The sequence below is a fragment of the Scyliorhinus torazame genome, chromosome 20, assembly GCF_047496885.1.
Source record: "Scyliorhinus torazame isolate Kashiwa2021f chromosome 20, sScyTor2.1, whole genome shotgun sequence".
Taxonomy (NCBI): Eukaryota; Metazoa; Chordata; class Chondrichthyes; order Carcharhiniformes; family Scyliorhinidae; genus Scyliorhinus; species Scyliorhinus torazame.
In genome coordinates, this window is record NC_092726.1 from 78,461,048 (window position 1) to 78,749,405 (window position 288,358).

The 288,358-nt window shown below is 48.1% G+C and overlaps 2 non-coding genes across 2 annotated transcripts; one reads left to right on the forward strand and one right to left on the reverse strand.

Annotated features, from left to right (window-relative positions):
* Positions 1 to 235,719: 235,719 nt before the first annotated feature.
* Positions 235,720 to 235,792, reverse strand: trnam-cau (transfer RNA methionine (anticodon CAU)). Its single transcript has one exon. It is a non-coding gene; the product is annotated as a tRNA-Met (tRNA).
* Positions 235,793 to 262,085: 26,293 nt separating this feature from the next.
* Positions 262,086 to 262,276, forward strand: LOC140397748 (U2 spliceosomal RNA). Its single transcript, XR_011937177.1, has one exon. It is a non-coding gene; the product is annotated as a U2 spliceosomal RNA (small nuclear RNA).
* Positions 262,277 to 288,358: the final 26,082 nt, after the last annotated feature.

The window sequence follows — 288,358 nt, forward strand, 5'->3', positions numbered from 1 at the left end:
AGGGCAGTGAGTGATGGGAGGGAATCTGCACAGGGCAGTGAGTGATGGGAGGGGGTGAATCTGCACAGGGCAGTGAGTGATGGGAGGGAGTGAATCTGCACAGGGCAGTGAGTGATGGGAGGGAGTGAATCTGCACAGGGCAGTGAGTGATGGGAGGGAGTGAATCTGCACAGGGCAGTGAGTGATGGGAGTGAATCTGCACAGGGCAGTGAGTGATGGGAGTGAATCTGCACAGAGCAGTGAGTGATGGGAGTGAATCTGCACAGGGCAGTGAGTGATGGGAGTGAATCTGCACAGGGCAGTGAGTGATGGGAGTTAATCTGCACAGGGCAGTGAGTGATGGGAGTTAATCTGCACAGGGCAGTGAGTGTTGGGAGGGAATGAATCTACACAGGACAGTGAGTGATGGGAGGGAGTGAATCTGCACAGGGCAGTGAGTGATGGGAGGGAGTGAATCTGCACAGGGCAGTGAGTGATGGGAGGGAGTGAATCTGCACTGGGCATGAGTGATGGGAGGGAGTGAATCTGCACAGGGCAGTGTGTGATGGGAGTGAATCTGCACAGGGCAGTGAGTGATGGGAGTGAATCTGCACAGGGCAGTGAGTGATGGGAGTGAATCTGCACAGTGCAGTGAGTGATGGGAGGGAGTGAATCTACACAGGACAGTGAGTGATGGGAGGGAGTGAATCAGCGCAGGGCAGTGAGTGATGGGAAGGAGTGAATCTGCACAGGGCAGTGAGTGATGGGAGTGAATCTGCACAGGGCAGTGAGTGATGGTAGAGAGTGAATCTGCACAGCGCAGCGAGTGATGGGAGGGAGTGAATCTGCACAGGGCAGCGAGTGATGGGAGTGAATCTGCACAGAGCAGTGAGTGATCGGAGTGAATCTGCACAGGGCAGTGAGTGATGGGAGGGAGTGAATCTGCACAGGGCGGTGAGTGATGGGAGTGAATCTGCACAGGGCAGTGAGTGATGGGAGTGAATCTGCACAGTGCAGTGAGTGATGGGAGTGAATCTGCACAGGGCAGTGTGTGATGGGAGGGAGTGAATCAGCACAGGGCAGTGAGTGATGGGAGTGAATCTGCACAGGGCAGTGAGTGATGGGACTGAATCTGCACAGGGCAGTGAGTGATGGGAGGGAGTGAATCTGCACAGGGCAGTGAGTGATGGGAGGGAGTGAATCTGCACAGGGCAGTGAGTGATGGGAGTGAATCTGCACAGGTCAGTGAGTGATGGGAGGGAGTGAATCTGCACAGGGCAGTGAGTGATGGGAGGGAGTGAATCTGCACAGGGCAGAGAGTGATGGGAGGGAGAGAATCTACACAGGGCAGTGAGTGATGGGAGTGAATCTGCACAGGGCAGTGAGTGATGGGAGTGAATCTGCACAGCACAGTGAGTGATGGGAGGGAGTGAATCTACACAGGACAGTGAGTGATGGGAGGGAGTGAATATGCAAACGGCAGTGAGTGATGGGAGGGAGTGAACCTGCACAGGGCAGTGAGTGATGTGAGGGATTGAATCTGCACAGGGCAGTGAGTGATGGGAGTGAATCTGCACAGGGCAGTGAGTGATGGGAGGGAGTGAATCTGCACAGGGCAGTGAGTGATGTGAGGGATTGAATCTGCACAGGGCAGTGAGTGATGGGAGTGAATCTGCACAGGGCAGTGTGTGATGGGAGGGAGTGAATCTGCACAGAGCAGTGAGTGATGGGAGTGAATCTGCACAGGGCAGTGAGTGATGGGAGGGGGTGAATCTACACAGGGCTGTGAGTGATGGGAGGGTTTGAATCTGCACAGGGCAGTGAGTGACGGGAGAGAGTGAATCTGCACATCGCAGTGAGTGATGTGAGGGAGTGAATCTGCACAGGGCAGTGAGTGACGGGAGAGAGTGAATCTGCACATAGCAGTGAGTGATGTGAGGGAGTGAATCTGCACAGGGCAGTGAGTGACGGGAGAGAGTGAATCTGCACATAGCAGTGAGTGATGGGAGGGAGTGAATCTGCACAGGGCAGTGAGTGATGGGAGGGAGTGAATCTGCACAGGGCAGTGAGTGATGGGAGGGGGTGAATCTGCACAGGGCAGTGAGTGATGGGAGTGAATCTGCACAGGGCAGTGAGTGATGGGAGTGAATCTGCACAGGGCAGTGAGTGATGGGAGTGAATCTGCACAGGGCAGTGAGTGAAGGGAGGGAGTGCATCTGCACAGAGCAGTGAGTGATGGGAGGGAGTGAATCTGCACAGGGCAGCGAGTGATGGGAGGGAGTGAATCTACACAGAGCAGTGAGTGATGGGAAGGAGTGAATCTGCACAGAGCAGTGAGTGATGGGAGGGAGTGAATCTGCAGAGAGCAGTGAGTGATGGGAGTGAATCTGCACAGAGCAGTGAGTGATGGGAAGGAGTGAATCTGCACAGGGCAGTGAGTGATGGGAGGGAGTGAATCTGCACAGGGCAGTGAGTGATGTGAGTAAATCTGCACAGGGCAGTGAGTGATGGGAGGGAGTGAATCTGCACAGGGCAGTGAGTGATGGGAGGGAGTGAATCTGCACAGGACAGTGAGTGATGGGAGTGAATCTGCACAGGGCAGTGAGTGATGGGAGGGAGTGAATCTGCACAGGACAGTGAGTGATGGGAGTGAATCTGCACAGGGCAGTGAGTGATGGGAGGGAGTGAATCTGCACAGAGCAGTGAGTGATGGGAGTGAATCTGCACAGGGCCGTGAGTGATGGGAGTGAATCTGCACAGTGCAGTGAGTGATGGGAGTGAGTGAATCTGCATAGAGCAGTGAGTGATGGGAGGGAGTGAATCTGCACAGGGCAGTGAGTGATGGGAGGGATTGAATCTGCACAGGGCAGTGAGTGATGGGAGTGAATCTGCACAGGGCAGTGAGTGATGGGAGGGAATCTGCACAGAACAATGAATGATGGGAGGGAGTGAATCTGCACAGGGCAGTGAGTGATGGGAGGGAGTGAATCTGCACAGGGCAGTGAATGATGGGAGGGAGTGAATCTGCACAGGGCAGTGAGTGATGGGAAGGAGTGAATCTGCACAGGGCAGTGAGTGATGGGAGTGAATCTGCACAGAGCAGTGAGTGATGGGAGTGAGTGAATCTGCACAAGGCAGTGAGTGATTGGAAGGAGTGAATCTGCACAGGGCAGTGAGTGATGGGAGTGAATATGCACAGTGCAGTGAGTGATGGGAGGGAGTGAATCTGCACAGAGCAGTGAGTGATGGGAGTGAATCTGAACAGGGCAGTGAGTGATGGGAGGGAGTGAATCTGCACAGGGCAGTGAATGATGGGAGGGATTGAATCTGCACAGGGCAGTGAGTGATGGGAGTGAATCTGCACAGGGCAGTGAGTGATGGGAGGGAATCTGCACAGGGCAGTGAGTGATGGGAGGGAGTGAATCTGCACCGGGCAGTGAGTGATGGGAGGGAGTGAATCTGCACAGGGCAGTGAGTGATGGGAGGGAATCTGCACAGGGCAGTGAGTGATGGGAGGGAGTGAATCTGCACCGGGCAGTGAGTGATGTGAGGGAGTGAATCTGCACAGGGCAGTGAGTGATGGGAGGGAGTGAATCTGCACCGGGCAGTGAGTGATGGGAGGGAGTGAATCTGCACAGGGCAGTGAGTGATGGGAGGGAATCTGCACAGGGCAGTGAGTGATGGGAGGGAGTGAATCTGCACCGGGCAGTGAGTGATGGGAGGGAGTGAATCTGCACAGGGCAGTGAGTGATGGGAGGGAATCTGCACAGGGCAGTGAGTGATGGGAGGGAGTGAATCTGCACCGGGCAGTGAGTGATGTGAGGGAGTGAATCTGCACAGGGCAGTGAGTGATGGGAGGGAGTGAATCTGCACCGGGCAGTGAGTGATGGGAGGGAGTGAATCTGCACAGGGCAGTGAATGATGGGAGGGAGTGAATCTGCACAGGGCAGTGAGTGATGGGAGTGAATCTGCACAGGGCAGTGAGTGATGGGAGTGAATCTGCACAGGGCAGTGAGTGTTGGGAGGGAATGAATCTACACAGGACAGTGAGTGATGGGAGGGAGTGAATCTGCACAGGGCAGTGAGTGATGGGAGGGAGTGAATCTGCACTGGGCATGAGTGATGGGAGGGAGTGAATCTGCACAGGGCAGTGTGTGATGGGAGTGAATCTGCACAGGGCAGTGAGTGATGGGAGTGAATCTGCACAGGACAGTGAGTGATGGGAGGGAGTGAATCTGCACAGGGCAGTGAGTGATGGGATGGAGTGAATCTGCACAGGGCAGTGAGTGATGGGAGTGAATCTGCACAGTGCAGTGAGTGATGGGAGTGAGTGAATCTGCACAGGGCAGTGAGTGATGGGAGGGAGTGAATCAGCGCAGGGCAGTGAGTGATGGGAAGGAGTGAATCTGCACAGGGCAGTGAGTGATGGGAGTGAATCTGCACAGGGCAGTGAGTGATGGTAGAGAGTGAATCTGCACAGGGCAGCGAGTGATGGGAGGGAGTGAATCTGCACAGAGCAGTGAGTGATGGGAGGGAGTGAATCTGCACAGGGCAGCGAGTGATGGGAGGGAGTGAATCTACACAGAGCAGTGAGTGATGGGAGGGAGTGATTCTGCATAGAGCAGTGAGTGATGGGAGTGAATCTGCACAGAGCAGTGAGTGATCGGAGTGAATCTGCACAGGGCAGTGAGTGATGGGAGGGAGTGAATCTGCACAGGGCGGTGAGTGATGGGAGTGAATCTGCACAGGGCAGTGAGTGATGGGAGTGAATCTGCACAGTGCAGTGAGTGATGGGAGTGAATCTGCACAGGGCAGTGTGTGATGGGAGGGAGTGAATCAGCACAGGGCAGTGAGTGATGGGAGTAAATCTGCACAGGGCAGTGAGTGATGGGACTGAATCTGCACAGGGCAGTGAGTGATGGGAGGGAGTGAATCTGCACAGGGCAGTGAGTGATGGGAGGGAGTGAATCTGCACAGGGCAGTGAGTGATGGGAGTGAATCTGCACAGGTCAGTGAGTGATGGGAGGGAGTGAATCTGCACAGGGCAGTGAGTGATGGGAGGGAGTGAATCTGCACAGGGCAGAGAGTGATGGGAGGGAGAGAATCTACACAGGGCAGTGAGTGATGGGAGTGAATCTGCACAGGGCAGTGAGTGATGGGAGTGAATCTGCACAGGTCAGTGAGTGATGGGAGGGAGTGAATCTGCACAGGGCAGTGAGTGATGGGAGGGAGTGAATCTGCACAGGGCAGTGAGTGATGGGATGGAGTGAATCTGCACAGGGCAGTGAGTGATGGGAGTGAATCTGCACAGCGCAGTGAGCGATGGGAGGGAGTGAATCTACACAGGACAGTGAGTGATGGGAGGGAGTGAATATGCAAACGGCAGTGAGTGATGGGAGGGAGTGAACCTGCACAGGGCAGTGAGTGATGTGAGGGAGTGAATCTGCACAGAGCAGTGAGTGATGGGAGGGAGTGAATCTGCACAGGGCAGTGAGTGATGTGAGGGATTGAATCTGCACAGGGCAGTGAGTGATGGGAGTGAATCTGCACAGGGCAGTGAGTGATGGGAGTGAATCTACACAGGGCAGTGAGTGATGGGAGTGAATCTGCACAGGGCAGTGAGTGATGGGAGGGAGTGAATCTGCACAGAGCAGTGAGTGATGGGAGTGAATCTGCACAGGGCAGTGAGTGATGGGAGGGGGTGAATCTACACAGGGCAGTGAGTGATGGGAGGGAGTGAATCTGCACAGGGCTGTGAGTGATGGGAGGGTTTGAATCTGCACAGGGCAGTGAGTGACGGGAGAGAGTGAATCTGCACATAGCAGTGAGTGATGGGAGGGAGTGGATCTGCACAGGGCAGTGAGTGATGGGAGGGAGTGAATCTGCACAGGGCAGTGAGTGATGGGAGGGTGTGAATCTGCACAGGGCAGTGAGTGATGGGAGGGAGTGAATCTGCACAGGGCATTGAGTGATGGGAGGGAGTGAATCTGCACAGGGCTGTGAGTGATGGGAGGGTGTGAATCTGCACAGGGCAGTGAGTGACGGGAGAGAGTGAATCTGCACATAGCAGTGAGTGATGTGAGGGAGTGAATCTGCACAGGGCAGTGAGTGATGGGAGGGAGTGAATCTGCACAGGGCAGTGAGTGATGGGAGGGGGTGAATCTGCACAGGGCAGTGAGTGATGGGAGTGAATCTGCACAGGGCAGTGAGTGATGGGAGTGAATCTGCACAGGGCAGTGAGTGATGGGAGTGAATCTGCACAGAGCAGTAAGTGATGGGAGAGAGTGAATCTGCACAGGGCAGTGAGTGATGGGAGGGAGTGAATCAGCGCAGGGCAGTGATTGATGGGTAGGAGTGAATCTGCACAGGGCAGTGAGTGATGGGAGTGAATCTGCACAGGGCAGTGAGTGATGTGAGGGAGTGAATCTGCACAGGGCAGTGAGTGATGGGAGGGAGTGAATCTGCACAGGGCAGCGAGTGAAGGGAGGGAGTGAATCTGCACAGAGCAGTGAGTGATGGGAGGGAGTGAATCTGCACAGGGCAGCGAGTGATGGGAGGGAGTGAATCTACACAGAGCAGTGAGTGATGGGAAGGAGTGAATCTGCACAGAGCAGTGAGTGATGGGAGGGAGTGAATCTGCATAGAGCAGTACGTGATGGGAGTGAATCTGCACTGGGCAGTGAGTGATGGGAGTGAATCTGCACAGGGCAGTGAGTGATGTGAGTAAATCTGCACAGGGCAGTGAGAGATGGGAGGGAGTGAATCTGCACAGGGCAGTGAGTGATGGGAGGGAGTGAATCTGCACAGGGCAGTGAATGATGGGAGGGAGTGAATCTGCACAGGGCAGTGAGTGATGGGAAGGAGTGAATCTGCACAGAGCAGTGAGTGATGGGAGTGAGTGAATCTGCACAAGGCAGTGAGTGATTGGAAGGAGTGAATCTGCACAGGGCAGTGAGTGATGGGAGGGAGTGAATCTGCACAGAGCAGCGAGTGATGGGAGTGAATCTGCCCAGGGCAGTCAGTGATGGGATTGAATCTGCACAGAGCAGTGAGTGATGTGAGGGAGTGAATCTGCTCAAGGCAGTCAGTGATGGGAGTGAATCTGCACAGGGCAGTGAGTGATGGGATGGAGTGAATCTGCTCAGGGCAGTGAGTGATGGGAGTGAATCTGCACAGGGCAGTGAGTGATGGGAGTGAGTGAATCTTCACAGGACAGTGAGTGATGGGAGGGAGTGAATCTGCACACGGCAGTGAGTGATGGGAGGGAGTGAATCTGCACAGGGCAGTGAGAGATGGGAGGGAGTGAATCTGCACAGGGCAGTGAGTGATGGGAGGGAGTGAATCTGCACAGAGCAGTGAGTGATGGGAGTGAATCTGCACAGGGCAGTGAGTGATGGGAGGGGGTGAATCTGCACAGGGCAGTGAGTGATGGGAGGGAGTGTATCTGCACAGGGCAGTGAGTGATGGGAGTGAATCTGCACAGGGCAGTGAGTGATGGGAGGGTGTGAATCTGCACAGGGCAGTGAGTGATGGGAGGGAGTGAATCTTCACAGGACAGTGAGTGATGGGAGGGAGTGAATCTGCACAGGGCAGTGAGTGATGGGAGGGAGTGAATCTGCACAGGGCAGTGAGTGATGGGAGGGACTGAATCTGCACAGAGCAGTGAGTGATGTGAGTGAATCTGCACAGGGCAGTGATTGATGGGAGGGAGTGAATCTACACAGGGCAGTGAGTGATGTGAGGGAGTGAATCTGCACAGGGCAGTGAGTGATGGGAGGGAGTCAATCTGCACAGGGCAGTGAGTGATGGGAGTGAATCTGCACAGGGCAGTGAGTGATGGGAGGGAGTGAATCTGCACAGGGCAGTGAGTGACGGGAGGGAGTGAATCTGCACATAGCAGTGAGTGATGGGAGGGAGTGAATCTGCACAGAGCAGTGAGTGATGGGAGGGAGTGAATCTGCACAGAGCAGTGAGTGATGGGAGGGAGTGGATCTGCACAGGGCAGTGAGTGATGGGAGGGAGTGAATCTGCACAGGGCATTGTGTGATGGAAGGGAGTGAATCTGCACAGGGCAGTGAGTGATGGGAGTGAATCTGCACAGGGCAGTGAGTGATGGGACTGAATCTGCACAGGGCAGTGAGTGATGGGAGGGAGTGAATCGGCACAGGGCAGAGAGTGATGGGAGGGAGAGAATCTACACAGGGCAGTGAGTGATGGGAGTGAATCTGCACAGGGCAGTGAGTGATGGGAGTGAATCTGCACAGGTCAGTGAGTGATGGGAGGGAGTGAATCTGCACAGGGCAGTGAGTGATGGGAGGGAGTGAATCTGCACAGGGCAGTGAGTAATGGGAGTGAATCTGCACAGGTCAGTGAGTGATGGGAGGGAGTGAATCTGCACAGGGCAGTGAGTGATGGGAGGGAGTGAATCTGCACAGGGCAGAGAGTGATGGGAGGGAGAGAATCTACACAGGGCAGTGAGTGATGGGAGTGAATCTGCACAGGGCAGTGAGTGATGGGAGTGAATCTGCACAGGGCAGTGAGTGATGGGAGTGAATCTGCACAGGTCAGTGAGTGATGGGAGGGAGTGAATCTGCACAGGGCAGTGAGTGATGGGAGGGAGTGAATCTGCACAGGGCAGTGAGTAATGGGAGTGAATCTGCACAGGTCAGTGAGTGATGGGAGGGAGTGAATCTGCACAGGGCAGTGAGTGATGGGAGGGAGTGAATCTGCACAGGGCAGAGAGTGATGGGAGGGAGAGAATCTACACAGGGCAGTGAGTGATGGGAGTGAATCTGCACAGGGCAGTGAGTGATGGGAGTGAATCTGCACAGGTCAGTGAGTGATGGGAGGGAGTGAATCTGCACAGGGCAGTGAGTGATGGGAGGGAGTGAATCTGCACAGGGCAGTGAGTGATGGGATGGAGTGAATCTGCACAGGGCAGTGAGTGATGGGAGTGAATCTGCACAGCGCAGTGAGTGATGGGAGGGAGTGAATCTACACAGGACAGTGAGTGATGGGAGGGAGTGAATATGCAAACGGCAGTGAGTGATGGGAGGGAGTGAACCTGCACAGGGCAGTGAGTGATGTGAGGGAGTGAATCTGCACAGAGCAGTGAGTGATGGGAGGGAGTGAATCTGCACAGGGCAGTGAGTGATGTGAGGGATTGAATCTGCACAGGGCAGTGAGTGATGGGAGTGAATCTGCACAGGGCAGTGAGTGATGGGAGTGAATCTGCACAGGGCAGTGAGTGATGGGAGTGAATCTGCACAGGGCAGTGAGTGATGGGAGGGAGTGAATCTGCACAGAGCAGTGAGTGATGGGAGTGAATCTGCACAGGGCAGTGAGTGATGGGAGGGGGTGAATCTACACAGGGCAGTGAGTGATGGGAGGGAGTGAATCTGCACAGGGCTGTGAGTGATGGGAGGGTTTGAATCTGCACAGGGCAGTGAGTGACGGGAGAGAGTGAATCTGCACATAGCAGTGAGTGATGGGAGGGAGTGGATCTGCACAGGGCAGTGAGTGATGGGAGGGAGTGAATCTGCACAGGGCAGTGAGTGATGGGAGGGTGTGAATCTGCACAGGGCAGTGAGTGATGGGAGGGAGTGAATCTGCACAGGGCAGTGAGTGATGGGAGGGAGTGAATCTGCACAGGGCTGTGAGTGATGGGAGGGTGTGAATCTGCACAGGGCAGTGAGTGACGGGAGAGAGTGAATCTGCACATAGCAGTGAGTGATGTGAGGGAGTGAATCTGCACAGGGCAGTGAGTGATGGGAGGGAGTGAATCTGCACAGGGCAGTGAGTGATGGGAGGGGGTGAATCTGCACAGGGCAGTGAGTGATGGGAGTGAATCTGCACAGGGCAGTGAGTGATGGGAGTGAATCTGTACAGGGCAGTGAGTGATGGGAGTGAATCTGCACAGAGCAGTAAGTGATGGGAGAGAGTGAATCTGCACAGGGCAGTGAGTGATGGGAGGGAGTGAATCAGCGCAGGGCAGTGATTGATGGGTAGGAGTGAATCTGCACAGGGCAGTGAGTGATGGGAGTGAATCTGCACAGGGCAGTGAGTGATGTGAGGGAGTGAATCTGCACAGGGCAGTGAGTGATGGGAGGGAGTGAATCTGCACAGGGCAGCGAGTGAAGGGAGGGAGTGAATCTGCACAGAGCTGTGAGTGATGGGAGGGAGTGAATCTGCACAGGGCAGCGAGTGATGGGAGGGAGTGAATCTACACAGAGCAGTGAGTGATGGGAAGGAGTGAATCTGCACAGAGCAGTGAGTGATGGGAGGGAGTGAATCTGCATAGAGCAGTACGTGATGGGAGTGAATCTGCACTGGGCAGTGAGTGATGGGAGTGAATCTGCACAGGGCAGTGAGTGATGTGAGTAAATCTGCACAGGGCAGTGAGAGATGGGAGGGAGTGAATCTGCACAGGGCAGTGAGTGAAGTGAGGGAGTGAATCTACACAGGACAGTGAGTGATGGGAGGGAGTGTATCTGCACATGGCAGTGAGTGATGGGATGGAGTGAATCTGCACAGGGCAGTGAGTGATGGGAGTGAATCTGCACAGGGCAGTGAGTGATGGGAGGGAGTGAATCTACACAGGACAGTGAGTGATGGGAGGGAGTGAATCTGCACACGGCAGTGAGTGATGGGAGGGAGTGAATCTGCACAGGGCAGTGAGTGATGGGAGGGAGTGAATCTGCAGAGGGCAGTGAGTGATGGGAGGGAGTGAATCTGCACAGAGCAGTGAGTGATGGGAGTGAATCTGCACAGGGCAGTGAGTGATGGGAGGGGGTGAATCTGCACAGTGCAGTGAGTGATGGGAGGGAGTGAATCTGCACAGGGCATCGAGTGATGGGAGTGAATCTGCACAGGGCACTGAGTGATGGGAGTGAATCTGCACAGGGCAGTGAGTGATGGGAGGGAGTGAATCTGCACAGAGCAGTGAGTGATGGGAGTGAATCTGCACAGTGCAGTGAGTGATGGGAGTGAGTGAATCTGCATAGAGCAGTGAGTGATGGGATGTAGTGAATCTGCACAGGGCAGTGAGTGATGGGAGGGAGTGAATCTTCAGAGGACAGTGAGTGATGGGAGGGACTGAATCTGCACAGAGCAGTGAGTGATGGGAGTGAATCTGCACAGGGCAGTGAGTAATGGGAGGGGGTGAATCAGCACAGGGCAGTGTTGATGGGAGGGAGTGAATCTGCACAGAGCAGTGAGTGATGGGAGTGAATCTGCACAGAGCAGTGAGTAATGGGAGGGGGTGAATCTACACAGGACAGTGAGTGATGGGAGGGTGTGAATCTGCACAGGGCAGTGAGTAATGGGAGGGGGTGAATCTGCACAGGGCAGTGAGTGATGGGAGGGAGTGAACCTGCACAGGGCAGTGAGTGATGTGAGGGAGTGAATCTGCACAGAGCAGTGAGTGATGGGAGGGAGTGAATCTGCACAGGGCAGTGAGTGATGTGAGGGATTGAATCTGCACAGAGCAGTGAGTGATGGGAGTGAATCTGCACAGGGCAGTGAGTGATGGGAGTGAATCTGCACAGGGCAGTGAGTGATGGGAGGGAGTGAATCTGCACAGAGCAGTGAGTGATGGGAGTGAATCTGCACAGGGCAGTGAGTGATGGGAGGGGGTGAATCTACACAGGGCAGTGAGTGATGGGAGGGAGTGAATCTGCACAGGGCTGTGAGTGATGGGAGGGTTTGAATCTGCACAGGGCAGTGAGTGACGGGAGAGAGTGAATCTGCACATAGCAGTGAGTGATGGGAGGGAGTGAATCTGCACAGGGCAGTGAGTGATGGGAGGGAGTGAATCTGCACAGGGCTGTGAGTGATGGGAGGGTGTGAATCTGCACAGGGCAGTGAGTGACGGGAGAGAGTGAATCTGCACAGTGCAGTGAGTGATGGGAGGGAGTGAATCTGCACAGGGCAGTGAGTGATGGGAGGGAGTGAATCTGCACATAGCAGTGAGTGATGTGAGGGAGTGAATCTGCACAGGGCAGTGAGTGATGGGAGGGAGTGAATCTGCACAGGGCAGTGAGTGATGGGAGGGGGTGAATCTGCACAGGGCAGTGAGTGATGGGAGTGAATCTGCTCAGGGCAGTGAGTGATGGGAGTGAATCTGCACAGGGCAGTGAGTGATGGGAGTGAATCTGCACAGGGCAGTAAGTGATGGGAGAGAGTGAATCTGCATAGAGCAGTACGTGATGGGAGTGAATCTGCACTGGGCAGTGAGTGATGGGAGTGAATCTGCACAGGGCAGTGAGTGATGTGAGTAAATCTGCACAGGGCAGTGAGAGATGGGAGGGAGTGAATCTGCACAGGGCAGTGAGTGATGGGAGGGAGTGAATCTGCACAGGGCAGTGAATGATGGGAGGGAGTGAATCTGCACAGGGCAGTGAGTGATGGGAAGGAGTGAATCTGCACAGAGCAGTGAGTGATGGGAGTGAGTGAATCTGCACAAGGCAGTGAGTGATTGGAAGGAGTGAATCTGCACAGGGCAGTGAGTGATGGGAGGGAGTGAATCTGCACAGAGCAGCGAGTGATGGGAGTGAATCTGCCCAGGGCAGTCAGTGATGGGATTGAATCTGCACAGAGCAGTGAGTGATGTGAGGGAGTGAATCTGCTCAAGGCAGTCAGTGATGGGAGTGAATCTGCACAGGGCAGTGAGTGATGGGATGGAGTGAATCTGCTCAGGGCAGTGAGTGATGGGAGTGAATCTGCACAGGGCAGTGAGTGATGGGAGGGAGTGAATCTTCACAGGACAGTGAGTGATGGGAGGGAGTGAATCTGCACACGGCAGTGAGTGATGGGAGGGAGTGAATCTGCACAGGGCAGTGAGAGATGGGAGGGAGTGAATCTGCACAGGGCAGTGAGTGATGGGAGGGAGTGAATCTGCACAGAGCAGTGAGTGATGGGAGTGAATCTGCACAGGGCAGTGAGTGATGGGAGGGGGTGAATCTGCACAGGGCAGTGAGTGATGGGAGGGAGTGTATCTGCACAGGGCAGTGAGTGATGGGAGTGAATCTGCACAGGGCAGTGAGTGATGGGAGGGTGTGAATCTGCACAGGGCAGTGAGTGATGGGAAGGAGTGAATCTGCACAGGGCAGTGAGTGATGGGAGTGAATCTGCACAGAGCAGTGAGTGATGGGATGGAGTGAATCTGCACAGGGCAGTGAGTGATGGGAGGGAGTGAATCTTCACAGGACAGTGAGTGATGGGAGGGAGTGAATCTGCACAGGGCAGTGAGTGATGGGAGGGAGTGAATCTGCACAGGGCAGTGAGTGATGGGAGGGAGTGAATCTGCACAGGGCAGTGAGTGATGGGAGGGAGTGAATCTGCACAGAGCAGTGAGTGATGGGAGGGAGTGAATCTGCACAGAGCAGTGAGTGATGGGAGGGAGTGGATCTGCACAGGGCAGTGAGTGATGGGAGGGAGTGAATCTGCACAGGGCATTGTGTGATGGAAGGGAGTGAATCTGCACAGGGCAGTGAGTGATGGGAGTGAATCTGCACGGCAGTGAGTGATGGGAGGGGGTGAATCTGTACAGGGCAGTGAGTGATGGGAGTGAATCTGCACAGGGCAGTGAGTGATGGGAGGGAGTGAATCTGCACAGGGCAGTGAGTGATGGGAGTGGATCTGCACAGGGCAGTGAGTGATGGGAAGGAGTGAATCTGCACAGGGCAGTGAGTGATGGGAGTGAATCTGCACAGAGCAGTGAGTGATGGGAGGTAGTAAATCTGCACAGGGCAGTGAGTGATGGGAGGGAGTGAATCTGCACAGGGCAGTGAGTGATGGGAGTGGATCTGCACAGAGCAGTGAGTGATGGGAGTGAATCTGAACAGAGCAGTGAGTGATGGGAGTGAATCTGCACAGGGCCGTGAGTGAAGGGAGTTAGAGAATCTGCACTGGCAGTGAGTGATGGGAGCGAGTGAATCTGCACAGAGCAGTGAGTGATGGGAGGGAGTGAATCTGCACAGGGCAGTGAGTTATGGGAGTGAATCTGCACAGGGCAGTGAGTGAAGGGAGTGAATCTGCCCAGGGCAATGAGTGATGGGAGTGAATCTGCACAGGGCAGTGAGTGATGGGAGGGAATGAATCTACACAGGAAAGTGAGTGATGGGAGGGAGTGAATCTGCACAGGGCAGTGAGTGATGGGAGGGAGTGAATCTGCACAGGGGATGAGTGATGGGAGGGAGTGAATCTGCACAGGGCATGAGTGATGGGAGGGAGTGAATCTGCACAGGGCAGTGAGTGATGCGAGGGAGTGAATCTGCACAGGGCAGTGAGTGATGGGAGTGAATCTGCACAGGGCAGTGAGTGATGCGAGGGAGTGAATCTGCACAGGGCAGTGAGTGATGGGAGTGACTCTGCACAGGGCAGTGAGTGATGGAAGTGAATCTGCACAGTGCAGTGAGTGATGGGAGTGAATCTGCACAGGGCAGTGAGTGATGGGAGGGAGTGAATCAGCGCAGGGCAGTGAGTGATGGGAAGGTGTGAATCTGCACAGGGCAGTGAGTGATGGGAGTGAATCTGCACAGGGCAGTGAGTGATGGTAGAGAGTGAATCTGCACAGGGCAGTGTGTGATGGGAGGGAGTGAATCTGCACAAGGCAGTGAGTGATGGGAGGGAGTGAATCTGCACAGGGCAGTGAGTGATGGGAGTGAATCTGCACCGAACGGTGAGTGATGGGAGTGAATCTGCACAGAGCAGTGAGTGCTGGGAGTGAATCTGCACAGGGCAGTGAGTGATGGGAGTGAATCTGCACAGGGCAGTGAGTGATGGGAGTGAATCTGCACAGGGCAGTGAGTGATGGGAGGGGGTGAATCTGCACAGGGCAGTGAGTGATGGGAGTGAATCTGCACAGGGCAGTGAGTGATGGGAGTGAATCTGCACAGGGCAGTAAGTGATGGGAGAGAGTGAATCTGCACAGGGCAGTGAGTGATGGGAGGGAGTGAATCAGCGCAGGGCAGTGAGTGATGGGAAGGAGTGAATCTGCACAGGGCAGTGAGTGATGGGAGTGTATCTGCACAGGGCAGTGAGTGATGGTAGAGAGTGAATCTGCACAGGGCAGCGAGTGAAGGGAGGGAGTGAATCTGCACAGAGCAGTGAGTGATGGGAGGGAGTGAATCTGCACAGGGCAGCGAGTGATGGGAGGGAGTGAATCTGCACAGAGCAGTGAGTGATGGGAGGGAGTGAATCTGCATAGAGCAATGAGTGATGGGAGTGAATCTGCACAGGGCAGTGAGCGATGGGAGTGAATCTGCACAGGGCAGTGAGTGATGGGAGAAAATCTGCACAGGGCAGTGAGTGATGGGAGTGAGTGAATCTGCACAGGGCAGTGAGTGATGGGAGTGAGTGAATCTGCACAGGGCAGTGAGTGATGGGAGTGAATCTGCACAGGGCAGTGAGTGATGGGAGTGAATCTGCACAGGGCAGTGAGTGATGGGAGTGAGTGAATCTGCACAGGGCAGTGAGTGATGGGAAGGATTGAATCTGCACAGGGCAGTGGGTGATGGGAGGGAGTGAATCTGCACAGGGCAGTGAATGATGGGAGGGAGTGAATCTGCACAGGGCAGTGAGTGATGGGAGTGAATCTGCACAGGGCAGTGAGTGATGGGAGGGAATCTGCACAGAACAATGAATGATGGAAGGGAGTGAACCTGCACCGGGCAGTGAGTGATGGGAGGGAGTGAATCTGCACAGGGCAGTGATGATGGGAGGGAGTGAATCTGCACAGGGCATTGAGTGATGGGAAGGAGTGAATCTGCACAGGGCAGTGAGTGATGGGAGTGAATCTGCACAGTGCAGTGAGTGATGGGATTGAATCTGCACAGAGCAGTGAGTGATGTGAGGGAGTGAATCTGCACAGGGCGGTGAGTGATGGGAGTGAATCTGCACAGTGCAGTGAGTGATGGGATTGAATCTGCACAAAGCAGTGAGTGATGTGAGGGAGTGAATTTGCTCAAGGCAGTGAGTGATGGGAGGGAGTGAATCTGCACAGTGCAGTGAGTGATGGAAGTGAGTGAATCTGCACAGAGCAGTGAGTGAAGTGAGGGAGTGAATCTACACAGGACAGTGAGTGATGGGAGGGAGTGTATCTGCACACGGCAGTGAGTGATGGGATGGAGTGAATCTGCACAGGGCAGTGAGTGATGGGAGTGAATCTGCACAGGGCAGTGAGTGATGGGTGGGAGTGAATCTACACAGGACAGTGAGTGATGGGAGGGAGTGAATCTGCACACGGCAGTGAGTGATGGGAGGGAGTGAATCTGCACAGGGCAGTGAGTGATGGGAGGGAGTGAATCTGCAGAGGGCAGTGAGTGATGGGAGGGAGTGAATCTGCACAGACCAGTGAGTGATGGGAGTGAATCTGCACAGGGCAGTGAGTGATGGGAGGGGGTGAATCTGCACAGTGCAGTGAGTGATGGGAGGGAGTGAATCTGCACAGGGCATCGAGTGATGGGAGTGAATCTGCACAGGGCACTGAGTGATGGGAGTGAATCTGCACAGGGCAGTGAGTGATGGGAGGGAGTGAATCTGCACAGAGCAGTGAGTGATGGGATGTAGTGAATCTGCACAGGGCAGTGAGTGATGGGAGGGAGTGAATCTTCAGAGGACAGTGAGTGATGGGAGGGAGTGAAACTGCACACGGCAGTGAGTGATGGGAGGGAGCGAATCTGCACAGGGCAGTGAGAGATGGGAGGGACTGAATCTGCACAGAGCAGTGAGTGATGGGAGTGAATCTGCACAGGGCAGTGAGTAATGGGAGGGGGTGAATCAGCACAGGGCAGTGTTGATGGGAGGGAGTGAATCTGCACAGAGCAGTGAGTGATGGGAGTGAATCTGCACAGAGCAGTGAGTAATGGGAGGGGGTGAATCAGCACAGGGCAGTGTTGATGGGAGGGAGTGAATCTGCACAGGGCAGTGAGTGATGGGAGGGTGTGAATCTGCACAGGGCAGTGAGTAATGGGAGGGGGTGAATCTGCACAGGGCAGTGAGTGATGGGAGGGAGTGAACCTGCACAGGGCAGTGAGTGATGTGAGGGAGTGAATCTGCACAGAGCAGTGAGTGATGGGAGGGAGTGAATCTGCACAGGGCAGTGAGTGATGTGAGGGATTGAATCTGCACAGGGCAGTGAGTGATGGGAGTGAATCTGCACAGGGCAGTGAGTGATGGGAGGGAGTGAATCTGCACAGAGCAGTGAGTGATGGGAGTGAATCTGCACAGGGCAGTGAGTGATGGGAGGGGGTGAATCTACACAGGGCAGTGAGTGATGGGAGGGAGTGAATCTGCACAGGGCTGTGAGTGATGGGAGGGTTTGAATCTGCACAGGGCAGTGAGTGACGGGAGAGAGTGAATCTGCACATAGCAGTGAGTGATGTGAGGGAGTGAATCTGCACAGGGCAGTGAGTGATGGGAGGGAGTGAATCTGCACAGGGCTGTGAGTGATGGGAGGGTGTGAATCTGCACAGGGCAGTGAGTGACGGGAGAGAGTGAATCTGCACAGGGCAGTGAGTGATGGGAGGGAGTGAATCTGCACAGGGCAGTGAGTGATGGGAGGGAGTGAATCTGCACATAGCAGTGAGTGATGTGAGGGAGTGAATCTGCACAGGGCAGTGAGTGATGGGAGGGAGTGAATCTGCACAGGGCAGTGAGTGATGGGAGGGGGTGAATCTGCACAGGGCAGTGAGTGATGGGAGTGAATCTGCACAGGGCAGTGAGTGATGGGAGTGAATCTGCACAGGGCAGTGAGTGATGGGAGTGAATCTGCACAGGGCAGTAAGTGATGGGAGAGAGTGAATCTGCACAGGGCAGTGAGTGATGGGAGGGAGTGAATCAGCGCAGGGCAGTGATTGATGGGTAGGAGTGAATCTGCACAGGGCAGTGAGTGATGGGAGTGAATCTGCACAGGGCAGTGAGTGATGGTAGAGAGTGAATCTGCACAGGGCAGCGAGTGAAGGGAGGGAGTGAATCTGCACAGAGCAGTGAGTGATGGGAGGGAGTGAATCTGCACAGGGCAGCGAGTGATGGGAGGGAGTGAATCTACACAGAGCAGTGAGTGATGGGAAGGAGTGAATCTGCACAGAGCAGTGAGTGATGGGAGGGAGTGAATCTGCATAGAGCAGTGAGTGATGGGTGTGAATCTGCACTGGGCAGTGAGTGATGGGAGTGAATCTGCACAGGGCAGTGAGTGATGTGAGTAAAACTGCACAGGGCAGTGAGTGATGGGAGGGAGTGAATCTGCACAGGGCAGTGAGTGATGGGAGGGAGTGAATCTGCACAGGGCAGTGAATGATGGGAGGGAGTGAATCTGCACAGGGCAGTGAGTGATGGGAAGGAGTGAATCTGCACAGAGCAGTGAGTGATGGGAGTGAGTGAATCTGCACAAGGCAGTGAGTGATTGGAAGGAGTGAATCTGCACAGGGCAGTGAGTGATGGGAGTGAATCTGCACAGGGCAGTGAGTGATGGGAGGGAGTGAATCTGCACAGAGCAGCGAGTGATGGGAGTGAATCTGCCCAAGGCAGTCAGTGATGGGATTGAATCTGCACAGAGCAGTGAGTGATGTGAGGGAGTGAATCTGCTCAAGGCAGTCAGTGATGGGAGTGAATCTGCACAGGGCAGTGAGTGATGGGATGGAGTGAATCTGCTCAGGGCAGTGAGTGATGGGAGTGAATCTGCACAGGGCAGTGAGTGATGGGAGGGAGTGAATCTTCACAGGACAGTGAGTGATGGGAGGGAGTGAATCTGCACACGGCAGTGAGTGATGGGAGGGAGTGAATCTGCACAGGGCAGTGAGAGATGGGAGGGAGTGAATCTGCACAGGGCAGTGAGTGATGGGAGGGAGTGAATCTGCACAGAGCAGTGAGTGATGGGAGTGAATCTGCACAGGGCAGTGAGTGATGGGAGGGGGTGAATCTGCACAGGGCAGTGAGTGATGGGAGGGAGTGTATCTGCACAGGGCAGTGAGTGATGGGAGTGAATCTGCACAGGGCAGTGAGTGATGGGAGGGTGTGAATCTGCACAGAGCAGTGAGTGATGGGAGTGAATCTGCACAGGGCAGTGAGTGATGGGAGGGAGTGAATCTGCACAGGGCAGTGTGTGATGGGAAGGAGTGAATCTGCACAGGGCAGTGAGTGATGGGAGTGAATCTGCACAGAGCAGTGAGTGATGGGATGGAGTGAATCTGCACAGGGCAGTGAGTGATGGGAGGGAGTGAATCTTCACAGGACAGTGAGTGATGGGAGGGAGTGAATCTGCACAGGGCAGTGAGTGATGGGAGGGAGTGAATCTGCACAGGGCAGTGAGTGATGGGAGGGACTGAATCTGCACAGAGCAGTGAGTGATGTGAGTGAATCTGCACAGGGCAGCGAGTGATGGGAGGGGGTGAATCTGCACAGGGCAGTGAGTGATGGGAGGGAGTCAATCTGCACAGGGCTGTGAGCGAATAGAGGGTGTGAATCTGCACAGGGCAGTGAGTGACGGGAGGGAGTGAATCTGCACATAGCAGTGAGTGATGGGAGGGAGTGGATCTGCACAGGGCAGTGAGTGATGGGAGGGAGTGAATCTGCACAGGGCAGTGAGTGATGGGAGTGAATCTGCACAGGGCAGTGAGTGATGGGAGTGAATCTGCACAGGGCAGTGAGTGATGGGAGGGGGTGAATCTGTACAGGGCAGTGAGTGATGGGAGTGAATCTGCACAGGGCAGTGAGTGATGGGAGGGAGGGAATCTGCACAGGGCAGTGAGTGATGGGAGTGAATCTGCACAGGGCAGTGAGTGATGGGAGTGGATCTGCACAGGGCAGTGAGTGATGGGAAGGAGTGAATCTGCACAGGGCAGTGAGTGATGGGAGTGAATCTGCACAGAGCAGTGAGTGATGGGAGGGAGTGAATCTGCATAGAGCAGTGAGTGATGGGAGTGGATCTGCACAGAGCAGTGAGTGATGGGAGTGAATCTGAACAGAGCAGTGAGTGATGGGAGTGAATCTGCACAGGGCCGTGAGTGAAGGGAGTGAGAGAATCTGCACAGGGCAGTGAGTGATGGGAGCGAGTGAATCTGCACAGAGCAGTGAGTGATGGGAGGGAGTGAATCTGCACAGGGCAGTGAGTTATGGGAGTGAATCTGCACAGGGCAGTGAGTGATGGGAGTGAATCTGCACAGGGCAGTGGGTGATGGGAGTGAATCTGCACAGGGCAATGAGTGATGGGAGTGAATCTGCACAGGGCAGTGAGTGATGGGAGGGAATGAATCTACACAGGACAGTGAGTGATGGGAGGGAGTGAATCTGCACAGGGCAGTGAGTGATGGGAGGGAGTGAATCTGCACAGGGGATGAGTGATGGGAGGGAGTGAATCTGCACAGGGCATGAGTGATGGGAGGGAGTGAATCTGCACAGGGCAGTGAGTGATGCGAGGGAGTGAATCTGCACAGGGCAGTGAGTGATGGGAGTGAATCTGCACAGGGCAGTGAGTGATGCGAGGGAGTGAATCTGCACAGGGCAGTGAGTGATGGGAGTGACTCTGCACAGGGCAGTGAGTGATGGGAGTGAATCTGCACAGTGCAGTGAGTGATGGGAGTGAATCTGCACAGGGCAGTGAGTGATGGGAGGGAGTGAATCAGCGCAGGGCAGTGAGTGATGGGAAGGTGTGAATCTGCACAGGGCAGTGAGTGATGGGAGTGAATCTGCACAGGGCAGTGAGTGATGGTAGAGAGTGAATCTGCACAGGGCAGTGTGTGATGGGAGGGAGTGAATCTGCACAGGGCAGTGAGTGATGGGAGGGAGTGAATCTGCACAGGGCAGTGAGTGATGGGAGTGAATCTGCACCGAACGGTGAGTGATGGGAGTGAATCTGCACAGAGCAGTGAGTGCTGGGAGTGAATCTGCACAGGGCAGTGAGTGATGGGAGTGAATCTGCACAGGGCAGTGAGTGATGGGAGTGAATCTGCACAGGGCAGTGAGTGATGGGAGGGGGTGAATCTGCACAGGGCAGTGAGTGATGGGAGTGAATCTGCACAGGGCAGTGAGTGATGGGAGTGAATCTGCACAGGGCAGTAAGTGATGGGAGAAAGTGAATCTGCACAGGGCAGTGAGTGATGGGAGGGAGTGAATCAGCGCAGGGCAGTGAGTGATGGGAAGGAGTGAATCTGCACAGGGCAGTGAGTGATGGGAGTGTATCTGCAAAGGGCAGTGAGTGATGGTAGAGAGTGAATCTGCACAGGGCAGCGAGTGAAGGGAGGGAGTGAATCTGCACAGAGCAGTGAGTGATGGGAGGGAGTGAATCTGCACAGGGCAGCGAGTGATGGGAGGGAGTGAATCTGCACAGAGCAGTGAGTGATGGGAGGGAGTGAATCTGCATAGAGCAATGAGTGATGGGAGTGAATCTGCACAGGGCAGTGAGCGATGGGAGTGAATCTGCACAGGGCAGTGAGTGATGGGAGAAAATCTGCACAGGGCAGTGAGTGATGGGAGTGAATCTGCACAGGGCAGTGAGTGATGGGAGTGAATCTGCACAGGGCAGTGAGTGATGGGAGTGCATCTGCACAGAGCAGTGAGTGATGGGAGGGAGTGAATCTGCACAGGGCAGTGAGTGATGGGAGTGAGTGAATCTGCACAGGGCAGTGAGTGATGGGAAGGATTGAATCTGCACAGGGCAGTGAGTGATGGGAGTGAATCTGCACAGGGCAGTGGGTGATGGGAGGGTGTGAATCTGCACAGGGCAGTGAGTGATGGGAGGGAGTGAATCTGCACAGGGCAGTGAATGATGGGAGGGAGTGAATCTGCACAGGGCAGTGAGTGATGGGAGTGAATCTGCACAGGGCAGTGAGTGATGGGAGGGAATCTGCCCAGAACAATGAATGATGGAAGGGAGTGAATCTGCACCGGGCAGTGAGTGATGGGAGGGAGTGAATCTGCACAGGTCAGTGATGATGGGAGGGAGTGAATCTGCACAGGGCATTGAGTGATGGGAAGGAGTGAATCTGCACAGGGCAGTGAGTGATGGGAGTGAATCTGCACAGTGCAGTGAGTGATGGGATTGAATCTGCACAGAGCAGTGAGTGATGTGAGGGAGTGAATCTGCACAGGGCGGTGAGTGATGGGAGTGAACCTGCACAGTGCAGTGAGTGATGGGATTGAATCTGCACAAAGCAGTGAGTGATGTGAGGGAGTGAATTTGCTCAAGGCAGTGAGTGATGGGAGGGAGTGAATCTGCACAGTGCAGTGAGTGATGGAAGTGAGTGAATCTGCACAGAGCAGTGAGTGAAGTGAGGGAGTGATTCTACACAGGACAGTGAGTGATGGGAGGGAGTGTATCTGCACACGGCAGTGAGTGATGGGATGGAGTGAATCTGCACAGGGCAGTGAGTGATGGGAGTGAATCTGCACAGGGTAGTGAGTGATGGGAGGGAGTGAATCTACACAGGACAGTGAGTGATGGGAGGGAGTGAATCTGCACACGGCAGTGAGTGATGGGAGGGAGTGAATCTGCACAGGGCAGTGAGTGATGGGAGGGAGTGAATCTGCAGAGGGCAGTGAGTGATGGGAGGGAGTGAATCTGCACAGAGCAGTGAGTGATGGGAGTGAATCTGCACAGGGCAGTGAGTGATGGGAGAGGGTGAATCTGCACAGTGCAGTGAGTGATGGGAGGGAGTGAATCTGCACAGGGCATCGAGTGATGGGAGTGAATCTGCACAGAGCAGTGAGTGATGGGAGGGAGAAAATCTGCACAGGGCACTGAGTGATGGGAGTGAATCTGCACAGGGCAGTGAGTGATGGGAGGGAATCTGCACAGTGCAGTGAGTGATGGGAGTGAGTGAATCTGCATAGAGCAGTGAGTGATGGGATGTAGTGAATCTGCACAGGGCAGTGAGTGGTGGGAGGGAGTGAATCTTCAGAGGACAGTGAGTGATGGGAGGGAGTGAAACTGCACACGGCAGTGAGTGATGGGAGCGAGCGAATCTGCACAGGGCAGTGAGAGATGGGCGGGAGTGAATCTGCACAGGGCAGTGAGTGATGGGAGGGACTGAATCTGCACAGAGCAGTGAGTGATGGGAGTGAATCTGCACAGGGCAGTGAGTAATGGGAGGGGGTGAATCTGCACAGGGCAGTGTTGATGGGAGGGAGTGAATCTGCACAGGGCAGTGAGTGATGGGAGGGTGTGAATCTGCACAGGGCAGTGAGTAATGGGAGGGGGTGAATCTGCACAGGGCAGTCAGTGACGGGAGGGAGTGAATCTGCACAGGGCAGTGAGTGATGGGAGTGAATCTGCACAGGGCAGTGAGTGATGGTAGGGAGTGAATCTGCACAGGGCAGTGAGTGATGGGAGTGGATCTGCACAGGGCAGTGAGTGATGGGAAGGAGTGAATCTGCACAGGGCAGTGAGTGATGGGAGTGAATCTGCACAGAGCAGTGAGTGATGGGAGGTAGTGAATCTGCACAGGGCAGTGAGTGATGGGAGGGAGTGAATCTGCACAGTGCAGTGAGTGATGGGAGGGAGTGAATCTGCACAGGGCAGTGAGTGATGGGAGTGAATCTGAACAGAGCAGTGAGTGATGGGAGTGAATCTGCACAGGGCTGTGAGTGATGGGAGTGAGAGAATCTGCACAGGGCAGTGAGTGATGGGAGCGAGTGAATCTGCACAGGGCAGTGAGTGATGGGAGTGAATCTGCACAGGGCAGTGAGTGATGGGAGTGAATCTGCACAGGGCAGTGAGTGATGGGAGTGAATCTGCACAGGGCAGTGAGTGATGGGAGTGAATCTGCACAGGGCAGTGAGTGATGGGAGTGAATCTGCACAGGGCAGTGAGTGATGGGAGTGAATCTGCACAGGGCAGTGAGTGATGGGAGTGAATCTGCACAGGGCAGTAAGTGATGGGAGAGAGTGAATCTGCACAGGGCAGTGAGTGATGGGAGGGAGTGAATCAGCGCAGGGCAGTGAGTGATGGGAAGGAGTGAATCTGCACAGGGCAGTGAGTGATGGGAGTGAATCTGCACAGGGCAGTGAGTGATGGTAGAGAGTGAATCTGCACAGGGCAGCGAGTGAAGGGAGGGAGTGAATCTGCACAGAGCAGTGAGTGATGGGAGGGAGTGAATCTGCACAGGGCAGCGAGTGATGGGAGGGAGTGAATCTGCACAGAGCAGTGAGTGATGGGAGGGAGTGAATCTGCATAGAGCAATGAGTGATGGGAGTGAATCTGCACAGGGCAGTGAGTGATGGGAGAAAATCTGCACAGGGCAGTGAGTGATGGGAGTGAATCTGCACAGGGCAGTGAGTGATGGGAGTGAATCTGCACAGGGCAGTGAGTGATGGGAAGGATTGAATCTGCACAGGGCAGTGGGTGATGGGAGGGAGTGAATCTGCACAGGGCAGTGAGTGATGGGAGTGAGTGAATCTGCACAGGGCAGTGAGTGATGTGAGGGAGTGGATCTGCACAGGGCAGTGAGTGATGGGAGTGAGTGAATCTGCACAGGGCAGTGAGTGATGGGAAGGATTGAATCTGCACAGGGCAGTGGGTGATGGGAGGGAGTGAATCTGCACAGGGCAGTGAATGATGGGAGGGAGTGAATCTGCACAGGGCAGTGAGTGATGGGAGGGAATCTGCACAGAACAATGAATGATGGAAGGGAGTGAATCTGCACCGGGCAGTGAGTGATGGGAGGGAGTGAATCTGCACAGGGCAGTGATGATGGGAGGGAGTGAATCTGCACAGGGCATTGAGTGATGGGAAGGAGTGAATCTGCACAGGGCAGTGAGTGATGGGAGTGAATCTGCACAGTGCAGTGAGTGATGGGATTGAATCTGCACAGAGCAGTGAGTGATGTGAGGGAGTGAATCTGCACAGGGCGGTGAGTGATGGGAGTGAATCTGCACAGTGCAGTGAGTGATGGGATTGAATATGCACAAAGCAGTGAGTGATGTGAGGGAGTGAATTTGCTCAAGGCAGTGAGTGATGGGAGGGAGTGAATCTGCACAGTGCAGTGAGTATTGGAAGTGAGTGAATCTGCACAGAGCAGTGAGTGAAGTGAGGGAGTGAATCTACACAGGACAGTGAGTGATGGGAGGGAGTGTATCTGCACACGGCAGTGAGTGATGGGATGGAGTGAATCTGCACAGGGCAGTGAGTGATGGGAGTGAATCTGCACAGGGCAGTGAGTGATGGGAGGGAGTGAATCTACACAGGACAGTGAGTGATGGGAGGGAGTGAATCTGCAGACGGCAGTGAGTGATGGGCGGGAGTGAATCTGCACAGGGCATTGAGTGATGGGAGGGAGTGAATCTGCAGAGGGCAGTGAGTGATGGGAGGGAGTGAATCTGCACAGAGCAGTGAGTGATGGGAGTGAATCTGCACAGGGCAGTGAGTGATGGGAGGGGGTGAATCTGCACAGTGCAGTGAGTGATGGGAGGGAGTGAATCTGCACAGGGCATCGAGTGATGGGAGTGAATCTGCACAGGGCACTGAGTGATGGGAGTGAATCTGCACAGGGCAGTGAGTGATGGGAGGGAGTGAATCTGCACAGAGCAGTGAGTGATGGGAGTGAATCTGCACAGTGCAGTGAGTGATGGGAGTGAGTGAATCTACACAGGACAGTGAGTGATGGGAGGGAGTGAATCTGCACAGGGCAGTGAGTGATGGGAGGGAGTGAATCTGCACAGAGCAGTGAGTGATGGGAGTGAATCTGCACAGGGCATGAGTGATGGGAGGGAGTGAATCTGCACAGGGCAGTGAGTGATGGGAGTGAGAGAATCTGCACAGGGCAGTGAGTGATGGGATGTAGTGAGTCTGCACAGGGCAGTGAGTGATGGGAGGGAGTGAATCTTCAGAGGACAGTGAGTGATGGGAGGGAGTGAAACTGCACACGGCAGTGAGTGATGGGAGGGAGCGAGTCTGCACAGGGCAGTGAGAGATGGGAGGGAGTGAATCTGCACAGGGCAGTGAGTGATGGGAGGGACTGAATCTGCACAGAGCAGTGAGTGATGGGAGTGAATCTGCACAGGGCAGTGAGTAATGGGAGGGGGTGAATCTGCACAGGGCAGTGTTGATGGGAGGGAGTGAATCTGCACAGGGCAGTGAGTGATGGGAGGGTGTGAATCTGCACAGGGCAGTGAGTAATGGGAGGGGGTGAATCTGCACAGGGCAGTCAGTGACGGGAGGGAGTGAATCTGCACAGGGCAGTGAGTGATGGGAGGGAGTGAATCTGCACAGGGCAGTGAGTGATGGGAGTGGATCTGCACAGGGCAGTGAGTGATGGGAAGGAGTGAATCTGCACAGGGCAGTGAGTGATGGGAGTGAATCTGCACAGAGCAGTGAGTGATGGGAGGTAGTGAATCTGCACAGGGCAGTGAGTGATGGGAGGGAGTGAATCTGCACAGTGCAGTGAGTGATGGGAGGGAGTGAATCTGCACAGGGCAGTGAGTGATGGGAGTGAATCTGAACAGAGCAGTGAGTGATGGGAGTGAATCTGCACAGGGCCGTGAGTGATGGGAGTGAGAGAATCTGCACAGGGCAGTGAGTGATGGGAGCGAGTGAATCTGCACAGGGCAGTGAGTGATGGGAGTGAATCTGCAGAGGGCAGTGAGTGATTGGAGTGAATCTGCACAGGGCAGTGAGTGATGGGAGTGAATCTGCACAGGGCAGTGAGTGATGGGAGGGAATGAATCTACACAGGACAGTGAGTGATGGGAGGGAGTGAATCTGCACAGGGCAGTGAGTGATGGGAGGGAGTGAATCTGCACAGAGCAGTGAGTGATGGGAGTGAATCTGCACAGGGCATGAGTGATGGGAGGGAGTGAATCTGCACAGGGCAGTGAGTGATGGGAGTGAGAGAATCTGCACAGGGCAGTGAGTGATGGGAGCGAGTGAATCTGCACAGGGCAGTGAGTGATGGGAGTGAATCTGCACAGGGCAGTGTGTGATGGGAGTGAATCTGCACAGGGCAGTGAGTGATGGGAGTGAATCAGAACAGGGCAGTGAGTGATGGGAGTTAATCTGCACAGGGCAGTGAGTGATGGGAGTGAATCTGCACAGTGCAGTGAGTGATGGGAGTGAATCTGCACAGGGCAGTGAGTGATGGTAGAGAGTGAATCTGCACAGGGCAGCGAGTGATGGGAGGGAGTGAATCAGCGCAGGGCAGTGAGTGATGGGACTGAGTGATTCTGCACAGAGCAGTGAGTGATGGGAGTGAATCTGCACAGGGCAGTGAGTGATGGGAGGGAGTGAATCTGCACAGGGCAGCGAGAGATGGGAGGGAGTGAATCTGCACAGGGCAGCGAGTGATGGGAGGGAGTGAATCTACACAGAGCAGTGAGTGATGGGATGGAGTGATTCTGCACAGAGCAGTGAGTGATGGGAGTGAATCTGCACAGGGCAGTGAGTGATGGGAGGGAGTGAATCTGCACAGGGCAGCGAGTGATGGGAGGGAGTGAATCTGCACAGGGCAGTGAGTGATGGGAGTGAATCTGCACAGAGCGGTGAGTGATGGGAGTGAATCTGCACAGAGCAGTGAGTGATGGGAGTGAATCTGCACAGGGCGGTGAGTGATGGGAGTGAATCTGCACAGAGCAGTGAGTGATGGGAGTGAATCTGCACAGGGCGGTGAGTGATGGGAGTGAATCTGCACAGAGCAGTGAGTGATGGGAGTGAATCTGCACAGGGCAGCGAGTGATGGGAGTGAATCTGCACAGAACAATGAATGATGGGAGGGAGTGAACCTGCACCGGGCAGTGAGTGATGGGAGTGAATCTGCAGAGGGCAGTGAGTGATTGGAGTGAATCTGCACAGGGCAGTGAGTGATGGGAGTGAATCTGCACAGGGCAGTGAGTGATGGGAGGGAATGAATCTACACAGGACAGTGAGTGATGGGAGGGAGTGAATCTGCACAGGGCAGTGAGTGATGGGAGGGAGTGAATCTGCACAGAGCAGTGAGTGATGGGAGTGAATCTGCACAGGGCATGAGTGATGGGAGGGAGTGAATCTGCACAGGGCAGTGAGTGATGGGAGTGAGAGAATCTGCACAGGGCAGTGAGTGATGGGAGCGAGTGAATCTGCACAGGGCAGTGAGTGATGGGAGTGAATCTGCACAGGGCAGTGTGTGATGGGAGTGAATCTGCACAGGGCAGTGAGTGATGGGAGTGAATCAGAACAGGGCAGTGAGTGATGGGAGTTAATCTGCACAGGGCAGTGAGTGATGGGAGTGAATCTGCACAGTGCAGTGAGTGATGGGAGTGAATCTGCACAGGGCAGTGAGTGATGGTAGAGAGTGAATCTGCACAGGGCAGCGAGTGATGGGAGGGAGTGAATCAGCGCAGGGCAGTGAGTGATGGGACTGAGTGATTCTGCACAGAGCAGTGAGTGATGGGAGTGAATCTGCACAGGGCAGTGAGTGATGGGAGGGAGTGAATCTGCACAGGGCAGCGAGAGATGGGAGGGAGTGAATCTGCACAGGGCAGCGAGTGATGGGAGGGAGTGAATCTACACAGAGCAGTGAGTGATGGGATGGAGTGATTCTGCACAGAGCAGTGAGTGATGGGAGTGAATCTGCACAGGGCAGTGAGTGATGGGAGGGAGTGAATCTGCACAGGGCAGCGAGTGATGGGAGGGAGTGAATCTGCACAGGGCAGTGAGTGATGGGAGTGAATCTGCACAGAGCGGTGAGTGATGGGAGTGAATCTGCACAGAGCAGTGAGTGATGGGAGTGAATCTGCACAGGGCGGTGAGTGATGGGAGTGAATCTGCACAGAGCAGTGAGTGATGGGAGTGAATCTGCACAGGGCGGTGAGTGATGGGAGTGAATCTGCACAGAGCAGTGAGTGATGGGAGTGAATCTGCACAGGGCAGCGAGTGATGGGAGTGAATCTGCACAGGGCAGTGAGTGATGGGAGGGAATCTGCACAGAACAATGAATGATGGGAGGGAGTGAACCTGCACCGGGCAGTGAGTGATGGGAGTGAATCTGCACAGTGCAGTGAGTGATGGGAGGGAGTGAATCTGCACAGGGCAATGAAAGATGGGAGGGAGTGAATCTGCACAGGGCAGTGAGTGATGGGAAGGAGTGAATCTGCACAGGGCAGTGAGTGATGGGAGTGAATCTGCACAGAGCAGTGAGTGATGGGAGAGAGTGAATCTGCACAAGGCAGTGAGTGATTGGAAGGAGTGAATCTGCACAGAGCAGTGAGTGATGGGAGGGAGTGAATCTGCACAGAGCAGTGAGTTGTCATGATATTCAAACACACACATCATGATGGACACACTAACAGGCAAATCAGAGTACACAACACCACAACCAATCACAGACAAGAACACCAACCACATAAAAAGCACGAGCACGACACCTGGAGGTCAGTAGGTCTGGGGAGAAGGAAATAAGAAAGAGCTGTTGAAACACCACAAGCAGGGAGCCCCCCACGTGCAGAGTGCAAAGACCAAGTTGTAAATAGTGAGTTTAAATAAACAAGCGTTGTACCATATGCAACTGTGTTGGCTCTTCTGTGTGTTAGAACACCGAACACCACATGGTACAGGAGTGGATCGATACCTGCCTACCAACCTGCCATTCTGGACATGGACCACACCGGCAAACCGCAGCCGATGCAAGTCACGGGGAACCTAGGCACCAACTGGAAGCTCTACAGGCAGCGATTTGACCTGTACATCCGTGCCACCGAAAAACAGAATGTCTCGGATGATTCGAAGATTGCAATGCTCCTCTTCTACGCAGGCCCCCACCCAAATGATGTCTTTAATTCACTGGTGTTCGAGGAAGGCGAAAACCAGGCCAAATATGACACGGTCATCCTCAAAATGGACCAGCACTTTCAAACTGAAGTAAACGAAACTTTCGAAAGATACATCTTTCAGCAACGCCTGCAAGGTAAGGAGGAGCTTTTTCAACCCTTTTTGACGCACCTCCGGATTCTAGCGCAGTCCTGCGGTTACGGCACCACCACAGAGTCCATGATCAGGGACCAGATTGTTTTTGGCGTTGCCTCTAGTGGCCTACGCCAGCAGCTTCTTAAAATAAAGAGCCTCACCTTAGCGTCTGCTGTGGAAGCCTGTGTCCTCCATGAAAATGCTGCCTGCCGTTTTGCCCGATTTCAGGCGTCCGAGTTGGCACGGAGGGGGTCCCCAGCCGTCGAATCGGCAAGCCAGGCCGCCCACGACGTTGAACGCATCCAGGCCGTCGATTTCTTCCCGCCCCACGGCCCGGACGACAGCGGCCGCTTCCCGCGCTTTTCGTGGTCTCCCGCGCAGGTGCGCGCCAAAAATAACGGCCACAACGAGGGACGCACTGCGCAGGCGCGCCCACCGCAAGATCGCACTGCGCATGCGCAGTGGCGCAACGAACGCCGTGACGTCATGACGTGCAGAAATTGTGGAGGTCTACACTTAAAAGGGCAATGTCCTGCAAAATACCGACAGTGCAACAGATGTGACATGATAGGCCACTACGCAGCCCGCTGTCGTGCGGCTCAACCCATGGATCCGGCGCATCCTCGACAACCTCGCACACGAGTCAGGACCGTCCAGCCCACGCATCAAGACTTCCAATTAAGTGATGCAGATGACCAGGATGACTTCCGAGTTGCCGTCATTGATGTCAACAAGGTCAATGCCATCAATCCAGACGATGAGTGGTGTGCCACCCTGACGGTCAACCGATCGCGCGTCGCCTTCCGTCTGGACACCGGCGCATCCGCCAACCTGATTGCTTACTCTGCAGTCCAGGCCATGAAGGTCAAACCACCCATCACACCATCCCGGCTTAAGATGGTTGACTATAACGGGAACGTTATCCCGTCCATAGGATCTTGCCAGCTACAGGTGACTCACAAGAGGTACACGGCCACACTCCCCTTCGAAGTTGTGGGCTCATCAAAGGACTCGTTACTGGGCGCACAAGCGTGTAAGGTCCTTCACCTGGTACAGCGCATCATGTCTCTCTCTCCAGATGAGATATCCGACTTCCCGGATGCTGAGTTCCACGCGAATCTCCATTCCCTCCTCGCTCACAACCAGGAGGTTTTTGAAGGCATGGGGACATTGCCACACACGTACAAGATTCGACTCAGACCGGACGCCATCCCTGTCGTTCACGCACCTCGCAGGGTTCCTGCGCCTCTCAAAGACCGCCTCAAGGAACAACTGCAGATTCTTCAGGACCAAGGGGTCCTATCCAAGGTCACGGAGCCCACGCCATGGGTCAGCTCCATGGTCTGTGTAAAGAAGCCCTCTGGCGAGCTCCGTATATGTATAGATCCAAAAGATCTGAACAACAACATCATGCGGGAACACTATCCCATCCCGAAACGAGAAGACCTCACCAGCGAGATGGCGCGAGCCAACATATTCACTAAATTGGATGCGTCCAAAGGATTCTGGCAGATCAAACTGGACCCGGCCAGCCGAAGACTATGCACATTCAACACCCCTTTTGGCAGATTCTGCTACAACCGGATGCCATTCGGCATCATTTCGGCATCTGAAGTATTCCACCGCATTATGGAGCAGATGATGGAAGGCATCGAAGGGGTACGTGTATATGTGGACGATATCATCATTTGGTCCACCACTCCGCAGGAACACATGCATCGTCTTCGACGTGTCTTCACCCGCATACGGCAAAATGGCCTGCGTCTCAACCGTGCGAAGTGTGCTTTCGGCCAGACGGAGCTGAAATTCCTCGGGGACCACATCTCAAGGTCCGGGGTCCGTCCCGATGCAGACAAGGTTAGCGCCATCACGGCCATGCCACGACCGGCTGACAAGAAGGCTGTCTTAAGATTCCTGGGCATGGTCAACTTCCTTGGGAAGTTCATTCCCAACCTGGCTTCTCATACAACAAACATGCGCCATCTCGTAAAAAAATCGACGGAATTCAACTGGCACCAGTCGCATCAGCGGGAATGGGAGGAGCTCAAGCACAAACTGTTCACGGCACCAGTGCTGGCCTTCTTTGACACGACTCGCCCTACAAAGATTTAAACAGACGCCAGCCAATCTGGTATTGGAGCGGTACTCCTGCAAAAAGACAGCACGTCATCATGGGCCCCGGTTGCGTATGCCTCACGAGCCATGACCCCTACCGAACAGCGCTACGCGCAAATCGAAAAAGAATGCCTGGGCTTGTTAACTGGACTGGACAAGTTCCACGACTATGTGTATGGCCTGCCACGATTCACGGTCGAAACTGACCACCGCCCCCTGGTCAACATCATTAACAAAGACCTGAACGACATGACTCCTCGCCTCCAGCGCATCTTACTTAAACTCAGGAGGTACGATTTTGAACTGATCTACACTCCGGGGAAGGAACTCATAGTGGCGGACACTCTTTCCCGAGCAGTGAGCACACCACCAGATGCGGAGGGGTTCGTGCGTCAAATTGAGGCACACGTGACTCTGACAGCAGCAAATATGCCAGCTGATGATCCTTGTCTGGCCCACATACGCGCAGAGACGGCGACTGACCCTCTGCTGCAGCGAGTGATGCGCCACATGACGGAAGGGTGGCTAAAAGGGCAGTGCCCCCAGTTTTATAATGTGCGAGATGATCTCACCAATATAGACGGGGTCCTTATGAAATCGCATAGGATCGTCATTCCACACAGTGTGCGCCAGATGATTCTTCGTCAACTACACGAAGGCCACTTGGGCGTCGAAAAATGCAGACGAAGGGCCCGGGCGGCGGTATATTGGCCGGGTATTAATGAAGACATAGCCAACATGGTGCTCAACTGCACAACCTGTCAGAGGTTTCAGCCAGCGCAACCTCCGGAAACACTTCTACCACACGAGATGGTGACGTCCCCCTGGGCGAAGGTGGGTGTTGACCTATTTCACGCGCTCGGCAGAGATTACATTGTTATTATAGACTACTTCTCAAACTACCCGGAAGTCATGCCTCTCCATGATCTGACGTCGTCCGCAGTCATTGGGGCCTGCAAGGAAACGTTTGCTCGCCATGGCATTCCAAGGACTGTCATGTCAGACAATGGACCTTGTTTTGCCAGCCGTGAATGGTCGTCCTTTGCCGCAGCATATGGTTTCACTCATGTGACATCCAGCCCTCTGCATCCACAATCGAACGGGAAGGCTGAAAAGGGTGTCCACATCGCAAAGCGGCTCCTGTGCAAGGCGGCTGATGCCAGATCGGACTTTAACCTTGCCTTGCTGGCCTATCGATCGGCCCCGTTATCCACGGGCCTCTCGCCAGCGCAGCTACTAATGGGTCGCTCCCTCAGGACGACGGTACCTTCCGTCCTGGCACCGACAACAGACCATGAGGCGGTTCTTCGGAACATGCAACTGCAGCGTGATCGCCAGAAAGGTCGGTACGACACACGAGCGACGGACCTGCCCCCCCTGTCCTCCGGAGACAAAGTACGCGTCCATCAACCGTATGGTGGCTGGTCAGCACCGGCCGAAGTCCTCCGACAAGTGGCTCCCCGCTCGTTCCTGGTTCGCATGCCGGATGGTTCCGTGCGTCGCCGCAATCGGCGCGCCCTTCGCCGACTTCCACGCTCACAGCCACACAACACGCCAGATCCTCAACAGGCTTCCGAGGATGACTTTGTGGAGCTGCCGCACATCACGCCCTTTCCATCGCCACCCATGGCCATGCCTGCACAGCAGCCGGTGGTTCTTGATCCACCCTTAAGGCGGTCAACCCGAATTCGTCGCAAACCCATTAGAATGGACTTATAATACAGTTCATATGTTTAATAAGTTGGACAATTTTACATGATAACCTGTTGTTGTTTATCGTTCCAGATGTCGTCTGACTGGACAACTGTTCAATTTTTTTTTCTTCTTCTCTCGTTCGCATTTCTGTTATGTTATGGTACAACTGGATTCATGTGACGCACTCGACATCGCCCCATGTACATAGTTCCGTCATAGACACATGCTGCACACGACACACACACACTCTTAGATGCACTCACGTCACGATCATATTTATTACCACGTAGGCACATATCTTTGTAAAAAGGGGGGATGTCATGATATTCAAACACACACATCATGATAGACACACCAACAGACAAATCAGAACACACAACACCACAACCAATCACAGACAAGAACACCAACCACATAAAAAGCACGAGCACGACACCTGGAGGTCAGTAGGTCTGGGGAGAAGGAAACAAGAAAGAGCTGTTGAAACACCACAAGCAGGGAGCCCCCCACGTGCAGAGTGCAAAGACCAAGTTGTAAATAGTGAGTTTAAATAAAGAAGCGTTGTACCATATGCAACTGTGTTGGCTCTTCTGTGTGTCAGAACACCCAACACCACAACCTCCAAGAAGGCCCCTGCGCACCGCTGCCGCCGAAATCCAAAGGGTGCTCCTGTAAAGGTAAGGCTTTTTAAATTCACTACTCACCTCCAAGAAGGCCCCTGCGCACCGCTGCCGCCGAAATCCAAAGGGCTGCTCCTGTAAAGGTAAGGCTTTTTAAATACACTACTCACCTCCATGAAGGCCCCTGCGCACCGCTGCCGCCGAAATCCAAAGGGCTGCTCCTGTAAAGGTAAGGCTTTTTAAATTCACTACTCACCTCCAAGAAGGCCCCTGCGCACCGCTGCCGCCGAAATCCAAAGGGCTGCTCCTGTAATGGTAAGGCTTTTTAAATACACTACTCACCTCCAAGAAGGCCCCTGCGCACCGCTGCCGCTGAAATCCAAAGGGCTGCTCCTGTAAAGGTAAGGTTTTTTAAATACACTACTCACCTCCCAGAAGGCCCCTGCGCACCGCTAGAGACAGCTACACCCCAGAGTGCAGTGAACCCACCCAGAGAAACACACTGACAATTGGATGTGAATCACTGAATGGTCACAGTTACAGAGGCTGCTACACCCCAGTGGGCACAGGAACCACACAGAGTAACGCAATGGCTAGTGGAACTGAATCAGTGAATGGACACAATTACAGAGGCATCTACTCCCCAGAGTGCAGTGGAACCACCCAGAGAAACACACTGACAATTGGAACTGAATCACTGAATGGTCTCAGTTACAGAGACAGCTACATCCCAGAGAGCAGTGTAACCACCCAGAGAAACAAACTGACAATTGGAACTGAATCAGTGAATGGTCACAGTTACAGAGGCAGCTACTCCCCAGGGTGCAGTGTAGCCACCCAGAGAAACACCTTGACAATTTGAACTGAATCACTGAATGGTCACAGTTACAGAGGAAGCAACACCCCAGAGTGCAGTGGAACCACACAGAGAAACACACTGACAATTGGAACTGAATCACTGAATGGTAACAGTTACAGAGGCAGCTACACCCCTGAGTGCAGTGGAACCACCCAGAGAAACTCACTATCAATAGGAACTGAATCACTAAATGGCATAGTTAGTGAGGTTGCTACACCCCAGAGTGCAGTGGAACCAAACAGCTAAACTCACTGACAATATGAACTGAATCACCGAATGGTCACAGTTACAGAGGCAGCTAAACCCCAGAGTGCAGTGGAATTACCCAGAGAAACACACTGACAATTGGAACTGAATCACTCAATGGTCACAGTTACAGAGACACCTACATCCCAGAGTGCAGTGGAACCACCCACAGAAACATATTGAGAATTGGCACTGAATGGTCACAGGTAGAGACAGCTACATCCCAGAGTGCAGTGGAATCAATCAGAGAAACACACTGACAATTGGAACAGAATCACTGAATGGTCACAGTTAGAGCTACACTCCAGGGTGCAGTGGAACCATCCAGAGAAACACACTGACAATTGGAACTGAATCACTGAATGGTCACAGTTAGACACAGCTACACCCTAAAGTGCAGTGGAAGCACCCAGAGAAACACACTGACAATTGGAACTGAATCACTGAATGGTCACAGTTACAGAGACAGCTACACCCCTGAGTGCAGTGAACCCAGCAAGGGAAAAACATTGACAATTTGAACTGAATCACTGAATGGTCACAGTTACAGAGGCAGCAACACCCCAGAGTGCAGTGGAACCACACAGAGAAACTCACTGACAATTGGAACTAAATCACTGAATGGTCACAGTTACAGAGGCAGCTACACCCCAGAGTGCAGTGGACCCACCCAGAGAAACACACTGACAATTGGAACTGAATCACTGAATGGTAACAGTTACAGAGGCAGCTACACCCCAGAGTGCAATGGACCACCCAGGGAAACACACTGACAATTGGAACGGAGTCACTGAATGGTCACAGTTACAGAGGCAGCTACAAACCAGAGTGCAGTGGAACCACCCAGAGAAACACACTGACAATTGGAACTGAATCACTGAATGGTCACAGTTACAGAGGCAGCTACACCCCTAGTGCAGTGGAACCACCCAGAGAAACACACTGACAATATGATCTGAATCACTGAGTGGTCACAGTTACAGAGGCAGCTACACCCCAGAGTGGAGTGGAACCACTCAGATAAACACAAATGGAACTGAATCACTGAATGGTCAGAGTTTGAGAGGCAGCTACACCCCAGAGTACAGTGGACCGTCCAGAGAAACACACTGACAATTTGAACTGAATCACTGAATGGTCACAGTTACAGAGACACCTACACCCCTAGTGCAGTGGAACCACCCAGAGAAACACACTGACAATTGGAACTGAATCACAGAATGGTCACAGTTAGAGACAGCTACAACCCAGAGTGAAGTGGAACCAGACAGAGAAACAGACTGACATTTGGAACTGAATCACAGAATGGTCAAAGTTAAAGAGGCAGCTACACCCCAGAGTGCAGTGGAACCACCCAGAGAAACACACTGACAATTGGAACTTAATCACTGAATGGTCACAGTTACAGAGGCAGCTACACCCCAGAGTGCAGTGGATCCACGCAGAGTAACACACTGACAATTGCAACTGAATCACTGAATGGTCACAGTTACAGAGACAGCTACACCCCATAGTTCAGTGGAACCACCCAGCGAAACACACAGACAATTGGAACTGCATCACTGTATGGTCACAGTTACAGAGACAGCTACACCCCAGAGTGCAGTGGACCCAGCCAGAGAAACACACTGACAAATGGAACTGAATCACTGAATGGTCTCAGTTACAGAGGCAGCTACACCCCAGAGTGCAGTGGAACCACCCAGCGAAACACACTGACAATTGCAACTGAATCACTGAATGGTCACAGTTACAGAGACAGCTACACCCCAGAGTGCAGTGGAACCACCCAGACAAACACACTGACAATTGCAACTGAATCACTGAATGGTCATTGCAGCGCACAAAGACTCCGAGAGACGAATAGAGTGAAGTCGATGAGGCTTTATTAAGCGTGACTGTTCCCCCGCAGTTCAGTAGTAGATACCTGCGGGGGAGGACTCCTGGTTCTTATACTCCGCCTTGAGGGCGGAGCTAGAGGTCAACGGCCAACCAGGACCCGGGATCTGTCAGCCAATGACATCACGGCTTCACAGTCCCACATGACGCCTAAAGCATACTACCACATGGTCAGAGTTACAGAGGCAGCTACACGCCAGAGTGCAGTGGAACCACCCAGAGGAACACACTGACATTTGGATCTGAATCACTGAATGGTCACTGTTACAGAGACAGGTACACCCCAGAGTGCAGTGGAACCACCCAGATAAACACAATTGGAACTGAATCACTGAATGGTCACAGTTAGAGAGGCAGCTACACCCCAGAGTGCAGTGGACCGTCCATGGAAACACACTGACAATTGGAACTGAATCACTGAATAGTCTCAGTTACAGAGACAGCTACACCGCAGAGTGCAGTGAAACCACCCAGAGAAACACACTGACAATATGATCTGAATCACTGAGTGGTCACAGTTACAGAGGCAGCTACACGCCAGAGTGCAGTGGAACCACCCAGAGAAACACACTGACAATTGGAGCTGAATCACTGAATTGTCAGTTACAGAGGTAGCTACACCCCAGAGTGGAGTGGAACCACTCAGATAAACACAAATGCAACTGAATCACTGAATGGTCAGAGTTTGAGAGGCAGCTACACCCCAGAGTGCAGTGGAACCACCCAGAGAAACAGACTGACAATTGGAACTGAATCACAGAATGGTCACAGTTAGAGACAGCTACACCCCAGAGTGAAGTGGAACCAGAAAGAGAAACACACTGACATTTGGAACTGAATCACAGAATGGTCACAGTTACAGAGGCAGCTACACCCCAGAGTGCAGTGGATCCACGCAGAGTAACACACTGACAATTGCAACTGAATCACTGAATGGTCACAGTTACAGAGACAGCTACACCCCATAGTTCAGTGGAAGCACCCAGCGAAACACACAGATAATTGGAACTGCATCACTGTATGGTCACAGTTACAGAGACAGCTACACACCAGAGTGCAGTGGCACCACCCAGAGAAACACACTGACAATTGGAACTGAATCACTGAATGGTCACAGTTACAGAGGCAGCTACACCCCTGAGTGCAGTGGAACCACCCAGAGAAACTCACTATCAATAGGAACTGAATCACTAAATGGCATAGTTAGTGAGGTTGCTACACCCCAGAGTGCAGTGGAACCAAACAGCTAAACTCACTGACAATATGAACTGAATCACCGAATGGTCACAGTTACAGAGGCAGCTAAACCCCAGAGTGCAGTGGAATCACCCAGAGAAACACACTGACAATTGGAACTGAATCACTCAATGGTCACAGTTACAGAGACACCTACATCCCAGAGTGCAGTGGAACCACCCACAGAAACATATTGAGAATTGGCACTGAATGGTCACAGGTAGAGACAGCTACATCCCAGAGTGCAGTGGAATCAATCAGAGAAACACACTGACAATTGGAACAGAATCACTGAATGGTCACAGTTAGAGCTACACTCCAGGGTGCAGTGGAACCATCCAGAGAAACACACTGACAATTGGAACTGAATCACTGAATGGTCACAGTTAGACACAGCTACACCCCATAGTTCAGTGGAAGCACCCAGCGAAACACACAGACAATTGGAACTGCATCACTGTATGGTCACAGTTACAGAGACAGCTACACACCAGAGTGCAGTGGCACCACCCAGAGAAACACACTGACAATTGGAACTGAATCACTGAATGGTCACAGTTACAGAGGCAGCTACACCCCTGAGTGCAGTGGAACCACCCAGAGAAACTCACTATCAATAGGAACTGAATCACTAAATGGCATAGTTAGTGAGGTTGCTACACCCCAGAGTGCAGTGGAACCAAACAGCTAAACTCACTGACAATATGAACTGAATCACCGAATGGTCACAGTTACAGAGGCAGCTAAACCCCAGAGTGCAGTGGAATCACCCAGAGAAACACACTGACAATTGGAACTGAATCACTCAATGGTCACAGTTACAGAGACACCTACATCCCAGAGTGCAGTGGAACCACCCACAGAAACATATTGAGAATTGGCACTGAATGGTCACAGGTAGAGACAGCTACATCCCAGAGTGCAGTGGAATCAATCAGAGAAACACACTGACAATTGGAACAGAATCACTGAATGGTCACAGTTAGAGCTACACTCCAGGGTGCAGTGGAACCATCCAGAGAAACACACTGACAATTGGAACTGAATCACTGAATGGTCACAGTTAGACACAGCTAAACCCTAAAGTGCAGTGGAAGCACCCAGAGAAACACACTGACAATTGGAACTGAATCACTGAATGGTCACAGTTACAGAGACAGCTACACCCCTGAGTGCAGTGAACCCAGCAAGGGAAAAACATTGACAATTTGAACTGAATCACTGAATGGTCACAGTTACAGAGGCAGCAACACCCCAGAGTGCAGTGGAACCACACAGAGAAACTCACTGACAATTGGAACTAAATCACTGAATGGTCACAGTTACAGAGGCAGCTACACCCCAGAGTGCAGTGGGCCCACCCAGAGAAACACACTGACAATTGGAACTGAATCACTGAATGGTAACAGTTACAGAGGCAGCTACACCCCAGAGTGCAATGGACCACCCAGGGAAACACACTGACAATTGGAACGGAGTCACTGAATGGTCACAGTTACAGAGGCAGCTACAAACCAGAGTGCAGTGGAACCACCCAGAGAAACACACTGACAATTGGAACTGAATCACTGAATGGTCACAGTTACAGAGGCAGCTACAAACCAGAGTGCAGTGGAATCACCCAGAGAAACACACTGACAATTGGAACTGAATCACTGAATGGTCACAGTTACAGAGGCAGCTACACCCCTAGTGCAGTGGAACCACCCAGAGAAACACACTGACAATATGATCTGAATCACTGAGTGGTCACAGTTACAGAGGCAGCTACACCCCAGAGTGGAGTGGAACCACTCAGATAAACACAAATGGAACTGAATCACTGAATGGTCAGAGTTTGAGAGGCAGCTACACCCCAGAGTACAGTGGACCGTCCAGAGAAACACACTGACAATTTGAACTGAATCACTGAATGGTCACAGTTACAGAGACACCTACACCCCTAGTGCAGTGGAACCACCCAGAGAAACACACTGACAATTGGAACTGAATCACAGAATGGTCACAGTTAGAGACAGCTACAACCCAGAGTGAAGTGGAACCAGACAGAGAAACAGACTGACATTTGGAACTGAATCACAGAATGGTCAAAGTTAAAGAGGCAGCTACACCCCAGAGTGCAGTGGATCCACGCAGAGTAACACACTGACAATTGCAACTGAATCACTGAATGGTCACAGTTACAGAGACAGCTACACCCCATAGTTCAGTGGAACCACCCAGCGAAACACACAGACAATTGGAACTGCATCACTGTATGGTCACAGTTACAGAGACAGCTACACCCCAGAGTGCAGTGGACCCAGCCAGAGAAACACACTGACAAATGGAACTGAATCACTGAATGGTCTCAGTTACAGAGACAGCTACACCCCAGAGTTCAGTGGAACCACCCAGCGAAACACACTGACAATTGGAACTGAATCACTGAATGGTCACAGTTACAGAGACAGCTACACCCCAGAGTGCAGTGGAACCACCCAGACAAACACACTGACAATTGCAACTGAATCACTGAATGGTCATTGCAGCGCACAAAGACTCCGAGAGACGAATAGAGTGAAGTCGATGAGGCTTTATTAAGCGTGACTGTTCCCCCGCAGTTCAGTAGTAGACTGCCTGCAGGGGAGGACTCCTGGTTCTTATACTCCGCCTTGAGGGCGGAGCTAGAGGTCAAGGGCCAACCAGGACCCGGGATCTGTCAGCCAATGACATCACGGCTTCACAGTCCCACATGACGCCTAAAGCATACTACCACATGGTCAGAGTTACAGAGGCAGCTACACGCCAGAGTGCAGTGGAACCACCCAGAGGAACACACTGACATTTGGATCTGAATCACTGAATGGTCACTGTTACAGAGACAGGTACACCCCAGAGTGCAGTGGAACCACCCAGATAAACACAATTGGAACTGAATCACTGAATGGTCACAGTTAGAGAGGCAGCTACACCCCAGAGTGCAGTGGACCGTCCATGGAAACACACTGACAATTGGAACTGAATCACTGAATAGTCTCAGTTACAGAGACAGCTACACCCCAGAGTGCAGTGGAACCACCCAGAGAAACACACTGACAATATGATCTGAATCACTGAGTGGTCACAGTTACAGAGGCAGCTACACGCCAGAGTGCAGTGGAACCACCCAGAGAAACACACTGACAATTGGAGCTGAATCACTGAATTGTCAGTTACAGAGGTAGCTACACCCCAGAGTGGAGTGGAACCACTCAGATAAACACAAATGCAACTGAATCACTGAATGGTCAGAGTTTGAGAGGCAGCTACACCCCAGAGTGCAGTGGAACCACCCAGAGAAACAGACTGACAATTGGAACTGAATCACAGAATGGTCACAGTTAGAGACAGCTACACCCCAGAGTGAAGTGGAACCAGAAAGAGAAACACACTGACATTTGGAACTGAATCACAGAATGGTCACAGTTACAGAGGCAGCTACACCCCAGAGTGCAGTGGATCCACGCAGAGTAACACACTGACAATTGCAACTGAATCACTGAATGGTCACAGTTACAGAGACAGCTACACCCCATAGTTCAGTGGAAGCACCCAGCGAAACACACAGACAATTGGAACTGCATCACTGTATGGTCACAGTTACAGAGACAGCTACACACCAGAGTGCAGTGGCACCACCCAGAGAAACACACTGACAATTGGAACTGAATCACTGAATGGTCACAGTTACAGAGGCAGCTACACCCCAGAGTGCAGTGGACCCACCCAGAGAAACACACTGACAATTGGAACTGAATCACTGAATGGTCACAGTTACAGAGACAGCTACAAACCAGAGTGCAGTGGCACCACCCAGAGAAACACACTGACAATTGGAACTGAATCACTGAATGGTCACAGTTACAGAGGCAGCTACACCCCAGAGTGCAGTGGACCCACCCAGAGAAACACACTGACAATTGGAACTGAATCACTGAATGGTCTCAGTTACAGAGACAGCTACACCCCAGAGTGCAGTGGAACCACCCAGACAAACACACTGACAATTGCAACTGAATCACTGAATGGTCATTGTAGCGCAAAAAGACTCCGAGAGACGAATAGAGTGTAGTTGATGAGGCTTTATTAAGCGTGACTGTTCCCCCGCAGTTCAGTAGTAGACTGCCTGCGGGGGAGGACTCCTGGTTCTTATACTCCGCCTTGAGTGCGGAGCTAGAGGTCAACGGCCAACCAGGACCCGGGATCTGTCAGCCAATGACATCACGGCTTCACAGTCCCACATGACGCCTAATGCATACTACCACATGGTCAGAGTTATAGAGGCAGCTACACGCCAGAGTGCAGTGGAACCACCCAGAGGAACACACTGACATTTGGATCTGAATCACTGAATGGTCACTGTTACAGAGACAGGTACACCCCAGAGTGCAGTGGAACCACCCAGATAAACACAATTGGAACCGAATCACTGAATGGTCACAGTTAGAGAGGCAGCTACACCCCAGAGTGCAGTGGACCGTCCATGGAAACACACTGACAATTGGAACTGAATCACTGAATAGTCTCAGTTACAGAGTCACCTACACCCCATAGTTCAGTGGAACCACCCAGCGAAACACACTGACAATTGGAACTGCATCACTGTATGGTCACAGTTACAGAGACAGCTGCACCCCAGAGTTCAGTGGAACCACCCAGCGAAACACACTGACAATTGGAACTGAATCACTGAATGGTCACAGTTACAGAGGCAGCTACACCCCAGAGTGCAGTGATCCCACCCAGAGAAACACACTGACAATTGGAACTGAATCTCTGAATGGTCACAGTGGAGTGAGGAATTCACTGAAACAATCTGAGATGTAGAGATGGGACTGATGGTGTCTGAGTGGACAGCAACCTTTCTGTTAACGTTAGCTGAACAGTGTGACCAACACAGGCCTGTGTTTGGAAAGAGGTCACTCACTCACAAAAATAATATTTTATTTCACTGAACCAAATATCGTAATCTGTTTGTTCACATCTTTGAAAAATAAGTTAAACGATGTCACAACCACAATATCCCTGAGGTGGTTCCTCAGGGTATTAATTAAAAGCTTGGAGAATATATAACCTCAGAGTTTCAGACAGAGAGATTGCCAATCGCAGGAAGGGACACATCACCTCACAGTGAAAATGCTTTATCCAATTGAAATGGCTGAGAAAATAGTCTACCCAATCCTGGCTATTGTTGGTGTTCCTGGTAAGTGTCTGTCACCATTGAAGTTGTGTAAATCTGTGTGTGAGCGGCTCTCTGATTTTAAACTGCGACTGAAAATATCTGATCCTGATCTCGTGCTCACTGTTATATAGACACCTGGGCAACGATATAATTCACTTCATTCAAATCTCGTTAATAATGTATATGGTTTGAATCCATTTCATCAACTAACAATATACCTGTTTGTACCTCACGGGATCGCTGATCAATAAAGTTGTCATATTGAGTGGAATCTTGTATAATGTTGGATTGGATCTCAGTGAAGGCAATCTCTCTGAAGAAAGGTTTAGTGGGAGTAAGAATGAAATCACACTGACGGCGGATCGCTAATCAGATTGAAATATCTGACAGCAATGAACAAGGATTACTGGGAGTATCTGTCAGTTTAGAATTGTACTGAATGTGGGTATCTCACCAGAGTGAAATATCTGATCCAATTATCTATCTATTACTGGGACTATCTGTCCGTCTGGAATTGTATTGTGTGTGCGTCAGTAACTGGACTGAAATTAGTTGGTTCTGTTTTGAAATGATGTATTTTATTGGGCAGTGGCCGCTCCATTCTGTGGAGTTCTCTCTGTGTGTTTTAACTTTGGAATAGGTTGAAAACAGAAAGAGTTTGGCTGTGTTATGAAGATGTTTATATTTATTGTATGAAGTGAAATGTCTCTATCTCTGTTTACTATTGATCTACTCTAACAGGAACAGATATCATCCATACTCTAATATTTCATAAAACCCACAGCAGTGCAGTATTCCAATAGGTTTTGTGATATTTTCTCATTTCTATTCATCCTGAAATGAACTCACATGTTTGATCAATTTTTATGGGTGTTTGTATACTGTTTTTCTGCTTCACACGATTTGTGAATCTATTCAACTGAACCCAGAAACCCCTCCAGTCCATTCACACACTTGCTTTCAAAGGAGTGATTGGGGGACTTATTGTTCTGATCAAAATGCAGCAGCGGACACTGATCTGTCAGAACATTAATCTCCCATTGAAATACCCGCTTTGCAAATTCATGATTAATGATGAATGTGTGAATGTAATTAGTTGTATTCTTCCTCTGTACTCACTATCACTCTCAATGTGATTTTGTCTGTAAATTGTGTAATTATCATTCTGCTTCCCGATCCCAGACTGTTGATGGGAATGGTGAAGGAGAGTGATCCCAGTGCTGATCCTTGTGGAACACTACTTCCCACCTTCTACCAATCAGCCTAAATCCCTTCAACTCCTCTCCCTGTTTACTGTGTGTGTCGCCAGCATGTGTCCATTCTGCTGCTGTGTCCCCTAACTCCACTGGCTCTGAGATTACTCATCAGTCTGTTATGTCGGATCTTACTGACGGCCTTTAGAAAATCTAATTGTTTAACATCTATCATACTACTCAGATCTATTATTTCTGGTAGTTATTGAAATAATTGGATGAAATGTGTCAGGAATAATGTTGACTTTGGAATATGTGCCGACTATTTAGTATACTCTGTGTTACTGGATTTCTTTTAACTCATGCTTCTAATTCCATTTTTCCAACTGTTGACATTGTGACTGGGAGATTTGATTATATTCTGTTCTAAATTCAAGAATAACAGAGACCGATTTCTGCTTTTCAATTCTTTGGTAATTATTCTGATGGTGATCAGTGAATAGATAATATTGTCTCTGCTGTTTCTCACCGTCTATTTTATGATTATTTGTGGTTGAAATCCATCCGCCTCCAGTAATCTCCCTCTACCTGGACCCCACCCTCTGGCCTCCTATCAGCTCTTGATCTTTTCATTGAGATCTGTCAGTGCGACATCGACCGTCTCAATTTCTCGGTGCCTCTCACCAACTCTATCCTGACTCACTCTAAACTTGCTCCAATCCTCTCTCTAACATCCAACCCTGGCCTGATGATCTAAGTTGCTCACAAGGGTGGTGCCATTATTGTCTGGTGTCCTGACCTCTTCCTCACAGAGGCTGACCGTCAACTCTCAGACCCATCCTGCTACCTCCCCCTGGACCAGCAGCACTCCACCAAACATCATGATATTGTTTCCCGGACTTTCACTGACCGCATCGACTCTGGATATCTTCTGTCCACAGCCTCGGTCACCATAACCCCACAACCCCACACATCCTGCATCAACCTCCTTCCCAAAATCCACAGACAGGAAAGTCCCAGTACACCCTTATTTCGGCCTGTTCCAGCCCCACCAAGATCATTTCTTCCGATCTTAATTCCATCCGCGTTACCCCGTTCTGCCCCTTCCCAAAGACATTGGTGTCACAGTGACACAGTGGTTTGCACGGCTGCGTCACAGCACCATAATCCCAAAATCAATTACCACCTTGGGTGACTGTCTGTGTGGAGACTGCACTTTTTCCCCGTGTCTGCGTGGGTTTCCTGCGGGTGCTCCGGTTACCTCCCACAGTCCAGGTTAGGTGGATTGGTCATGCTAAATTACTCCACAGTGTCCAAAAAGATGTGTAGGTTAGATTAAGGGGTTAATGAGATAGGCGGGGGAGTGAGCTTGGTTGAGGTACTCTTTCAGAGGATTGGCACAGACTTAATGGGCCGAATGACCTCCTTCTGCACTGTAGGGATTCTATGATTCCTGATTCCTCTGGTGCCGTATGTCATATAATCAATGTCCATTTCCCTGGCCCTAACCGCCCAATCTTCACAATGGGTGTCCAATCCCTCTGCACCTCCGTTCCCCAACACGAGGGTTGTGTACAGATCCTCATTCCCTGCTTCCTGTAAAGACTGCATCTCATTCTCCCACTTTCTCCGCCTCCATTGCCTCTGTTCTGATGGTGACGTATTCGAACATAGCCCGTCTGGCATGTCTGTCTTTTCCTTAACCGGGCTGTCCCCACCACCTTCCTTTGTTAACAGGCCTCTCAATCGTGTTCAATTCACTTCTCACACCTCTGTCCGCACACATCCCCCTCCCTCCCGGAAACATGATAGTGTCTCCCTCTCCTCACTTTCCACACCATCAGCCTTTCCATTGATAGGAAAATCCTCCTCCATTTCTGCCAACTCCAGCATGATGTCACCACCAAACACAACTTCCCCTCTCTCCAACCACCCCCCTCAATTTCTGTGTTCCTCAGGTACCGCTCCCTCCCCATTGTCCACTTCCCCCTCGCACCCCACACCCCTTTCGCTTCCCCCAGCACCTTCCCCTGCAATCACAGACGGTGCAACAACTGTCCCTTTACCTCCTCCCGTCTCATGGTTCTCAGCAGCAAACTCTCCTTTCTGGGGAAGGTGCGTTTCACTTCTGTGCCTTCAATTTGTTCTACTGTATTCGCTGCTGCCAATACCGTCTCCTCTACATTGGCGAGACTAAACGCAGACTGGGAGACTGCTTTGTGGAACACCTTCACTCAGCCCACAGCATGGCCCCAGCCTTCCTGTTGTGGCCATGTTAACTCAGCATCTTGCTCTCAGGCCCACATATCTGTCCTTGGCCTGCTGTAAGAATGCAGTGAAGCCCAACGCAAGCTGGAGGAGCAATATCTCATCGTCCAATTAGGATGTTGCAGGACGTAACGTTAATTTAAATAACTTTAGTCTGGGAACTTTCTCCTCCATCTTAATGCTCTTCTTTTGGCATTTCCCTACTTTTGTGTCGAATGCAATGATCCGAATCTGGAGAGAGTCTATTGCGGCCAAATGAACCCTGGGGAATGTCCAATGCCGGAGCGGGAATATTCCTGAGAAAAGCTTACAACACCAGGTTAAAGTCCAACAGGTCTGTTTCGATGTCACTAGCTTTCAGAGCGCTGCTCCTTCCTCAGGTGAATGAAGAGGTATGTTCCAGAAACATATATATAGACAAATTCAAAGATGCCAAACAATGCTAGGAATGCGACCATTTAGTGGTGGTGGATGGCAAATATTCAGCCTGGATCCCCGTTACCAGTGGTGTACCGCAGGGATCAGTTCTGGGTCCTCTGCTGTTTGTGATTTTCATTAATGACTTGGATGAGGGAGTTGAAGGGTGGGTCAGTAAATTTGCAGACGATACGAAGATTGGTGGAGTTGTGGATAGTAAGGAGGGCTGTTGTCGGCTGCAAAGAGACATAGATAGGATGCAGAGCTGGGCTGAGAAGTGGCGGATGGAGTTTAACCCAGAAAAGTGTGAGGTTGTCCATTTTGGAAGGACAAATATGAATGCGGAATACAGGGTTAACGGTAGAGTTCTTGGCATTGTGGAGGAGCAGAGAGACCTTGGGGTCTATGTTCATACATCTTTGAAAGTTGCCACTCAAGTGGATAGAGCTGTGAAGAAGGCCTATGGTGTGCTCGCGTTCATTAACAGAGGGATTGAATTTAAGAGCCGTGAGGTGATGATGCAGCTGTACAAAGCATTGGTAAGGCCACATTTGGAGTACTGTGTACAGTTCTGGTCGCCTCATTTTAGGAAGGATGTGGAAGCTCTGGAAAAGGTGCAAAGAAGATTTACCAGGATGTTGCCTGGAATGGAGAGTAGGTCTTACGAGGAAAGGTTGAGGGTGCTAGGCCTTTTCTTATTAGAGCGGAGAAGGATGAGGGGCGACTTGATAGAGGTTTATAAGATGATCAGGGGAATAGATAGAGTAGACAGTCAGAGACTTTTTCCCCAGGTGGAACACACCATTACAAGGGGACATAAATTTAAGGTGAAAGGTGGAAGATATAGGAGGGATATCAGAGGTAGGTTCTTTACCCAGAGAGTAGTGGGGGCATGGAATGCACTGCCTGTGGAAGTAGTTGAGTCGGAAACATTAGGGACCTTCAAGCAGCTGTTGGATAGGTACATGGATTACGGGAAAATGATATAGTGTAGATTTATTTGTTCTTAAGGGCAGCACTGTAGCATTGTGGATAGCACAATTGCTTCACAGATCCATGGTCCCAGGTTCGATTCCGGCTTGGGTCATTGTCTGTGCGGAGTCTGCACGTCCTCCCCGTGTCTGCGTGGGTTTCCTCCGGGTGCTCCGGTTTCCTCCCACAGTCCAAAGATGTGCGGGTTAGGTGAATTGGCCAATGATAAATTGCCCTTAATGTCAAAATTGCCCTTGGTGTTGGGTGGAGATGTTGAGTTTGGGTAGGGTGCTCTTTCCAAGAGCTGGTGCAGACTCAAAGGGCCGAATGGCCTCCTTCTGCACTGTAAATTCAATGATAATCTATGATTAATCTAGGACAAAGGTTCGGCACAACATCGTGGGTCGAAGGGCCTGTTCTGTGCTGTATTTTCTATGTTCTATGTTCTATGCGACCATTAGCAGGTGATTAAATCTTTACAGATCCAGAGATGGGGTAACTCCAGGTTAAAGAGGTGTGAATTGTATCAAGCCAGGACAGTTGGTAGGATTTCGCAGGCCAGATGATGGGGGATGAATGTAATGCGACATGAAGCCCAGGTCCCGGTTGAGGCCACACTCATGTGTGCGGAACTTGGCTATAAGTTTCTGCTCGGCGATTCTGCGTTGTCGCGCATCCTGAAGGCCGCCTTGGAGAACGCTTACCCGGAGATCAGAGGCTGAATGCCCTTGACTGCTGAAGTGTTCACCAACTGGAAGGGAACATTCCTGCCTGGTGATTGTTGCGCGATGTCCGTTCATTCGTTGTCGCAGTGTCTGCATGGTCTCGCCAATGTGCCACGCTTCGGGACATCCTTTCCTGCAGCGTATGAGGTAGACAACATTGGCCGAGTCGCACAAGTATGTACCGCGTACCTGGTGGGTGGTGTTCTCACTTGTAAAAGTGGTATCCATGTCGATGATCTGGCACGTCTTGCAGAGATTGCCATGGCAGGGTTGTGTGGTGTCGTGGTCACTGTTCTGAAGACTGGGTAGTTTACTGCAAACAATGGTTCGTTTGAGGTTGCGCGGTTGTTTGAAGGCAAGTAGTGGGGGTGTGGGGATGACCTTGGCAAGATGTTCATCGTCATCAATGACGTGTTGAAGGCTGTGAAGAAGATGTCGTAGTTTCTCCGCTCCGGGGAAGTACTGGACGACGAAGGGTATTCTGTCGGTTGTGTCCCATGTTTGTCTTCTGAGGAGGTCGGTGCGGTTTTTCGCTGTGGCGCGTTGGAACTGTCGCTCGATGAGTCGAGTGCCATATCCCGTTCGTACGAGGGCATCTTTCAACGTCTGTAGATGTCTGTTACGCTCCTCCTCGTCTGAGCAGATCCTGTGTTTACGGAGCGCTTGTCCATATGGGATGGCTTCTTTAATGTATTTAGGGTGGAAGCTGGAGAAGTGGAGCATCGTGAGGTTATCCGTGGGTTTGCGGTAAAGCGAAGTGCTGAGGTGACCGTCCTTGATGGAGACGAGTCTGTCCAAGAATGCAACTGATTTTGGAGAGTAGTCCATGGTGAGTCTGATGGTTGAATGGAACTTATTAATGTCATCGTGTAGTCGTTTCAGTGATTCTTCGCCGTGGGTCCAAAGGAAAAAAATGTCATTGATGTATCTGGTGTATAACGTCGGTTAAAGGTCCTGTGCGGTGAGTAGGTCCTGTTCAAACTTGTGCATGAAGATGTTGGCGTATTGGGGTGCGAATTTGGTCCCCATGGCTGTTCCGTGCGTCTGGATGAAGAACTTGTTGTCGAAGGTGAAAACGTTGTGATCCAGAATGAAGCGGATGAGTTGCAGAATTGCGTCTGGAGATTGGCAGTTGTCGGTGTTGAGTACTGAGGCTGTTGAAGCAATGTCGTCGTCATGGGGGATGCTGGTGTAGAGTGCCGAGACGTCCATTGTGACGAGGAATGTTCCTGGTTCAACTGGTCCATGGGTGCTGAGTTTCTGTACGAAGTCCGTCGTGTCGCGACAGAAGCTGGGTGTACCTTGTACGATGGGTTTCAAGATGCCCTCGATGTAGCCAGAGAGGTTCTCACACAGGGTCCCATTGCCTGAAACGATTGGGCGGCCTGGTGTGTTGGCCTTATGTATTTTTGGGAGGCAGTAGAGATCTCCAATGCGGGGAGTACGTGGGATGAGAGCACGTAAGGTGCTCTGAAGATCTGGATCCAAGGTCTTGATCAGTCTGTTAAGTTGGTGGCTGTGTTCCTTGGTCGGATCTGCGGGTAACTGTCTGTAGTGTTCTTGGTTGTTCAGTTGTCGGTATACTTCTTTGCAGTAGTCCGTTCTGTTCAGTACGACAGTAGCCCCCCCTTTGTCTGCTGGTTTGATGACGATGCTGCGGTTGGTCTTGAGAGCGCGGATGGCATTGCGTTGTGCTTGGGTGACGTTCGGAGCTGTCTTGTGAATGCGACTGATGAATCTGGCATTGACTCGACTCCTGATGGCTTCAGCATACATGTCGAGTCTAAGGCAGCGGCCTTCCGGAGGGGTCCAATTCGACTCTTTCCTCTTCGGTTGCCGCACCGCAGATCTCTCGGTCTGCTGTTCCGGTTCATTGATAGTCTGCTTGAGTTCGCTGCTGGCCTCTTGGGGTCTGTGGAAGAATTCCCGGAGCCTCATTCGCCTGATGAATTCCTCCGTGTCTGCCGTGAGACTGATGGGGTCCATTTTGGTGGTGGTGCAGAAATTGAGCCCTCTGCTGAGGACTTCGATTTCGTCTGGTTGAAGGGTGTAGTCTGACAAGTTGACAATAGATTTCCCTGTATTGTTTTCTACTGTGACACCGGGGTGGCTTGGTTGCTGCCGGTGGTGATGCCTAGTTTCTCAAGCTTTCTGTTCTTGGTATGCATATAGGTGGCATAGTATTGTTGTCTCACAACGTCTTCACCTTCGACAACAAGTTCTTCATCCAGATGCACGAAACAGCCATGGGGACCAAATTCGAACCCCAATACGCCAACATCTTCATGCACAAGTTTGAACAGGACCTACTCACCGCACAGGACCTTTAACCACCGTTATACACCAGATACTTCGATGACATTTTTTGCCTTTGGACCCACGGCGAAGAATCACTGAAACGACTACACGATGACATTAATAAGTTCCATCCAACCATCAGACTCACCATGGACTACTCTCCAAAATCAGTTGCATTCTTGGACACACTGGTCTCCATCAAGGACGGTCACCTCAGCACTTCGCTTTACCGCAAACCCACGGATAACCTCATGGTGCTCCACTTCTCCAGCTTCCACCCTAAACACATTAAAGAAGCCATCCCCTATGGACAAGCGCTCCGTACACACAGGATCTGCTCAGACGAGGAGGAGAGTAACAGACATCTACAGACGTTGAAAGATGCCCTCGTACGAACGGGATATGGCACTCGACTCATCGATCAACAGTTCCAACGCGCCACAGCGAAAAACCGCACCGACCTCCTCAGAAGACAAACATGGGACACAACCGACAGAATACCCTTCGTCATCCAGTACTTCCCCGGAGCGGAGAAACTACGTCATCTTCTTCACAGCCTTCAACACGTCATTGATGACGATGAATATCTTGCCAAGGTCATCCCCACACCCCCACTACTTGCCTTCAAACAACCGCGCAACCTCAAACGAACCATTGTTTGCAGCAAACTACCCAGTCTTCAGAACAGTGACCACGACACCACACAGCCCTGCCATGGCAATCTCTGCAAGTTGTGCCAGATCATCGACATGGATACCACCATTACACGTGAGAACACCACCCACCAGGTACGCGGTACATACTCGTGCGACTCGGCCAATGTTGTCTACCTCATACGCTGCAGGAAAGGATGTCCCGAAGCGTGGTACATTGGCGAGACCATGCAGACGCTGCGACAACGAATGAACGGACATCGTGCAACAATCACCAGGCAGGAATGTTCCCTTCCAGTCGGTGAACACTTCAGCAGTCAAGGGCATTCAGCCTCTGATCTCCGGGTAAGCGTTCTCCAAGGCGGCCTTCAGGACGCGCGACAACGCAGAATCGCCGAGCAGGAACTTACAGCCAAGTTCCGCACACATGAGTGCGGCCTCAACCGGGACCTGGGATTCATGTCGCATTACATTCATCCCCCACCATCTGGCCTGCGAAATCCTACCAACTGTCCTGGCTTGATACAATTCACACCTCTTTAACCTGGGGTTACCACATCTCTGGATCTGTAAAGATTTAATCACCTGCTAATGGTCGCATTCCACGCATTGTTTGGCATCTTTGAATTTGTCTATATATGTGTTTCTGGAACATACCTCTTCATTCACCTGAGGAAGGAGCAGCGCTCCGAATGCTAGTGACATTGAAACAAACCTGTTGGACTTTAACCTGGTGTTGTAAGACTTCGTACCGTGCTCACCCCAGTCCAACGCCGGCATCTGCACATCATGAGAAAAGCTTGGCAGGGATTGTTTGCAAACAGGGAGAGGATGGATTCCTGGGAACAGTGAATTTGGGATGTTCCATACATGGCAATGGAGGATTCCTGGGAGCGGGCGCTGTACGAATGACAAAACCTGGGAGGGGTGATCCTTCGGGATGTTCTGGAGACTGGACAGACCCTATTCTGGACAGGATGGGCTGCACGGTAGGACAGTGGTTGGCAAGTTGATTCACAGCTCCAGGGTCCCAGGTTCGATTTCCTGTTTGGGTCAATGTCTGTGCGGAGTCTGCATTTTCTCCCCCGTGTGTGCGTGGGTTTCCTCCGGGTGATCCTGTTTCCTCCCACAGTCCAAAGATGTGCAGTTTAGGTGGATTGGCCAAGATAAATTGTGTTTAGTTTCATAACAATTTCGATGGGGTCACTGGGTTATGAGGATGGGGTGGGCTGAACTGGTTTTCTCTTTCCAAAAGCCGGTGCAGACTCGATGGGCCGAATGACCTCCGTTTACACTGTACATTCAATATTTCTATTGCTCCCATGATTATGAAGTGGGAAGGTCCTGCGTTTGTTTTATTTTTTCCATTGATCGTGGAGTATTCAAATAAACCAGGAGTGGGGTCCAACCCCATCAGAAATCCAGTCCAGGGAACGGTCCAATCCGGGGGATGGTCCAATAATTGAGCTGGGATGACAATCTCTGGTATGTTTGTATCCGGTTTGGGAAACCTGGCCGGCCTGAGTGAATCCTGTAAATCAGACTAAATGAGAAATGTAACCTCTCCCAAAGGTCTCTGAATTATAAACATTTTCCTACCACTGCCATCAAACTGACAGGGCTGCAATTTACACTTTCCCCCCATTCCCCACCTTTAACACTGGAGTTTCATTTCCTACTTCCCTCTCTGCAATGCTAATCTCTGTGCCCACTCCTCTCCCAACACCCCCACCCGCCCACTGTCCATTATATTGATGCTGAAATTATGTCCTGGTTCAGACAGGGAGATTCATTACCCAGTAATTTCCCGTGTCTCTCCTTTCTCTCTCTGACAGTTAATATACTGGGAATTGTGATTCTGTGTCGGGGGAAGTGTGGTCTCTCTACCTGCACCACTCGCTACCTGGTGGCCATGGCAACGGCGGATCTGCTGTATATTATCACTAAACCCATACTGAACAGGATCAATGGTTATTATTTCCCCTGGAGTTTCCTGTCCCTTATCCCTGTGTGTAGTGTTAAGGGTGCCCTGATCGCTGCAGCCAGGGACTGTTCTGTCTGGTTCACCCTCACTTTCTCCTTTGATCGATTTGTGGCCATTCGCTGCCAGAAACTGAAAACTAAATATTGCACCGGGAAAACTGCGGCTGTGGTTCTGTCCACAAGCGGCCTCCTGCTCTGTGTGAAAAACATCCCCTGGTACTTTACATATGAACCTTGGGAGATAATCGACAATGTCCAGTGGGGCTGTCGGACAAAGAGCAGCGTTTGGACTGACCCGGGATGGGGTGGATATTCCTGGTTTGATCGGGTTTTAACCCCATTGACGCCGTTCTTCTCAATCCTGTTGACCAACGCTCTGACAGTCAGACACATTTTACTCAGCAGTCGGGTCCGGAAGGCACTGAGGGCCCAGAGTCAGGGAGACAATCGCACCGACCCAGAGATGGAGAGCAGAAGGAAATCAATGATTTTACTCTTCAGCATCTCCGGAACTTTCATCCTCCTCTGGACCGTGTCTGTTATTAAATTTTTCTATATCGATGTGAGAGGATTAGTTTACATCACCCTATCTCAATATAATTTACAACAAGTCGGATTTATGCTGCAGGATTTAAATTGCTGCACAAACACATTTATTTATGTGGTGACTCAGTCCAGGTTCAGGGAGCAGATAAAGATCGCGGTGAAATATCCGGTTAAATCAATTATTAAATTAATGAGAAAATAAAACTGACTGACAGCATCTCAGCCAATCAGGAGCTCCACTCGCTGACTGACAGCCTCTCAGCCAATCAGGAGTTCCAGCCACTGATTGACAGCCGTTCAGCCAATCATGAACACCAGCGCCCGACTGACAGCACCACAGCCAATCAGGATCTCCAGTCGCTGACTCACAGCCTCTCAGCCAATCAGGAGGTGTAGCGCCAGACTGACAGCGTCTCAGCCAATCAAAAGCTCCAGCCGTTGACTCACAGACTCTCAGCAAATCAGCAGCTCCAGCCACAGATTGACAGCATCTCAGCCAATCAGCAGCTCTAGCGCCTGACTGACAACCTTTGAGTTAATCAGCAGCTCCAGTGGTTGACTGACAGCCTCTCAGCCAATCAGCTGCTCCAGCCGCTGTGACAGCCCCTCAGCCACTCAGCATCTCCAACCGCTGCTGACAATTGTGTGGGGAGCACTGGCAGTGCTTGCTTTGGGGAGCACTGGCAGTGCTGGCTGTGGGGGGGCACTTGCAGTGCTGGATGTAGGGAGCACTGGCAGTGCTGGCTGTGGGGAGCACTGGTACTGCTGGCTGTGGGGGGGGGGGGGTGGTGGCACTGCCAGTGCTGGCTGCGGGTGGAGGGCACTGGCAGTGCTGGCTGGGGGGCACTGCCAGTGCTGGATGTGTGGGAGCACTGGCAGTGCTGGCTGTGTTTGGGGGGAGGGCACTTGCAGTGCTGGATGTAGGGAGCACTGGCAGTGCTGGCTGTGGGGAGCACTGGTACTGCTGGCTGTGGGGGTGGTGGTGGCACTGCCAGTGCTGGCTGCGGGTGGAGGGCACTGGCAGTGCTGGCTGGGGGGCACTGCCAGTGCTGGATGTGTGGGAGCACTGGCAGTGCTGGCTGTGTTTGGGGGGAGGGCACTGGCAGTGCTGGTTGTGGTGGGGAGCACTGGCATTGCAAGCTGTGGGGGGTGGCACTGGCAGTGCTGGCTGCGGGGGGGTGGCACTGGCAGTGCTGGATGTGTGGGGAGCACTGGCAGTGCTGGCTGTAGGGGGTGGCACTGGCAGTGCTGGCTGCGGGGGTGGGGTGGCACCGGCAGTGCTGGATGTGTGGGGAGCACTGGCAGTGCTGGCTGTAGGGGATCAGCACTGGCTGTGCTGGCTGTGGGGTGTTCGGGAGTACTGGCAGTGCTGAATGTGGGGAGCACTGGCTTTCCTGGCTTTCGGGAGGTTGCGGAGCACTGACAGTACTGGTTGTGGGGTTGCACCGGCAGTGCTGGGTGGATAGGGGAGCACAGGCAATACTGGCTGTGTGAGGAGCACTGGGAGGGCTGGCTGTGGGGAGCACTGGCAGTGCTGGATGTAGGAGTACAGGAGCACTGGCAGTGCTGGCTGTGGGGGAGGGAGCGAAGGCTGTGGGGAGCACTGACAGAGCTGGCTGTGGGGGATCACTGCCAGTGCTGGCCTTGTGGGGGAGCACTGCCAGTGCTGGACTTGTGGGGGAGCACAGGCATTGCTGTCTGTGTGTGGGAGCACTGGCAGTGTAGGATGTGTGTGGGGAGCACTGGCAGTACTGGGTGTGGAGAGGCACTCGAAGTGCTGGCTGTGGGGGTGGGTACTGGCAGTGCTGGCTGTGGGGGGTGGAGCACTGTCACTGCTGGTCGTTTGCAGCAATGGCACTGCTGGTTGTGGGGGAGCACTGGCAGTGCTGGCTGCGTGGGGGAGGGAGCGGTGGCTGTGTGGGGACCACTGGCAGTGCTGGCTGTGTTGGGGTAGCACTGGCTGCTGGATAAGTGGCGGAGTACTGGCAGTGCTGGCTGTGGGAGCACTGGCAGTGCTAGCTGTAGAGCTGAGCACTGCAAGTGCTAGCATTTGGTGGGAGCATTGGCAGTGCTGGCAATGGGGGCAGCACTGGAAGTGCTGGCTGTGGGGAGCACCAAGAGCGCTGGGTGTGGGAGCACTGGCAGGGCTGGCTGTGAGGCGGAGAACTAGCAGTGCTGGCTGTGGGGGGCAGTGACAGTGCTTGCTGTGGGGAGCACTGGCAGTGATGGCAGTGAGGGGGAGCACTGGAAGTGTTGGCTTGGGGGGAGCACTGCAAGTGCTGGCTGTGAGGGGAGCACTGGCAGTGCTGGTTGTGGGGAGGATCTCTGGCAGTGCTGGTTATGGGGAGTAGCGGCAGTGCTTGCTGTAGGGGAGCACTGGCAATGATGGCTGTGTGGGGTGTGCACAGGCAGTGCTGGCTGTGGGGGAGCACTGGCAATGTTGGCTTCGTGTGGGAGCATTGGCAGTGCTGGTTATGGGGGTGCGCACTGGCATTGCTGGCTGTGGGGAGCACTGGCAGTGCTGGCTGTGTGGGGGGTGCACAGGAAATACTGGCTGTCGGGGAGCACTGGCAATGCTGGCTTTGTGTGCGACCAATGGCAGTAATGGCTGTGGGGGAGGGAGCGCTGGCTGTGTGGGGAGCAGTGGCAGTGCTGGATTTGTGTTGAGGGAGCCAGCACTGCCAGTAGTGGGTACTACTGGTGGAGGGCACTGGCAGTGCTGGCTGGGGGGCACTGCCAGTGCTGGATGTGTGGGAGCACTGGCAGTGGGTAGAACCCTCAAGAGTATTGAATTTCAGAGAGATCTAGGTGTACAGGTCCACAGGTCATTGAAAGGGGCAACACAGGTGGAGAAGGTAGTCAAGAAGGCATACGGCATGCTTGCCTTCATTGGCCGGGGCATTGAATATAAGAATTGGCAAGTCATGTTGCAGCTGTATAGAACCTTAGTTAGGCCACACTTGGAGTATAGTGTTCAATTCTGGTCGCCACACTACCAGAAGGATGTGGAGGCTTTAGAGAGGGTGCAGAAGAGATTTACCAGAATGTTGCCTGGTATGGAGGGCATAAGCTATGAGGAGCGGTTGAATAAACTCGGTTTGTTCTCACTGAAACGAAGGAGGTTGAGGGGCGACCTGATAGAGGTATACAAAATTATGAGAGGCATAGACAGAGTGGATAGTCAGAGGCTTTTCCCCAGGGTAGAGGGGTCAATTACTAGGGGGCATAGGTTTAAGATGAGAGGGGCAAGGTTTAGAGTACATGTACGAGGCAAGTTTTTTACGCAGAGGGTAGTGGGTACCTGGAACTCGCTACCGGAGGAGGTAGTGGAAGCAGGGACGATAGGGACATTTAAGGGGCATCTTGACAAATATATGAATAGGATGGGAATAGAAGGATACGGACCCAGGAAGTGTATAAGATTGTAGTTTAGTCGGGCAGTATGGTCGGCACGGGCTTGGAGAGCCGAAGGGCCTGTTCCTGTGCTGTACATTTCTTTGTTCTTTGTTGTTCTTTGAGCGCTGGATGTGGGGAGCGCTGGCTGTGGGATCACTGGCGGTGCAGGCTGTGGGGGAGCACAGGCAGTACTGGCTGTGGGAGCACTGGCAGTGCTGGCAGTTGGGGAGCACTGGCAGTGCTGGCTGTGTGGTGGGAGCACTGACAGTGCTGGCTGTGTGGGGGGAGTACTGACAGTGCTGGCTGTGTTGGGGAGCACTGACAGTGCTGGCTGTGTGGGGGAGCACTGACAGTGCTGGCTGTGTGGGGGGAGTACTGACAGTGCTGGCTGTGTTGGGGAGCACTGACAGTGCTGGCTGTGTGGTGGGAGCACTGACAGTGCTGGCTGTGTGGGGGAGCACTGACAGTGCTGGCTGTGTGGGGGGAGCACTGACAGTACTAGCTGTGTGGGGAGCACTGACACTGCTGGCTGTGTGGAGGGAGCACTGACAGTGCTGGCTGTGTGGAGGGAGCACTGACAGTGCTGGCTGTGTGGGGGGAGCACTGAGAGTGCTGGCTGTGTGGGGGGAGCACTGACAGTGCTGGCTGTGTTGGGGAGCACTGACACTGCTGGCTGTGTGGTGGGAGCACTGACAGTGCTGGCTGTGTGGTGGGAGCACTGACAGTGCTGGCTGTGTGGGGGGAGCACTGACAGTACTAGCTGTGTGGGGAGCACTGACACTGCTGGCTGTGTGGAGGGAGCACTGACAGTGCTGGCTGTGTGGCGGATTCTGAGGAAGTTGTAATGTGAAAGATTGCAAGGACTTAGAGATGGAAAACCGAAGGAAATCCATTGTTTCACTGTTCAGTCTATCCAGCAGTTTTCTTCTGCTGTGGGTGACTCAAGTGATATTCTACACCTATCAGAGAATTGCTAATGTGCATTCTTATTCTACCACTGACAGACTTTACATTGTGGAGGTTGTCGCCAGCATGCTTCAGGTTTTCAGTTCTTGTACTAACACGGGTATCTATGTCCTGACACAGAGGAAGTTCCGAGAGGAGCTGAAGACGATGCTGAAATACCCACTAAAACTAATTGTTAATTTATTAGCATCACATCACAGTAAGGATCGTTTCTTGCAATGAAGCAACAGAATACAATCGGCATCCACTGAGCACCTTTATTTAAGAACATTATTAGTCCTCAAAAAACATTGACATTTGCTTGTTACATATCACAAGGAAAGGAAGAGATGGAGAGGACGGGTATGTGTGTGAGCGAGGGTGTGGGAGATTGAGTGAGGGGGGTGGGGAAGAGAAAGCGAGATTAGTAACTAAATGGTTGGTGACTGATATCGATGAGGATAAGGTAATATGAACTCGAAGGAACGATAAGCAGAGAGAAATACAGTAACCAAATGGCGAAGTGACGGTAATGTAGATAGTAGGCGTACAGAATGATAGATCAAAATGATAACTGACTAATAGATACTAAATTAGAACGAGAAATAGAACATGAAGATAATAAGTAGACATCAGTAGAAGAAGACCCGTAAGGGAACGGCTTTGTAACATAATATGCTGTAAAGGAAATACATGTGGAAAGAGAAAACAGATCTTACAATATCCGAAATTAAGTTTTGGAAAATGTGATAGGAAACACGGAGGATAACAAATTACATATTTCTGCAGGTATTTTAAACAGAAACAATCGCATCCTCAATGCCAGCAAAACTAAAGAGCTGGTCATTTACTTCAGGAAGCAAAGTACTGTACACACCCCTGTCAGCATCAATGGGGCCGAGGTGGAGATGATTAGCAGTTTCTAATTCCTCGGGGTGCTCATCTCCAAAAATCTGTCCTTGTCCACCCATGTCAACGCTACCACCAAGAAAGCACAACAGCGCCTATACTTCCTGAGGAAACTAAGAAAATTCGGCATGTCCACATGAACCCTTACCAACTTTTACAGATGCACCATAGAAAGCATCCTATCTGGCTGCATCACAGCCTGGTATGGCAACTGCTCGGCCCAGGACCGAAACTGCAGAGAGTCATGGACACCACCCAGTCCATCACACGAACCATCCTCCCATCCATTGAGTCTATCTACACCTCCCGCTGCCTAGGGAAAGTGGGCAGCATACTCAAAGGCCCCTCCCACCCGGCTTACTCACTCTTCCAACTTCTTCCATGGGGCAGGAGCTACAGAAGTCTGAGAACACGCACAAACAGACTCAAAAACAGATTCTACCCCGGTGTCACCAGATTCCTAAACGACACTCTTATGGACTGACCTCATTAACGCTACACCCCTGTATGCTTCATCTGATGCCGGCGCTTATGCAGTTAGATTATATACCTCGTGTTGCTCTATTATGGATTTTCTTTTATTCCCTTTTCTTCCCATGTACTTAATGAACTGTTGAGATACTCGCAGAAAAATACTTTTCACTGTACCTCGGTACAAGAGGCAATAAACAAATCCAATCCAATCCAAAACAAAGTGGGAGATGACATTAATTAGACGCCTGTTTTGCTCTTTGCCTCGACATGACAGCAGAATCGAAAATCCACAGTCCTTTCAATTCAGGATTGCTTCATTCAATCAGTAACTTCTGAATTGTATTGAGAGATGTGCAACCGAATGGGTGAAGCAACAACATGATTGTTCATCTGTTAACGGAAATAAAAAAACGTGCGACAATATTGACTTATAAACTGACAAATGTACCGTCATTGTCTTACATAAACAATATAATTAGCCACAAACACAGAATAATTAGTAACACGGTTAAATTACATGTGAATAAACAATTTCGGAATATTGTGAATTGAATTGGAAACTATCGTGCGCTGTGTGTAGGAGGCGAGGGGCAAACTGGCAGAGGCACTGAAAGGATAATGCAACAAACAGGATGGGCAGAGGTTGAGAATTATTACTGAGAGAAGCAAAAGGGATGTTGACAGAGGGCGCCTCTAATCGATGTATATATAGATCGATGCAAGGACGGGCGGGGGTAAATATAAATATAGTGTCGCTCGGGAACTTACCTTAACAGGAACCCCAGGAGCAGCTAGGAATCATGGGAGCAGTGTCCGGAGGGCGGAGCCTCGCGACCGGTTCACAGGGCAGAATCTCAGCTATATTCTGCAAGGTAAGAGTTGTGGTTTTTTTAAGGGGGCAGCAAGCTATAGTTATATCATACAGCAGAATCACCAATTTTAGAGGGTTCACTAGAGAGTAGCAACAATATTTTTAAGGGCCTAACGGGTGTTAATCTTGCTTTTATTTCCTTTTGCATCACTTTGGGAATTCGGATCAGAAGGGATGAAACTTAAGGCTCCTCCTGTAGGATGTGGGAGGTAAGGGAAACGAGTGGAAAGAGTGCTTCACATCTGCAGAAACGGAGATATCGAGGAAGGCTTGTCTACTGTGTCAGTATGGGTGGAAGTCAGAAACAAGAAACGAGCCGTCACTTTATTTGGAGTCTTCTATAGATCCCCCAATAGCAACAGATATCTGGAGAAACAGGTTGGGCGGCAGATCTTGAAAAGTTGCAGAAGTAACAGAGACGTCGTGGGTGACTTCCAGTTCCCTAACATTGACTGCAACACCCTTAGTGCAAATGGTTTTGTGGAGCAGATTTTGTCAGGTGTGTCGATGAAGGATTCCTGACTCATTATGCCATATTTGATTTGGTGCTTGGCAACGAACCAGGCCAGGTTTCAGATGTCTCTGGAGAGAGCATTTCAGTGACAGTGACCACAACCCTTGACCCGTACCATAGCCATGGCGAGGGAGAGGAACAGTCAGTATGGGAAGGTATTTAATTGGGGGACATTATGCTGTTTTAAACAGAAACTTAGGAGCATTAACTGGGAACAGTTGTTCTTGGGGAAATGCACAACGGTAATGTGGGGATTGTTTAATGAGCATTTGCTGCGTGCGCTGAATAGTTTTGTCCCACTGAGACGAGGAAGGAATGGTAAGGTGAAGGAGCTTTGGTTGACAAGAGAAGTGGAGCTTCAGGTCAAGAGAAAGAAGGAAGCTTACGTAAGGTTGAGGAAGCAAGGATCTGACTCGGCTCTAGAGCATTACAGGGTCGCCAGAAAGGAAATAAAAAATGGACTGAGGAGAGCTAGAATAGGGCATGAAAAAGTCCAGGCGGGAAGGGTTAGGGAAAACCCCAAGGCGTTCTACACGTATGTGAGAAATAAGATGATGATAAGAGTGAGAGTGGGGGCGATCAGGGATAGTGGAGGGAACATGTGCCGAGAGTCTGAGGAGGTAGGGGCGGCCCGAAGTGAATATATTATTTCAGTATTCACTGGAGAGAGGGACTTTGTTGCCCATGAGAACAGTGTGAACCAGGTTAATAGGCTCAAATAGGATGATATTAAGAAGGAGGATGTGCTGGATATTTTGAAAAGCATCAGGATAGATAAGTCCCCTGGGCCTGACGGGATATACCCAAGGTTACTACGGGAAGCCAGGGAGGAGATTGCTGCTCCGTTGCCCATGATCTTTGCGTCCAGACTCTCCACTGGAGTAGTACCGGATGATTGGAGGGAGGCGAATGTTGTTACCCTGTTTAAAAAAGGAATAGGGAAATCCCTGGGATTTACAGATTATTGGAAAGGATTCTGAGAGATAGGATTTACGATTATTTAGAAAAACATAGTTTGCTTAAAGATAGTTAGAATGGCTTTGTGACGGGCAGGTCATGCCTCACAAGCCTCATGAATTCTTTGAGGATGTGACGAGAAACATTGATGAAGATCGGGCAGTGGATGTAGTGTATATGGATTTCAGTAAGGCATTTGATAAGATTCCCCATGGTATGCTCATTCAGAAATTTACGAGACATGGGTTCCAGGGAAAATTGGATGACTGGATACAAAATTGGTTAACCAAAAGAAGATAAGAATATAAGAACTAGGAGAAAGCCATCTGGTCCCTCGAGCCTGCTCCGCCATTCAATGAGATCATGGCTGATCTTTTGTGGACTCAGCTCCGCTTTCCGGCACGAACGAGGGAGTTAGGTGAGGAGGGAGTAAGGCGCTCCTTTCATTTTGTTTCCGACATTTCCGCAAAGAGTGCGAAGAGAGCCAGGAGTTTACAGAAAGTGTAGCTGACTGGGAGCAGGGTCGGAGGGCGGAGATCTAGTTAGTCCACATAGCAGCTATATTCTTTAAGGTAATAGGGGATGGAGGCTAGGCCAGTTACATGCTCCTCCTGTTGGATGTGGGTGGTGAGGGATACCACCGGTGTCCCCACTGACTATACCTGCGGGAAGTGCACCCAACTTCAGCTCCTCAAAGACCGTGTTAGGGAACTGGAGCTGAAGCTGGATGAACTTCGGATCATCCGGGAGGCAGAGGGGGTGATTGAGAAGAGTTACAGGGAGGTAACCACACCCAAGGTACAGGACAAGAATAGCTGGGTTACAGTCAGGGGGAAAAAAACAAACAGGCAGACAGTGCAGGGATCCCTCGTGGCCGTTCCCCTTCAAAACAAGTATACCATTTTGGATGCTGTTGGGGGGGATGACCTACCGGGGGAAGGCCCTAGCGGTCAGGTCTCTGGCACGGAGTCTAGCTCTGGGGCTCAGAAGGGAAGGGGGGAGAATAGAAAAGCAATAGTTGTAGGAGGTTCAATGGTCGCGAGCGAGACTCCCGGAAGGTATGTTGCCTCCCGGGTGCCAGGGCCAGGGATGTCTCGGATCGTGTCTTCAGGATCCTTAAGGGGGAGGGTGAGCAGCCAGAAGTCGTGGTGCACATTGGTACCAACGACATAGGTAGGAAAAGGGGTGTGGAGGTAATAAACAAGTTTAGGGAGTTAGGCTGGAAGTTGAAAGCCAGGACAGACAGAGTTGTCATCTCTGGTTTGTTGCCGGTGCCACGTGATAGCGAGGCTAGGAATAGGGAGAGAGTGCAGTTGAACACGTGGCTGCAGGAATGGTGTAGGAGGGAGGGCTTCAGGTATTTGGATAATTGGAGCGCATTCTGGGGAAGGTGGGACCTGTACAAGCAGGACGGGTTGCATCTGAACCAGAGGGGCACCAATATCCTGGGAGGGAGGTTTGCTAGTACTCTTCGGGAGGGTTTAAACTAATTTGGCAGGGGAATGGGAACCGGATTTGTAGTCCAGCAACTAAGGTAGCCGATATTCAGGACGCCAAAGCGTGTAATGAGGCAGTGGGGAAGGGAACACTGACAAAGGAGAGTATTTGCAGGCACGGAGATGGGTTGAAGTGTGTATACTTCAACGCAAGAAGCATCAGGAATAAGGTGGGTGAACTTAAGGCATGGATCGGTACTTGGGACTACGATGTGGTGGCCATCACGGAAACTTGGATAGAAGAGGGGCAGAAATGGTTGTTGGAGGTCCCTGGTTATAGATGTTTCAATAAGATTAGGGAGGGTTGTAAAAGAGGTGGGGGGTGGCATTATTAATTAGAGATAGTATAACAGCTGCAGAAAGGCAGTTCGAGGAGTATCACCCTATTGAGGTAGTATGGGTTGAAGTCAGAAATAGGAAAGGAGCAGTCACCTTGTTAGGAGTTTTCTATAGGCCCCCCAATAGTAACAGAGATGTGGAGGAACAGATTGGGAAACAGATTTTGGAAAGGTGCAGAAGTCATAGGGTAGTAGTCATGGGCGACTTTAACTTCCCAAATATTGAGTGGAAACTCTTTAGATCAAATAGTTTGGATGGGGTGGTGTTTGTGCAGTGTGTCCAGGAAGCTTTTCTAACACAGTATGTAGATTGTCCGACCAGAGGAGGGGCAATATTGGATTTAGTACTGGGTAATGAACCAGGGCAAGTGATAGATTTGTTAGTGGGGGAGCATTTTGGAGATAGTGACCACAATTCTGTGACTTTCACTTTAGTAATGGAGAGGGATAGGTATGTGCAACAGGGCAAGGTTTACAATTGGGGGAAGGGTAAATACGATGTTGTCAGACAAGAATTGAAGTGCATAAGTTGGGAACATAGGCTGGCAGGGAAGGACACAAGTGAAATGTGGAACTTGTTCAAGGAACAGGTGCTACGTGTCCTTGATATGTATGTCCCTGTCAGGCAGGGAAGAGATGGTCGAGTGAGGGAACCATGGTTGACAAGAGAGGTTGAATGTCTTGTTAAGAGGAAAAAGGTGACTTATGTAAGGCTGAGGAAACAAGGTTCAGACAGGGCATTGGAGGGATACAAGCTAGCCAGGAGGGAACTGGAGAAAGGGATTAGGAGAGCTAAGAGAGGGCATGAACAATCTTTGGCGGGTAGGATCAAGGAAAACCCCAAGGCCTTTTACACATATGTGAGAAATATGAGAATGACTAGAGCGAGGGTAGGTCCGATCAAGGACAGTAGCGGGAGATTGTGTACTGAGTCTGAAGAGATAGGAGAGGTCTTGAATGAGTATTTTTCTTCTGTATTTACAAATGAGAGGGGCGATATTGTTGGAGAGGACAGTGTGAAACAGATTGGTACGCTCAAGGAAATACTTGTCAGGAAGGAAGATGTGTTGGGCATTTTGAAAAAATTGAGGATAGACAAGTCCCCCGGGCCTGACGGGATATATCCAAGGATTCTATGGGAAGCAAGAGATGAAATTGCAGAGCCGTTGGCAATGATCTTTTCGTCCTCACTGTCAACAGGGGTGGTACCAGGGGATTGGAGAGTGGCGAATGTCGTGCCCCTGTTCAAAAAAGGAACTAGGGATAACCCTGGGAATTACAGGCCAGTTAGTCTTACTTCGGTGGTAGGCAAAGTAATGGAAAGGGTACTGAAGGATAGGATTTCTGAGCATCTGGAAAGACACTGCTTGATTAGGGATAGTCAGCACGGATTTGTGAGGGGTAGGTCTTGCCTTACAAATCTTATTGAATTCTTTGAGGAGGTGACCAAGCATGTGGATGAAGGTAAAGCAGTGGATGTAGTGTACATGGATTTTAGAAAGGCATTTGATAAAGTTCACCATGTTAGGCTTATGCAGAACGTAAGGAGGCATGGGATAGTGGGAAATTTGGCCAGTTGGATAACGAACTGGCTAACCGATAGAAGTCAGAGAGTGGTGATGGATGGCAAATATTCAGCCTGGATCCCAGTTACCAGTGGCGTACCGCAGGGATCAGTTCTGGGTCCTCTGCTGTTTGTGATTTTCATTAATGACTTGGATGAGGGAGTTGAAGGGTGGGTCAGTAAATTTGCAGACGATACGAAGATTGGTGGAGTTGTGGATAGTAAGGAGGGCTGTTGTCGGCTGCAAAGAGACATAGATAGGATGCAGAGCTGGGCTGAGAAGTGGCAGATGGAGTTTAACCCTGAAAAGTGTGAGGTTGTCCATTTTGGAAGGACAAATATGAATGCGGAATATAGGGTTAACGGTAGAGTTCTTGGCAATGTGGAGGAGTAGAGAGATCTTGGGGTCTATGTTCATACATCTTTGAAAGTTGCCACTCAAGTGGATAGAGCTGTGAAGAAGGCCTATGGTGTGCTCGCGTTCATTAACAGAGGGATTGAATTTAAGAGCCGTGAGGTGATGATGCAGCTGTACAAAACTTTGGTAAGGCCACATTTGGAGTACTGTGTACAGTTCTGGTCGCCTCATTTTAGGAAGGATGTGGAAGCTCTGGAAAAGGTGCAAAGAAGATTTACCAGGATGTTGCCTGGAATGGAGAGTAGGTCTTACGAGGAAAGGTTGAGGGTGCTAGGCCTTTTCTCATTAGAGCGGAGAAGGATGAGGGGCGACTTGATAGAGGTTTATAAGATGATCAGGGGAATAGATAGAGTAGACAGTCAGAGACTTTTTCCCCGGGTGGAACACACCATTACAAGGGGACATACATTTAAGGTGAAAGGTGGAAGATATAGGAGGGATATCAGAGGTAGGTTCTTTACCCAGAGAGTAGTGGGGGCATGGAATGCACTGCCTGTGGAAGTAGTTAAGTCGGAAACATTAGGGACCTTAAAGCAGCTATTGGATAGGTACATGGATGACGGTAAAATGATATAGTGTAGATTTATTTGTTCTTAAGGGCAGCACGGTAGCATTGTGGATAGCACAATTGCTTCACAGCTCCATGGTCCCAGGTTCGATTCCGGCTTGGGTCATTGTCTGTGCGGAGTCTGCATGTCCTCCCCGTGTCTGCGTGGGTTTCCTCCGGGTGCTCCGGTTTCCTCCCACAGTCCAAAGATGTGCGGGTTAGGTGAATTGGCCAATGATATATTGCCCTTAATGTCCAAATTGCCCTTGGTGTTGGGTGGAGGTGTTGAGTTTGGGTATGGTGCTCTTTCCAAGAGCCGGTGCAGACTCAAAGGGCCGAATGGCCTCCTTCTGCACTGTAAATTCAATGATAATCTATGATTAATCTAGGACAAAGGTTCGGCACAACATCGGGGGCCGAAGGGCCTGTTCTGTGCTGTATTTTCTATGTTCTATGTTCTATGAACACCATAACCCTTAATCCCTTAATTCTTCAAAAAACTATCTCTCTTTCTCTTAAAAACATTTAATGAAGAAGCCTCCACTGCTTCACTGGGCAAGGAATTCCATAGATTCACAACCCTTTGGGTGAAGAAGTTCCTCCTAAACTCAGTCCTCAATCTACTTCCCCTTATTTTGAGGCTATGTTCTGCTTTCACCCGCCAGTGGAAACAACCTGCGCGCATCTATCCTATCTATTCCCTTCATAATTTTATGTGTTTCTATAAGACCCCCCCCCCCATCCTTCTAAATTCCAACGAGTACAGTCCCAGTCTACTCAACCTCTCCTCGTAATCCAATCCACTCAACTCTGGGATTAACCTAGTGAGTCTCCTCTGCACATCCTCCAGCGCCAGTACGTTTTTTCTCAGGCAAGGAGGCCAAAACGGAACACAATACTCCAGGTGTGGACTCACAATACTCCAGGTGTGGCCTCGTACAATAGCAGCATTACATCCCTAGTCTTAAACTCCATCCCTCTAGCAATGAAGGACAACATTCCATTTGCCTTCTTAATCACATGTTGCACCTGTAAACCAACTTTTTGCGACTCATGCACTAGCACACCCAGGTCTCTCTGCACGGCAACATGTTTTAATAATACACCCCAGTCTTGGAAAAAGCTTGTTGCTATCCACCCTGTCCATACCTCTCATATTCTCCTTTGCTGTTATTCCTACCAAAATGGATCACCTCACATTTGTCAACATTGTATTCCATCTGCCAGACCTTTGCCCATTCACTTAGCCTATCCAAATCCCTCTGCAGACTTCTGGTATTCTCTGCACTTTTTGCGTTATCACTCATCCTACTGTCGTCTGCAAACTTGGACACATTGCACTTGGTCCCTAACTCCAAATCATATATATAGGTTGTGCACAATTGTGGGCCCAAAACTGATGCCCGAGGGACACCACTATCTGCTGATTGCCAACCAGAGAAACACCCATTAAACCGCACTCTTTGCTTTCCATACATTAACCAATCACCTATCCAAGCTACTACTTTCCCCTTAACGCCATGCATCTTAATCTTATGCAGCAACCTTTTTTGTGGCACCTTGTCAAAAGATTTCTGGAAATCCAGGTATACCTCATCCATTGGCTCCCCGTTATCTACCACAAATTCCACTAAATTAGTTAGGCACGACCTGCCCTTTATGAACCCATGCTGCGTCTGCCCAATGGGACAATTTCAATCCAGATGCCTCGCTATTTCTTCCTTGATGATAGATTCCCTGCTACCGAAGTTCTGCTCGCTGGCCTATAATTAGCCGCTTTTGGCCGACCTCCTTTTTTAAATAGTGGTGTCACGTTTGCTAATTTACAATCCGCCGGACCCACCCCGAGTCTGGTGAATTTTGGTAACTTATCGCTAGTGCATTTGCAATTTCCCAAGCCATCTCTTTTAGCACTCTTGGATGCATTCCATCAGGGTCAGGAGACCCGTCTACCGTCAGCCCCATTAGCTTGCCCATCACTCCCTCTTTAGAGATAACAATCCTCTCAAGGTCCTCACCTGTCATAGCCTCATTTCTATCAGTCACTGGCATGTTATTTGTGTCTTCCACTGTGAAGACCGACCCAAAAAATCTGTTCAGATCCTCAGCCATTTCCTGATCTCCCATTATTAAATCTACTTTGTCATACTTTAAAGGACCAATATTTACTTCAGCCATTCTTTTTTATTTTATATATTTGTAGAAACGTTTAGTATCTGTTTTTATATTCTGAGCAAGTTTACTCTCATAAACTATCTACTTTATAACTTATTTAGTAGCTTTCTGTTGCCCCCTAAAGATTTCTCAGTCCTCTAGTTTCCCACTAATCATTGCCGCTTTGTATGCAATCCTTCAATTTGATACTGCTGCACGATCAATCACTACTGAAGCGAGATTGTAGTCCAATTTAATGCTGTAATGAACAAGTAGTTACCCCGGCAGCTCCGGTGCAGAATGACTGCTGTGGGTGAAACACAGAATCTTATGCTCCGCCTGCTGGGTGGAACCAGCAGGCAGGTTCTACCACTCATACTACAGTATAAGGTACATACTACCTAGGTACCGCGATACCTCTATTATAGCTTACCACATTCATCCCCTGTTTTAAAAAGAGTCCGGCGGGGGCGTTGGCCTTGCTTTTACAGTGATAGAGGTTATAGCAGTACCCTTCGGTGCCTTTACATGCAATACACATATTTACAGACAATTATTTACAAGTTCATTTTACAATGAAGCTATCAGCCGGTGGGGGGCCCTGGCCATCCACTGCGATCGTCGCAGTCCCGGCAGTTATGCTGGCGTCGACTCTGGGAACCGTGGCTCTGGGGGGGGGGGGGGGGGGGGGGCGTCAAAGAACAAAGAATATTATAGCACAGGAATTCCATAGATTCACAGCCTGCGCCGATCCAGATCCTTTATCTAAACCTTTCTTCTATTTTCCAAGGATCTACTTCCCTCTGTTCCCCGACCGTTCATATATCTGTCTCGATGTATCAGAAATGGTGCTACCGTGCCCGCCTCTACAACCTCCGCTGGCAAAGCGTTCAAGGCACCTACCACCCTCTGTGTAAAAAACCTTCCACGCACATCTCCCTTAAACCTTCCCCTCTCAACTTGAAATCGTGACCCCTTGTAATTGACACCCCAACTCTTGGAAAAGGCTTGTTGCTATCCACCCTGTCCATACCTCTCGTAATTTTGTAGACCTCAATCAGGTCCCCCCTCAACCTCCGTCTTTCCAACGAAAACAATCCTAATCTACTCAACCTTTCTTCATAGCTAGCACCCTCCATAACAGGCAACATCCTCGTGAACCTCCTCTGCACCGTCTCTAAAGCATCCACATCCTTCTGGTAATGTGGCGACCAGAACTGCACGCAGTATTCCAAATGTGGCCTAACCAAAGTCCTATACAACTGCAACATGACCTGCCGACTCTTGTACACAATACCCCGTCCGATGAAAGCAAGCATGCTGTATGCCTTCTTGACCACTCTATCGACCTGCGTTGTCACCTTCAGGGTACAATGGACCTGAACACCCAGATCTCTCTGTACATAAATTTTCCCCAGGACTCTTCATTGACCGTATAGTCCACTCTTGAACTCGATCTTACAAAATGCATCACCTCCCATTTGCCTGGATTGAACTCCATCTACTTATTCTCTGCCCAACTCTCCAATCTACCTATATTTTGCTGTATTCTCTGACAGTCCTCCTCGCTATCTGCAACTCCACCAATCTTAGTATCATCTGCAGACTTGCTAATCAGAGCACCTGTACCTTCGTCCAGATCATGTATGTATATCACAAACAACAGTGGTCCGAGCACGGATCCTTATGGAACATCACTAGTCACCTTTCTCCATTTTGACACACTCCCTTCTACTACTATTCTCTGTCTCCTGTTGCCCAGCCAGTTCTTTATCCATCTAGCTAGTCCACCCTGAACCCCATACGAATTCATTCTTTCCATCAACCTGCCATGGGAAGCTTTATCAAAAGCCTTACTGAAGTCCATGTGTATGACATCTAGAGCCCTTCCCTCATTAATTAACTTCCTCAAAGAATTCTATTAGGTTTGTAAGACATGACCTTCCCTGCACAAAACCTATCACTGACAAGTCTATTTTCTTCCAAATGTGAATAGATCCTATCCCCCAGTATCTTCTCCAACAGTTTGCCTACCACTGACGTCAAGCTCACAGGTCTATAATTCCCTGGATTATCCCTGCTACCCTTCTTAAACAAAGGGAAAACATTCGCAATTCTCCAGTCCTCCGGGACCTCACCCGTGCTCAAGAATGCTGCAAAGATATATGTTAAGGCCACGGGTATTTCAACAAACAAAGAACAAAGAAATGTACAGCACAGGAACAGGCCCTTCGGCCCTCCAAGCCCGTGCCGACCATACTGCCCGACTAAACTACAATCTTCTACACTTCCAGGGTCCGTATCCTTCTATTCCCATCCTATTCATATATTTGTCAAGATGCCCCTTACATGTCCCTATCGTCCCTGCTTCCACTACCTCCTCCGGTAGTGAGTTCCAGGCACCCACTACCCTCTGCGTAAAAAACTTGCCTCGTACATCTACTCTAAACCTTGCCCCTCTCACCTTAAACCTATGCCCCCTAGTAATTGACCCCTCTACCCTGGGGAAAAGCCTCTGACTATCCACTCTGTCTATGCCCCTCATAATTTTGTATACCTCTATCAGGTCGCCCCTCAACCTCCTTCGTTCCAGTGAGAACAAACCGAGTTTATTCAATCGCTCCTCATAGCTTATGCCCTCCATACCAGGCAACATTCTGGTAAATCTCTTCTGCACCCTCTCTAAAGCCTCCACATCCTTCTGGTAGTGTGGCGACCAGAATTGAACACTATACTCCAAGTGTGGCCTAACTAAGGTTCTATACAGCTGCAACATGACTTGCCAATTCTTATACTCAATGCCCCGGCCAATGAAGGCAAGCATGCCGTATGCCTTCTTGACTACCTTCTCCACCTGTGTAGCCCCTTTCAGTGATCTGTGGACCTGTACTCCTAGATCTCTTTGACTTTCAATACTCTTGAGGGTTCTACCATTCACTGTATATTCCCTACCTGCATTAGCCCTTCCAAAATGCATTACCTCACATTTGTCCAGGTTAAACTCCATCTGCCATCTCTCCGCCCAAGTCTCCAGACAATCTAAATCCTGCTGTATCCTCAGACAGTCCTCATCGCTATCCGCAATTCCACCAACCTTTGTGTCGTCTGCAAACTTACTAATCAGACCAGTTACATTTTCCTCCAAATCATTTATATATACTACAAAGAGCAAAGGTCCCAGCACTGATCCCTGTGGAACACCACTGGTCACAGCCCTCCAATTAGAAAAGCATCCCTCCATTGCTACCCTCTGCCTTCTATGGCCTAGCCAGTTCTGTATCCACCTTGCCAGTTCACCCCTGATCCCGTGTGACTTCACCTTTTGTACTAGTCTACCATGAGGGACCTTGTCAAAGGCCTTACTGAAGTCCATATAGACAACATCTACTGCCCTACCTGCATCAATCATCTTAGTGACCTCCTCGAAAAACTCTATCAAGTTAGTGAGACACGACCTCCCCTTCACAAAACCGTGCTGCCTCTCACTAATACGTCCATTTGCTTCCAAATGGGAGTAGATCCTGTCTCGAAGAATTCTCTCCAGTAATTTCCCTACCACTGAAGTAAGGCTCACCGGCCTGTAGTTCCCGGGATTATCCCTGCCACCCTTCTTAAACAGAGGAACAACATTGGCTATTCTCCAGTCCTCCGGGACATCCCCTGAAGACAGCGAGGATCCAAAGATTTCTGTCAAGGCCTCAGCAATTTCCTCTCCAGCCTCCTTCAGTATTCTGGGGTAGATCCCATCCGGCCCTGGGGACTTATCTACCTTAATATTTTTTAAGACACCCAACACCTCGTCTTTTTGGATCACAATGTGACCCAGGCTATCTACACCCCCTTCTCCAGACTCAACATCTACCAATTCCTTCTCTTTGGTGAATACTGATGCAAAGTATTCATTTAGTACCTCGCCCATTTCCTCTGGCTCCACACATAGATTCCCTTGCCTAACCTTCAGTGGGCCAACCCTTTCCCTGGCTACCCTCTTGCTTTTTATGTACGTGTAAAAAGCCTTGGGATTTTCCTTAACCCTATTTGCCAATGACTTTTCATGACCCCTTCTAGCCCTCCTGACTCCTTGCTTAAGTTCCTTCCTACTTTCCTTATATGCCACACAGGCTTCGTCTGTTCCCAGCCTTTTAGCCCTGACAAATGCCTCCTTTTTCTTTTTGACGAGGCCTACAATATCACTCGTCATCCAAGGTTCCCGAAAATTGCCGTATTTATCTTTCTTCCCCACAGGAACATGCCTGTCCTGTATTCCTTTCAACTGACACTTGAAAGCCTCCCACATGTCAGATGTTGATTTGCCCTCAAACATCCGCCACCAATCTATGTTCTTCAGTTCCCGCCTAATATTGTTATAATTAGCCTTCCCCCAATTTAGCACATTCATCCTCGGACCACTCTTATCCTTGTCCACCAGTACTTTAAAACTTACTGAATTGTGGTCACTGTTACCGAAATGCTCCTCTACTGAAACATCTACCACCTGGCCGGGCTCATTCCCCAATACCAGGTCCAGTACCGCCCCTTCCCTAGTTGGACTGTTTACATATTGTTTTAAGAAGCCCTCCTGGATGCTCCTTACAAACTCCGCCCAGTCTAAGCCCCTGGCACTAAGTGAGTCCCAGTCAATATTGGGGAAGTTGAAGTGTCCCATCACCACAACCCTGTTGTTTTTACTCTTTTCCAAAATCTGTCTACCTATCTGCTCCTCTATCTCCCGCTGGCTGTTGGGAGGCCTGTAGTATACCCCCAACATTGTGACTGCACTATTCTTATTCCTGATCTCTACCCATTTAGCCTCACTGCCCTCTGAGGTGTCCTCTCGCAGTATAGCTGTGATATTTTCCCGAACAAGTAGCGCAACTCCGCCTCCCCTTTTACATCCCCTCTATCCCGCCTGAAACATCTAAATCCTGGAACGTTTAGCTGCCAATCCTGCCCTTCCCTCAACCAGGTCTCTGTAATGGCAACAACATCATAGTTCCAAGTAGTAATCCAAGCTCTATGTTCATCTGCCTTACCCGTAATGCTCCTTGCATTAAAACATACACTTCAGGCCACCAGACCCGCTGTGTTCAGCAACTTTTCCCCGTCTGCTCTGCCTCAGAGCCACACTGTCCCTATTCCCTAGTTGTCCCTCAATGCCCTCACCTTCTGACCGATTGCTCCCGTGCCCACCCCCCTGCCATACTAGTTTAAACCCTCCCGTGTGACACTAGCAAACCTCGCGGCCAGGATATTTATGCCACATGTCACATTCGTCCCTCGCTTCCCTCAGTAACCTGGGATAGAACCCATTCGGACCTGGGGACTTGTCCACCTTAATGCCTTTTAGACTACCACAAACTTCCCCCTTCCTTATGCCGACCTGACCTAGAGTATTTAAACATCCATCCCTAGCCTCAACATCCGTCATGTCCCGGTCCTTGGTGAATACCGATGCTAAGTACTCATTCGGAATCTCACCCATTTTCTCTGACTCCACGCATAAATTCCCTCTTTTGCCTTTGAGTGGGCCAATCCTTTCTCTAGGTACCCTCTTGCTCCTTATATACGAATAAAAGGCTTTGGGATTTTCCTTAACCCTATTAGCCAAAGACATTTCATGACCCCTTTTAGCCCTCTTTATTGCGCCTTTGAGATTTGTCCTACTTTCCCGATATTCCTCCAAAGCGTCATCAGTTTTAAGTCGCGTAGATCTCATGAATGCGTCCTTTTTCGTCTTAGCTAGTCTCACAATTCCACCCAATTTAGCACTCTTCCTTTTGGACCACGCTCGTCTTTGTCCATGAGTATTCTAAAACTTACGGAACTGTGATCGTTATTCCCAAAGTAATCACCGCTTGAAACTTCAACCACCTGGCCGCGATCATTCCCCAATACCAGGTCCAGTATGGACCCTTCCCGAGTTGGACTATTTACTTATAGCTCTAAAAAAAACTCTCCTGGATGCTCCTTACAAATTTTGCTCCATTTACGCCTCCAACACTACATGAGTCCCATTCAATGTTGGGGAATTTCAAATCTCCCATCACGACCACCGTATTGCTCCTACATTTTTCAATAATCTGTCCACATATTTGTTCCTCTACTTCACACTCGCTTTTGGTAGGTCTGTAGTAAAATCCCAACAATGTTACTGCACCCTTCCTATCTCTTAGCTCTACCCATTTTGCTTCAGTGCTCGAATCCATCATCGTTCCCTCCTTCATCACAGCTGTGATATCATCTCTGACCAGTAATCCAACTCCTCCACTCATTTTACCTCCCTCTCCATCCTTCCTGAAGCATCTATACCCTGGGATATTTAGTTACCAGTATTGCCCTTCCCTGAACCAAGTCTCAGTAATACCATAAACATCATATTGCCAGGTACTAATCCAAGCCTAAATTCATCTGCCTTACCTGCTACACTTCTCGCATTGAAACAAATGCACCTCAGACCACCTGTCCCTTTGCGTTCATCATCTCTTCCCTGTCTACTCTTCCCCTTAGTCACATTGAGTTCCTTATCTAGTACCTTACTGGCTTTAGTTGCTGCCTCTTTACTGACCTCTAACTTCCTAACCTGGTTCCGATCCCCTTGCCACATTAGTTTAAAACCTCCCCAACGGTATTAGGAAAAGCGGTGTTAGGACAATCGTTCCAGTCCTGCCCAGGTGTAGCCCATCTGATTTGTAATGGTTCCACCGCCCCCAGAACCGGTTCCATTGTCCCAAAAATCTGAACCCCTCCCTACCGCACCATCTCTCAACACACGTATTCATTCTGAATATTCTTGAATTGCTACTCTGACAGTCTCGTCGCACTGGTAGCAATCCTGAGATGACTAGCTTTGAGGTCCTACTTTTTAACTTATCTCCTAACTCCCTAAATTCTGATTGTAGGACCTCATCCCGTTTTTCTACCTATATCGTTGGTGCCTATATGCACCAGGACAACTGGCTATTCACCTTCCCCCTTCAGCATGTCCTGCAGCCGATCTGAGACATTTCTGAGCTGTGCTCCCGCGAGGCAACATACAATTCGGGAGTCTCGTTTTCGACACAGAAACGCCTGTCTACTCCCCTTACGATTGAATCCCCTGTGACTAAACCCCTGCCAGTCTTTTTCCCGCCGTTCTGTGCAACAGAGCCAGCCACGGTGCCATGAGCCTGGCTACTACTGCCTTCCCCTGGTGAGTAATCTCCCCCAACAGTATCCAAAACAGTATACCTGTTTTGGAGGGAGATGACCGCAGGGGAGACCTGCACTGCCTTCCTGCTCTTTCTCTGCCTTTTGGTCACCTATTCCCTGTCTCCCTCACCAGTCCTAATCTGCGGTGTGACCAGCTCACTGAACGTGCTATCCACGACCTCCTCAGCATCGCGGTTGCTCCAAAGTGAGTCCATCGCCAGCTCCAGAGCTGTCATTCGGTATAACAGGAGTTGCAGCTGGACACACTTCTCGCACATGAAGGAGTCAGGGGCATCGGCCGCGTCCCTGAACTCCCACATTGAGCACGAGGAGCATAGCATGGGTCTAAGATCTCCTGACATTTTTACACTTTACCTTAACTGATTACAAATATAATATCAACTAATGAATAAGTGAAAGGAATGAAGATTTTACTTACCAATCACAATACTTACCAACACACGAAGAGTTACATTTCTCCCAGCTACTGCTAATTGGAGCACTTTCCTTACCAGCCAATCAGGTCACAGCTTTTGTCACTCTTCATGGTAAGTTTTTAAAGAGGAAATCTTACCTTCCCGACAGATCCCTGGCCACTGCTTCCGCCGAAATTCTGAAGGCCGCTTCTCCGGCAGCTGTGCCCCGCCACCCTCCTCGCGCTTATTTATCCTGTGTCCCCGCCGCTCTCCTCGCGCTCTTTCACTGCAGGCTGTGACGTCACTGTTCAACTTCTTCCTACTTCTACCTGTCCTCGAGTCTCCCTCTTGATCTTTACTCGGCTGGGATCCTTACAGTGATTGTTTTTCTTTGGTTAGAGGAGGATAACACCGTTGTCATGTGAGAGTACCTTTCAGAAATGGGTGTTTACGAAATGTACCTTTAAGAAAATCGGTGTTTATCAGTGATGTCAGAGTGTGGGTGGAGCTGGGCTGTCTGTCAGCGTTATACTTTCGTTTTAGGCTGTTTGCAACTAGGTGTGTTTTAGTTTAGTTTTCAGAGCTGGATAGCTGCAGCCACAGCCAGAAGGGGTACTAATCAATTTCTCTGTAATCGAAAGATTGTAAATCGATCCTTTGATGATTAAAAACTAGTGGCTCCTCTCAGTAGTGACATTAACCTGATGTGCATCTGTTAAAATATATTTTTTAAGTCTTATGGATGTTAAAACGACAGCGTAAGTATCACTTAGTGTTGTATTCTTTGGGGCTTGTATTTGAATTAATGGTTGCTAATATGTTCTCTGTATGTTTTAAAAAGGTTAACTTGAGTTCATAGAATAAACATTGTTTTGCTTTATAAAATGCTTTTCCATTTCTGCTGTACCACACCTGGAGAGTGGGCCGTGTGCTCCCCATACCACAATCTATTAAATCTCAGGTCAGGTAAACTCCATGATACACTTTGGGGTTCTCTAAATCCTGGCCCATGACAAATTTGGGGCTCCAGGGGGATAAAAGTCTATCTGTTGGATTGGCTGAGTGAACTTCAAGGCAGTGAGGGGTGAGAATATTGTGGTTCCTTTTCAAGTGTTGTATTTCAGTTTACATACTTAGTGTGTTGTGGACAATGGCTCTTTCAGAGGCTCTGAGGTTTCTGGGGTTGGAGTCGGTCACACGCAGTACCTTATGGACAGAGACTAAAAGCAGACTGTTCGATTTGGCAACAATATAGCACTTGCTATTACCTGACAAAATGCGAAAAGATGAGGTAATTATGACGGTGGCTAAGCATTTAAAGTTCTCTGAGACACAGTTTGACTCATTGGAAATGGCAAAAATTCAGTTACAAATTAAACAAATGGAACATGAGAAAGAATTAAAGCAGCTTTAATACGAAAGGCAGGATAAAGAAAAGGAAGAGAAGAAAGGAGAAAAGAAAGAATAGCCCTAGCAGGACAAAACGAAAGAGAAAGGGAGATACAGATCAGGGAAAAAGATAAAGAGAGAGAGTTTGAACTTTAGAAAATGGCCATGAAGCATGCCAGTCAGTTAAAATTGGCAGACGTGAACGGAAATGTACAGTTGGATGATAGTAATGAGGATAGTGAGAAAGAGCGTCAAAGTCGAAGGCGGGGTGGGGACCTATTTAAATATGTCCAAGCATTGCCAAGGCTCGACGAGAAGGAGGTAGAAGCCTTTTTCATTTCATTTGAGAAGGTAGCTAAACAAGTATAATGGCTACAAACATGTGGGTGCTACTGATTCAAACAACGTTAATAGGGAGGGCTAGTGAAGTGTTTTCATCACTACCGGATGAGGTATCTGGTGCGTATGAGGAGGTGAAAAAATCCATCTTAGGTGCATATGAACTAGTGCCTGAAGCCTACAGACAAAGGTTTAGAAATGTAAGGAAAGAACTTGGTCAAACACACATCGAGTTTGAAAGGCTCAAACAGAGAAATTTTGATAGGTGGATAAGGGCTTTTAAAATGGACCAAACGTATGAAGCTCTCAGAGAAATTATACTTTTGGAGGAGTTTAAAAATTCAACTCCTCATGTAATGAGAACTCACGTGGAAGAGCAGAGGGTTAAAACTGGGAGATTAGCAGCAGAAGTGGCAGAGGCTTGTGACCTAGTTCAAAAATCAAAGCTTGGTTTCTGACATCCGTTTCAGCCTGTGAAGGACAGCAACTGGGGATATGAGAAAATCACAAGGGGGAGAGGTAAAGGTGATCAGATGGGAGATAATTAAGAGAGCGTACCTCATATTAAAAAGGAAATCCAGGCGGGTGGAAAAGAAATCAAAAGTTTCAAATGTTTTCACTGTAATAAACTAGGCCATGTAAAGTCACAGTGTTGGTGGTTAAAGAAAAGCACTGGGAAGGCTGATGTGGTAAAACAGGATAAGATAAGTGGGGTTTGCTTAAGTGGTAAAGGAAAGCCCAAGTGAAGCGAAGCAGGTGTAATAGATTGTGCAGCCTGATCAAGAGGTGATTGATAAGAAGGTGCCAGATCTCTTTAAAGAATTTACTTATGTGGCTATAGTTTACTCATGTGTGTCCGAAGGAGAGGTAAGGAAGACACAATTTTAAGAGATACGGCAGGTAGTCAATCTTTAATGGTAAGAGATGAGGAGTTATGTAGTTTGGGAAGAATATTGCCAGAAAAGGTGGTAATATGTGGAATTCAGGGTGAGAGGAGTAGTGTTCCATTATAGAAGATAAGGTTGGAAAGTCCAGTGAAGAGTGGTGAAGTGGTAGTCGGAGAAATAGAGAAATTACCTTGTCCAGGAATAGACTTTATCTTGGGTAATGATAGAGCTGGATCGAAGGTGGGAGTGATGCCTACTGTGGTTGAAAAGCCAATGGACAATCAGACAACTGAAGTGGTGGAGGACGGGTATCCTAGGATTTTTCTGGATTGTGTAGTAACAAGGCGCAAAATCACAGGTTAAGACAAGAGTATAATTCAAAGAGTGAAGATGACGTTGTCGTGCAATTATCAGAAACGATTTTTGATCAGATGGTTGCAAAAAGAACAAGAACAGGTGAAGGATGGGGCGGATATTTTTAGTTCAGGAAAATTGGCGGAGTTACAACAGAAAGCTATAGAATTAAAACGGATGTATCAGAAAGCATACACAGAAGAGGAATATGACTATATACCAGAGTGTTATTACATTAAAAGTAGTGTCTTGATGAGATAATGGAAGACCTTTACATATGCAGGCGGATGAAAAGTGGGCTGAATTTCATCATTTAGTGTTGCCAATAGGGTATAGAAAAGAGGTATTGCGAGTTGAACATCAGGTACCAATGGGAGACCATATGGGAATAAGGAAATCTCAAGCTAAAATCTCGGAACATTTTTATTGGCCTGGACTACATAATGATGTAGTTCAATTTTGTCAATCATGTCACCCATGTCAAGTGATAGGGAAACCTCAAGCAGTGATAAAACCAGCGCCCTTAATACACATTCCAGCATCTGAGGAACCGTTTACAAGGGTCCTAATTGATTGCGTAGCACTTAAAACAAAACGTGGGAGTCAATATCTTTTGACTATAATGGATGTGTCTACTAGGTTTCCAGAGGCCATTCCAGTATGTAATATTACAGCTAAAAAGATTGTGGAAGAGGTACTTCAATTATTTACTAGATATGGACTACCCACAGAAATACAATCGGATCAAGGATCAAATTGTACCTCAAGGTTATTCAAAGTAGTTATGGACATTTTAGGAATAAAACAATTTATATCAACTGCGTACCCTGCAGAATCGCAGGGAGAGTTAGAATGGTGGCATCAGACATTAAAGACAATGTTGTGGGCTTATTGTCAAGATTATCCAGAGGATTGGGGTAAAGGAATTCCATTCGTTCTGTTAGCATTAGGGATGCACTTAATGAGTCAACCAAATGCAGTGTATTTGAACGAATTTTTCAGCATCAGGTAAGAGGACAAATTAAATTGATTAAAGAAAAATTGGTGAGAAAGAAATCGGAACTTACATTATTGGATTACGTGTCAAATTTTAGGGAAGGATTAAATAGAGCAGATAAGTTGACTGGACAACATTTAAAAGCTGCACAAAATGTGATGAAACGGGTAGCGCACAAGAATTCCAAAGTTCGTAGTTTTGCCAGTGGAGTAAAGTTTTAGTGTTGTTGCCAGTGGCAGGTGAACCTTTAATAGCTAGGTTTTGTGGACCTTATCAGATTGAAAGGAAATTAAGTGAGGTGAAATATGTGGTAAAAACACCAGATGGAAGTGAGACTCACCGAGTGTGTCATATGAATATGTTTAAAAGTTACTTTGAAACGGAAGGAGAGAAAAAGCAGGAGGTTTTAATGATTCTAACTCAAAGTGCCGAACCAAATCCAGATGACCTAATTTGACATACCTCAAATAAAATTGGAAAACGAGGATGTTCTTAAAAATTGGGCTAAATTGTTTAGTTACCTTCCAGAGGAAAAACGGACCGACCTGAAAGAGTTATTGATATCACGTGGGCAAGTTTGTAGAGATAAATTGAGAATTACTAAAATGGCTATACATGATGTAGATGTGGGAAATGCTGTTCCAATCAAACAACATCCATACAGACTTAACTCTTTAACATTGGCACAGGTTAACAAAGAGATTGAGAGTCTGCTTAATAATGACAGAATTGAAGTGGGCTGCAGCTGATTCAGTGACTGAGTGATCCGGCCGAGGAAAAAAGAACCTGAAAAGTGGCATCACAGGAAGGCTTTCATTTGATTCGCTAATAAGGAATCTGTGCAACTTTGAAAAAACGTTTTACATTTTACATGTAACCTAATACATTTAGGGTAAAAAACTAGTGCTGAGAAGCATATAGTGAACTGCAGCTTATTTTAGTTTAATAAGTATTTATTTTTCAATTAATGTATTAATTATTTCTAGAAATGACAGTTAGAGGGTTAAAATGCTTCACTTGTGAGATGTAGGAGATCTGTCAATATTACTGCATTCGGGACAACTAGATCTACAGGAAGTGTACTCAATTGCAGCTACTCGCAGACCACAGGGGTCGGCTTGAGCAGCAATTGGTTGCACTTCAGAGCATGCAGGTGGCGGAAAGCGCCATAGATAGGAGTTTTGGAGACGTGGTTACACCCAAGATGCAGGAAGAGTGACAGGTGACCGCCATATATGGAGACAGTCAATTCAGGAATTGCATGTGGCTGCCCTTCCCTTTAACAAGACAATCGTTTTGGATATTGTTGGAGTGGATGGCCTATCAGGGAAAACAGCAGCAGCATTTAGAGCAGTGGAACAATGACTGGCTCCGTATTTAAGTAGGAGGTACAAAGCGCAGAAGGGAAATAGTTATAGTGGACTGTATAGTCATGGGCACAGATAGACGCGTTTGAGGCAGTGAACGGGCCTCAAAGTGGCATGTTGACTCCATGGTGCGAGGGTACAGGATGTATCTGAATGGCAGAAATCATCCTGACGGAAGAGGGTGAACAGCAAGATGCCGTGGTACATATTGGTACCAACGATAGACCAGAGGAGTGACGGGGTCCTAGAGCAGGCGTACAGGAGTGTAAAGTTAAAAATAAAACAGGATATCCCTGTACTGACTGCTTCCTCCCAGCCCCTCTCACCGTCACCCATCTATCTTGATTCTTCGGAGTAGCTACATCCCTGAAGCTACTATCTTTGACCACCTCTGCCTCCCGAATGATCCGATGTTCATCCAGCTCCAGCTCCAGTTCCTTAACGAGGTTTCTGAGGAGCTGGAGATGGGTGCACTTCCCACAGGTGAAATCAGCAGGGACGCTGACGGTGTCCCTCACCTCAAAGATTCTGCAGGAGGAACATTGCACTGCCTTCCCCCCTAGATTGGCAACCGCCCAACTTAAATACAGGTGAAAATAAAACACTTAAGCAGCAACCACTGCGTCCCGCACGATAACAGGAATCAGCTTTTGCGGACCCGCGCAAATAATTTAAATCTGTACTACTTACCCAGCAGTCACTCTTTCCTCACTCTGACAGGATTCAGTTGAAAACCCCCAAATGGTAAGATTTTTAAAAATTTTGTCGCCTTCCTAGCAAGCACTCGGCAACCACTGCGTCCCGCACTATAACAGCAATCAGCTGTACCTTTCAATAAGATCCCCATAATCCTTCTAAACTCCGAGAAGTACAGACTCAGATATCTCAACCCTTCCAAATATGAGATGCTCTTCATTGCTTCTTGTGAACCTCCTCTGGCCCCTTTCCAGGGCCAGCACATGCTTTCCTAGATACGGAGCCCAATATTGCTCACAATACTCCAAATGGGATCTGACCAGGGCCTTGTATAGCCTCGGAATGACATGCCCGCTCTTGTATTCTATTGTTTGATAATCACTGATGAAATCGGTATAGATTAGATGGACCGAATAGCTCTAGTGGCGTCTTTCTCCACTGTTGGGCTTCTCTGATTCCATGGTGTGTGAACCCATGCCAGGAGTCACAGAGCCTAATTCCATATGGGAAGTCACAGATTCACACTGGCGGTGTGTGGGGTAACATGTCTCCACAGGGGAAGCCTACTCCCCCTGAGCCTCTCAGCATATCGTACACGCCAATAAAAACACCCTTGCGTCTCCAAATAATATAACATTGACCTGTCCGATTCTTCCACGTAGCTGTAATTTAGAAGCTTCGGCAGCTTCAAAAGAAAGTAACTTTTGTCTGACAGCAGCAAATCCCTCCTTCCTCTAACGTCGCGCCCATACATGCGCAGACAACTCCAGGCTTTTCCTAACAACCGTTTCATTCGGTTGCATCGTTACATCATTGATTTTCTACTTTACACTTTTAAATTGCTGACTCTGTGCAGTAGATTTGTACTCAAGTGTTCTGTGCATTTCCTCAGAAAAATATAATAATATCGAGGCGACCCCGGGCATCACCATCATCCAGTCTGGTGAGATTCCCGCGTGGTAACATTTCCCAACAATAAGTTCTCTGGTTCCACTTTTTTTCTTCTAATTTGTACCTTAAGTTTTTTGGTTCATGGTGCGGCGCGTGGAGGGAGGCTGCAACGTCTCAGCGCGTCGGGCAGCATCAGTGAAACGAAAAACAGAGCAAACGGGGAGGAGTAATCTCGATAACCCTGCACCAGATATTTTGGTTTGCTGTTTTTTTAGTTCTTTCCAGAGACAGGTGTTTCCAGTCTCGTTTGTATTGATTTTGATCAGATATGTTTTTGTAACATTGAACAGACGCAAAGCGGTGCGTGTTTTACCAGAAGCAGCGGCCTGGTTGGTTTTAACACTGTGTGATGTGAAAATGCGATGCTTGTCGAGTTGCTTTGAAAGCGGTGTGAGCCTCCTGCCCTGACGTTGTTGCTGTAGTGTTGGACACGGCAAGCAGCTCAGCAAGGCTGCAACACAGAATGTTCCAACAGAGCTCCGAAAAAATAAATATCCCTGCTCCATTTCTTTGAACCAGTGTCAGTTGCAAGATAATATTGGAATCGGTCCCTGACAATTCATGCAGACTCCAGTTTAAGATGTACGAACTCCTCGTATAAGGAACAAAGGACAAAGAAATGTGCAGCGCAGGCACCGGCCCTTCGGCTTTCCAAGCCTCCGGCGATCATGTTGCCCGTCTTATAAAATATCGTCTACACTTCCGGGTTCCACCTCACACTTTCTCCATCCTATTCATGTATTTGGAAAGACCCTCCTTAAACGTTGCTATTGTACGTGCTTCCGTAATCTACTTCGGCAGCGGGTTCCAGGCACCCACTACCCTCTGCGTAAAACACTTTCCTCACATCTCCTTTAAATGTTGCCCCTCTCACCTTATCAATATGCGCCCTAGTAATTAGCACTTACGCCCTTGAAAAATGCTGAGAACTATCCACATTGCCCATGGCCCTCAGAATTTGGTAGACTTTACGTCGGTTGCCCCTCAACATCCGTCGTTACAGTGAGGACAAATGGAGGAGATCCAATCGCCTCTCAAAGGAAATGCCCGCCATTCCAGGCAACATCCTGGTAAATCTCTTCTGTGTCCTCTCCAACGCCTCCACATCCTTCTGGAAGTGTTGCGACCAGAATTGAATGCTATATTCCAAGTGCGGCCTAACTAAAGATCTGCACAGCCGCAGTACGACGTGCTAACTATTATACTCAATGCCACGGCCGATGAAGGCCAGCATGCTGTATACCTTCTTGTCTGCGCTCTCCACCTGCATCTCCGCTTTCAGTGACCCGTGGGCCTGTACTCCAGATCCCTCTGCCTATAAATACTCTCAATGGTTTCACCATTTACTGCATATTTCCCATCTGTATTAGACCTTGCATAATGCATTACCTCACATTTGTCCGGATTAAACTCCACCTGTCATCTCTCCGCCCACGTCTCCAACTGGTCTATAACCTGTTGTAGCCTCTGACTGTCCTTATTGCTATCTGCTATTCTACCAAACTTTCTGTCATCCACACAGCTACTGCTCAGACCAGTTACATTGTTCTCCTAATCGATCGTATATACTACAATCTGCAAAGGTCCCAACATTGATCGCTGTGGAAGCAGCCCTATTTACAGCACTCCATTCAGAAAAACAAACTTCTACTGCTATCCTCTGTCTTCTATGACCGAACCAGTTCTGTCTCATTCTTGCCAGCTCACCTCTGATCCCGTGTGACGTCACCTTCTGTACCAGCCTGACAGGAGGGACCTTGTAACAGTCTTTCCTGAAGAGCGTGTAGACAACTGGCCTACCTTCATGATTCATCTTCGTCACTTCCTTTAAAACACAGGATCAAGTTACTGAGACATGACCTCCCCTTCACAAAACCGTGCTGCATCTTGCCTATACGTCCAATTGCTTTCGAATGTGTGAAAATGATGACCCGAGGAATCCTCTCCAATAATTTACGTACCACTGACGTAAGAATCACTCACTCTAAGTTACCTGATTATCCACGATACCCTTCTTAATCAATGGAAGAACTTTGGCTCCTCTCCAAGCTATTCTCCAGGAAGTCCTGTCCGATCAGGAACTAGGGAGACCATCTCAGAATGTGACTTTTACGATTTAAAATGAAGATGAGGAATGATTTCCTATCCCAAGGCTTTAATCTTTAATCGATTGCATTTTCTTTCCCAGAGAGGGGGAGAGAGAGAGAGAGAGCAGAGGAGGTTGACCTTCGAATACATTTTACTCTAATGTCGTTTCTTTGAAGTTATTTGCAGTGGTGATTGGGATTAGGCAGGATGGAAATTGGGCTCTTGAACAAGCTCCACATTTCCATTGTGCCCATCCCCTGCAGTTTTCCTCTCCATCCGATGCATCCTAAGTCTTGCCTCATCGCATCATTATTGCCTTTTCCCATGACCCCAAAATGACCCCATTTATCCAGAAATCTGAAATGCTCCCTCCTGCACATGGGAGTGAGAGTGGGTGACAGTGAGAGGAGTGAGAGTGGGAGACTGTGAGGGGAGTGAGAGTGGGAGACAGTGAGGGGAGTGGGAGTGGGAAACAGTGAGGTGAGTGAGCGTGGGAGACAGTGAGGGGAGTGAGAGTGGGAGACAGTGAGGGGTGTGAGAGTGGGAGTCAATGAGGGGAGTGAGAGTGGGAGACAGTGAGGGGAGTGTGAGTGGGAGACAGTGAGGGGAGTGAGATTGGGTGACAGTGAGGGGAGTGAGAGTGCGAGGCAGTGAGGGGTGTGAGAACGGGAGACAGTGAGGGGAGTGAGAGTGGGAGACAGTGAGGGGTGTGAGAGTGGGAGACAGTGAGGGGAGTGAGAGTGGGAGACAGTGAGCGGTGTAAGAGTGGGAGACAGTGAGGGGAGTGAGAGTGGGAGACAGTGAGGGGAGTGAGAGTGGGAGACAGTGAGGGGAGTGCGAGTGGGAGATAGTGAGGGGGTGAGAGTGGGAGACAGTGAGGGGAGTGAGAGTGAGAGACAGTGAGGGGTGTGAGAGTGGGAGACAGTGAGGGGAGTGAGAGTGGGAGACAGTGAGGGGTGTGAGAGTGGGAGACAGTGAGGGGAGTGAGAGTGGGAGACAGTGAGGTGTGTGAGATTGGGAGACAGTGAGGGGAGTGAGAGTGGGAGACAGTGAGGGGAGTGATAGTGGGAGACAGTGAGATTTGTGAGAGTGGGAGACAGTGACGGGAATGAAAGTGGAGACTGTAAAGGGTGTGAGAGTGGGTGTCAATGAAGGTGTGAGAGCGGAGACTGTGAGGGTGGGGCACTGTGACCCGTGTGAGCGTGGGAGACAGTGATGTGTGTGAGAGTGGGTCAAAGTGAGGGTTGAGCGTGGGAGACAGTGAGGGGTCTGAAGTGTGGAGACAGTGAGGAGAATGAGTGTGGGGCACAGTGAGGGGTGGGAGACTGGAAGGAGTGAGGGGAGTGAGAGTGGGAGACAGTGAGGGGAGTGAGAGTGGGAGACAGTGAGGGGAGTGAGAGTGGGAGACAGAGAGGGGAGTGAGAGTGGGAGACAGTGAGGGGAGTTAGAGTGGGTGACAGTGAGGGGAGTGAGAGTGGGAGGCAGTGAGGGGAGTGAGAGTGGGAGACAGTGAGGGGAGTGAGAGTGGGAGAGGGTGAGGGGGGTGAGAGTGGGAAACAGTGAGGGGAGTGAGAGTGAGAGACAGTGAGGGGTTTGAGAGTGGGAGACAGTGAGGGGAGTGAAAGTGGGAGACAGTGAGGAGAGTGAGAGTGGGATACAGTGAGGGGTGTGAGAGTGGGAGTCAGTGAGGGGAGTGAGAGTGGGGCACAGTGAGGGGAGTGAGAGTGGGAAACAGTGAGGGGAGTGAGAGTGGGAGACAGTGAGGGGAGTGAGAGTGGGAGACAGTGAGGGGTGTGAGAGTGGGAGACAGTGATGGGAGCGAGAGTGGGAGACAGTGAGGGGTGTGAGAGTGGGAGACAGTGAGGGGAGGGATAGTGGGAGACAGTGAGGGGGTGAGAGTGGGAGACAGTGAGGGGAGTGAGAGTGGGAGACAGTGAGTCGTCTGAGAGTGGGAGACAGTGAGGGGAGTGTGAGTGGGAGACAGTGAGGGGAGTGAGAGTGGGAGACAGTGAGGGGAGTGTGAGTGGGAGACAGTGAGGGGAGTGAGAGTGGGAGACAGTGAGGGGAGTGGGAGTAGGAGACAGTGAGGGGAGTGAGAGTGGGAGATACTGAGGGGAGTGGGAGTGGGAGACAGTGAGGGGGGTGAGAGTGGGAGACAGTGAGGGGAGTGAGAATGGGAGACTGTGTGGGGAGTGAGAGTGGGAGACAGTGAGGGGAATGAGAGTGGGAGACAGTGAGGTGAGTGAGAGTGGGAGACAGTGATGGGAGTGAGAATGGGAGACAGTGAGGGGAGTGAGAGTGGGAGACAGTGAGGGGAGTGAGAGTGGGAGACAGTGAGGGGAGTGAGAGTGGGAGACAGTGAGGGGAGTGAGAGTGAGAGACAGTGTGGGGAGTGAGAGTGGGAGACAGTGAGGGGAGTGAGAATGGAAGACAGTGAGCGGTGTGAGAGTGGGAGACAGTGAGGGGAGTGAGAGAGGGAGACAGTGAGGGGAGTGACAGTGGGAGACAGTGAGGGGCGTGAGAGTGGGAGACAGTGAGGAGAGTGAGACTGGGAGACAGTGAGGAGAGTGAGAGTGGGAGACAGTGAGGGGAGTGAGAGTGGGAGACAGTGAGGAGAGTGAGAGTGGGAGACAGTGAGGGGAGTGAGAGTGGGAGACAGTGAGTGGTGTGAGAGTGGGAGACAGTGAGGGGAGTGAGAGTGGGAGACAGTGAGGGGAGTGAGAGTGGGAGACAGTGAGGGGAGTGAGAGTGAGAGACAGTGTGGGGAGTGAGAGTGGGAGACAGTGAGGGGAGTGAGAGTGGGAGACAGTGAGGGGAGTGAGAGTGAGAGGCAGTGAATGGAGTGAGAGTGGGAGACAGTGAGGAGAGTGAGAGTGGGAGACAGTGAGGGGAGTGAGAGTGGGAGACAGTGAGGGGTGTGAGAGTGGGAGACAGTGATGGGAGCGAGAGTGGGAGACAGTGAGGGGGGTGAGAGTGTGAGACAATGAATGAGTGAGAGTGGGAGACAGTGAGGGAAGTGAGAGTGGGAGACAGTGAGGGGTGTGAGAGTGGGAGACAGTGAGGGGAATGAGAGTGGGAGACAGTGAGGTGTGTGAGAGTGGGAGACAGTGAGGTGAGTGAGAGTGGGAGACAGTGAGGGGAGTGAGAGTGGGAGACAGTGAGGGGAGTGAGAGTGATAGACAGTGAGTGGAGTGAGAGTGGGAGACAGTGAGGGGAGTGAGAATGGGAGACAGTGAGGGGAGTGAGAGTGGGAGACAGTGAGGGGAGTGAGAGTGGGAGACAATGAGGGGAGTGAGAGTGGGAGACAGTGAGGGGAGTGAGAGTGGGAGACAGTGCGGGGAGTGAGAGTGGGAGACAGTGAGGGGAGTGAGAGTGGGAGACAGTGAGGTGAGTGAGAGAGTGGGAGACAGTGAGTGGAGTGAGAGTGGGAGACAGTGAGGGGAGTGAGAGTGGGAGACAGTGAGGAGAGTGAGAGTGGTGGACCGTGAGGGAAGTGGGAGTGGGAGACAGTGAGGTGTGTGAGAGTGGGAGACAGTGAGGGGAGTGAGAGAGGGAGACAGTGAGGGGAGTGAGATTGGGAGACGGTGAGGGGAGTGAGAGTGGGACACAGTGCGGGGAGTGAGAGTGGGAGACAGTGAGGGGAGTGAGAGTGGGAGACAGTGAGGTGAGTGAGAGGGTGGGAGACAGTGTGCGGAGTTAGAGTGGGAGACAGTGAGGGGAATGAGAATGAGAGACAGTGAGGGGTCCGAGAGTGTGAGACAGTGATATTACTGTGTGTGGATATTGAAGGGAGTGAGACTGCGAGACCGTGAGGTGAGTGATAGTGGGAGACAATGAGGTTTGTGTGAGTGTGAGACAGTGAGGGGAGTGAGAGTGGGAGACAATGAGGTTTGTGAGAGTGGGAGACAGTGACGGGAATGAAAGTGGAGACTGTAAAGGGAGTGAGAGTGGGTGACAATTAGGGAGTGAGAGGGGAGACCGTGAGTGGTCTGAGAGTGGGTGACAGTGAGGGGAGTGAGAGTGGGTGACAATGAGGGAGTGAGAGTGGGAGACAGTGAGGGGTGTGAGAGTTGGGAGACAGTGAGGGAAGTGAGAGTGGGAGACATTGAGGGGAGTGAGAGTGGGAGACAGTGAGGGGAGTGAGAGTGGGAGACAGTGAGGGGAGTGAGAGTGGGAGACAGTGAGGGGAGTGAGAGTGGGAGACAGTGAGGGGAGTGAGAGTGGGAGACAGTGACGGGAATGAAAGTGGAGACTGTAAAGGGAGTGAGAGTGGGTGACAATGAGGGAGTGAGAGGGGAGACCGTGAGTGGTCTGAGAATGGGAGACAGAAGGGGTGTGAGAGTTGGGAGACAGTGAGCGGTGTGAGAGTTGGGAGACAGTGAGGGGAGTGAGAGTGGGAGACAGTGAGGGGAGTGAGTGTGGGAGACAGTGAGGGGTGTGAGTGGGAGACAATGTGGGGAGTGAGAGTGGGAGACAGCGAGGTGTGTGAGAGTTGGTCACATTGAGGGGTGAGAACGTGGGAGACAGTGAGTGGTGTGAGAATGGGTGACTGTGAGTGGAGTGAGAGTGGGAGTCAGTGAGGGGAGTGAGAGTGGGGCACAGTGAGGGGAGTGAGAGTGGGAAACAGTGAGGGGAGTGAGAGTGGGAGACAGTGAGGGGAGTGAGAGTGGGAGACAGTGAGGGGTGTGAGAGTGGGAGACAGTGATGGGAGCGAGAGTGGGAGACAGTGAGGGGTGTGAGAGTGGGAGACAGTGAGGGGAGGGATAGTGGGAGACAGTGAGGGGGTGAGAGTGGGAGACAGTGAGGGGAGTGAGAGTGGGAGACAGTGAGTCGTCTGAGAGTGGGAGACAGTGAGGGGAGTGTGAGTGGGAGACAGTGAGGGGAGTGAGAGTGGGAGACAGTGAGGGGAGTGTGAGTGGGAGACAGTGAGGGGAGTGAGAGTGGGAGACAGTGAGGGGAGTGGGAGTAGGAGACAGTGAGGGGAGTGAGAGTGGGAGATACTGAGGGGAGTGGGAGTGGGAGACAGTGAGGGGGGTGAGAGTGGGAGACAGTGAGGGGAGTGAGAATGGGAGACTGTGTGGGGAGTGAGAGTGGGAGACAGTGAGGGGAGTGAGAGTGGGAGACAGTGAGGTGAGTGAGAGTGGGAGACAGTGATCGGAGTGAGAATGGGAGACAGTGAGGGGAGTGAGAGTGGGAGACAGTGAGGGGAGTGAGAGTGGGAGACAGTGAGGGGAGTGAGAGTGGGAGACAGTGAGGGGAGTGAGAGTGAGAGACAGTGTGGGGAGTGAGAGTGGGAGACAGTGAGGGGAGTGAGAATGGAAGACAGTGAGCGGTGTGAGAGTGGGAGACAGTGAGGGGAGTGAGAGAGGGAGACAGTGAGGGGAGTGACAGTGGGAGACAGTGAGGGGCGTGAGAGTGGGAGACAGTGAGGAGAGTGAGATTGGGAGACAGTGAGGAGAGTGAGAGTGGGAGACAGTGAGGGGAGTGAGAGTGGGAGACAGTGAGGAGAGTGAGAGTGGGAGACAGTGAGGGGAGTGAGAGTGGGAGACAGTGAGTGGTGTGAGAGTGGGAGACAGTGAGGGGAGTGAGAGTGGGAGACAGTGAGGGGAGTGAGAGTGGGAGACAGTGAGGGGAGTGAGAGTGAGAGACAGTGTGGGGAGTGAGAGTGGGAGACAGTGAGGGGAGTGAGAGTGGGAGACAGTGAGGGGAGTGAGAGTGAGAGGCAGTGAATGGAGTGAGAGTGGGAGACAGTGAGGAGAGTGAGAGTGGGAGACAGTGAGGGGAGTGAGAGTGGGAGACAGTGAGGGGTGTGAGAGTGGGAGACAGTGATGGGAGCGAGAGTGGGAGACAGTGAGGGGGGTGAGAGTGTGAGACAATGAATGAGTGAGAGTGGGAGACAGTGAGGGAAGTGAGAGTGGGAGACAGTGAGGGGTGTGAGAGTGGGAGACAGTGAGGGGAATGAGAGTGGGAGACAGTGAGGTGTGTGAGAGTGGGAGACAGTGAGGTGAGTGAGAGTGGGAGACAGTGAGGGGAGTGAGAGTGGGAGACAGTGAGAGGAGTGGGAGTGGGAGACAGTGAGGGGAGTGAGAGTGGGAGACAGAGAATGGAATGAGACTGGGAGACAGTGAGGGAGTGAGAGTGGGAGACAGTGAGGGGAGTGAGAGTGGGAGACAGTGAGGGGAGTGAGAGTGGGAGACAGTGAGGGGAGTGAGAGTGGGAGACAGTGAGGGGAGTGAGAGTGGAAGAACGTGAGGGAAGTGGGAGTGGGAGACAGTGAGGTGTGTGAGAGTGGGAGACAGTGAGGGGAGGGAGAGAGGGAGACAGTGAGGGAAGTGAGAGTGGGGACGGTGAGGGGAGTGAGAGTGGGAGACAGTGTGCGGAGTGAGAATGGGAGACAGTGAGGGGAGTGAGAGTGAGAGGCAGTGATGGGAGTGAGAGTGGGAGACATTGAGGGGTGTGAGAGTGGGACACAGTGAGGGGAGTGAGAGTGGGAGACAGTGAGGGGAATGAGAATGAGAGACAGTGAGGGGAGTGAGAGTGGGAGACAGTGATGGGTGTGAGAGTGGGAGACAGTGAGGGGAGTGAGAGTGGGAGACAGTGAGGAGTGTGAGAGTGGGAGACAGTGAGGTGAGTGAGAGTGGGAGACAGTGAGGGGAGTGAGAGTGGGAGACAGTGAGGGGAATGAGAGTGACAGACAGTGTGGGGAGTGAGAGTGGAAGACAGTGAGGGGAGTGAGAGTGGGAGACAGTGATGGGAGTGAGAGTGGGAGACTTTGAGGTGTGTGAGAGTGGGACACAGTGAAGGGAGTGAGAGTGGGAGACAGTGAGAGGAGTGAGAGTGGGAGACAGTGAGGGGAGTGAGAGTGGGAGACAGTGAGGGGAGTGAGAGTGGGAGACAGTGAGGGGAGTGAGAGTGGGAGACAGTGAGGGGAGTGAGACTGGGAGACAGTGAGGGGAGTGAGAGTGGGAGACAGTGAGGGGAGTGAGAGTGGGAGACAGTGAGGTGAGTGAGAGTGGGAGACAGTGAAGGGAGTGAGAGTGGGAGACAGTGATGGGAGCGAGAGTGGGAGACATTGAGGGGGGTGAGAGTGGGAGACAATGAATGAGTGAGAGTGGGAGACAGTGATGGAAGTGAGAGTGGGAGACAGTGAGGGGTGTGAGAGTGGGAGACAGTGAGGGGAATGAGAGTGGGAGACAGTGAGGTGTGTGAGAGTGGGAGACAGTGAGGTGAGTGAGAGTGGGAGACAGTGAGGGGAGTGAGAGTGGGAGACAGTGAGGGGAGTGGGAGTGGGAGACAGTGAGGGGAGTGAGAGTGGGAGACAGAGAATGGAATGAGACTGGGAGACAGTGAGGGGAGTGAGAGTGGGAGACAGTGAGGGGAGTGAGAGTGGGAGACAGTGAGGGGAGTGAGAGTGGGAGACAGTGAAGGGAGTGAGAGTGGGAGACAGTGAGGGGAGTGAGAGTGGAAGAACGTGAGGGAAGTGGGAGTGGGAGACAGTGAGGTGTGTGAGAGTGGGAGACAGTGAGGGGAGGGAGAGAGGGAGACAGTGAGGGAAGTGAGAGTGGGAGACGGTGAGGGGAGTGAGAGTGGGAGACAGTGTGCGGAGTGAGAATTGGAGACAGTGAGGGGAGTGAGAGTGAGAGGCAGTGATGGGTGTGAGAGTGGGAGACATTGAGGGGTGTGAGAGTGGGACACAGTGAGGGGAGTGAGAGTGGGAGACAGTGAGGGGAATGAGAATGAGAGACAGTGAGGGGAGTGAGAGTGGGAGACAGTGATGGGTGTGAGAGTGGGAGACAGTGAGGGGAGTGAGAGTGGGAGACAGTGAGGGGTGTGAGAGTGGGAGACAGTGAGGTGAGTGAGAGTGGGAGACAGTGAGGGGAGTGAGAGTGGGAGACAGTGAGGGGAATGAGAGTGAGAGACAGTGTGGGGAGTGAGAGTGGAAGACAGTGAGGGGAGTGAGAGTGGGAGACAGTGATGGGAGTGAGAGTGGGAGACTTTGAGGGGTGTGAGAGTGGGACACAGTGAAGGGAGTGAGAGTGGGAGACAGTGAGAGGAGTGAGAGTGGGAGACAGTGAGGGGAGTGAGAGTGGGAGACAGTGAGGGGAGTGAGAGTGGGAGACAGTGAGGTGTGTTAGAGTGGGAGACAGTGAGGGGAGTGAGAGTGGGAGACAGTGAGGGGAGTGAGAGTGGGAGACAGTGAGGGGAGTGAGAGTGGTAGACCGTGAGGGAAGTGGGAGTGGGAGACAGTGAGGTGTGTGAGAGTGGGAGACAGCGAGGGGAGTGAGAGTGGGAGACAGTGAGGGGTCCGAGAGTGTGAGACAGTGATATTACTGAGTGTGGATATTGAAGGGAGTGAGACTGCGAGACCGTGCGGTGAGTGATAGTGGGATACAATGAGGTTGGTGTGAGTGGGAGACAGTGAGGGGAGTGTGAGTGGGAGACAGTGAGGGGAGTGAGAGTGGGAGACAATGAGGTTTGTGAGAGTGGGAGACAGTGACGGGAATGAAAGTGGAGACTGTAAAGGGAGTGAGAGTGTGTGACAATGAGGGAGTGAGACTGGGAGACAGTGAGGGGAGTGAGAGTGGGTGACAATGAGGGAGTGAGAGTGGGAGACAGTGAGGGGTGTGAGAGTTGGGAGACAGTGAGGGGAGTGAGAGTGGGAGACATTGAGGGGAGTGAGAGTGGGAGACAGTGAGGGGAGTGAGAGTTGGGAGACAGTGAGGGGAGTGAGAGTGGGAGACATTGAGGGGAGTGAGAGTGGGAGACAGTGAGGGGAGTGAGAGTGGGAGACATGAGGGGAGAGAGAGTGGGAGACAATGAGGTTTGTGAGAGTGGGAGACAGTGACGGGAATGAAAGTGGAGACTGTAAAGGGAGTGAGAGTGGGTGACAATGAGGGAGTGAGAGTTGGTGACAGTGAGGGTTGTGAGAGTTGGGAGACAGTGAGGGGAGTGAGAGTGGGAGACATTGAGGGGAGTGAGAGTGGGAGACAGTGAGGGGAGTGAGAGTTGGGAGACACTGAGCGGTGTGAGAGTTGGGAGTCACTGAGGGGGGTGCGAGTGGGAGACAGTGAGGGCAGTGAGAGTGGGAGACAGTGATGGGGGTGAGAGTGGGAGACAGTGAAGGGAGTGAGGGTGGGTGACAGTGAGTGGAGTGAGAGTGGGAGTCAGTGAGGGGAGTGAGAGTGGGGCACAGTGAGCGGAGTGAGAGTGGGAAACAGTGAGGGGAGTGAGAGTGGGAGACAGTGAGGGGAGTGAGAGTGGGAGACAGTGAGTCGTCTGAGAGTGGGAGACAGTGAGGGGAGTGAGAGTGGGAGACAGTGAGGGGAGTGAGAGTGGGAGACAGTGAGGGGTGTGAGAGTGGGAGACAGTGAGGGGAGTGATAGTGGGAGACAGTGAGTGTGGTGAGAGTGGGAGACAGTGAGGGGAGTGAGAGTGGGAGACAGTGAGTCGTCTGAGAGTGGGAGACAGTGAGGGGAGTGAGAGTGGGAGACAGTGAGGGGAGTGAGAGTGGGAGACAGTGAGGGGTGTGAGAGTGGGAGACAGTGAGGGGAGTGAGAGTGGGAGACAGTGAGGGGAGTGAGAGTGAGGGGTGTGAGAGTGGGAGTGAGAGTGGGAGACAGTGAGGGGAGTGAGAGTGGGAGACAGTGAGAGTGGGAGACAGTGAGGTGAGTGAGAGTGGGAGACAGTGAAGGGAGTGAGAGTGGGAGACAGTGAATGAGAATGAGAGACAGTGAGGGGAGTGAGAGTGGGAGACAGTGATGGGTGTGAGAGTGGGAGACAGTGAGGGGAGTGAGAGTGGAAGACAGTGAGGAGTGTGAGAGTGGGAGACAGTGAGGTGAGTGAGAGTGGGAGACAGTGAGGGGAGTGAGAGTGGGAGACAGTGAGGGGAATGCGAGTGACAGACAGTGTGGGGAGTGAGAGTGGAAGACAGTGAGGGGAGTGAGAGTGGGAGACAGTGATGGGAGTGAGAGTGGGAGACTTTGAGGTGTGTGAGAGTGGGACACAGTGAAGGGAGTGAGAGTGGGAGACAGTGAGAGGAGTGAGAGTGGGAGACAGTGAGGGGAGTGAGAGTGGGAGACAGTGAGGGGAGTGAGAGTGGGAGACAGTGAGGGGAGTGAGAGTGGGAGACAGTGAGGGGAGTGAGACTGGGAGACAGTGAGGGGAGTGAGAGTGGGAGACAGTGAGGGGAGTGAGAGTGGGAGACAGTGAGGTGAGTGAGAGTGGGAGACAGTGAAGGGAGTGAGAGTGGGAGACAGTGATGGGAGCGAGAGTGGGAGACATTGAGGGGGGTGAGAGTGGGAGACAATGAATGAGTGAGAGTGGGAGACAGTGATGGAAGTGAGAGTGGGAGACAGTGAGGGGTGTGAGAGTGGGAGACAGTGAGGGGAATGAGAGTGGGAGACAGTGAGGTGTGTGAGAGTGGGAGACAGTGAGGTGAGTGAGAGTGGGAGACAGTGAGGGGAGTGAGAGTGGGAGACAGTGAGGGGAGTGGGAGTGGGAGACAGTGAGGGGAGTGAGAGTGGGAGACAGAGAATGGAATGAGACTGGGAGACAGTGAGGGGAGTGAGAGTGGGAGACAGTGAGGGGAGTGAGAGTGGGAGACAGTGAGGGGAGTGAGAGTGGGAGACAGTGAAGGGAGTGAGAGTGGGAGACAGTGAGGGGAGTGAGAGTGGAAGAACGTGAGGGAAGTGGGAGTGGGAGACAGTGAGGTGTGTGAGAGTGGGAGACAGTGAGGGGAGGGAGAGAGGGAGACAGTGAGGGAAGTGAGAGTGGGAGACGGTGAGGGGAGTGAGAGTGGGAGACAGTGTGCGGAGTGAGAATTGGAGACAGTGAGGGGAGTGAGAGTGAGAGGCAGTGATGGGTGTGAGAGTGGGAGACATTGAGGGGTGTGAGAGTGGGACACAGTGAGGGGAGTGAGAGTGGGAGACAGTGAGGGGAATGAGAATGAGAGACAGTGAGATTTGTGAGAGTGGGAGACAGTGACGGGAATGAAAGTGGAGACAGTGAGGGGAGTGAGAGTGGGAGACAGTGAGGGGTGTGAGAGTGGGAGACAGTGAGGTGAGTGAGAGTGGGAGACAGTGAGGGGAGTGAGAGTGGGAGACAGTGAGGGGAATGAGAGTGAGAGACAGTGTGGGGAGTGAGAGTGGAAGACAGTGAGGGGAGTGAGAGTGGGAGACAGTGATGGGAGTGAGAGTGGGAGACTTTGAGGGGTGTGAGAGTGGGACACAGTGAAGGGAGTGAGAGTGGGAGACAGTGAGAGGAGTGAGAGTGGGAGACAGTGAGGGGAGTGAGAGTGGGAGACAGTGAGGGGAGTGAGAGTGGGAGACAGTGAGGTGTGTTAGAGTGGGAGACAGTGAGGGGAGTGAGAGTGGGAGACAGTGAGGGGAGTGAGAGTGGGAGACAGTGAGGGGAGTGAGAGTGGTAGACCGTGAGGGAAGTGGGAGTGGGAGACAGTGAGGTGTGTGAGAGTGGGAGACAGCGAGGGGAGTGAGAGTGGGAGACAGTGAGGGGTCCGAGAGTGTGAGACAGTGATATTACTGAGTGTGGATATTGAAGGGAGTGAGACTGCGAGACCGTGCGGTGAGTGATAGTGGGATACAATGAGGTTGGTGTGAGTGGGAGACAGTGAGGGGAGTGTGAGTGGGAGACAGTGAGGGGAGTGAGAGTGGGAGACAATGAGGTTTGTGAGAGTGGGAGACAGTGACGGGAATGAAAGTGGAGACTGTAAAGGGAGTGAGAGTGTGTGACAATGAGGGAGTGAGACTGGGAGACAGTGAGGGGAGTGAGAGTGGGTGACAATGAGGGAGTGAGAGTGGGAGACAGTGAGGGGTGTGAGAGTTGGGAGACAGTGAGGGGAGTGAGAGTGGGAGACATTGAGGGGAGTGAGAGTTGGGAGACAGTGAGGGGAGTGAGAGTGGGAGACATTGAGGGGAGTGAGAGTGGGAGACAGTGAGGGGAGTGAGAGTGGGAGACATTGAGGGGAGAGAGAGTGGGAGACAATGAGGTTTGTGAGAGTGGGAGACAGTGACGGGAATGAAAGTGGAGACTGTAAAGGGAGTGAGAGTGGGTGACAATGAGGGAGTGAGAGTTGGTGACAATGAGGGTTGTGAGAGTTGGGAGACAGTGAGGGGAGTGAGAGTGGGAGACATTGAGGGGAGTGAGAGTGGGAGACAGTGAGGGGAGTGAGAGTTGGGAGACACTGAGCGGTGTGAGAGTTGGGAGTCACTGAGGGGGGTGCGAGTGGGAGACAGTGAGGGCAGTGAGTGTGGGAGACAGTGATGGGGGTGAGAGTGGGAGACAGTGAAGGGAGTGAGAGTGGGTGACAGTGAGTGGAGTGAGAGTGGGAGTCAGTGAGGGGAGTGAGAGTGGGGCACAGTGAGCGGAGTGAGAGTGGGAAACAGTGAGGGGAGTGAGAGTGGGAGACAGTGAGGGGAGTGATAGTGGGAGACAGTGAGTGTGGTGAGAGTGGGAGACAGTGAGGGGAGTGAGAGTGGGAGACAGTGAGTCGTCTGAGAGTGGGAGACAGTGAGGGGAGTGAGAGTGGGAGACAGTGAGGGGAGTGAGAGTGGGAGACAGTGAGGGGTGTGAGAGTGGGAGACAGTGAGGGGAGTGAGAGTGGGAGACAGTGAGGGGAGTGAGAGTGGGAGACAGTGAGGGGTGTGAGAGTGGGAGACAGTGAGGGGAGTGATAGTGGGAGACAGTGAGGGGAGCGAGAGTGGGAGACAGTGAGGGGAGTGAGAGTGGGAGACAGTGAGGTGTGTAAGAGTGAGAGACAGTGAGGGGAGTGAGAGTGCGGGACAGTGAGGGGAGTGAGAGTGGGTGACAGTGAGAGGAGTGAGAGTGGGAGACAGTGAGGGGAGTGAGAGTGGGAGACAGTGAGGGGAGTGAGAGTGGGAAACAGTGAGGGGAGTGAGCGTGGGAGACAGTGAGGGGAGTGAGAGTGGGAGACAGTGAGGGGTGTGAGAGTGGGAGACAATGAGGTTGTGAGAGTGGGAAACAGTGGGGGGAGTGAGAGTGTGAAACAGTGAGGGGAGTGAGAGTGGGAGGTAGTGAGGGGTGTGAGAGGGGGAGACACTGAGGGGAGTGAGAGCGAGAGACAGTGAGGGGTGTGAGAGTGGGCGACAGTGAGGGGAGTGAGAGTGGGAGACAGTGAGGGGTGTGAGAGTGGGAGACAGTGAGGGGAGCGAGAGTGGGAGACAGTGAGGGGAGTGAGAGTGGGAGACAGTGAGGGGTGTGAGAGTGGGAGACAGTGAGGGGAGTGATAGTGGGAGACAGTGAGGGGAGCGAGAGTGGGAGACAGTGAGGGGAGTGAGAGTGGGAGACAGTGAGGTGTGTAAGAGTGAGAGACAGTGAGGGGAGTGAGAGTGCGGGACAGTGAGGGGACTGAGAGTGGGTGACAGTGAGAGGAGTGAGAGTGGGAGACAGTGAGGGGAGTGAGAGTGGAAGACAGTGAGGGGAGTGAGAGTGGGAGACAGTGAGTCGTCTGAGAGTGGGAGACAGTGAGGGGAGTGAGAGTGGGAGACAGTGAGGGGAGTGAGAGTGGGAGACAGTGAGGGGTGTGAGAGTGGGAGACAGTGAGGGGAGTGAGAGTGGGAGACAGTGAGGGGAGTGAGAGTGGGAGACAGTGAGGGGTGTGAGAGTGGGAGACAGTGAGGGGAGTGATAGTGGGAGACAGTGAGGGGAGCGAGAGTGGGAGACAGTGAGGGGAGTGAGAGTGGGAGACAGTGAGGTGTGTAAGAGTGAGAGACAGTGAGGGGAGTGAGAGTGCGGGACAGTGAGGGGAGTGAGAGTGGGTGACAGTGAGAGGAGTGAGAGTGGGAGACAGTGAGGGGAGTGAGAGTGGGAGACAGTGAGGGGAGTGAGAGTGGGAAACAGTGAGGGGAGTGAGCGTGGGAGACAGTGAGGGGAGTGAGAGTGGGAGACAGTGAGGGGTGTGAGAGTGGGAGACAATGAGGTTGTGAGAGTGGGAAACAGTGGGGGGAGTGAGAGTGTGAAACAGTGAGGGGAGTGAGAGTGGGAGGTAGTGAGGGGTGTGAGAGGGGGAGACACTGAGGGGAGTGAGAGCGAGAGACAGTGAGGGGTGTGAGAGTGGGCGACAGTGAGGGGAGTGAGAGTGGGAGACAGTGAGGGGTGTGAGAGTGGGAGACAGTGAGGGGAGCGAGAGTGGGAGACAGTGAGGGGAGTGAGAGTGGGAGACAGTGAGGGGTGTGAGAGTGGGAGACAGTGAGGGGAGTGATAGTGGGAGACAGTGAGGGGAGCGAGAGTGGGAGACAGTGAGGGGAGTGAGAGTGGGAGACAGTGAGGTGTGTAAGAGTGAGAGACAGTGAGGGGAGTGAGAGTGCGGGACAGTGAGGGGACTGAGAGTGGGTGACAGTGAGAGGAGTGAGAGTGGGAGACAGTGAGGGGAGTGAGAGTGGGAGACAGTGAGGGGAGTGAGAGTGGGAAACAGTGAGGGGAGTGAGCGTGGGAGACAGTGAGGGGAGTGAGAGTGGGAGACAGTGAGGGGTGTGAGAGTGGGAGACAATGAGGTTGTATCCCACTCTCACTCCCCTGACTGTCTCCAACACTCACACCCCTCACTGTCTCCCACTCTCACTCCCCTCACTGTCTCCCACTCTCACTCCCCTCACTGTCTCCCACTCTAACACCCCTCACTGTCTCCCACTCTCACTCCCCTCACTGTCTCCCACTCCCACTCCCCTCACTGTCTCCCACTCTCACTCCCCTCACTGTCTCCCACTCTCACTCCCCTCACTAACTCCCACTCTCATTCCCCTCACTGTCTCCCACTCTCACTTCCCTCACTGTCTCCCACTCTCACTCCCCTCACTGTCTCCCACTCTCACTCCCCTCACTAACTCCCACTCTCATTCCCCTCACTGTCTCCCACTCTCACTTCCCTCACTGTCTCCCACTCCCACTCCCCTCACTGTCTCCCACTCTCACTCACCTCACTGTCTCCCACTCTCACTCCCCTCACTGTCTCCCACTCTCACTACCCTCACTGTCTCCCACTCTCACTTCTCCTCACTGACTCCCACTCTCACTTCCCCTCACTGTCTCCCACTCTCACTCCCCTCACTGTCTCCCACTCTCACTCCCCTCACTGTCTCCCACACTCACTCCCCTCACTGTCTCCCACTCTCACTCCCCTCACTGTCTCCCACTCTCACTCCCCTCACTGTCTCCCACTCTCACTCCCCTCACTGTCTCCCACACTCACTCCCCTCACTGTCTCCCACTCTCACTCCCCTCACTGTCTCCCACTCTCACTCCCCTCACTGTCTCCCACTCAAACCCTCTCTGTTACCCACTCTTACACCCGTCATTATATTCCACTGTCACTCCCCACCATCTCCCCCACTCTAAAACACCTTACTCTCTCCCACTCTCACACACCTCACTGCCTCCCACTCTAACACCCCTCCCTATCTCCCACTCTCATTCGCCTCAATGTATACCACTCTCGCGCACCTCACTATCTCCCACTCTAAGACCCTCACTGTCTTCCACTGTCGTGGAAATCATAATAAAGACAAATTCCTCGAGGTTCGATTTAAGGAAATGTATTTACACAAATATATTGCACCGCACTCTGAGATTCGATTGAAGTTAGCACGTTTATATAATCTGAAGTAAACAGGCAAGTTTATGTTAAATCTGCCTTGGAAAGTACGTACGATGAAATGCTTAATACGTATGTTCTTACCCTTTGCTTTGTTATCTTTCGGAGGACAATGTGTTTTCATAATAAGGCTGAAACCAGAATATTTCAGCAGTATTTCATTTATGTTAATTTCCCTTCCACAATTCCCTAATGGTTGATCTTTTGATCAACACCTTTTAGTAAATTATCGTGTACTCCGTAGAGAAGGATGGTTTATAATGTAAGGGAACGGACGTGTGACAGTTCCCTGCGTGTTATGAGCTGGTAGCAAGGAGGTCAGCTGGCTAGGGCTGTTCCCGTGTTAGTACAGTAAAAATATCTTGCGCAATATTAAAACAGTAACCATCGACAATCAAGATTACAATGGCGATTATAATCCAGAACACAACCCTCTGTCCTGACGATCCTACCATCCAAAGTCAAAGTCCCATCCCTGCTTCTCATGAAATCTTGTTCCCTCTCCACGAATGTGATCCGCCAGATTATCAATTTTTCTGAGTTATCAGGGATTTATGTGCAATAGTCACTTCCAGTCAGGGCACAGGTGCCTCCCTTTTCAGCTAACAAGAAATCAGGAGCCATCCTATTCTGCAGGGCAAACGCTCTTATAGCGACCATTTCAGTTTCTATCTGCTTAACAGCTTCTGCAGTGTCATTAGCTACCTGCTCAAGGATGTCTCGCAGTTCGCGTAGTTCGTATGCATTAGTGGCTATTCCTAATGGTGGTATCATTATTCCCAGCATTTGTGCCCATTTCATACCACTTCGTGTCGTCCTGTGATGGGGATTGTCCTGCAGTTGCTGGACGTGATGTTACATAAGGGGATACATATCCCAAATAGCAGGAGCCTTCCCAATTTTCTGGTAACCACGTTCTTACGTCCACAGATAAAATATGTGCTGTTATATGCGGTCAGGTTTCCTTTACTATCAGTCATCATTAGTCTAATCGGTCCCCTTCCCAGGAGCCTCCACTAGTTTGATTTTCGTCTCCTGACTAATCAAAGATGAATAGTCCTTTAGCTGTAGTGCTAATTCAAGGTCTGGTCGCACTGACTCGTGCCTACTGAGTGGGTCCCATATGTTATATGATTCTTAAAGCATATTGTTCCTTTTGGGACTCCAGTATAATTGGGAAGGATCAACCAGGGCGTTCGACGTATTACATTAAACCTAGGCCCCCACCATTCCTCAAACATATTCGTATCGTATCCAGTTAATCTCCAATCGAACATATTCTGTGTATCTTCACCACGTCCTGTACTATTTTGTCTTAGAGCCCATTCTGCTACCTCTTTATTGGTGAATGGGATAGGTCGCACAGGGAAGCCCTCCCCCAAACGTCTTGGAATGTGTGTACAAACCCAACAACTGAATTTATTTACTCTCTCTGCGCATGAGTGAGACATGTATATTAAGGTGTTAGAATGCAGTCTACCCTCTACATGAAGTTGGAGTATTATGATAATATTAAAACATCAACGCCGTCATTCTCTTCAGGCTAGCGTTTCCTAGTCCTCTGAAAGTTCCGTATGATGGAGTTTACACGAGTTGCGTGGATCCCATCTGGATTTTCTTTTCATTTAACGGCTGTTCGGGTTATTAGCAGTCCTTGGTAGCGTCCATTCCGCCGAGGAGAAAAAGAATCTTTCTTTACTGTGTCAGGTGAGAGTACCTTTATGACATTGATGTTGAAACAATGTACCTTTAAGAAAGCAGTGATGTCAGAGAGTGGGTGGGGCTGAGCTCAGGGTAGCCATTTTGGAAGTTTCAGTTAGGAAAAGCAGCTTGTGTGTGTCTGTGTGTTTCCAGAGAGCTGCAGTTTTGCAGTTTGTAAAGAGTTGGCAGTGTCTGTGTTTGCAGTGAGCTGCAGCTCTGCCATGAAAGACTATCTCTGGATCATTTTGGTCATTTAAACTCATAATAGTAAAGCCTTTAACCTGATGTGATTCTAGAACATAGAACATAGAACATAGAACAATACAGCGCAGTACAGGCCCTTCGGCCCACGATGTTGCACCGAAACAAAAGCCATCTAACCTACACTATGCCATTATCATCCATATGTTTATCCAATAAACTTTTAAATGCCCTCAATGTTGGCGAGTTCACTACTGTAGCAGGTAGGGCATTCCACGGCCTCGCTACTCTTTGCGTAAAGAACCTACCTCTGACCTCTGTCCTGTATCTATTACCCCTCAGTTTAAAGTTATGTCCCCTCGTGCCAGCCATTTCCATCCGCGGGAGAAGGTTCTCACTGTCCACCCTATCCAACCCCCTGATCATTTTGTATGCCTCTATTAAGTCTCCTCTTAACCTTCTTCTCTCCAACGAAAACAACCTCAAGTCCATCAGCCTTTCCTCATAAGATTTTCCCTCCATACCAGGCAACATCCAGGTAAATCTCCTCTGCACCCGCTCCAAAGCCTCCACGTCCTTCCTATAATGCGGTAACCAGAACTGTACGCAATACTCCAAATGCGGCCGTACCAGAGTTCTGTACAGCTGCAACATGACCTCCCGACTCCGGAATGCAATCCCTCTACCAATAAAGGCCTACACTCCATAGGCCTTCTTCACAACCCTATCGACCTGGGTGGCAACTTTCAGGGATCTATGTACATGGACACCTAGATCCCTCTGCTCATCCACACTTTCAAGAACTTTACCATTAGCCAAATATTCCGCATTCCTGTTATTCCTTCCAAAGTGAATCACCTCACACTTCTCTACATTAAACTCCATTTGCCACCTCTCAGCCCAGCTCTGCAGCTTACCTATATCCCTCTGTAACCTGCTACATCCTTCCACACTATCGACAACACCACCGACTTTAGTATCGTCTGCAAATTTACTCACCCACCCTTCTGCGCCTTCCTCTAGGTCATTGATAAAAATGACAAACAGGAAAGGCCCCAGAACAGATCCTTGTGGTACTCCACTTGTGACTGTACTCCATTCTGAACATTTCCCATCAACCACCACCCTCTGTCTTCTTTCAGCTAGCCAATTTCTGATCCACATCTCTAAATCACCCTCAATCCCCAGCCTCCGTATTTTCTGCAATAGCCTACCATGGGGAACCTTATCAAACGCTTTGCTGAAATCCATATACACCACATCAATTGCTCTACCCTCATCTACCTGTTCAGTCACCTTCTCAAATAACTCAATAAGATTTGTGAGGCATGACCTACCCTTCACAAAGCCATGCTCACTATCCCTGATCATATTATTCCTATCCAGATGATTATAAATCTTGTCTCTTATAATCCCCTCCAAGGCTTTACCCACTACAGACGTGAGGCTCACCGGTCTATAGTTGCCAGGGTTGTCTCTGCTCCCCTTTTTGAACAAAGGGACCACATTTGCTGTCCTCCAGTCCTCTGGCACTACTCCTGTAGCCAATGATGACATAAAAATCAAAGCCAAAGGTCCAGCAATCTCTTCCCTGGCCTCCCAGAGAATCCTAGGATAAATCCCATCAGGTCCCGGGGACTTATCTATTTTCAGCCTGTCCAGAATTGCCAACACCTCTTCCCTACGTACCTCAATGCCATCTATTCTATTAGCCTGGGGCTCAGCATTCTCCTCCACAACATTATCTTTTTCCTGAGTGAATACTGACAAAAAATATTCATTTAGTATCTCGCCTATCTCTTCAGACTCCACACACAATTTCCCATCCCTGCCCTTGTCTGGTCCTACTCTTGCCCTAGTCATTCGCTTATTCCTGACATACCTATAGAAAGCTTTAGGGTTTTCCTTGATACTTCCTGCCAAATACTTCTCATGTCCCCTCCTTGCTCGTCTTAGCTCTCTCTTTAGATCCTTCCTGGCTACCTTATAACTATCCATCGCCCCAACTGAAACTTCACACCTCATCTTCACATAGGCCTCCTTCTTTCTCTTAACAAGAGATTCCACTTCCTTGGTAAACCATGGTTCCCTCGCTCGACGCCTTCCTCCCTGTCTGACCGGTACATACTTATCAAGAACACGCAGTAGCTGATCCTTGAACAAGCCCCACTTATCCAGTGTGCCCAACACTTGCAGCCTACTTCTCCACCTTATCCCTCCCCCAAGTCACGTCTAATGGCATCATAATTGCCCTTCCCCCAGCTATAACTCTTGCCCTGCGGTGTATACTTATCCCTTTCCATCATTAACGTAAATGTCACCGAATTGTGGTCACTGTCCCCAAAGTGCTCTCCTACCTCCAAATCCAACACCTGGCCTGGTTCATTACCCAAAACCAAATCCAACGTGGCCTCGCCTCTTGTTGGCCTGTCAACATATTGTTTCAGGAAACCCTCCTGCACACACTGTACAAAAAACGACCCATCTATTGTACTCGAACTATATCTTTTCCAGTCAATATTTGGAAAGTTAAAGTCTCCCATAATAACTACCCTGTTACTTTCGCTCTTATCCAGAATCATCTTCGCCATCCTTTACTCTACATCCCTAGAACTATTAGGAGGCCTATAAAAAACTCCCAACAGGGTGACCTCTCCTTTCCTGTTTCTAACTTCAGCCCATACTACCTCGGAAGAAGAGTCCCCATCTAGCATCCTCTCCGCCACCGTAATACTGCTCTTGACTAGCAGCGCCACACCTCCCCCTCTTTTGCCTCCTTCTCTGAGCTTACTAAAACACCTAAACCCCGGAACCTGCAACATCCATTCCTGTCCCTGCACTATCCATGTCTCCGAAATGGCCACAACATCGAAGTCCCATGCTGCCAGTTCCCCTACCTTGTTTTGTATACTCCTGGCATTGAAGTAGACACACTTCAAACCACCTACCTGAACACTGGCCCCCTCCTGCGACGTCAAATCTGTGCTCCTGACCTCTGTACTCTCATTCTCCCTTACCCTAAAACTACAATCCAGGCTCCCATGCCCCTGCTGCATTAGTTTAAACCCCCCCCCCCAAAGAGCACTGACAAATCCCTCCCCCAGGATATTTGTGCCCCTCAGGTTCAGGTGTAGACCATCCTGTCTGTAGAGGTCCCACCTTCCCCAGAAAGAGCCCCAGTTATCCAGAAATCTGAATCCCTCCCGCCTGCACCATCCCTGTAGCCACGTGTTTAAATGCTCTCTCTCCCTATTGCTCATCTCACTATCACGTGGCACGGGCAACAACCCAGAGATAACAACTCTGTTTGTTCTAGTTCTGAGCTTCCATCCTAGCTCCCTGAAAGCCTGCCTGACATCCTTGTCCCCTTTCCTACCTATGTCGTTAGTGCCAATGTGGACCACGACTTGGGGCTGCTCCCCCTCCCCCCTAAGGACCCGGAAAACACGATCCGAGACATCACGTACCCTTGCACCTGGGAGGCAACATACCAAACAGTTTAAATTCTGTTTAAAGGTGTTAATTCTCTTGGATGTGTGAAGGAACATTTTGAGGAATTATTTACTGTTGCAATATTTTCGGAGTTATCTTTGAAGTAAGGGGTGTTAAGAGATCCAATGTTTATTTCAGATTTTATGTTGAGTTAATGGAATAAACATTGTTTTGTGTTTAAAAACCCACGTGTCCATAATTGTAATTCCATCCTAGGGAACAAGCCATGTGCTCGGAAAAGCAACACATCCATTAAAGGGGGAGGTTGGTTGAACTCCATGATACATTTTGGGGTTCTGAAAACACCTCACCCATAACAATTGGGGGCTCGAGGGGGATAAAAATATATCTATTGGATTGGCTTTTGTGAACTTTAAGACAGTGAAAGATTGTTGCTTTTTGGTGTGGTATTTTAAGTCGGGAGAATGTTGTGAACAATGGCTCTTTCAGAGGCTCAAAGTTTTGGGGTGGAGAATGTCACATGTAGTGCTTTACGGACAGAAACGAAAAGCAGACTGTAGGATTTGGCAAGGACATTGCAGTTCACATTACCTGACAAAATACGAAAGGATGAGGTAATTATGGCGGTGGTTAAACATTTAAAGTTGCCTGAGATAGACTTTGACTCATTGGAAATGGCAAAAATTCAGTTGCAAATTAAACAAATGGAACATGAGAAAGAATTGAAGAGACTGGCATACGAGAGTGAGAGAGAGGAAAAATAAAGTGAAAGTGATAGAGGAAAAAGCAAGAAAAAGAGAGAAAGAGGAAAAATAAAAGGAGAGAGAAGAAAGGAGAAAAGAAAGATTAGCCCTAGCAGAACAAAAAGAAAAGAAAGATGATAAGGATCAGGGGAAAAGATAAAGAGAGGGAGATTGAATTCAGAAAATGGCCATGAAACATGACAATCAGTTAAAATTGGCAGACATAAAGGGAAATGTACAGTTGGACGATAGTGATGAGGATAGTGAGAAAGAGCGTCGTAGTCGAAGGCTTGGTGGGAATCTATTTAAATATGCCCAAGCATTGCCAAGGTTTGACGAGGAGGAAGTGGAAGTATTTTTCATTTAATTTGAGAAGGTAGCTAAACAAATGAAATGGCCACTGGACATGTGGGTGTTACTGATTCAAACAAAGCTGGTAGGTAGAGAGAGTGAAGTGTTTGCATCACTGCCGGAGGAGGTTTCTGGAACGTATGAGGAGGTAGAGAAATCCATCTTAAGTGCATATGAGCTAGTGCCTTAAACTTACAGACAAACGTTTAGGGATTTAAGGAAAGAATTTGGTCAAACATATATGGAGTTTGAAAGGCTCAAACAGAGTAATTTTGATAGGTGCATCAGGGCTTTGAAAATAGACCAAACGTATGAATCTCTCAGAGAAAATATACTTTTGGAGGAGTTTAAAAATTCAATTCCTGATGCAGTGAGAGGGCACAGGGCCAAATCGCTGGCTTTGAAAGCAGACCAAGGCAGGCCAGCAGCACGGTTCAATTCCCGTAACAGCCTCCCCGAACAGGCGCCGGAATGTGGCGACAAGCTGCTTTTCACAGTAACTTCATTGAAGTCTACTTGTGACAATAAGCAATTTTCATTTAATTTCATTTCATGTGGAAGAACAGAGGGTTCAAACTGCGAGATTAGCAGCGGAAATGGCAGATGATTATGAATTAGTTCATAAACCAAAGATTGGTTTCCGACATCAGTTTCAGCCGGTGAGGGATATAAACTGGGGACATGAGAAATACTCAAGTGGTAAAGGTAAAGGTGATCTGATGGGAGACAATAAAGACAGTGTACTTCAGATTAAAAAAGAAATCCAGGAGGGTGGAAAAGAAATGAAAAGTCTCAGATGTTTTCACTGTAATAAAGTAAGCCATGTAACGTCACAGTGTTGGTGGTTGAAGAAAAGCACTGGGAAGGCTGATGTGGTAAAACAGGATAAGACAGTGGGGTTTGTTAGAGTGGCCATGGAAAGCCCAAGGGAAGCGAAGGAGGTGCAAACGATTGTACAGCCTGTTCAAGAAGTAATTGTTAAGAAGGTGCCAGATGTTTTTAAAGAATTTACTTGTGTGGGTAAAGTTTACTCATGTGTATCAGGAGGAACAGGTAAAGAAGTCACAATTTTAAGAGATACAGGGGCTAGCCAATCTTTAATGGTAAGTGATGAGGGATTATGTAGTTTGCGATGAATGTTGCCGGAAAAGGTGGTGATATGTGGAATTCAGGGTGAGAGGAGTAGTGTTCCATTATATAAGGTAAGGTTGGAAAGTCTAGTGAAGAGTGGTGAAGTGGTAGTAGGAGTAATAGATAAATTATCTTGTCCAGGAATACAGTTTATCTTGGGTAATGATATAGCTGGGTCGCAAGTGGGAGTGATGCCTACTGTGGTTGATAAGCCAGCGTAAAATCAGTCAACTGAATCTTAAAGTGAGTGCGGGGCAGCACGGTAGCATTGTGGACAGCACAAATGCTTCACAGCTCCAGGGTCCCAGGTTCGATTCCGGCTTGGGTCACTGTCTGTGTGGAGTCTGCACATCCTCCCCGTGTGTGCGTGGGTTTCCTCCGGGTGCTCCGGTTTCCTCCCACAGTCCAAAGATGTGCGGGTTAGGTGGATTGGCCATGCTAAATTGCCCATAGTGTCCAAAATTGCCCTTAGTGTAGGGTGGGGTTACTGGGTTATGGGGATAGGGTGGAGGTGTGGACCTTGGGTAGGGTGCTCTTTCCAAGAGCCGGTGCAGACTCGATGGGCTGAATGGCCTCCTTCTGCACTGTAAATTCTATGATATATCTATGAAGTGTTGAACGGCGAATATCCTGGGATTGTTCCGGATTGTGTAGTAACAAGGTCGCAAAGTCACAGGTTAAGACAAGAGGAGAAATCAAAGAGTGAAGATGAAGTAGAAGTGCAATTATCAGATACGATTTTTGATCAGATGGTTGAAAAAGAACAAGAACAGGTGGAGGATGAGGCGGGTATTTTTAGTTCAGGAAAATTGGCGGAGTTACAACAGAAAGATGTAGAAATAAAATGGACAAATCAGAAAGCATATACGGAAGAGGAATCTGACAGTATACCAGAGTGTTATTACCGTAAAAATGATGTCTTGATGAGGAAATTGAGACCTGTACATATGCAGGCGGATGAAAAGTGGGCAGAAGTTCATCAAGTAGTCTTGCCGGTAGGGCATAGGAAGGAGGTGTTGCGAGTTGCACAGGCGGTACCAGTGGGAGGTCATTTGGGAATAAGGAAAACTCAAGCTAAAATCCAGAAACATTTTTATTGGCCTGGACTACATAAAGATGTACTTAAATTTTGTCAATCATGTCACACATGTCAAATGATAGGGAAACCTCAAGCATGATAAAACCAGCACCCTTAATACCCATTCCAGCATTTGAGGAACCTTTTACAAGGGTCCTAATCCAGTGTGTAGAACCGCTTCCTGAAACAGAAAGTGTGAATCAATATCTTTTGACTGTAATGGATGTGTCTACTCGGTTTCCAGAGGCCATTCCAGTACGTAATATTACAGCTAAAAGGATTGTGGAGGAGTTACTTAAATTATTTACTAGATGTGGACGACCCACATAAATTCAATCGGATCAAGGAACGAATTTTACTTCACAGTTATTCAACAAAGTTATGGACTGCTAAAGAATAAAACAATTTAAATCAACTGCGTACCATCCAGAATCAAAGGGAGCGTTAGAAAAGTGGCATCAGACAATAAAGACAATGTTGAGGGTCTATTGTCAAGACTATCCAGAGGATTGGGATAAATGAATCCCATTCGTATTGATTGCAATTAGGGATGCACCGAATGAGTCAACCAAATTTAGTCCTTTTGAACTAATATTTGGTCATGAGGTAAGAGGACCACTTAAATTGATTAAGGGTAAATTGGTGGGTGAGAAATCGGAAATTACACGATTGGATTACGTGTCAAATTTTAGGGAACGATTAAATAGAGCAGGTGAAATGGCTAAACAACATTTGAAAGTTGCACAAAATGTGATGAAATGGGTAGCGGACAAGAAATCCAACCTTTGTAGTTTTGCCGCTGGGGATAAAGTTTTGTTAGCAGTGGTAGGGGAGCCTTTAAAAGCTGGGTTTTGTGGACCGTATCCGATTGAAAGGAAATTAAGTGACGTGAATTATGTGGTAAAAACACCAGATAGAAGGAAGATTCACCGAGTTTGTCATGTGAATATGCTTAAAAGGTACATTGAAAGGGAAGGAGAGAAAAAGGAGGTTTTAATGATTCTAACTCAAAGTGACGAACCAAATCCAGATGTCTGTGAATTTGACATAGCTCAAACCAAATTAGAAAAAGAGGATGTTCTTAAACATTGATATGAATTGTTAAGTTACCGTCCAGAGGAAAAACGAACTGACCTGAAAGATTTATTGATATCACATGGGCAAGTTTGTAGAGATAAATTGGGATGTACTAAAATGGCTATGCATGATGTAGATGTGGGAAATGCTGTTCCTATCAAACAACATCCATATAAACTTAATCCTTTAAAATTGGCATAGGTTAACAAAGAGATTGAAAGTATGCTTAAAAATGCCAGAATTGAACTGGGTTGCAGCAACTGGAGCTCACCCATAGTGATGGTACCTAAACCAGACGGTACCCAACGGTTGTGTTTGGACTACAGAAAGGTGAATACAGTTACATGAATGGACTCTTATCCTGCCACACCATTGAAGGATTGCATTGAGAAAGTGGGATAATCTTCTTTTATTTCTAACTTCCAGACATGGAAAGAACATTTAAAACATCGTATGGAGTTCTTCGATCGACTTCAGTAGGCGGGTTTGGTGATAAACCTAGCCGAACGTGAATTTGGAGAAGCCCGAATCACTTTCCTTGCGGAGTTTCCGTTATCCTCAAGACGAAGGGAAATAATGCGAATTCTTATCATGAATTGCTTTGGTCGAACAGTTGTGCAGAAGGTTGTGGAGTGATTACTTGACTGATGGACTTGCTAAAGAAACGTCAAAAATTTCAAGGGACAGCGGACTTTCAACAGGCATTTGACTGCCTGAAAGCTGTGGTAACCAATGTTCCTGTATTGGAGAATTGCAAGGAGCTCTGTGGTCAGATTGACCTAAATTATATGATTCTGAAGCGAAATGCCGAAATCGAGAAGGATTTCGGTTGGAGGAAGAACAGCAAAGAAAAATGGACTATATTATTATATCTGTTAGAGGGTGTTGTTTTTTTAAAAAAATGAAAATGTACATTTACTGTCTGCATTTCTTAGTGGATGGTGCAAACGTGAAAAATAAAACCACCTTGAAGTTCATTGTTTATTTTTTTTTCTGGGGGGCGGGGGGAGGTGTCATGTGAGAGTGCCTTTAAGACATGGATGTTTAAGCAATGTACCTTTAAGAAAACAGTGATGTCAGAGAATGGGTGGGGCTGAGCTCAGGTCAGTCATTTTGGAAGGTTCAGTTTGGAAAAGCAGCTTGTGTGTGTGTGTTTCCAGAGAGCTGCAGTTTTGCAGTTTAAAAATAGCTTGGCAGTGTCTGTGTTTGCAGTGAGCGGCATCTCTGCCAGGAAAGACTATCTCTGGATCATTTGGGTGATTTAAACTCGTAATAGTAAAGCCTTTATCCTGATGTGATTCTGTTTAAAGGTGTTAAGTCTCTTGGAAGTTTGAAGGAACAATTTGAGGAATTATTTACTGTTGCAATATTTTCGGAGTTATCTTTGAAGTAAGGGGTGTTAAGAGATCCAATGTTTATTTAAGATGTTTAGTTGAGTTCATGGAATAAACATTGTTTTGTGTTTAAAAACCCACGTGTCCATAATTGTAATTCCACACCTAGGGAACAAGCCGTGAGCTCTGAAAAGCAAGAAATACATTAAAGGTGGAGGTTGGTTGAACTCAATGGTACATTTTGGGGTTCTGAAAATGCCTCGCCCATAACAACTGCTTTCACATAAACATTCTCCAGGTTTAAAGGGTGTGTATTTCCCTCTTTTGGCTGCATCTGAGTCTGCCGCACCTTTTCATGGTGTTGTTTCAGCGGTTTCGCACACGGCCTGGACATATTGTAATGATGCTTCATCTGCCCATATTAAGGCATACCCTTGACCACAGTACATAAGGCCACCGAGTAATAGGCAAGCGGTCTTTTCACTCCTCAATGCTCTTGCACCAGGACCCCTGTTGCAATCCCCCTGCTTCATTCACATAAAGAATAAAGGGCTTGCTGAAATTAGAAATTTCCAACGCAGGAACTTGTTTCAAATTACGAAATGCTTGCTCCCTCTCTGGGATCCAGGTAACAACTGAAGGGGCATCCTGTAGGGTAGCCTTGCGCAATACTGCGTCCATCTCTCTACAGTCCGGGATCCTCTGCCTTCAATAGCCCACCATTCCGAGGAAGGTAAAGGTTTCCTTTTCCGTGCGTGGTGTTGGAACCCTTGCTGCAGACTGTCCGCTTTCAGACCCAAGCCTCCGCTGTCCTTGCTGCAGCTGAAAGCCCAAATACTGACCAGCCTCCTGACAGAATTGCAGGTTGTCCATTGAGACCCTATGCCCTCTTTCTACAAGATGTGATAATAACAGAAGGGTATTATGTTGACAAATTAGCCCTCCCTCTGAGGCTGTCAGTATATTGAGGGAATGTTGGTCCTGCAGACAACTGGCATTCGTCCAAGTCTCTTTTAATGCTGTTAATTCCGATATGTAAAGGGAAATATATATTGACTTTCTGGGTATGGTATGGAGAAAAAGGCTGAGAAAGGATCCGTTGTTAATGGTATAGAAGACAAAATTACATTTATGTCAATGGAGCAATAGTGACAACAATTTTATTGATGGCTCTAAGATCTTGCACAAACCACCACTCGTTGGGTCTTCCTACCTTTGGAATGGGGAGTATAGGGGTGTTACGGGGGCTTTGTGTTCTCCTTAGCACCCCTTGCTGTAATAGTGCATTGTTCACTTCCTCTATCACGTTTTCTGCTTCCGTTGCCAACGTGTATAGTTTTAAGCAGGGCAGGGCAATGTTCTTCTGTATCTGCGCCCTATGCGCAGGGGCAGAATGTACTTCTCCAGCATGCTATTTATGTTGGGCCCATAGATGTGGCAGTACCTCGGTCAGGATTGAAGGGAGTAAATGCAGGCTCTCTCGGGGAGGTTGTTGTCTTTCAAATGTAGCGGCCATTGCTCCTCTTTCCAGGTCACTTTGCCCTCCTGTTTGCCATAAAATTTTATCAGGCAATTTCGTCCGTCCATTTCTAGGTAAACCCCACTGATTACTTTTTTCCTTTGGCCTCTTTGATCAGTTCTCCTATTTGCTTTGCCTCAGCGGGATGTTTTCCAGCCAATGTTAAATGGGGTTCTGAAGTTAAACCCATCCTAAAAATGTCTCTCTGACTATGGCTCAACTGTACTAACATTCCTAATCTCACAACACCGAAAAATATAAACGAGTGATATGCAATTTGGTCTGCTTTCCTTAGTGACTTTATGTTTGTAAATTGGATGCGCGCTCATCCTCATGAGCACACCAACACGTACAATGGGTCACTAGATTTTCTCGTCTGGACTATATCAGGTGTTTTAATAACTGTGCCCAAGGGTCATTAATCCTTTTTAAGACTTCCTGCAGTTTTTAACGATCGGGTGCAGGCTCACAAGTTATTACATTTTGCAGCTGGTGAGCTCGTATTTGAGACAGTTCTATAAACATTCCGTTATCAATGCGATGTATTACTGCTCCTAAGTTACAGAGTGGATGTCTGCTTAATAGGGTCAGGTGACGCTAGTTGCGGCACATCGTTCCTGGGGGTTAAATACTCCTTGGCCCCCTTGCATGACAGCCTCTTTCCCTCTATTTCCAACCAGTATTCGAGGGACTCATTTCCTTCATTCAAATGATCATTGTTATTGAGAACTCAGCCGCCATTTATGCCGTCGGGACTGCAATCCCATCACTCAAAGCTGACCAAGATGCACCATAAGAGTATTTCAGAAGCAGCAAAACGTCCCCTGGGATGCATACATTTAAGCAAATTTCCAATGATTGATTTTATCGGCATTAACTATTCTTGGAGACGTATATTTTTTCTTTGTCAATTCAGAAAAGGTCAACTGTCTGCTGAAATGGTTAATGTTTCCTGCAGAATCTAAGCGGCGGAGAACTTGGCATGATGCCATTTACGACTTTTCACATAATATAAAAACTGATTCGTATTCAATTATTTTTATTCGTAAGGGCACATTCTTTCTTTTAAACTGATCGTAATTTCCAATGTTTCAATTCATTGGAGAAACATCAACACGCATCACTTAAGTTATAATCTCTGACTCTGACTCACAATGACAGACGATAAAAAAAATACAACCCACTTAGCACTTCATGCTTTGACTAAAATTAATTGGTTTTAACAAAACACACAGATTCTCACAGCTCACAAATATCACAGTTAACCAGTAGCCTTATCTCGTACACAAATCTGAATTCCTTTTTCGACAGGAACCCATCTGTTACATTTTTACCTTAATCTTCCATTTACTTTCCATTAACACTCTCATGTTTTTTTTTCCGAAAGGGCGTCAGCTTCATTAGATTCCTATGCGGGACATATAGGTTCACCAACCTCATCTGTTGCTTTACGATTGTTTCTTTCCATTTTCGGACTCATTTTGACTCCCTTATCTGTCCTCTTTACGGACTTCACCTTCTTTCTCGCTCCGGATATCTTTACCGAGGCTTTGGGACGACCTGTGAGGGAGCGGCGAGTTTAGTGCTCATCGTTGCTTCTGCAAAATACTTTAGAACATATATATAACAATAACAACAACCGCGCAAATCGGAAATCATTTACAAATACCACAGGGAGTGCACACCGCTGTTTATCATTTCACGAACTTCGAAGTCTTTTTTTATTTATTTCAGTCTCTAAGGCACCTTTTTCTTCCCATGCAGCCATCATTAATTTATCAACTAAGATAACTCTCCGAGCATGAGTCACTGGCCAGTAATTAAGGCTGCCGAGCCGCAGACCCCCCTTTCAGCTGGGGTCGCGCTGTAGCTCTCTCCCTTTCAGCTGAGAGAGTCCTGTTTAGAGATTCGTTTCTAGGTTCACGTCCCTTTAAATTAGGGAAACTGCAACGACGACGCCAATTTGTCGTGGAAATCATAATAAAGACAAATTCCTCGAGGTTCGATTTAAGGAAATTTATTTATACAAATATATTCGCCGAGAGAGAGTGTTCTAGCTGCAAAGCCATTGCACCGCACTCTGAGATTTGATTGCAGACAGCATGTTTTTTATAATCAGGCAAGTTTATATTAAATAGACCTTGGAAAGTACGTACGATGAAACACGTAGCACGTATGTTCTTGCCCTTCGCTATAAACAACTCTAGTACACATTTTGTTATCTTTCGGAGGACAATGTAATTTCATAATAAGGCTGAAACCAGCATATTTCAGCATTATTTCATGTATGTTCATTTCCCTTCCACACACTCTCTCCCTCTCTCTCTCACACTCTGTGTCTCACGCACTCTTCCTCTCTCACATTATCTCCCTCTCTCACACTCTCCCATTCCATCCCACATTCTCTCCCTCTCTCACACGCTCTACCTCTCTCTCACATTCTCCCTCTCACAGTTTCTCCCCCTCTCACAGTTTCTTCCTCTCTCACTCCCTCCCTCTCTCACACTCTCTCTCCCTCACTGACACACACTATGCCTCTCTCGCAGACACTCCCTCTCTCACACTCTCCCTCCCTCACACTCACTCCCTCTCGCACATTCCCACCCACTCTCACACACTTTCCCTCTCTCTCTCTCACACACTCTCACTCAGTCTCTCTCTCACTCTCTCACACTCTCTCTCCCTCACACACACACTCTGTGCCTCTCTCACAGACTCTCCCTCTCTCACACACTCTCCCTCCCTCACACTCACTCCCTCTCGCACACTCCAACCCCCTCTCACACACTTTCTCTCTCTCCCTCTCCCACACACTATCACTCACTCACTTTCTCCATCTATCACGCACTCTCCCTCTCTCATACACTCTCCCTGTCTCACATTCTCTCCATCGAAAACTCTCCCACTCACATACTCTCCCGCTCTCACACTCTCTCCCTCTCTCACACACTCCCTACCTCTCTCACCCTCTCCCTCTCTCACACTCTCCATCTCTAACACACTCTCCCTCTGTCACTCTCGCTTCCACTCACATACTCTCCCTCTCACACACACTCTCTTCATCTTTGATACAATATCCCTATCTCACACACTCACCCTCTCTCACACACTCTCCCTCTTTGTCACTCTTTCCCTCTCTCGCACACTCTCCCTCTCTCAAAGTTTCTCCCTCTCACACACTCTCGCCCTCACTCATACTCTCTCCCTCACTCACAATCTGACAATCTCTCATACACTCTCACTCCCTTCCACACTCTCCCTCTCACGGTTTCTCCCCCTCTCACAGTTTCTCCCTCCTGCCACTTTCTCCCTCTCTCGCACACTCTCCCTCTCTCACACACATTCTCCCTCTCAAACATTCCCTCGCTCTGTCGCACTTGTCCCTCTCTCACACTCTATCCGCCTCTCACACACTCTCCCTCTCTCACAATCGCACCCCTCTCACAGTTTCTCCCTCTCTCACACACTCTCCCTCTCGTACACTCCCTCCCCCTCTCACAGTATCTCCCCCTCTCACACTCTCTCCCTCTCGCACACTCCCTCCCCCTCTCACAGTTTCTCCCACTCTCAAACTCTCTCCCTCTCTCACACTCCACCCTCTTTCTCACTCTCTCACTCCATCACGCACTCGCCCTCTCTCCCCTCTCTCACACTCCCTCCCTCTCTCTCATTCACTCACTATCACACACACTCCCTCTCTCACAGTTTCTCACTCTCTCACAGTTTCTCCCTCGCACACACTCTCGCCCTCACTCATACTCTCTCCCTCTCCCACACACTCTCCTCTCACACACTCTCCCTATCTCCCTCTCTCACGCACTCGCCCTCTATTCCCCCTCTCCCACAACCTCTCCCACTCTCCCTCTCGCACACACTCTCCTTCTCTCACACACTCTCCCGCTCTCACGCTCTCTCTATCTCTCACTCTCTCTCTCTCATACACTATCCCTGTCTCTCAAAGTTTCTCCCTCACCACCTCGCCGCCACTCACATTCTCTCCGTCTCCCAGACACTCTCTTCCTCTCTCACACACTCTCCCTCTCTCACATACTCTCTTCCTCTCTCACGGTTTCTCCCTCTCTCACAGTTTCTTTCCTCTCTCACACACTCCCTCTCTCACAGACTCTCTCCCACTCACACACTCTCTTCCACTCTCACACACTCTACCTCTGTCACACACTCTCCCTCTGTTAAACACTCTACCTCTATCCCTCTCTCACTCACTCCTTCTCTCACACACTCCCTCTCTAACACTCTCACACACTCTCCCTCTCTCATACACTCTCCCTGTCTCGCACATTCTCTCTCTTTGACAAACTCTCCCTCTCTCACACTTCCTCCCTCTCTCGCACTCTCCACTGTCTCTCGCACTCTCCCTCTCTCACACTCACTCCCTGTCTCACACACTCTCCCTCTCTCACACATTCTCCCTCTCGCTCCCTTTCCCACACCCTCTTCCACTCTCTCCCTATCTCTCACACACTCTCCCGCTCTCACACTCTCTCTCTCACACTCTTCACTCTCTCTCACTTTCTCCCTCTCTCATACACTATCCCTCTCTCAAAGATTCTCCCTCTCACACTCTCGCCCTCACTCACACTCGCTCCCTCTCTCACACACTCTCTTCCTCTCTCACATACTCTCTCTCTTTCACGCAATCTCCTTCTCACGCATACTCTCTTCCTCTCTCACAGTTTCTCCCTCTCTCACAGTTTCTTTGCTCTCTCACACGCTCTCTCTCTCACAGACTCTCTCCCTCACTCACACACTCTCTTCCTCTCTCACACACTCTACCTCTGTTAAACACTCTCGCTCTATCCCTCTCTCACTCTCTCCTTCTCTAACACACTCCCTCTCTAACATACTCCCCCTCTCCCACACCCTCCCTCTCTCGCACACTCTCCCTGTCTCACACATTCTCTCTCTTTCACACACTCCGTCTCTCACAGTTTCTACCTCTCCCACACTCTCCCCCTCTCTCTCGCACTCTCCCTCTCTCACACTCACTCCCTCTCTCACACAATCTCCCTCTCTCACACACTCCGTCTCTCACAGTGTCTTCCTCTCTCACACTCTCCCTCTCTCACAAACTGTCCCTCTCACACACTCCGTCTCTCACAGTTTCTCCCTCTCTGACACTTTCTCCCGCTTTCACACTCTCCCACTCTCTCAGACACCCTCCCTCTCTCTCCTTCTCTCACACCCCTCCCTCTCTCAGTCTCCCTCTCTCACACACTATCCGTCGCTTACACTCTCTCCCTCTCTCACAGACTCTCCGCATCTCACTGTTTCTCCCTCCCTTACACACTGTCCCTCTCTCTCACTCTCTCCCTCTCTCACACTCCTTCACTCTCTCATGCTCCAGTCGTCTCACACCCTCCCACCCCCTTTGACATTCTCCCCCTCTCTCACACTCCCTACCTCTCTGTCCCTCTCTCCTTCTCTCACTCTTTCCCTCACTCATACTCTAATCCTCTCTCACTCTCCCTCCCTTTGTTACACAGCCTCTCTCACACTCTCACCCCGTCTCACACTGCTTGTCTCGCTCTCATTGTCTACAACTCTCACACACTCTCCCTCTCTCACACACTCTCCCTCTCTCACACTCTCTCCCTCTCTCGCACTCTATCTCTCTCACACTCCGTCCATCTCTCACAGTTTTTCCCTCTCTCACACTCCTTTCCTCTCTCACTTTACCTCCGTTTTTCACACACCCTCTCTCACACTCCCACCTCCTCTCACACTCCTTGTCTCTCTCTCTCATTGTCTTCCTCTCTCACACACTCTCCCTCTCTCACACACTCTCCCTCTCTCAGTTTCTCCCTCTCTCACACACTATTCCTCTCTCACGCACTCTCCCTCTCTCAAACACTCTCCCTCTCTCACACTCTCTCCGTCTATCACAATTTCTCCCTCTCTCACACATTCTCCCTCTCTCAAACACTCTCCCTCTCTCACACTCTCTCCGTCTCTCACAGTTTGTCCCTCTCTCACACAACATCCCTCTCTCACACACTCTCCCTCTCTCAAACACTCTCCCTCTCTCACACTCTCTCCGTCTCTCACAGTTTCTCCCTCTGTCACACAACATCCCTCTCTCACACACTCTCCCTCTCTCAAACACTCTCCCTCTCTCACACTCTCTCCGTCTCTCACAGTTTCTCCCTCTCTCACACACTTCGGCTCTTACAGTATCTCCTTATCCCACACACTCTCGCTCACTCACACTTTCTCCCTCTCTCAAACTCTCCCCCTCTTTCACAATCTCTCCCTTTGACCCACCCTCCCTATCGCAAAGTCTTTGCCGTTCTCACACTCTCATTCTCACGTACCCTCACTCTCTCACAATACCAACCTCAATCTCTGTCCCTCCCGTTCTCATAGTCTCAGCTTCCTTCGCACTCTATTCCACTCTTACACTCTCTACCTCTCTCACACTCTAGTTCTCTCACATCCTAACCTTTCTCTGTCGCTCACTCTCATTATATTTATGGCAACGGAGAGTTCTCACTAGGATTATGATAGTATTTTACACACCACACTTCCCACACCATCTTTCTGCCTCGTCCACTTGCCCGCTCTGTCTTCACCCTCTCCCCTTCCATTTCTCTCACAGAATCAACATCTTTCTCTCGTGTTAACATGTATTTCTCCAACCTTCTTCCTCTCCCACCCGCTGTCTCTCTCATCCTCTTTCTCTCTCACGCTTTTTCTTTCCCACCCTCTTTCTCTCTCACGCACTTGGCCTATCACGCTTTTCTCGATCACCATCTTTCACACTCATCATATTTCTTTAACACCCTGATTCTTACCCTCTTTAACTCTCACCCTATCTTCCAACAGGTCATCTCTGTTCCTCCATATCAAAACTAACCTTACTTCAATTTAAATGTGTCTCTCAGTTAGAGGCAGTGAATGAGTTTTCACAGCTGAACAAATTTTCTTTTCTGCTTTTCGATGAGGTGATGGTTTGTATCTCTGCAGGCTCCCAGTTTTCTGAGATGATGCAACGTTTCTGAATGTGTTCTTTGTTTGAGGAGCTGTGGCAGATTCAGGGTTGTAATCAATTACTTGGACTTCAAATATTTCCAGATTTTCGAATAATTGAAATTTGCTTTTCATGGTCACCCTGAAACCACTAAAAACTCCTTACTGAATGGTCACATTTAAAGAGGCAACGTCATCTCAAAGTGCAGTGGGACCACCCAGAGAAATACACTGACAATTGGAACTGAATCACTGAATGGTCACAGTTACAGAGGCAGCTACATCCCAGAGTGCAGTGGAAGCACCCAGAGAAACACACTGACAATTGGAACTGAATCACTGAATGGTCACAGTTACAGAGGCAGCTACATCCCAGAGTGCAGTGGAATCACCCAGAGAAACACACTGACAATTGGAACTGAATCACTGAATGGTCACAGTTACAGAGGCAGCTACAGCCCAGAGTGCAGTGGAACCACACAGAGAAACACACTGACAATTGGAACTGAATCACTGAATGGTCACAGTTACAGAGACAGCTACACCCCAGAGTGCAGTGGAACCACCCATAGAAACACACTGACAATTGGAACCGAATCACTGAATGGTCACAGTTACAGAGACAGCTACACCCAAGAGTGCAGTGGAACCACCCACAGAAACACACTAAAATTTAGAACTGATTCACTGAATGGACACTGTCGATTGACTGAAATCACTGCAACAATGTGAGATGTAGTGATGGGACTGATGGCATTTGAGTGGACAGCATCCTTTCTGTTATTATGAGCCGAAGAATGTTCTCAAAACAGTCCAGTATTTGCAACGTGCTCACTCACTCAAAAAATGTATTTTATTGAAACCCATGTCACCTGTTTGCTCCGAACTATAAAAACTAAACTAAACGATGTTGCAACCTGAATATCGCTGAGATGATTCCACAGGGTATTAATTAAAGGTTTTGGGAATATATAACTCAGAGATTAAGAAAGAGAGACGGCCAGCACCACGAAGCGACACACCACTTCACACTGAAAATGCATCGTCCAATTGATATGGTTGAAAAAATTGCCTACCCAATCCTTGCTATTGTGGGTGTTCCTGGTAAGTGACTATCATCATTGATGTTGTGTAATTCTATGTGCGAGCGACTTTCTGATTACAAACTCTGACTGAAAATGTTTTTCGCTGATTTCATGCTAACTGTTACACAGACACCTGGTCAACGATATAATTCACTTAAGTCAAATGTCTTTCAATATGTCTGGTTTGAATCATCTTTATCAACTAACAATAAACTTCTGTTTGTAACTCACGGGATCTGTGAGCACTGAAGTTATTATATTGAGTGGATATTGTGTAATGATGGATTGGATCTCAGTGAAGGCAATCTCTCTGAAGGTTAGTTTAGTGTCAGAAAGAATGAAATCACACAGGTGTGGATTACTAACAAGTGTGTAATATCTGACAGCAATGAGCAAGTATTACTGGAAGTAACGGTCACTGTGAAACTGTACTGAGTGTTGGTCTCTCACCAAAGTGTAATATCTGACAGCAATGAACAAGTATTACTGGAAATAACGGTCACTGTGAAACTGTACTGAGTGTGGGTCTCTCACCAAAGTGTAATATCTGACAGCAGTGAACATGTATTACAGGAAGTATCTGTCAGTGTGTAATTGTACTGTATTTGGGTCTCTGACCAGAACGGAATACCTGACAGCAGTGAACAAATATTACTGGAACTACCTGTCAGTGTAGAACTGTACAGAATGCGGGTCTCTCAGCAGAGTGGAATATCTGGCAGCAGTGAACAAGTATGATGGGAAATATCTGTCAGTGTAGAACTGTAGAGAATGCTGGTCTCTCAGCAGAGTGGAATATCTGACAGCAGTGAACAAGTATTATGGGAAATATCTGTCAGTGTAGAACTGTACAGAATGCGGGTCTCTCAGCAGAGTGGAATATCTGACAGCGGTGAACAAGTATGATGGGAAATATCTGTCAGTGTAGAACTGTACAGAATGCGGGTCTCTCAGCAGAGTGGAATATCTGACAGCAGTGAAGAAGTATTATTGGAAGTAACTGTCAGTGTAGAATTGTACTAATGAGTGCGAGTCAGGATCTGGACTAAAATAAGTTCGTTCTCTTTTGATACAATGCATTTTATTAGTGAGTGGTCACTCCAGTCTATGGAACTCACTCTCTCTCTCTCTCTGCGTTTTCCGTTGGGACAGGACGAGTTTGACTGTGTTATGAGGATGTTTGATCTTTAATATACGAAGTGAAATATCTCGATATCTCTGTTTTGCATTGAACTGCTTCATCAAAAACAGATACCATCTCCGCTCTGACAATTATTAAAACTCACAACAGTACATTATCTTAATAGCTTTTGTGATATTTTCTCATTTCTATTAATCTTGAATTGAACTCCAAAGTTTGTGCCATCTTAATGGGTTTCTAAACTGTGTTGCTGCTTCAAACGATTTATGAACCTGTTCAGCTGAACCCAGACACCCTTCCAATCAATTCAGATACATGTTTTCGAAGGAGTGATTGGAGATTTATTGTTCAGATCAAAATTCAGCAGCGGACGCAGAGTTATCAGGGAATCAATTTATCATTGAAATACACACGTTGCAAGTCTTTAATTGACGATTAACGTGACATTGTTTTTAGCTGTATTCTTCCTCAGAATTCGCTGTCACTCTCAACTTGTTTTGTCTATAAATTCCACGATTATCATTTTGCTACCCGGTTCCATATTGTTGGTGTAAATGGTGTAGGAGAGTGATGCCAGTGTCGATCCTTGTGGAACACCATTTCCCACTTTTTACCAATCAGACTAAATCCTTTTTGCCCTCTCACTGTTGTATGTGTGTGTATCCAACTTGCTGCCCATGCTGTTGTCGTGTCCCCTAACTCCACTTTTACTGAGATTCCTAATCAGCCTATTATGTCGGATGTTACTGAAGGCTTTTAGAAATCAGATTGTTGGACATTTATCATACTAATCAAATCTATAATTTCTAATAGTTTTTAATTTAATTTATTACTTTTAAATAATTTAACGAAATCTGCCAGGAATTGTGTTGACTTTAAAATATTTATTATACTCTGTGTAACTAGATTTTATTTCCTCATAATTGTATTTCAATGTTTTCTGACGACTGACGTTGCGACTGGGAGATAATTTTCTGGAATTACTTCATTCCTGTTTAAAGACAAGAATAATATAAAACGATTGCTGCCTTAAAATTCTTTGGTAATATTCTGATGATGATTAGTGAATAGATAATAAAGTCTCAGCTGTTTCTCGCTGCTTATTCAATGAATATTTATGGCTCAAATCCGTCCACCTTCAGTCATCTCCCTCTCCATTGCGCCCACACTTTCACTGCCTACCCGCTCTTCGTCTTTTGATTGGGACCTCTCAATGCGACATTGAAATCATCACCTCACTGCCCCTCTCGTCCACTCTCTTCTGTCTCCCTCTGCACTTAGTCAAAAACTCTCCCTAATATCCAATCCTGACTTTGTGACCTAAGCAGCTCATTAAAGTAAAGCCATTATTGTCTGGTGTACAGACCTCTTCCTCACAGCGGGTTAAAGTCAACTCTCAGGCACATTCTGCCACACCCCTCTCCCCTACGGCAGGACATTGACTGACCCCACCCAAATATGATGTAATTGTTTCCAGAACTTTCACTGACTTCATTGACTCTGGAGATCATCCGCCAACAGCCGCTATCATCATAGCCCCGCAGCCTCACACGTCCTGCATGTGCCTTCTCCCCAAAAATCCAGAAACAATACTGTCCCAGGAGACCCATTACTTCCACCTGCCCAAGCCCTACCGAACTCATTTCTTACTATCTTGACTTCACCCTCTCTTCCCTTGTTTTGTCCGTTCTCACCGACCTTCCTAATTACACAGATATCGTACATTACACAAACAAGGTCACCTTCTCTAGTCCTAACCGCCTAATCTTTACTGTGGACGGCCAATCACTCTACACATCCGTTTCACTTCGCTAAAACACTTCTTCAGTGTTTCCCTCCCTACTCCCTCCTCTAACGAAAAAAAAACAACCGCTGTAAGGATCAAAAGGAAGGCTCGAGGGCAGGTAGAAATGGAAAGTTGAACCGTGACGTCACAGCCTGCAGGTAAGGGATTGGCTGGTGACTGGTAAGTAGTTTTTATTTATTTTCCCTCAGGTGTTATCGTGCGGGGCGCAGAGGTTGCTGAGTGAGTGCTTGCTGAGAAGGGGAGTGAATAACAGGTCAGCTCTTTCTTTTTTTTAATCTGGTGGGGATGACAGGGAAGGTAGTGCAATTTTCCTCCTGCAGAATGTTTGAGGCGAGGGACACCGTCAGTGTCCCTGCTGATTTCATCTGTGGGAAATGCACCCATCTCCAGCTCCTCAGAAACCGCGTTAGGGAACTGGAGCTGGAGTTGGATAAACATCGGATCATTCGGGAGGCAGTTGGTCATAGATAGACGCTTCAGGGATGTAGTTACTCCGAAGAATAAAGATAGATGGGTGACGGTGAGAGGGGCTGTGAGGAAGCAGTCAGTACAGGGATTCCCTGTGGCCGTTCCCCTTAATAACAAGTACACCGCTTTTGGTACTATTGGGGGGGGGGGGGGCATCCCAAGGTTAAGCCATGAGGTACAGGTCTCTGGCACAGAGTATGTCCCTGTTGCTCAGAAGGGAAGGGGGAAAGGAGTAGAGCATTAATCATCGGAGACTCCATAGTTAGGGGGATAGATAGGGGATTCTGTGGGAATGAGAGAGACTCACGGTTGGCATGTTGCCTCCCAGGTGCCAGGGTGCGTGGTGTCTCGGATCGTGTTTTCGGGATCCTTAAGGGGGAGGGGGAGCAGCCCCAAGTCGTGGTCCACATAGGTACCAATGACATAGGTAGGAAAAGGGAGGGGGATGTAAGGCAGGAATTCAGGGAGCTAGGGTGGAAACTTAGATCTAGGACAAACAGAGTCATTATTTATGGGTTGTTACCCATGCCACGTGATAGCGAGACGAGGAATAGGGAGAGAGAGGAGTTGAACACGTGGCTACAGGGATGGTAAAGGTGGGAGGGCTTCAGATTTCTGGATAATTGGGGCTCATTCTGGGGTCGGTGAGACCTCTACAAACGGGATGGTCTGCACCTGGACCAGAGGGGTACCAATATTCTGGGGGGGGGGGGGGGGGGATTTGCTAATGCTCTTCGTGAGGGTTTAAAATAGTTTAGCAGGGGCTTGGGAACCTAAATTGTAGCTCCAGTATACAGGAGGTTGAGAGTAGTGAGGTCATGAGTAAGGTTTTAAAGTTGCAGGAGTGTACCGGCAGGCAGGAAGGTGGTTTAAAGTGTGTCTTATTCAATGCCAGGAGCATCCGGAATAATGTGGGTGAACTTGCAGCATGGGTTGGTACCTGGGACTTCGATATTGTGGCCATTTCGGAGACATGGATAGAGCAGGGAAAGGAATGGTTGTTGCAGGTGCCGGGATTTAGATAGTTCAGTAAGCTCAGGGAAGGTGGTAAAATAGGTGGAGGGGTGGCATTGTTAGTCAAGGACAGTATTACGGTGGCAGAAAGTACGTTTGATGAGGACTCGTCTACTGAGGTAGTATGGGCTGAGGTTAGAGACAGAAAAGGAGAGGTCACCCTGTTAGGCGTTTTATATAGGCCTCCGAAAAGTTCCAGAGATGTAGAGGAGAGGATTGCAAAGATGATTCTCGATAGGAGCGAAAGCAACAGGGAAGTTGTCATGGGGGACTTTGACTTTCCAAATATTGACTGGAAACTCTATAGTTCGAGTACATTAGATGGGTCCGTGTGTGTGCAATGTGTGCAGGAGGGTTTCCTGACACAGTATGTAGATAGGCCAACGAGAGGCGAGGCCATATTGGATTTGGTACTGGGAAATGAACCAGGACAGGTGTTAGATTTGGAGGTAGGTGAGCACTTTGGTGATAGTGACCAGAATTCGATTATGTTTACTTTAGTGATGGAAAGGGATAGGTATATACCGCAGGGCAAAGGTTTTAGCTGGGGGAAAGGCAATTATGATGCGATGAGGCAAGACTTAGGATACATCGGATGGAGAGGAAAACTGCAGGGGATGGGCACAATGGAAATGTGGAGCTTGTTCAAGGAACAGCTACTACGTGTCCTTGGTAAGTATGTACCTGTCAGACAGGGAGGAAGTGGTCGAGTGAGGGAACCGTGGTTTATACAGCAGTCGAAACACTTGTCAAGAGGAAGAAGGAGTCTTATGTAAAGATGAGATGTGAAGGTTCAGTTAGGGCGCTCGAGAGTTACAGGTTAGCTAGGAAGGACGTAAAGAGAGAGCTAAGAAGAGCCAGGACGGAACATGAGAAGTCTTTGGCAGGTACGATCAAGGATAACCCTAAAGCTTTCTATAGATATGTCAGGAATAAAAGATTGACTAGGGTAAGAGTAGGGCCAGTAAAGGACAGTAGTGGGAAGTTGTGCTTGGAGTCCGAGGAGATAGGAGAGGTGCTAAATGAATATATTTCGTCAGTATTCACACAGGATAAAGACAATGTTATCGAGGAGTATACTGAGATTCAGGCTACTAGACTAGAAGGGCTTGAGGTTCATAAGGAGGAGGTTTTAGCAATTCTGGTAAATGTGAAAATAGGTAAGTCACCTGGGCCAGATGGGATTTATCCTAGGATTCTCTGGGAAGCTAGGGAGGTGAATGCTGAGCCTTTGGCCTTGATCTTTAAGTCATCTTTGTCTACAGAAATAGTGCCAGAAGACTGGAGGATAGCAAATGTTGTCCCCTTGTTCAAGAAGGGGAGTCGAGATAAATAACCCCCGTAACTATAGACCAGTGAGCCGTACTTCTGTTGTGGGAAAAATCTTGGAAAAGTTTATAAGAGATAGGATGTATAGTCATCTGGAAAATAATAATTTGATTAGAGATAGTCAACACGGTTTTGTGAAGGGTAGGTCGTGCCTCACAAACCTTATTGAGTTCTTTGAGAAGGTGACCAAACAGGTGGGTGAGGGTAAAGCAGTTGATGTGGTGTATATGGATTTCAGGAAAGCATGTGATAAGGTTCCCCGTGGTAGGCTACTGCAGAAAATACGGAGGCATGGGATTCAGGGTGATTTAGCAGTTTGGATCAGAAATTGGCTAGCTGGAAGAAGACAAAGGGTGGTGGTTGATGGGAAATGTTCAGACTGGAGTCCAGTTACTAGTGGTGTACAACAAGGATCTGTTTTGGGGCCACTGCTGTTTGTCATTTTTATAAATGATGGGTAGAAGGATGGGTGAGAAAATTTGCAGATGACACTGAAGTCGGTGGAGTTGTGGATAGTGCGGAAAGATGTTACACGTTGCAGAGGGACATAGATAAGCTGCAGCGCTGGGCTGAGAGGTGGCCGAGTTTAATGCAGAAAAGTGTGAGGTGATTCATTTTGGAAGGAATTACAGGAAGACAGAGTCCTGGGCTAATGGTAAGGTTCTTGGAAGTGTGGATGAGCAGAGAAATCTCGGTGTCCATGTACATAGAGCCCTGAAAGTTGCCACCCAGGTTGAGAGGGTTGTTAAGAAGGCATACGGTGTGTTAGCTTTTATTGGTAGAGGGATTGAGTTTAGGAGCCATGAGGACATGTTGCAGCTATACGATACTCTGGTACGGCCGCATTTGGAGTATTGTGTGCAATTCCTGTCGCCGCATTATAGGAAGCATGTGGAAGCATTGGAAAGGGCGCAGAGGAGATTTACCAGAGTGTTGCCTGGTATGGAGGGAAGATCTTATGAGGAAAGGCTGAGGGACTTGAGGCTGTTTTCGTTAGAGAGAAGAAGGTTAAGAGGTGACTTAATTGAGGCATACAAGATGATCAGAGGATTGGATAGGGTGGACAGTGAGAGCCTTTTTCCTCGGATGGTGATGTCTAACATGAGGGGACATAGCTTTAAATTGAGGGGATATAGATATAAGACAGATGTCAGAGGTAGGTTCTTTACTCAGAGAGTAGTAAGGGCGTTGAATGCCCTGCCTGCAACAGTAGTGGACTCGCCAACACTAAGGACATTCAAATGGTCATTGGATAGACATATGGACAATAAGGGAATAGTGTAGATGGGCTTTAGAGTGGTTTCACAGGTCGGCGCAACATCGAGGGCCGAAGGGCCTGTACTGCGCTGTAATGTTCTATGTTCTATGTGTCCAATTGGAGGGTCCGAGGGATCTCAGCTTCTCCCTTTATTGGAGTCCCGGACAATCCACGACAAATCCCACCCTCCTCCAACTGCCTGAACGTGTTCGATGAATCATTAATTTCTCCTTTAACTGGTCTCACATCTTGGAAATAAAACGTGTGTCCATGGGTACCTTATTGGACTCCACGAAGTCTGTCCTTTTGTGGGTTATGTGGAACAGTCCGTGTTCCTGAGCTAGCACGGTCCCGTCCCACAACTCAATTTCGGTAACATCTATGACTGCATTGGTGACACGTCTTGCATCTTGTCTGATCATGAAGTCATTAATCGACTTTGTTTCCAATTTCCATCCTCTGCACCCTTCATGGAGTCCACTCCGACACTCCGCTTCCTTTCCTTGAGCTTTCTGTCTCCGTTTGCAGCAATAGACTGACCTTCTATATTAATTACAAGCCCAACGAATCCAGTGCTACCTCGTGTTTAAATCCTTACACTCTGCTTCTGTTAAGGACAGAATCACTTTTCCCCAGCGTCTCCGCCTCTGTTGCCATTTTTGTGATGAATTCACCTTTGAAAACGGCCTTTCTGGCACGCCTGCCTTTATCTTCACCGGGGTTGCTTGCCCCCACCACCTTCCGTTTGATGACAGGTCTCTCAAACATGTTCAATTCATTTCCCACACCTCTGCCCTCACATATCCCCCTCCCTCCAAAACATGATAGGGTCCCGCTATTCTCTCTTTCCTAACCACTGTCCTCCGCATTCAAAGGATTATTCGCCGCCATTTCCGTCCAGGAGAGCATGATGTCACAACGTGCACATTGTCACCTCTCTCCAAACAACGCCAACTATTTTTTGCATTCCACAGTTACCACTCACAACGTGGAACCTTTATCCACTCCTCAACCCCATCCGACACCCCTTCCACTGTATCTTCCCTTGCAATCGCAGACAGTGCAACGGCAGCCCCTTTACCTCGTCCAGTCTCATGATTCTCCGCAGCAAACTCTGCTTTCCTGCGAAACAGCGTTTCACTCATGAATCATTCAATTTGTTTTACTGTACTCGCTGCTCTCAATACCGTCTCCTCGACATTGGGGAGCCTAAACGCCGACTGCGTGACCGCTTTATGTAGCACCTTCACTCAGCCCAGAAACATGGCCCCAGCCTTCATGCTGTTTGCCATTTTAAGTCAGCCCATTGCTCTCATGCCCACATGTCTGTCCTTGGTCTGCTGCAGGTTCGAATGAAGCCCAACGCAATCAGGAGAGCAGCATCTCATCTACCAATTAGGTGTGTTACAATCTCAAGACTCAACATTATGTTTCAGACATTAGATGAGAACCTTCTCCTCCATATTGATTTTGGATTATCCCATTTGTTGATCGAATGCACTGGTGAGACTGGATTCCTGGCATCTAAACCCCAAGGAATTTGTAATGCCGGAGAGGGAAAGTCACTGCGAAAGACCTTTCAGGGATTGTGTCCACATTCAGGAGCGGATGCATTCCTGGGAAAAGCGTAATCAGGAGATGTTTTGCACATGGAAACGATGAGGGTTACTTATAAATGACTGTAAGTGGGAATGTTGTGCTCTGGCAATGTTCTGGAGACTGACAGGCTCTGTTAGTCCCATGTTTATGAACTGGGGAGGTCCTGAGCCTGTTCTATTTTTCATTGACTGTGAAGGATTACAATAAACTCGGCTTGATGTCGAACTGCATCAGGAATCCATTCCAGGAAAAGGTGGCAAGTCAGGAAGGCCGACAATCTCTGATCTGTTTGGATCCGATTGGGCACGTGGCCAGTCTTACTTAATCATGAAAATCAGACTAAATGATAACTCTTATCTCTCCCAAAGGTATTTTCATTATGAATATTTTCCTACCACTGAGATCAAACTGACAAGGCTGCAATTCACGCCGCCGCCCCCACCCCCGTCTCTGTCTTAATGAATTGTGTTCCATTAACTTGTACCTTCTCTGCGATTTTAATCTTTGCACCCTCTCCTCTACCAACATTCCCACACATCTGCTGACAATTTTATTGATGCTGAAACCCTGTGCTGGTCCGAAACTGGAGAACGTTTAATCTGTAATTTCCATGTTCTTCTCACTCTCTCTCTGGCAGTTAATTTACTGGGAATCGCGATTCTGTGTCGAGGAAAGTGTGGCCTCTCTGCTTGCACTACTCGCTACCTGGTGGCCATGGCAACGGCGGATCTACTGGTTATCATCACTGTCCCAATACTGACCATGATCAATCGTTATTATTTTTCCTGGAATTTCGTGGACCTCACCCCTATATGTCGTGTTAATAGTGTCCTCATGTCTGCAGCGATGGACTGTTCTGTCTGGTTCACCCTCACTTTCTCCTTTGATCGATTTGTGGCCATTCGCTGCCAGAAACTGAAAACTAAATACTGCACCGGGAAAACTGCGGCTGTGGTTCTGTCCACAAGCGGCCTCCTGCTCTGTGTAAGAAACATCCCCCAGTACTTTACAAATGAACATAGATACATAATCAACGATGTCCAGTGGTTGTGTCGAACGAAGAGCAGCTATTTTACTGACCAAGGATGGGTTGCATATTCCTGGTTTGATCAGGTTTTAACCCCATTGATGCCGTTCTTCTCAATCCTGTTGATCAACGCTCTGACAGTCAGACACATTTTACTCACCAGTCGGGTCCGGAAGGCACTGAGGTCTCAGATTCAGGGAGACAATCGCACAGACCCAGAGATGGAGAGCAGACGGAAGTCAATGATTTTGCTCTTCAGTATTTCCGGAACTTGCATCTTCCTCTGGACCGTGTCTGTTATTAAATTTTTCTATATCGATTTGTCAGATTTTTATTACCTCACCCTTCCTCAATATACTTTACAACAAGTCGGATTTATGCTGCGGAATTTAAATTGCTGCACAAACACATTTATTTATGTGGTGACTCAGTCCAGGTTCAGGGAACAGATCAAGTTCGCGGTGAAATATCCGGTTACATCAACTATTAAATTAATCAATAAATGAAACTGACGGACAGCCCCTCAGCCAATCAGGAACTACATCCGCTGTCTGACATTCCCTCAGCCAACCGTGTACTCCAGCGCTGACTGACAGCCACTCAGCCAATCAGAAGCTCCAAAAACAGACTGGCAGTGTCTTCAGCCAATCAGGAGGCCAATTGCTGTCCGGAAGTCCGTCAACCTATCATGCAGCTTCATCTGAATACTGAAAGTCGCCTCAAACAATCGGAAGCATCGCATGTTGGCTGACAATAACCAGGAGCCAATCAGGACACCGCGACGAAGAGCCGGGCGCGCAAATCGGGGGCCTCGGAACGCTGACGGCGAGAACGTTAAGGCAATAAAAGACTTAGTTTCAGACTGACAGCTACCACAGCTAATCAGAGAGCTCGGAACACATGCTCATAGAAACCTCAACCAATCAGGCTTGCGAAACTCCACCCTGCCCTGCCTTGAGACAATTCATTCCTCTTGAACCTGTGATTATCCTTCTCTCCAGTTGCTCTAACTGGACCGGTAAAGAGTTAATTAGCTGCAAAGACTCGCATTCAAAGTATCGTCTTGCATCTTTGACTTTGTCTGTATATATCTTTCTGGAACCCACCTCTCCATTCACCTGAGGAAGGAGATGTGCTCGAAAGCTAGTGGTTCGAAACAAACCTGTTGAATTTGAACCTGGTGTTGTAAGATTCTGCCTGTGCTCACCCCAGTCCAACGCCGGCATCTCCCCAAATAGATACATGGCGAGCTGACTGACACCTGCCGCAGCCAGTTAGAGAGCTCCAGTAGCGGATACGAGCCACCTCAGCCAATCAGAGATTCTAGTTTCAGACTAAAAGCTTCTGCAGCAATCGGGAATCGTCTCCTACTGGCCGAGAACCACCTTTGACAATCCGAGATTCTGGATTCGTGTGACAGTCACGTCAGCGAATCAGAGATTCCGCCGCTGACTGACAGGTGCTTCATCCACTCATGGAGCGTTATCCAGTGATATACACACTGCTCAACAAATCAGGTGGAACGCTCGGGAAACGGGATCCGCCACAACCTATCAGGAAGTGTGAATCCGATCACTAACGTTCTCATGAGCCAATCATCGAGCTCCGCCTGTGGTCTCAGGCAATCAGCTATGCACATCTAGTACACGCCTTAGCTAGGATTGTGGTCCTATCATTGGTCAGATGTTGCCGCCGCAGCGAACGGGAAAGACAGAGAATCCCTAAAGTCTGATATATTTTGCACGTCCAACAAATAACACTGCATTGGATTCACTTTCAGATGAAAGTCTAATAGCCTTTGCATACTTCAATTGAGCTGCTCTTCACCACACACGCGGGCAGTGGATTCCCCTCCTCACCAGTCGCTGAGTGAAAAAGCCATCGTTTATATCCACATTGCTTCATTTACTCATGAATTTGAAACATAGCGCCAATCTCAATATTGTTACCAATAAAAAGCTTTCCTCCCCATCTCCTTCCAACAACTTATGATTCTCGTCCCCAAGGGAAACGAACTTAAATTCTCCAATCTCTCTAAATAACTGAAGATGCTCAGCACTGGGAACACTGGTGAATCCTCCCTGTAGTCGAAAAATATCTCCAAATCCTTCCTGAACTGTGGCATCTGGAACTGGACGCAAAACACCATCTAGACTTTCACAAGTTCAATAGAATGTATGTGCTCTTTTACTCTATTCCCCCACTAAACAGCTGATTGCTAGATTTCGATTCTTTATTCAATGAAAATGTCCCTCTGTTCAACGACAATCCTTCTTTTCATGATGGTTTTATTGATGTTGTCTTTATTTTATATAGTTTTGATCCGCTCGCCGACTGATACGACCTGTCCTCAGACCAGCATCCCAAATTGTTAAATTCCCCAATCCAACCCCAGTTTTGTGCTGGTCAGGCTGAGGACGAATCTGCTGCCTCCACGTCCTTTCAACACCCTGGTTTGGTTGAAAAGACAATGAATAAAAAGTAACCTAATTCGCCGTTGCTAATTTTTTATTTTTTGGTTTTAGAAAGAGCAAATAAATACTTTGTTTTGCATGTGAGCAGCAGCTACACAGACTCATTTCCACTCTGTGTAACAGCTCCCACGTTGATTATTTTCGCCTCTCATTGAACAGTGCCCTCCGTGACAAATATCCCCTCACAGTGAAGAGCTCCAAACCTGACTAATAACCCCATACTGTGAACAGCCCCTACACTGGCTAATATCCTCACACTGTGAACAGCCCCTACACTCACTAATATCCCCTCACTGTGAACAGCCCCTACACTGCCTAATATCCGCTCACTGTGAACAGTCCCTACACTGCCTAATATCCCCTCACTGTGAACAGCCCCTACACTGACTAATATCCCCTCACTGTGAACATCCCCTACACTGACTAATATCCCCTCACTGTGAACAGCCCCGACACTCACTAATATCCCCACACTGTGGACAGCACCTTTACTGACAAATACACCCTCACCGTGGACAGCTCCAACGTGGACTATTATCCCCTCACTGTGAAGAGCCCCAGCACTGACTAATATGCCGTCACTGTGAACACCCCCTACACTGACTAATATCCCGTACTGTGAACACCCCCTACACTGACTAATATCCCCTCACTGTGAACAGCCCCGACACTGACTAATATCCCGTCACTGTGAACAGCCCCTACACTGACTAATATCCCCACACTGTGAATAGCTCCTGCAAAGACTAATATCCCCACACTGTGGACAGCCCCTACACTGACTAATATCCCCACACTGTGAACAGCTCCTGCAAAGACTAATATCCCCACACTGTGGACAGCCCCTACACTGATTAATATCCCCACACTGTGAACAGCTCCTGCAAAGACTAATATCCCCACACTGTGGACAGCTCCTACACTGACTAATATCCTCACACTGTGAACAGCTCCTTTACTGACTAATATCACCACACTGTGAACAACTCCTACACTGACTCATATCCTCACACTGTGGACAGCCCCTACACTGATTAATATCCCCAAACTGTGAACAGCTCCTGCAAAGACTAATATCCCCACACTGTGGACAGCCCCTACACTGACTAATATCCTCACACTGTGAACAGCTCCTTTACTGACTAATATCCCCACACTGTGAACAACTCCTACACTGACTCATATCCTCACACTGTGAACAGCCCCTACACTGACTAATATCCTCACACTGTGAACAACTCCTACACTCACTAATATCCTCACACTGTGAAGAGGTCCTACACTGACTAATTTCCCCACACTCTGAACAGCCCCTAAACTGACTAATATCCTCACACTGTGAACAACTCATACACTCACTAATATCCTCACACTGTGAACAGCTCCTACACTGACTAATACAACCTCACTCTGAACAGCTCCGATACTCACTAATATCCTCACACTGTGAACAGCCCCTACACTGACTAATATCCCTTCACTGTGAACAGCCCCTACACTGACTAATATCCCCACACTGTGAACATCTCCTACACTGACTAATATCCCCACACTGTGAACATCTCCTACACTGACTAATATCCTCATACTGTGAACAGCCCCTACACTGACTAATATCCCCTCACTGTGAACAGCTCCGACACTGACTAATATCCCCTCACTGTGAACAACCCCTACACTGACTAATACCCCGTCACTGTGAACAGCCCCTACACTGACTAATATCCCCACACTGTGAACATCTCCTACACTGACTAATATCCCCACACTGTGAACATCTCCTACAATGACTAATATCCTCACACTGTGAACAGCACATACACTGACTAATATCCCCACACTGTGAACAGCTCCTACACTGACTAATATCCTCACACTGTCAACAGCTCCTTTTGTGACTAATATCCCCTCACTGTGAACAACTCCTACACTCACTAATATCCTCACACTGTGAACAGCCCCTACACTGACTAATATCCTCACACTGTGAACAGCTCCTACACAGACTAATACCCCGTCACTGTGAAGAATCCCTACACTGACTAATATCCCCTCACTGTGAACAGCCCCTACACTGACTAATATCCCCTCACTGTGAACAGCTCCTTTACTGACTCATATCCCCTCACTGTGAACAACTCCAACAATCACTAATATCCTCACACTGTGAACAGCCCCTACACAGACTAATGTCCTCACACTGTGAACAACTCCTACACTCACTAATATCCTCACACCGTGAACAGCTCCTACACTGACTAACATCCCCACACTGTGAACATCTCCTACACTGACTAATATCCCCTCACAGTGAACAGCCCCTACACTTACTAATATCCCCTCACTGTGAACAGCCCCTACACTGACTAATACCCCGTCACTGTGAACAGCCGCTACACTGACTAATATCCCCACACTGTGAACATCTCCTACACTGACTAATATCCCCACACTGTGAACATCTCCTACAATGACTAATATCCTCACACTGTGAACAGCACCTACACTGACTAATATCCCCTCACTGTGAACAGCTCCAATACTCACTAATATCCCCTCACTGTGAACAGCCCCTACACTGGCTAATATCCCCTCACTGTGAACAGCCCCTACACTGACTAATATCCCCTCACTGTGAACAACTCCTACACTGACTAATATCCCCTCAGTGTGAACAGCTCCTACACTGACTAATATCTCCTCACTGTGAACAGCCCCTACACTGACTAATATCCCCTCACTGTGAACAGCTCCTACACTGACTAAAATCCACTCACTGTGAACTGCCCCTACACTGACTAATATCCCCTCACTGTGAACAGCTCCTACACTGACTAATATCCCCTCACATTGAACAGACCCTACACTGACTAATATCCCCACACTGTGAACAGCTCCTACACTGACTAATATCCTCGTACTCTGAACAGCTCCTTTTCTGACTACTATCCCCTCACTGTGAACAACTCCTACACTGAGTAATATCCCCTCACTGTGAACAGCACCTACACTGCCTAATATCCCCTCACTGTGAACAGTCCATACACTGACTAATATCCCGTCACTGTGAACAGCTCCTACACTGACTAATATCCCCTCAATGTGAACAGCAACTACACTGACTAATATCCTCACACTGTGAACAGCCCCTACACTGACTAATATCCCTTCACTGTGTACAGACCCTACACTGACTAATATCCCCACATTGTGAACAGCTCCTACACTGACTAATATCCCCACACTGTGAACAGCCCCTACCCTGACTAATATCCCCTCACTGTGAACAGCCCCTACACTGACTTATATCCGCACACTGTGAACAGCTCCTACACTGACTAATATCCTCACACTGTGAACAGCTCCTTTTCTGACTATTATCCCCTCACTGTGAACAACTCCTACACTGACTAATATCCCCTCACTGTGAACAGCCCCAGCACTGGCTAATATCCCCTCACTGTGAACAGTCCATACACTGACTAATATCCTCGCACTGTGAACAGCTCCTATCCTGACTAGTATCCCCTCACTGTGAACAGCTCCTACACTGACTAATATCCTCACACTGTGAACAGCTCCTTTTCTGACTACTATCCCCTCACTGTGAACAACTCCTACACTGACTAATATCCTCACACTGTGAACAACTGTTACACTCACTAACATCGTCACACTGTGAACAGCTCCTACACTGACTAATATCCCCTCACTGTGAACAGCCGCTACACTGACTAATTTCCTCACACTGTGAACAACTCCTACACTCACTAATATCCTCACACTGTGAACAGCTCCTACACTGACTAATATCCTCACACTGTGAACAGCCCCGACACTGACTAATATTCCATCACTGTGAACAGCTCCAATACTCACTAATATCCCCTCACTGTGAACAGCCCCTACACTGGCTAATATTCCCTCACTGTGAACAGCCCCTACACTGACAAATACCCCCTCACTGTGAACAACTCCTACACTGACTAATATCCCCTCAGTGTGAACAGATCCTACACTGACTAATATCCCCTCACTGTGAACAGCCCCTACACTGACTGATATCCGCACTGTGAACAGCTCCTACACTGACTAATATCCTCACACTGTGAACAGCTCCTTTTCTGACTACTATCCCCTCACTGTGAACAACTCCTACACTGACTAATATCCCCTCACTGTGAACAGCCCCTAAACTGGCTAATATCCCCTCACTGTGAACATTCCATACACTGACTAATATCCTCGCACTGTGAACAGCTCCTATCCTGACTAGTATCCCCTCACTGTGAACAGCTCCTACACTGACTAATATCCTCACACTGTGAAAAGCCCCGACACTGACTAGTATCCCCTCACTGTGAACATCCCCGACACTCACTAATATCCTCACACTGTGAACAACTCCTATACTGACAAATACTCCCTCACCGTGGACAGCTCCAACGTGAACTATTATCCACTCACTGTGAAGAGACCCTGCCCTGACTAATATCCCGTCACTGTGAACAGCCCCTAGCCTGACTAATATCCCCTCACTGTGAACAGCTCCTACACTGACTAATATCCTCACACTGTGAACAGCCCCTACACTGACTAATATCCCTTCACTGTGAACAGCCCCTACCCTGACTAATATCCCCTCACTGTGAACAGCCCCTACACTGACTAATATCCTAACACTGTAAACAGCCCCTACACTGACTAATATCCCTTTACTGTGAACAGCCCCTACACTGACTAATATCCTCACACTGTGAACAGCTCCTATACTGACTAATATCCCCACACTGTGAACAGCCCCTACACTGACTAATATCCCGTCACTGTGAACAGCTCCTACACTGACTAATATCCTCACACTGTGAACAGCCCCTACACTGACTAATATCCTCACACTGTGAACAGCCCTTAAACTGGCTAATATCCCCTCACTGTGAACAGTCCATACACTGACTAATATCCTCGCACTGTGAACAGCTCCTATCCTGACTAGTATCCCCTCACTGTGAACAGCTCCTACACTGACTAATATCCTCACACTGTGAAAAGCCCCGACACTGACTAGTATCCCCTCACTGTGAACATCCCCGACACTCACTAATATCCTCACACTGTGAACAACTCCTATACTGACAAATACTCCCTCACCGTGGACAGCTCCAACGTGAACTATTATCCACTCACTGTGAAGAGACCCTGCCCTGACTAATATCCCGTCACTGTGAACAGCCCCTACCCTGACTAATATCCCCTCACTGTGAACAGCTCCTACACTGACTAATATCCTCACACTGTGAACAGCCCCTACACTGACTAATATCCCTTCACTGTGAACAGCCCCTACCCTGACTAATATCCCCGCACTGTGAACAGCCCCTACACTGACTAATATCCTAACACTGTAAACAGCCCCTACACTGACTAATATCCCTTTACTGTGAACAGCCCCTACACTGACTAATATCCTCACACTGTGAACAGCTCCTATTCTGACTAATATCCCCACACTGTGAACAGCCCCTACACAGACTAATATCCCGTCACTGTGAACAGCTCCTACACTGACTAATATCCTCACACTGTGAACAGCCCCTACACTGACTAATATCCTCACACTGTGAACAGCCCGTACACTGACTAATATCCCGTCACTGTGAACAGCTCCTACACTGACTAATATCCTCACACTCTGAACAGTCCATACACTGACTAATATCCCGTCACTGTGAACAGCTCCTACACTGACTAATATCCCCTCAATGTGAACAGCTCCTACACTGACTAATATCCTTACACTGTGAACAGCCCCTACACTGACTAATATCTCTTCACTGTGTACAGACCCTACACTGACTAATATCCCCACATTGTGAACAGCTCCTACACTGACTAATATCCCCACACTGTGAACAGCCCCTACCCTGACTAATATCCCCTCACTGTGAACAGCTCCTATCCTGACTAGTATCCCCTCACTGTGAACAGCTCCTACACTGACTATTATCCTCACACTGTGAAAAGCCCTTACCCTGACTAATATCCCCTCACTGTGAACAGCTCCTACACTGACTAATATCCTCACACTGTGAACAGCCCCTACACTGACTGATATCCGCACACTGTGAACAGCTCCTACACTGACTAATATCCTCGCACTGTGAACAGCTCCTTTTCTGACTACTATCCCCTCACTGTGAACAACTCCTACACTGACTAATATCCCCTCACTGTGAACAGCCCCTACACTGGCTAATATCCCCTCACTGTGAACAGTCCATACACTGACTAATATCCTCGCACTGTGAACAGCTCCTAACCTGACTAGTATCCCCTCACTGTGAACATCCCCGACACTCACTAATATCCTCACACTGTGAACAACTCCTATACTGACAAATACTCCCTCACCGTGGACAGCTCCAACGTGAACTATTATCCACTCACTGTGAAGAGACCCTGCCCTGACTAATATCCCGTCACTGTGAACAGCCCCTACCCTGACTAATATCCCCTCATTGTGAACAGCTCCTACACTGACTAATATCCTCACACTGTGAACAGCCCCTACACTGACTAATATCCCTTCACTGTGAACAGCCCCTACCCTGACTAATATCCCCTCACTGTGAACAGCCCCTACACTGACTAATATCCTCACACTGTAAACAGCCCCTACACTGACTAATATCCCTTTACTGTGAACAGCCCCTACACTGACTAATATCCTCACACTGTGAACAGCTCCTATACTGACTAATATCCCCACACTGTGAACAGCCCCTACACTGACTAATATCCCGTCACTGTGAACAGCTCCTACACTGACTAATATCCTCACACTGTGAACAGCCCCTACACTGACTAATATCCTCACACTGTGAACAGCCCCTACACTGACTAATATCCCTTCACTGTGAACAGCCCCTACACTGACTAATATCCTCACACTGTGAACAGCTCCTATACTGACTAATATCCCCACACTGTGAACAGCCCCTACACTGACTAATATCCCGTGACTGTGAACAGCTCCTACACTCACTAATTCCCCTCACTGTGAACAGCTCATACACTGACTAATAGCCCCACACTGTGAACAGCTCCTACACTGACTAATATCCTCACACTGTGAACAGCTCCTATCCTGACTAGTATCCCCTCACTGTGAACAGCCCCTTCACTGACTAATATCCTCACACTGTGAACAGCCCCTACACTGACTAATATCCCCTCACTGTGAACAGCTCCTATCCTGACTAGTATCCCGTCACTGTGAACAGCTCCTACACTGACTAATATCCTCGCACTGTGAACAGCCCCTACACTGACTAATATCCTCACAATGTGAAAAGCCCCGACACTGACTAATATCCCCTCACTGTGAACAGCCCCGACACTCACTAATATCCTCACACTGTGAACAACTCCTATACTGACAAATACACCTTCACCGTGGACAGCTCTAACGTGATTATTATCCACTCACCGTGAAGAGCCCCTGCCCTGACTAATAACCCGTCACTGTGAACAGCTCCTACACTGACAAATATCCCGTCACTGTGAACAGCTCCTACACTGACTATTATCCACTCACTGTGAAGAGCCCCTGCCCTGACTAATATCCCGTCACTGTGAACAGCCCCTACACTGACTAATATCCCCTCACTCTAAACAGCCCCTACACTCACTAATATCCTCACACTGTGAACAGCCCCTACAGTCACTAATATCCCCTCATGTGAACAGCCCCTACACTAACCAATATCCTCACACTGTGAACAGCTCATACACTGACTAATATCCTCACACTATGAACAGCTCCTTTTCTGACTAATATCCCCTCACTGTGAACAACTCCTACACTCAGTAATATCCTCACACTGTGAACAGCCCCTACACTGACTAATATCCTCACACTGTGAACAGCTCCTACACTGACTAATACCCCGTCACTGTGAACAACCCATACACTGACTAATATCCCCTCACTGTGAACAGCCCCTACACTGACTAATATCCTCACACTGTGAACAGCTCCTTTACTGACTAAGATCCACTCACTGTGAACAACTCCAACAATCACTAATATCCTCACACTGTGAACAGCCCCTACACTGACTAATATCCTCACACTGTGAACAACTCCTACACTCACTAATATCCTCACACTGTGAACAGCTCCTACACTGACTAATATCCCCACACTGTGAACAGCCCCTACACTGACTAATATCCCCTCACTGTGAACAGCCGCTACACTGACTAATATCCTCACACTGTGAACAACTCCTATACTCACTAATATCCTCACACTGTGAACAGCTCTTACACTGACTAATATCCTCACACTGTGAACAGCCCCGACACTGACTAATATCCCCTCACTGTGAACAGCTCCAATACTCACTAATATCCCCTCACTGTGAACAGCCCCTACACTGGCTAATATCCCCTCACTGTGAACAGTCCATACACTGACTAATATCCTCGCACTGTGAACAGCTCCTATCCTGACTAGTATCCCCTCACTGTGAACATCCCCGACACTCACTAATATCCTCACACTGTGAACAACTCCTATACTGACAAATACTCCCTCACCGTGGACAGCTCCAACGTGAACTATTATCCACTCACTGTGAAGAGACCCTGCCCTGACTAATATCCCGTCACTGTGAACAGCCCCTACCCTGACTAATATCCCCTCACTGTGAACAGCTCCTACACTGACTAATATCCTCACACTGTGAACAGCCCCTACACTGACTAATATCCCTTCACTGTGAACAGCCCCTACCCTGACTAATATCCCCTCACTGTGAACAGCCCCTACACTGACTAATATCCTCACACTGTAAACAGCCCCTACACTGACTAATATCCCTTTACTGTGAACAGCCCCTACACTGACTAATATCCTCACACTGTGAACAGCTCCTATACTGACTAATATCCCCACACTGTGAACAGCCCCTACACTGACTAATATCCCGTCACTGTGAACAGCTCCTACACTGACTAATATCCTCACACTGTGAACAGCCCCTACACTGACTAATATCCTCACACTGTGAACAGCCCCTACACTGACTAATATCCCTTCACTGTGAACAGCCCCTACACTGACTAATATCCTCACACTGTGAACAGCTCCTATACTGACTAATATCCCCACACTGTGAACAGCCCCTACACTGACTAATATCCCGTGACTGTGAACAGCTCCTACACTCACTAATTCCCCTCACTGTGAACAGCTCATACACTGACTAATAGCCCCACACTGTGAACAGCTCCTACACTGACTAATATCCTCACACTGTGAACAGCTCCTATCCTGACTAGTATCCCCTCACTGTGAACAGCCCCTTCACTGACTAATATCCTCACACTGTGAACAGCCCCTACACTGACTAATATCCCCTCACTGTGAACAGCTCCTATCCTGACTAGTATCCCCTCACTGTGAACAGCCCCTTCACTGACTAATATCCTCACACTGTGAACAGCCCCTACACTGACTAATATCCTCGCACTGTGAACAGCTCCTATCCTGACTAATATCCCGTCACTGTGAACAGCTCCTACACTGACTAATATCCTCGCACTGTGAACAGCCCCTACACTGACTAATATCCTCACAATGTGAAAAGCCCCGACACTGACTAATATCCCCTCACTGTGAACAGCCCCGACACTCACTAATATCCTCACACTGTGAACAACTCCTATACTGACAAATACACCTTCACCGTGGACAGCTCTAACGTGATTATTATCCACTCACCGTGAAGAGCCCCTGCCCTGACTAATAACCCGTCACTGTGAACAGCTCCTACACTGACAAATATCCCGTCACTGTGAACAGCTCCTACACTGACTATTATCCACTCAATGTGAAGAGCCCCTGCCCTGACTAATATCCCGTCACTGTGAACAGCCCCTACACTGACTAATATCCCCTCACTCTAAACAGCCCCTACACTCACTAATATCCTCACACTGTGAACAGCCCCTACAGTCACTAATATCCCCTCATGTGAACAGCCCCTACACTGACCAATATCCTCACACTGTGAACAGCTCATACACTGACTAATATCCTCACACTGTGAACAGCTCCTTTTCTGACTAATATCCCCTCACTGTGAACAACTCCTACACTCAGTAATATACTCACACTGTGAACAGCCCCTACACTGACTAATATCCTCACACTGTGAACAGCTCCTACACTGACTAATACCCCGTCACTGTGAACAACCCATACACTGACTAATATCCCCTCACTGTGAACAGCCCCTACACTGACTAATATCCTCACACTGTGAACAGCTCCTTTACTGACTAAGATCCACTCACTGTGAACAACTCCAACAATCACTAATATCCTCACACTGTGAACAGCCCCTACACTGACTAATATCCTCACACTGTGAACAACTCCTACACTCACTAATATCCTCACACTGTGAACAGCTCCTACACTGACTAATATCCCCACACTGTGAACAGCCCCTACACTGACTAATATCCCCTCACTGTGAACAGCCGCTACACTGACTAATATCCTCACACTGTTAACAACTCCTATACTCACTAATATCCTCACACTGTGAACAGCTCTTACACTGACTAATATCCTCACACTGTGAACAGCCCCGACACTGACTAATATCCCCTCACTGTGAACAGCTCCAATACTCACTAATATCCCCTCACTGTGAACAGCCCCTACACTGGCTAATATCCCCTCACTGTGAACAGCCCCTACACTGACTAATATCCCCTCACTGTGAACAACTCCTACACTGACTAATATCCCCTCAGTGTGAACAGCTCCTACACTGACTAATATCTCCTCACTGTGAACAGCCCCTACACTGACTAATATCCCCTCACTGTGAACAGCTCCTACACTGACTAAAATCCACTCACTGTGAACAGCCCCTACACTGACTAATATCCCCTCACTGTGAACAGCTCCTACACTGACTAATATCCCCTCACATTGAACAGCCCCTACACTGACTAATATCCCCACACTGTGAACAGCTCCTACACTGACTAATATCCTCGTACTCTGAACAGCTCCTTTTCTGACTACTATCCCCTCACTGTGAACAACTCCTACACTGAGTAATATCCCCTCACTGTGAACAGCCCCTACACTGGCTAATATCCCCTCACTGTGAACAGTCCATACACTGACTAATATCCCGTCACTGTGAACAGCTCCTACACTGACTAATATCCCCTCAATGTGAACAGCAACTACACTGACTAATATCCTCACACTGTGAACAGCCCCTACACTGACTAATATCCCTTCACTGTGTACAGATCCTACACTGACTAATATCCCCACATTGTGAACAGCTCCTACACTGACTAATATCCCCACACTGTGAACAGCCCCTACCCTGACTAATATCCCCTCACTGTGAACAGCTCCTACACTGACTAATATCCTCACACTGTGAACAGCCCCTACACTGACTTATATCCGCACACTGTGAACAGCTCCTACACTGACTAATATCCTCACACTGTGAACAGCTCCTTTTCTGACTATTATCCCCTCACTGTGAACAACTCCTACACTGACTAATATCCCCTCACTGTGAACAGCCCCAGCACTGGCTAATATCCCCTCACTGTGAACAGTCCATACACTGACTAATATCCTCGCACTGTGAACAGCTCCTATCCTGACTAGTATCCCCTCACTGTGAACAGCTCCTACACTGACTAATATCCTCACACTGTGAACAGCTCCTTTTCTGACTACTATCCCCTCACTGTGAACAACTCCTACACTGACTAATATCCTCACACTGTGAACAACTGTTACACTCACTAATATCCTCACACTGTGAACAGCTCCTACACTGACTAATATCCCCACACTATGAACAGCCCCTACACTGACTAATATCCCCTCACTGTGAACAGCCGCTACACTGACTAATATCCTCACACTGTGAACAACTCCTACACTCACTAATATCCTCACACTGTGAACAGCTCCTACACTGACTAATATCCTCACACTGTGAACAGCCCCGACACTGACTAATATTCCATCACTGTGAACAGCTCCAATACTCACTAATATCCCCTCACTGTGAACAGCCCCTACACTGGCTAATATTCCGTCACTGTGAACAGCCCCTACACTGACTAATACCCCCTCACTGTGAACAACTCCTACACTGACTAATATCCCCTCAGTGCGAACAGATCCTACACTGACTAATATCACCTCACTGTGAACAGCCCCTACACTGACTAATATCCCCTCACTGTGAACAGCTCCTACATTGACTAAAATCCACTCACTGTGAACAGCCCCCACACTGACTAATATCCCCTCACTGTGAACAGCTCCAATACTCACTAATATCCCCTCACTGTGAACAGCCCCTACACTGGCTAATATCCTCACACTGTGAACAGCTCCTACACTGACTAATACCCCGTCACTGTGAACAACCCCTACACTGACTAATATCCCCTCACTGTGAACAGCCCCTACACTGACTAATATCCTCACACTGTGAACAGCTCCTTTACTGACTAAGATCCACTCACTGTGAACAACTCCAACAATCACTAATATCCTCACACTGTGAACAGCCCCTACACTGACTAATATCCTCACACTGTGAACAACTCCTACACTCACTAATATCCTCACACTGTGAACAGCTCCTACACTGACTAATATCCCCACACTGTGAACAGCCCCTACACTGACTAATATCCCCTCACTGTGAACAGCCGCTACACTGACTAAAATCCTCACACTGTGAACAACTCCTATACTCACTAATATCCTCACACTGTGAACAGCTCCTACACTGACTAATATCCTCACACTGTGAACAGCCCCGACACTGACTAATATCCCCTCACTGTGAACAGCTCCAATACTCACTAATATCCCCTCACTGTGAACAGCCCCTACACTGGCTAATATCCCCTCACTGTGAACAGCCCCTACACTGACTAATATCCCCTCACTGTGAACAACTCCTACACTGACTAATATCCCCTCAGTGTGAACAGCTCCTACACTGACTAATATCTCCTCACTGTGAACAGCCCCTACACTGACTAATATCCCCTCACTGTGAACAGCTCCTACACTGACTAAAATCCACTCACTGTGAACAGCCCCTACACTGACTAATATCCCCTCACTGTGAACAGCTCCTACACTGACTAATATCCCCTCACATTGAGCAGCCCCTACACTGACTAATATCCCCACACTGTGAACAGCTCCTACACTGACTAATATCCTCGTACTCTGAACAGCTCCTTTTCTGACTACTATCCCCTCACTGTGAACAACTCCTACACTGTGTAATATCCCCTCACTGTGATCAGCCCCTACACTGGCTAATATCCCCTCACTGTGAACAGTCCATACACTGACTAATATCCCGTCACTGTGAACAGCTCCTATACTGACTAATATCCCCTCAATGTGAACAGCAACTACACTGACTAATATCCTCACACTGTGAACAGCCCCTACACTGACTAATATCCCTTCACTGTGTACAGACCCTACACTGACTAATATCCCCACATTGTGAACAGCTCCTACACTGACTAATATCCCCACACTGTGAACAACCCCTACACTGACTAATATCCCCTCACTGTGAACAGCTCCTACATTGACTAAAATCCACTCACTGTGAACAGCCCCGACACTGGCTAATATCCCCTCACTGTGAACAGCTCCTACACTGACTAATATCCCCTCACATTGAACAGCCCCTACACTGACTAATATCCCCACACTGTGAACAGCTCCTACACAGACTAATATCCTCACACTCTGAACAGCTCCTTTTCTGACTACTATACCCTCACTGTGAACAACTGCTACACTGAGTAATATCCCCTCACTGTGAACAGCCCCTCCACTGGCTAATATCCCCTCACTGTGAACAGTCCATACACTGACTAATATCCCGTCACTGTGAACAGCTCCTACACTGACTAATATCCCCTCAATGTGAACAGCTCCTACACTGACTAATATCCTCACACTGTGAACAGCCCCTACACTGACTAATATCCCTTCACTGTGTACAGACCCCACACTGACTAATATCCCCACATTGTGAACAGCTCCTACACTGACTAATATCCCCACACTGTGAACAGCCCCTACCCTGACTAATATCCCCTCACTGTGAACAGCTCCTACACTGACTAATATCCTCACACTGTGAACAGCCCCTACACTGACTGATATCCGCACACTGTGAACAGCTCCTACACTGACTAATATCCTCACACTGTGATCATCTCCTTTTCTGACTACTATCCCCTCACTGTGAACAACTCCTACGCTGACTAATATCCCCTCACTGTGAACAGCCCCTAAACTGGCTAATATCCCCTCACTGTGAACAGTCCATACACTGACTAATATCCTCGCACTGTGAACAGCTCCTATCCGGACTAGTATCCCCTCACTGTGAACAGCTCCTACACTGACTAATATCCTCACACTGTGAAAAGCCCCGACACTGACTAGTATCCCCTCACTGTGAACATCCCCGACACTCACTAATATCCTCACACTGTGAACAACTCCTATACTGACAAATACTCCCTCACCGTGGACAGCTCCAACGTGAACTATTTTCCACTCACTGTGAAGAGACCCTGCCCTGACTAATATCCCGTCACTGTGAACAGCCCCTACCCTGACTAATATCCCCTCACTGTGAACAGCTCCTACACTGACTAATATCCTCACACTGTGAACAGCCCCTACACTGACTAATATCCCTTCACTGTGAACAGCCCCTACCCTGACTAATATCCCCTCACTGTGAACAGCCCCTACACTGACTAATATCCTCACACTGTAAACACCCCCTACACTGACTAATATCCCTTTACTGTGAACAGCCCCTACACTGACTAATATCCTCACACTGTGAACAGCTCCTATACTGACTAATATCCCCACACTGTGAACAGCCCCTACACTGACTAATATCCCGTCACTGTGAACAGCCCCTACACTGACTAATATCCTCACACTGTGAACAGCCCCTACACTGACTAATATCCCTTCACTGTGAACAGCCCCTACACTGACTAATATACTCACACTGTGAACAGCTCCTATACTGACTAATATCCCCACACTGTCAACAGCCCCTACACTGACTAATATCCCGTGACTGTGAACAGCTCCTACACTCACTAATTCCCCTCACTGTGAACAGCTCCTACACTGACTAATAGCCCCACACTGTGAACAGCTCCTACACTGACTAATATCCCCTCCCTGTGAACAGCTCCTATCCTGACTAGTATCCCCTCACTGTGAACAGCCCCTACACTGGCTAATATCCCCTCACTGTGAACAGTCCATACACTGACTAATATCCTCGCACTGTGAACAGCTCCTATCCTGACTAGTATCCCCTCACTGTGAACAGCTCCTACACTGACTAATATCCTCACACTGTGAAAAGCCCCGACACTGACTAGTATCCCCTCACTGTGAACATCCCCGACACTCACTAATATCCTCACACTGTGAACAACTCCTATACTGACAAATACTCCCTCACCGTGGACAGCTCCAACGTGAACTATTTTCCACTCACTGTGAAGAGACCCTGCCCTGACTAATATCCCGTCACTGTGAACAGCCCCTACCCTGACTAATATCCCCTCACTGTGAACAGCTCCTACACTGACTAATATCCTCACACTGTGAACAGCCCCTACACTGACTAATATCCCTTCACTGTGAACAGCCCCTACCCTGACTAATATCCCCTCACTGTGAACAGCCCCTACACTGACTAATATCCTCACACTGTAAACACCCCCTACACTGACTAATATCCCTTTACTGTGAACAGCCCCTACACTGACTAATATCCTCACACTGTGAACAGCTCCTATACTGACTAATATCCCCAAACTGTGAACAGCCCCTACACTGACTAATATCCCGTCACTGTGAACAGCTCCTACACTGACTAATATCCTCACACTGTGAACAGCCCCTACACTGACTAATATCCTCACACTGTGAACAGCCCCTACACTGACTAATATCCCTTCACTGTGAACAGCCCCTACACTGACTAATATCCTCACACTGTGAACAGCCCCTACACTGACTAATATCCTCGCACTGTGAACAGCTCCTATCCTGACTAATATCCCGTCACTGTGAACAGCTCCTACGCTGACTAATATCCTCGCACTGTGAACAGCCCCTACACTGACTAATATCCTCACAATGTGAAAAGCCCCGACACTGACTAATATCCCCTCACTGTGAACAGCCCCGACACTCACTAATATCCTCACATTGTGAACAACTCCTATACTGACAAATACACCTTCACCGTGGACAGCTCTAACGTGATTATTATCCACTCACCGTGAAGAGCCCCTGCCCTGACTAATAACCCGTCAGTGTGAACAGCTCCTACACTGACTAATATCCCGTCACTGTGAACAGCTCCTACACTGACTATTATCCACTCACTGTGAAGAGCCCCTGCCCTGACTAATATCCCGTCACTGTGAACAGCCCCTACACTGACTAATATCCCCTCACTCTAAACAGCCCCTACACTCACTAATATCCTCACACTGTGAACAGCCCCTACAGTCACTAATATCCCGTCACTGTGAACAGCTCCTACACTGACTAATCTCCTCACACTGTGAGCAGTCCATACACTGACTAATATCCCGTCACTGTGAACAGCTCCTACACTGACTAATATCCCCTCAATGTGAACAGCTCCTACACTGACTAATATCCTCACACTGTCAACAGCCCCTACACTGACTAATATCCCTTCACTGTGTACAGACCCTACACTGACTAATATCCCCACATTGTGAACAGCTCCTACACTGACTAATATCCCCACATTGTGAACAGCCCCTACCCTGACTAATATCCCCTCACTGTGAACAGCTCCTACACTGACTAATATCCTCACACTGTGAACAGCCCCTACACTGACTGATATCCGCACACTGTGAACAGCTCCTACACTGACTAATATCCTCACACTGTGAACAGCTCCTTTTCTGACTACTATCCCCTCACTGTGAACAACTCCTACACTGACTAATATCCCCTCACTGTGAACAGCCCCTACACTGGCTAATATCCCCTCACTGTGAACAGTCCATACACTGACTAATATCCTCGCACTGTGAACAGCTCCTATCCTGACTAGTATCCCCTCACTGTGAACAGCTCCTACACTGACTAATATCCTCACACTGTGAAAAGCCCCGACACTGAGTAGTATCCCCTCACTGTGAACATCCCCGACACTCACTAATATCCTCAAACTGTGAACAACTCCTATACTGACAAATACTCCCTCACCGTGGACAGCTCCAACGTGAACTATTATCCACTCACTGTGAAGAGACCCTGCCCTGACTAATATCCCGTCACTGTGAACAGCCCCTACCCTGACTAATATCCCCTCACTGTGAACAGCTCCTACACTGACTAATATCCTCACACTGTGAACAGCCCCTACACTGACTAATATCCCTTCACTGTGAACAGCCCCTACCCTGACTAATATCCCCTCACTGTGAACAGCCCCTACACTGACTAATATCCTCACACTGTAAACAGCCCCTACACTGACTAATATCCCTTTACTGTGAACAGCCCCTACACTGACTAATATCCTCACACTGTGAACAGCTCCTATACTGACTAATATCCCCACACTGTGAACAGCCCCTACACTGACTAATATCCCGTCACTGTGACCAGCTCCTACACTGACTAATATCCTCACACTGTGAACAGCCCCTACACTGACTAATATCCTCACACTGTGAACAGCCCCTACACTGACTAATATCCCTTCACTGTGAACAGCCCCTACACTGACTAATATCCTCACACTGTGAACAGCTCCTATACTGACTAATATCCCCACACTGTGAACAGCCCCTACACTGACTAATATCCCGTGACTGTGAACAGCTCCTACACTCACTAATTCCCCTCACTGTGAACAGCTCCTACACTGACTAATAGCCCCACACTGTGAACAGCTCCTACACTCACTAATATCCCCTCACTGTGAACAGCTCCTATCCTGACTAGTATCCCCTCACTGTGAACAGCCCCTTCACTGACTAATATCCTCACACTGTGAACAGCCCCTACACTGACTAATATCCTCGCACTGTGAACAGCTCCTATCCTGACTAATATCCCGTCACTGTGAGCAGCTCCTACACTGACTAATATCCTCGCACTGTGAAAAGCCCCTACACTGACTAATATCCTCACAATGTGAAAAGCCCCGACACTGACTAATATCCCCTCACTGTGAACAGCCCCGACACTCACTAATATCCTCACACTGTGAACAACTCCTATACTGACAAATACACCTTCACCGTGGACAGCTCTAACGTGATTATTATCCACTCACCGTGAAGAGCCCCTGCCCTGACTAATAACCCGTCACTGTGAACAGCTCCTACACTGACTAATATCCCGTCACTGTGAACAGCTCCTACACTGACTATTATCCACACACTGTGAAGAGCCCATGCCCTGACTAATATCCCGTCACTGTGAACAGCCCCTACACTGACTAATATCCCCTCACTCTAAACAGCCACTACACTCACTAATATCCTCACACTGTGAACAGCCCCTACAGTCACTAATATCCCCTCATGTGAACAGCCCCTACACTGACCAATATCCTCACACTGTGAACAGCCCCTACACTCACTAATATCCCCACACTGTGAACAGCTCCTACACTGACTAATATCCCCTCATTGTGAACAGCCCCTGCACTGACTAATTTCCCCTCACTTTGAACAGCCCCTACACTGACTAATATCCCCTCACTGTGAACAGCTCCGATACTCACTAATATCCTCACACTGTGAACAGCCCCTACAGTCACGAATATCCCCTCACTGTGAACAGCTCCTACACTGACTAATATCCCCTCACTGTGAACAGCTCCTACACTGACTAATATCCCCTCACTGTGAACAGCCCCTACACTGACTAATATCCCCTCACTGTGAACAGCCCCTACACTGGCTAATATCCCCTCACTGTGAACAGTCCATACACTGACTAATATCCCGTCACTGTGAACAGCTCCTACACTGACTAATATCCCCTCAATGTGAACAGCAACTACACTGACTAATATCCTCACACTGTGAACAGCCCCTACACTGACTAATATCCCTTCACTGTGTACAGACCCTACACTGACTAATATCCCCACATTGTGAACAGCTCCTACACTGACTAATATCCCCACACTGTGAACAGCCCCTACCCTGACTAATATCCCCTCACTGTGAACAGCTCCTACACTGACTAATATCCTCACACTGTGAACAGCCCCTACACTGACTTATATCCGCACACTGTGAACAGCTCCTACACTGACTAATATCCTCACACTGTGAACAGCTCCTTTTCTGACTATTATCCCCTCACTGTGAACAACTCCTACACTGACTAATATCCCCTCACTGTGAACAGCCCCAGCACTGGCTAATATCCCCTCACTGTGAACAGTCCATACACTGACTAATATCCTCGCACTGTGAACAGCTCCTATCCTGACTAGTATCCCCTCACTGTGAACAACTCCTACACTGACTAATATCCTCACACTGTGAACAACTGTTACACTCACTAATATCCTCACACTGTGAACAGCTCCTACACTGACTAATATCCCCACACTATGAACAGCCCCTACACTGACTAAAATCCCCTCACTGTGAACAGCCGCTACACTGACTAATATCCTCACACTGTGAACAACTCCTACACTCACTAATATCCTCACACTGTGAACAGCTCCTACACTGACTAATGTCCTCACACTGTGAACAGCCCCGACACTGACTAATATTCCATCACTGTGAACAGCTCCAATACTCACTGAGTGCTGAATTTGGTGCTTTTTGAGTGCGATAGTGAGAGTTTGGTGACCGAGGGAGTATAAGGCTTCATTTTTATCTAAAGTTTAGTCTTTCTTTTATTTAGTTAATTAACTTAAAAGTTGCTGTTTGGTTTAGAAGAAGGTGAATTTTCAATCAGCTTTAAACAGGCTTCTACTTCTAGGCACTTGTAGCTGGAGCTTGTTAATTAGTTAATTGGATTAGGCCAGTTTTTCAGAGGCTAGATTCACAGTATAAAAGTGATCCCCTACAGTGCATACTTTGTTTGCACTGAGTGCTGAATTTGGTACTTTTTGAGTGCGATAGTGAGAGTTTGGTGACCGAGGGAGTTAGGTGAGGAGGGAGTAAGGTGCTCCTTTCATTTTGTTTCCGACATTTCCGCAAAGAGTGCGAAGAGAGCCAGGAGTTTACAGGAAGTGTAGCTGACTGGGAGCAGAGTCGGAGGGCGGAGATCTAGTTAGTCCACACAGCAGCTATATTCTGTAAGGTAAGAGGGGATGGAGGCTAGGCCAGTTACATGCTCCTCCTGTAGGATGTGGGTGGTGAGGGATACCACCGGTGTCCCCACTGACTATACCTGCGGGAAGTGCACCCAACTTCAGCTCCTCAAAGACCGTGTTAGGGAACTGGAGCTGAAGCTGGATGAACTTCGGATCATCCGGGAGGCAGAGGGGGTGATTGAGAAGAGTTACAGGGAGGTAACCACACCCAAGGTACTGGACAAGAATAGCTGGGTTACAGTCAGGGGGAAAAAAACAAACAGGCAGACAGTGCAGGGATCCCTCGTGGCCGTTCCCCTTCAAAACAAGTATACCGTTTTGGATGCTGTTGGGGGGGATGACCTACCGGGGGAAGGCCCTAGCGGTCAGGTCTCTGGCACGGAGTCTGGCTCTGGGGCTCAGAAGGGAAGGGGGGAGAATAGAAAAGCAATAGTTGTAGGGGATTCAATGGTTAGGGGAATAGATAGGAGATTCTGTGGTCGCGAGCGAGACTCCCGGAAGGTATGTTGCCTCCCGGGTGCCAGGGCCAGGGATGTCTCGGATCGTGTCTTCAGGATCCTTAAGGGGGAGGGTGAGCAGCCAGAAGTCGTGGTGCACATTGGTACCAACGACATAGGTAGGAAAAGGGGTGTGGAAGTAATAAACAAGTTTAGGGAGTTAGGCTGGAAGTTGAAAGGCAGGACAGACAGAGTTGTCATCTCTGGTTTGTTGCCGGTGCCACGTGATAGCGAGGCTAGGAATAGGGAGAGAGTGCAGTTGAACACGTGGCTGCAGGAATGGTGTAGGAGGGAGGGCTTCAGGTATTTGGATAATTGGAGCGCATTCTGGGGAAGGTGGGACCTGTACAAGCAGGACGGGTTGCATCTGAACCAGAGGGGCACCAATATCCTGGGAGGGAGGTTTGCTAGTACTCTTCGGGAGGGTTTAAACTAATTTGGCAGGGGAATGGGAACCGGATTTGTAGTCCAGCAACTAAGGTAGCCGATATTCAGGACGCCAAAGCGTGTAATGAGGCAGTGGGGAAGGGAACACTGACAAAGGAGAGTATTTGCAGGCACGGAGATGGGTTGAAGTGTGTATACTTCAACGCAAGAAGCAGCAGGAATAAGGTGGGTGAACTTAAGGCATGGATCGGTACTTGGGACTACGATGTGGTGGCCATCACGGAAACTTGGATAGAAGAGGGGCAGAAATGGTTGTTGGAGGTCCCTGGTTACAGATGCTTCAATAAGATTAGGGAGGGTGGTAAAAGAGGTGGGGGGGGTGGCATTATTAATTAGAGATAGTATAACAGCTGCAGAAAGGAAGTTCGAGGAGTATCACCCTATTGAGGTAGTATGGGTTGAAGTCAGAAATAGGAAAGGCGCAGTCACCTTGTTAGGAGTTTTCTATAGGCCCCCCAATAGTAGCAGAGATGTGGAGGAACAGATTGGGAAACAGATTTTGGAAAGGTGCAGAAGTCACAGGGTAGTAGTCATGGGTGACTTTAACTTCCCAAATATTGAGTGGAAACTCTTTAGATCAAATAGTTTGGATGGGGTGGTGTTTGTGCAGTGTGTCCAGGAAGCTTTTCTAACACAGTATGTAGATTGTCCGACCAGAGGAGGGGCAATATTGGATTTAGTACTTGGAAATGAACCAGGGCAAGTGATAGATTTGTTAGTGGGGGAGCATTTTGGAGATAGTGAGCACAATTCTGTGACTTTCACTTTAGTAATGGAGAGGGATAGGTACGTGCAACAGGGCAAGGTTTACAATTGGGGGAAGAGTAAATACGATGTTGTCAGACAAGAATTGAAGTGCATAAGTTGGGAACATAGGCTGGCAGGGAAGGACACAAGTGAAATGTGGAACTTGTTCAAGGAACAGGTGCTACGTGTCCTTGATATGTATGTCCCTGTCAGGCAGGGAAGAGATGGTCGAGTGAGGGAACCATGGTTGACAAGAGAGGTTGAATGTCTTGTTAAGAGGAAAAAGGTGACTTATGTAAGGCTGAGGAAACAAGGTTCAGACAGGGCATTGGAGGGATACAAGATAGCCAGGAGGGAACTGAAGAAAGGGATTAGGAGAGCTAAGAGAGGGCATGAACAATCTTTGGCGGGTAGGATCAAGGAAGACCCCAAGGCCTTTTACACATATGTGAGAAATATGAGAATGACTAGAGCGAGGGTAGGTCCAATCAAGGACAGTAGCGGGAGATTGTGTATTGAGTCTGAAGAGATAGGAGAGGTCTTGAATGAGTACTTTTCTTCTGTATTTACAAATGAGAGGGGCAATATTGTTGGAGAGGACAGTGTAAAACAGATTGGTAAGCTCGAGGAAATACTTGTTAGGAAGGAAGATGTGTTGGGCATTTTGAAAAACTTGAGGATAGACAAGTCCCCCGGGCCTGACGGGATATATCCAAGGATTCTATGGGAAGCAAGAGATGAAATTGCAGAGCCGTTGGCAATTATCTTTTCATCCTCACTGTCAACCGGGGTGGTACCAGGGGATTGGAGAGTGGCGAATGTCGTGCCTCTGTTCAAAATAGGAAATAGGGATAACCCTGGGAATTACAGGCCAGTTAGTCTTACTTCGGTGGTAGGCAAAGTAATGGAAAGGGTACTGAAGGATAGGATTTCTGAGCATCTGGAAAGACACTGCTTGATTAGGGATAGTCAGCACGGATTTGTGAGGGGTAGGTCTTGCCTAACAAATCTTATTGAATTCTTTGAGGAGGTGACCAAGCATGTGGATGAAGGTAAAGCAGTGGATGTAGTGTACATGGATTTTAGTAAGGCATTTGATAAAGTTCCCCATGGTAGGCTTATGCAGAAAGAAAGGAGGCATGGGATAGTGGGAAATTTGGCCAGTTGGATAACAAACTGGCTAACCGATAGAAGTCAGAGAGTGGTGGTGGATGGCAAATATTCAGCCTGGATCCCAGTTACCAGTGGCGTACCGCAGGGATCAGTTCTGGGTCCTCTGCTGTTTGTGATTTTCATTAATGACTTGGATGAGGGAGTTGAAGGGTGGGTCAGTAAATTTGCAGACGATACAAAGATTGGTGGAGTTGTGGATAGTAAGGAGGGCTGTTGTCGGCTGCAAAGAGACATAGATAGGATGCAGAGCTGGGCTGAGAAGTGGCAGATGGAGTTTAACCCTGAAAAGTGTGAGGTTGTCCATTTTGGAAGGACAAATATGAATGCGGAATACAGGGTTAACGGTAGAGTTCTTGGCAATGTGGAGGAGCAGAGAGATCTTGGGGTCTATGTTCATACATCTTTGAAAGTTGCCACTCAAGTGGATAGAGCTGTGAAGAAGGCCTATGGTGTGCTCGCGTTCATTAACAGAGGGATTGAATTTAAGAGCCGTGAGGTGATGATGCAGCTGTACAAAACTTTGGTAAGGCCACATTTGGAGTACTGTGTACAGTTCTGGTCGCCTCATTTTAGGAAGGATGTGGAAGCTCTGGAAAAGGTGCAAAGAAGATTTACCAGGATGTTGCCTGGAATGGAGAGTAGGTCTTACGAGGAAAGGTTGAGGGTGCTAGGCCTTTTCTCATTAGAGCGGAGAAGGATGAGGGGCGACTTGATAGAGGTTTATAAGATGATCAGGGGAATAGATAGAGTAGACAGTCAGAGACTTTTTCCCCGGGTGGAACACACCATTACAAGGGGACATAAATTTAAGGTGAAAGGTGGAAGATATAGGAGGGATATCAGAGGTAGGTTCTTTACCCAGAGAGTAGTGGGGGCATGGAATGCACTGCCTTTGGAAGTAGTTGAGTCGGAAACATTAGGGACCTTCAAGCAGCTATTGGATAGGTACATGGATTACGGTAAAATGATATAGTGTAGATTTATTTGTTCTTAAGGGCAGCACGGTAGCATTGTGCATAGCACAATTGCTTCACAGCTCCATGGTCCCAGGTTCGATTCCGGATTGGGTCATTGTCTGTGCGGAGTCTGCACGTCCTCCCCGTGTCTGCGTGGGTTTCCTCCGGGTGCTCCGGTTTCCTCCCACAGTCCAAAGATGTGCGGGTTAGGTGAATTGGCCAATGATAAATTGCCCTTAATGTCCAAATTGCCCTTGGTGTTGGGTGGAGGTGTTGAGTTTGGGTAGGGTGCTCTTTCCAAGAGCCGGTGCAGACTCAAAGGGCCGAATGGCCTCCTTCAGCACTGTAAATTCAATGATAATCTATGATTAATCTAGGACAAAGGTTCGGCACAACATCGTGGGCAGAAGGGCCTGTTCTGTGCTGTATTTTCTATGTTCTATGTTCTATGTTCTATGTTCACTAATATCCCCTCACTGTGAACAGCCCCTACACTGGCTAATATTCCCTCACTGTGAACAGCCCCTACACTGACTAATACACCCTCACTGTGAACAACTCCTACACTGACTAATATCCCCTCAGTGTGAACAGATCCTACACTGACTAATATCCCCTCACTGTGAACAACCCCTACACTGACTAATATCCCCTCACTGTGAACAGCTCCTACATTGACTAAAATCCACTCACTGTGAACAGCCCCGACACTGACTAATATCCCCTCACTGTGAACAGCTCCTACACTGACTAATATCCCCTCACATTGAACAGCCCCTACACTGACTAATATCCCCACACTGTGAACAGCTCCTACACAGACTAATATCCTCACACTCTGAACAGCTCCTTTTCTGACTACTATCCCCTTACTGTGAACAACTCCTACACTGAGTAATATCCCCTCACTGTGAACAGCTCCTACACTGGCTAATATCCCCTCACTGTGAACAGTCCATACACTGACTAATATCCCGTCACTGTGAACAGCTCCTACACTGACTAATATCCCCTCAATGTGAACAGCTCCTACACTGACTAATATCCTCACACTGTGAACAGCCCCTACACTGACTAATATCCCTTCACTGTGTACAGACCCTACACTGACTAATATCCCCACATTGTGAACAGCTCCTACACTGACTAATATCCCCACACTGTGAACAGCCCCTACCCTGACTAATATCCCCTCACTGTGAACAGCTCCTACACTGACTAATATCCTCACACTGTGAACAGCCCCTACACTGACTGATATCCGCACACTGTGAACAGCTCCTACACTGACTAATATCCTCACACTGTGAACAGCTCCTTTTCTGACTACTATCCCCTCACTGTGAGCAACTCCTACACTGACTAATATCCCATCACTGTGAACAGCCCCTACACTGGCTAATATCCCCTCACTGTGAACAGTCCATACACTGACTAATATCCTCGCACTGTGAACAGCTCCTATCCTGACTAGTATCCCTTCACTGTGAACAGCTCCTACACTGACTAATATCCTCACACTGTGAAAAGCCCCGACACTGACTAGTATCCCCTCACTGTGAACATCCCCGACACTCACTAATATCCTCACACTGTGAACAACTCCTATACTGACAAATACTCCCTCACCGTGGACAGCTCCAACGTGAACTATTATCCACTCACTGTGAAGACACCCTGCCCTGACTAATATCCCGTCACTGTGAACAGCCCCTACCCTGAATAATATCCCCTCACTGTGAACAGCTCCTACACTGACTAATATCCTCACACTGTGAACAGCCCCTACACTGACTAATATCCCTTCAATGTGAACAGCCCCTACCCTGACTAACATCAACTCACTTTGAACAGCCCCTACACTGACTAATATCCTCACACTGTAAACAGCCCCTACACTGACTAATATCCCTTTACTGTGAACAGCCCCTACACTGACTAATATCCTCACACTGTGAACAGCTCCTATACTGACTAATATCCCCACACTGTGAACAGCCCCTACACTGACTGATATCCCGTCACTGTGAACAGCTCCTACACTGACTAATATCCTCACACTGTGAACAGCCCCTACACTGACTAATATCCTCACACTGTGAACAGCCCCTACACTGACTAACATCCCTTCACTGTGAACAGCCCCTACACTGACTAATATCCTCACACTGTGAACAGCTCCTATACTGACTAATATCCCCACACTGTGAACAGCCCCTACACTGACTAATATCCCGTGACTGTGAACAGCTCCTACACTCACTAATTCCCCTCACTGTGAACAGCTCCTACACTGACTAATATCCCCACACTGTGAACAGCTCCTACACTGACTAATATCCCCTCACTGTGAACAGCTCCTATCCTGACTAGTATCCCCTCTCTGTGAACAGCCCCTTCACTGACTAATATCCTCACACTGTGAACAGCCCCTACACTGACTAATATCCTCGCACTGTGAACAGCTCCTATCCTGACTAATATCCCGTCACTGTGAACAGCTCCTGCACTGACTAATATCTTCGCACTGTGAACAGCCCCTACACTGACTAATATCCTCACAATGTGAAAAGCCCCGACACTGACTAATATCCCCTCACTGTAAACAGCCCCGACACTCACTAATATCCTCATACTGTGAACAACTCCTATACTGACAAATACACCTTCACCGTGGACAGCTCTAACGTGATTATTATCCACTCACCGTGAAGAGCCCCTGCCCTGACTAATAACCCCTCAGTGTGAACAGCTCCTACACTGACTAATATCCCGTCACTGTGAACAGCTCCTACACTGACTATTATCCACTCACTGTGAAGAGACCATGCCCTGACTAATATCCCGTCACTGTGAACAGCCCCTACACTGACTAATATCCCCTCACTCTAAACAGCCCCTACACTCATTAATATCCTCACACTGTGAACAGCCCCTACAGTCACTAATATCCCGTCACTGTGAACAGCTCCTACACTGACTAATATCCTCACACTGTGAACAGTCCATACACTGACTAATATCCCGTCACTGTGAACAGCTCCTACACTGACTAATATCCCCTCAATGTGAACAGCTCCTAAACTGACTAATATCCTCACACTGTGAACAGCCCCTACCCTGACTAACATCAACTCACTTTGAACAGCCCCTACACTGACTAATATCCTCACACTGTAAACAGCCCCTACACTGACTAATATCCCTTTACTGTGAACAGCCCCTACACTGACTAATATCCTCACACTGTGAACAGCTCCTATACTGACTAATATCCCCACACTGTGAACAGCCCCTACACTGACTGATATCCCGTCACTGTGAACAGCTCCTACACTGACTAATATCCTCACACTGTGAACAGCCCCTACACTGACTAATATCCTCACACTGTGAACAGCCCCTACACTGACTAACATCCCTTCACTGTGAACAGCCCCTACACTGACTAATATCCTCACACTGTGAACAGCTCCTATACTGACTAATATCCCCACACTGTGAACAGCCCCTACACTGACTAATATCCCGTGACTGTGAACAGCTCCTACACTCACTAATTCCCCTCACTGTGAACAGCTCCTACACTGACTAATATCCCCACACTGTGAACAGCTCCTACACTGACTAATATCCCCTCACTGTGAACAGCTCCTATCCTGACTAGTATCCCCTCTCTGTGAACAGCCCCTTCACTGACTAATATCCTCACACTGTGAACAGCCCCTACACTGACTAATATCCTCGCACTGTGAACAGCTCCTATCCTGACTAATATCCCGTCACTGTGAACAGCTCCTGCACTGACTAATATCTTCGCACTGTGAACAGCCCCTACACTGACTAATATCCTCACAATGTGAAAAGCCCCGACACTGACTAATATCCCCTCACTGTAAACAGCCCCGACACTCACTAATATCCTCATACTGTGAACAACTCCTATACTGACAAATACACCTTCACCGTGGACAGCTCTAACGTGATTATTATCCACTCACCGTGAAGAGCCCCTGCCCTGACTAATAACCCCTCAGTGTGAACAGCTCCTACACTGACTAATATCCCGTCACTGTGAACAGCTCCTACACTGACTATTATCCACTCACTGTGAAGAGACCATGCCCTGACTAATATCCCGTCACTGTGAACAGCCCCTACACTGACTAATATCCCCTCACTCTAAACAGCCCCTACACTCATTAATATCCTCACACTGTGAACAGCCCCTACACTGACTAATATCCCTTCACTGTGAACAGTCCATACACTGACTAATATCCCGTCACTGTGAACAGCTCCTACACTGACTAATATCCCCTCAATGTGAACAGCTCCTAAACTGACTAATATCCTCACACTGTGAACAGCCCCTACACTGACTAATATCCCTTCACTGTGTACAGACCCTACACTGACTAATATCCCCACATTCTGAACAGCTCCTACACTGACTAATATCCCCACACTGTGAACAGCCCCTACCCTGACTAATATCCCCTCACTGTGAACAGCTCCTACACTGACTGATATCCGCACACTGTGAACAGCCCCTACACTGACTAATATCCTCACACTGTGAACAGCTCCTTTTCTGACTACTATCCCCTCACTGTGAACAACTCCTACACTGACTAATATCCCCTCACTGTGAACAGCCCCTACACTGGCTAATATCCCCTCACTGTGAACAGTCCATACACTGACTAATATCCTCGCACTGTGAACAGCTCCTATCCTGACTAGTATCCCCTCACTGTGAACAGCTCCTACACTGACTAATATCCTCACACTGTGAAAAGCCCCGACACTGACTAGTATCCCCTCACTGTGAACATCCCCGACACTCACTAATATCCTCACACTGTGAACAACTCCTATACTGACAAATACTCCCTCACCGTGGACAGCTCCAACGTGAACTATTATCCACTCACTGTGAAGAGACCCTGCCCTGACTAATATCCCGTCACTGTGAACAGCCCCTACCCTGACTAATATCCCCTCACTGTGAACAGCTCCTACACTGACTAATATCCTCACACTGTGAACAGCCCCTACACTGACTAATATCCATTCACTGTGAACAGCCCCTACCCTGACTAATATCCCCTCACTGTGAACAGCCCCTACACTGACTAATATCCTCACACTGTAAACAGCCCCTACACTGACTAATATCCCTTTACTGTGAACAGCCCCTACACTGACTAATATCCTCACACTGTGAACAGCTCCTATACTGACTAATATCCCCACACTGTGAACAGCCCCTACACTGACTAATATCCCGTCACTGTGAACAGCTCCTACACTGACTAATATCCTCACACTGTGAACAGCCCCTACACTGACTAATATCCTCACACTGTGAACAGCCCCTACACTGACTAATATCCCTTCACTGTGAACAGCCCCTACACTGACTAATATCCTCACACTGTGAACAGCTCCTATACTGACTAATATCCCCACACTGTGAACAGCCCCTACACTGACTAATATCCAGTGACTGTGAACAGCTCCTACACTCACTAATTCCCCTCACTGTGAACAGCTCCTACACTGACTAATAGCCCCACACTGTGAACAGCTCCTACACTGACTAATATCCCCTCACTGTGAACAGCTCCTATCCTGACTAGTATCCCCTCACTGTGAACAGCCCCTTCACTGACTAATATCCTCACACTGTGAACAGCCCCTACACTGACTAATATCCTCGCACTGTGAACAGCTCCTATCCTGACTAATATCCCGTCACGTTGAACAGCTCCTTCACTGACTAATATCCTCGCACTGTGAACAGCCCCTACATTGACTAATATCCTCACAATGTGAAAAGCCCCGACACTGACTAATATCCCCTCACTGTGAACAGCCCCGACACTCACTAATATCCTCACACTGTGAACAACTCCTATACTGACAAATACACCTTCACCGTGGACAGCTCTAACGTGATTATTATCCACTCACCGTGAAGAGCCCCTGCCCTGACTAATAACCCGTCACTGTGAACAGCTCCTACACTGACTAATATCCCGTCACTGTGAACAGCTCCTACACTGACTATTATCCACTCACTGTGAAGAGCCCCTGCCCTGACTAATATCCCGTCACTGTGAACAGCCCCTACACTGACTAATATCCCCTCACTCTAAACAGCCCCTACAATCACTAATATCCTCACACTGTGAACAGCCCCTACAGTCACTAATATCCCCTCATGTGAACAGCCCCGACACTGACCAATATCCTCACACTGTGAACAGCCCCTACACTCACTAATATCCCCACACTGTGAACTGCTCCTACACTGACTAATATCCCCTCATTGTGAACAGCCCCTGCACTGACTAATTCCCCCTCACTTTGAACAGCCCCTACACTGACTAATATCCCCTCACTGTGAACAGCTCCAATACTCACTAATATCCTCACACTGTGAACAGCCCCTACAGTCACGAATATCCCCTCACTGTGAACAGCTCCTACACTGACTAATATCCCCTCACTGTGAACAGCTCCTACACTGACTAATATCCCCTCACTGTGAACAGCCCCTACACTGACTAATATTCCCTCACTGTGAACAGCCCCTACACTGACTAATATCCCCTCACTGTGAACAGCTCCGATACTCACTAATATCCTCACACTGTGAACAGCCCCTACAGTCACGAATATCCCCTCACTGTGAACAGCTCCTACACTGACTAATATCCCGTCATTGTGAACAGCCCCTGCACTGACTAATATCCCCTCACTGTGAACAGCCCCGACAATGACTAATATCCCCTCACTGTGAACAGCCCGTACACTGGCTAATATCCCCTCACTGTGAAGAGCCCCTACACTGACTAATATCCCCTCACTGTGAACAGCTCCTACACTGACTAATATCCCCTCACTGTGAATAGCTCCTACACTGACTAATAGCCCCACACTGTGAACAGCTCCTACACTGCCTAATGCCCCGTCACTGTGTAGAGCCCCTACACTCACTAATATCCCCACACTGTGAACAACTCCTACACTGACTAATACCCCGTCACTGTGAACAACCCCTACACTCACTAATATCCTCAAAATGTGAACTGGTCAGGTACTGACTAATATCCCCACACTGTGAACAACTCCTAAACTGACCAATACCCCGTCACTGTGAACAACCACTACACTCACTAATATCCCCACACTGTGAACAGCTCCTATCCTGACTAGTATCCCCTCACTGTGAACAGCCCCTACACTCACTCATACCCCCTCACTGTGAACAGCCCCTACACTGACTAATATCCCCACATTGTGAACATCACCTACACTGACTAATTCCCCCTCGCTGTGAACAAGTCCTACCATGACTAGTATCCCCTCGCTGTTAACAGCTCCTACACTGACTAATATCCCGTCATGGGAAAAGCCCGTACACTGACTAATATCCCCTACCTGCCAACCGCTCCGACATTGACTAATATGCCCTAACAGTGAACAAACCCTACGCCGACTGATATCCCCTCAATGTGAGCAGCCCTTACCCTAACTAAGATCACGTCACTGTGTACAGCCCCTGCCCTGAATAATGGTCCCTTCCTGTGACCTGCCCCTCCCCCGCCTAAAGTTCCCTATACGTGAACAGCCCCTACCCTGTCTAATATCCACACACTATGAACAAGTCCTACACTGACTAATATCCCGTCACTGTGAACAGCCCCGACACTGACTAATATCCCCTCACTGTGAACAGCTCCTACACTGACTAATATCCCCTCACTGTGAACAGCCCCTGCCCTGTCTAATATCCCCACACTGTGAACAGCTCCTCCACTGACTAATTCCCCCTCCCTGTGAACAGGACCTACCATGATTAGTATCCCCTCGCTGTGAACAGCTCCTACACTGATTAAATCCCGTCATGGGAACAGCCCGTACACTGACTAATATCCCCTACCTGCCAACAGCCCCTACACTGACGAATATGCCCTCACTGTGAACAACTCCTACACCGACTGATATCCCCTCAATGTGAGCAGCCCTTACACTGACTAATATCCCGTCACTGTGTACAACTCCTACACTGACTAATATCCCCTCACTGTGAACAGCCCCTACACTGGCTAATATCCCCTCACTGTGAACAGTCCATACACTGACTAATATCCACGCACTGTGAACAGCTCCTATCCTGACTAGTATCCCCTCACTGTGAACAGCTCCTACACTGACTAATATCCTCACACTGTGAAAAGCCCCGACACTGACTAGTATCCCCTCACTGTGAACATTCCCGACACTCACTAATATCCTCACACTGTGAACAACTCCTATACTGACAAATACTCCCTCACCGTGGACAGCTCCAACGTGAACTATTATCCACTCACTGTGAAGAGACCCTGCCCTGACTAATATCCCGTCACTGTGAACAGCCCCTACCCTGACTAATATCCCCTCACTGTGAACAGCTCCTACACTGACTAATATCCTCACACTGTGAACAGCCCCTACACTGACTAATATCCCTTCACTGTGAACAGCCCCTACCCTGAATAATATCCCCTCACTGTGAACAGCCCCTACACTGACTAATATCCTCACACTGTAAACAGCCCCTACACTGACTAATATCCCTTTACTGTGAACAGCCCCTACACTGACTAATATCCTCACACTGTGAACAGCTCCTATACTGACTAATATCCCCACACTGTGAACAGCCCCTACACTGACTAATATCCCGTCACTGTGAACAGCTCCTACACTGACTAATAGCCCCACACTGTGAACAGCTCCTACACTGACTAATATCCCCTCACTGTGAACAGCTCCTATCCTGACTAATATCCCCTCACTGTGAACAGCCCCTTCACTGACTAATATCCTCACACTGTGAACAGCCCCTTCACTGACTAATATCCTCGCACAGTGAACAGCTCCTATCCTGACTAATATCCCGTCACTGTGAACAGATCCTTCACTGACTAATATCCTCGCACTGTGAACAGCCCCTACACTGACTAATATCCTCACAATGTGAAAAGCCCCGACACTGACTAATATCCCCTCACTGTGAACAGCCCCGACACTCACTAATATCCTCACACTGTGAACAACTCCTATACTGACAAATACACCTTCACCGTGGACAGCTCTAACGTGATTATTATCCACTCACCGTGAAGAGCCCCTGCCCTGACTAATAACCCGTCACTGTGAACAGCTCCTACACTGACTAATATCCCGTCACTGTGAACAGCTCCTACACTGACTATTATCCACTCACTGTGAAGAGCCCCTGCCCTGACTAATATCCCGTCACTGTGAACAGCCCCTACACTGACTAATATCCCCTCACTCTAAACAGCCCCTACACTCACTAATATCCTCACACTGTGAACAGCCCCTTCAGTCACTAATATCCCCTCATGTGAACAGCCCCGACACTGACCAATATCCTCACACTGTGAACAGCCCCTACACTCACTAATATCCCCACACTGTGAACAGCTCCTACACTGACTAATATCCCCTCATTGTGAACAGCCCCTGCACTGACTAATTTCCCCTCACTTTGAACAGCCCCTACACTGACTAATATCCCCTCACTGTGAACAGCTCCGATACTCACTAATATCCTCACACTGTGAACAGCCCCTACAGTCACGAATATCCCCTCACTGTGAACAGCTCCTACACTGACTAATATCCCCTCACTGTGAACAGCTCCTACACTGACTAATATCCCCTCACTGTGAACAGCCCCTACACTGACTAATATCCCCTCACTGTGAACAGCCCCTACACTGACTAATATCCCCTCACTGTGAACAGCTCCGATACTCACTAATATCCTCACACTGTGAACAGCCCCTACAGTCACGAATATCCCCTCGCTGTGAACAGCTCCTACACTGACTAATATCCCCTCATTGTGAACAGCCCCTGCACTGACTAATATCCCCTCACTGTGAACAGCCCCTACAATGATTAATATCTCCTCACTGTGAACAGCCCGTACACTGGCTAATATCCCCTCACTGTGAAGAGCCCCTACACTGACTAATATCCCCTCACTGTGAACAGCTCCTACACTGACTAATATCCCCTCACTGTGAACAGCCCCTACACTGACTAATATCCCCTCACTGTGAACAGCTCCTACACTGACTAATATCCCCTCAATGTGAACAGCCCCTACACTGACTAATATCCCTTTACTGCGAACAGCCCCTACACTGACTAATATCCTCACACTGTGAACAGCTCCTATACTGACTAATATCCCCACACTGTGAACAGCCCCTACACTGACTAATATCCCGTCACTGTGAACAGCTCCTACACTGACTAATATCCTCACACTGTGAACAGCCCCTACACTGACTAATATCCTCACACTGTGAACAGCCCCTACACTGACTAATATCCCTTCACTGTGAACAGCCCCTACACTGACTAATATCCTCACACTGTGAACAGCTCCTATACTGACTAATATCCCCACACTGTGAACAGCCCCTACACTGACTAATATCCCGTGACTGTGAACAGCTCCTACACTCACTAATTCCCCTCACTGTGAACAGCTCCTACACTGACTAATAGCCCCACACTGTGAACAGCTCCTACACTGACTAATATCCCCTCACTGTGAACAGCTCCTATCCTGACTAGTATCCCCTCACTGTGAACAGCCCCTTCACTGACTAATATCCTCACACTGTGAACAGCCCCTTCACTGAGTAATATTCTCGCACTGTGAACAGCTCCTATCCTGACTAATATCCCCTCACTGTGAACAGCTCCTACACTGACTAATATCCTCACACTGTGAACAGCCCCTACACTGACTGATATCCGCACACTGTGAACAGCTCCTACACTGACTAATATCCTCACACTTTGAACGGCTCCTTTTCTGACTACTATCCCCTCACTGTGAACAACTCCTACACTGACTAATATCCCCTCACTGTGAACAGCCCCTACACTGGCTAATATCCCCTCACTGTGAACAGTCCATACACTGACTAATATCCTCGCACTGTGAACAGCTCCTATCCTGACTAGTATCCCCTCACTGTGAACAGCTCCTACACTGACTAATATCCTCACACTGTGAAAAGCCCCGACACTGACTAGTATCCCCTCACTGTGAACATCCCCGACACTCACTAATATCCTCACACTGTGAACAACTCCTATACTGACAAATACTCCCTCACCGTGGACAGCTCCAACGTGAACTATTATCCACTCACTGTGAAGAGACCCTGCCCTGACTAATATCCCGTCACTGTGAACAGCCCCTACCCTGACTAATATCCCCTCACTGTGAACAGCTCCTACACTGACTAATATCCTCACACTGTGAACAGCCCCTACACTGACTAATATCCCTTCACTGTGAACAGCCCCTACCCTGACTAATATCCCCTCACTGTGAACAGCCCCTACACTGACTAATATCCTCACACTGTAAACAGCCCCTACACTGACTAATATCCCTTTACTGTGAACAGCCCCTACACTGACTAATATCCTCACACTGTGAACAGCTCCTATACTGACTAATATCCCCACACTGTGAACAGCCCCTACACTGACTAATATCCCTTTACTGTGAACAGCCCCTACACTGACTAATATCCTCACACTGTGAACAGCTCCTATACTGACTAATATCCCCACACTGTGAACAGCCCCTACACTGACTAATATCCCGTCACTGTGAACAGCTCCTACACTGACTAATATCCCTTCACTGTGAACAGCCCCTACCCTGACTAATATCCCCTCACTGTGAACAGCCCCTACACTGACTAATATCCTCACACTGTAAACAGCCCCTACACTGACTAATATCCCTTTACTGTGAACAGCCCCTACACTGACTAATATCCTCACACTGTGAACAGCTCCTATACTGACTAATATCCCCACACTGTGAACAGCCCCTACACTGACTAATATCCCGTCACTGTGAACAGCTCCTACACTGACTAATATCCTCACACTGTGAACAGCCCCTACACTGACTAATATCCTCACACTGTGAACAGCCCCTACACTGACTAATATCCCTTCACTGTGAACAGCCCCTACACTGACTAATATCCTCACACTGTGAACAGCTCCTATACTGACTAATATCCCCACACTGTGAACAGCCCCTACACTGACTAATATCCCGTGACTGTGAACAGCTCCTACACTCACTAATTCCCCTCACTGTGAACAGCTCCTACACTGACTAATAGCCCCACACTGTGAACAGCTCCTACACTGACTAATATCCCCTCACTGTGAACAGCTCCTATCCTGACTAGTATCCCCTCACTGTGAACAGCCCCTTCACTGACTAATATCCTCACACTGTGAACAGCCCCTACACTGACTAATATCCTCGCACTGTGAACAGCTCCTATCCTGACTAATATCCCGTCACTGTGAACAGCTCCTTCACTGACTAATATCCTCGCACTGTGAACAGCCCCTACACTGACTAATATCCTCACAATGTGAAAAGCCCCGACACTGACTAATATCCCCTCACTGTGAACAGCCCCGACACTCACTAATATCCTCACACTGTGAACAACTCCTGTACTGACAAATACACCTTCACCGTGGACAGCTCTAACGTGATTATTATCCACTCACCGTGAAGAGCCCCTGCCCTGACTAATAACCGTCACTGTGAACAGCTCCTACACTGGCTAATATCCCGTCACTGTGAACAGCTCCTACACTGACTATTATCCACTCACTGTGAAGAGCCCCTGCCCTGACTAATATCCCGTCACTGTGAACAGCCCCTACACTGACTAATATCCCCTCACTCTAAACAGCCCCTACACTCACTAATATCCTCACACTGTGAACAGCCCCTACAGTCACTAATATCCCCTCATGTGAACAGCCCCGACACTGACCAATATCCTCACACTGTGAACAGCCCCTACACTCACTAATATCCCCACACTGTGAACAGCTCCTACACTGAACTAATATCCCCTCATTGTGAACAGCCCCTGCACTGACTAATTTCCCCTCACTTTGAACAGCCCCTACACTGACTAATATCCCCTCACTGTGAACAGCTCCGATACTCACTAATATCCTCACACTGTGAACAGCCCCTACAGTCACGAATATCCCCTCACTGTGAACAGCTCCTACACTGACTAATATCCCCTCACTGTGAACAGCTCCTACACTGACTAATATCCCCTCACTGTGAACAGCCCCTACACTGACTAATATCCCCTCACTGTGAACAGCCCCTACACTGACTAATATCCCCTCACTGTGAACAGCTCCGATACTCACTAATATCCTCACACTGTGAACAGCCCCTACAGTCACGAATATCCCCTCACTGTGAACAACTCCTACACTGACTAATATCCCGTCATTGTGAACAGCCCCTGCACTGACTAATATCCCCTCACTGTGAACAGCCCCGACAATGACTAATATCCCCTCACTGTGAACAGCCCGTACACTGGCTAATATCCCCTCACTGTGAAGAGCCCCTACACTGACTAATATCCCCTCACTGTGAACAGCTCCTACACTGACTAATATCCCCTCACTGTGAATAGCTCCTACACTGACTAATAGCCCCACACTGTGAACAGCTCCTACACTGCCTAATGCCCCGTCACTGTGTAGAGCCCCTACACTCACTAATATCCCCACACTGTGAACAACTCCTACACTGACTAATACCCCGTCACTGTGAACAACCCCTACACTCACTAATATCCTCAAAATGTGAACTGGTCAGGTACTGACTAATATCCCCACACTGTGAACAACTCCTAAACTGACCAATACCCCGTCACTGTGAACAACCACTACACTCACTAATATCCCCACACTGTGAACAGCTCCTATCCTGACTAGTATCCCCTCACTGTGAACAGCCCCTACACTCACTCATACCCCCTCACTGTGAACAGCCCCTACACTGACTAATACCCCCACATTGTGAACATCACCTACACTGACTAATTCCCCCTCGCTGTGAACAAGTCCTACCATGACTAGTATCCCCTCGCTGTTAACAGCTCCTACACTGACTAATATCCCGTCATGGGAAAGCCCGTACACTGACTAATATCCCCTACCTGCCAACCGCTCCGACATTGACTAATATGCCCTAACAGTGAACAACCCCTACGCCGACTGATATCCCCTCAATGTGAGCAGCCCTTACCCTAACTAAGATCACGTCACTGTGTACAGCTCCTACACTGACTAATGTTCCGTTCCTTTGAACAGCCCCTTCCCTGCCTAATGTTCCCTTGCTGTGAACAGCCCCTGCCCTGAATAATGGTCCCTTCCTGTGACCTGCCCCTCCCCCGCCTAAAGTTCCCTATACGTGAACAGCCCCTACCCTGTCTAATATCCAAACACTATGAACAAGTCCTACACTGACTAATATCCCGTCACTGTGAACAGCCCCGACACTGACTAATATCCCCTCACTGTGAACAGCTCCTACACTGACTAATATCCCCTCACTGTGAACAGCCCCTGCCCTGTCTAATATCCCCACACTGTGAACAGCTCCTCCACTGACTAATTCCCCCTCCCTGTGAACAGGACCTACCATGATTAGTATCCCCTCGCTGTGAACAGCTCCTACACTGACTAAATCCCGTCATGGGAACAGCCCGTACACTGACTAATATCCCCTACCTGCCAACAGCCCCTACACTGACGAATATGCCCTCACTGTGAACAACTCCTACACCGACTGATATCCCCTCAATGTGAGCAGCCCTTACACTGACTAATATCCCGTCACTGTGTACAACTCCTACACTGACTAATATCCCCTCACTGTGAACAGCCCCTACACTGGCTAATATCCCCTCACTGTGAACAGTCCATACACTGACTAATATCCACGCACTGTGAACAGCTCCTATCCTGACTAGTATCCCCTCACTGTGAACAGCTCCTACACTGACTAATATCCTCACACTGTGAAAAGCCCCGACACTGACTAGTATCCCCTCACTGTGAACATTCCCGACACTCACTAATATCCTCACACTGTGAACAACTCCTATACTGACAAATACTCCCTCACCGTGGACAGCTCCAACGTGAACTATTATCCACTCACTGTGAAGAGACGCTGCCCTGACTAATATCCCGTCACTGTGAACAGCCCCTACCCTGACTAATATCCCCTCACTGAGAACAGCTCCTACACTGACTAATATCCTCACACTGTGAACAGCCCCTACACTGACTAATATCCCTTCACTGTGAACAGCCCCTACCCTGACTAATATCCCCTCACTGTGAACAGCCCCTACACTGACTAATATCCTCACACTGTAAACAGCCCCTACACTGACTAATATCCCTTTACTGTGAACAGCCCCTACACTGACTAATATCCTCACACTGTGAACAGCTCCTATACTGACTAATATCCCCACACTGTGAACAGCCCCTACACTGACTAATATCCCGTCACTGTGAACAGCTCCTACACTGACTAATAGCCCCACACTGTGAACAGCTCCTACACTGACTAATATCCCCTCACTGTGAACAGCTCCTATCCTGACTAATATCCCCTCACTGTGAACAGCCCCTTCACTGACTAATATCCTGACACTGTGAACAGCCCCTTCACTGACTAATATCCTCGCACAGTGAACAGCTCCTATCCTGACTAATATCCCGTCACTGTGAACAGCTCCTTCACTGACTAATATCCTCGCACTGTGAACAGCCCCTACACTGACTAATATCCTCACAATGTGAAAAGCCCCGACACTGACTAATATCCCCTCACTGTGAACAGCCCCGACACTCACTAATATCCTCACACTGTGAACAACTCCTATACTGACAAATACACCTTCACCGTGGACAGCTCTAACGTGATTATTATCCACTCACCGTGAAGAGCCCCTGCCCTGACTAATAACCCGTCACTGTGAACAGCTCCTACACTGACTAATATCCCGTCACTGTGAACAGCTCCTACACTGACTATTATCCACTCACTGTGAAGAGCCCCTGCCCTGACTAATATCCCGTCACTGTGAACAGCCCCTACACTGACTAATATCCCCTCACTCTAAACAGCCCCTACACTCACTAACATCCTCACACTGTGAACAGCCCCTTCAGTCACTAATATCCCCTCATGTGAACAGCCCCGACACTGACCAATATCCTCACACTGTGAACAGCCCCTACACTCACTAATATCCCCACACTGTGAACAGCTCCTACACTGACTAATATCCCCTCATTGTGAACAGCCCCTGCACTGACTAATTTCCCCTCACTTTGAACAGCCCCTAAACTGACTAATATCCCCTCACTGTGAACAGCTCCGATACTCACTAATATCCTCACACTGTGAACAGCCCCTACAGTCACGAATATCCCCTCACTGTGAACAGCTCCTACACTGACTAATATCCCCTCACTGTGAACAGCTCCTACACTGACTAATATCCCCTCACTGTGAACAGCCCCTACACTGACTAATATCCCCTCACTGTGAACAGCCCCTACACTGATTAATATCCCCTCACTGTGAACAGCTCCGATACTCACTAATATCCTCACACTGTGAACAGCCCCTACAGTCACGAATATCCCCTCGCTGTGAACAGCTCCTACACTGACTAATATCCCCTCATTGTGAACAGCCCCTGCACTGACTAATATCCCCTCACTGTGAACAGCCCCTACAATGATTAATATCCCCTCACTGTGAACAGCCCGTACACTGGCTAATATCCCCTCACTGTGAAGAGCCCCTACACTGACTAATATCCCCTCACTGTGAACAGCTCCTACACTGACTAATATCCCCTCACTGTGAACAGCCCCTACACTGACTAATATCCCCTCACTGTGAACTGCTCCTACACTGACTAATATCCCCTCACTGTGAACAGCCCCTACACTGACTAATATCCCTTTACTGCGAACAGCCCCTACACTGACTAATATCCTCACACTGTGAACAGCTCCTATACTGACTAATATCCCCACACTGTGAACAGCCCCTACACTGACTAATATCCCGTCACTGTGAACAGCTCCTACACTGACTAATATCCTCACACTGTGAACAGCCCCTACACTGACTAATATCCTCACACTGTGAACAGCCCCTACACTGACTAATATCCCTTCACTGTGAACAGCCCCTACACTGACTAATATCCTCACACTGTGAACAGCTCCTATACTGACTAATATCCCCACACTGTGAACAGCCCCTACACTGACTAATATCCCGTGACTGTGAACAGCTCCTACACTCACTAATTCCCCTCACTGTGAACAGCTCCTACACTGACTAATAGCCCCACACTGTGAACAGCTCCTACACTGACTAATATCCCCTCACTGTGAACAGCTCCTATCCTGACTAGTATCCCCTCACTGTGAACAGCCCCTTCACTGACTAATATCCTCACACTGTGAACAGCCCCTTCACTGACTAATATCCTCGCACTGTGAACAGCTCCTATCCTGACTAATATCCCCTCACTGTGAACAGCTCCTACACTGACTAATATCCTCACACTGTGAACAGCCCCTACACTGACTGATATCCGCACACTGTGAACAGCTCCTACACTGACTAATATCCTCACACTGTGAACGGCTCCTTTTCTGACTACTATCCCCTCACTGTGAACAACTCCTACACTGACTAATATCAACTCACTGTGAACAGCCCCTACACTGGCTAATATCCCCTCACTGTGAACAGTCCATACACTGACTAATATCCTCGCACTGTGAACAGCTCCTATCCTGACTAGTATCCCCTCACTGTGAACAGCTCCTACACTGACTAATATCCTCACACTGTGAAAAGCCCCGACACTGACTAGTATCCCCTCACTGTGAACATCCCCGACACTCACTAATATCCTCACACTGTGAACAACTCCTATACTGACAAATATTCACTCACCGTGGACAGCTCCAACGTGAACTATTATCCACTCACTGTGAAGAGACCCTGCCCTGACTAATATCCCGTCACTGTGAACAGCCCCTACCCTGACTAATATCCCCTCACTGTGAACAGCTCCTACACTGACTAATATCCTCACACTGTGAACAGCCCCTACACTGACTAATATCCCTTCACTGTGAACAGCCCCTACCCTGACTAATATCCCCTCACTGTGAACAGCCCCTACACTGACTAATATCCTCACACTGTAAATAGCCCCTACACTGACTAATATCCCTTTACTGTGAACAGCCCCTACACTGACTAATATCCTCACACTGTGAACAGCCCCTACACTGACTAATATCCCTTCACTGTGAACAGCCCCTACACTGACTAATATCCTCACACTGTGAACAGCTCCTATACTGACTAATATCCCCACACTGTGAACAGCCCCTACACTGACTAATATCCCGTGACTGTGAACAGCTCCTACACTCACTAATTCCCCTCACTGTGAACAGCTCCTACACTGACTAATAGCCCCACACTGTGAACAGCTCCTACACTGACTAATATCCCCTCACTGTGAACAGCTCCTATCCTGACTAGTATCCCCTCACTGTGAACAGCCCCTTCACTGACTAATATCCTCACACTGTGAACAGCCCCTTCACTGACTAATATCCTCGCACTGTGAACAGCTCCTATCCTGACTAATATCCCCTCACTGTGAACAGCTCCTACACTGACTAATATCCTCACACTGTGAACAGCCCCTACACTGACTGATATCCGCACACTGTGAACAGCTCCTACACTGACTAATATCCTCACACTGTGAACGGCTCCTTTTCTGACTACTATCCCCTCACTGTGAACAACTCCTACACTGACTAATATCCCCTCACTGTGAACAGCCCCTACACTGGCTAATATCCCCTCACTGTGAACAGTCCATACACTGACTAATATCCTCGCACTGTGAACAGCTCCTATCCTGACTAGTATCCCCTCACTGTGAACAGCTCCTACACTGACTAATATCCTCACACTGTGAAAAGCCCCGACACTGACTAGTATCCCCTCACTGTGAACATCCCCGACACTCACTAATATCCTCACACTGTGAACAACTCCTATACTGACAAATATTCACTCACCGTGGACAGCTCCAACGTGAACTATTATCCACTCACTGTGAAGAGACCCTGCCCTGACTAATATCCCGTCACTGTGAACAGCCCCTACCCTGACTAATATCCCCTCACTGTGAACAGCTCCTACACTGACTAATATCCTCACACTGTGAACAGCCCCTACACTGACTAATATCCCTTCACTGTGAACAGCCCCTACCCTGACTAATATCCCCTCACTGTGAACAGCCCCTACACTGACTAATATCCTCACACTGTAAACAGCCCCTACACTGACTAATATCCCTTTGCTGTGAACAGCCCCTACACTGACTAATATCCTCACACTGTGAACAGCTCCTATACTGACTAATATCCCCACACTGTGAACAGCCCCTACACTGACTAATATCCCGTCACTGTGAACAGCTCCTACACTGACTAATATCCTCACACTGTGACCAGCCCCTACACTGACTAATATCCTCACACTGTGAACAGCCCCTACACTGACTAATATCCCTTCACTGTGAACAGCCCCTACACTGACTAATATCCTCACACTGTGAACAGCTCCTATACTGACTAATATCCCCACATTGTGATCAGCCCCTACACTGACTAATATCCCGTGACTGTGAACAGCTCCTACACTCACTAATTCCCCTCACTGTGAACAGCTCCTACACTGACTAATAGCCCCACACTGTGAACAGCTCCTACACTGACTAATATCCCCTCACTGTGAACAGCTCCTATCCTGACTAGTATCCCCTCACTGTGAACAGCCCCTTCACTGACTAATATCCTCACACTGTGAACAGCCCCTTCACTGACTAATTTCCTCGCACAGTGAACAGCTCCTATCCTGACTAATATCCCGTCACTGTGAACAGCTCCTTCACTGACTAATATCCTCGCACTGTGAACAGCCCCTACACTGACTAATATCCTCACAATGTGAAAAGCCCCGACACTGACTAATATCCCCTCACTGTGAACAGCCCCGACACTCACTAATATCCTCACACTGTGAACAACTCCTATACTGACAAATACACCTTCACCGTGGACAGCTTTAACGTGATTATTATCCACTCACCGTGAAGAGCCCCTGCCCTGACTAATAACCCGTCACTGTGAACAGCTCCTACACTGACTAATATCCCGTCACTGTGAACAGCTCCTACACTGACTATTATCCACTCACTGTGAAGAGCCCCTGCCCTGACTAATATCCCGTCACTGTGAACAGCCCCTACACTGACTAATATCCCCTCACTCTAAACAGCCCCTACACTCACTAATATCCTCACACTGTGAACAGCCCCTACAGTCACTAATATCCCCTCATGTGAACAGCCCCGACACTGACCAATATCCTCACACTGTGAACAGCCCCTACACTCACTAATATCCCCACACTGTGAACAGCTCCTACACTGACTAATATCCCCTCATTGTGAACAGCCCCTGCACTGACTAATTTCCCCTCACTTTGAACAGCCCCTACACTGACTAATATCCCCTCACTGTGAACAGCTCCGATACTCACTAATATCCTCACACTGTGAACAGCCCCTACAGTCACGAATATCCCCTCACTGTGAACAGCTCCTACACTGACTAATATCCCCTCACTGTGAACAGCTCCTACACTGACTAATATCCCCTCACTGTGAACAGCCCCTACACTGACTAATATCCCCTCACTGTGAACAGCCCCTACACTGACTAATATCCCCTCACTGTGAACAGCTCCGATACTCACTAATATCCTCACACTGTGAACAGCCCCTACAGTCACGAATATCCCCTCGCTGTGAACAGCTCCTACACTGACTAATATCCCCTCATTGTGAACAGCCCCTGCACTGACTAATATCCCCTCACTGTGAACAGCCCCTACAATGATTAATATCCCCTCACTGTGAACAGCCCGTACACTGGCTAATATCCCCTCACTGTGAAGAGCCCCTACACTGACTAATATCCCCTCACTGTGAACAGCTCCTACACTGACTAATATCCCCTCACTGTGAACAGCTCCTACACTGACTAATAGCCCCACACTGTGAACAGCTCCTACACTGCCTAATGCCCCGTCACTGTGTAGAGCCCCTACACTCACTAATATCCCCACACTGTGAACAACTCCTACACTGACTAATACCCCGTCACTGTGAACAACCCCTACACTCACTAATATCCTCAAAATGTGAACTGGTCAGGTACTGACTAATATCCCCACACTGTGAACAACTCCTAAACTGACCAATACCCCGTCACTGTGAACAACCCCTACACTCACTAATATCCCCACACTGTGAACAGCTCCTATCCTGACTAGTATCCCCTCACTGTGAACAGCCCCTACAGTCACTAATACCCCCTCACTGTGAACAGCCCCTACACTGACTAATATCCCCACATTGTGAACATCACCTACACTGACTAATTCCCCCTCGCTGTGAACAAGTCCTACCATGACTAGTATCCCCTCGCTGTTAACAGCTCCTACACTGACTAATATCCCGTCATGGGAAATGCCCGTACACTGACTAATATCCCCTACCTGCCAACCGCTCCGACATTGACTAATATGCCCTAACAGTGAACAACCCCTACGCCGACTGATATCCCCTCAATGTGAGCAGCCCTTACCCTAACTAAGATCCCGTCACTGTGTACAGCTCCTACACTGACTAATGTTCCGTTCCTTTGAACAGCCCCTTCCCTGCCTAATGTTCCCTTGCTGTGAACAGCCCCTGCCCTGAATAATGGTCCCTTCCTGTGACCTGCCCCTCCCCTGCCTAAAGTTCCCTATACGTGAACAGCCCCTACCCTGTCTAATATCCACACACTATGAACAAGTCCTACACTGACTAATATACCGTCACTGTGAACAGCCCCGACACTGACTAATATCCCCTCACTGTGAACAGCTCCTACACTGACTAATATCCCCTCACTGTGAACAGCCCCTGCCCAGTCTAATATCCCCACACTGTGAACAGCTCCTCCACTGACTAATTCCCCCTCCCTGTGAACAGGACCTACCATGATTAGTATCCCCTCGCTGTGAACAGCTCCTACACTGACTAAATCCCGTCATGGGAACAGCCCGTACACTGACTAATATCCCCTACCTGCCAACAGCCCCTACACTGACGAATATGCCCTCACTGTGAACAACTCCTACACCGACTGATATCCCCTCAATGTGAGCAGCCCTTACACTGACTAATATCCCGTCACTGTGTACAACTCCTACACTGACTAATATCCCCTCACTGTGAACAGCCCCTACACTGGCTAATATCCCCTCACTGTGAACAGTCCATACACTGACTAATATCCACGCACTGTGAACAGCTCCTATCCTGACTAGTATCCCCTCACTGTGAACAGCTCCTACACTGACTAATATCCTCACACTGTGAAAAGCCCCGACACTGACTAGTATCCCCTCACTGTGAACATTCCCGACACTCACTAATATCCTCACACTGTGAACAGCTCCTATACTGACAAATACTCCCTCACCGTGGACAGCTCCAACGTGAACTATTATCCACTCACTGTGAAGAGACCCTGCCCTGACTAATATCCCGTCACTGTGAACAGCCCCTACCCTGACTAATATCCCCTCACTGTGAACAGCTCCTACACTGACTAATATCCTCACACTGTGAACAGCCCCTACACTGACTAATATCCCTACACCGTGAACAGCCCCTACCCTGACTAATATCCCCTCACTGTGAACAGCCCCTACACTGACTAATATCCTCACACTGTAAACAGCGCCTACACTGACTAATATCCCTTTACCGTGAACAGCCCCTACACTGACTAATATCCTCACACTGTGAACAGCTCCTATACTGACTAATATCCCCACACTGTGAACAGCCCCTACACTGACTAATATCCCGTCACTGTGAACAGCTCCTACACTGACTAATATCCTCACACTGTGAACAGCCCCTACACTGACTAATATCCTCACACTGTGAACAGCCCCTACACTGACTAATATCCCTTCACTGTGAACAGCCCCTACACTGACTAATATCCTCACACTGTGAACAGCTCCTATACTGACTAATATCCCCACACTGTGAATAGCCCCTACACTGACTAATATCCCGTGACTGTGAACAGCTCCTACACTCACTAATTCCCCTCACTGTGAACAGCTCCTACACTGACTAATATCCTCACATTGTGAACAGCTCCTTTTCTAACTACTATCCCCTCACTGTGAACAACTCCTACACTGACTAATATCCCCTCACTGTGAACAGCTCCTATCCTGAATAGTATCCCCTCACTGTGAACAGCCCCTTCACTGACTAATATCCTCACACTGTGAACAGCCCCTACACTGACTAATATCCTCACACTGTGAACAGCCCCTACACTGACTAATATCCTCGCACTGTGAACAGCTCCTATCCTGACTAATATCCCGTCACTGTGAACAGCTCCTACACTGGCTAATATCCTCGCACTGTGAACAACCCCTACACTGACTAATATCCTCACAATGTGAAAAGCCCCGACACTGACTAATATCCCCTCACTGTGAACAGCCCCGACACTCACTAATATCCTCACACTGTGAACAACTCCTATACTGACAAATACACCTTCACCGTGGACAGCTCCAACGTGAATATTATCCACTCACCGTGAAGAGCCCCTGCCCTGACTAATATCCCGTCACTGTGAACAGCTCCGACACTGACTAATATCCCGTCACTGTGAACAGCTCCTACACTGACTATTATCCACTCACTGTGAAGAGCCCCTGCCCTGACTAATATCCCGTCACTGTGAACAGCCCCTACACTGACTAATATCCCCTCACTCTAAACAGCCCCTACACTCACTAATATCCTCACACTGTGAACAGCCCCTACAGTCACTAATATCCCCTCATGTGAACAGCCCCTACACTGACCAATATCCTCACACTGTGAACAGCCCCTACACTCACTAATATCCCCACACTGTGAACAGCTCCTACACTGACTAATATCCCCTCATTGTGAACAGCCCCTGCACTGACTAATTTCCCCTCACTTTGAACAGCCCCTACACTGACAATATCCCCTCACTGTGAACAGCTCCGATACTCACTAATATCCTCACACTGTGAACAGCCCCTACAGTCACGAATATCCCCTCACTGTAAACAGCTCCTACACTGACTAATATCCCCTCACTGTGAACAGCTCCTACACTGACTAATATCCCCTCACTGTGAACAGCCCCTACACTGACTAATATCCCCTCACTGTGAACAGCCCCTACACTGACTAATATCCCCTCACTGTGAACAGCTCCGATACTCACTAATATCCTCACACTGTGAACAGCCCCTACAGTCACGAATATCCCCTCACTGTGAACAGCTCCTACACTGACTAATATCCCCTCATTGTGAACAGCCCCTGCACTGACTAATATCCCCTCACTGTGAACAGCCCCTACAATGACTAATATCCCCTCACTGTGAACAGCCCGTACACTGGCTAATATCCCCTCACTGTGAAGAGCCCCTACACTGACTAATATCCCCTCACTGTGAACAGCTCCTACACTGACTAATATCCCCTCACTGTGAACAGCTCCTACACTGACTAATAGCCCCACACTGTGAACAGCTCCTACACTGACTAATGCCCTGTCACTGTGTAGAGCCCCTACACTCACGAATATCCCCACACTGTGAACAACTCCTACACTGACTAATACCCCGTCACCGTGAACAACCCCTACACTCACTAATATCCTCAAAATGTGAACTGGTCAGGTACTGACTAATATCCCCACACTGTGAACAACTCCTAAACTGACCAATACCCCGTCACTGTGAACAGCCCCTACAGTCACTAATACCCCCTCACTGTGAACAGCCCCTACACTGACTAATATCCCCACATTGTGAACATCTCCTACACTGACTAATTCCCCCTCGCTGTGAACAGGTCCTAACATGACTAGTATCCCCTCGCTGTTAACAGCTCCTACACTGACTAATATCCCGTCATGGGAACAGCCCGTACACTGACTAATATCCCCTACCTGCCAACCGCTCCGACATTGACTAATATGCCCTAACAGTGAACAACCCCTACACCGACTGATATCCCCTCAATGTGAGCAGCCCTTACCCTAACTAAGATCCCGTCACTGTGTACAGCTCCGACACTGACTAATGTTCCATTCCTTTGAACAGCCCCTTTCCTGCCTAATGTTCCCTTGCTGTGAACAGCCCCTGCCCTGAATAATGGTCCCTTCCTGTGACCTGCCCCTCCCCTGCCGAAAGTTCCCTATACGTGAACAGCCCCGACCCTGTCTAATATCCACACACTATGAACAAGTCCTACACTGACTAATATCCCGTCACTGTGAACAGCCCCGACACTGACTAATATCCCCTCACTGTGAACAGCTCCTACACTGACTAATATCCCCTCACTGTGAACAGCCCCTGCCCTGTCTAATATCCCCACACTGTGAACAGCTCCTCCACTGACTAATTCCCCCTCCCTGTGAACAGGTCCTACCATGATTAGTATCCCCTCGCTGTGAACAGCTCCTACACTGACTAAATCCCGTCATGGGAACAGCCCGTACACTGACTAATAACCCCTACCTGCCAACAGCCCCTACACTGACGAATATGCCCTCACTGTGAACAACTCCTACACCGACTGATATCCCCTCAATGTGAGCAGCCCTTACACTGACCAATATCCTCACACTGTGAACAGCCCCTACACTCACTAATATCCCCACACTGTGAACAGCTCCTACACTGACTAATATCCCCTCATTGTGTACAGCTCCTACACTGACTAATGTTCCCTTCCTTTGAACAGCCCCTTCCCTGCCTAATGTTCCCTCTATGTGAATAGCCCCTACCCTGACTAATGCCCCCTTTCTGTGAGTAGCCCCTACCCTGACTAATGTTCCCTATATTGTACTCCCCCCACCCAGACTAATGTTCCCATCCTGTGAACAGCTCCTACCCTGACGCATGTTCCATTCCTGTGACCAGCCCCTCCCCTGACTAATGTTCCCTATCTGTGAACAGCCCCTAAGCTGACAAATCTTCCCCTCCTGTGAAAATCCTTTACACTGATTAATGGCCCTAGTGTGAGCAGCACCTCAACTGAGTAATATTCCCAACCTGTAGGCAGACCCTACCCTGAATAATGTCCCCTACCTTTGAGCAGCCCAAACTCTGAATATCGTCCCCTAAATTTGAGCAGCACCTACACTGAATAATGTTCCCTAGCTGTGCACAGTTCCTATCCTGACAAATATCCCCGTCCTGTGAACAGCCCCTACCCTAAATAATGAACCCTACCTGCGAACAGCCCCTACCCTGACTACTATCCACTCACTGTGAACAGCACCTAATTTGACAATATCCGTTACCTGTGAACAGACCCTACCCTGACTCATGCTCCCTACCTGTGAACAGCCCCTACCCTGACTAATGTTCCTTATCTGTGAAGAGCCCCTAACCTGACTAATGTTCCCTATCTGTGAACAGCCTCTCCCCTGACTAATGTTCCCTTCCTGTGAATAGCCCCTCCACAGCCTAATGTTCTCTTCCTGTGAACAATCCCAACCCTGACTAATGTTCCCCATATGTGAACAGCCCCTACCCTGACTAACGCTCCACTCCTGTGAACAGCCCCTATCCTGACTAATGTTCCAGCAGAGGGCAGTAGAGAGAATCTGCTGATTGGCTGTTGCGGGGGAAATTAGCGTACGTCCGTTTGCTCTCCCTAACTTGAAGGTGTACCTCGGCTATTCAAGTGAAGACAAGCATCCAGCAGAGGGCAGTACTGCGGAGCTGCTGATTGGCTGTTGCGAGGAAAATTTGCATACGTCCGTGTGCTCACCCTAAATTGAAAGTGTACCTCAGCAAGAGACCATAGCTGTTCATGTGAAGACGAGCATCCAGCAGAGGGCAGCAGTGCGGAGCTGCTGATTGGCTGTTGTTGGGGACATGTGCATACCTCCGTGTGCTCATGCTAACCAGAAGGTGGTTTGTGGAGGAGCTGTTGTCAAGTGACACCTAAACCCGAAACACGTCTTCAGTGTTTCCCTCCCTGCCCCCTCCTATAACCAACAAAAAAAACTCTGTTAAGATCAAGAGGAAGGCTCGAGGGTAGGTAGAAGTTGGAAGAAGTTGAACCGTGATGTCAGAGATTGCAGGTAAGGGACTGGCTGGTGACTGATAAGTAGTTTTTATTTTATTTTCCCTCAGGTGTTATCGTGCGGGGCGCAGAGGTTGCTGAGTGATTGCTTGCTGAAAAGGAGAGTGAAAAACAGGTAAGCTCTTTCTTTCTTTTTCTTTTGTTATCTAGAGGGAATGGCAGGTAAGGTACTGCAATGTTCCTCCAGCAGAATGTTTGAGGTGAGGGACGCCGTCAGTGTCCCTGCTGATTTCATCTGTGGGAAGTGCACCCATCTCCAGCTCGTCAAAAACAAGGCACAGGTGGTCATAGATAGAAGCTTCGGATGTAGTTACTCCGAAACATAAATATAGATGGGTGACGGTGAGAGGGGCTGGGAGGAAGCAGTCTGTACAGGGATCCCCTGTGGCCGTTTCCCTTAGTAACAAGTATATGACTTTGGATACTGTTTGGGGGGGGGGGGGACATACCATGACATACCATGGTCTACATCTGAACCTGGGGGGGGGGGGGCACAAATATCCTGGGGGGCGGGGGGGAGATTTGTTAGTGCTCTTTGGGGGGGGGGGGGGGTTAAACTAATGCAGCAGGGGCATGGGAACCTGGATTGTAGTTTTAGGGTAAGGGAGAATGAGAGTATAGAGGTCAGGAGCACAGATTTGACGTCGCAGGAGGGGGCCAGTGTTCAGGTAGGTGGTTTGAAGTGTGTCTCCTTCAATGCCAGGAGTATACGAAATAAGGTAGGGGAACTGGCAGCATGGGTTGGTACCTGGGACTTCGATGTTGTGGCCATTTCGGAGACATGGATAGAGCAGGGACAGGAATGGATGTTGCAGGTTCCGGGGTGTAGGTGTTTTAGTAAGCTCAGAGAAGGAGGCAAAAGAGGGGGAGGCGTGGCGCTGCTAGTCAAGAGCAGTATTACGGTGGCGGAGAGGATGCTAGATGGGGACTCATCTTCCGAGGTAGTATGGGCTGAGGTTAGAAACATGAAAGAGAGGTCACCCTGTTGGGAGTCTTCTATAGGCCTCCAAATAGTTCTAGGGAGGTAGAGGAAAGGAGGGCGAGGATGATCCTGGATAAGAGCGAAAGTAACAGGGTAGTTATTATGGGAGACTTTAACTTTACAAATATTGACTGGAAAAGATATAGTTCGAGTACATTAGATGGGTCGTTTTTTGTACAGTGTGTGCAGGAGGGTTTCCTGACAAAATATGTTGACAGGCCAACACGAGGCGAGGCCACGTTGGATTTGGTTTTGGGTAATGAACCATGGTGTTGGATTTGGAGGTAGGAGAGCACTTTGGAGACAGTGACCACAATTCGGTGACGTTTACGTTAATGATGGAAAGGGATAAGTATACACCGTAGGGCAAGAGTTATAGCTGGGGGAAGGGCAATTATGATGCCATTAGACGTGACTTGGGAGGGGGGGGGGATAAGGTGGAGAAGTAGGCTGCAAGTGTTGGGCACACTGGATAAATGGAGCTTGTTAAAGGAACAGCTACTGCGTGTTCTTGATAAGTATGTACCGGTCAGGCAGGGAGGAAGGCGTCGAGCGAGGGAACCGTGGTTTACCAAAGAAGTGGAATCTCTTGTTAAGAGGAAGAAGGATGCCTATGTGAAGATGAGGTGTGAAGCTTCAGTTGGGGCGATGGATAGTTACAAGGTAGCGAGGAAGGATCTAAAGAGAGAGCTAAGACTAGCAAGGAGGGGACATGAGAAGTATTTGGCAGGTAGGATCAAGGAAAACCCAAAAGCCTTCTACAGGTATGTCAGGAATAAGCGAATGACTAGGGAAAGAGTAGGACCAGTCAAGGACAGGGATGGAAAGTTGTGTGTGGAGTCTGAAGAGATAGGCGAGATACTAAATGAATATTTTTCGTCAGTATTCACTCAGGAAAAAGATAATGTTGTGGAGGAGGATGCTGAGACCCAGGCTAATAGAATAGATGGCATTGAGGTACGTAGGGAAGAGGTGTTGGCAATTCTGGACAGGCTGAAAATAGATAAGTCCCCGGGTCCTAATGGGATTTATCCTAGGATTCTCTGGGAGGCCAGAAAAGAGATTGCTGGACCTTTGGCTTTGATTTTTATGTCATCATTGGCTACAGGAATAGTGCCAGAGGACTGGAGGATAGCAAATGTGGTCCCTTTGTTCAAAAAGGGGAGCAGAGACAACCCCGGCAACTATAGACCGGTGAGCCTCACGTCTGGAGTGGGTAAAGTCTTGGAGGGGATTATAAGAGACAAGATTTATAATCATCTAGATAGGAATAATATGATCAGGGATAGTCAGCATGGCTTTGTGAAGGGTAGGTCATGCCTCACTAACATTATCGAGTTCTTTGAGAAGGTGACTGAACAGGTAGACGAGGGAAGAGCAGTTGATGTGGTGTATATGGATTTCAGCAAAGCGTTTGATAAAGTTCCCCACGGTAGGCTATTGCAGAAAATACGGAGGCTGGGGATTGAGGGTGATTTAGTGATGTGGATCAGAAATTGGCTAGCTGAAAGAAGACAGAGGGTGGTGGTTGATGGGAAATGTTCAGAATGGAGTTCAGTTACACGTGGAGTACCACAAGGATCTGTTCTGGGGCCGTTGCTGTTTGTCATTTTTATCAATGACCTAGAGGAAGGCGCAGAAGGGTGGGTGAGTAAATTTGCAGACGACACTAAAGTCGGTGGTGTTGTCGATAGTGTGGAAGGATGTAGCAGGATACAGAGGGATATAGATAAGCTGCAGAGCTGGGCTGAGAGGTGGCAAATGGAGTTTAATGTAGAGAAGTGTGAGGTGATTCACTTTGGAAGGAATAACAGGAAAGCGGAATATTTGGCTAATGGTAAAGTTCTTGGAAGTGTGGATGAGCAGAGGGATCTAGGTGTCCATGTACATAGATCCCTGAATGTTGCCAGCCAGGTTGATATGGTTGTGAAGAAGGCCTATGGAGTGTTGGCCTTCATTGGTAGAGGGATTGAGTTCCGGAGTCAGGAGGTCATGTTGCAGCTGTACAGAACTTTGGTACGGTAGCATTTGGAGTATTGCGTACAGTTCTGGTCACCGCATTATAGGAAGGACGTGGAGGCTTTGGAGCGGGTGCAGTGGAGATTTACCAGGATGTTGCCTGGTATTGAGGGAAAATCTTATGAGGAAAGGCTGATGGACTTGAGGTTGTTTTCGTTGGAGAGAAGAAGGTTAAGAGGAGACTTAATAGAGGCATAAAAAATGATCAGGGGGTTAGATAGGGTGGACAGTGAGAGCCTTCTCCCACGGATGGAAATGGCTGTCACGAGGGGACATAGCTTTAAACTGAGGGGTAATAGATATAGGACAGAGGTCAGAGGTAGGTTCTTTACGCAAAGAGTAGTGAGGCCGTGGAATGCCCTACCTGCTACAGTAGTGAACTCGCCAACATTGAGGGCATTTAAAAGTTTATTGGATAAACATATGGATGATAATGGCATAGTGTAGGTTAGATGGCTTTTGTTTCGGTGCAACATCGTGGGCCGAAGGGCCTGTACTGCGCTGTATCGTTCTCTGTTCTATGTTCTATACCAGGGGTAAGCCTTGCGGTATATGTCTCTCGCACAGAGTTTGTCCCAGTTGCTCAGAAGGGAAGGGGGGAGAGGAGTAGAGCATTAATCATTGGAGACTCCATTCTTAGGGGAATAGATAGGAGATTCTGTGGTAACGAGAGAGACTCGCGGTTGGAGTGTTGACTCACAGATTCCAGGGTGAGCGATGTCTAGGATCGTGTTTTCGGGACCCTGAAGGGGTCCACATAGGTACCAACGACATAGATAGGGATGTAAGGCAGGAATTCAGGTAGCTAGGGTGAGAACTTAGGTCTAGGACAAACAGAGTTATTATCTCTGGGTTGTTACCCGTGCAACGTGATAGCGAGACGACGATTAGGGAGGGAGAGGAGTTGAACAGGTGGCTACAGGGATGGTGCAGGAGGGAGGGTTTCAGCTTTCTGGATAATTGGGGCTCATTCTCCGGTCGGTGGCGCCTCTACAAACGGGATGGTCTACACCTGGACCAGAGGGGGACCAATATCCTTGTGGGGGGGGTGGGGGGGGAGGGATTTGCTAATGCTCTTCGAGAGGGTTTAAACTAGTTCAGCAGGGGCTTGGGAACCTGAATTGCAGCTCCAGTATACAGGAGGTTGAGAGTAGTGAGGTCATGAGTAAGGTTTCAAAGTTGCGGGAGTGTACCGGCAGGCAGGAAGGTGGTTTAAAGTGTATCTTCTTCAATGCCAGGAGCATCCAGAATAAGGCAGGTGAACTTGCGGCATGGGTTGGTAGCTGGGACTTCGATGTTGTGGCCATTTCGGAGACATGGATAGAGCAGGGACAGAACAGGTTGTTGCAGGTGCCAGGGTTTAGATATTTCAGTAAGCTCAGGGAAGGTGGTAAAAGAGGTGGCGGGGTGGCATTGTTAGTCAAGGACAGTATTAATATGGCAGAAAGGACGTTTGATGATGACTCGTCTACTGAGGTAGTATTGGCTGAGGTTTGAAGCAGGAAAGGAGAGGTCACCCTGTTAGGGGTTTTCTATAGGCCTCCGAAAAGTTCCAGAGATGTAGAGTAAAGGATTTCAAAGATGATTCTGAATCGGACCGAAAGCAACAGGGTAGTTGTTATGGGGAACTTTAACTTTCCAAATATTGACTGGAAACTCTAGTTTGAGTACTTTAGATGGGTCCGTTTTTGTCCGATGTGTGCAGGAGGGTTTTCTGACACAGTATGTAGATCGGCCAACGAGAGGCGAGGCCATATTGGATTTGGTACTGGGTAATGAACCAGGACAGGTGTTAGATTTGGAGGTAGGTGAGCACATTGGTGATAGTGACCGCAATTCGATTACGGTTACTTTAGTGATGGAAAGGGATAGTTAAATACCGCTGGGCAAGTGTTATCTCTGGGAGAAAGGCAAGTATGATGCGATGTGGCAAGACTTAGGATGTATCGGATGGAGAGGAAAACTGCAGGGGATGGGCACAATGGAAATGTGAAGCTTATTCAAGGAACAGCTACTGCGTGTCCTTGATAAGTATGTACCTGCCAGGCAGGGAGGAAGCGGTCGAGCAAGGTGACCGTGGTTTACTAAAGCAGTCGAAACACTTCTCAAGAGGAAGACGGAGGCTTATGGAAAGATGAGACATGAAGGTTCAGTTCGGGGTTCGAGTGTTACAAGTTAGCTAGGAAGGACCTACAGAGAGAGCTAAGAAGGGCCAGGAGGGGACATGAGAAGTCTTTGGCAGGTAGGATCAAGGATAACCCTAAAGCTTTCTATAGCTATGTCATGAATAAAGGAATGACCATGGTCAGAGTAGGGCCAGTCAAGGACAGTAGTGGGAAGTTGTGCTTGGAGTCCGAGGAGATAGGAGAGGTGCAAAATTAATATTTTTCGTCAGTATTCACACAGGAAAAAGACAATGTTGTCGAGGAGAATACTGAGATTCAGGCTACTAGACTAGAAGGGCTTGAGGTTCATAAGGAGGAGGTGTTAGCAATTCTGGAAAGCGTGAAAATAGATAAGTCCCCCGGGCCCGATGGGATTTATCCTACGATTCTGTGGGAAGCTAGGGAGGAAATTGCTGACTCCTTGGCTTTGATCTTTAAGTCATCTTTGTCTAGGGGAATAGTGCCAGAAGACTGGAGGATACCAAATGTTGTCCCCTTGTTCAAGAAGGGGAGTAGAGACAACCCCGTTAACCATAGACCTGTGAGCCTTACGTCTGTTGTGGACAAATCCTTGGAAATATTTATCAGAGATAGGATGTGTAATCATCTGGAAAGGAAGAGTTTCATTAGAGATAGCCAACACGGTTTGGTGAAGGGTAGGTCGTGCCTCACAAACCTTATTGAGTTCTTTGAGAAGGTAACCAAACTGGTGGATGATGGTAAAGCAGTTGATGTGGCGTATATGCATTTTAGTAAAGCGTTTGATAAGGTTCCCCACAGTAGGCTACTGCAGAAAATACGGAGGCATGGGATTCAGGGTGATTTAGCAGTTTGGATCAGAATTTGGCTGGCTGGAAGAAGTCACAGGGTGGTGGTTGATGGGATATGTTCAGACTGGAGTCCAGTTACTAGTGGTGTACCACAAGGATCTGTTTTGGGGCCACTGCTGCTTGTCATTTGTATAAATAACCTGGAGGAGGGCGTAGAAGGATGGGTGAGTAAATTTGCAGATGACACTAAAGTCGGTGGAGTTGTGGACAGTGCGAAAGGGTGTTACAAGTTACATAGGGACATAGAGCATTGGTGAGTGAGAACATTTCGCAGAATAATCAGGGCAAATGGAATACATGGGGTTAGAATGCTGTGCAGGAACTGGATTGTTGAACAGACCGGAGAGTACTGAACATCCTTTGTAACCTCACAAATACAGGGCAAGTTCAACAGCTAATACCGATGTGATAACAGAAAATAGCAGAACATGTTCTTCAAACAGCTCAGCACAGTCACTGTTCCCAGAACCACAGCCGCCGTTTTCTCGCTGCAATATTTACTTTTCAGCTTCGGGCAACAAATGGCCACAAATCGATCAAAGGTGAAAGTGACAGTAAGCCAGACAGAACAGTCAGTGGCTGCATAAAGCAGGGCGGCGTGGATATTACACACGGGGATGGACCACAGGAAATTAAACTGTTCCTCAAAAACAATGGGAATGTGTCTCAATATCAGGTCGAGAATAACGACCAGTAGATCCCCACTGCCATGGCCAACAGGTAACAAGTCACACATTTGGACAGCCCACAGTTTCTTCTCTTCAGGATCACAATTGTGATGAGGTTCACTGTGAGGAAGGGAAATACACAATGAAATTATACATCAGGCTGGGGAAGACATTATCTGTTTGATTGAGGTGGTGTTGACAAAGACAAACACATACACACATGGACACTCACTCACAAACACATAAAGACACAAAGGCGCATACTCAAAGATACAAAGACAAAATACACACTGGCAGATACCGATACTAAGAATCACACACTCACAGGCACACAGAGACAATATTACACACACTCAGAGAGACACATATATGCACATACTCACAGACACAGAGACATAAATACCAAAACTCACTGGGGCACAAATAGACACACTGAAAGGGACGCAAAAATGCAAATAAAGCACTCACTGACACAGGGGGACATAAATACAGATTCACAGACATACAGGCAGAGAGAGAAATACATACACTCATAAACACAAGTACACAACAGGACACCAAAATACAAATACACACACTCACCGACGCACTGATACACGCCTACTTTGGTGAGGCCGCACCTGGACTGTTGGGGACAGCTTTGTTCCTCTTGTTTGAGGAAAATAAAGCCAGGGCGCTGCCGGGGATTCAGGGGTGAATTATTGATTGCAGCGATTACGGATTTTCTTCATGAACAGACATTGAACAGTTGACGCCTGTACTCTCCACATTTTAGAAGGGGAGAGTGGAGGTTAAATTGAGGTACATGAGATGAAAATGCTGTGGAGAAAGTGGACGAGGATTGAATGCTTCTTCTTGTTCGGCATTCCAGAATATTGGTCTTACTTACACTCTAAGCAGTAGTACATTGAAAACAGAGATGAAGAGAAACAACTTCTCCCAAAGGGTCGTGAATCTGTGAGAAATTATCTACCCCAGAGTGCGCTGTATCCTGGGACAGTGAGTAAACTTAAGGAGACGTTGAACAGATTTTTACTTGGTAATAGGTTGAATGATTATGGAGAACGGCAGGACGGTAGAGTTGAGTCCAGGATAAGATCATGTGTGAACTTAATGAACGGCGGCTTCGGCTCAAGAGAGTAAACTGCCTACACCTGTTCTCAGTTCTTAAGCTCTCAGAAAATATTATTCTGTCTAACTCGAACTTCCACCCCATATTCTGTCGCTCAATATATCACAGCACCGCGAGCAGAAACCGCACATTATTGATTTCTAAGGGTATTTTTCGATTATTAAATGTTTCATGTGGTTTAGGGAGAAGGCAGGACAATGTGGATGACGAACATATCACCATGATTGAATGGTGCAGAAGTCTCAATGGGCCGAATTGCCTGTTTGTGCCCTTGTACCTCATGGTCGTATAGTATTGCACACAAATAACAAAGAACAAAGAAATGTACGGCGCAGAAACAGAAATGTACAGCCTATGCTGACCATAATCCCATCTAACCGAAAACCTTCTACACACCCAGGGACTGTCTCCCTCTATTCCCATCCTATTTACGCATTTGTCAAGACGCCCCTTAAACGTCACTATCGTACCTGCTTCCACCAACTCTTCCGGCAGCGAGTTCTAGGCGCACACTATTTTCTGTTTAAAAACACTTCCTCGCACACTCTTCTAAATTTTTCCCCTCGCACCTAAACCCTATGTCCCTCAGTAATTGATTATTCCGCACTGGGATAAAAGATTCTGCTATCCATTCTGTTCATGCCCCTCATAATTTGGGAGACTTCTATGAGGTCGCCGCTCAACATCGGTCCTTCCAGTAAGAAAACGAGTTTATTCAACCTCTCCTCATAGATAATGCCCTACATACCGGGCAACATCCTAGTAAACACCTTCTGTACCCTTTCCAAAACATCCACATCCTTCTGGGAGTTCGGTGACCAGATGGAACACTATATTCCAAGTGTGGTCCAACTATCTAGCTGCAGAATGACTTGCCATTTATTGTAACCAAAGTCCCGGTTGATGAAATCAAGCAAGCCGTATATCTTCCCGACGAACATCTGCACCTGCGTTGCCGCTTTCAGTGACCTGCGGCTCTGCACACCCAGATCCCTCTGCCTGTGAATAATCTTAGACACTCACAGATACACATTACCATCGATGCACACACTCAAAGAGACACAGGAACGCGAATGCACCCTCTCATAGACACACAGAAACATAAATACACACAGACAGAGACAAGCGGGGCACAAGCGGGGCCGTACCAGGCTCCCCGAACAGGCGCCGGAATGTGGCGACTGGGGGATTTTCACAGTAACTTCATTGAAGCCAACTCGTGACAATAAGCGATTTTCATTTTCAAAAGGAGACGTCCACACGCAAAGCTACACAACCACAAGAGCAGCAAACACACAGTCACCCTCCACACACAGCCGCACACACACACACAGTCACACCCCCACACACAGTCACACCCCACACACAGTCACACCCCCACACACAGTCACACCCCCACACACAGACGCACACACAAACACAGTCACACCCCCTCACACAGCCGCACACACACATCAGTAAACACACAGTCACCCCCCCACACACACAGCCGCACACACACACACAGTCACACCCCCACGCACAGTCACCCCCCACACACAGTCACACCCCCACACACAGTCACACACCCACACACAGCCGCACACACACACACAGTCACACCCCCACACACAGTCACCCCCCACACACAGTCACACCCCCACACAGAGTCACCCCCCCACACACACAGCCGCACACACACACAGTCACACCCCCACACACAGTCACCCGCCACACACAGTCACACCCCCACACACAGTCACACCCCCACACACAGCCGCACACACACATCAGCAAACACACAGTCACCCCCCCCACACAGCCGCACACACACATCAGCAAACATACAGTCACACCCCCACACACAGCCGCACACACACATCAGCAAACACACAGTCACCCCCCCACACACACAGCCGCACACACACATCAGCAAACACACAGTCACACCCCCACACACAGCCGTACACACAGGCACTCCCCCACACACAGTCACACCCCCACACACAGCCGCACACACACACACAGTCACACCCCCACACACAGTCACCCCCCACACACAGTCACACCCCCACACACAGTCACACCCCCACACACAGCCGCACACACACATCAGCAAACACACAGTCACCCCCCACACACAGCCGCACACACACATCAGCAAACACACAGTCACACCCCCACACACAGCCGCACACACACACATCAGCAAACACACAGTGACACCCCCACACACAGTCACCCCCCACACACAGTCACCCCCCCCAGACACAGTCACACCCCCACACACAGCCGCACACACACATCAGCAAACACACAGTCACCCCCCACACACAGCCGCACACACACATCAGCAAACACACAGTCACACCCCCACACACAGCCGCACACACACATCAGCAAACACACAGTCACACCCCCACACACAGCCGCACACACACATCAGCTAGCACACAGTCACCCCCCCCCACACACAGCCGCACACACACACCAGCAAACACACAGTCACACCCCCACACACAGCCGCACACACACCAGCAAACACACAGTCACCCCCCACACACAGCCGCACACACACACCAGCAAACACACTCACGAGTGAGTCCCAGTAAATATTGGTGAAGTTGAAGTCTCCCATCACAACAACCCTCTTGCTTTTACTCCTTATCACACTCTGTCTGGCTATCTGCTCGTCTATCTCCCGCTGGCTGTTGGAAGGATTGTAGTAAACCCCCAACATTGTGACTGCACCCTTCTTATTCCTGATCTCCAACCATAGAGGCTCGCTGCCCTCTGAGGTGTCCTCCCGTCGTCCAGCTGTGACATTCTCCCTGACCAGTAGCGCAACTACGCCACTCTTTTGTATCCCCCTCTATCCCTCCTGAAACATCTAAAACTTGGAACGTTTAGCTTCCAATCCTGTCCTTCCCTCAAGCAGGTCTCTGTAATGGCAAAACCATCATAATTAGAAGTACTAATCCGAGCTCTAAGTCGATCTGCCTTACCCGTTATACTTCTTGTATTAAAACATATGCGCTTCAGACCACCAGTCCCGCTGTTTGCAGCAACATCTCCCTGTCTGCTCTTCCCCACAGCCATAATGGCCCTACTCCCTGGTTCTCCCTCAATGTTTTCACCTTCTAACCTATTGCTCCGGTAGCCCCCCCCCCCCCCCCCCACCCCCCACCCCCATCCCCCGCCATACTAGATTAAACCCTCCCGTCTTTACTATTGGGCACTGTTTAAATAGATTGTTTACTGTAGAACTGTTCATATAGTCTCTGTTTACTGTTGCACACTGTTCAATAGACTGTTTACTGTAGGACTCTGTTTAAATAGACTGTTTACTGTAGGGTACTGTTTAAATAGACTAAGCTTACTGGAGGGTTCTGCTTAAATAGTCTTTACTGTAGGGCACTGTTTAAATAGACTGTTTACTGTAGGACACGTTTTATAGTCTCTGTTGACTGTAGCGAACTGTTTCAATAGACTGTTTCCTGTAGGGCACTGTTTAAATAGACTTTTTGCTGTCGGGATCTGTTTAAATAGACTAAGTTTACTGAAGGTTGATGTTTCAATAGACTGTTTCCTGTAGGGCACTGTTTAAATAGACTTTTTGCTGTCGGGATCTGTTTAAATAGACTAAGTTTACTGAAGGTTGATGTTTCAATAGACTGTTTTACTGTAGGGCACTGTTTAAATATACACTGTTTACGGTCGGGCACTGTTTACTGTAGGGCACTGTTTAAGTAGGCTGTTTACTGTAGGGCACAGTTTAAGTAGGCTGTTTACGGAGGACACTGTTCTCTCAGATGTTTTAAATTCAGCCATGCAGGGCAGCACGGTGGCGCAGTGGGTTAGCACTGCTGCCTCTCGGCGCCGAGGTCCTCTGTGTGATCCCGGCTCTGGGTCACTGTCCATGTGGAATTTGGACATTCTCCCCGAGTTTGCCTCGGTTTCACACTCACAACCCAATGATGTGCCGGGTAAGTGGTTTGGCCATGCGAAATTTATTGAAAAAACATTTTTTGAAAATATTCTGCCATGCTCGACCTCTAAGAGTTTTTAAATTTAGTCATTCTTGGCCTCAAAAATGATTGAAATTAGCCATGCTCGGCCTTGAGAATGTTTGAAATTTAGCCATGCTCGGCCTTGATGATGTTTAGAATTTTGTCATGTTCTGCATCTAAGACGTTTAAAATTTAGCCAACTCGGCGTCTATGATGTTTAAATTTTAGCCATGCTCGACCTCTAAGGTGTTTAGAATTTACCCATCCTCTGCCTGGAAGATGCTTATATTTTAGCCATGCTCAGCCTGGAATGTGTACAAAATGTTGCCAATCTCGGCCTCGAAGATGTTTAAAATTTAGCCATGCTCGGCATCGAAAATGTTCAATGTTTACACAGACTCGGCAGCAAGACTCTTAAACTTTAGCCATGTTTGGCCCCTAAGATGTTTAAAATTTAGCTTTTCTCGGCCTCAAAGATGGTTAGCATTTTGCCATCCTCCGCCGCAAAGACTTATAAATGTAACCATGCTCGTCCTCTAAGAAGTATGAATTTAGCCTTACTCAACTTCTAAGACGTTTAATGTCCAGCCATGCTCGGCCTCGAAGATGTTCAATATTTACACATACTCGGCCTCTCCGATGTTTAACATTTAGACACGCAAGCCATCTGAGACGCTTAAAATTTAGCCTGCTCGGCCTCTACGGTGTTTAAAATTTGGCCATGCTCGGCCTGAAAGATGTTTCACATTTTGCCACCTTCGGCCTGGAAGATGTTTCAAATTTCCCCACACTAGGCCTCAAATATGACTACAATTTAGCCATGCTCGGCCTTTTAGATGTTGAATATTTCTACATACTCGGCCTGGAAGATGTTTAAAATTTAACCATGCTCTGCCTCTAAGGCGTTTAAAATTGAGCCATGCTCGCCCTCGAAGATGTTTAAAATTTAGCTGTGCTTGGCCGAGAAGACGTTTAATATTTAGCCAAGCTCGGCGTCCAAGCCGTTTAAAATTTAGCCATGTTTGGCCTCTAAGAAATTTAAAATTTAGCCATGCTCGGCGTCCAAGACGTTTAAATTTTAGCTATGTTTGGCCTCTAAGACGTTTGAAACTGAGCCATGCTTGGCCTCGAAGATGTTTAAAATTTAGCCAGCCTCTGCCTTGAAGATGTTTAATATGTACACATGTTCGGCCTCGAAGATGTTGCAAATTTAGCCATGTTCGGCCAGGAATATGTCGAAACTTTAGCCGTGCTCGGCATCTTAGATGTTTAATATTTCGACATACTTTGCCTCGCAGATGTTTATAATTTAGCCATGCTCCGCCTCTACTTTGTTTAAAATTTCGCCATGGTCTGTCTCGAAGATGTTTAAAACTTAACCATGCTCTGCCGCAGACGTTTAAAGTTGAGCCATGCTCAGCCTCGAAGACAGATAAATTTAACCACGTTCCGCGTCAAAGACGTACATATTTAGCCTTGCTCGACTTGTTATGGGCCAGAGTTTAGAGAACCCCAAAGTCTATCATGGAATTCACCTGACCCACAACTTTTAATAGATTGTGGTATGGGGAGCACACGGCCCACTCTACAGGTGTGGAACAGCAGAAATGGAAAAGTATTTTTAAAGCAAAACAATGTTTATTCTATGAACTCAAGTTAACCTTTTTCAAACATTCAATGAACATCTTAGCAACCATCAATGCAAATACAACCCTCAAGTAATACAACACTAAGTAATCCTTAAGTTTTCCTTTTAACATCCATAAGTTGCAGGAGTGTACCGGCAGGCAGGAAGGTGGTTTACAGTGTGTCTACTTCAATGCCAGGAGCATCCGGAATAAGGTGGGTGAACTTGCGGCATTGGTTGGTACCTAGGACATCGATGTTGTGGCCATCTCGGTGACATGGATAGAACAGGGACAGGAATGGTTGCTGCAGGTGCCGGGGTTTAGATATTTCAGTAAGCTCAGGGAAGGTGGTAAAAGAGGGGGAGGGGTGGCATTGTTAGTCAAGGACAGGATTCCGGTGGCAGAAAGAACGTTTGATGAGGACTCGTCTCCTGAGGTAGTATGGGCTGAAGTTAGAAACAGGAAAGGTGAGGTCACCCTGTTAGGCGTTTTCTATAGGCCTCCGAAAAGTTCCAGAGATGTAGAGGAAAGGATTGCAAAGATGATTCTGGGTAGGAGCGAAAGCAACAGGGTAGTTGTTATGGGGGACATTAGCCTTCCAAGTATTGACTGGAAACGCTACAGTTCGAGTACTTTAGATGTGTGCGATGTTGTCCAATGTGTGCAGGAGGGTTTCCTGACGCAGTATGTAGATAGGCCAACGAGAGGCGAGGCCATCTTGGATTTGTTACTGGGTAATGAACCAGGACAGATGTTAGATTTGGAGGTAGGTGAGCACTTTAGTGATAGTGACCACAATTCCATTAAGTTTACTTTAGTGATGGAAAAGGATAGGTATATGCCGCAGGGCAAGAGTTATATCTGGGTGAAAGGCAATTATGATGCGACGAGGCAATACTTAGGATGCATTGGATGGAGAGGCATACTGCAGGGGATGGGCACAATGGAAATATGGAGCTTTTTCAAGGTACAGCTACTGCGTGCCCTTGATAAGTATGTACCTGTCAAACAGGGAGGAAGTGGTCGAGCGAGGGAACCGTGGTTTACTAAATCAGTTGAAACACTTGTCAAGAGGAAGAAGGAGGCTTATGTAAAGATGAGCCATGAAGGTTAAGTTGGGGCGCTCGAGAGTTACAAGTTAGCTAGGAAGGACCTAAAGAGAGAGCTAAGAAGAGCCAGGAGGGGACGAGATGTCTTTGGCAGGTAGGACCAAGGATAACCCTAAAGCTACCTATGGATATGTCAGGAATAAAAGAATGACTAGGGTAAGAGTAAGACCAGTCAAGGACAGTAGTGAGGAGTTGTGCGTCGAGTCCGAGGAGATAGGAGAGGTGCTAAATTGATATTTTTCGTCAGTATTCACACAGGAAAAGGACATTGCTGTCGAAGAGAATACATAGGTACAGGCTACTAGCCTAGAAGGGCTAGAGTTTCAAAAGGGGGAGGTGTTAGCAATTCTGGAAGGTGTGAAAATAGATAAGTTCCCTGGGCCGGATGGGATTTATCCTCGGATTCTCTGGGAAGCTAGGGAGGAGATTGCTGAGCCTTTGGCTTTGATCTTTAAGTCATCTTTGTCTACAGGAATAGTGCCAGAAGACTGGAGGATAGCAAATGTTCTCCCCTTGTTCAAGAAGGGGAGTAGAGACAACCCCGGTAACTATAGACCAGTGAGCCGTACTTCTATTGTGCGCAAGGTCTTGGAAAGGTTTATAAGAGATAGGATGTATAATCATCTCGAAAGGAATAACTTGATTAGAGATAGTCAACACGGTTTTGTGAAGGGTAGGCCATGCCTCACAAACCTTATTGAGTTATTTGAGAAGGTGACCAAACAGGTGGATGAAGGTAAAGCCGTTGATGTGGTGTCTATGGATTTCAGTAAAGCGTTTGATAACGTTCCCCACGGTAGGCTATTGCAGAAAATACGGAGGCATGGGATTCAGGGTGATTTAGCAGTTTGGATCAGAAATTGGCTAGCTGGAAGAAGACAAAGGGTGGCGGTTGATGGGAAAAGTTCAGACTGGAGTCCAGTTACTAGGATGGGTGAGGAAATTTGCAGATGACACTAAAGTCAGTGTAGTTGCGGACAGTGCGGAAGGACGTTACAAGTTACAGAGGGACATAGATAAGCTGCAGAGCTAGGCTGAGTGGTGGCAAGTGGAGTTTAATGCAGAAATGTGTGCCGTGATTCGTTTTGGAAGGAATAACAGGAAGACAGATTACTGGGCTAATGGTAAGATTCTTGGTAATGTGGATGAACAGAGAGATCTCGGTGTCCATATACATAGATCCGTAAAAGTTGCCACCCAGGTTGAGAGGGATGTTCAGAAGGCGTACGGTGTGTTAGCTTTTATTGGTAGAGGGATTGAGTTTCGGAGCCATGAGGTCATGTTGCAGCAGTACAAAACTCTGGTGCGGCCGCATTTTGAGTATTGCGTGCAATTCTGGTCGCCGCATTATAGGAAGGATGTGGAGGCATTGGAAAGGGTGCTGAGGAGATTTACCATAAAGTTGCCTGGTCTGGAGGGTAGATCTTATGTGGGAAGGCTGAGGGACTTGAGGCTGTTTTCCTTAGAGAGAAGAAGGTTAAGAGGTGACTTAATTGAGGCATGCATGATGATCTGAGGATTAGATTGGGTGGACAGGGAGAGCCTTTTTCCTCGCATGGTGATGTCTAGCACGAGGGGACATAGCTTTAAATTGAGGGGAGATAGATATAAGACAGATGTCAGAGGTAGGTTCTTTACTCAGAGAGTAGTAAGGGCGTGGAATGCCCTGCCTGCAACAGTTTTTGACTCGTCAACATAAAGGGCATTCAAATGGTCATTGGATAGACATATGGACGATAAGGGAATAGTGTAGATGGGCTTTAGAGTGGTTTCATAGGTCGGCGCAACATCGATGACCGAAGGGCCTGTACTGCGCTGTAATGTTCTATGTTCTAAGTCTTGAAAAAAACTTTAACAGAAGCACATCAGGTTAAAGTCACGACTGAGAGCAGTTATTAGTTTAAAATCATCAAAGAATCGACTTACAGTCTTTAGATTACAGATAGAGAGACTAATACCACATCTGCTATGACTGCAGCTCTCCAGCTCTGAAAACGAAACTAAAACACACCTTGCAGCAAACAGACTAAAATGTAAGTAAAAGGCTGACGGACAGCCCAGCTCCACCCACACTCTGACATCACTTATAAACACCCATTTCTTCAATGTGCAATTCTTAAACACCCATTTCTTAAAGCTACTCTCACATGACATCTCTCCCCCCCCCCCCCCCCCCCCCAAGAAAAAAAAACCATCAACTTCAAGATGGTTTCATTTTTCACCTTTTCACTATCCTTTAAGAAATGCACACAGTAAATATACCTTTTCGCTTCAAAAAACCAACACAGGCAAACAGGTATAACAATATATTCCATTTTGTTTCTTCTTCTCCAACTGAAATCCTTCTCGATTGACAGTCACTTTGAACAAGTAGGTCCTTGCACGACCCATCCATTTCTCTACGCCGCTGCATTTCTCTTTAAAGTCAGATATATTAGTTCAATCTGATCACAGAGTTCCCTGCTATTCTCCAACACAGGAGCATTGTTTATCACAGTTTCAGGCTGTCAAATGCCTGTTGAAAGTCCGCTGTCCACTGAAATTGTCGACGTTTGTTCAGCAAGTCTATCAGTGGAGCAACAACGCTTCAAATATTCGATGCAAATTTCCGGTAAAATCCACTCCTACCATGAAATCTCATTATTTCCGGTCGTGTCGAGGGTATCGCAAACTCCCCAATAACTGTTGGTTTCTCATCGCATGTGACCATTCGACCCTGTCCGAGTGTATGGCCAAGGAAAGTGACTTGGGCTTTCCCAAATTCCCATTGGCTAGGTATACCACCAAACCCTCCTCCTGAAGTCGATCGGATAACTCCATCAGATGTTTTAAATATTCTTTTCATGTCTGGCTGAAAATTATCAGATCGTTGATGGATACAGCACAATTGGGTAACCCTGAAACAACTTTGTTAGTTAACCGTTTGAATGTGGCTGGGGCGTTTTTCATGCCAAATGGCTTAACGTTTAATTGGTATACAACATCTGGAGTCACAAAAGCTGAAATCTCCTTCGCCCTTTCGGATAAAGCACCTGCCAGTAACCTTTATGTAAACCAAGTTTGGAAATAAAAGCTGATTGTCCCACTTTCTCAATGCAATCCTCCAAACGTGGGATAGGATAAGAGTCGGTTCTTGCAACTGCATTAACATAGAACATAGAACATAGAACATAGAATGATACAGCGCAGTACAGGCCCTTCGGCCCACGATGTTGCACCGACATGGGAAGTCAAAAAACAAAAGCCATCTAACCTACACGATGCCATTATCATCCAAATGCTTATCCAATAAACTTTTAAAATGCCCTCAATGTTGGCGAGTTCACTACATTTGCAGGTAGGGCATTCCACGGCCTCATCACTCTTGCGTAAAGAACCTACCTCTGACCTCTGTCCCATATCTATTGCCTCTCAGTTTAAAGCTATGTCCCCTCGTGCTAGCCATTTCCATCCGCGGGAGAAGGCTCTCACTGTCCACCCTATCTAACCCTCGGATCATTTTGTATGCCTCTATTAAGTCTCCTCTTAACCTTCTTCTCTCTAACGAAAACAACCTCAAGTTCATCAGCCTTTCCTCATAAGATTTTCCCTCCATACCAGGCAACATTCTGGCAAATCTCCTCTGCACCCGTTCCAAAGCTTCCACGTCCTTCCTATAATGAGGTGACAGAACTGTACGGAATACTCCAAATGCGGCCGTACCAGAGTTTTGCAACATGGCCTCATGACTCCGGAACTCAATCTCTCTACCAATAAAGGCCAACGCACCATAGGCCTTCTTTATAAGCCTATCAACCTGGGTGGCAACTTTCAGGGATCTATGTACATGGACACCGAAATCCCTCTGCTCATCCACACTTCCAAGAATTTTACCATTAGCCAAATATTCCGCATTCCTGTTATTCCTTCCAAAGTGAATCAACTCACACTTCTCTACATTAAACTCCATTTGCCATCTCTCAGCCCAGCTCTGCGGCTTAACTATGTCCCTCTGTAACCTGCAACATCCTTTAGCACTGTTGACAACACCACCGACTTTAGTGTAGTCTGAAAATTTACTCACCCACCCTTCTGCGCCCTCGTCTAGGTCATTTATAAAAATGACAAACAGCAACGGCCCCAGAACAGATCCTTGTGGTACGCCACTTGTAACTGAACTCCATTCTGAACATTTCCCATCAACCGCCACCCTCCGTCTTCTTTCACCTAGCCAATTTCTGATCCACAGCTCTAAATCACCCTCAATCACCAGCCTCCGTATTTTCTGCAATAGCCTACCGTGGGGAATCTTATCAAACACTTTACTGAAATCCATATACACCACATCAACTGCTCAACCCTCGTCTACCTGTTCAGTCACCTTCTCAAAGAACTCGATAAGGTTTGTGAGGCATGACCTACCCTTCACAAAGCCATGCTGACTATCCCTAATCATATTATTCCTATCTTGATGATGAGAAACCTTGTCTCTTACAATCCCCTCCAAGACTTTACCCACAACAGACGTGAGGCTCACCGGTCTATAGTTGCCGGGGTTGTCTCTACTCCCCTTCTTGAACAAAGGGACCACATTTGCTATCCGCCAGTCCTCTGGCACTATTCCTGTAGCCAATGATGACATAAAAATCAAAGCCAAAGGCTCAGCAATCTCTTCCCTGGCTTCCCAGAGAATCCTAGGATAAATCCCATCAGGCCCTGGGGACTTAACTATTTACAGCCTGTCCAGAATTTCCAAAACCTATTCCCTACGTACCTCAATGCCATCTATACTAATAGCCTGGGTCTCAGCATTCTCCTCCACTACATTGTCTTTTTCCTGAGTGAATACTGACGAAAAATATTCATTCACTATCTCGCCTATCTCTTCAGACTCCACACACAACTTCCCACCCCTGTCCTTGACTGACCCTACTCTTACCCTAGTCATCCTTTTATTCCTGACATACCGATAGAAAGCTTTTGGGTTTTCTTTGATCCTACCTGCCAAATACCTCTCATGTCCCCTCCTTGCTCGTCTTAGCTCTCTCTTTAGATCCTTCCTCGCTACCTTGTAACTATCAAGTGCCCCAACTGAAACTTCACACCTCATCTTCACATAGGCCTCCTTCTTCCTCTTAACAAGAGATTCCACTTCTTTGGTAAACCACGGTTCCCTCGCTCGATGCCTTCCTCCCTGCCTGACCGGTACATACTTATCAAGAACACGCAGTAGCTGTTCCTTGAACAAGCCCCACTTATCCAGTGTGCCCAACACTTGCAGCCTACTTCTCCAACCTACCCCGCCAAGTCATGTCTAATGGCATCTAAATTGCCCTTCCCCCAGCTATAACTCTTGCCCTGCGGGGTATACTTGTCCCTTTCCATCACTAACGTAAACGTCACCGAATTGTGGTCACTGTCCCCAAAGTGCTCACCTGCCTCCAAATCTAACACCTGGCCTGGTTCATTACCCAAAACCAAATCCAATGTGGCCTCGCCTCTTGTTGGCCTATCAACATATTTTGTCAGGAAACCCTTCTGCACACATTGTACAAAAAACGACCCATCTAATGTACTTGAACTATATCTTTTCCAGTCAATATTTGGAAAGTTAAAGTCTCCCATAATAACTACCCTGTTACTTTCGCTCTTCTCCAGAATCATCTTCGCCATCCTTTCCTCTACATCCCTAGAACTATTAGGAGGCCTATAGAAAACTCCCAACAGGGTGACCTCGCCTTTCCTGTTTCTAACCTCAGCCCATACTACCTCAGAAGAAGAGACCCCATCTGGCATCCTCTCCGCCACCGTAATACTGTTCTTGACTAGAAGGGTCACACCTCCCCCTCTTTTGCCTCTTTCTCTGAGCTTACTAAAACACCTAAACCCCGGAACCTGCAACAACCATTCCTGTCCCTGCTCTATCCATGTCTCCGAAATCGCCACAACATCGAAGTCCCAGGTACCAACACATGCTGACAGTTCCCCTACCTTATTTCGTATACTCCTGGCATTGAAGTAGACACACTTCAAACCACCTACCTCAGCACTGGCCCCCTACTGCGAAGTCAAATCTGTGCTCCTGACCTCTATACTCTCATGCTCCCGTACCCTAAAACTACAATACCTTTTCCCATGCCCCTGCTGCATTATTTTAACCCCCCCCCCCATATAGCACTAACAAATCCCCCCCCCCCCCCCCCCCCCCGCTTCCCCCCCCCCCCCCCCCCCCCCCAGGATATTTGTGCCCCTCTGTTTGTTCTCGTTCTGAGCTTCCATCCTAGCTCCCTGAAAGCCTACCTGACATCCTTGTCCCCTTTTCTACCTATGTCGTTCGTGCTAATGTGGACCACGGCTTGGGGCTGCTCCCCCTCCCCCTTAAGGATGCGGAAAAGACGATCCGAGACATCACGTGTCCTTGCATCTGGGAGGCAACATACCAAACGTGAGTCTCTCTCGCTCCCACAAAATCTCCTATCTGTGCACTTGACTATCGAGTCCCCAATTACTAATGCTCTTCTGCTCTCCACCTTCTCTTCTGAGCAACAGGGACAGACTCCGTGCCAGAGGCCCGTACCCCATGGCTTACCCCTGGTAAGTCCCCCCCCCTCACAAGTATCCAAACCGGCATACTTGTTACTCAGGGGAACGACCGCAGGGGATCCCTGCACTGACTGCTTCTTCCCAGTCCCTCTTACAGTTACCCATCTATCTCCAATCTTTGGTGTAACTAATTCCATGAAGCTGCTTTCTATGACCCCGCCCCCCGCCCCCCCCCCCCCCCCCCCCCCGCGTCACCCCCTCCCCTGCCCCCCCCCCCCCCCAATGCCTCCCGAATGATCCGAAGTTCATCCAACTCCAGCTCCAGTTCCCTAACACGGTCTTGGAGGAGCTGGAGATGGCTGCACTTCCTGCAGGTAAAATCAACAGGGACACTAACGGCATCCCTCACCTCAACCATCCTGCAGGAGGAACATTGCACTACCTTCCCTGCCATCCCTCTAACTTCCAACCAAGTTCTGGTTAATAAATACATTTTTAAAATAATAATATAATATGGCACTTACCTCACACCAATGGGTCTTATTATTAGGTTAGAGGAGGAGGGTGGGTGGGAGACACTACACGTGTAGTGTCTCGAGTTCCCTCTCCACCAGAATTTATTGGGTTTTTTTTTTGTGGGGGGGGGGGGGGGGGGGGGGGGAGGGGGGGACCTTCCCAGAGGTTCGCGGGACGAACTTCCGGTTCCCGCCTTATATTTAAAAAAAAAACAGAAAAGAAGAACAGAATCGGGACCAGCTAAGTGTTTTTCAATCAAAAACTCACCTCCCGACAGGCCCCTGAATTCTGCTCCCGCCGAAATTCAGTGTAGGTGGGCTTTAGAGTGGTTTCACAGGTCGGCGCAACTTCGAGGGCCGAAGGGCCTGTACAAAGAACAACAAACAAAGAACAAAGAACAAAGAAATATACAGCACAGGAACAGACCCTTCTGCCCTCCAAACCCGTGCCGACCATGCTGCCCGTCTAAACTACAATCTTCTACACTTCCTGGATCCGTATCCCTCTATTCCCATCCTATTCATGTAATTGTCAAGATTCCCTTAAATGTCACTATCGTCCCTGCTTCCACCACCTCCTCCGGTAGCGAGTTCCAGGCACCCACTGCTCTCTGCGTAAAAAACCTGCCTCGTACATCTACTCTCAACTTTGCCCCTCTCACCTTAAACCTATGCCCCCTAGTAATTGACCCCTCTACCCCGGGGAAAAGCCTCTGACTATCCATTCTGTCTATGCCCCTCATAATTTTGTAGACCACTATCAGGTCGCCCTTCAACCTCCTTCGTTCCAGTGAGAACAAACCGAGTGTATTCAACCGCTCCTCATCGCTAATGCCCTCCATACCAGGCAACATTCTGGTAAATCTCTTCTGCACCCTCTCTAAAGCCTCCACATCCTTCTGGTAGTGTGGTGACCAGAATTGAACACTATACGCCAAGTGTGGCCTAACTAAGGTTCTATACAGCTGCAACATGACTTGCCAATTCTTATACTCAATGCCCCGGCCAATTAAGGCAAGCATGCCGTATGCCTTCTTGACTACCTTCACCACCTGTGTTGCCCCTTTCAATGACCTGTGGACCTGTACTCCTAGATCTCTCTGACTTTCAATACTCTTGAGGGTTCTCGCATTCATTGTATATTCCCTACCTGCATTAGATCTTCCAAAATGCTTTACCTCACATTTGTACTGTGCTGTCATGTTCTATGTTCTATGTTCTGTCCCCTCTTACCGTACAGAAGATACCTTCCCTGTGGACCAATTGGAACTCCGCCCTCCGACTCTGCTCCCAGTCAGCTGCACTCTCTGTAAACTCCTGGCTCCCTTCCCGGTCTTTGCGGATATGTAGGAAACGAAATGAAAGGAGCACCTTACTCCCTCCTCACCGAACTCCCTCAGTTAGCAAACTCTCACTGTAGCACTCAAATGCACCAAATTAGGCCAGTTTTCAGAGGCTAGAGTCACAGTATAAAAGTGATCCCCAACAGTGCAAACAAAGTCTGCACTGTTGGGGATCACTTTTATACTGTGAATCTAGCCTCTGAAAACTGGCCTAATCCAATTAACTAATTAACAAGCTCCAGCTGCAAGTGCTTACAAGTAGAAGCTTTGTTTAAAGCTGATTGAAAATTCACCTTCTTCTAAACCAAACAGCAAATCTTAAGTTAATTAACTAAATAAAAGAAAGACTATACTTTAGATAAAAATGAACCCTTCTACTCCTTCAGTCACCAAACTCTCACCATAGCACTCGAATGCACCAAATTTAGCACTCAGGGCAAAAGTGTTGATGTAAGTGGCGATGGAGAGTGATCCGAGTGCTGATCCTTGTGGAACACCACTCCCCACCTTCCAACAATCAGATTAAATCCATTTTACTCCGATCGCTGTTTTCTCTGTGTGTTTCCAACTTGCTGACCATTTTGTCCAAAGATGTGCAGGTTCAGCGGATGGACCCTGCTAAATTGCTCCTTGGTTTCCAAAAGGTTCAGTGAGGTTACACGTATAGGGTGAATGTGTGAGTTAAGTTGGGTGCCCTTTCCATGGGCTGGTGAAAATTCGATGGACCAAACTGCATCTTTCGACGCTGTAAATCTCTGATATATGATGCTGTGTCCCCGAATGTCAGAATTATGTCAGATATGACTGACGGCATTCAGAAAATCGAATTGTTTTACATCTGTCATACTAGGTAAATATTCTTTTTCCGATAGTTATTGAAATAATTCAATCAACTCTGTCATGAATTTTTTTGGGGGAATATGTGCTGACTATTTATTCTAAGACCGTAAGGCCATAAGACATAGAAGCAGAATTATGTCACTCGGACCATCGAGTCTGCTCCGTCATTCAATCACGGTTAATATTTTTCTCATCCCCATTCACCTGCCTTCTCCCCATCTCCTCTGATCCCTTTATAAATCAAGAATCGATCTATCTATGTCATAAAGAAACTCAGCAATTTGGCCTCCACAGCCTTCTGGGGCAAAGTCTTCCACAGATTCACCACCCTCTGGCTGAAGAAATTCCTCCTCCTCTCTGTTTTAAGATATCGTCCCTTTAGTCTGAGATGGTGTCCTCTGGTTCTAATGTTTCCTACCAGTGGAAACATCCCCTCCACGTCCATTCTATCCAGGCCTCGCAGTGTCCTGTAAGTTTAAATCCTCTCTCCCTCCTCCTCTCCCTTCTAATCTCCAACGAGTACAGACCCAGAGTCCTTAATCGTTCCTCACACGACAAGCTATTTATTACAGGGATCATTCTTGGAAACCACTTCTGGACCCTTTCTAAAGTCAGCGCATCTTTCCTCAGGCACGGGGCCCAACACTGCTCACAATACTCCAAATGGAGTCTGACCAGAGGCTTCCATAGTCTCTGAACTAAATCCCTAGTCTTGTATTCCAGCCCGCTTGACATGAATTCTAACATTGCATTTGCCTTTCCAATTGCCGACTGGACCTGCACATTATACTCTGTGCTATTGGGTTTTGTTTTACCTTAGAAATGTCTTTCCTTTTTTCTTACTATTGACATTCTGTTTGGGAGATAGGTTTCTGGAATTGTTTCAATTTCTGTTTTAAATTTAAGAACAACTGCAACCAACTGTTTCTTTTCAATTCTTCGTTAATATTCTGGTGATGATCAGTGAATCGATAATAGAGTCTCTGCTGTTTCTAATTGTTAATTGTATGAATATTTGTGGTTCAAATCGATCCGCCTCCAGTAATGTCCCTCTACCTGGACCCCACCCTTTGGCCTTCTATCTGCTCTCGATCTTTTCATTGAGATCTGTCAGTGTGAAGTCGGCCATCCCAATTTCTCTGCCCTGCTCACCCACTCTCTTCCGTCTCCCTCTGTTCCTTCTCCAATCCTCTCTCTAATATCCAACCCTGACCTGTTGATCTATGCTGCTCACAAGCGCGGTGCCATTGTTGCCTGGCTATTGACCTCTTCCACACGGAGGCGGAGCGTCAACTCTCAGGCACATTCTGCTACCCCCCCCCCCCCCTGGGCCATCACCCCATCACCAAACATCATGACATTTTTGGCAGGACTTTCGCTGACCTCATCGACCCTGACGCCATTCCATCCCCACCCATACTGCTTATACCTCCTTTTCAAAATCCACAATCAGGACTGTCCCAGTAGACCCATTATTTCAGCCTGTCCCAGCCCCACCAAATCATATTTCCTCTCTTGACGCCTTCCTCAATCCCCTTGTGCTGCCCCTTCCCACCGTCATTCCTGATTCCCCTGATGCCATATGTCATACAGACAATGACCTTTTCCCTGGCCGTAACCGCTTAATCTTTAGTATGGATGTTCAAAAGCTCAACGCCTAAACCCCCAAATGGAAGGCCTGAGTGCTCTCAGCTTCTTCCTTAATCCGAAGCCCGGACCATCCGGGAACACACGCCGACCACCTCCACCTTTCTGACCTTGTGCTGACACTCAGCAATTTCTCCTTCAACTTGTCTCACTTCTTTCAAATAAAAATTGTGGCCATGGGTACGGTCTATCTATCATTTTGTGTGTTTTTGTGCACTTGCCTTGTTCTTGTTGAACTCAGGTCCACTCTCGCAGTTCATCTTTTGTTACAATGATTAATGTATTGTTGACATTTCATTTTTCTGCCTCGACCTGGAAACATGGAACGATTTTGCTTCCAATTTCCACCAGTCTCGCACCTTTACAGGGTCCGTCTCCGACATTTCTCGTCCCTTCCTTAACCTGTCGCTCTCCATTTCCAGCGATAGACTGACCACATATTCTTAACGATCCAAACGAATCCACAGCTGCGTCGCGTACAGATCCTTCCATCCTGCTTCCTATAAGGACTGAATCCCAATCTCCCAGTGTCTCCACCACCATCGCCAATGGTCTGATGCTGCACCTTGGAAAATGGCCCATTCTGGCGTGTCTGTCTTTTCCTTATCCGGGGTTGACCCCACCGTCTCCCTATGGTAGACAGGGCTCTCAAATCTTTTCAACTCATTTCCCACACCTGTCCCAGCTCATACTCCCCTCCCTCCCGAAACTAAATAGTGCCCCCTTGTCCTCAATTTCCACACCACCGGCTTTCACTTTCAAAGTATCATCCACCACCATATCTACCAACTCCAGCATGATGTCACCACGCAACACATATTCACCTCCCTTCAACCACCCCCACATTTACTGCTCTCTCCTTGATTGCCGTGTCCCCATCTCCATCACACCCAACACCACTTCCAATACCCACAACACATTCCTTGCAATAACAGACGGTGCCACAACTGTCCCTTTCCCCCCTCCCGTTTCATCATTCTCGGCAGCAATCTCTACTTTCTGCTGAAGCAGCGTTTCACTTGTACTTCGTTCAATTTGCTCTACTGTATTCGCTGCTGCCAATACCGTCTCGCCTACATTGGGAAATTAAACGCAGACTGGTTGACGGCTTTGCATAAAAGTCGTCACAGCCCACAAGCATGACTCCAGTCTTCCTGTTACAGCCATTTTAACTCGGCACCTTGCTTTCATGCCCACATTTCTGTCCTTGGCCTCCTGCAAGGATCCAGTGAAGTCCATCGCAAACTAGACGAGCAGCATCTCATCTTCCAATGAAGCACATTACAGCGCTCAGTACTAAACATTAACAACTGTCGACTGGGAACTTTCCCCTCCATCTTAACGCCCTTGTCTTTTAGAATATCCCATATTTTTTACTCGAATGCAATAGGTCGGAATTTGGAGAGAATCTGTTCCAGGCAAGTGAACCCTTCAATGACCAATGAGGGAGAGGGAATATTCCTGAGAAAACCTTGTCAGGAATTGTTTCCGCCGGAGGATATATTCCTGGGAATAGTGTGATGTGGGGATTCCAAAACATGACGTTGAAGTATCCCTGAGAGAGGTCGCCTTCTGAATGACTAATCCAGGGAAGGGTGTGGCATGGGAAAGTTCTGGAGAGTGGGCAGACTCTATCCGTCTCATAATAATGAACTTGGGAGGTACTGCGCTCCTTCTATTTGTTCCATTGATCAAATAATACAGGCGTGGCGTCGAACTCCATCAGGAATCCACTCAAGGAAATGGTCCAATCCGGGGTGTGGTCCAATAATTGGGAGTGAGGAGGGCTGACAATCTCTGGTATGTTTGTAAGCGGTTTGGGAAATCTGTCCTGGCTGAGCTAATCCTGTAAATCAGACTAAATGAGAAATGCAGCAGCTCGCAAAGATATTTGAATGATAAACATTTTCCTCCCACTGCCATCAAACTGACAGGGCTACAATTCAAACTTTTCCCTTTCCCACGTCTTAAACACATATGTTATATTTGCTTTATTCTTTCTCTGCAGTGCTAATCTCTGTGCCCACTCTTCCCGCGACACTCCCACCCACCCACTGCCCGTTTTATTGATGCTGAAATCCTGTACCGGTTCAGACACCGGAAAATGTTAAATCAGTCATTTTCAGGCTCTTCTCCCTTCTCTCTTACAGTTAATTTACTGGGAAATGCGATTTTGTGTCGAGGGAGGTGTGGCCTCTCTACCAGCACCACTCGCTACCTCGTGGCCATGGCAGTGGCGGATCTGCTGTTTATTATTACACGCCCCATACTGACCAAAATCAATTATTATTATTTCCCCCGCAATTTCCTGAAATTTACACCTGTGTGTTCTGCCAAAGATGTCCTGGTGTCTGCAGCCGCGGACTGTTCTGTATGGTTCACCCTCACTTTCTCCTTTGATCGATTTGTGGGCATTGGCTGACAGAAACTGAAAACTAAATATTGCAGCTGTGGCTCGGTCAACAGCCGGCCTCCTGCTCTGTGTAAAAAACATCCCCTGGTATCCAGTGGGGTTGTCGGCCAAAGACCAGCTTTTTCACTGATCCCATGTGGGTTTTATTTATCACGTTTTCTCAGGTTCCACTGCCATTGATCCCATTCCGTTTGATCCTGTTGACCAACGCTCTGACAGTCCCACACATTATAATCACCAGTCGAGTCCGGAAGACACTGAAGGCTCAGAGTCAGGGATATAATCGCAGAGACCCAGAGATGGGGAGCAGAAGGAAGTCAATGATTATACTCTTCAGCATCTCCGGAACGTTCATTGTCCGACGGTATTTGTTATTAAAGTTTTCTATGTTGATTAGGGAGGAATAATTGACCTCAGCGATCCTCAGTATAATTTACAAAAAGTAGGATCTATGCTGTTGGATTTATGTTGCTGCACAAACACATTTATTTATGTAGTGACTCAGTCCAGGTTCAGGGAGCAGATCAAGATCGCGGTGACATATCCCGTTACATCAATTATTAAATTAATGAGTAAATAAATCTGACTGACAGCCCGTTAGACAATTGGAGGTCCAACAGTTAACTGCCAGCCCCTCATCCAATCAGGAGTTCCAGCCGATCATTTACAGCCCCTCGGCCAATCCGGAGCTGCAGTCGCTGATTGACAGCCGCTCAATCAATCAGGACATCCATCAGAAGGCTGAAAGTCACCTCAGCCAAACACAGGTCGCTTGTACTGCCTGACAGCACCGGGAAGCAAATCAGAAGCACGAAGCTCTGAACTTCAGGCCACTAAGCCAACCATAGAGCAAGGAATAGTGACTGACAGAGGGTGTTATCAATCAGAATATCGGCTTTCAGACTGACAGCTGATGCAGCCAATCAAAGAGTCCAGGTGCCAATCGACGTCCCGTCAACAAATCAGAGACTCTGCCTGAAGACCGCCGGCTACCACAGCGAATCAGAGACTCATCTTTCAGACTGACAGCTTCTCCAGCCATCCAGAGATACCGCTTTCAGAACGACAGCTGTCGCAGCCAATCAGGCACTCTGCTTTGAGATTGACAGCTGCATCAACCTATCAGGGAGCTGGCAACACTGACTAACAGCCACCGTAGCCAATGAGAGAATCCACCGATGATTGACATCTTTTCCATCCATTCACAAACCTTTAACCCGTGAGACTTAACCCCAGAAGGCTCAACCAATCAGGTAGCTCCATCTGTGAAGGCGATCCAGCTCAAACTATCAGGTAGCCTGAACCCGATCACTCCAGTCTCATGAGCCAATCATCGAGCTACGCCTGGTGCCTCAGCCAATCAGCCATGCTCAGCAAATGCCCGCCCACCAGCGAGAATTGTGGTCCAATCATGTGTTGGAGGTTGAAGCCACAGCTGATGAGAATGACAGAGATTCCCTAAAGTCTGGACATAATCCAGCACTGGATTCCCCTTCAGATCACAGTGTAATTGCCGTTTGAATTATCCAATTGAACCGGTCTTCACCACACACTCAGACAGTGGACACGCCATCCTCATCACTCGCTGTGTGAAAATGTCATAGTTTATACCATCATTGCATCATTTACTCATTCATTTAATCCAGAGTCGCTCATTATCAATAATATCACAAAGCGAAACCCATTCTCCTCATTTGCGCCAGACCATTCATGTTTCTGGACATCTCCATCAAATTTCCTCCCTTATCCACCTAATGTCTCCAATCTTTAAAAGTAACTGCAGATTCACAGCACTGGGAATATTCTGGTGAATATTCTGGTGAATCCATTCATTTCTCTGTGCAATACCTTCAGTTCCTTCCTGAACTGCGGCGCCGACAACTGGACACAATATTCCAGCAGAAACTTTTTTAAAGTTCTACCTAACCTATTTGCTCTTGCATTCTATTCCTAGTTTCAAATGCCGAGGGCTATACTACTCCAAACATCCATCCTGGTCCACCCACGTCGACGCTACCACCAAGAAAGCACAACAGCGCCTATACTTCCAAAAGGAAACGAAGGAAATTCGGCATGTCGACATTAACGTTTACAGATGCACCATAGAAAGCATCCCACCTGGCTGCACCACAGCCTGGTATGGCAACGGCTCGGTCAAAGATCGCAAGAAACTGAAGAGAGTCGTGAACACCGCCCAGTCCATCATACAAACCTGCCTCCAATCCACTGACCCTACCTACACCTCCCGCTGGCTGGGGAAAGCGGGAAGCATAATCAAAGACCCCTCCCACCTGGCTTACTGACTATTCCAACTTCTTCCATCGGGCAGGAGATACAAAAGTTGAGAACACGCACGAACAGACTCATAAACAGCTTCTTCCCCACTGTCACCAGACTCCTAAATGACCCTCTTATGGACTGACCTAATTAACACTACATCCCTGTATTCTTCACCCGATGCCGACGTCTATGTAGTTACATTGTGTTGCCCAATTATAGAACATAGAATGCAGAAGGAGGCTATTCGGCCCACCGAGTTTGCACCGAACCACTAAAGCTCTCAATTCCACCCTATCCTGTTGCTCTTTTTAGCCTTAGTTTTATTACCGCTGATTATGTCACCTTTGCTCACGAGTCGCGAGGTATCTTTTTGATACCGCCACGTGGTTCAAGCTCGAGTTATGATGAATAAGTCAGCACACCGCTTAGTAAGATTGAAATCAACGGTCATTTATTATGTACAACAATTCATGCTTACACAATAATCCTACTATCTACATAGAAACCTACCACTACTGGCCAATACTTAACTTTAGGAATGGCCCACCAGGTCAGGGAAACGAATGGCATATCAAATCGGATCTGGCCCGCGGGATTCCAAAAGGCTGATACGGGTCGATGGCTAGGATTCTTTATCGGGTAGCGATCGCTGGAGTCAGACTAACTGTTTCTGGTCAATGTTCTTGCGAAGGTCTCGAGCAGGAGAAGAAGGGAGAGAGAGAGAGAGATCTGAACTTGGCCCCTCACTTTATAGGGCCCAGGGGCCTCCCGGTTCTCGGGGCGGCCCTTGACCCTGAGTCCCAAGGCATTAGACTTGTTCCCAATCACTGGGTTCGATACGTCCAATAACGGGGCGATTCCTCGATCGGTGGGTGGTCGTTCACCTGTCTTTGTTTCGGCCACTACAGGCGCCGACAGGTCTGGATCGGCATTCAATTGCTAATATGCTGCAATTGTTCCCGGGGATAGCCTATTAAACTGCAGATGTCTGCGTTGATGTGCTGCTAATAGTCTTGAGTATCGATCTGGGCCGACTTCCCCAGAGCCGAATACGCTATTCTGTCTGCAGCTGTCCGTTTGTGTCCTGTTGGCTGCTTTTCCCATCAGCCTTTTCGGTTAGCCTTTTTAAATCGGGTTAGGGCCAAATTAATAGGGAATCAGCCATTTTAGGTGGCTACAGGCCCTCCTTGTGATCCTACCGCGAAGCGTGAAGGATCACATAAATGTTGTCCTTTCCGTTCCCTGACCCGGGGTGGGGGGGGGGGGGGAGAACCTCCTACATGGCCACTACTCTGACCCTAGCTATGCACAAAAATTTACATAAACAATGCTTGAGGGCGCTATGTTATGCAGGGGCATGTATCTACAAAATAAAAACTTGGAACATCTAATTTTACCTAAATACACTCATCAAGGATTGCATCATCCTATCTCTCTAAAACATACAACAACAAACATAACATTCCATATATTCTTTCCTGGCTTGGCAGTCAAGCTCAGGATCATACTTTTTTTTTTCATGAAAGCTTTGTACATCTTTTTATTTACAGGAAAACGCAAGTGCTTGTTCTTTATTTTTGTACTATAGGTCGCGGGGTCTGGGGTCTGGGCATACCCGAACATAGGGGATTGGATACGATATACCGGGGTTCGAGCGCGGTACGCTCTCCTGCTCCACTTGCAGAGGCGCATTGTCTGTACTGCACAGCAGAATATGGCCAACGCTAATAGTGCTTCAATAACGTACGACAGGGAGTACCAAGTTATGAACTTGGCACACCAGGATAATGTAGCGTGGCTAATGACTGGGCTCTCGGTACTGTGGGGCAGTGAATCATTAACGGCAGGGTGGTTTGAAGTAATGGGGTCTGCGTTCCCGCGCAACCAAATGTCCAGTATAAAAATCTTGATTACGATGAAAGAAGTCCTCATCGCTGTCCTCTTTCTTCTTCTTTCTTTGTGTTCTCTGTTTTCTCCGGTCCTGGAGCTTCTGGGGTTCTGCAAAACAAGCATAGTATCTGTAACCACCTTGGTTTAATATCCGGTGTGTTAGTGTGTGATCCAGTTCCAATTGTCAGTGTGTTTCTCTGGGTGGGTCCACTGCACTCTGGGATGTAGCTGCCTATGTAACTGTGACCATTCAGTGATTCAGTTCCAATTGTCAGTGTGTTTCTCTGGGTGGGTCCACTGCACTCTGGGATGTAGCTGCCTCTGTAACTGTGACCATTCAGTGATTCAGTTCCAATTGTCAGTGTGTTTCTCTGGGTGGGTCCACTGCACACTAGGGTGGAGCTGCCTCTTTTTCTGTGACGATTCACTGATTCAGTTCCAATTGCCAGTGTGTTTCTCTGTGTAGTACGACTTTGATCATGTCGTCAGCAAACTTGTAGATGGAGTTGGAACCAAATTTTGCCACGCAGTCGTGTGTGTATAGAAAGTATGGTAGGGGGTAAGAACACCGCCTTTCGTGGGCCCCGCTATTGGGGACTGATGTTGTTTCTTCTTACTGAGTGTGGTCTGTGGGTCAGAAAGTCACGGATCCATATGTAGAATGAGGCGCCAAGTCCTAGGTATTGGAACTCTTATATGATCTTGACTGTGATTATTGTGTTCGAGGTGGATCTGTAGTCAATAAATGGAGACTGAGAGGAGTCCTTGTTGTCGAGATGCTCTACGGTTGAATGGAGAGCCAGATATATGGAGTCTACTGTGGACTGGTATGCGAGTTGCAGTGGATCTAGGCATTCTGGGAGTATGGACTTGATGCGCTTCATGACTCATTACGATTGATGTCAGGGAGACTGGACAACAGTCATTTCTGGAACTTTGACTGGTTCTTCTTTATCACCGGTATGATGGTAGCCTTCTTGAAGCAGGTGGGGACCTCGGAGCGGGGTAGGGACAGGGTATAGATGTCCGCGAAATCATACCCCAGCTGGTCCACGCAGGCTCTGAGGTGCACGACCAGGTATAGCGTCCGGTCCCGTCGCCTTCCAAGTGTTCAATTTGAGGAAGGCCCATCTGATTTTTGAAGCTGTGACGGTGGGTGTGCGTCTGTTTGGGCTGCTGGGCTACTCAACAGCGGATAGATCGTTTACTGCTCGAACCGAGCATATAGTGCCTTAAGTTCATTAGCGTGGGTTGCGCTTCTGCTGCAGATACTGCTCAAAGAACAAAGAACATTTACAGCACAGGAACAGGCTCTTCGGCCCTCCCAGCCTGTGCCGATCCAGATCCTTTATTAAACTGTCGCCTATGTTTGCAAAGATCTACATCCCTCTGTTCCCCGCCCGTTCATGTATCTGTCTAGATGCATCTTGAATGATGCTATCGTGCCCGCCTCTACCACCTCCGCTGACAAAGCGTTCCAGGCACCCACCACCCTCTGCGTAAAAAACTTTCCACGCACATCTCCCTTAAACATTCCCCATCCCACCTTGAAATCGTGACCCCTTGTAATTGACAACCCCACTCTTGGAAAAAGCATCTAGTTTAAGATAAAATATTACTATTATCGACACATAGAACAATCCGCCATGGCAAGATACATTTACATTAACATGCGCCAGAAATATTCTGACCTTCACATCTCGCCGGTATTTAACGGTAAATGTTTATGAGTCGGCTTATTCACCGGCAGCGGAATACGTTGCATACGGACAAGCATAGTGAGGTTAAGGAGGGATCATTCCCGATATAGGAATGTCGATATAGTTCAGGCCGCATTGCATCTATCTTGCATTTCTTGGTGCTCCCACCTATCTGCGGCCCCTGTTTTTTCCGGGCGGTAGAGGTCCGGCGTTTGGAAGCAGCTGTGGAAGTAGCTCTGACGGTTTGCTCCAGTTTACTGTTTAAAATCCACTTACTGCATGAGGGTGTCGCTGGCAAGACCTGCGTTTATTTTCCAGCCCTCCTTGCCCTTCAGAGTTGGTGGCGATGTGTCTTTATGCACCTCTGCAATCCCTGATGGGTAACTACATCCACCGTGCTGTTTGGCTGGGGGATGGCTTTTGCAGGTTTTTACCGAGCTACAGTGAAGGAATGATCCACATATTTCCCAGTTCGGAAGGTGAATGACTTGGAGAGGGTCTGCCAGGTGTCGCTGTTCCCAGGAATCTACTGCTGCCGTTCTCCTCGATGGTCGTGGTCGTTGGTTTAGCGGGAATGTCTCAAGGACGTGGCAGGTTTAATGACACCGCTGACATGTGCCTTGTAGGTGATTTGCAGTCTTTACTGTGTCAGGTGTTGTGTGCGAATTGGATGAATTCGTGATTCCTGGGCCTCCGGTGCAGGCCGAGATGAATCACCCACGGGGCACTTCTGTCTGATAATTGTTGTCATAACTTTTGCACAGTTGTTGCTGGGGTCCTGCATCACTGTGGATGGGGATATTTGTGTATACTCATTTGTCAGTGCGTTGTTTAATGGTCCAGCACCATTCAATGTATTTTTGCAGATGACACACTGACAAGTAAGTTCATGGTTGAGCTGCCCATCGATAGAAATGTGCTTTTATCTGGAGGTTCTCCGAATGATTCTGTTTTCTGGCTTGTCATTGCCTGAGGCAATGCGCTTTTAGAGCAAACTAATGGAAAATGACTGAAGAAACATTACGAAGATTAACTCGGAAAAGGATTGTTTATAACTGGAGCAGGATAATAAAAGACGGAATGGAATAAATACGTTTCGGGTATTCCAGTGAGACCATTGTGGTCGTGACATTCCTGAGTAGCTATTGGAATATGTTCCGTAAGTCAGGCAATGGGTATCAAAAGATGGATTTCTAGTCTGCATAACTATCAGGATTGAGTTCTTAAGGATGACTGAGGATTTCCAGGATTGGCCACACTTAACGAACACTCGATATTATAGAATGCGGAGGTACAGAAGTTACATGATGGTTGTTAATTTTGGTATCAAGTGACAAATTTCGGCAAACCAACAGCACGGAGGAATCTCTATCCAGTTTTAATAGTTTTTCATAGTTTTAATAGTGTAGATACGAGCGGTTAGAAGCAATCAGGTGATTTGACAGACACGCTCGCTGACCTGCCTGCGAACCCAATTCATTTTTTCAATTAAGGGGCAACATAGCGTGGCCAATCTACCGACTCTGCACATCTTTGGGTTGTGGGGGCGAATACCACGCAACCCCGGGGGGGGGGGGGGGAATGTGCAAAATCCACGCGATCAGTGACCCAGAGCCGGGATCGAACCTTTGACCACGACACCGTGAGGCAGCAAGGCTAACCCAGTGCGCCACCGTGCTTCCCGTCTGGGAGTATATAAAGGAAAAATTAATAGTATTGAGCCAACACATAGAATGTGACCATGATTTATGGAGTCCCCAACATCATGGGGACGCCATTTTGAATAGTTAGCCGATTCGTGAAATTGTCAACATAGACTGACGGTATTGCAGGGTGACTATGGCAAAAGTCACGATGATCTGTGGGAGACAATGTCCTCAGGAATATTGGGAACAGCTCAACATTTTGGCAGTTAAAACAATTCTGGGTAAATGTTGATACGTTACTGATATTCATCATGTTACAATCGATTTAATCACAATTCCCGGTGTTCCTTCCGAACAATCACTGAAACGACTACACGATGACATTAATAAGTTCCATCCAACCATCAGACTCACCATGGACTACTCTCCAAAATCAGTTGCATTCTTGGACACACTCGTCTCCATCAAGGACGGTCACCTCAGCACTTCGCTTTACCGCAAACCCACGGATAACCTCACGATGCTCCACTTCTCCAGCTTCCACCCTAAACACATTAAAGAAGCCATCCCCTATGGACAAGCACTCCGTATACACAGGATCTGCTCAGACGAGGAGGAGCGTAACAGACATCTACAGACGTTGAAAGATGCCCTCGTGCGAACGGGATATGGCACTCGACTCATCGATCGACAGTTCCAACGCGCCACAGCGAAAAACCGGACCGACCTCCTCAGAAGACAAACATGGGAAACAACCGACAGAATACCATTCGTCGTCCAGTCCTTCCCCGGAGCGGAGAAACTACGTCATCTTCTTCACAGCCTTCAACACGTCATTGATGACGATGAGCATCTTGCCAAGGTCATCCCCACACCCCCACTACTTGCCTTCAAACAACCGCGCAACCTCAAACGAACCATTGTTTGCAGCAAACTACCCAGTCTTCAGAACAGTGACCACGACTCCACACAACCCTGTCATGGCAATCTCTGCAAGACGTGCCAGATCATCGACATGGATACCACTATTACACGTGAGAACACCACCCACCAGGTACGTGGTACATACTCGTGCGACTCGGCCAACGTTGTCTACCTCATACGCTGCAGGAAAGGATGTCCCGAAGCGTGGTACATTGGCGAGACCATGCAGACGCTGCGACAACGAATGAACGGACATCGCGCAACAATCACCAGGCAGGAATGTTCCCTTCCAGTCGGAGAACACTTCAGCAGTCAAGGGCATTCAGCCTCTGATCTCCAGAGGTAAGCGTTCTCCAAGGCGGCCTTCAGGACGCGCGACAACGCAGAATCGCCGAGCAGAAACGTATAGCCAAGTTCCGCACACATGAGTGCGGCCTCAACCGGGACCTAGGATTCATGTCATTATATTCATCCCCCACCATCTGGCCTGCAAAATCCTACCAACTGTCCTGGCTTGATGCAATTCACACCTCTTGAACCTGGGGTTACCCCATCTCTGGATCTGTAAAGTTTTAATCACCTGCTAATGCTCGCATTCCAAGCATTGTTTGGCATCTTTGAATTTGTCTATATATGTGTTTCTGGAACATACCTCTTCATTCACCTGAGGAAGGAGCAGCGCTCCGAAACCTAGTGACATCTAAACAAACCTGTTGGACTTTAACCTGGTGTTGTAAGACTTCGTACTGTGCTCACCCCAGTCCAACGCCGGCATCTCCACATCATTCCTTCTTCCTCACATTCATGGAATTCAACCCAAAAGAAAAAGTCGGATCCTGGATTTAGGTGAAATATTTTATCATTAGGTGTGTGGTGGTGAATTAATAGAACAAATCATCGTGTTGTCTTTGTTTGTATTTTTTTAAATTTAGAGTACCGAATTATTATTTTCCCAATCAAAGGACAATTTAGCGTGGCCAATCCACCTACCCTGCACATCTTTGGGTTGTGGGGGTAAGAAACACGCAGGCACGGGGAGAATGTACAAACTCCACATGGGCAGTGACCTAGGGCTGGGGTTCGAACCCATATCCTCAGCGTCGCAGTCCGAGTGCTAACCACTGCGCCACATGCAGCCCCAGGGGTGCATTTGTGATGCTTGATTTGCACAGTTTCATTCATGTCCTGGTTAAGTGAACACTAATTCTCAACTATTTATTCCAGGCAGACCCGGGAGCAGCCAGGCGGATTCAGCAGGTAATCGCTTTCATTCTAATAGCTGATATTTTCCCGCCCATAGCATCCAACTGCATGTTAAATCTGTGAGACAATCTCAGTGTTTTTCTGTTTAATTATGGACACGTTATCAATTAATTCCTGTTGCGAGATTAATGCTGAATATTTCAGAGCGACAATTGATTGTGTCCGTGGGCTTACAGAAAAACCAGATACAGCTGTCGGTCTGAAACAGATATTCAGTTCCCGAGTTGCCAGCCAGCGCTGACATATCGCGGAATTTTATGGTCCTTCCGCCGCCCCACCAACATCGTCCAGTTCCACCGAAGGTGGTGGGTTCACCGCATTTTCCCCTCCCGCCCCCTCCCTGAGCGGGCAGCACATTACATATCTGTCCCTTCCAGCGGTGAGCGGCAGGGCGCAGCTGGCTCGGCGGTGATGGCAGATATCTTGTAATCCGCAATAGGATTGGAATCTCACTGTGCTCGGCCAATCCGTGTGATAGACCGCTGACTATTCCAATCTTGACCTGTGTAGAGAAAATAAATTATTTTTTAAAACAAAAATTTAGAGTACCCGATTCATTTTTTCCAATTAAGAGGCAATTTCGCGTGGCCAATCCCCCTAGCCTGCACATCTTTGGGTTGTGGGGGGGGAAACCCACGCAAACACGGAGAGAATGTGCAAACTCCACACGAACACTGACCTGGAGCCGGGATCGAACCTGGGACCTCGGCGCCGTCTGACCTCAGCAGGTCTCACCCTCTGCGCCACCGTGCTGCCCTGAGGGAATAAATTCTGAGCCGATCCACACTCCAGGCTGACGCAACCGGTAGGATTGTTTTTCAATATCCCACTATTCGCCCCGTGTTTATACCATTTAGAAAGCTTCTCTCTTACATTTGCAATGTCTAATATTTGCTGCGGGTTTGTTGAGCTCCTGTAAACGGCCCAATGCTACTAGTGATTCCGATATTTCCCGCTGCATCGGGGACCAATAACTCTGCATTTTATTTCTGTATTTTACAGAGGCGGTGAAGCTGAGACTTAGCAATGTGGGCAGTCGGTGCGCTGGTAGAGTGGAGTACAGTGGGGAACAGTGCATGATCAGGAATGGGACACGAAGGACGCCGCTGTTGTGTGTCGGGAGCTGGGCTGCGGCACCGCGCGCGCTGCACCGCGCAGGGCTCACTTTGGTGAAGGCTCCGGACCCATTGTGACGTGGAAGGTGCAATGCAAAGGGAGCGAATCCGCTCTGCGGGATTGTCCTTCAGAACGTTGGGATGCCTAGTCCTCGCCGCATTCCAATGATGCCGGAGTAATTTGTTCAGGTAAAAACCTTTCTTTGTCTATTCTCTACCGAATGGAATCTGTTCACTGAAAATAGAGGCAGTGAAATGACAGCTGTGAATTTCCACTTTTAGGACATTCTGATTAATAAAATGGGTTACTTCACCATCCAAGGCCTGCACCCTGTGCTGCGTTAACGGTGCGGGTAAACGCCCATTCGCTTTCATGTGCAGGGGGAAATTCGCGGCTCCATCAGCGGCAACATTTCGACCTTTAGATTCTGAAGTAGAAAATGGACGTGAGAAACAGGGAATAGAGCCAGCGCTGCTATGGGTAGGTCAGGGATTACTTCCCCTCAATTTGGCCCTCTGTCAATCAAGACGTCAACGTTATCACACTGGTGATTAAGTGCGTGTTTGCAACATGACACTGACGATCTCTTTTAGACATACGGACAATTAAGTTAATCTGAAAGGAAAAATTATGGTCGAGAGAGAAGCAAAAACATTTGGTGGAAGGAGGTAAGTTGCTTGATTAGTGTTGGAGCGGAAATGAGCCAATGTCCGAACTAATCGTGACAGATTTTCATTCAGCAGATGTGTACAGATTTGTAAATCATTTGTATTATTGTAATCTATTGTTGCTCAGCCCACAGATTTCCCAGATTGGTATCCCAAGGTGCACACTGCGCTGGAAGACTGGAGATCCAGGTCGATATTACCCGGGGAACAGTGTGTGACCTTGACTGGGACTGGAATGATGCCATGGTAGTCTGTGCTCAACTTCAGTGTGGAGTCGCCGTGTCTGTGAGTAGAGGGGGTGATTTTGGAGAGGGCACTGGACTGATACACAGCGATAGATTTCAATGCATAGGCAACGAGACAAGCCTGGCGGACTGTCCTCTTGTTCCAGTAAATCGGACCCAATGCACTCACAGCAACGATGTCAGTGTGATCTGTTCTGGTGAGTGTTGAATTATGAATAATAGATCATTTTTGTCCAATATTTCAGTAACTGAGCAAAAGACAATCCAAGTCCGAGATATTCAGTTCTAATCACGATGCCCGGCCAATCAGTGATTAATTTCATATTTCTGGCGTGGCCTTACAAAGTAAGCACGGATATTGATTATGGCAAATGTCTACGTTTTAATTGATCTTCTGACAACAACAAATTATCATTGCTAATTACACACTGATGTAACATTCTATATCGAACACTTCAATAGACAAGCTCTGTCTCCCCAGTCATGATCCACTTAATGGACTATAAAAATAGGTAATTTAGTAATTAACTGTGTTTACATTGTTAACAGATAAAGATCTAGGGTATTGACAAAACGGAAATAAGAGGTATAATCATACAGTAATAGAAGGCGGCAATCCGGCCCATCACGTTAACACCGGCCCGTGGATAGAGCACCCAACATAAGGCCACACCTCCATCCTATCCCAGTAACCCAGTAACCCCACCTAACCTTTTGTGGATACTAAGGGCAATTTATCATGGCCAATCCACCTAACCTGCACATGTTTCCACTATGGGAGGAAACCGGAGCACCTGGAGGAAACCAACGCAGACACGGGGAGAACGTTCAGATTCCGCAAAGACAGTGAACCAAGCCGGGAACCGAGCCTGGGGCCTGGAGCTGTGAAAAAACTGTTCTCACCATTTTGGTACATCAAGTATCTCCGTCATTTTTTGCTGCCGGTAGAAATTAATCAAGTTAGCTCAGTAACATAATTGCAAATGCCCGGTTAACATTCGGACACCAGCACTTGTAGTGGGCAGTTTTCAAGCAGTGGTGTATAGAAGTGAACAATACATGGAGAATTTTCCAATACCGTCATATCCCGAAGAATTAAACATATTCCGATAAACGGCCTCTTTCTGCATTTCCCGATCAGCGCCCTGTCTAAACATTGAAGGTCCTTCAGCATTTTAAACATAATTCAGTCAACTCTGGACTGAGTCTTTCCGATACGTTTTTCAAACTGGCCTAATCATGCAAAGCTTAATTAAACAGCTTATACTTAGTTGGAATCTATACAATGTCGCCTTTAAACCCTCTATAATCGGCAATATTCCATCAGATTGATTTTCAGGATGAACACTCACATTTGAGTTGAGGCAGTTTCTTCAAAGTGTCCCGCACCATTTTAACTCCTTTAAAATGATTACTTGGGGAACATGAGCAGTGGGTATAGGTGCGATGGTATAATTTACTTTCTTTACCTTTGACGTGTGATTATTCTAATGGTTATCGACCAGTTACGTGGGTCCGTGTTTATATCCGAAACAGGACAACATGGTCCCCGATTGACTGGTGGCCAGGATAGGTGCTCAGGACGGGTGGAGGTGTTACACGGAGACCGCTGGGGGACGCTGTGTGATGTTTACTTTGGTTTAGAAGCCGCCAGTGTGATCTGTGAGCATCTTCAGTGCGGGGCGGTAAAGAATATCACGAGAGGTGCTCCCTTTGGAAAGGGAACCGGCCCAGTGTGGAAGGAGAACTACAGGTGCGGCGGGAACGAGTCCCAGTTGTGGGAGTGTCCGCTTTCATCCGTGGACGATTTTAGCTGCTGCCATGGAAATGAAGCCAGTGTCATCTGCTCGGGTGAGTGCCCTCAATCCAGATAATCAGAGCAAAGTAAAATGTGGTACAGAAAATGAGGCGGCCATTCGGTCCATCGTGACCGTGCAAGCGTTTTGGAAATGTAACTCACCTCATCACAGCCCTGGAGTACCCTCGCAGACTGTATTATTTCCCTTCCACATAATTGATCAATTCTCTTTTCAATGACATGATTGATCTTCACCTCCATTATACCCACACTGTCCATTTCCGATCCAAACCACTCACTGCCTACGAAAGTACTCAGAGGTCACAATTGTTATTTTGTCAAATATCTTAAATCTGCCACTCCTCCCATTCTCGCCCTATGCCGACGGGAACATTGAGTCCATATCTGTGTTACACAGAACCCTCAGGGTTCTGAACACCCGGTCAAATCGGGAAGTTAAAAATCCTCAGCACTACATTGAGGGTAATTAGAGGAGAAGTCCCGCGTGTCCACTCCTGTATTTTCTTTCACTCAATATCACACAGGACAGATTATTGGCCACTCTCACATGGCTGTTTGCGGGACTTTGGTCTCCTCCTTAATGTCTCTATTTTTTTTTTCATTTTGCATATTCCTGCAGCTGTTTGAGACAATTCACCTTTGCAATGGCAGAATCATAGTTCTCGGTATTCGGCACTGCTGGCAAATTTTTTCCCACACTCTGAATTTTCATCCCTAGACTGCAAGCTTAATTTCAAAGGAGTTACATTCTCTTCTCCTGTAATCCCAGATATTCCCTCCTCTCGTGCTTGCTGCCTGTACCGATTCTCTGCACGTGATTGATTTCCCCTAATGTTACCTCATAGCAGTCCCTAGTAAGGATCTTTCTACATATACCGGCCAACGTGCGAGCTCGGCTTCCTATAAACAGTATTTGCATGACTCTATCCCTCTATGTCATTGTTTCTGACACGGCCCACGAATGCTGACTGTTCAGCTTCCTGCCTGACAGTGCTCAGCATCCGCTCAGTCACACCCGTCACTCTTGCACCAGAGAAGCAGTCCGGGGTAAAGATGATCTAAATCTGCGTTCATTTGTTTCACTGTTACCATTGTTCTCAACGTCTCACTTCACACAGATGAAAATTGGTCACTGAGATTGATGAATTGGGGTAGCAGGTGTGATGGCCGAGTGGAGATTTACTACAACCGCAGCTGGGGCAGAGTCCAGGACAGCCTCTGGGACCTGAATGACGCTGACGTGGTCTGCAGACAGCTGCGCTGCGGAGCCGCGATAGCCGCATATAACTCTTCACAATACGGAGAGGGTGAAGGGTCAGCGTGGGTGAATTATATCCATTGTAAAGGAAACGAATCGTATCTCTGGAACTGCAGCTCATTCCCACCGAAGTCGCCTCACACTGGCAGCATCGACGTTGGGGTTCTGTGTTCAGGTGAATAAACAGGTCACTGTGACTGAAATGAATGGGAAATGTGTCATGGGCAATGGGAACATGTCATTTATTCCTCAGGGGCCTGTGGACCAATTATTTAACACTGGAGCCAGGATGAACATGGGCAGTAATAACACATATTTGGAACTATGCTGACAGATTGAACAACGTTATAAATCTCTAGGTCCCGCCCCACAGTAAATACAGATAAAGCCAATAAGGACCAATGACAACGATGACAAATGAATTGGTCAAAGGGGTAGGTTTCAACAGCGCAACTGAAAGGGAGATGAAAGGTTTATGTGAAGGAATTCTGATATTGTCTGTCAAAAGCCAATGTCGGAGCTGTTGATTTATTTTTGTTCGTTCTTGTGATGCGGGCGTCGCTGTCTGAGCCAGCAATTGTTACCCAAATCTAATTGCCCTTGAACTGAGTGGAGTGCGAGACTATTTCAGACTGGGGGAAGTTAAGACTTAACCGCATTGGTGTGTGGGGCTATAGTCACATGTAGGTCAGAGCGGGTTAGGACAACAGATTTCCTCCCTGAGGTGCATTAGTGAATGAGATGGGTTTTTACGACAATCGACAATGGTGACATGGTCATCAATAGACGTCCAATTGCAGATTTTAGTTGAATTCAAATTCCACCATTTCGTAAAATGAGATTAGAAGCCGCGCCCCCAGAGCTATCCCCAGGTCTCGGCATTAGTAGTCCAGTAACAATACCACTACGAAGACGCCTCCTCATTAAGTGTCGGGGATCGATTGATGTATTTGTGCATTTGAACATGACAATGATATTCTAAAGCTAAATTATATTATAGGATGAAAGTGCAGGATGGATCAAATAGGTGATTTTGGTAGGCGGGGTGTGTGTGAGGGAATGTAATTGCGGTGGGCATTACTGGTGAGATCAAATTTGCGCGGTTCACTTTTGAAAGTGTTGTTTGCATTAGCGTTTTTGAAGGGAGCAAGATTGTTTTCCCAGCTAGGCATTTGAGAAATGTTCCTGTCTTGAAAGAACATGGATCTTCTGAACCTTTCAGCCGGAAGTGTGGTGAATTCGCGGGGAGGGTCAGTGCTTTAGCTGTTAAGCCGCTTTTTCTCTCAATGATGCTACCAACCCTTTGAACATTTTTTGATTTGTACCATTAAGAACGTTATGGCGATATCTGATTAAATATGGGCAGCAAAACAGTATGCAGTGAAAAACATAACATAAAATGTTTGCTTAAAGGGCTTGTGTTTAGACTAATTAATGAGCATAATTAGACAATTGCGGGCGAAACATTCTATCCAGCATAGAATGGGCCAATCCCGAAAACCACGGTGCAGATTTTATAAAATAAATTGAGTGTACCCACTATTTTTTTCCAATTAACGGGCAATTTAGCGTGACCAACTCACCATACGCTATTCATGTTTAGGTTGTGGGTGTGAGAACAACGCAGACACGGGGAGAATGTGAATTCTCCACATTGCCAGTGATCCAGGGCCGGGATTAATCCTAGGACCGCGGCGGGGTGAGGCAGCGGTGCTAACCACTGCGCGCTTTATCAATTTCCAAATGATTTGTATCGGTTGATTCAGATTTTCGGAACAGTCATTTCCCTACGTCCCATTGAAGATCAGTTCCACATTGCCTTCACGGCGTTAGTTTCCAGTCACCATATTATACATTTAGGTAAGACTACAAAAGTGTTGGACAACAAGTATTCGTTTACCTGTGAACAGCAGCTTGAAAGGGAGATTTTAATTCAGCGGCTATTACACAATAGTTTGAATTAAGCAGTGATATGAATTTGTGTTCGAAGGATAATATTCCACTGCATTGTTTTCTATCAGGACACAAACAGTTAAGACTGTCTGACGGGGCAAGCCGGTGTGCTGGCCGATTGGAGATTTATTACTCTGGGATCTGGGGCTCAGTTTGTGACGATTCCTGGGACCTGACAGACGCTGAAGTGGTTTGCAAACATCTGGGTTGTCGAAGTGCATTGCAGCTTCCATTTCCTGCTCCGTCTGGACCAGGCACCGGCACCATTTGGCTTGATGAGCTGGACTGCTCCGGGAACGAATCGTCTATCTGGCAATGCCTCCATGCATTGTGGGGAAACCACGACTGTAATCATAAAGAAGATGTGGAGATCATGTGCTCAGGTAAATATCGTATTTCCTTCAGTTATAAGCGAAGTTTCATACTGAAGATATATCCCCGATTTGGTCGGAACAGCACTGACGGAGGTTAGTCGGACTAACGCCATGTGTGGCGTTTATTCTGCACACAAATAGCATTAAAACGTTGGTTCAGCCTACCGGATCTATGTTCCCTTCCGATTCTTTCTCCTCTCACTTCCGTTTATACTCTCAGTGTAAAAGCATCGGTGCCATCCGCCTCAAGTATCTTATGTTTTCTGAGTTTCACTTTCTTCCAACTTTCTGGCAATCAGAAGAAAAACATGTTCTCCTGAATTCACTGTGAATGTTATTCGTACAACAGATGGTCGTACCAGGGTCATACAGATCCACAGCACAGAAAAGACCTGTCGGCCCATCGTGTCTGTTATATATTGTGCAGTCCTCTTCAGAATTAACTGCTTGCCCCATTTTCTGCCTCCTATAAATTTGGAACTTTTACTTGTGAGGGCAAAGTACGACTAGTTGATGTATATCATCAGGAACAGCAAGACCAGCACCAATCCATGTGAACATCCCATTCGTACTTCTGCTATTTAACTAACAGAATAATTTACAGCTAATTTTACGGCAACTTTCCTACTGACTCGCTGGTTTCTCATTTTCTGACCTGAGTTAACAATGTGGGTATTTGTCAAAGCTCTGCTGACAATCCAGGCTGATTTAAAGTAACACATTCATTATAGATTATCATAGAATGTTCAGTGCAGAAGGAAGCCATAAGACCCATCGAGTCTGCACCGGCTCTTGGAAAGAGCACCCTACCCAAGGTCAACACCTCCACACCCTATCCCCATAACCCAGTAACTCGACCCAACACTAAACTTTGCAAAGTTTCCTAGTCATTCAATGCGGTACATCATGTAAATGTCTGGTTTGTAATTCACAGTTACTTATTATGGACTGTATCGTTTGATTTCAGCTGCTCGTTTCAGTTAATGTTCTGAAATAATATCAATGAAAATGTTCACTCAACTGGCGCAACATATATATTGCAATGCACTCTGGATACACAATTGATCAGTAGAAGCAACTAGATGTTTGTTATTTCATTGATAGAGCACAAAGAGCCACGTCTTGTTAATGGAAAGCATCGCTGTGAGGGGAGAGCGGAAGTGTTCTACACTGGGACCTGGGGCACAGTGTGCTCTGACAAACTGGAGAACCGTGATGCAGATGTGATCTGTAAACAGTTAAGAGTGCGGCACCGCCGATTTCATTGACTATGACGCTAAATCATTTGGAATGGGTACCGGCCACATTTGGCTCGATGAGATCGAATATCTGTCACATGAGACGACACTTTGGCAACGTCAGGTAGACCCGTGGGGTCAACACGACTGTGATCATCGGGAAGATGCGGATATTGTTTGTTCAGGTGACACAATAAACTACTTTGTTTGCGGATGTAATTTCACATATTAATGTCATCTTCATTCAACATGTCTGTCTTATCAACAGGGGAAACACAATAAAGGGACCACACTTAAGTCTCAAGGACTGCGGTGGAGAATCAGGTTCTCCTTCGTCTTTTCTAACAGCTGCCTGATTGTATTCTGCGCTTGTGTCACGTCAAGTGTAATAATTATTTTTGCTTTGACAAATTCAGGACAAATCTTGCGCTTGGCGGGAGGTGACACCAAATGCTCCGGGAGAGTGGCGATATTGTGTAACAACACTTGGGGCACGGTTTGTGATGATTCCAGGGATATGAACGATGCCAGAGTTGTGTGCAGGCAGTTGGAGTGTGGTCCCCCTCTATTGGCACCAGGAGGGGCCGCTTTTGGCCAGGGTAACGGTTCTACCTGGATGGATCATAGAATCATAGAATCATAGAAGTTTACAGCATGGAAACAGGCCCTTCGGCCCAACCAGTACATGCCGCCCAGTTTTTACCATTAAGCTAGTCCCAGTTGCCCGCACTTGGCCCATAACCCTCTATACCCATCTTACCCATGTAACTATCTAAATGCTTTTTAAAAGACACAATTGTACCCGCCTCTACTACTACCCCTGGCAGTCCATTCCAGACACTCACTACCCTCTGAGTGAAGAAATTGCCCCTCTGGGCCCTTTTGAATCTCTCCCCTCTCACCTTAAACCTATGCCCTCTAGTTTTAGACTTCCCTACCTTTGGGAAAATATCTCGACTATCTACCTGATCTATGCCCCTCATTATTCTATAGACCTCTATAAGATCACCCCGAAGCCTCCTACGCTCCAGGGAAAAAAGTCCCAGTCTATCCAGCCTCTCCTTATAACTCAAACCATCAAGTCCCGGCAACATCCTAGTAAACCTTTTCTGCACTCTTTCCAGTTTAATAATATCCTTTCTATAATAGGGTGATCAGAACTGCACACAGTATTCCAAGTGTGGCCGTACCAATGTCTTGTACAACTTCAACAAGACGTCCCAACTCCTGTATGCAATGTTCTGACCAATGAAACCATGCATGCCGAATGCCTTCTTCACCACCCTGTCCACCTGCGACTCCACCTTCAAGGAGCTATGAACCTGTACTCCTAGATCTATTTGTTCTATAACTCTCCCCAACGCCATGCCATTAACTGAGTAGGTCCTGGCCTGATTCGATCTGCCAAAATGCATCACCTCACATTTATCTAAATTAAACTACATCTGCCATTCGTCGGCCCACTGGCCTAATTGATCAATATCCCGTTGCAATCCTAGATAACCTTCTTCACTATCCACTGTGCCACCAATCTTGGTGTCATCTGCAAACTTACTAACCATGCCTCCTAAATTCTCATCCAAATCATTAATATAAATCAAATAACAGTGGACCCAGCACCGATCCCTGAGGCACACCACTGGTCACAGGCCTCCAGTTTGAAAAACATCCATCTACAACCACCCTCTGCCTTCTGTCGTCCAGCCAATTTGGAATCCAATTGGCAACCTCACCCTGGATCCCGTGAGCTTTAACCTTCTGCAACAATCTACCATGCGGTACATTGTCAAAGGCTTTGCTAAAGTCCATGTAGACAACGTCTACTGCATTGCCCTCATCTACCTTCTTGGTCACCCCCTCAAAAAACTCAATCAAATCTGTGAGACATGATTTTCCACGCACAAAGCCATGCTGACTGCCCCGAATCAGTCCTTGCCTCTCTAAATGCTTGTAGATCCTGTCTCTCAGAATACCTTCTGGCAACTTACCTACTACAGATGTTAGGCTCACCGGTCTGTAGTTCCCAGGCTTTTCCCTGCTGCCCTTCTTAAACAAGGGCACAACATTCGCCACTCTCCAATCTTCAGGCACCAATCTGTGGCTGCCGATGATTCAAATATCTCTGTTAGGGGACCCGCAATTTCCTCCCTAGCGTCCCACAACATCCTGGGATACATTTCATCAGGTCCCGGGGATTTATATACCTTGATGCGCTTTAAGACTTCCAGCACCTCCTCCTCTGTAATATGCACACTTCTCAAGACATCACTATTTATTTCCCTTAGTTTCCTAACATCCATGCCTTTCTCCACCGTGAATACCGATGAGAAATATTCATTCAGGATCTCACCCAACTCTTGTGGCTCTGCACATAGATGCCCTTGTTGATCCTTAAAAGGCCCTACTCTGTCCCTAGTTACTCTTTTCCCCTTTATGTATCTGTAGAATCTCTTTGGATTCTCCCTTGCATTATTTGCCAAAGCAATTTCATGTCCCCTTTTTGCCCTCCTGATTTCCCTCTTAACTCTATTTCGACAATCTCTATACTCTTCAAGGGATCCACTTGATCCCAGTTGCTTATGTACGTCATATGCCTCCTTCATCTTTTTGACCAGAGTCTCAATATCTCGAGTCATCCAGGGTTCCCTACTTCTACCAGCCTTGCCCTTCACTCTAAAGGGAATGTGCTTACCCTGCACCCTGGGTAACACATTTTTAAAAGCCTCCCATTTACCAGCCGTCCCTTTGCCTGCCAACAGTCTCCCCCAATCTACCTCTGCAAGTTCCTGTCTGATACCATCAAAATTGGCCTTGCCCCCATTAAGAATTTTAACTCTTGAGCCAGACCTATCATTCTCCATAGCTATCTTAAAACTAATGGAGTTATGGTCACTTGTCCCAAAGTGATCTCTCACTAGCACTTCTGTCACTTACCCTTCCTTAATTCCCAAGACGAGGTCAAGTTTTGCCCCCTCTCTAGTCGGTCCATCCACATTCTGAATGAGAAATTCCTCCTGAATACACTCAACAAATTTCCCTCCATCCAAGCCCCTAATGCTATGGCTGTCCCAGTCAATGTTGGGAAAGTTAAAGTCCCCTACTACTACCACCCTATTATTCTTGCAGCTATCTGTAATCTCCTTACATATTTGCTCTTCAATTTCCCGCTGACTATTTGGGGGCCTGTAGTACAGTCCTACCAAGGTGATCTCTCCCTTCTTATTTTTCAGTTCCACCCATATAGACTCAGTGGGGGAACCCTCGGATATATCCCCTCTAAGTACTGCCGTGATGTTCTCCCTAATCAAAAACGCCATTCCCCCTCCTCTCTTACCTCCTGTTCTATCCTTTCTGTAGCCCGGAACATTGAGCTGCCAGTCCTGCCCCTCCCTTAGCCATGTTTCAGTCATAAAGCAAGTGCCCCGTGTGAGGCTCGAACTCACGACCTTCAGATTATGAGACTGACGTGCTGCCTACTGCGCTAACGAGGCTCTGTGAAGTGCACTGGAAATGAATCCTGGAAATGATTGTCCTTTATCATTGTGGCCTCAAGCTGACTGTGATCACAAGGAAGACGCCAGTGTGGTTTGTTCCGGTAAGCATCGCACAGAGTGGTGGGAGCTTGAGCTGGACAGTGGTGTTTGGTTCTTGGTGCTGAATATGAAGCACGTTTATAAATTAAGAATAACAGCTGAATTTCGAACATCAAACCCAAATAATTGTTTATTTTTTTCAACATGTTCCACAGATCCGCTTTTCTCTCCAACTTCTTCTCCATCCACATCTGAAGGTACATCTCGTTGATAGAAATCATTCAATATTATTGTTATTTTTATATTCGGGGAATAATTGGACATTGGAATTGCCTTGTTGTGAGGATTGCTCAAAATGATAATCATGTAAACATTGAAAATTACACGGTGAAAGCTATATCTGTGAAAACTTTCCTGAATCTTTAATACAGCTCCTGAAGATGAAAGCACTTCCATTCCTCTTGTTATCTGCATATCACTCGGAGTCCTATTGATCTGTGAGTTATTCGCCCTGGTGACAGTAATGCAGAGGAAGATGTCAATAAAAGGTGCGGCTCGAATCGGATTGTGCACCTCACACTGAATTTTGAATGTTGCTTTATCTTCTCTTCAATGTCTCTTTCCCCAAACTGTACCCAGTCGGTTGTAAGACAGAAAATAACATGCTATTGGTCAGTCATTTCGTTCAAGGTATTCGAGAAACAGTAACATCATAGAATCATAAAAACTGTACAGTACAGAGGGAGACCAGTCGCCCCATCGAATCGGCACCAACCCTTCGAAAGAGCACCCGACGTAGGCCTGATCCGACCCTCTATTCCCGTAACCGCACCTAACCATAGGCACTAAGGGGAAATTTAGAATGGTCAATCCGATTAACCTGCACATCTTTGAATAGATTCAAAACATTGCACTTAAAATAGGGAATTTTCATCAGCCGTCCAGGAGACACGAAATTAGTTTCATTTTTGTAACAATCGATCAACACATTGAATGAAAACACTTTAAAGTCTGAGCTCAGTATTTTCTTTAACTGCTTATATATATTATTCCATTCAGTATTCGTTGTAAACCTGCACAGTCTGTGCCGATGTCCACTGTCAACTTCTCTGAATGGAATCAGCCGCCATTTTCAGAAGTGATGGAACATTTTCTATCTTTTACATTCTGCATCCCAGCACAACAAACACTCTGATATGAGTGGATCTCTGCTGGTGGTGCAGTGAGTACTGGGCCCACAGCCGAGTCAGAAGCTCTGCTTCAGGTCCAAAGACTTCATATACCAAGGAATATCAAAACACCTTGAAAGTTCTTTCCAAGGCCACACTAACAGACAGGTAAAGTGGGGGAAAGTCCTGCTCCGTCAAGCTTGGTATGGATTAGTGACCGTCTGGCGACAGGCTGGCGACATTTTCCATACAGAATTTTGACTATAGAATCTGATGAACCTTTGTCTTGTGGACCACTATGATTGGGGCTGAGAAACAAAACTGCTCCCTGTATCTTAACTCGCACCAAGTTATTTTGATTCATATCTGATGGACAGAACAATAGTGGCCCGGAAATCCCTTCGTTACTGTTCCTTGAAATCGAGTCAGTGGAAATATTACTGGGCCAATCATCCAGAGACAAAAAGTAATGCTCTGTGTTCCCTGCTTCAAATCCAGCCTCGACAAAGAGGGAGATTTGAAATGAGTCAATCTGGAATTATATGTCTAACTATGAATGTAACAATATGCTAATCGTTCCTCCAACAGGTCCTCTCACGGGCGGCTGGGACTCACCATCTGGTTTCTACCAACCAATATATGCAGAAATATACAATACTCCACCTGACAAGGTTTCCATCCAGACCCGTGCTTCAGGTTTGCATTCTGTATTCACTTCAAACCCAAGTTACAGGGGCAAATGTCGCTTCAGGTTTAACAAGTTTAATTTTCAGTGCACTGGATGCACAACACCATTCTCGTGCAACAAGGAGATCTGTATTTATTCATCTTCAGATGACGAATGATATTGATTCGATTCCCACTCTCCCGAATTGTTCCAGAGTGTTTTTTGGCGGCCAGTGTATAACAGAGAGCACCGTCGGAGTTTCCCACAAGGCTGCACCGCGGCTCCATTTGCCTCCACCAACGTTCAGATTCAAATAAGTATCGGCAAAGCGGCTGCTGGAACATGTAAATGAACATTTTTCAAAGCTTGCAGATGATACCAAGTTGGGTGGGAGGGTGAACTGTGACGAGGATGCCGGAATCCAACAGCATGCTCTGGACAGGTTGGGTGAGTGGGGAAATCAATGGCAGATGCAGTATAATTTGTATAAGTATGAGGTTAATCACTTTGGAAACAAAAACAGGAAGGGAGATTGCCACCTGATTGTTGTAATTTGGGAGAGGGGAGTGTGCAGCGGGACCTGGGTGTCCTTGCGCACCAGTCGCTGAAGGTAAGCATGCAGATGCACAGGCGGTAAAGAAGGTTAAGGGCTGGAAGAGCTCAGTGGTCTCGACCGTTGGTTTCTAGTGCAGAACAAGGCCAGCAGTGGGATCAATTCCATCCAGCTTACGCGAACAGGCGCCGTAATGTGGCAACGAGGGGCTTTTCGCAGTAACTTCATACTTGTGACAAAAATGGTTAGTATTATAATATGGTATTTTGGCCTTCATTGCAAGAAATTTCGAGTACAGATGCCGGGATGTGTTGCTGCCACACCTCGAATATTGTGCACAGTTTTGGCCTCCCTTTCTGAGGAAGGATGTTCTTGCTCTCGAGGTAGTGCAACGAAGGTTTATCAGACTGATCCCAGGTATGGACTGATACCAATAATGGTAGATCTGTCATATGCGGAGAGATTCAGTACGTTAGGATTGTCCTCTCTGAAGTTCAGGAAAATGAGGGGGGGATCTCATCGAGACTTACAAAATTCTAACATGTCTAGACAGGGTAGATGCAGGGAAGATGTTACCAATGATGTGTGTGTCCACAACCAGGAGTCACAGTCTGAGGATTCAGGGTAAATTATTTCGGACAGAGATGAGGACACATTTCTTCACCCAATGTGTGGTGAGCCTGTGGAATCCATTCCCACAGAATGTATTCACGAGGCGGCAAGACAGAGCACTTGGGGAGAGTGGGACATAAATGGAAAAGATAGCAGAGGCAGAAGTGCAGTTATTTACTCATCATGACTAAAGGTGTAATGTCAGGCTCCTAGCGGAAAGCAGATGTTAAGGATATTACTAATAAAGGATGAGAAGAATGTCTAGGAAAATAAACATCAATCCGCTGAACATTATCGAGAGAAAAATTCCGACTAAAGGAGGGAAGAACATCAATACAAATAAAAGAATATTAGAACGGTCAGCTTATCTTTCAAGTGGGACCTCTCAGATAATCAACAACAGCGAATTGTTTTCAAGGCGACGGAGCAGATATGATTTACACTGTAAATCTTGGTGTCTAATATTAGGCTAGAAGTTACCACCTAATACACTAATGAATGAGACCGAAGCACAGCTGTCAGCTAGGTGATAGGTAAGTGCAATCTGGCCTCCGAGTCAGACGTTTTCAGGTTCTGGTTCCACCCCAGAACTTGGACAGATAAATAAAGTCTGACACTGCGGTACAATGCTGAGCGGAAGCTCCTTCGGATGTGACCTTTCATTGAAGCTACTGAAGAGAGTAACAGCATGTCCTCTGTTCTGAGTATAAAGTTTTTTATTGACCATGCGGAAGAAGGCTTGAGGGTTTGCCGTTTTGTCCTGACCAATAATGACCCCTGTCGCAAATTCACACAATCAGGTGACATGCTCTTTTTGTTAAAATGCTGTGATGTCCGTGGTATATCGCACTCCCCAAATTGACTGCTGTGTTCCCATATTGTAACAGCGACTAATTTTAATTGTACATCTTTAGCTGCAAAGAGTTTAAAACCTGCTGATCATGAAAAACACGATATACAAATGGTTATTTCATGAGGATGAAGTCACGTGGCAAGCAGAATAATTAGTCCCATTTGGTACTGATCGAAAGACTAACTTCTGGGAATAAATGCATCCATATAGACGGAAGGAGTTTAGGAATGTGTTCTGCATGAATCGGCGCTAAGATGAATGTTGTTTGTAATTTGTTGGAACAAATTAGAGTTTGGAGTCAAAACTACATTTTAACGATGGTCTCAAGTTGTGGTACGCGGAGATGTACTGACTTGCTATAATAGACATACGATTGGAAAATTAAGTTTCACATAAGTAACTAACATAAATGAAACCTTTGTGAGAAAAGGCACCATGTCATGTATTAAATTAAGAATAATTTAAATGGCATAGTTTCTAAAAGGGATTAAGAACACAAAGGTAGAAAAATAATCTTATGTAAAGTAAAACGGTCAACTAAAACCAAATAAAACACAAATGTTCATTTCTAACACCGGGAAAACAGACATTTCCGGACAAAGTCAGCAGGTGTGGCAGGATTCTGGGAGAGACCAACAAATGCAACACTTTGAGATCATGTGACTCTTCCTGCCAGACCCTCTGACTGTGACATAATTTGAGTTTCAGCATTCGCAGTATGTTGCTTTTATAAAAGTTTATTTTTAACCAGGTATAACTGGAAAGTAGAAGAGTGAAGATCAAAGTCAATCGAACTTTGGTTGGATGGAATTGGAGTAGATTGTATGGCTCTGAACAGGATATTACGAAAGTGCAAGAACAGTTCAGGGGAGGGCTGAACACAATGTACAAGAGCGTGAACAGTATTGAGGGGTGCCGTTTATCCAGAATGGCTGAACAGAAAGGAAGCAAAATGATCCCAGTTGGCGCATTCTGTCTCTTCCCTGAACTATTGCCCGCGGGTTCCACGATCTAAATCCACTTCTGATGTATTTACCGTCAGTGAAATTGAAACAGAAGGAATTATTGTGGCAGGGGAAGCGGTTCTGTATCAAACACCCAACGGCTGATGCAGACCTCACGGATTATGCCTTATATTATTTAATCCACTGGGTTATCTGACACATTAACTATCCGAACGGACGGAACTGTTAGATGACAAAAGTGACATTTATTGTCCACCTGATGGACATAAATAACAAACCAGAAATTTTCTGGAACACAGGGTTTACTGAAGAAACTCAGTATTAGTAAGGAAGTGGAGGTGGGAAACTGATGACAGTGAAGGCCGATAAATATCAGGACGATAATATACATTCTCGGCAACTTACCAACGTGGCGCTAGATATTGTTGATGTATTGTGCGTCATCTTTTGTGATTATTTGCACGTTGTAATTAATTATTGGAGGATAGCTCATGTAATCCCACTATCCAGAAGGAGAGGGAGAGTGAAAACGGGAAAAGATCAGTACACCTAACGTCTGTAGTGAGGACAATTCTAGAGACATTATGAAAGACTTAATAGCAGACCACTTATAAAACAGTGATAACATCGTACAGAGTCATCATGGATTTACGAAAAGGAAAACATGCTTATGAAATCGACTGGAACTATTTGAGCATATAATCAGTAGAATTTATGAATTGGGACAGTGGGCCTGGTTTACCTAGACTTTCAGAAGGCTTTCTACAATGTCCCTCACCCGATTATTAGCAAGCGACATTGAAGCGCAAACGATTGGGGGGGGGGGGGGGGGGGGGAGGATATTAAGATGGATGGAATAATGTTTGGCAGAAAAGAAGCAGAAGAGTAGGAATAAACATTTTTTTTCAGAATGGCAGTCATGTCCATTGAGTCATGTTTCAGTGCTGGGACCCAAGCTGTTCACAATATACATTCATGATTTAAAGAATGCAATATGCCCAACTCTTCAGATGCCACACGTTGGGTGAGAGGATGAGCTATAAGGAGGATCGATACAAAGATGCTTCAGTGTGATTTGGCCGAGCTGAGTGGGAAAATTCAGGGAATATGCAGAGTTATGTGGATAAATGTGAGGTTGGCAGCAAAAATAAGAAGGCAGAATATTACCTGATTGGTTATAAATTGAGAGAGCCGTTTGTGCAACGAGACCCGGTCTCTTCTCACACCAGTCGCTGTGGTAATCCTGCAGGTACAGCAGGTGGAACAGAAGGCAACGGGTTTGCTGGCCATAAAAGTAGCAGAGCAGGATGTCATGCTGCAATTATAAAGTGCCTTCGTGAGACCACACCAGGAATATTGTACAGTTTTGGTCACCTTATCTGAGGGGTGATTTTTTTTGCTATAAAGGGAGTGCAACGAATATTTACCAGATGTATCCCTATAATGGTGAGTCTGACATATGAGGAAAGATTGAGTCCTTTACGATCATATACGCTTGAGTTCAGAAGAATGCGGAGAGTTTGTGGCATCGATCTGAAATCTATAAAATGCAATCAGGATTACGTCCTTCACTCGGTTACGATATTGTGTAATTTGCTACCACAAAAATAATTGAGGTCAAAACACATATGATGATTTCCAGAACGAATTAGAAGCGCCGAAAGACCCACTCCTGCTCCTAAGTTCCATATTTCTATGTCTCTCTGTCTTCCTCTGTACAGTTGTCCTGAAACGTTTGAGCAGTTTCTTCGTCTGATCTCCCAAAGCTGAATGTTCTTCCAAAGTGGAGGCATGTATCAATTCATGGACAGTGTCACAGAGATGGTGAAGTTATTAATACCTCGTCTCCGATTGGTTGAAGTATTATGTGTCATGATGACTTTGTGATGACTCCACCACAAACAACTGATCCATTAACCAATCACTTTGTGTTTAGCAGATTCTGCAACCATTAACACTCTCAACCAGATTGAATATTACAGCAGTCGCAGTTTGGGTGACACTGATCCTGGATCCGCATATCCTGAAGTTGAATGCTCAAATATTTAGGGTATGTAGACATTTTCGTTCCACCAGCTCGTTTCAGATCTCCACTCTGTAATATCTGAATTACAAAACACATCGGCCATTAAATGAGAGATTCAAGGATCTCACGTATTGCACAATGATTTCAGCAACAGAAACATCTAAACCGCTTGAGTCTGAAACAGCGTTTTATCATTTCTCCCAATAAAATAAATAAATAATAAACGTTTCCTTGTGATTCTCCACAAGCCAATGGCAGTGAAATGTTTGCAGGTTGGAGGGATGCTCATTTTCTGGGAACAGTATGAATTTAAACTAAAATTGAAAATACTGCCGCACAAGCTGGCCCAATAATTCTTTCCGCTCAAACTCAATGACGTCATACCGAACTCGATCCACTTTCCTGCCCCTGTTATACTTGGGAGAGAATGATTACAGTATATCTTTCTAACTGTCTTTTGGACGTAAGTAACTTCAACTGAAAACACCTGTGCCTCTCAGCTCCTGTTTCTGCCGACGATGACGATGCTGAGACTGAAACCATTGACTCTCAGGGTGGACACTTGCTGCAGGATCCTGGGTCTGATGATCGCATTACAATTGGGAAAGTTCAGCAGTGATCTCTACACGCTGGGTAAGATAAATATTTGATTCTCCTGTTCTAGGATGAATGATGAGCCCAATGGGCGACCTGCAGATTTTTCTACATCTGGGGCACGCTGCGCTTGATGGGCTGGGTAAACAAGTTGTTTAACAGGAGGATCATCAAGTTTTCACGATTCAAGTTCGGCTTTGCGCAATTCCACGAAGACTCTTGATGTGCTTCATGCCATTGGGGGCGACCCTTCCACATTCTTGGGCTGTCTAATTCCAGGACCGTCCATTGGTCATCGCGCATGTTTCAATTTGCTTGGATGTTTGAGGACATCCCTGTACTTTTCCATGTCCCTCTTTTCCATGTCTCCTGTTGTGACTGCGTTCCGAATAGATTATCAGCTCTGGTTATTGCCTCAGTCACCCACACTCTTGTGAGGAATTGACTCGCTCTGTATTGAAGTTATTCTAATCGATCATGGAACAAAGTGGGATTTGCAATTGTTCATGTCGCGAATGCAAATAATTTAAACAAAGCAACTAACTTTCAGCCCAATGTTTAACTGAAGTATGCTCATCCCGACAGTGTACAACAGTCATATCCTCATTGACCCCGCGTTATCGGTTCCTTCCACACCTTCTCACAATCCCAATGTTATCTGTGTCACAGGCCGGGGGATTCTAACATCATTGGGAAGTGACCGTTTACATCTAAAGTTTTCAAATCTGCATTGCACTGGTAAACGGTGATGGTTGGTTCCATTTCCCTCTGTATGTGGCGCGCTGCTGGGGCGTTACCTGACCCGTGTAATTTTGGGTCTCCTGGAGTATTCCCACGGTTCACTGAGTGAGAGTTTATGAGAGAAAAAACGGAGAATGTTTTTGATAGAATTTAAAAAGGCCAGTTGAACTGGAAATGTTGCGAAAGAGAAAACATGTAGATGTGATTTCTTTCGATGATCTCTTCTTTCTTTTCACCCATCTCAGATAATAGTCAACTCCACATCCCTGTGGTGACGTCCACAGATATATGACTCTACATTAAATCTGATGGAAGACATCAGAACTTTTACAAAATGTCATCGCTTTGATTATGCTTTGCTGCCCGATATCAATATTGTATTTGACTGAATGAGAGATTACTTCCTGTTCTGTTTATTAGAATCACATTTCTCTCCTTATTTTGTGTGAAAGAATCTGCATTCTGTCTCTTTAGGAATGAAAAACAAAACAGAATGTATATCCAGTATTGCACTGCCCATGTTAAAGCTGTGTTAAATCGCACTGCATTGTGGAACCGAAACGGCATTATAATTAAATAACTGATGCTGTTTCATGTCAGGTGTATTGGAAGACCATTTGGTAAAATCCCTCACTCTTGCACCATTACATTAAGGTTAGGAGTGATAAATGCATTATTTCTCTGTTTTATCTCCAGTTATTGATGATGTGGAGATGCCAGCGTTGGACTGGGGTGAGCACAGTAAGACGTCTTACAACTCCAGATAAAAGCCCAACAGATTTGTTTCGAATTACTAGCTTTCGGACCACAGCTCCTTTCTCAGGTGAAGGAGCTGCACTCCGAACGCTAGTAATTCGAACCAAACCTCTTGGACTTTAACCTGGTGTTGTTAGACATCTTACTGCCCAGTTATTGAGCCCGTACATCATGTATTCGAGGAGCAGCGATCACTGCATTCTCCCAGCAGCCAAGTCCCAGACATTCATTCCAGCACTGCCCCTGACAATCGGGTCCTGAAGGCTGTAAATCAGAATTTAACGTATTTTTCTCACTTTAATTCCCCAATTTGTATATTCATTTCCATTAGTGTTGCCTCACTCAAGAGATCATCGGCAGTGTCACCCAGTATCACCCAGTACTGGAGAGAATTATTCGAGACAGGATCTGCTCACGTTTGATTATCATAGAATTTACAGTGCAGAAGGAGGCCATACGGCCCATCGAGTCTGCACCGGCTCTTGGAAAGAGCAACCTACCCAAGGTCAACACCTTCACCCTATCCCCATAACCCAGTAACACCACCCAACACTAAGGGCAATTTTGGACACTAAGGGCAATTTCTCATGGCCAATCCACCTAACCTGCACATCTTTGGACAGTGGGAGCAAACCAGAGCACCCGGAGGAAACCCACGCACACACGGGGAGGATGTGCAGACTCCGCACAGACAGTGACCCAAGCCGGAATCGAACCTGGTACCCTGGAGCTGTGAAGCAATTGTGCTATCCACAATGCTACCGTGCTGCTCATTTTGAAGCAAATGGAGTGTTAGTGAGAGGCAGCATGGTTTTGTGAAGGAGAGGTCGTGTCTCACTAACTTGATAGAGTTTTTCGAGGAGGACAGAAAGATGATTGATGCAGGTAGTGCAGTGGATGTTGTCGATATGGACTTGAGTAAGGCCTTTGACAAGGTCCCTCATGGCAGACTAGTACAAAAGGTGAAGTCACACGGGTGAGCTGGCAAGGTGGACATAGTACTGGCTAGGTCATAGAAGGCAGAGAATAGCAATGGAAGGATGTTTTTCTAATTGGAGGGCTGTGACTAGTGGTGTTCCGCAGGGATCAGTGCTGGGGCCTTTGCTGTTTGTAGTATATATAAATGATTTGGAGGAAAATGTAACTCGTCTGATTAGTAAGTTTGCAGCCGACACAAAGGTTGGTGGAATTGCGGATAGCGATGAGGACTGTCAGAGGATACAGCAGGATTTAGATTGTTTGGAGATTGGACGGAGAGATGGCAGATGGAGTTTAATCCTGTCAAATGTGAGGTAATGCATTTTGGAAGGTCTAATGCAGGTAGCGAATATACAGTAGAACCCTCATGAATGTTGAAAGTCAGAGAGATCTAGGTAGACAGGTAGACAGGTCACTGAAAGGGGCAACACAGGTGGAGAAGTTAGTCAAGAAGGCATACGGTATGCTTGCCTTCATTGGCCGGGGCATTGAGTATAAGAATTGGCAAGTCATGTTGCAGCTAACCTTAGTTAGGCCACACTTGGAGTATAGTGTTCAATTCTGGTAGCCACACTACCAGAAGGATGTGGAGACTTTAGAGCGGGTGCAGAAGAGATTTACCATAATGTTGCCTGCTATGGAGTGAATTCGCTATGAGGAGGGTCAAAGACAGAGTGGATAGTCAGAGGCTTTTTCCCAGGGTAGAGGGGTCAATTACTAGGGGGCATCGGTTTAAGGTGCGAGGGGCAAGGTATAGAGCAGATGTACGAGGCATGTTTTTTTACGCAGAGGGTAGTGGGTGCCTGGAACTCGCTGCCGGAGGGGGTGATATTTAAGGGGCATCTTGACAAATACGTGAAGAGGATGGGAAAGTTGGATACGGACCCAGGAAGTGTAGAAGATTGTAGTTTAGTCGGGCAGGATGGTCGGCACGGGATTGGAGGGCCGAAGGGTCTGTTCATGTGCTGTACGTGTCTTTATTCTTTGTCCTTATAAACAGTGCCCTAAAGTAAACGAAATGCATTTGAACAGTGCCCTCAAGCAAACCAAACGTACTTAACCAGTGCCCTAATGTAAAATCATTTGGATTGAAACAGTGCCTGCAGTAAATCAAATGTATTTATACCGGACCCGAAAGTAAATCAATCACATTTAAACAGTTCCCGACAGTAAACCAAATGTATTTAAACATTGCGTTACAGTAAATCAAATGCATTTCAACCGTGCCCCACAGTAAATCAAATGTTCTTAAATATTGCCCTAGACAATACAAATGCAGTTGAACAGTGCCCTGCACTAAATCAAATGCATTAAGACAGTGTGCCGCAGTAAACCAAATGCATTTAAACAGTGCCCTACAGTCAATCAAATGTATTTAAACAGTGCCCGACACTAAAGCAAATGCATTTAAACAGTGTCCCACAGTAAATAAAATGGATTTAAAGTGCCCTACTGAAAATCAAATGCATTTAAACAGTGTCCCACAGTAAACTAAAGGTAGTTAAACAGTGCCCGTCACTAAATCTAATGTATTTAAACAGTGCCCGACAGTAAATCAAAGGCATTTAAACAGTGCGCTACAGAAAATCAAATGCTTTTAAATAATGTGCTACAGTGAACCAAATTCCTTTAAACAGTGCCCGACAGTAAACAAATAGCATTAACAGCGCATTCCAGGAATTCAAATGTACTTAAAGAGGGTCCTAGAGTAAATTAAATGCATCTAAACAGTGCTCGACTCTAAATCAAATGTCTTGAAACAGTGCTCAACTGTAAATCAAATTTATTTAAACAGTGCCCTCCAGTAAATCAAACGTATTTAAACAGTGCCCTACAGCAAATCAGATGCATTGAAGCAGTGCCCTACAGTAAATAAAATGCATTTAAACCGTGCCCTACCGTAAGCCAAATGCGTTTGAACAGTGATCTACGTTAAATCAAATGCATTTAAACTGGACCCTCCAGTAAATCCAATGTATTTAAACAGTGCCCGACAGTAAATCAAATGCATTTAAACAGCACCCTATAGTAAGTCAAACACATTTAAACAGTGCCCTCAGTCAATCAAATGTATTTTAAACAGTGCCCGACACTAAAGCAAATGCATTTAAACAGTGTCCCACAGTAAATAAAATGCATTTAAAGTGCCCTACTGAAAATCAAATGCATTTAAACAGTGTCCCACAGTAAACTAAAGGCAGTTAAACAGTGCCCGTCACTAAATCTAATGTATTTAAACAGTGTCCTACAGGAAATCAAGTGCATTTAAACAGTGCCCAAAAGGAAACCAAATGAATTTGAACAATGCGCTACATTAAAGAAAATGTTTATAAATAGTGCCCGACAGTAAATCAAAGGCATTTAAACAGTGCGCTACAGAAAATCAAATGCTTTTAAATAATGCGCTACAGTGAACCAAATGCCTTTAAACAGTGTCCGACAGTAAACAAATAGCATTAACAGCGCATTCCAGGAATTCAAATGTACTTAAAGAGGGTCCTAGAGTAAATTAAATGCATCTAAACAGTGCTTGACTCTAAATCAAATGTCTTGAAACAGTGCTCTACTGTAAATCAAATTTATTTAAACAGTGCCCTCCAGTAAAGCAAACGTATTTAAACAGTGTCCTACAGCAAATCAGATGCATTTAAACAGTGCCCGACCGTCACCCAAATGCATTTAAACAGTGCCCTACGTTAAGTCAAATGCATTTAAACAGTGCCCTACAGTAAATAAAATGCATTTAAACAGTGCCCTGCAGTAACTCAAATGCATTTAAACAGTGTCCTACAGTAAATGAAATGCATTTAAACAGTGTGCTACAGTAAAGAAAATGCATTCAAACCGTGCCCTATCGTAACCCAAATGAGTTTGAACAGTGATCTACGTTAAATCAAATGCATTTAAACTGGACCCTCCAGTAAATAAAATGTATTTAAACAGTGCCCGACAGTAAATCAAAGATAGTTAAACAGGGCCCTGCGAAAATCAAATGCATTTAAACAGTGCCCCCGAGTAAATCCAATGTATTTAAACAGTGCCCTACAGTAAATCAAACACATTTAAACAGTGCCCTGCAGAAAATCAAACACATTTAAACAGTGCCCTACAGTAAATCAAACACATTTAAACAGTGCCCTACAGTAAATCAAACACATTTAAACAGTGCCCTACAGTAAATCAAGCACATTTAAACAGTGCCCTACAGTAAATCAAACGCATTTAAACAGTGCCCTGCAGAAAATCAAACACATTTAAACAGTGCCCTACAGTAAATCAAACACATTTAAACAGTGCCCTACAGTAAATCAAACACATTTAAACAGTGCCCTCAGTAAATCAAACACATTTAAACAGTGCCCTACAGTAAATCAAACACATTTAAACAGTGCCCTACAGTAAATCAAACACATTTAAACAGTGCCCTACAGTAAGTCAAACACATTTAAACAGTGCCCTACAGTAAATCAAACACATTTAAACAGTGCCCTACAGTAAATCAAACACATTTAAACAGTGCCCTACAGTAAATCAAACACATTTAAACAGTGCCCTACAGTAAATCAAGCACATTTAAACAGTGCCCTACAGTAAATCAAACGCATTTAAACAGTGCCCTGCAGAAAATCAAACACATTTAAACAGTGCCCTACAGTAAATCAAACACATTTAAACAGTGCCCTACAGTAAATCAAACACATTTAAACAGTGCCCTCAGTAAATCAAACACATTTAAACAGTGCCCTACAGTAAATCAAACACATTTAAACAGTGCCCTACAGTAAATCAAACACATTTAAACAGTGCCCTACCGTAAGTCAAACACATTTAAACAGTGCCCTACAGTAAATCAAACACATTTAAAAAGTGCCCTGCAGTAAATCCAATGCTTTTAAATAGTGCCCGACAAAAACCAAATGCCCTTAAAGTGTCTTACAGTAAATCAGACAAATTTAAACAGTGAAATGAAATGAAAATCGCTTATTGTCACAAGTAGGCTTCAAAGGAAGTCACTGTGAAAAGCCCCTCGTCGCCACATTCCAATGCCTGACTGGGGAGTCGGTACGGGAAATACGGGAAACAGTGCCCTGAAGTAAACCAAATGCATTTCAACAGTGCACAACAGAAAATCTAATGTATTTAAACAGTGCCCGACAGAAAATCAAATGCATTTAAACAGTGCCCGACCGTAAGTCAAATGCATTTAAACAGTGCCCTACAGTAAATCAAATGCATTTAAACAGTGCTCTACAGTCAGTCAAATGCATTTAAACAGCGCCCTATAGCAAATAAAATGATTTAAACAGTGCCCTACAGTATATCAATCGTATTTAAACAGTGTCCTCAGTAAATCAATCGCTTTTACAAAGTGCCCTCCAGTAAACCAAATGCTCTTAAATAGTGCCCGACAGTTTTTCAATCGCATATAAACCGTGCCTCAAAGTAAATAAAGCACATTTAAACAGTTCCATGCAGTGAACCAAATGTTTTTAAACAGTGCTTTATAGTAAATCAAATGCATTTACAGTGCCATGCAGTAAACCAAATGCATTTAAACAGCGCCCTACAGTAAATTAAATGTGCTTAACAGTGCCATGCACAACACAAATGCAGTTGAACAGTGGCCCACACTCAATCACGTGCATTTAGAAAGTGCCCTGCAGTAAACCAAATGCATTTTAACAGCGCCCTACAGTAAATCAAATTCATTTAAACAGTGTCCCCAGAGTAAATAAAATGCATGAAAACAGTGGCCGACAATAAACCAAATACGTTTATCCAGTGCACTACAGTAAATCAAATGCATTTAAACAGTGTCCTACAGTAAGTCAAACACATTTAAACAGTGCCCAGCAGTAAGTCAAATGCATTTAAACATCGTCCTATAGCAAATAAAATGCATTTAAACAGTGCCCTACAGTATGTCAATCGCATTTAAACAGTGGCCTACGATAAACCAAATACGTTTATCCAGTGCACTACAGTAAATCAAATGCATTTAAACTGTGCCCGACAGTCAACCAAATACATTTATACAGTGCACCACAGTAAATCAAATGTGTTTAAACAGTGCCCGACACTCAAGCAAATGCATTCAAACTGTGCTCTGAAGAAAATCAAATGCATTTAATCAGTGCCCTACAGCAAACCAAAGGTATTTAACCAGTGCCCTAATGTAAAATCACTTGGATTTAAACAGTGCCCTGCAGTAAATCAAATGCATTTAAACAGTGCCCTACAGTAAATCAAATACATTTAAACAGTACTTTACAGTAAACCAAATGCATTTAATCAGTGCCCTACTGTACATCAATCGCATTTAAGCAGTGTCCTACAATAACCAAATGTACTTAAATAGTGCCCTCCAGTACATCAATCTTATTTGTTATGGGCCAGGGTTTAGAGACTCCCAAAGTGTATCATGGACTTCACCTGACCCACCTGACCCAGAACTTTTAATAGACTGTGGTATGGAGAGAAGACGGCCCACTCTACAGGAGTGGTACAGCAGAAATGGAAAATATATTTTAAAAAACAAATCGATGTTTATTCTATGAATTTAAGTTAACCTTTTAAAAAACATACAGTGAACATCTTAGCAACCATTAATTCAACTACAACCCCCAAAGAATACAACACTAAGTAATGCTAACGCTGCCCTTTTAACATCCAGAAGACTTACAAAAAACAGAACCTTTAACAGAAGCACATCTGGTTAACGTCACTCCTGAAAACGTTTATAATTCTGACTTCACCAAATGATCAAGAGATAGACGCATCATGGCAGAGAGATCAAGAGTACTCCGGCTCTGTCTGGCTTCAGCTCCAACACTGAAACTAAAACACACCCTGCAGCAAACAGCCTAAAACGAAAGTAAAAAGCTGCCAGACAGCCCAGCACCACCCATACTCTGACGTCACTGATAAACACCCGTTTCTTAAAGGTACATTTCTTAAACACCCATTTCTTAAAGGTACTCTCACATGACACCTCCGCCCAAGAAAAAAAATAAACCATCAACTTCAAGATGGTTTCATTTTCAGCTTGTCACTATCCTTTAAGAAATGCACGAAGTAAACACACTTTTGCGTTTCTAAAAACAACACACGCTAACAGGGATAATAATATAGTCCATTTTTGTTCTTCTTCCTTAAACTGAAGCCCCTCTCGATTGACAGTCACTTTCAACATGAAATGTTACTTAAATGTTCAATGAAATTCACTCATGCCAAGAAATCGCATTATTTCCCTATGTTTGAGGGTATCGGAAACTTCGCAATGAAAGTGACTTGGGGTTTTCCAAATTCACTTTTGGCTCGGTTTATCACCAAACCCGCCTCCTGAAGTCGATGGAATAATTCCATCAGACGTTTCAACTATTCTTTCCATGTCTGGATTAACAGATCGTCGATGTATACCACACAATTGGGTAATCCTGAAACAACTTTGCTAGTTAACTATTTAAACGTGGCTGGGGCGTTTTTCATGCCAAATGGCATAACTTTGAATTGTTATACACCATCTGGAGTCACAAAAGCTGAAATCTCCTTCGCCGTTACCTGCCCGTAACCCTTAAGTAAATCCAGTTTGGAAATAAAAGCTATTGTCCCACTTTATCAATACAATTCTCCAAACGTATGATAGGGTAAGAGCCCGTTCTTGTAACTGCATTAACCTTTCTGTTGTCCAAACACAACTGTCGGGTACCGTCTGGTATTGGTATCATCACTATGGGCGAGCTCCATTGGCTGCAACCCACTTCAATTATGCCATTTTAAAGCATAATCTCAATCTCTTTGTTAACCTGTGACAATTTTAAAGGATTAAGTCTATATGGATGTCGTTTGATTGGAACAGCATTTCCCACATCTACATCATGTATAGCCATTTTAGTATTTCCCAATTTATGTCCACAAACTTGTCCATGTGATAACTTTGAGGTCAGTCCGTTTTTCCTCTGGAAGGTAACTCTACAATTTATCCCAATTTTTAAGAACAGCCCCTTTTTCCAATTTAATTTGAGGTATGTGAAATTCACAGTCATCTGGATTTGGTTGGTCATTTTGAGTTAGAATCATTAAAACCTTTTTCTCTCCTTCCCTTTCCAAGCACCTTTTAAGCATATTCGCATGACACACTCGGTGAGTCTTCCTTTTATCTGCTGTTGTTACCACGTAATTCAATTCACTTAATTTCCTTTCAATCTGATATGGTCCACAAAACCTAGCTTTTAAAAGTTCACCTCCCACTTGGAACAATACTAAAGCTTGATCTCCACAGGCAAAACTACGAACTTTGGATTTCTTGTCCGCTGCCCGTTTCATCGCATTTTGTGCAACTTTTAAATGTTGTCTAGCCAATTGACCTGCTCTATTTAATCGTTCCCTAAAATTTGACACGTAATCCAATTATGTAATTTCTGATTTATCACTCACCAATTTTTCCTCAATCAATTTAAGTGGTCCTCTTACCTCATGACGAAAACTTAGTTCAAAAGGACTAAATTTGGTTGACACATTAGGTGTATCCATAATTGCAAACAGTACGAATGGACTTTCTTTGTCACAATCCTCTCAATAATCGTGACACTAAGCCCTCAACATTGTCTTTAATTTCTGACGCCACCTTTCTAAAACTCCCTGCGATTCTGGGTGGTACGCAGTTGATTTAAATTGTTTTATTCCTAAACTATCCATAACTTCTTTGAATAATCAGGAGGTAAAATTTGATCCTTGATCCGGTTGTATTTCTGTGGGTCGTCTATTGCTAGTAAATAATTTAAGTAATTCTTCCAGAATCTTTTTAGCTGTAATGTTACCGGAGTCCATTATCGTCAAAAGATATTGATTCCAACTTTTTGTTTTAGGAAGTTGCCCTACGCAATCAATTAGGACCCTTGTAAAAGGTTCCTCAAATGCTGCAACGGGTATTAAGGGCGCTGGTTTTATCACTGCTTGAGGTTTCCCTGTCACCTGACATGTGTGACATGACTGACAACATTTAATTACATCTTTCTGGCGTACAGGCCAATAAAATTGTTTTTGTATTTTAGCTCAAGTTTTCTTTATTCCCAAATGACCTCCCGCTGGTACCTCATGTGAAACTCGCAACAACTCCTTTCCATACCCAACGGCAATACGACATGATGAACTTCTGCCCACTTTTCATCCGCCTGCATATATAAAGGTCTCCATTTTCTCATCAAGCCATTGCTTTTACGGTAATAACACTCTGTTATACACTCTTCCGTGTATGTTTCTGATACATCCGTTTTATTTCTATACCTTTATGTTGTAACTATGCCAATTTTCCTGAATTAAAAATATTCGCCTCATCCTCCACCTGATCTTTTTCTTTGTCAACCATCTGATAAAAGTTGGTTCTGATAATTGCACTTCAACTTCATCTTCACTCTCTGAATTCCCCTCCTGTCTTAACCTGTGACTTTCCGACCTTGTAACTACAGAATCCCGAAAAATCCTTCAACATTTCAGTTGTCTGATTTCCCACTGGATTATCAACTACCGTGGGCATCACTCCCACCTGCGATTCAGCTATATCATTACCCAAGATAAACTGTATTCCTGGACAAGATAGTTTCTCTATTACTCCTACTACCACCTCACCACTCTTCACTGGACATTCCAACCTTACCTTATATAATTGAACACTACTCCTCTCACCCTTAATTCCACATATTACCACCTTTTCTGGCAGCATTCTTCCCAAACTAAACTCCTCATCTCCGACCATTACAGATTGACTATCTCCCGTATCTCTTAAAGTTGTGTCTTCTTTACCTGGTCATCATGATACACATGAGTAACCTTTACCAACACAAGTAAATTCTTGAAAGAGATCTGGCACCATTTGATCAATCACCTCTTGATCAGGTGTACAATCTTTTGCACCTCCTTCGCTTCTTTTGGGCTTTCCTTTACCACTTTAACAAACCCCACTGTCTTATCCTGTTGTACCACATCAGCCTTCCCAGCGCTTTTCTTCAAGCACCAACACTGTGACTTTACATGGCCTAGTTTATTACAGTGAAAACATTTTAACCTTTTCATGTCTCTTCCACCCTCCTGGAATTTTACTCTGAGGTGCACTGTCCTTATTATATCCCATCACATCACCTTTACTTTTACCACTTGAGTATTTCTCATGTCCCCAGTTTCTATCCCTCACAGGCTGAAACTGATGCCGGAAACCAAGCTTTGATTTATGAACTAATTCATAATCATCTGCCATTTTGCTGCTAATCTCGCAATTTTAACCCTCTGTTCTTGCACATGAGTGATTACTGCATCAGGAATTCAATTTTAAACTCCTCCAAAAGTATAATTTCTCTGAGAGCTTCATACGTTTGGTCTATTTTCAAATCCCTTATCCACCTATCAAAATTAATTTGTTTGAGCCTTTCAAACTCCATGCATGTATGACCAAATTCTTTCGTTAAATTTCTAAACCTTTGTCAGTGAGCTTCGTGCACGAGTTTATATGCACCTAAGATGGATTTGGTCACCTCCGCATACGTCCCAGACACCTCCTCCGGTAGTGATGCAAACACTTCACTAGCTCTACCTTCCAGCTTTGTTTGAATCAGTAATACCCACATGTCCTGTGGCCATTTTATTTGTTTAGCCACCTTCTCAAATTAAATGAAAAAGGCTTCTACCTCCTTCTCGTCAAACCTTGCCAATGCTTGGACATATTTAAATAAATTTCAACAAAGCCTTCAACTTTGAAGCTTTTTCTCACTATCCTCATCACTATCATCCAACTGTACGTTTCCCTTTACGTCTACCAATTTTAACTGACTGTCATTTTTCATGGCCATTTTCTGAAGTTCAAACACTCTCTCTTTATTTTTGTCCCCTGGTATGTATCTCCCTTTATCTTTCTTTTTGTTCTGCTGGGGCTATTCTTTCTTTTCTCCTTTCTTTTCTCACCTTTTCGATTTCTTATCTCTCTCTGGTTCATTTTCTTCTCTCTCTCTTTCTTATTCCTCTCTATCTCTTTCTTTCTCCCTTTCTTTTTCCTACAGCAAACTAAAGGCATTTAAACAGTGCCCTACAGTGAATCAAATATCCAGAAACAGTGCCCCAGAATAAATCCAAAGTATTTAAACAGTGCACTGCAGTAAATCAAATATAATTAAATAGCGCACAACAGTCCATCAACTGTATTTAAACAGTGCCCTCGAGTAAATTAAATGCATTTCAACAGTGCCCGACTGTAAATCAAATGCATTTAAACAGTGTCCTACGTTTAGTCAAATGCATTTAAACAATGCCCTACAGTAAACCAAATGTTTTTAAACAGTGCTTTATAGTAAATCAAATGCATTTAAATAGTGCCCTACAGTAATCCAAATGTTTTTAAACAGTGACACAGTAAATCAAATGTATTTAAACAGGCGCTGCAATAAATCAAATGCATTTAAACAGTGACACAGTAAACTAAATGCATTTAAAAAGTGCCCTGAAGCAAATCAAATGCATTCAAACAGTGCCCTACAGTAAGCCAAATATATTTAAATAGTGATTTATAGTAAATTAATTGCATTTAAACAGTGCCTGACAGTAAATCAAAAGTATTACAATTTGTGCCCTAGAATAAATTAAATGCGTTAAACAGTGCCCGACACGAAATCAAACGCATTGAAACAGTGCCCTACAGTAAATCAAATGCATTTAAACAGTGCCCGACAGCAAACTAAAGGCATTTAAACAGTGCCCTGCAGCAAATCAAATGTATTTAAACAGTGCCCCAGAATACATCCAAAGTATTTAAACAGTGTACTGCAGTAAATCAAATATAATTAAATAGCGCACAACAGTCCATCAAATGTATTTAAACAGTGCCCCAGAATACATCCAAAGCATTTAAACAGTGTACTGCAGTAAATCAAATATAATTAAATAGCGCACAACAGTCCATCAAATGTATTTAAACAGTGCCCCAGAATACATCCAAAGTATTTAAACAGTGCACTGCAGTAAATCAAATATAATTAAATAGCGCACAAAAGTCCATCAAATGTATTTAAACAGTGCCCAAGAATACATCCAAAGTATTTAAACAGTGCACTGCAGTAAATCAAATATAATTAAATAGCGCACAACAGTCCATCAAATGTATTTAAACAGTGCCCTCGAGTAAATTAAATGCATTTAAACAGAGCCCTCGAGTAGATTAAATGCATTTAAACAGTGCCCTCGAGTAAATCAAATATATTTAAACAGTGCGCTGGTGTAAATCAAATGCATTTAAACTGCCGGACAGTCCATCAAATGTATTTAAACAGTGCCCCAGAATACATCCAAAGTATTTAAACAGTGTACTGCAGTAAATCAAATATAATTAAATAGCGCACAACAGTCCATCAACTGTATTTAAACAGTGCCCTCGAGTAGATTAAATGCATTTCAACAGAGCCCTACAGTCAATCAAATGCATTCAAACAGAGCCCTACAGTAAATCAAATGCATTTAAACAGTTCCCTACAGTAAATCAAATGCATTTAAACAGTGTCCTGCAGTAAATCAAATGCATTTAAACAGTGCCTGTAGTAAATCAAATGCATTTTGTTCCCTACAGTAAACTAATTGAATTTAAACAGTGCCCGATACTCAAATGCATTTAAATAGTGCCCTCCTGTAAATAAAACGCATTTAAACAGTGTTCTTTGTTAAATCAACTGCATTTAAACAGTGACATAGTAAATCAAATGTTTTTAAACAGGCGCTACAATAAATCAAATGCATTTAAACAGTATCCTACAGTGAACTAAATGCATTTAAAAAGTGCCCTGCAGTAAATCAAATGCATCCATCCCTACAGTATACTAAATGTTTTAAACAGTTTGCGACAGTAAAGTAAATGCATTTAAAGAGTGCCCAACACTCAAATGCATTTAAATAGTGCCCTACAGGAAATCAAATGCATTTATACAGTGTCCTTAAGTAAATCAAATGCATTTAAACAGTGCCCTACAGGAAATCAAATGCATTTAAACAGTGTCCTACAGTAAATCAAATGCATTTATACAGTGTCCTACAGGAAATCAAATGCATTTATACAGTGCCCTACAGTAAATCAAATGCATTTATACAGTGCCCTACAGCAAATCAAATGCATTTAAACAGTGTCCTACAGCAAATCAAATGCATTTAAACAGTGTCCTACAGTAAATCAAATGCATTTATACAGTGTCCTACAGCAAATCAAATGCATTTAAACAGTGTCCTACAGTAAATCAAATGCATTTAAACAGTGTCCTACAGTAAATCAAATGCATTTATACAGTGTCCTACAGCAAATCAAATGCATTTAAACAGTGTCCTACAGTAAATCAAATGCATTTATACAGTGCCCTACAGTAAATCAAATGCATTTATACAGTGTCCTACAGCAAATCAAATGCATTTAAACAGTGTCCTACAGTAAATCAAATGCATTTAAACAGTGTCCTACAGCAAATCAAATGCATTTAAACAGTGTCCTACAGTAAATCAAATGCATTTAAACAGTGCCCTACAGTAAATCAAATGCATTTAAACAGTGTCCTACAGCAAATCAAATGCATTTAAACAGTGTCCTACAGCAAATCAAATGCATTTAAACAGTGTCCTACAGTAAATCAAATTCATTTATACAGTGCCCTACAGTAAATCAAATGCATTTAAACAGTGTCCTACAGCAAATCAAATGCATTTAAACAGTGTCCTACAGTAAATCAAATGCATTTATACAGTGTCCTTAAGTAAATCAAATGCATTTATACAGTGTCCTACAGCAAATCAGATGCATTTAAACAGTGCCCTACAGCAAATCAGATGCATTTAAACAGTGCCCTACAGGAAATTAAGTGTTTTAAAAAGTGCCCTCCAGTAAACCAAATGCATTCAACAGTGCCCTATAGCCAATCAAATGTATTTAAACAGTGCCCTACAGTCAAACAGACCTTATTTAAACAGAGCATTACAGTAACACACCCATTAAAAGTGCCCTACTGTAATCGGACTTAAAATGTGCCCGATAATAAATCATGTTTTTAAACATTAAACTTGTTTATGTAAAGCGAATTGCTTTGGAGACCTAAAAAAACACCTTTCTCGAGGCCAGTATATGCCCTTCCAGAAACTCAACGGGATCCAGCCAAATTAATACTGTTCCATATTTCTATCCAGCATATTAATTCTGTTCCATTTTAATATGCAGCCATATTAATACGGCTCCATATTAATACTGTTCCATGTTAATATTCTTCCACATTAATCCTTTTCCATATCGTCCTGTTATATTTGAGTACGGTGCCATATTAATGTCCAGTCATATTAATACTGCTCCAATTTAATACTGTTCCATATTAATTCTGTTCCATATTAATACTCTTCCATATTAATACTGTTCCCTATTAGTGCTGCTTCATTTTAAGACCGTTACAAATTAGTACTGTTCCATATTAATGTCCAGCATATAAACACTGTTCCATATTAATATTCGTTCATATTATAACTTTTCCATATTAGTAGTGTTCCATATTAATACTGTTCTATATGATTACTGTTCCATATTAATATCCAGCCATGTTAATACTGTTCCATATTAGTACTGTTCCATATTAATATCTGGCCATATTAATATCCGGCTATATTAACACAGTTCCATAGTAACACAGTTCCATATTAACATCCAGCCACATTCTATATTAATAATAATCATCTTTGTCATAAGTAGTCTTACATTAACACAACAACGAAGTTACTGTGAAAAGCCCTTCGTCGCCACATTCTGGCGCCTGTTCGGTTACACAGAGGGAGAATTCAGAATGTCCAATTCACCTAACACGCACGTCTTTCGGGCCTTGTGGGAGGAAACCGGAGCACCCGCAGGAAATGCACGCAGACACCGGGAGAACATGCCGGCTCCGCAAAGAGAGTGACCCAAGCTAGGAATCAAATCTGGGATCCTGGAGCTGTGAAGATATGGTTCCATGTTAATACTGTTCCATATTAGTACTGTTCCATATTAATATTCAGCCATATTAATACTATTCCATATTAATACGGTTCCAAGTTAATATGCAGCCATATTAACACTGTTCCATACTAATAATGTTCCATATTAATATTGAGCCATATTAATGCTGTTCCATTTCAATATGGTTCCATATTAATATGCAGCCAGATTACTGCGTTTTTGCTCAATGCCTGCTACCCCGCCCCCCCACATGGAGGTTGGACATGGCCCGACTTGCCCATAAGGCTTTGTGCAAGAAAATATCACAGGCCACAGATGGCTATATTACTAATGACTAAAATGGGGAAGTCTCGCCCTTCACGTTCTGGGAGGCCACGAAGGCTGTGATCAGGGGTGATATCATGGCCTAGAACGCACGTAGAGACAAGGTAGAGAGGGCGGCTAGGCGACAGTTGTGGACTTCATACTGGAGGTAGGCGGGCGATACTCTGAGGACTCGCCCAAAGAACTCCTGGCGGAGAGGAAAAAGCTACAAATGGACTTTGACCTGCTCTCCACGAGGGAAGCAGTGCAGCAACTCCGCCAGGCACGGGAGGCCCTTTACGAACACGGAGATAAAGCCAGCCACTGCTGGTTCACCGGCTGAGAAAGCAGGCAGCCGCGGGGGTAATAGCTCAGATTAGACGCAGCAGACCGAATCCAGTGGCAGAGCTAAACGATGTCTACGAGGCATTTGAGACCTTCTACCAGGGGTTATTCACCTACAAGCCCTCAGCTTAGGAATGAAACAGTTCATCGATGGACGGGGCACGCTAGTTGTGAGGCAGACTGAAAATGGGACTGGAAGCACCAGTAAAACTGGGAGAAGGATAGCGCAGTGGTAAACCCTCGTTCCTCATCGTCCCGCCCGCCCCACACATCCCTGTGACGATGGATGTGGCTGTCCTGCAACCCAGTTGTGTGTAGAAGCTGGGATTCATCTTTCTGGAGCTGCAGGAGGTTAGGGGGAATTTAAACACGTCTTCAACGTCATTAAGATGTTTTTAAAAGATAGAAATGGATAGATCCTCTGCCCCCAATTGCTCTACTGCATAAATCCCACCTTAGTTAGTGTGCCAATCCACTGGACTTTCCACAACACCAAATCCAGCAATACTCAGGAAGAATAATTGTTTTCCTATCCAGCCGACTGTTCTATATTGAAGAAGCTGGTGAACTTTAGAAGGGCAATTCTGCCTTCCTATCCACACTGCTGTTCACACATCAGTGCACTACATCCAGATATACTTTGGCCTGACTTTTCTGTGTCATTTTTGGCTCTATTGTTCATAAAAACAGATCAAGCTGAGCTGTACGAGATCTGCGTGTCCCCAGTGCACTCTGCTGAACACATCCAGATATAGTCTGGAGCAATATTTCGCAGTTCCGTTCTAACCTGGTGCTCCAACGGACACATGCACCTGCCCTGCTGCCGAACATGTATGTGTTTGATTTCCCAACCACTGTCCACACCCACTGACCCAAGCTGTACTTCAGAAGCCAATCTGTCTGTGCCATTCGCCTTGGATTGTTTCGGAATCCCACGTCAGGCTCGAATGTAGGTTACGATTCTTTATAGAATCATAGAATCCCTACAGTGCGGAAGGCGGGTCATTCGGCCCAACGAGTCTGCACCAGCCCTTAGAAAGAGCAACCTATTTAAGCCCACACCGCAACCATATCCACATTCCCGCAACCCAATCTAACCTAAAGGGCAATTTGGCACGGCGAATCCACCTGACCTGCACATATTTGGACTGTGGGAGGAAAACAGAGCACCCAGAGGAAACCGTGTCAGAGAAAGTGCAAACTCCACATGGACAGACATCCGAGGCTGGTATTGAACCTGGGTTGCTGGCGCTCTGAGGCAAGCGTGCAAACCACTGTGACACCGGATTGCAGCCGCCTGGCCTCTGCGCTGCACAGATTCACCGTGCAGAACAATCTCTGGGGTCTCTGACAGCCTCTTTTCTGTTTTACAATGAAATACACAGTTCTTAAAATTTAGAGTAGTCAATTATTTTTCCAATTTATGGTGGCTAATCCACCTACCTCCCACATCTTTGAGATGGGGTGACACCCAACAGAACCGGGGAGAATGTGCAAACTCCACGTGGGCAGTGACCCGGGGTCGAACCCGGTTCCTCGGCGCAGCGAGGCAATGTGGACTGGGAACTTAGGAAACTAGGATAGCAAAAACGGTACATGAGAGGAGACAGGCAGGTCAAATGAACGAACGTCCTAAGTAGTTTTACCAGCTCATTAAGGGTAAACGGATAACTAGGGAAATAGCCGGAAAACATGGGCAATCGCTTCTCGGCCTTTTGGTTCAGATCAAGTGTAGTATCTGTTCTTATCTGTTTAATATCTGATATGTCCCCTATCTGGGGACCGAATATTAAATTAATTTTTGGGACTCGGAGATGGTTCAGGGGCTTGCTCCTTCCGCTCCACGCATCAACCTGATCTTGCAATGCTTCCAGGAATGGTGCCTTCACCCCACTTTGGGGAGCCAAAAATACAAAAGGAGAAAATGGCGCAAAACCTGGCTTCCCCTTTTCTCTCTTGTCCAGTTGTCTCATCCTGACCAAATTAAAGCCTTTCAGGCTCCAAAGCATTGCTAGCTTTTCTGCTGGCGGGCGCTTCGGGCACTAATGTTGTGAGCCGATGGACTCGCGGACTTGCGGCAGCCAGGCTCCGTTTTCAGCTGATCTGCCACACAGATTTCCTGCTGCTTCTTACAGGCCACTCACCCTCACCCCAGGATGCCGACTTGCCTTCTCCTCACTTCAGTTACCACAGCCCATCATCCTGCACAACAGGGAAGTGTGGCGACTGATTGAACGGCATCCTGATTTGGATGTAGGTATACCTTCACGGCGTCTCTTTTCGTTCTCCTAACTCCACGACCAACACGCCAGGGTGGAGCTCAGTGAGACTAGACATTGCCGCCTGTTGGATTCCGTCAGTACTTGCTGCTTGCACGGATTGCCCTTTGTTCGGCAAAGCTGGAGGTTTCTTCGACTCCCTGCGTTGGGTGTCACTGGGCCTTCACAGCGTCTCCATTTCTTCTGGTGACGACAGTGGAAGGCGTGCCAGACGATGTCACCCTGTTTTACTGGTTCTGCATACACAGACTCCACCGTGCTCGGCCAAGCTGGAGGTCTATTGACCAACAGTGACCGTAGACTAAAGTTCCAAAGCACAGTCGAGCGCAGCAAGGTGCACCTGAATGCCGGTGGACGAGGAGGACAAGGGCCATAGCCGGAAAATATGGGCTATCGCTTCTCGGCCTTTTGGCTCAGATCAAGTGTAGTCTCATTTGATCGAGGGAAGCTGAGGATTTCGATGACGATCGTGGATTGGAGAACTAGGAGGGATTGAAGTCGTCAAAGAGGAAAAGTTTGGACCTTGGCTGCTATTGTTGGATCTACATGCTGGCCTAAACCTCTGGTTTAGGCCTAATGCCGATACAGTTTCACACCCAACGTGCGAGCTATGGATGCAGCTGCATCCCGACCACCAGGCTGGGGAGTGCGAATCACAGTAAAGAAAACGGAAGGAGAGTCACCTTTGGACCGGATACTCTTCGTGAAGCGGGTGCTGCTCGAGTGTTGTGGGTTTAAAGCAACAGAAATCTTCTGCTTGCAAAACTTCCACAAGAATGGTTTCTTTGATGTCACCTTCAAGAGCGTCGCAGCGTGCATCAAATTCTTGAACGTCTTCAAGGAAAAAGGTAACCAGAGTCCCCTGTCGATCCTGACTGCGGAGCCTCTGTTTACGCTACCGGCGCAGCGAAATCGGGTTGTTACACTGCACACGTACAACCCCCACATCCCTGTGTCTGATGTGCTCACGTTCCTCGCCAGGTACGCTGAGCTGAAAAGTGACAGCGTGCAAGTGAAAGACATCTTTGGCATCTGGACAAGTGAGCACCAGGTCAAGGTGACCCTAAGAACGGACAGAAACGGAGCCATCCTGCATCCCCCCTCCAATTTCGCTATTGGAGTAAATCGTGGCTACCTCTACTACGTGGGACAGCCACGAGTATGCCACACCTGTGGCAAAACGGGGCATGTTGCCGCAAACTGCAGTGTGACCTTCTGCAAAAACTGCAGGCAGGAGGGACACATGACTAAGGACTGCAAGGAAGACAAGTGCTGCAACCTGTGTGGGGAGGCCGGCCATCTTTACAGGGCCTTATCGAAACGCGGGGCGACATATGCACAGATCATCAGCAGCGGAGTCAAAAAGGCGACCAGAGAGGAGGTCCATACACCCTCCACCGAAAAAGACACCACGGCACAGAATGCGGAAGAGCAACAGAAGGGCCCCCAAAAAAGAGTAGGCCCCAGCACTCCCTGACAACCCAGCCCCAGCCCCATCTGATGAGGAACACTCAATGGAAGAGGAAGAGGATAGGACAAAGAATAAAGAGCCCTGGGAAACAATGAACAGGGACAAACGAAAGAGGAAACAAAAAAACAATCTGAAGAACCCCCCGAGGGGTAGTGGCAAAAAGCGACACCTTTCAGCCAGCGCACTTAGCGCCGAGACCTCATCCGATGAGGGACAACAGGACAAGAATCGGCCTCAAATAAAGAGGCAAAGCACCACGTGGAACGGGAGGCACAGACCCCCCAGACCACCGACCGGGAAGAAAACAAGGTCACAGACCAACCCCCGATAGTAACGAGCAGCAACAACCCAGGCGAAGACCGGCCTGCAACCCCAACACCTACTGACTGCCACGACGAACGCCAGGGCTACACCACCCCTCCCCCCCCCCCCCCCCCCCCCCAATGCATCTGCATCGAAATCACGGGGCCAGTGCGGACCAGAACAGTTTTCTCAGCCCTGCAACTGTGCTAAAGTTTGCGAGCACCACTGGCATGCTGGGGAACATCCAACAGCTGGAACAGCCAACTGTATAGACTCTGGACTCTTGAGACTGGTAAATCTACCTTTTTATAATGTGTTTAAAAATTGCATCCATAAATGGTGTGTAGCCACACTCAACTATTTGGGAAATGTGAAAGCCGACCTACTGTTCCTGCAGGAGTGCGGAATCCCGCACATCAGCCACTACAGGCGCTGGTCGAGCTGGCGGTCCCACGGATCATCCATCTGGTCAGGAGGAAACGACTGCCGCTCCTCCTGCCTGGGTATTCTGCTGCGGAAAGGCAACTTCAGCATCTCCGACGTTAAGGAGGTGGTGGGCGGGCGCCTCCTCGTAGCAGACGTGAAATACAAAAACACCCCTCTCAGACTTATTAATGTGTACGCCCCGGCCGTAAAAAGTGAGCGGCTGGCAGTCCTTCAGCAACTCCCACTGCTGTTGGCCACCTCCAAGCCGGTCATCCTGGGTGGTGACTTCAACTGCATCATCGATGCGGCTGGACGATCCAGCAGAGCCGACAGCAAACTAGACGCTACGTCCAGACTCCTGATGGAAACGGTAAAAGACGCCAAGCTGCTCGACGTCTGCAGCAACCCTGCAGACGGAGCGCAGCGTAGATACACATGGTCACGGCCAGACGGGTCCGTCCGCTCCAGGATAGACTTCTTTTTTGTGTCCCGAGCTTTCACGGTCAGGTCCACCGACGTAACGCCGGTGTTTTTCTCTGACCACTGCCTCCTACTGGCCGAATGCCACCTGCAGGAAGACCAGGGGGTAGGCAGGGGGACATGGAAGCTAAATGTAAAACTGCTGACCCCTGAGAACCTCGATGAACTCAGGAGAGATTACAAAGGTTGGAGAACAGCGAAACCCCTCTTTGAGTCTCCACATCTATGGTGGGAAGCAACCAAGGGGAACATCAAAAGGTTTTTCATCCTCAATGGGGTTCAAAAGGTGAGAGTGCGACGAGTCGTCATGCCCAGGCTCGAGAAAAGAATGCAGAGTTTGCTCCAGCTGCAGTCAATGGGGTTGGATGTCAAGGAGGATCTCCAAGAGGTGAAGTGCCAGCAAGCCTCGCTCTATACCTCGGAGGCCTCCAAGGCTTTCTTCCGTTCCAGAGTCCGCTCCGTGGAACAGGATGAAAAGTGCTAACGCTTCATCTTCCAAAAGGTGCACAGAGAGACCTCTGTGATCAGCAGCCTGAAGGAAGAAGATGGCTCTGAAAAGTCATCGCAGTCTGACATCCTGAGGATCAGCCAATCCTTTTCTGCCGGACTGTATGATCTGAAGCCAACAGATAGCACTATTTCCCAGGCCATCCTGTCGACTATCACGGAGGTCATGGGCGACGGCGAGCTGGAAAACCTGGACAAACCACTAACTCTGGACGAGCTGACAAAGGCTGTCAAGTCCTTCGAGACGAGTAAAACTCCCGGAAGCGACGGCTTACCGGTTGAGTTGTATTCGGCTCTGTGGGACTGGATCGGTCCAGACCTGCTGGAAGTGTACGAGAGTATGCTTCTGGAAGGCAGCATGTCAGAGTCCATGAGGAAAGGCATCATCACCCTCATCTACAAGCAGAAGGGGAAAAGGGAAGAAATTCGAAATTGGCGACCCATTTCACTGTTGAATGTGGATTGCAAAATTCTAGCCAAGGTCATCGCCAATCGGGTCAGGTCTGCTCTGGATTCGGTGATCTACCCTGACCAGACCTGTGCTGTACCCGACAGAAAGATCTCTGATAGCCTCGTGCAGGACAGGAGGGTGGACATCTGCCTCATCAGCCTTGACCAGGAGAAGGCTTTTGACAGAATATCGCACACCTACATGATGGATGTGCTGTCTAAAATGGGGTCTGGGCAAGGAATTCTCAATTGGATCAAACTGCTCTACACCAACATCTATAGCGCAGTCTCAATCAATGGGTGGGAATCAGAAAAGTTCCAGATCAAATCTGGAGTCAAGGGTGTGTAATATTATGAAAATTGAATGGAAGAAAGTCAAGGCAATGTGTTACTCTGACATAAATGTACAGTCAAGACAGTTCGAAATGTACTGTAATGCTTATGATAAATTTTATGAATAAAGTATATTTTTTTGAATAAAAAAAAGTGTGTCTGGGGGTAATAGTGTGTGGGGTGGGGTTAGCGTGTGTATGTATGTGTGGGGGGGATTAGTGTGTGTGGGGAGGGGTTGTGTGTGTGGGGGGGGTTAGTGTGTGTGGGGGTATTAGAGTGTGGGGGGGTTAGTGTGTTTGTGTGGGGGGGGGGTTAGTGTGTGTGTGGGGGGGGGGTTAGTGGGTGCATGGGGGAATTGTGTGTGTGGGGGGTTAGTGTGTGTGGGAGGGTTAGTGTGTGTGGGGGGTCAGTGTGTGGGGGGGTAGTATGAGTGTGGGGGGGTAGTGTGTGTGGGGGGAGAGTGTGTGTGTGGGGTTAGTGTGTGTGTGGGGGTGGTTTACTGTGTGTGTGTGTGGGGGGGGGGTTAGTCTGTGTGGGGGGGGGGGTTAGTGAGTGCGAGGGAGATTTGTGTGTGTTGGGGGTCAGTGTGTGTGTAGGGGTAGTATAGGTGGGGAGGGGTTAGTGTGCGTTAGTGTGTGTGTGGGGGGGTTAGTGTGTGTGGGTGGTTAGAGTGTGTGTGTGGGGGGGTTTAGTGTTTGTGGGGGGGTTAGTGTGTGAGGGGGGTTAGTTTGTGTGGGAGAGGTTTAGTGTGTGGGGGAGGGGGGTTAGTGTGTCTGGGGTGGTCAGTGTGTTTGGGGGGGTTAGTTTGTGTGGGAGTGTTAGTGTGTGTGGGGGTTTTAGTGTGTATGGGGAGTTCAGTGTCTGGGGGGGTTAGTATGTGTGGGGGGTTAGCGTGTGTGGGGGTTTAGTGTGTGGGTTTTTTTTTGTGTGTGGGGGTGGTAATGTTTTGGGGGTTTAGTGCTTGGGGGGGGGTTAGTGTGTGGGGGGCGAGTTAGTGTCTGTGTGGGGGGTCAGTGTGTGTGGGGGGTTAGTGTGTGGGGGGGGGGGGGATTAGTGTGTGTGGGGTGTTAGTGTTTGTGTGGGGGGTAGTGTGTGTGGGGGTTAGTGTGTGTGGGGGTTAGTGTCTGTGTGGGGGAGTTAGTGTGTGTGGGGGGGTTAGTGTGTGTGGGGGGTTTAGTGTTTGGGGGTATTAGTGTGTGTGGGGTGGTTAGTGTGTGTGGGGGGATTAGCATGTGTGTGGGGGGGGGGCGTTAGTGTGTGTGGGTGGGGTTAGAGTGTGTATGGGGGAGTTAGTGTGTGTGTTGGGGGTTAGTTGGTTGGGGGGTTAGTGTGTCTTTGGGGGGGTTAGTGTGTGTGTGGGGGCCTAATGTGTGTGTGGGGTTAATGTGTGTGTGGGGGGGTTAGTGTGTGTGTGTGGGGGTGAGTGTGTGTGGGGGGGGGGGTGAGTGTGTGTGGGGGAATCAGTGTGTGTGGGGGGGATAGTATGTGTGGGGGGTTAGTGTGTGTGGGTGGGTTCTTGTGTGTGGAGGTTTTTTTTTGTGTGTGGGTGGTTATTGTGGGGGGGGGGGGGTTAGTTTGTGTGGGGTGTTAGTGTGTGGGTGGGGTTGTGTCTGTGGGGGGGGTCAGTGTGTGTGGGGGGTTAGTGTTTGTGGGGGTGTTAGTGAGTGTGCGTGGGGGGGGGCGTTGTGTGTGGGGGGCTGAGTGTGTGTCGGGGAGTTAGTGTGTGTGGGAGGGTTGTGTGTCTGGCGGGGCTTAGTGTGTGTCGGGGAGTTAGCGTGTGAGGGGGCTAGTGTATGTGTGAGGGGGTTTCGTGTGTTTGAGGGGGGTTAGTATGTGTGTGGGGTGGGAGGGATTCGTGTGTGTGAGGGGGTTAGTGTGTGTAAGGGGGTTTAGATTGTGTGTGAGGGGGGTACATCTGTGTGTGAAGGTTAGTGTCTGTGTGGTTTCAGTGTGTGTGGGGCTGTTTAGTGTGTGGGGGGTTAGTGTGTCTGGTGGGGTAATAATGAGTGGGGGTGGTGTTAGTGTGTGTGGGCGGTTAGTGTGTGTGTTGGGGTTAGTGTGTGTGTGGGTTAGGGTGTGTGTGGGAGGTGTTGGTTAGTGTGTGTGGGTGGGTTAGTGTGTGGGGGAGGTGTAAGTGTGTGTGGGGAGTTAGTGTCTGTGTGGGGGTGGTTAGTGTGTGTGGGTGGGTTACTGTGTGTGTGGGGGGTTGGTGTGTGCGGGGAGTCAGTCTGGGGGGGTTTAGTGTGTGTTGTCGGTGGTGTGTGTGGGTGGGTAAGTGTGTTTGGCGAGTGGTCCGTGTGTGTGGGGGTGTTAGTGTGTGTGGGGGTTATTGTGTGTGGGGTAGCTAGCGTTTGTGTGTGGGGGGTATTTAATGTGTGTGGGGGAGGGGGGTTAGTGTGTTTGAGGGGGCAGTGTGTGTGGGGGAGTTTAGAGTACGTGTGTGGGGGGTTAGTGTGTGCGAGTGGGTTATTGTGTGTGTGCGGTGTTTAGTGTGTGTGTGTGTGGGGGTGCAAATGTGTGTGGAGGCTTAGTATCTGTGGGGGTTAGTGTGTGTGTTTGTGAGGCTGTGGTTAGTATGTGTGGGAGGGTTCATGTGTGTGTGGGAGGGGTTAGTGTGTGTGTGTGTGGGTGGGTTAGTGTGTGTGGGTGGGTTAGTGTGTGTGTGTGTGGATGGGATAGTGTGGGGTGGTCAGTGCGTGTGTGGGGTTTAGTGTGTGTTGGGGGGGTTAGTGTATGTGTGTGGGGCGTGGGTTAGTGTGACTGTGTGTGGGGGTGTTAATATGTGTGTAGGGTCAGTCTGTGCGTGGGAGGCTAGTGTGTGTGTTGTCGGGTTAGCGTGTGTAAGGGGTTTTAGTGTGTGTGGGGTTTTGTGTTTGTGAGTTGGGGGCTAGTGTGTGTGGGCCGTTCGTGTGCGTGTGTGTGTGGGGGGGTGTTAGTGTGTGTGTGGAGGGGGTTAGTCTGTGTGTGAGGGGGGTTAGTGTTTATGTGAGGGGGGTTAGTGTGTGTGTAAGGGGGGTTAGTATGTGTGGGGGGGGGATAGTGTGTGTGTGCATAGGCTAGTGTCTTTCGGGTGTCAGTTTGTGTGGGGTTGTTTAGTGTGTGGTGGGGGTTTAGAGTGTCTGGGGGGGTAATAGTGAGTGGCGTGGAATCGGTGTGTGTCTGTGTGTGTGGAGGGGGATTAGTGTGTGTTGGGGGTGTTCGTGTGTGGGGGGAGGGGTTGTATCTGTGGGGGGGGGGTTAGTGTGTGTGGGGGGGTTAGTGTGTGTGTGGGGTGTTGGTGTGTGTGTGTGGGGGGGGGTTAGTGAGTGCGTGGGGGGGTTTGTGTGTGTGTGTGTATGGGGGTAGTACGTGTGGGGGGGGGTTAGTGTGTGTGGGGGGGTTACTGTGCGTGTGTGCGGAGTTAGTGAGTGCGTGGGGGTCAGTGTCTGTGGGGGGGATTAGTGTGTGGGAGGGTTAGTGTGTGTGGGGGGGGGTTAGTGTGTGTGTGTGTGGGGGGGGGGGGGTTAGTGTGTGTGTGGGGAATCAGTGTGTGTGGGGGTTAGTTTGTGTGGAGGTTTTATTTTTGTGTGGGGGGTTAGTGTGTGTGTGGGAGGGTTAGTGTGTGTGGTGGGGTTAGTGTGTGGGGGGGGGGGATCAGTGTCTTGGAGGGGGGTAGTATGTGTGTGGGGGTTAGTGTGTGTGGAGGGTTAGTTTGAGTGTGGGGGGTTAGTGTGTGTGGAGGGGTTAGTGTGTGTGTGGGGGTTAGTGTGTGTGGAGGGGCTAGTGTGTGTGGCGGGGCATTAGTGTGAGTGTGGGGGGTTAGTGTGTGTGGAGGGGTTAGTGTGTGTGTGAGGGCTAGTGTGCGTGGAGGGGTTTGTCTGTGTGGGGGGTTAGTGTGTGTGTGTGTGGGGGGGGGTTAGTGTGTGTGTGTGGTTAGTGTGTGTGGTGGGGTTTAGTGTGTGTGTCAGGGGTTAGTGTGTGTGGGGGGTTAGTGTGAGTGGGGCGTTAGTGTGTGCGTGTGGGGTTTAGTGTGCGTGGGTGGGGGGTATAGTGTGTGTGGGGGTTAGTGTGAGTGGGGATGTGTTAGTGTGTGTGGGGGTTAGTGTGGATGTGGGGGGTTAGTCTGTGTGGGGGATTAGTGTGTGTGGGTGGGTTGTGTGGGTGTGGGGGGTTCGTGTGTGTGTGGGATTACTGTGTGATTGTGGGGGTTAGTGTGTGTGCGGGGGTTTCGTGTGTGTGGGGGTTAGTGTGTGTGGGGGTGTTACTGTGTGGGAGGGTTAGTGTGGGTGTGGGGGGTTACAGTGTGGGGGATAGTGTGTGTGTGCGGTTAGTGTGTGTGTGTGTGTGTGGGGGGGGTTAGTGTGTGTGAGGGGGGTTAGTGTGTGGAGGGGTTAGTATGTGTGTGGGGGGGTTTGTGTGTGTGTGGGGGGGTTAGTGTCTGTGTGTGCGGAGGGTTGTGTGTGTGTGGGGGGGGTTAGTGTTTGGGGGTTTGTGTGTGTGTGGGGGGTTAGTGTGTGTGGGGATTAATGTGTGTGTGTGTGTGTGGAAGGGTTAGTGTGTGTGTGTGTGGGGGGGGGGTTGTGTGTGTGTGGGGGGTTATTGTCTGTGTGTGGGGGTGTTTGTGTGTGTGGGGGTTTTAGTGATTGGGGGGGTTAGTCTGTGTGTGGGGTTAGTGAGTGTGTGAGGGGGGGGGGTTAGTGTGTGTGTGGGGGGGGGGGGGGGATTGTGTGTGTGGGAGTGGGATTGTGTGTGTGTGGGGTGGGTTAGTGTGTGTGGGTTTTGTTAGTGTGGGTGTGGGGGGTTTGTGTGTGTGGGAGGTTAGTGTGTTTGCGGGAGTTGTGTTTGTGGGAGTGGTAGTGTGTGTGGGGTATTTGGCGTGTGTGTTGAGGGGTTAGTGTGTGTGTAGGGGGAGGGTTAATGTGCGTGATGGGGGGTTAGTGTTTGTGTGTGTGGGAGGTGTTAGTGTGTGTGTGAGATAGGGGGTTAGTGTGTGTGGGGGTTTGTGTAAGTGCGGGGGATTAGTGTGTGTGGGGGGGTGGTTAGTGTGTGTCTGATGGGGGTTAGTGTGTGTGGGGGATCGGTATGTGTGGGGGTGTTCGTTTGTGTGGGGGATTAATATGTGTGTGAGGGCAGTTAGTGTGTGTGTGGGTGGTGTCAGTGTGTGGGGAGGGTTTGTGTGTGTGGGTGGGTTAGTGTGTGTGGGGGAGCTAGTGTGTGTTTGTGCAGGGGGGTTAGTGTGTGTGTGGGGGGTAGTGTGTGTCTGTGGGGGTTGTTAGTGTGTGGGTAGAGGGCTAATGCGTGTGCGGGCGTAAGTGTGTGTGTTGGTTACTGTGTGTGAGTGGATAGTGTGTAGGGGGGAGTTAGTGTGTGTGTTTGTGTGGGGGTCGGGGTAAGTGTGGGTGTGGGGGGGGTAGTGTGGGAGTGGGGTGGGTTTAGTGTGTGTGGGGTGGTTAGTGTATGTGAGGGGGATAAGTGTGTGTGGGGGGGTTAGTGTGTGCGTGTTGGGGGTGTTACTTTATGTGTGTGGAGTTAGTGTGTGGGAGGTTAGTGTCTGTGTGTGTGTGTGTGGGGGGGGGGTTAGTGTGTGTGGGGGGCTTAGAGTGTGTGTGTGTGGGGGGGGGGGTAGTGTGTATGTTGGGGCTTAGTGTGTGTGGGGGGGGGGTTAGTGTGTGTGGGGATGGTTAGTCTGTGTGGGGGGTCTTAGTGCATGAGACCCAGGCTATTAGAATAGATGGCCTTGAGGTACGTAGGGAAGAGGTGTTGGCAATTCTGGACAGGCTGAAAATAGATAAGTCCCCGGGGCCTGATGGGATTTATCTTAGGATTCTCTGGGAGGCCAGGGAAGAGATTGCTGGACCTTTGACTTTGATTTTTATGTCATCATTGACTACAGGAATAGTGCCAGAGGACTGGAGGATAGCAAATGTGGTCGCGTTGTTCAAAAAGGGGAGCAGAGACAACCCCGGCAACTATAGACCGGTGAGCCTCACGTCTGTAGTGGGTAAAGTCTTGGAGGGGATTATAAGAAACTGGATTTATAATCATCTAGATAGGAATAATATGATCAGGGATAGTCAGCATGGCTTTGTAAAGGGGAGGTCATGCGTCACAAACCTTATCGAGTTCTTTGAGAAGGTGACTGAACAGGTAGACGAGGGTAGAGCAGTTGATGTGGTGTATATGGATTTCAGTAAAGCGTTTGATAAGGTTCCCCACGGTAGGCTATTGCAGAAAATACGGAGGCTGGGGATTGAGGGTGATTTAGAGATATGGATCAGAAATTGGCTAGCTGAAAGAAGACAGAGTGTGGTGGTTGATGGGAAATGTTCAGAATGGAGTTCAGTTACAAGTGGCGTACCACAAGGATCTGTTCTGGGGCCGTTGCTGTTTGTCAAAGAACAAAGAACAAAGAAATGTACAGCACAGGAACAGGCCCTTCGGCCCTCCAAGCCCGTGCCGACCATACTGCCCGACTAAACTACAATCTTCTACACTTCCTGGGTCCGTATCCTTCTATTCCCATCCTATTCATATATTTGTCAAGATGCCCCTTAAATGTCCCTATCGTCCCTGCCTCCACTACCTCCTCCGGTAGTGAGTTCCAGGCACCCACTACCCTCTGCGTAAAAAACTTGCCTCGTACATCTACTCTAAACTTTGCCCCTCTCACCTTAAACCTATGCCCCCTAGTAATTGACCCCTCTACCCTGGGGAAAAGCCTCTGACTATCCACTCTGTCTATGCCCCTCATAATTTTGTATACCTCTATCAGGTCGCCCCTCAACCTCCTTCGTTCCAGTGAGAACAAACCGAGTTTATTCAATCGCTCCTCATAGCTTATGCCCTCCATACCAGGCAACATTCTGGTAAATCTCTTCTGCACCCTCTCTAAAGCCTCCACATCCTTCTGGTACTGTGGCGACCAGAATTGAACACTATACTCCAAGTGTGGCCTAACTAAGGTTCTATACAGCAAAGTGTCATTTTTATCAATGACCTAGAGGATGGCGCAGAAGGGTGGGTGAGTAAATTTGCAGACAAGACGAAAGTCGGTGGTGTTGTCGACAGTGAGGAAGGATGTAGCAGGTTACAGAGGGACATAGATAAGCTGCAGAGCTGGGCTGAGAGGTGGCAAATGGAGTTTAATGTAGAGGAGTGTGAGATGATTCACTTTGGAAGGAATAACAGGAATGTGGAATATTTGGCTAATGGCAAAGTTCTTGGAAGTGTGGATGAGCAGAGGGATCTAGGTGTCCATGTACATAGATCCCTGAAAGTTGCCTCCCAGGTCGATAGGGTTGTGAAGAAGGCCTATGGAGTGTTGGCCTTTATTGGTAGAGGGATTGAGTTCCGGAGTCAGGAGGTCATGTTGCAGCTGTACAAAACTCTGGTACGGCCGCATTTGGAGTATTGCGTACAGTTCTGGTCACCGCATTATAGGAAGGACGTGGAGGCTTTGGAGCGGGTGCAGAGGAGATTTACCAGGATGTTGCCTGGCTAGGGAGGGAAAATCTTATGAGGAAAGGCTGATGGACTTGAGGTTGTTTTCGTTGGAGAGAAGAAGGTTAAGAGGAGACTTAATGGAGGCATACAAAATGATCAGAGAATTAGAGAGGGTGGACAGTGAGAGCCTTCTCCCGCGGATGGAAATGGCGGGCACGAGGGGACATAGCTTTAAACTGAGGGGTAATAGATACAGGACAGAGGTCAGAGGTAGGTTCTTGACGCAAAGAGTGGTGAGGCCGTGGAATGCCCTACCGGCAACAGTAGTGAACTCGCCAACATTGAGGGCATTTAAAAGTTTATTGGATAAGCATATGCATGATGATGGCATAGTGTAGGTTAGATTGCTTTTGTTTCGGTGCAACATCGTGGGCCCAAGGGCCTGTACTGCGCTGCATCGTTCTATGTTCTATGTGTATGAGTGTGTTACTGTCTCTGTGTGTGTGTGTATGTGTATATATTTTTTTGATTTCCTCAACACCACGTGGACCATACTTGCGATGTCTTTCCCAGGGTGATGTATAATTTCATTGTTTATTTCCCTTCCTCACAGTGAACCTCATCACAATTGTGATCCTGAAGAGAAGAAACTGTGGGCTGTCCAAATGTGTCACTTGTTACCTGTTGGCCATGGCAGTGGGGGATCTACTGGTCGTTATTCTCGACCTGATATTGAGACACATTCCCATTGTTTTTATTGAAAAGTTTTATTTCCTGCGGTCCATCCCCGTGTGTAATATCCACGCCGCTCTGTTTTTTGCAGCCACTGACTGTTCTGACTGGTTCACCGTCACTTTCACCTTTGATCGATTTGTGGCTATTTGTTGCCCGAAGCTGAAATGTAAATATTGCAGCGAGAAAACGGCGGCTGTGGTTCTGGGAACAGTGGCTGTGCTCAGCTGTTTGAAGGACATTTCCTGGGGGGTTATGCTGTCCGGTGGGTATTGGCTGTGGAACGACACCTGGTTTTGTGATGTCACAATGGGTGTTCAGTACTCTCGGGTCTGGGGACCAATCGAGTTCCTCCACAACATTCTAACCCCGTGTGTTCCATTCGCCCTGATTCTGCTGCTCAATGTTCTCACCGTCAGACACATTGTCCTGAGCAGCAGGGCCCGCAGGAGACTCCGGGCAAACAGCAGTGGGCACAGTCCCAGAGACCCAGAGATGGAGAGTCGGAGCAAATCCATCATTTCACTCTTCATTATCTCCGCCAATTTCATCCTGTTATGGTCAACGTTAATGGTTTATTACATATGGAGCCGGATGTGGCTTCTAGGGTATTACTCTGTATGGTTAGATTATTATGTTATGGAATTGGGCTTCATGCTGCAGCTCCTGAGCTGCTGCACAAACATTGCGATTTACCCCGTGACACAGACTCAGTTCAGGCATCAGTTGAAGAATGTGATGAAAGGTCCCTTTAGTTCAATTCTTCAATTCATTAAATCCTGAGAGGAAACCCCGCCCTCACGGCATCTCTCTCCTCGCACTGCCGGTAAAACTGACCATCCCCAGCCAGCCTCACCCTGATTTACCATTCTGCTTTACCAGGAGGGACGATGGGTGGGTGGGTGTGAGCCCCCCATGGGTGGGTGGTTGTGAGCCCCCCATGGCCAATCAGCTGATAGTGTGTGCTTCCCCCATTGCCGATCAGCTGCGTGTGTGCTTCCCCAATTGCCGATCAGCTGGGTCTGTCCTTCCCCCCATTGCCGAACATCTGGGTGTGTGCGTCCCCGCATTGCCGATCACCTGGATGTGTCCTTCCTCGCATTGCCGATCAGCGGGGAATGTACTTCTCCCAATTACCGATCAGAAGGGTGCGTACTTCCCCCCATTGCCGATCAGCTGGGTATGTGACTCCACCATGGCCGATCAGCTGGATGTGTGTGACTCCCCCAATGCCGATCAGCTGGATGTGTGCCTCTCCCCAATGTCGATCAGCTGGGTGTGTGCCTCACACTTAAACAGAGTCTGTGCAGCAGAATGTGCCCCAGACAGAGACAGAGACTGAGACAGAGGCAGACACAGAGACACAGACAGAGGTTCAGAGAGACACAGACAGAGACACAGACAGAGACAGGGACACATACAGAGACACAGACAGAGACATAGCTTCAGACAGAGGCTGAGACGCACAGACAGACAGAGACACAGGCAGAAACACAGACATAGACAGAGGCAGAGACACAGACACAGACAAAGACACAGATAGAGACACACACACAGAAACAGACAGATACACAGACACAGACACAAACAGAGACAAAGGCAGTGACACAGACAGAGACACAGACAGAGATGCAGAGACAGACACAGGCAGAAAAAGACACACAGACAGAGACACAGACAGAGACACGGATAGAGACACAGATAGAGACATAGACATATCCACAACAGGGACACGGACACAGTGAGAGAGATACAGACAGAGACACAGACACAGGCAGAGACACAGACAGAGCCATAGACACAGACGGAGACAGAGACACAGACAGAGACAGAGAAATAATCGCAGACAGAGACACAGACATAGACAGAGACACAGACAAAGACACAGACACAAACAGATACTCAGAAAGAGACAGAGGCACAGGTACAGGCACAGACACAGGCAAAAACATAGACACATACTCAGACAGAGACAGAGACACAGACAGAGACACAGACAGAGACACAGATACACAGGCACAGACAGAGACACAGACAGAAACACAGACAGACACAGACCGAGAGAGAGAAAAAGACACAGGCAGAGACACAGACAGAAACGCAGTCAAATTCAGAGACACAGTCAGAGACCCAGGCTGAGACACAGACAGATACAGGGACATAGGCAGACACAGAGGCACAGACACCGACACAGACAGAGACAGGCACACAGACAGATACACAGACAGAGACACAGACAGACACAGAGACACAAACAGAGAGAGCGACACAGACAGAGACACAGACAGAAACACAGACAGAAACAGACCGAGAGAGAGAAAAAAACAGAGACACAGACAGAAACGCAGTCAGATTCAGAGACACAGACAGAGACCCAGGCTGAGACACAGACAGATGCAGGGACACAGGCAGACACAGAGACACAGGCAACGACACAGACACCGACATAGACACAGACGGAGACACAGACAGAGATACAGACAGAGACACAGAAAGAGACACAGACAGAGACAGCGACAGAGACACCGACAGCGACAGACACAGACGGAGACACATACAGAGACATAGACAAAAACAGAGACACAGACAGAGACAGGGACACAGGCACAGACAGCGACACAGGCACAGACAGAGATACAGGCACAGATATAGACAGAGACACAGACAGAGACGCAGACAGAGCCAGAGACAGACACAGACAGAGAAACAGACAGCAACATAGACAGAGACACAGAAAGAGACACAGACAGAGACAGCGACAGCGACAGAGACACAGGCGGAGACACAGATAGAGACATAGACACAAACAGAGACGCAGGCAGAGACAGGGACACAGGAACAGACAGAGACACAGGCACAGACAGAGATACAGGCACAGATATAGAGAGAGACACAGACAGAGACGCAGACAGAGCCAGAGACAGACACAGACAGAGAAACAGACAGAAACACAGGCAGAGAGAGAGAATTACAGATACAGTCAGGGACACAGGCAGAGATTTACCATTCTGCATTACCAGGAGTGACTGTCGGTGGGTGTGACTCCCCCATGACCGATCAGCTGGGTTAGTGTGACTCCCCCATGGCTCATCAACTGTGTCAGTGTGACTCCCCCATGGCGGATCAGCTGGTTCAGTGTGACTCCCTCATGGCCGATCAGCAGGGTCTGTGTGACTCCCCCACGGCCGATCAGCTGGGTCAGTGTGACTCCCCCATGGCCGATCAACCTGGTCAGTGTGATCCCCCATGGCAGATCAGCTGGTTCAGTGTGACTCCACCATGGCCGATCAACCTTTTCAGTGTGACTTCTCCATGGCCAATCAGATGGGTCTGTGTGACTCCCCCACGGCTGATCAGCTGGTTCAGTGTGACTCCCCCATGGCCGATCAACTTGGTCAGTGTGACTCCCCCATGGCCGATCAGCTGGGTCAGTGTGACTCCACCATGGCCGGTCAGCTGTGTCTGTGTGACACCCCCATGGCCGGTCAACCTGGTCAGTGTGACTCCCCCATGACCGATCAGCTTGTTCAGTGTGACTCCCCCAAGGCCGATCAGCTGGTTCAGTGTGACTCCCCCATGGCCCATCCGCTGTGTGTGTGCTTCCCCGCATTGCCGATCAGCTGGGAGTGTGCTTCCTCCCATTGCCGATCAGCTGGGAGTGTGCTTCCCCCCATTGCCGATCAGCTGGGAGTGTGCTTCCTCCCATTGCCGAACAGCTGGGGATGTGCTTCCTCCCATTGCCGATCAGCTGGGAGTGTGCTTCGCCCAATTGTCCATCAGCGGGTTGTCTGCCTCCGCCATGGCCAATCAGCAGGGTGTGTGACTCCCCCATTGCCGATCAGCTGTGTGTGTGTGACTCCCCCAATGCCGATCAGCTGGGTGTGTGTGACTCCCCCAATGCCGATCAGCTGGGTGTGTGCCTCACACTCAAACACAGTCTGTGCTGCAGAATGTGCCCCAGACAGAGACAGAGACTGAGACACAGACTGAGACTGAGACACAGACAGACACAGAGACTGCGACACAGACAAGCACACAGACACAGACAGAGGCACAGACAGAGACAGACACACAGACAGACACAGAGACAGACACAGAGACGGACACAGAGACAGAGACACAGACAGAGACACAGACAGAGACAGACTCAGCTCCACCCGCACACACTGCTCACCAGCTGCTGTCCCCCCTCCCTGCCGCCAGAGGCCGCTGTCCCCTCGCCGCAGGCAACAAAAGATGGCCACCTGGAATCTCCACTGGGCAACACAAGATGGTCGCGGGGAGTCTCCCCTGGCAACACAAAATGGCTGTGGAGAGTCTCCCCTGGCAACAGAAGATGGTCGCGGGGTGTCTCCCCTGGCAACACAAGTTGGCTGCCGGGAGACGCCCCTGGCAACACAAAATGGCTGTCGGGGATACCCCTGGCAACACAAGATGGCTGCCGCCAGCACACAGGGAATGCTGGGATGGGTTGGCACAGGCGCAGTGGCGGCTTCTGCTGCCCATTGGCCCCATTGGGGGTCTTCGGGATTGATGTGTCTCAATAGACACAGGAGCACTGCCCCTCCCCCAACCCAGGTATCCCCTTACCCGATATACCCCCTCCCCGATATCACCCGCTCCCCCATATCACCCGCTCCCCGATATCACCCACTCCCCGATATCACCCCCTCCCCGATATCAGCCCCTCCCCGATATCACCCTCACCCTGATATCACCCCCTCCCCGATATCCCCTCCCCAATATCAACCCCCCCCGATATCAACCCCGCCCCGATATCACCCCCTCCCCGATATCACCCCTCCCTGATATCACCCCACAACGGGGCTGTTTAGCACAGGTCTAAATCGCTGGCTTTGAAAGCAGACCAAGGCGGGCCAGCAGCACGTTTCAATTCCTGTAACAGCCTCCCCGAACAGGCGCCGGAATATGGCGACGAGGGGCTTTTCACAGTAACTTCATTGAAGCCAGTTTTGACAATAAACGATTTTCATTTCATTTTCATTTATTCATCACCCCCACCCCGATATCACGCCTTTCCCAATATCACACCCTCCCCGAAATCACCGCTTCCCCAATATCACCCCCTTCCCGATATCACGATTTCCCCGATACCACCCCCGCCCCGATATCACCCCCACCCCGATATCACACCCTCCCCGATATCATACCCGCCCCGATATCACCCCCACCCCGATTTCACCCCTCCCTGATATCACCACATCCCCGATATCACCCCGCGCCGATATCACCACCGCCCCGATACCACGCCATCCCCGATATCACCCCCACCCCGATATTACCCCCTCCCCGATATCACACCCGCCCCGATATAAACCCGCCACGATTTGACCACCTCATCGATGTCACCCCCTCCCCGATATCACCCCGCCCCGATATCACCCCCACCCTGATCTGCCACACGCCCCGATATCGCCCCCCCCCGATATCACCCCCTCCCCGATATCACCGCCTCCCCGATATCACCAACCCCGAATTCACCACCTCCCCGATATCACCCCCACCCTGATATCACCCCCGCCCCGATTTCACCCCCTCCCCGATATCAACCCCTCCCCGATATAACCCCCAACCCGATATCCCCCCTCCATGATATCACCCCCTCCCCGATATGAAACCCGCCCCGATATCACCCCATCCCCGATACACCCCCTCCCGGATATCACCCCACCCCGATATCACTCCCACCCCGATATCACCCCCTCCCCGATATCACCCCCTCCCCGATATCACCCCCGCCCCGATATCACCCCCACCCCGATATCAACCCCTCCCCGATATCACTCCCGCCCCGATATCACCCCGCCCCGATATGACCCCCACCCCGATATCACCCCCTCCCCGATATCACCCCTGCGCCAATATCACCCTCACCCCAATCTGCCCCTTCCCCGATATCACCCACTCCCCGATATCACCCACACCCCGATATCACCCGCACTCCGATTTCACCCCCTCCCCAATATCACCCCACACCGATATCGCCCCCTCCCCGATATCATCCCCCCGATATCACCCCCGCCCCGATATCACCCCATTCCTGATATCACCCCCTCCCCGATATCACCCCCACCCCGATATCACTCCTACCCCATCACCCCCTCCCCGATATCACCCCATTCCGATATCACCCCCCCCCCCCGACATCACCCCCTCCCCGATATCACCCCCACCCCGATATCACCCCCATCCAGATATCACCCCCACCCCGATATCACCCACCGGCAGATGTCACTACTCTTGGATATCAACGCCGCCCCTCCCCCAGAGATCACCGCCACCTGCCAAATGTCACCCCTCCCAACCAGATATCACCCCCTTAAATATCACCGCCCCCTCATATGTCAGTCCCCCAGATATAATGACACTCGATATTATCACCCTAATTAACACCCACAACCCACGGATGCCCCCAGCAAGGGATCACCGGCCCGATGACACACCCACACCCCCGAACCAGCCCAACATGGGCTGCTTTAGCTTAGTGGGCTAATTAGATTGCTTACAATGCAGAAAAATGCGAGCAGCGCGGGGTCAATTCACGTGCCGGCCTACACAAACAGCCGCCGGACTATGGAGACTAGGGGCTTTTCACAGTGACTTCAGTGAAATATACTTGTGACAATAAGAGATTATTATTCTTAATATCATCTACACCCTCCCCCCCCCCCCATCGGATATGAACCCAGCCTGGAATTCATGCCCCCCTCCAAACATCACCGCATAACGGATATCTGCACCTCCGGATATCACTCCCCCCTGATATCACCCAACCCCAGATATCACCCCTCCCGATATCACCCAACCCCAGAGATCACGCAAACCCCGATATCACCCAACCCCAGAGATCACTCAACCACAGAGATCACACAACCCCAGATATCACCCAACCCCAGATATCACAGACCCCAGATATCACCCAACCCCAGATATCACCCAACCCCAGAGATCACCCAACCCCAGAGATCACCCAAGCCTGGATATCACCCAAACCCAGATATCACCCAAACCCAGAGATCACCCAACACCGGATATCACCCAACACCAGATATCACCCAACCCCAGAGATCACCAAACCCATATATCCCCAAGCCCAGATATCACTCAACCCCAGATATCACCCAACCCCAGATACCTCCCAATGCCAGAGATCACCCAATCCCCGATATCACCCAAACGCAGATATCACCCAACCCCAGATATCACGCAACCCCAGAGATCACCCAAGCCTGGATATCACCCAAACCCAGATATCAACCAACCCCAGATATCACCGAGCCCCAGATATCACCCAATCCCAGAGATCACCCTATCCCGGATATCACGCAAACACATAGATCACCTAAACCCAGATATCACCCAAACCCAGATATTACCCAACCCCAGATATCACCCTAACCCACATATGACCCATCCCCAGAGATCACCGAACACGGGATCTCACCTAACCCCAGATATCACCCAACCCCAGAGATCACCCATCCCAGATATCACCCAACCCCAGAGATCACCCAACCCCAGAGATCATCCAACCCCGGATATCATCCAACCCCAGATATTACCCAACCCCGAAGATCACCCAACTACAGGTATCACCCAACCACAGAGATCACCCAACCCCGGATATCACCGAACCCCAGATATCACTCAACCCCAGATATCACCTAACCCGAGATATCACCGAGCCCCAGATTTCATCCAACCCCAGGGATCACCCAATCCCGGATATCACCCAAACCCATAGATCACCCAAACCCAGATATCACCCAACCCCAGATATTACCCAACCCCAGATATCACCCTAACCCACATATCACCCATCCCCAGAGATCAACGAACACGGGATATCACTCAACCCCAGATATCACCCAACACCAGAGATCACCAATCCCAGATATCACCCAACCCCAGAGATCACCCAACCCCAGAGATCATCCAACCCCGGATATCATACAACCCCAGATACCACCCAACCCCAGAGATCACCCATCAACGGATATCACCCAACCCCAGATATCACCCAACCCCAGAGATCAACCAACACCGGGTATCACCCAACCCCAGATATCACCCAACACCAGAGATGACCCAACACCAGATATCACCCAACCCCAGATATCACCCAATGCCAGAGATCACCCAATCCCCGATATCACCCAACCCCAGCTATCATCCACCCCAGATATCACACAACGCCAGATATCACCCAACCCCAGATATCACCCAACCCCCGATATCACTCAAACCCAGAGATCACCCAACCCCAGAGATCACCCAACGCCAGAGATCACCCAACCCTGGATATCACCAAACCCAGATATCGCCCAACCCCAGAGATCACCCAACCCCAGATATCACCCAATGCCACAGATCACCCAATCCCCGATATCACCCAAACGCAGATATCACCCAACCCCAGATATTACGCAACCCTAGATATCACCCAAACCCAGAGATTACCCAATCCCAGATTTCACCCAACCCCAGATATCACCGAACCCCGAAAATCACCCAACCACAGATATCACCCAACCCCAGAGATCACCCAACCCCAGATATCACTCAACCCCAGATATCACCCAACCCCATATATCACCCAGCCCAGATATCACCCAATCCCAGAGATCACCCAATCCCGGATATCACGCAAACCCGTAGATCACCCAAACCCAGATATCACCCAACCCCAGATATTACCCAACCCCAGATATCACCCTAACTCACATAGCACCCATCGCAAGAGATCACCCAACACGGGATATCTCCCAAACCCAGATATCACCCAACCCCAGAGATCACCCATCCCAGATATCACCCAACCCCAGAGATCACCCAACCCCAGAGATCACCCAACCCTGGATATCACCAAACCCAGATATCGCCCAACCCCAGAGATCACCCAACACCGGATATCACCCAACCCCAGATATCACCCAACCCCAGATATCACCCAACCCCAGATATCACCCAATGCCAGAGATCACCCAATCCCCGATATCACCCAACCCCAGATTTCACCTAACCCCAGATATCACCGAACCCCGAAAATCACCCAACCACAGATATCACCCAACCCCAGAGATCACCCAACCCCGGATATCACCGAATCATAGATATCACCCAACCCCAGATATCACCCAACCCCAGATATCACCCAACCCCAGATATCACCCAGCCCCAGATATCACCCAATCCCAGAGATCACCCAATCCCGGATATCACGCAAACCCATAGATCACCCAAACCCAGATATCACCCAACCCCAGATATTACCCAACCCCAGATATCACCCTAACTCACATGTCACCCATCCCCAGAGATCACCCAACACGGGATATCTCCCAACCCCAGATATCACCCAACCCCAGAGATCACCCATCCCAGATATCACCCAACCCCAGAGATCACCCAACCCCAGAGATCATCTAACCCCGGATATCATCCAACCCCAGATATCACCCAACCCCAGAGAGCACCCAACACCGGATATCACACAACCCCAGATTTCACCCAACCACAGAGATCAACCAACACCGGATATCACCCAACCCCAGATATCACCCAACACCAGAGATGACCCAACCCCAGATATCAGCCATCCCCAGATCTCACCCAATGAAAGAGATCACTCAACCCCAGAGATCACCCAACCCTAAATATCACCCAACTCCAGAGATCACCCAACGTCAGATATCACCCAAGCCCAGATATCACCCAACCCCAGAGAGGGATGATTGGGCTGCGGGATTTGGAGACAACATCAGTCACTGCAACAGGTCCCTTTTCAAATGTCCTTTCGTTGTGATTGTCCTGAGGGCCAACACTTTTTATACTGCTTGGATTCCGTATAAACGTGAAGAGCAAATTCTTCATCAGTCCAAGAATTAGAGAAACTAACTTTTAATCATAACACCAAATAATCAAAGCGAATATGGAATAACTAGCTGTTAAAATGGCTCAGATATTTTAATCAATGATTCCCAGAGTCCCAACATTAAATGTCTTTAAACTGGTGAAAGTCTGACGGATCTGGTGTTTTTTACTTGAATTATTTAATTATTTTCTGTGGAAGATTAATCACCTGTTAACATAGTTCTTCCCAATAATCAGAGTGAACTTGAATTGATTGTTTGGTCCAATAAACAATTATCTCATTCATTCATTGCGAGGTTGAATTAAATCAGTGAACAGCTCGTTATGTTAAAGTCCAACAAGCATTACACAACTAATTATTATTTGTGCAACATTGAGATAAAATAACAAATTAGTTTTCAGTCCATTAAACACAGCAAATCATGGCAAGATACTGATTAATCCATTGATCACTAACGGTATGAATAAATTTTTTTACTTCCCACAATAATATGTATTGGGAAATATTTTCCATGTCTAGGATACCAGCATTTATATCTCAGGATTTAATTTCATTAATCATAGTTGTGCCATGGCTGAATAGTGTGAGAATGCTCTCTGCCTGTTTCTACCAAAGAAAACTGAGGAAATCGGGCAGCACGGTAGCACAGTGGTTACCACTACGACGTCACAGCGCCAGGGTCCCAGCTTCGATTCCCGCTTGGGTCACTGTCTGTGCATAGTCTGCACGTTCTCCCTGTGTCTGCGTGGGTTTCCTCCGGGTGCTCTGATTGCCTCCCACAGTCCAAAGGTGTGCAGGTTAGGTGGATTGGCCACGCGAAATTGCCCTCAGGTTGGATGGGGTTGCTGGGTTATGGGGATAGGATGGAGGTGTGGGCTTGGGTAGGGTGCTCTTTCCAAGAGCCGGTGCAGATTCGGTGGGCCGAACGGCCTCCTTCTGCACTGTAAATTCTATGATCTCTGAAATCCAATGATGGAAGGCAGGATGACATATATCACACCATCATGTTTGCACACATTGATAGAAAGCATCACATTCGTTTTCAGTCCATTGAACACAGTAAATAACGAACAAACATTTAATTGCAACTTTGAAAGTGATTATTGAAGGACTGATTATTCCAGTAATCAGAGGCGTAATAATATATTGTTCAGACAATAATCATAATAAGATTGTTCTTTCAAAGAGAGTCAGTAATTCCTGACCTTCCTTTAATAACGCAATAAACTGAACATGCACATTTCTGCTCACAATTAACTAAACTGTGATTATCTTTCTATAGAATCATCATGCCGGGAACATGATTATTTTCAGTCCAATGATTAATGAATATATCTAAAAATCTTTATACTTTTCACAATAATGTGCATTTAGAAATGTATATGAGTACCAACAATTATCTTTCAGGTTTTAATTCCATTAATTACTAGAAATATCGCTGGTGTTGTTGGGGAGACTGGTCCTTTTGGTTCCCTTCTGTATCCTCTAGTGCTTCTCCTCGGGAAAATACTGACTGTTTCACAATAAGAGAGTGATCAACCATTGTTTCCATTCATTATTCATCAATTAGAGTCTGTTTCCCAGATTTAATGGACTAATCAATGCCGGGGTTGACGAATCTGATATAAAATAGTTACTTTTGAGATATTAGTTACTGTAATGTAGATAGGTCGGTCTGATTTTATTAGTTCACAGACACATGGCAAAGCAAAGGGGAGGGGTGTCCAGCTAAGGAGGAGAAAAGGATGCTGGGTAATAGGAGCCCAGGGGAAGGGATGAGAAGTGAGCCAATCAGGATGTATGGCCAGGTCAGGAGGGGTATAGGATGACCTATGGGAATCGCGTATGTGAAACTTGATGCCATTTGAATGTATTGCAGAAATCCCCTTGTCTCCTTCTTCATTCGTTTTCCAGGGGTCCAGGTGACTGGTTCTGTGTCCTGTGTCTGTGAGAAACGAATCAGACTTGCAAGTCAAATAAAAATAACTAATGCTATGCCTGCAAATCCATCTCGAGTTTTATTGAGGCCAGGCTGACGGATAAAGAATTAAGATTTCTCAGGGTCTAATGTAATGGTTCAGATTGGAGATGGCGGATTGTCGGAGAATCAAACCCTGCTATGTCCTTGCTGATTTATTTCTCAGTATTACACAGCAGATCCATAGCTCTCCGTGATACCAACACTCTCCCAATTCATGAGGATTGCAGATTTGAAGGCCTGCATGATAGCACAGTGGTTAGCACAGTGGATTCACAGCTCCGGGGACCCAGGTTCGATTCCCGGCTTGTGTCACTGTCTGTACGGAGTCTGCACGTCCCCCCCCCCCCCCCCCGTGCCTGCGTGGGTTTCCTCCGGCTGCTCTGATTTCCTTCCACAAGTCCCGAAAGAGGTGTTGTGAGGTGAGTTGGACATTCTGAAATCTCCCTCTGTTCACCCGAACAGGCGCCGGAATGTGGCGACTAGGGACTTATCACAGTAACTTGATTGCAGTGTTAATGTAAGACTACTCCTTACAATAAAGAGTATTATTATTAATAAAGATTATTATTATTAAATTAATTGTTGAACACATGATGCCTTGTCTTCCGCTGTCTGGCCCAGAAGGTGTGGGATTATCTCCTCCAGACTCTCAGTCCCATTATCTCGTGTTCGTTGTTCAAGACAGACACTTGTAACATAGACTCTTGATTGCGATTTTGGACACCTGACTCAGCAATACCTGATACAAATAGTTAGAACAAATAACAAAGCACATCCCTCAGACTTTCCACAAGTTCCTTTTCTTGGGATCCACGACCAACCTGACTTTCCCTGTCCACCTGCGTATTGAAGTCCCCCATGATTATTGTAATATTGCCTTTTTTACATGCCTTTTCTATCTGTGATTTATTTTCTGCTCCACATCTTGATTACTGCTCGGGGTCCTGCAAATAACTCCGATCAGCGTCTTTTTATCGATTCGATTCCTCAACTCTGCCCACAGGGATTCTATGCCTCCTGATCCGATATCGCTCCTTGTTATCGATTTAACTTCATTCCTTACTAACAATGGAACCACGCCCCCTATGCCATCTGCCTGTCCTTTCGATAGAACACATGTCCTTGCATATTTTGATCCCAGCCCTGATCAGCTTGCAGCCACGTCTCTGATTCCAACAACATCGTACCAGCCAATTTCAATGTGCGCAACATGCAAATTTACCATGTTCCGTATACTGCGCACATTTAGGTCCATCACCCTCAATCCTGCATTGAGCACCTCCCTTCTCACACTTGTCACCTTTTTTGCTCTGCCTGAGGGTGATGTTGTTCAGGTATTTGTGTTCTCCATTTCCCCTTCAGTTATTACACCTGCTGAGCTACCGCTTTGGTTCCCACCCATTTTCATATTAACTGTGTTACAATTAAATAGGGGCAACTGCAAAGACATGAGGGAGGAGCTGCCCAGAGTTGATTGGAAAAGGAGCCTAGCAGGGAAGACAGTGGATCAGCAATGGCAGGGAATTTGGGCGGTTATTCGGGAGGAACAACAGAATTTCATCACAAGGCGGAGGAAACATACCAAGGGGAGGACAAGGAGTCCATGACCCACGAGTGAAGTCAAGGACAGCAGAACAGCAAAATAAAAAACATACAATGTGGCGCAGTATAGTGGGATGCCAGAAAATCGGGA